Source organism: Mobula birostris, chromosome 32 (assembly GCF_030028105.1).
Source record: "Mobula birostris isolate sMobBir1 chromosome 32, sMobBir1.hap1, whole genome shotgun sequence".
Taxonomy (NCBI): Eukaryota; Metazoa; Chordata; class Chondrichthyes; order Myliobatiformes; family Myliobatidae; genus Mobula; species Mobula birostris.
This window is the reverse complement of record NC_092401.1, coordinates 6596264-6884621: the sequence shown is the minus strand read 5'-3', so window position 1 is coordinate 6884621 and position 288358 is coordinate 6596264. Positions and strand designations below refer to the sequence as shown.

General features: G+C 41.9%; 5 protein-coding genes across 8 annotated transcripts; all 5 read right to left on the bottom strand.

Moving 5' to 3' along the window:
• Nucleotides 1-2151: 2151 nt before the first annotated feature.
• LOC140191016 (F-box/LRR-repeat protein 12-like) lies at nucleotides 2152-5371 on the bottom strand. The gene is made up of 3 exons (XM_072248053.1): nucleotides 5136-5371; nucleotides 4083-4155; nucleotides 2152-3657 (listed from the first exon to the last, which is right to left on the bottom strand). The coding sequence occupies exons 1-3, from the start codon at nucleotides 5273-5275 to the stop codon at nucleotides 2845-2847; spliced, it is 1026 nt and encodes a 341-aa protein (XP_072104154.1). The 5' UTR covers nucleotides 5276-5371; the 3' UTR covers nucleotides 2152-2844.
• A 567-nt stretch (nucleotides 5372-5938) lies between these two features.
• Nucleotides 5939-19609, bottom strand: fdx2 (ferredoxin 2). The gene is made up of 5 exons (XM_072248109.1): nucleotides 19438-19609; nucleotides 18018-18069; nucleotides 14584-14690; nucleotides 11193-11280; nucleotides 5939-8527 (listed from the first exon to the last, which is right to left on the bottom strand). The coding sequence occupies exons 1-5, from the start codon at nucleotides 19592-19594 to the stop codon at nucleotides 8371-8373; spliced, it is 561 nt and encodes a 186-aa protein (XP_072104210.1). The 5' UTR covers nucleotides 19595-19609; the 3' UTR covers nucleotides 5939-8370.
• Nucleotides 19610-23348: 3739 nt separating this feature from the next.
• Nucleotides 23349-78363, bottom strand: raver1 (ribonucleoprotein, PTB-binding 1). Of its 3 annotated transcripts, none has more exons than XM_072248511.1 (16): nucleotides 78005-78363; nucleotides 61021-61087; nucleotides 59929-60398; nucleotides 53134-53325; nucleotides 52807-52936; nucleotides 50433-50536; nucleotides 39666-39774; nucleotides 35789-36042; nucleotides 34074-34179; nucleotides 33078-33280; nucleotides 32364-32435; nucleotides 31819-31899; nucleotides 31256-31327; nucleotides 30374-30496; nucleotides 29713-29790; nucleotides 23349-26018 (listed from the first exon to the last, which is right to left on the bottom strand). In XM_072248511.1, exons 1-16 carry the CDS (start codon nucleotides 78323-78325, stop codon nucleotides 25872-25874), a joined length of 2529 nt encoding a protein of 842 aa, XP_072104612.1. In that variant the 5' UTR covers nucleotides 78326-78363; the 3' UTR covers nucleotides 23349-25871. The 3 variants fall into 3 exon arrangements, with proteins under 3 accessions (XP_072104612.1, XP_072104615.1, XP_072104614.1); XM_072248514.1 differs by having other exon boundaries at nucleotides 34089-34179; XM_072248513.1 differs by having other exon boundaries at nucleotides 39666-39771.
• A 9663-nt stretch (nucleotides 78364-88026) lies between these two features.
• On the bottom strand, nucleotides 88027-232925 carry tyk2 (tyrosine kinase 2). Of its 2 annotated transcripts, XM_072248369.1 has the most exons (25): nucleotides 232662-232925; nucleotides 194664-194811; nucleotides 158530-158733; nucleotides 157486-157609; nucleotides 154773-154914; nucleotides 153316-153479; nucleotides 151748-152129; nucleotides 149355-149537; nucleotides 142366-142523; nucleotides 140438-140561; nucleotides 135062-135266; nucleotides 134151-134269; nucleotides 128985-129164; nucleotides 125677-125764; nucleotides 124635-124762; nucleotides 121678-121813; nucleotides 118286-118437; nucleotides 109957-110107; nucleotides 108565-108659; nucleotides 107497-107689; nucleotides 104114-104232; nucleotides 103053-103225; nucleotides 97281-97398; nucleotides 95323-95433; nucleotides 88027-93258 (listed from the first exon to the last, which is right to left on the bottom strand). In XM_072248369.1, exons 3-25 carry the CDS (start codon nucleotides 158708-158710, stop codon nucleotides 93124-93126), a joined length of 3561 nt encoding a protein of 1186 aa, XP_072104470.1. In that variant the 5' UTR covers nucleotides 158711-158733; nucleotides 194664-194811; nucleotides 232662-232925; the 3' UTR covers nucleotides 88027-93123. The 2 variants fall into 2 exon arrangements, with proteins under 2 accessions (XP_072104470.1, XP_072104469.1); XM_072248368.1 differs by lacking the exon at nucleotides 194664-194811.
• Nucleotides 232926-243244: 10319 nt separating this feature from the next.
• cdc37 (cell division cycle 37 homolog (S. cerevisiae)) lies at nucleotides 243245-265387 on the bottom strand. The gene is made up of 8 exons (XM_072248121.1): nucleotides 265174-265387; nucleotides 258329-258610; nucleotides 256336-256444; nucleotides 253262-253377; nucleotides 251351-251473; nucleotides 250957-251139; nucleotides 245968-246039; nucleotides 243245-244468 (listed from the first exon to the last, which is right to left on the bottom strand). Exons 1-8 carry the CDS (start codon nucleotides 265273-265275, stop codon nucleotides 244322-244324), a joined length of 1134 nt encoding a protein of 377 aa, XP_072104222.1. The 5' UTR covers nucleotides 265276-265387; the 3' UTR covers nucleotides 243245-244321.
• Between the last annotated feature and the right edge of the window lie 22971 nt (nucleotides 265388-288358).

Below are 288358 nucleotides of genomic sequence, written 5' to 3'. Positions count from 1 at the left end.
TCATGTTGTGCAAAGCAAATATAGACTTATTCAAAAAGACAACTGGCTGTAATAGCTGCGATCAGTGGTTCAGCTAAGCACTGAGGAAAGGGGGATGAATACTTTTGAACTACTCACATTTCAGTTTTTGAAATTTTAGTTTTTTGTGGTTTACAATTTCCCCCTTTTCTGGCCTCTACTGTAAAAAGAGGAGCATGTTATTCACAAATAAAACTTCTCAGTTAAATTGACCGACCTGTGCGTAAAGGACTGGGGTCTGAATACATTTTCAAGGCACTGTATATTTACATTCTCAAACACTAAAACTCAGACTAATTAAATATAATTGTTCATGTCAAGTGACAGGATGGAATCTGAATGATTTTGATTTCTTAAGTAATATTATTCATCAAACTATGTTTTATGCTTTACCAGAAAGCACAAATAAACGGAACTCCAGTCTCGAGTGTGACCTGTACCACTGCAAGGCTATTCTTGAACTCTACTGGGGGTTGTGGTGGAGCTTGGAGTGGGATTGCTAGCAAGGCTGGCGAACATAAATGAAAGATGGACAAAGCATAAAATTGAAATCTTTATTTCTCCTCTGGTGCTTTTACCAAGACAGATTACAACTCTAGAAACAAACTGGTAACCATAGGAACTGCATAATTGTAAAGCACTCCACAAACCAAGGTACCAGAACAAAAATAAACTGCTTCAACAAATGCAGCAGTGTCATGTAACAGCTTGAAACATTGTGAAGTCTTTGAAGCAAAACCTTCCTAATACTGTTCAGATTGAGTCAGTAAATTGAAATATAAATTGAAATAAATTAACAGGAAAATGAAGACGCTGCTTTTGGCAGTGGTCTGAACAGGCAGGAAGCAGCATTAGATTCCCCAAAATTCATTATACTTTTCACCTTCTTCATTTCCCTCATGTCTTTCTGTCAAAAGATTCACTTCCCCATAAACTCCCTCTGGTGCTCTATCCCTTCCCTTTCTTCCATGGCCTTCAATCCTCTCGTCTCAGATTTCCCCCCCTCCTGCTCTCTCTCTCTCACCAACTTTCCAGCTCTTTACTTCACCCTCTGCCCCCCTCCCGGTTTCACCTATCACCTACCACCTTGTACTTCTTCCTCCCCTCCCCCTCCCCCCTTTCTCACTTTGACTTCTCCCCTTCCTTTCCAATCCTCAAGAAGGGTCTCAGCCCGAAATATCGACCGTTCACTCCTATCCATAGATGCCGCCTGGCCTGCTGAGCTCCTCCAGCATTTTGTGTGTGTTGCTTCGGATTTCCAGCATCTGCAGGTTTTCTTGTTTGTGACTTGCTAACCTGGCTTGTTTATAGTTTTTATTTTCTTGCTTTCCCATTTTGTTTCAGTCAATTGTGATAAGCAAAGAGACACAGGTGTCCTCTGTGTTGTCAGATGTGAGGGAAACAAGCGGGGGAGAGGTACCAGGTTCAAGGCCACAGCATGGTCACAACTCTGCCCCGGCTGCTGGTAATGGTTCTTTGGGGGAAAGGGGTAATGAGTGGGTCAGCTCCGAGATGTTTGCAGAACCAGGGGAGATAGAGGTAGCAGAAGATGGCATTAAATATTACAATGAATGCTGTGGGGAATTAGGAGGACATTAGATTAGTAAGTGGAATCTATTTCTGTACAGTATGGACCATTACAGAGCAGAGTAACATCAGTGTCAAAAGAGCAGAGCACATGGATGGTCACGAGAAAGAATGGGTTCAAGCTTCTCAGTATCAAGCCTTACGACACTCTGCCGTAACCTGCAGATGGCACAGAAGTGAGTTAAGGCACAGAGGGGCTGGAGCTGTGCACCAACATTTAGAACGTGGAAACTCATGCCAGGTTCGGGGGTAATCAGTCCATAGACGGAAGAGAGAAATTCAGAGGCAGATGTTTTTGCAACACCACTAACCTGTCACACAGGTGTAAAGTCCTACTGTCCCACTCTCTCTCCTATTTAAATATTAAACTCTACCTTAAATTATGTAACTGACTTTGCTTCAATCACTCCTTGCAACAAGCCATCCTGCCCTAAAATTATCCTCAATGTAAAGAAACATTTCGGAAGCATTTCTCACGGATAAACCACAAATGGCCAATGCACTCAATCAAAGGGGACATCAGTTACCAGGAAATAGAGAAATATGTAAATTGTTACAAATGATAAAGTTTATTTTTCAAAATGCACAAACAGAGCTCTCAAATAAAGTTACCAGCTGAATGAGTGTGACATTTAATGAACAATTTAAGTATTCTTCATGGGCCACCGGCAAACCGTGAGCCATTTGATTAGCCCCCACGCCACTGCTCAGCACAGCAGTCCAGGGTTTGTGCATTTGGCTGCTGACAATCTTGCAGTGTAATTCAGTTCGCGTTCCATCTCTCTGCTTTTCCTCCTTGTAATGTGCTCAGCTCTGTGCTGGCTTCCGCAGTCCCAGCAACTCAAAACCATTGGCACACAATCCGAAAGACAGAGCCACAGTGAGCACCAGGTCCTGCTTGCCTTGACGTCAGCGACCAAACAGCTTCCTAGATCACCCCTGTTCAGCAGTTTCTATCTGCCTCATCCGAACCCACTCCGAGTTAAACTCCCACATTATTCGTTCAGGGTACTAACTCTCCCTCACACTAGAGAGGTGTCACGGGTACCAGACTGGGAGATGAGTGGTTCAGCAGCGAGCTTCTGTCCATTCAAACACTATGCTTTTTGGGACCTGACCGACCGCACAAAATCCATGCAAGAGAATAAAGAACAGCTCAGGTTGTGTAGTGCAGTTGGCAAGCTCCCAATCCTCCCGACAAAGCCAAAGCACTACCAGGGTGAAAAATACAACCCGCGGTTAAAACTTAGGCACAGAATCTATGGCAGGGAAATCGTTGGTAACGGTGCAGTTCGGCAAGCTCTGTCGGATTCTCTGCAGGTCCCCCTCGGAGTAGGGATTCCCATTCAGGTTGAGTTTTGCCAGGGATGGAAGGCCGGTGCAGACGGCCAAGAGCTTCTCAACAGTGATCTGGTCACAGTACTCGAAGCAGAGGGACTGCAGTGAGCGCAGGTCACCGAGACAGGCCAGGCCCGCGTCGGTCATAGAACAGAAGTTCGTGAGGTCCAAAGTGCGGAGCTGTGTCAGATGCCGAGCGATGTGGCGCAGTGACTCGTCGGAGATGTTGCAGCCGTGAAGCTTGAGGTGGACTACCTCAGACAGGCACTCAGCTGACTTCTCGATGCCCGAGTCAGTGACTCTGTACGTGCCCGACAGGATCAGTACCTTCAGTGCTGTACGGGACGCAAGGTTCTGCAGGTGCTGGTCTGAGAAGTTGGGGACATTGTCCACTTCCAGGTTCTTGATGCGAGGCGGCACACGGGTCCCATTGGCAGCAGCCGCAGCCCTGAACCAGTGCAAGGGAATCTCGCAATGTGTCAGCTCCAGGCTGAGCAGCGAAGGGGGCAGGCATTCATAATTAATGCCCCGCAGGTTCATTTCAATCAGCCGCAGCTCAGTCAGGTTGGGACAGCGTTTTCCGATCTCCAACAGCAAGGCTTCAGTTAGTGACTCATTCTTCTTGACAGAGTGGAGGACACCTTTGATTCTCAGGGTCCTCAGAGTTCCACCCAGGTAATGTCTGACCAGGTGCCAGAGTATCCTTGAGTTTACCTGAAAGAACAGAATCAAATCACAAGTAATCACACAACAGACACGCTGACTGATGAGACACCAACATTTTCTCGATTGTTACATGCAGTGTCGGCCCTGGGCATCTGAGGGCTGCCTTGATTGGGCCAGTATCGGGAAAGTATTTTCTGGGATCAGGGAACCCAGACTGTTCAAGATGAAGCTAAAAAGCACTTCATCATTCGGGCAATGAGACATGATATGACGTTTAAAAGGTGCTGCAATTATATTTACAATGATGTTTGCATACTGCAAAATAACCCCTTAACTTGGACACTGCATGAAATCTTTTAAATTTGGTAGCCTCCTTTCACTACTGAACCATTCAGCAAACCTACAAATTATTTCTCTCAAAATTTCTTACACAAAATTTCAATGCCAAAGTTTTATAGAAATAAATACCTTACCTTGTATGGGGTTAAATTAACATCTTTCCAGAGTCCTTTGTCATAAGCTAATCTTCTCCATCTTTTGCAAACTCTGAGGAAACATAAAGATCTCTCCTAAATTACTCATCACAATCAGACTGTCTTGAAGTTAAAATCCCAATTTATTCCTAGCTAGGTCAGGAGATATATCCTAGACCCAAGGTTAACACTGTCCACCTTCATCCCACTTCCCAGCAACTTCCCAGTTGTCCTTCCCACAACCAAGATCTAAACACTCAGTACCAGCCCCAACCACCTATCTTCTCCTGGGGGTTCACTTACTTAATTCTCCATCATCCTTGTTCATGAGGAGGCAGGTTTGATGCCCCAGTCTTTACATTCGCTAGAGGATTGGGCCAGACTCTCCACTCCATAGCTCCTGTCTCTACCCTGACTGCCATATTTGTAACACTTTTCTCCCCTCCCAAAAGATCTTTACCTTCTACAGGGGGATGAGACGTGGTCAACCCCCTCCCCCCAAACCAGTACACTCTGGTAATGTTTTTCCTCTCTCATGGGCAAACCGGTCTTTACACCTCACCCGCATTGGAAACAAGCTACCACTTTACTGTTCTCTGCCAGCCGGTGTCTCCTTCCCCAATCTGATCTGGACGACTTCTCTTTCTCCTCACCCTTGACGTGACTCCCCCACCCCCCAGCAAGCCGGTTTCCCCCCATCTCCCCGTGGGAGCTACCTCTGCATCGGGCGCACCACCAACCAACCCCAACTCTCACGGACGGGGCCTGTCGCAACTCCTCCAGCCGCCCGCCCCCTCCCACCTTCCCGGCGGCGGCTCTATTTCCTGCCCCGACACCCACCTCCATTCCCCCTTCCTCCAACCTTCCCTGGTGCACTAGCCCTGACAGCTACCACCCTGCCTTCCCTTCCCTCAGGAATGAGGGAAACTAGGCCTCTCACCCCCCCCTCCTCTGTCTCTCTCGCCCCCTCCCTTCCTCCGCACCCCCATTCCGGGCGGACCCACATCTCCTACTTCCACCGCCAGCTCCCGCTCGGCCCCGCCAGCTCAGTACCTGCTGATGCGGAGCAGGTCCCGGGTGGACAAGTAGGACAGGATCTCCACTAGCACGTTCTCGGGCAGCGAGTTCAGCGTCGCATTTTCGAATAACACCGCAGCCATTTTCAGCCGGAGACACAAAGTGGACGACAACATCCGCCTTCCGGAGAAGGGCCCAAATCCCGCCCCGCCGCCGGCCTCCCTGAACTGCGCCGCCAGCCGGCTCGGATCCACAGAGCCCCGCCGTCGGCCGGGAACCGTAGCGCCCCCCACCGGTCCGGAGTAATGGAGCTCTTCGTGATTCAAGATGGTTTAATATTATTTTCAGCACACAGGTGGAAAGGAGCACGAAATAATTGTTACTTCAGATCCGATGCAGAACAAATTAAAAAACACAATAAGATAAAGAATACAATAATAAAAACACAAGAAATACAAATACGTAAGATAGCCTATATACATAAATTGTATGTGCATAAAGTGACGCTAGGTTCAGGAGTGTGCAGATAAGGTGACTTTGACAGGAAACGATTAACTAGTGATGCTTGGGGTTATGGTGGGGTTAGTGGGTGTAAGTATTTATTATCCTTACTGCTTGGGGAAAGTAGCTGTTTTTGAGTCTGGTGGTCCTGGCAGGAATGCTGCTTGGCTCCTCCTGGATGCAAATGGGACACACAGTCCAAAGGCTGAGATCCCTTCATGCCATTGCTGGCCTTTTTACAGCTTCTTCCTGTATTTTTGTCCTCGATGGTGGGAAGACAGGACGCGTTGGGCAGTTTTGACTAACCTTTGCAGAGCCTTCCTGTCCACGGCAGTGCAGTTTCTGTACAATACACTGCGGATGCTCTCTACTGCGCAGCTGTAGAGGGTCATGACTATTGATGTGCATTGTCTAGCTCTCTTCAGCCTCCTCAGAAAGTAGAGGCTGTTGTGACTGTGATCAAAATCACCCCGTGAGATACTGAAGCTGGTGCTATACAAGTCTTTATTCATCATAACAAGCAGGCACTCCTCTATACACCCTCTCAGTAGAGTGTCACAAACTCATTTTTATGCCCTTAAGGTCAAAGGTGATTCAATACAATTTCAATAGTTACAATATCATTTATTTCAATACTTTGGGTCGACAATGTTTCCTTTGAGTTACATATCTACAGTGGGAGATGCCTCTGAATGTTCAAAAAGCCCTGTTGGGACAAACTAATTGACACAGATATTCTAAAAACAGAGAGCCAGATGCCCAAGATGAGTGCCTGTGGGAGCTGACATTCTGCGCACACAATAGATCAGCTATTGACCACAACTGTACCTGTGACCGTGTTTGATATGCTGAATGACATCATCAGCCTAGTCTGCCAGCTTGAATTCAAGTCACAATGGTGCAAATAACTCAGCCATGTTGCCTGGTTTGACGCAGGCCCAATTAACATGACCCCATTGTTTTAAAAATTGGCTGATATAGATGCAAATATATCATGGTCACCATTTTGCACACCATATCTTAGTCTGTGGGCCAGCCTGTGCTTTTATCTTTAATTTACTGCTTGCAATTTATGTTCAGCATGGAAAACTGGTTCTTATGTGAGTATAGCAGGTATGAATCCAGATAACTCCAGAATACTCCAGCAGTGGTGTTGGTGAGCTTTCTTGTCTGTGTAGGATGTGTTGTGGGACCATGAGAGGCTGTACGAGATGTGCAGTCCCAGGAGTGTGAAACTGATCGGTTTCCACTGCTGTGCCGCCGACGTAAAGTGAGGTGTGCATCGTGCAAGTTCTCCTCCAGCCAGTAACCAGCTCCTTTGCCTTGTTGACATTAAGGAAGAGGTTATTTGCCTGTCACCAGGCCTTGAGCTCTTCCACCTTCTCTCTATAGGATGTCTCACTCATTGTTGTTGATGAGGCCCACCACTGTCGTATCATCAGCAAACCTGACAATATGATTACTTAGGGTGTATGGCCGTGCATCATGTGTGAGAAGATTAACAGTGGTAGGCTCAGGCCACAGCCTGGGGGTGGGGGGGGCAGGTAGCGAGTTCCTCATACTTTACCCAGAAGGTGTCATTGACAATTCATAACTACCCATTGCAGATAAATTAGCCAAAGACCTCGGGCCCATTTTAGCTTTGTTCTACTGTTTGATGGGGGCTGCTATTCTTTGTTCTGCCCACAATTATTCCAACTCTGCATAACATGTGATGAGACCGTGTCCACATTTCAGATGCTGAGACCACACCAAGAGCTTTCTCTTTACCGATCAATGACGGCAAAGGCTGATTTCAGCCTCGGCAAGATTCAAGGACAGGCATGTTTCACACGAGTGACAAGGTGAGTCTACGTTTATTGTTGATACTTAACTCCCGCAAAGTGATTTATAAAATAATGTGCCCAAAGTTTAATTCCCAATGTTTAAGATCCTGCCACATCTGCAAACATACAAAAATAATACAACTCAGAGTAACAGGAACAAAATCACAACATTGCATTGAGTTACTGCAGCAGATATTTAAAGTAATCGACGTGTCTATCGAATTGCAGTAGTCTAGACGCTGACTGTGTTGATCAAACACCGACAAGATGAGTCTGTACTTGTGCAGTTCCAGTAACACAAACTGCCCGAGACAAGGCACTAGCCGACAGACAGAGATGTGCACAAATGTAAGGGTTATTCACAAAGCCATATCAATAAAACATTAGGGGAGCATACTAAAATATGACTAGTTCAAAAATATTTTAATGCACAGCGTTAACTTGTTTTACTAGCCCCACAGGTAGAAATGAGAGCAGGAAATTGCAACCGTCGCATGGGAGTCATCCAAAAATACAACAGATAAAAAATATAAATGAGGTGAATATAGGTAAAAGATGTGCATTCCACAGCTGTTTAACTGAATGATCAATACAGAGGACACGAACACTAGGCGGACCAAAAAAACACAGGAGGGAAGAGAGAGAGTGAAAAACACATGGCAAAGACAGACAAAAATGACCGCATGTACTATTCCGTTCAAATCCCGTCATCCATTGAGCAAAGGCACATCAACAAGGTGAAGCAGAGACCAACGAGAGGAATGCACCCCTCCCTGAGGTAGCCTGTCCTCTACCTTCTCTCCAGTCCAAGTTTTCCACTGGCTCCTGATGTCCACTCACTCTGGCGTAGCGGTGGTGGCACCACCCGTCCTCACGTTGTGCATTGGCAGCGTTGCTGGGATGAGCTGGCATTCAGCACCCCGAGTACCTTGGTCACCCACCCATCAGTGGGGTTTTGGCACATGCCCATCCACGTAGAAGTTCCTGGTGATTTTAGGCAGCGTTAACTCCATGCCATCCAGTTCTTCAGTGAGGATGATCTGACATCCCAGCCGGGAGTTGAGCTGTAGGACAGGTGCCATGTCCAGCATGTCTTCCTCCCTGGAAACAAACACATTAATTTCAATGTCTTCCCTCTTTGCAAACTCTGGTGCATCTGTAAAACTGTCACAAAATATCTGACCATATTTTGGATGCATTTTGCCGTAACTTCCTACCCTCCGTGATGAGAGAAACGGACTGTTTCATCATCACATTTTAATTACATTCTTACTGCAGTAGAATTCGTTGTCTCTTCCCACCACCCTTGCAACTCTAGTTTAACCCCACTAGCAAACCTTCCGCCTAGGATACTGGTCCCTCCCCCCGTCAGGAGCAAACTGCTCCATTTCCTAGAAGAGAGCCCAATGATATAAAATCTGAAGGCCTTGCTCCTGCATCATTTCTTTAGCCACGTGTTAAGCTATATTATCTTCCTATCTCTAGACTCACTAGCATGTGGCATGGGTAGCAATCCTGAGATCACCGTCCTGAAGGTTCTATCCTTCAACCTAGCAATCAACTCTCTGAACTCACTTTACAGGACCTCGTCACCATTCCTGTCCACCTTATTGGTACCAAAGAGGGTCACAACCTTTGGCTGTTCACCTTAGCCTTTCAGAATGCTATAGGTGCTGGTCCTGACACCTGGAGGCAACATACCACCCAGGAATGTTGTTCTCATCCACAGAACCTCCTACACGTTCCCCTAATCAATTCATAATGAAAGTATTCGATCTCCCTTCTTTGTACTGAAAGCAAAGAGGATGCACTAGGCAGCAGTGATGTTTTCTTGCTTTAGGAGAAACACACACCAGCTTTGATTTACCTCCAAATTATTTTAAATTTATAAGGTATATGGAGCCCGATATATGGAGTCCAAATTTAAAAATTTATGGAGGAATTTAAGGCGGGCGGTTATATGGGAGGCAGGGTTTAAGGGTCGGCACAAAACGTGGGCCGAAGGGCCTGTGCTGTACTATTCTATGTAAATTGAGCTAATGTTCTGCATTACTGTTAAATCGACTTACTGTCAAATAACTGTTTCCCAGCTTTTCAACCACAAGATACAGGAGCAGAATTAACCCTTTCAGCCCATCGAGCCTGCTCTGCCATTGAATCAAAACTTATTTTCCTTACAACCTCATTCTCCCATCTACTCCCTTATGAATTAAGAACTTATCAACCTCTGTCTCAGATACACACAATGGTTTGGCCTCCACAGCCCTCAGTGACAAAGAATTCAACAGATTCACCACTCTCTGGCTGAAGAAATTCCTCCTCACCTCAGTTTTAAAGGGACGTTCACTTGATTCTGAGGCTGTGCCCTCAGTTCCTAGACCCTTCTACTGATGGAAATGTCTTCTCCAGATCCACTCTATCCAAACCTTTTAGTATGTACATTTCAGAATTCTAGGGGTTTTGTCTCCTTCACTACTGTTAATCAACATGTTTGTTGATTACATAACTCTTAATCACTGTTTGCCTGCTTTTATTATAACTAAATTAATTTGATCGAGGTGCAAAGATGATAGTGGCACAAAGTGGAAGACCAAAGTCATTTTCCCAGACAGAAATAGCCAATATGAGAGGACATAACTTTAATATGAGGGGTTTCCAGCCTGGGGTCCATGGCATAAAAAAGGCTGGGGAACCCTTGATTTTGGGGAAAGTGTGGGGGGGATGTCAGGGGTAGGTGTTTTTATTTAAATCACACAGAGGGTAATGTGTGCATGCATTGCACTGCTATAGGTGACGGTGGAAGCAGACTCTTACATAGAAACATAGAAAATAGGTGCAGGAGTTGGCCATTCGGCCCTTCGAGCCTGCACCGCCATTTATTATGATCATGGCTGATCATCCAACTCAGAACACCGCCCCAGCCTTCCCTCCATACCCCCTGACCCCCGTAGCCACAAGGGCCATATCTAACTCGGCTTACTTACATAGGCACTTACATAGGCACATGGATGAAAGAAAAAAGGGGTTTTTATGTTCACGGTTCTAAATATAAATATAGCATGTGAATGAGGCCATTAACTGCACATTAACCATTAATGAGGCTATTAACATAACTGAAGTTACTCAGGCAACCACCTTGGGCCCACCTGTGCTCTGCCACCCTTAACAATGACTCGTGTTCAGGAAGTAACCCAGATCAGAACCCTACCTAAACAGCAGAAAGAACTCACCAGGATCAGGAGAGTTCATTATCAGAGGCGTTCAAATATCGCTTCAGAACCAGATCTAAGGTATTAGAATTGGCTTTATAATATGTTTATCTGCTCCCTTCCTGTGTAATGCATTTTGATTTTTAGAGGAGCTTGAACCACACAGTCAGGCTGTGTGGGTGACACTTCACCACTGGGAAGGAGTGGGATCACAAAACTGGGATTCCAGCATTCAAAGCTACTGGTAGATGGGTGTCATTATCCCCACACACTGTAAATACTGTAAACACATGAGATTCTGCAGATGCTGGAAACCCAGAGTAACACCCAACAAAAATGCTGGAGGAACTCAGCAGGTCAGGCAACATCTATGGAGACACATAGAGAGCCATTTCTCGGGCCTCTTTATTCCCCTCCATAGATACTGCAAATATTGCACCGTGATTCTAATTGTGAAGACTTTTTTTTAAAATGGAAGCTGTAATACGTTACATCATGAATTAGGAAGTTAGTGTGTCTATGCTGCAGAGTGTGGATATAACAAATTTTTTTTTTACCTTTCAACTGGTTCAGGGAGTTTATCGAAATGCTCTTCATCTACATAGACGTGGCAAGTAGAACATGCCAATGAAGCTTCACAAGCACCTTAAGAGGGAAAACAAATGATACATTACATTGGCTCCCTTCTCTTTTCCTTCACACCCATCACCTCCATCTGGGTCCCCTCCTCCTTCCCCTTCTTCTTTGGTCCACTCTCCTCTCCAATCAGATTCCGTCTCTTCAGACTTTACCTCTTCCACCTATCACCTCCCAGCTTCTTACTTCAAGCCCCCTCCCCCACCCACCTCTCACCTTTTTTTCACCTATCAGCTGCCAGCTTTACTTCTCCTCCACCCCTGACTTCTTACCCCCTTCCCCTCGAAGTCCTGATGAAGGGTCTCAGCCCGAAATAACGACTGTTTATTTCTCTTTATAGATGAAACCTGACTTGCTGAATTTCTCCAGATTTTCAGCATTTGCAGAATCTCTTGTTTTGGGATGTTGGGAGGAAGAGGGGCAAGGGACAGCTCACAGACATCATGTAGTCTCTCTCTCTCTCTCTCACACACACACACACACACGATTACTGATGACTGATGAGTAGTCACAGGCAGTACATTCATTGAAAAGATTTATCAGAGGGCAGACGTTCAGTGCATGGGTGAGAAGCAGCACCCACTGTCAGCTCCTGAACTGGCGTGATTACAGTAACGTTATACTGGGATGCAGATCGAATCCGCTATCTACACAGCAGCATATTTAGCGGCCTGAAGCTCACCTTGTAAGGACATGCGAGACAACGTATTTGTATTCTTCCAGAAGATAACAGGGCACATCTGCCAGCAGGATGAGTTAGACTGTGCTTTCCTCACCGTTACCTCCAGGGAAGGACAACATTGACCCTCACACCAGAATTTAGAGGAATGAGAGATTACAAGAATTCCAGGGAGTATTTCATCTTCCCGTGAAGGAACAGGGGGATCTCAGCATCCATGTCTATATAGCCCTCAAAGCTGCTGTGCAAGTTGATGAGAATGTGTATGGTGTGTTGGCCTTCATTAGTTGGAGGATTGAGGTCATGAACAATGAGGTAACGCTGCAGCTCTATAAAACTCTGGTTAGACCACACTTGGGAGTATTACGTTCAGTTCTGGTTGCCTCATTACAGAAGGATATGGAAGCTTTAGAGAGTGCAGAGAGATGTACCAGGATGCTGCCTGGATTAGTGGACATGACTTATGAGGACAGGTTGTCTGAGCTTTGGGCTTTTCTCTTTGGAGTGAAGGAGGATGAGAGGTGACTTGATGGAGGTGTACAAGACGATAAGACGGATAAATAGAGCAGACAGGCAGAGCCTTTTTCCCCAATGGCTGATATCAGACGGCATAATTTTAAGGTGATTGGAGGAACGTACAGGGGAGATGGCAGAAGCAGGTTTCTTTTACAGAGAGTGACTGTCATGCACTGCCCGTGGTGGTGGTAGAGGCCAATGCATTAATGGCATTTAAAAGACTCTTAGAAAGGTACATGGATTAAAAGAAAAATGTAGGGCTATGTGGGAGGAAAGGGTTAGGTGGATATTAAATTCAGTTTAATGGGCTGCAAGGCTTGTACTGTTCAATGCCCTATGTTAACCAAACCTTGTTGTGGAAGCATATTTCACATAAATTGCCTGCACATAACTGTTTAATAACTACCTCTATTGGGTAAGTGTGGGGAAATTCAGATCAGGTATATCATAACGCTTTTAGCAAAGTGTGAAAGAATTTGAGTAAAGAAAGTATACTGAAGATTAGTAACACAAAAGATTCTGCAGATGCTGGAAATCCAGAGCAACACACACAAAATGCTGGAGGAACTCAGCAGGCCAGGGAGCATCAATAGAAATGAATAAACAGTCGACTTTTGAGTCAAGACCCTTTTTTGGCTTTGTGGCAAAGTTTGCGGACCATACGCAGCTAGGCGGAGGGGTAGGTAGTGCTGAGGAAGCAACGCCATTGCGGCAGGACCTGGACAAATTGAAAGAATGGGGGAAATAAAAATGGAAGACGGAATACAGCATTGGGAAATGTAGGATAATGCATTTTGGAAAAAGGAACAATAGTGCCGAGTGTTATCAAAATGGAGAGAAGGTTCAAACATCAAGAGGTGCAGAGGGACCTAGGAGTCCTCATACAAGACTCCCAGAAGGCAAATGCAATGTTGGCATTTATTTCAAGGGGAATAGAATATAAAAGCAAGGAGATAATGCTGATGCTTTATAAGATACTAGTCAGGCCGCAGTTGCAATATTGGCAAGTTTTGGGCCCCATACTGTATCTCAGAAAGGAATTTTTTTTAGCCAGACAGTAGTGAATCTGTGGAATATTCTGCCACAGACTGCAGTGGAGTCCAAGTCTGTGGGTATACTTAAAGCAGAAGTTGATCATTTCCTAATTGGTCAGGGCATCAAAGGATATGGCGACAAGACAGGTGCATGGGATTGAGTGAGATCCAGGATCAGCCATGATGAAATGGCAGAGCAGACTTAATGGACTGAATGGCCTAATGGCCTATAGTCTTCAGGATTGGAAAGAAAGGGGGAGAAGCCAGAATAAGGGGGAAGGAGTAAAAGCTGAAAAAGGTGATTGGTAAAGTCAGATGGTTGGCAAAGAAAGTATGAAGCAGGGAGGTGATAGGTGGAAAAGGTAAAGGGCTGGAGTCGAAGGAATTGGAGAGGAGAGGTGAATGGACCATGGGAGAAGGTGAAGGAGAAGCACCAGGGAGAGGAGTTAGGCAGGAGAGGAGAGAGGGCAGCCAGAGTGGGGAATGAAAGAAGAGTGAAAGGGGAAGAGGAAAAATTACTGGAAGCTAGAAAAACCGATCTTCATGCCATCAGGTTGGAGGCTACCCGGAGAGAATGACGTGTAGCTCTTTCAATCTGAGAGGCGCCCCATCGTAGCAGTAGAGGCGGCCATGGACTGACATGTTGAAATGGAAATTGGAATTAAAATGATTGACCTCCAAGAAATCCTGCTTTTTGCCAAGGTGCTTAGCGAAGTGGTCACCCAATCTGCATACCAAATTGAAGATTAGTACGTGCTTCATTGAGACTACCATCTGAAGTTCAGTGGGAGCCATTCTCACCAAAGTAAGGAGCTCAAGTCACACTCCAGAGACTTTACAAAAAGCTGGGCTGACTAACCCAGGGCAGGACTCTCGAGTTTCTTTTTGGATGGATGTTGAAGCAAAGGTCTATCCTTTCCCACTCAGGTAGGGACAAAAGATCCCCCATCATTATTAGAAGAGTTCAGTCTGGTTCTCTGAGCAATATTCCCCCCTCAACCAATGTCACTAGGTCAATGTATCAATGTCTTTGAAGAAACTGCACAAGTTAAGAATTTAGAGTTTTCTCCAATAAATACTTGCCTTCCAGATCAATCCCATGATTTTGCGCTAAGTAGAGAATATTGTCTCCTACTTTCCCCCTCACAGGTATTCTCTGCCCCGATCGGTCGATGAAAGTTACATTTACTCTGAAACAAGGAGGAAGACGGCCTGTAATTATCAGTATTTATTCATGGTCAAAGTTAACTCATGAGGTGCCACGGAAGCGTTGCAGTTATCACAGCTCGGGGCGGCAAAGTTCAATTCCTGCCTTCTCTGAAAGAAGTCCCTACATTTATATATCTGCCCATTACAGTTAACACTTGTCAATTTTCTCCTGAAGATGAATTCCTAATGGGTGACAGATTCCACGAGTTTCATCGAGCGCCTGCGATCGTAGCTGTGGCTGTGACAAACGCTTTCTCTCAGAAGTCACTTCCACAGCCACGTGTCCGCACTGCAAACTCACAGAAGGTTAGAAGCCTGGTTATGTTCCATATCATGCCCTGTTGCTGAGCTGCATCACGGCCTGGTACGGAAACACCAATGCCTTTGAACACAAAATCCTACAAAAGGTAGGGGATTCAGCCCAGTACAGCAAGGGTAAAGCCCTCCCAACCACTGAGCACATCTACATGAAACGTTGCTGTAGGAAAGCAGCATCCATCATCAGAGATTTTCACCACCCAGGCCACGCTCTTTTCCCACTGCTGCCATCAGGTAAAAAGTACAAGAGCCTGAGAACTCGCACTACCAGGTTAAAGAACAGTTACGACCCCACAACCATCAGGTTCCAGAACAAAGGGAGTCAATCTCACTCATTTGTCCTTTCACAGTTTGTCATCTAATGATCCTGTTCACAGTTATGGTTCTATGGATTTGCAAAATATGCCTGCAGGAAAATTAATTTCAGGGTTGTATACGGTGACATACAGTTGAAAGAAAAAGTTTGTGAACCCACTGCAATTACCTGGTTTTCTGCATTAATTACTCATAAAATGTGGTCTGATCTTCATCTGCCATTATAGACACAATCTGCCTAAACTAATAACACACAAACAATTGTACTTCTTCTCATCAATACAGAGTACACCGTTTAAACAATCACAGTCTAGGTTCAAAACAGTACGTGAACCCTTGTATTTAATAACTGGTAGAATCTCCTTCAGCAACAATAACCTCCACCAAATGTTTTCTGCAGCTGCTGATCAGACTTGCAGAACGGCGAGGGGGAGTTTTAAACCATTCCTCCACTCAAAATTGTTTCAGTTCATCAATATTTCTGGGATACCTCGCATGAACAGCCACAGCATCTCAATTGGGTTAAGGTCTGGCCATTCCAAAACATGGATTTTCATCTTTTTAAACCATTCTGTTGTTGATTTACTCTTGTGTTTCAGGTGATCGTCTTGCTGCATCATCCAACTTCTATTAAGCATCAGGTGATGGACCACTACCCTGACATTCTCCTGTAAAATATCTTAATACAAATTTGAATTCATTGTTCTCTCAATGACTGCAAGCTGTCCAGGCCCTGAGGCAGCAAAGCAGCCCCAAACCACGATGCTCCTTCCACCATGCTTCACAGTTGGAATGAGGTTTTGGTGTTGGTGTACAGTGCCTTATTTCCTCCACACATAGCGGTGGTGTGCATTTCTGTCAACAAGTTCAACTTTTGTCTCATCTGTCCACAGAATATTGTCCCAGCAGCATTGTGGAACATCCAGGTGGTCGTTTGCAAACTTGAGATATGCAGCAATTTTTGTTTTTTTGGAGAACAGTGGTTTCCTCTGTGGTGTCATTCCATGAGCACCGTTCTTGTTCAGTGTTTCACTTGCAGTGGACACATGAACAGATACTTTGGCAAGTTCTAGCAATTTCTGCAGGTCTTTTGCCATCACCTCCTTTAGCATTGCACCTTGTGCTCTTGGTGTGATCTTTACAGGACGCCCACTCCCAGGGAGAGCAGCAACAGTACTGTATTTCCCCTGCTTGCAGACAATTTCTCTTCCTGTGGACTGATGAACACTCAGGTCTTTGGAAATGTTTTTATAGCCTTTTCCAGCTTTCTACAATTCCTCTTCTAAGGTCCTCAGAAAGTTGTTCTGATTGAGGCTTAGTGCAAGTAAACAGTTCTTTCTTGAGAAGTAACCTGACTTCGTGCAACTTTTTTTATAAGGCAGGGCACCTCTACAACCCATACCTCCAATCTCATCTCATTGATTTGAACACCTAAACTCCCAAAAAAAATTGTAGAAAGCATCAACCCAGAGGTTCAGATACTTTTTTGAATCTAGACTGTGACTGTTAAATGGTGTGCTCAGTGTTGATGAGAAGTGCAACTGAATGTTATTAGTTTAGGCAGATTGTGTTTATCTATTATCGTGACATAGATGACAGCCAGACCACATGGCTAACACGAGGGGGCATTATTTTAAGGTAGTTGGAAGTAGTTACAGAGGGGATGTCAGGGGTAGGTTTTTCACACAGACAGTGGTGGGTGCGTGGAATGCACTGCTGGCAGCAGTGGTGGAAGCAGATACAACAGGGTCTTTTAAGAGACTCTTAAATAGGTACATGGAGCTTAAAAAAATAGAGGGCTATGCACTAGGGAAATTCCAGGCAGTGTCTGGAGTAGGTTACGTGGTCGGCACAACACTGTGGGCCGAAGGGCCTGTAATGTGCTGTGAATATCTATGTTTACATTTTATGAGCAATTAATGCAGAAAACCAGGTAATTACAAAGAATTCACTAACTTTTTCTGGCAACTGTATATAGATTCTGATAATGAAATTTACTTTGAACTTTGTACTTCAGTGTGACTTCACCACTGGGAATTATGATGAGCTCATCGTTAGTCTGCAGATCGACATCACAAGGAAGTGCACAACTCAGCATGATGAAGCACATTCAGGAGGTGGACAAGGAACTGAACTGAACTGATGGCAGTGCAGAATGCTGGCGCCCCAATGTCATTGTCATAGTCATACTTTATTGATCCCGAGGGAAATTGGGTTTTGTTACAGTTGCACCAACCAAGAATAGAGTATAAATATAGCAATATAAAACCATAAATAGTTAAATAATAATATGTAAATTATGCCAGGAAATAAGTCCAGGACCAGCCTATTGGCTCAGGGTGTCTGACCCTCCAAGGGAGGAGTTGTAAAGTTTGATGGCCACAGGCAGGAATGACCTCCTATGACGCTCAGTGTTGCATCTCGATGGAATGAGTCTCTGGCTGAATGTACTCCTGTGCCCAACCAGTACATTATGTAGTGGATGGGAGACATTGTCCAAGATGGCATGCAACTTGGACAGCATCCTTTTTTCAGACGCCACCGTCAGAGAGTCCAGTTCCATCCCCACAACATCACCAGCTTTACGAATGAGTTTGTTGATTCTGTTGGTGTCTGCTACCCTCAGCCTACTGCCCCAGCACACAACAGCAAACATGCTGGGTTTCTGTACTTACACAGCGGCAGAATTCTCAGGTTTCTGATTTGAATCCTCACACTGAGAGACATCTGGAAACAAAAAGAGGGGTCGATGTGTTTAAGCCAAGACTACTCAATGTCACACTGAAGTCACCCATCTGCCAGTTCACAACAACTTGGGAAGCAATTAAACCTCAGGTAAATGGCTTACTTCTATAGTATAGCTGAGTAAATTAAAATCAGGATATTTAATCCATTTCAATCCATAAGAACACTTTCAGCCTGTCATTTTATTAGTCCACATGGTAAAGTAATATATTAACTAAATTACTGGAGTAGTGATCCAGAGAAACAGCTCACATTCTCTCATGAAGCTAACACATTTTAATTTAATTAATCAAACGAGTCTGAAATGAGAAAATAATATCAGTACAGTACTAGTAAAAAAAAATGGATCAGCATCCTTCGGCAAGAAAATCTGCAATCCTTAACCGATCAGTGTGTAGACTCTTTATCTACCACTGAAAAGAGCCAAGCTTAGTTGTTCAGGTCAAAGACCCTTCATCAGGAATAGGAATAATTGTATTGCTCTGTTGAGAGCTGGGATAGACCCAGAGGGTTCCTTCTGTGTCATAACAAATCTGAAATATATAAATTCTGAAGGGGGTTTGATCCAAAATTAAATCCAAAAGTTTCAGATGCTGAGAATTTGAAATTAATTTTGAAAAACAGTGCCAGCGAATGCATGAGGTTTCTCTGAGTGCTCTGCTTTTCTTCCATGTAAGATGTATGGTCAGTAGCTTAATTGGTTGTTGCTGTTTGTCCCATGATTACCCTAGGGTTAAATCGGGAGTTGCTGGGCGGCACAGCGCCAAGGACCAGAAGCTGTACCTCAGTAAATAAATAAAATGCCTAACTGGTCAGGCAACATCTATGGAAAGCAATTTGTGATTGGTGTTTGGAAATGATTTTGTATTGTAACTCAGAGGACATGTTAACAATGAAAAGTAGTAATGAAAGACATTTTTAAATAATAAGTACTGCTGATATCACCCAAATGCTGCAAGGAACCTTCTGAATAATATTCAGGGGAGATCTGATTGTGAATGGATTCTGCCAAGTTATTAATTTGTGCATGTATACGTTTTAAAAGCAGTGGCAGTAACCGGGCAGGCAGTCAGAATTGCATTCCAGGGGAGACCTAGATTTAGTTGATGGGAGGTCAGGCAGGGTCGGAGACAGCAATGCTGTGCCAGTCAAAGAGACGGTCAGTGATGGGCATTCTGAAGATCACCTCAGTCAAACATGACACCAATGACATTAATAATCTGTTCCGCCTACCTTCCACACAGGGATACTATAATACACACCTTCCCCTCCCCTTCCAGCTCCCGCTTCTTCCCGCCGGTCACCGCTCCCCCACCCCCCCCCCCCAATCTGAGAGGGGTAAGTGCCCACCTGTATGGTCCGCCTTTCCGTCGAACTCACACGGCCGGAGGTGGAAGGCTTGGTGCTGAGCCAAGCAGAACCGCGACTCCGGCCGCCGGGACACGCACCAACGGGCGGCCCTCATGGCCCTTCCGAAGCATCGCCGAACCCCGATGGCCGCCGCCATGCCAGTTCCACCACGTGATCGTCGCGTCACGTCGGCTCCGCCCTCTTAAAGGGAAGGAGATGACTGGTTCTTAAAGGGAAAGACCCTTTTGGCAGTTCCTCGGGCTGAGGATAACTTGTTTCCACGCCGAGTCCTGATTAGAAGATGCCAATTTTGTTCATACGAGGTCACTGTACAATAGTGATCCTGGTCCAACAAAATTGGACAACAGACTCTCCTACAATGATTTAACATAAAGTGGTGCTAGAAAGTTTGTGAACCCTGTAGAATTTTCTCTATTTCCGCATAAATATAACCTAAAACGTGATCAGATCTTCACGCGCCCGAAAACCAGATACTGTAAAAGTGAAACCAATTAAATAAATAACACAACCATTATGATTGTTCATTTATTTGAGAAAAATCATTCAATATTACATGTATTTTTTGGAAGAAGTATGTAAACATCTGGGGTAATGCCTTCTACAAAAGCTATTTGGAGGCAGGTGTTCCAATCCATGAGGTGAGATTGTAAGTGTTGGTTGTGGAGGTACTCTGCCCTATAAAAAAGGACACACAATGGTTACTGACTGAGCCTGCTGTTCTCAAGAAAGATCTATTTATCTGCACCATGTCTCGATCAAAACAACCTTCAGAGGACCTTAGAAGAATTGTACAGGTGCATAAAACTGGAAAAGGCTACTAAAGCATTTCTAAATACCTGAGTGTTCATCGGTCCACAGAAATAGAAATTGTCTAGGAATGGAGGAAATTTAGTACTGTTGCTACTCTCCCTGGAAATATCACACCAAGATCACAACGTGCGATGCTGAAGGGGGTGACAAAGAACCCAAGGGTAACAGAAAAAGACCTGCAGAAATCTCTAGAATTTGCTAAAGTATCTGTTCTGTTCATGTCTCCACTACAAGAAAAACAGTGAACATACATGGAAGAACACCATGGAGGAAATCACTGCTCTCCAAACAAAAGAAAACATTGTTGCACACCTCAAGTTTGCAAAAGACCACTTGGATGTTCTACAATGCTTCTGAGACCATGTTCTGTGGACGGATGGGACAAAATTTGGACTTTTTGACAGAAAAGCACATGGCTATGTTCAGAGGGAAAAGGGCAATGGACACCAACACCAAAACCTCATCCCAACTGTGAAGCATGGTGGAAGGAGCATTATGATTTGGATCTGCTTTGCTGCCTCAGGACCTGGACAGCTTACAGTTGTTGAGGGAACAATTAATTCAAATTTGTATCAAGACATTTTACATGAAAATGTCATGCTAGCGGTCAGTTACCTGAAGCTTAATAGAAGTCGGATAATGCAACAAGACAATGATCCGAAACACAAGAGTGAATCAACAACAAAATGATTTTAAAAGAAGAAAATTATCGTTTTGGAATGGCCAAGTCAGAGTCCAGACCTTAACAAACTTGAGATGCCGTGGCATGACCCAAAAAGGGTTGTTCATGCAAGGTATCCCAGATATATTGATGAATGAAACAATTTTGTATGGAGGAATGCTCTAAAATTCCTTCTCACCATTGTGCAAGTCTGATCACACTTGGTAGAGGTTATTGCTACTGAAGGAGGTTCTACCAGTTATTAAATTCACACTTTTTCCCGCCTCGGCTGTGAATGATTAAACAATGTGTTCAATAAAAACATGAAAAGTGCAATTGTTTGTATGTTATTAGTTTAGGCAGATTGTGTTTGTCTATTATTGTGACTTGGGTGAAGATTAGACCATATTTTGAGTAAATAATGCAGAAAACCAGGTAATTGCAGAGTTCACAAACCTTTTCTTGCAACTACACATCTAGTTTGTCAAAATTTTAGATGTCGCGCCGAATAACCCCACACTCCTAAAGCGCTGCCGTGCTTTCTTTGCAATTGCACTTACGTGCTAGGTCCAGGGCAGCTCCTCTGAAATATTAACATTCGGAAATTTAAAGTTGCTAACCCTCTCCTGAAGTCCAACGAGTTTAAAGATCTCAGTGAACATATCAGCCAGTTAGTTAGCACGGGCCTTCAGTATGTGGCGAAGTATCTCATCTGGTCCAGATGCTTTCCATGGATTCATCCTTGTGAATTCTGCCTGCACATCAGCTTCAGAGACTGAGATCATTGGATCATCGGGGCATGTGGGGATTCAATGGTTTCTCCATGTTCTAACAGTCAAAGCGAGCATAGAAGGCATTGAGCTCATCTAGACGCAAAATCCTGTTGTTACCCATATCACTTGATTTAACCTCGTAGGAGCTGATAACATTCAAGCCCTGGACTGAAGCAGGGATCAAATTCTGAAAATGGGGTTTGCCACTCAAGATTCAAATAGGAATTTCTATACCAAAAGTGTGGTATGTTATTAGAATTTTCTAAGATGGCTTTAAAGGTTCTGCCACTGAATTAACAGCATGTAGCTATGATTTCACTAAATTGTTGAGCTTGTTCTTCTGAAATAACTGCACATCCCATCCACCAAGACTAACTGGCACTTCCTCGCAAGAAATTTTGGTTTATTTCACCATTTGCAAAGTGTCCCATTTGTCCCCTGCTTCCTGGGTGAGGGTAAATGCAAACTAGAACACCTCACACCCCACGTGGGTAGCATGCAACTTAAAACTGCATGAATATTGAATTCTCAAATTGCAGGTACTCTGCTCCCCTCTGATCTACCCTAACCATCTCTCCCAGTCTCTGATCGCCTAATTTCTTTTCCTTCTCACATCGACTCATCACCCGCACACCCCCTTCACTGTTCACACCTGTCCCACTATATCTGCCTTACCATGGTTCCTCCATGTTGCTTTACTATCAGATTCCAACCATCATCTCTATCTGTTTCTCCAAGCTTCTCTCTTTCTAACTACATCTGCCAATTAATCCCTATTCACCTGGATCTACCTATTGTTTGCCTCCTCTTGCCTCAACCCCTCCATTCAACTCTTTAGGTGAAGGGTCTCACTCTAAAATGTTGACAGTCCATTTCCTTCCATGGATACTGCCTGACACACTAGGTTTTCCCCAGCAGGTTGTTGTTTGTTCCAGATTCCAGCATCTCGTCCCTTGAATTTTCATCCTAAACTATCCAGCTGCCTCACCCTCTTTCTGTTTTGCAGAATGAGTGCATCCACTGTGAGATTGCAAGAGTGCAAATAAACCATAGAACTTGAAACTCTGCCTGAAAGTGGGATGACAAGACTGATTGAAGAAATTCTCCCTCAGGAAGTCTGGTGACCAGAACCTGCAACAGCACAGATTGCTGACGTGGCATAAAAATGAGGAAAGATTGGACCAATTTGCATTTAAAGAATTAACAAGTTGCCAGAAATGCATTGGTCAGGATATGAATAGGGTGGCACGGTTGTGTCGTGATTAGCACAACACTTTACAGTACCAGGGACCTGGATACAATTCCCAATACTGTCTGTAAGGAGTTTGTGTGTTCTCTCCATGAGTGCCTTGGTTTCCTCCCACAGTCCCAAGATGTTCCAGTTGGTCATGGTAAATTGTCCCGTGCTTAGGCTAGGGTTAAATCAAGCAGCGTGGCTCAAAGGACCAGAAAGGCCTATTCCACACTGTACCTCAAAGAAAAGATTAAAACATGCATATAGGAAATAAAGTGTATGCAAGGGTTCAATCATTTGTTTTTTTTTCCATATCATATGTAGGACTTTCCATAAACTAATGACAGTGATGAGTCAGGTTTTGTTTTTAAAATCTAAAAGACATCCAACCAATGAGAAAATTCCAATTTTATTAGAGATGTTGAATATATTCTCCAAACATGAAACTGTATTTGTTTTCTAACTAATTATGCAGCTAAACAAAAGTCCATTGAGCCTTCATTTTTTTTTTTAGACCCATTAATTTCACATCCCTCAGAAGAGGAAGTTCAAATGTATATGAACCAGAGGAATGCGGCCCTCCACTTCTACATACTCAGCATTGATGCCATTAGGGTAGGACATAAAGCTTCTCTTCCACCAGTACCCAGGCAAGGGGCCAACACTTGTTTAATGCTACAGATGCAGGAACACCTCCTTTGCATCCATTTCAGATCCATCCTGCATAGATTATAGTCTTCAAGTGCATCCAGGAACCCTGGGCAAACAGAGTGCTCCTACAGTTGAGCATGATAGTTGGGTCCCAAGTAGACCAGCAGGGGTCATCAGACACCACACCTGGTTACTTCCTGTTCAAGAGCAAACTGGTGAATTGCTAAGGCTCAGTATTCAATTACATCAACCCCACTGTTTTGCAACAGAACCAAATGATTTGAAAGTTAAGATTCCCAATTCTGAATTGGGAGATTGAAGCTGCAATATCATAGCTGACCTTTGTTGAGGGGGAAGAACTTGGGGCTGATGCAAAGAAATTCAATGCAACATCTTATCCTAGAGAAGGCTCACAAGTTATTTATGTTGGGATTTCTGTTGCTCTTTGCAATTACAGAGGCAGGGATTCAATTCAGATTGGAATGGTATTAGAGTGGATCCTGCATTATGGATACTCCAGAGACCTGCCCGTTGGAACTGTCCAGAGTTCATGTGGTAACATGGTCAGATTTGAGTCCAAGCACAAAGTAAAACACACTGAAGGGCTGGCTACAATGCCAGGTTAGGTAGGTGCAAAGGCCTTTATTAAGTCACAGTAAAGCGCTTTCTCACAAGCAGTTTATGCACCATTGGTACTTTTTTGGCCCATGTTTGACTCAGTTTCTGCAACCCCCATCCTCCCTCTCCTAATGCCACATCAAGTCACCACAAAGGTTTCTCACTCCTCAGTCACTGCCAATATTTATCCATTTCTGTTGGGAAAAGTGGACAGAAGATGATAAAAGGCATAGTGAATTTATATTTCCAGCAAATGAAGAAAATTTTTTTCTGTAACTCACTGTTCACCTTGGTTTTATAATGTCTCAACAAAGCAGAGAGGCTATGGGGATTTAAAAGATCATGTGCTGCTATCAGGTAAACTGGACAAATACCAAGTGAAACTAATTATTTTTCAACTCCCAAATTTCAAGGACCAGAGGTGTGCTAAAGGGGAAGAGATACTCCACTGCAAGCTTTGGACAAAATAGGCATGTTTACCAGAAAACATAAGCAGCACAGGTTTCTGCAGCTTTAATCTGGAGCTGGTGTCTACTTAGCTGCGCTGGTTCTTATTATATTTACATTTTTTTTTAAACCACTAGGGTCCCATATTTGCCAGTTTAGGGTTTCTGCCCAAGCGTTAGAGCAATGCTCAACATAACAGGACCACAAATTAACAGACAGCAGGAATTTAACGAAGTCTTTGCAGAACAAACTTGTAATAATGAGGAACTAACACAGGCACAAATACATATGCCAAATGAAATGGCAGGGATAAAAAGTCATGCCTACCACTCGCTTTCTTAAAAAAAAGTAAAAGGATGAGCATGTAACCCTTTCACTGCAAATAATTCCCTAAAAATTAGATTAACAATAATTTCTAAATTAAGGCAAAAGTTGATTCATAGATTGAAACGAAAAATTAGGGAAAAACACCAAAAGAAACATAGATGTTAGGGGTATGCACAAGGACTGAAATTCAGACTAGACAGAGTCATGACAAACCCTCAAAGCCAAAACTGTGTTGTAGATCAATTAAAACAAAAGGGGAGTAACTGATAAAAATAATTCCCATCTCTTGGGGAACAAAAAGCAAATAGCACTGGAAATTATGAAAGGGAAATGACAGCCTGGGGTCTGGAGTAAAATACTTGGTTAAAATGTTCACATATAAAGTGCACACTCTGCTGCAGCACCAACACAATGTGGCTACTCTGAGGGAGGCAGGATCAAATGAGGTTAGTTTGTTACAAATTGCAAGGTATATGCTGGGTTCTCCAACTTTTGCTGAGAGAATGCAAATACAAGAAGCACTGTTGGATGCTATTTACTCCTCTGCCTCATTCATGTGTCCCAAGTACTCTGATATTAACCACACTGTTGTTGACAGGAGACAGATATGGCAACTGGCTCCTCACCGTTCCTCCCTCCCTGCCCAAGAGCCGGCTCGTGTGCAAGCCCACATTGAGTGATTCTGGGGCTGACATTCCTGGTGCTGCAGGGTCATGATTCAGCCAGTTCTGCAAGTTCTAGCTTTATGCATATCCCACATTCAGATACAAGATAGCCCCTCCCCCAAAACATTAAGAAAAAAAACCTGACAGATTAAAAATATCTATACAAGATTTACACCCTTAAGCAAAATATAACTGCATCATTCTAGATGGAAACACCAGGCTCCCAGCTAAAATATCCTCTTCCTCTTCAAGTAAGAGTCAGCGTAGTGGCCACCCAGCCCTTGAGAGTGCTGGCCAATGTAGCCTCCCTCTGGACTGGGCTCAGGCGATGGGATCAGGTGAGAGGCACCCCGCTTGTGACCAATGAGTGGAGTCTGTGAAAAAGAGAATAAATTACATTGATTTGGAGTCTAAGCTTTTATATCCCATACTCCCCTTCTCACAACTTTTGATCCTATGACACAAGCTTCAAACTTCAGCCATGTAGTGGTAATATTTGAAAACACAGAGCAAATAACCAAGGAATTGATACAGGAAAGTAAACATTATTCTAAGTTTATCCCTTACATCTATAGCAGAGAAGCTATGTTTCGAAAACATGGAATGATTACACCAATACTTCTTAACTGGTCTTCAAAGACCACACACAAAACCAAATAACGGACAACAATACACGGAGGGTGAATCAGAAGATCAAATAAATTAGCTTCAGTGGGAGACACTCCAAAAATTAAGAGACAGATTCAAGAGAGGAAATCATATTTGCTAATTCTATTGAGGTTTCTTTGTTGGTGTAATTAGCAGAATTGATCAGGGAGAACTACTGGATGTGACATATCTGGGATTTGATCATAGAAGAGTTTATCGTTGAAAATTGTAACATGTGGAATTGGAGGGTAATACCAATAAAGACTAAAAATTAGTTAATTGACAAAAAAGTAGGAATAAATGAATCAATTGTGGGTTAGGTTGGGAGGTTGTAACGAGTACAGTCGGCCCTCCATATCCGCGGATTCAACCAACTGCGGATTGAAAATACTTTACAGGTTTCCCCCGCTATCCGAAAGTAGAGCAGAAATGGCGTAAACGAAGAAGCAATTACCATTAATTTATATGGGAAAAAATTTTTGAGCGTTCCCAGACCCAAAAAGTAACCTACCAAATCATACAAAATAACATATAAAACCTAAAATAACACTAACACATAGTAAAAGCAGGAATGATATGATAAATACACAGCCTATATAAAGTAGAAATAATGTATGTACAGTACAGTGTAGTTTCACTTACCAGAATCGGGAAGACAGCGAGCACACTGGAAGGTTCACACATTTTTCTATCATACATTTCTTTGTAAGCACTCAAAACATCCTGCGAACCTGCCCCAAACCTACGTGCCCTTTCAAAATTAAAGTCATACTTTTCTGCAATCATTGCAGCACTGTCAATTGTAGCGAAAATCTCACACAGTTAAAAGCTATGGTGTGCGCGCTGCCTCTATAACGGCTCGCTGCAAAACAAACACTGAATGCTATTTTCGCTGAGGCATCAGCGTTCCCAGAAGAGCCACGATAGTTGCGTCTGTACTGAACATGTACAGACTTTTTTTCCTTGTCATTATTCCCTAAACAATACAGTATAACAACTAGTTACATAGCATTTACATTGTATTAGGTATTATAAGTAATCTAGAGATGATTTAAAGTATACCGGAGGATGTGCGTAGGTTATATGCAAATACTACGCCATTTTATATAAGGGACTTGAGCATCGGCGAATTTTGGTATCCGCGGGGGGGGGGGGGGGTCCCAGAACCAATCCCCCGTGGATACGGAGGGCCGACTGTATGCTACTGCAAACATCAGTACAAAGGCCCCAATTGTTCACAGTCTGTATCAGCTGTTTCAATGAGGACACCAGCTCTATTAAATCTAAATTTTCTCATCATACATATAGAGGTGGGATTGAGAAGAACGCAAAAGGACTTTATGGAAATAACCTGCTCAGAGTTACAAATGAAACTGAACATGGTGCCATCAGCAAACATCTTCACTTCTGCCCTTATGATGGAAGAATGGTCATCGCTGTCACAGCTTAAGATGGTAGGGGACAGGATACTGCCTCAAGGAACCACGTGGGATGACTAACTGCCAAGACTGACAACAGCTCCAAACCTTGATTTAAAAAAAAAGGATACCTTGACACACACTCAATAAAGTGTTACCTATATGTGAAAGGGTATTCAACCTCACCAATACCTCCATAATCCAGCTCTTATGATCCCTATTTGAACCAAAGCTGTGATGGAGGTAGACAGGCATTGGATGGTTGAGGAAATCAAAAATGAGCATTGATAGCATAGTCAACGACAGATCCCATTGTTGTTTTTATTGTGAATTGGTTGACTAAATGAACGGCAAGAACACGGAAATATAAGAAATCATCTATTTTGCTAGAAGGTGTTCTTTGAAATATTACAAAATAATTGATCGTGTTCTAAAGTGCTTCAGTCCTTATTCACAATTTACTGAAAGATAAAAAGGTACAACAAACAGTAAAGAAGATTAATGTTATATTGGCTTTAACTGCAAGAAGCTTTGAGGACAAGAGTAAAATCATCTTTCTGAAATTATATATTATCCTGGTGCAACCACACCTGGAATGCTGAGTACTGATATGGTCTCCTTCACCAAGATAGACCAAGTACAACCTATGTATAGTAGTTGATTGGGACGGAATTGCAGTTGTGTTCTTTGAGGAGTAATAAGCAGAACTCCCCAAAAAATTAAAGTAATCACATCGAAACACACAATATTCTTACAGGCTGTGGATGATATTTCCTCAGGCTGAGTTAACTAGAATCAGGGGTTAATCATAAAATTAGGGGTTCATCATTCAGGACTGAGATGAAAGGAAATTTTATAACCAAAAAGTCGGTGAATTTTCGGAATTCCTTAGAATGGGTGTGAAGGTTCAGTTGATGAGAATATCCAAGTGATGAATAAATCTTTGGATATTAAGGAATTACTGAAACAGAGTAGTGCTGAAGTAAAAAGATCAGTCATGATCAAGAGACACCGAATGGCCTACCTCTATTTCCACTTTATGTTTATATCACTGCTAAACTGAGCAGCATAATAAGGTAGAAGATAAAGTGTCATCAATTGGTACATGAGACTTGTTTCAACTCAATCCATAGACATCAAATGGTGAAGAATTTAAACTCCATTTAAAGTACAGGCACTGTGATTTAGAGATCCACAGTATCTCTAAAGATGACAAGAATTAAGACTGCACCACCCATTGATAGAGTCATTACTTACTTCAAGGGTTGTCCTTATCAGAACCAAGTTTGGAGAATTGCTCACAGATGATTTCCCCAATCATGTCAGTAATATTCCTGGTGGGCAAGGCCTTGTTGCCTGCAATCTTTTTCAGTACCTTAGTAATTTGTAGCAAGCCTAGAAAATCCTCAACACAATTTGCTAAATGTGTTCATGTGAGCTTCCTCTATTCTATAACTTGCCACTGATAATGTTAAGATTTGCAAGCTCCGCATGAACAGAACTTATTTGTATAATGGGCTTTAAGAGGTACCAACATTAAAAATGTGAACAATCTCATCCATCTTTTGAAAAAGTCAAATTGCTTGTTTCTTTTTGTATTCTCACATCCTTAGGGTTAAATAAGGATAAGGAACCTTCCATTTCAGAGAAATGAGACACAGTCATCCCTGATGACATGTTTAATTGCGTAGCACAAATAGATTCTACTCCATTCCACTCAAGAAATTGTACTATACACCTCTAGCTAAAGCAGTATTTAATTAATAGAATGGTGCAATTTAAATCCTGTTCAACATAGCTGAGTTCCAAAAAGTACCAATCTGGACTTCTAATTCAAACAGTTAAGTGAGTGAAAAGTTACAGCACAAAGCACAATCCTGTTCCAGACAAAGCTACAACATTGGGGAATACTCAATGAGGTCAGTGAATATTTTCATACAAGTCCATTTCGAACATACAATCCAAGGACACATAAATGAGTCAAAAAAAGTGAGATGTTTACCTTCAGCAGGGAGCCTGGTGGGGAGCTGGAGGGCCGAGCTCCCAAGAGTCCTGCCCCGGAGTTCAGCAGTGGATTTAACTGGAACAGGCCAAAGAAAAGTCAGATCTCTAATTGGCATAGCTATAGATTCAATACATACCAAGACAATAATTAAACAGCAGTTTAAAAAAAAAATCAAACTGGACATCTATCTTTCATAAAAAGGCTCTAAAAGCCTCCTTTCTCAATCCAAAACACACATTTTCTGCTCTTGAATTATTAGCCAATTATATGAAAATGCAGAGAAGCAGACCCATTCTCAAAGACAGAATATAATCCTCGGTTTTTGAGTTACTAGGTAAATCTATTGGTCTTAAATGAGCAAAGATTCATACACCTGGCCAAGTGAATATAACAGCATGTTTGCACTACATGGTGTGCATTCTTTCCGCCTGGCTTTGCTGAGATAGGATTTTATGCAGTAATAAGACATTACAACTCAACATCAATTGAACCAAGGATGCCCTAATCAAGTTAGGAAGGAATCTGTGATGAGTGTTCAGAGGATCATAGTACAGGCCATTTCTCAACCTATTGTGTGATTGATTCAATACTGTACTTCACAATATTCTAAGTTAGTGAATGTGCATAATGATGCATCCCGATATTGGTAATGCTCTACCTTGGAGGAGTAACCCTGCCGGAGTCCTGCTCTTAAGCCACTTTTGAAATAGGACGTCGGGGAGCTGGAGTACAGTGGAGGTGGAGCAGATTCCAAATCATTGTAGCCACAAGAAGTTGATCGCTTGAAAATATTTTTTTAAAAAGATCATTAACAATCCAAGATCAATTTTAATCAACACTTGATTTAAGATTCAAGTTATTTTTTTTAATCATATTGAAACATACAGTGAAATGCACCATTTACAACAACCAATACTCCCAAGGGGCCAGCCCACAAATGTCACCACACATTCCGGCGCCAACATAGCATGCCCACCACGCTCGACAGATTACGCACAATTCCAGAGAAGTTGAAATAGAACGGTTGATTTCATTGCTTTATATTCCCCCACCTCTGTATAGGTGAATCCACTCTTCAATGTCTTAACTATGAAGACATTAATATACAACCTAGACAGTTTGCACTGACAGACTCTCCTATCACGGCTAGTGAGTAACAAATATGATCTTATTCTCAACAGACTTGAGCACACAGCTACCAGAGGACTGGGAGGAAAAGCCTTCCAGCTTCCAGACTCTCCCATCCATTCTAAGTGGTCAAAGACCACCTTATGAACCATAAATGTTGGCCCCTCACCACTAGCAACACCCAGAGACTAAGAATTGATCTATGTCAGGCTTGCACAGCTTGGTAGATTTACCCATCTGCTGGGTTACTACTTTGGACACGCCACAGTTCTGTGCAAAACAAGAGCCTAAAAAAATAATTAATTAATAATCCCAACCATTCCAGTTGAGACACAAAAGACAAAAAAATCTCCGGAGCACTCTAGTAATAACCTCTTATCCACTTGAGAAGCTTCTTTAATTTAATCTTTACCTGATTTTGGTCAGATTCATACCCTCCAAGTCCAGAGTCAAGTGGAAGTTGATATCGCTCCAGCTCCCTTTCCTGAAAGTAAAGCCTTGATTAGATAGATATACCCAAAAATATTTTCCCTTCTCAAAACATCAGCTCCTTGCTGGAAATCCAAATAATGTCCAGCAGGCTGTTATAAACAGTGCAAGCAGACAAGTTATTCCACAAGCCACAGCATCTTTGTGAACACCATCCATTTTTGCCAATAATAAATGGAAATACTTGAATGTTGATCTTCCTTAACTCCATGTAGCTGAGGAAGACAGTTGTTGCCCAACTTCTTCCCTGCTTGAAACTCAAGTTACAGGAAGAAAGTTGCAGCAGGTATTATTTAGTTCTTCCCACACATTTACATTACCTCTCTCACCGAGATAGCCATTATTCCACTTTAAAAATGCATTTCACAGCTACTTAATATTTATAGCAACTATGCTGAGCATACATCTCTTACCCAGTTACAGCGTAGCCTGATACTCCTAAGCTAATGTGTTATCTTGAACTCCCCACTCCCTTTCAATACTTACACTACTACGATCTCGCCCGTAGCGCCGAGCTCCTCCCAGGCCAGAGTCGCGGGATCGCGAGTATCTTTCTAGCTCCCTATCCTAATCAGAAACAAAATTCAGTTAAACAGTTTTCATTGTGGAAACTTTTCATTGTTCTTATCAAATCCATTCTCTTATGTCAGTTTCCGATTAGTTTCTCATTCATTTATTCATGATAGTCAGTCTCAAATAGGTAATCAACAGGCACTTTTATCCTTCGCACTTTATAAAACCAAGTCTCAACCCTTCAGAGCTCTTGCTCGAGTTGGAACCATCCTACTCTAGCCCGGTGCAGATAAAAACCACAGATTCAGGACTACTATATTGACAGAGACAAGTTAACTCTATATACTCAAAAAGGGAATCATGGGATTCCTGGTCCACATTTTTTTTTACATCTGCTACACTGCACATCAAGAGAGCTCCACTGTGTTGTTAGATTGATAAGAACTGGGCCCAACCTAGTTCAACTATCCCCAGAATAGCCCCCCTTCCCTCAGAATGCATTTAATCATAATATTTACCTCATTTCTGTCACGGCCATATCCTCGATACCTAGGACCACTTGATGGTGGGTATTGCTCCAGTTCTCTTTCCTGCCACAATAAAATTAGTTCACTTGAAACATACGTAGTTTTCTCCTGTTGTTTCCAAAGTATTTAGACTTTAGCTATGCTTCTGTGAGAGTCTTAGTAGTTAAGGAAGACATCCAAATGTGCATGAGGCAAAAATTGCTTCCTTCCGGCACCAACATGTTTCAATAAATATCACTGCATATCCAATAGAGATCAGTAAGATACCAAAAGCAAGAAAGAAATGTTCCAGCATTTCATAGCAAACATGTATGGTATAAACCTGTAAGACTGGTCAGTGTTGTTAGTTGAATGGTAAATATTGGACATCATGAGAACTGCTTTGTTTAAATTCAAATAGAACCAGAATTTCAGAAACTGGTTGCTATCAGCCAATTATTGTCTACACAAACTTTTGTCTGTGTTTAATAATGTTTCTTGTTTCATCACTGCAAATAGAGCAATTACCCAAATAAGCAGATGTTGAAGACAACTGAGATAACCTGTGTGGATAAAAACTACATAAAAATCTTTGCACAGGTTTATTATTCACTGTAAATCACATTGTATTTACAAGGTATCAATGATCGATGACCACGACCGGAAAAGGAACAATCCAATTATACTAAACCCAACGGTGTTATAAATCACTAACAGAAGACATACCTCTTCATAGTCTCTGTAAGAGTGGTAATCATCATAACTTTCCAAACTGCCATAACCTGACTGTTTGCTTCCAGTCTCTGGATAATCTGGATAATCCGGATAATCCCCGATGCCAGATCCATGATGAATTCTAGAACTGGAGCTAGGGTAGTTTCCCAAAAGACCAGTACTGTGTCCATAGGACATTGAACTGCTGGAGTTGGCTGTTGGAAAAAAGATCATTTTTTTTTTAGGTCAAAAGGCCATACCTTCAATTTAAGAACTGGCTGGTCTAGACAACAGGAATCAAAATGAATCTTTCAGGGAATTTTGAGCATCTAGAAAAGAATTTAAAGAAATTAGGAAGGCAAAAAGAGGCCATGAAATATCCTTGGTGAGTAAGATTAAGCAGGATAATAAGACATTCTATAAGTAGAATCAGAAGCAAGAGAGGAAGAATAGTTCTCCTGAAGGACCAAAGGGGAAATCCATATGTGGAGCCAGGTAATGGGGGCTAAGTTCAAGTGAGTATTTATCATTTATATTCACCACGGAGAAGAATGTAAAAGGTAGTGAGTTCAAGAAGGCAAATGTGGATAATCCGAAGCAATTTAGTAATAAGGAGGAGGTGGTGTTAGATGTAATGTTTGCTAAGAGTTGATAAATCCCCAGGGCTGGATGAGATCTATCCAGGTTGATATGGGAAATGAGGGAGGAGATAGCTGATGGCTTTAACAGACTGTTGCATATATGTGAGCCATAGGTATCGGAAGCTAATGTTTTTCCTTTATATAAGAAGGGCAGCAGAGGTTAGTCAAGTAACTAAATGCAAGTGAGTTACTTGACTAACCTGGGTAAAGCTAAAACAAGTCTAGACTAAAAGGAAAATTACAGAATTTGGCATCTTTCCATTTCACATTCATCACAGAGTATTTAATAGGACAAAGTGCAACAGTAGATTTATTTACCAAACTGTCCCTATCTTTCACCCTTTGAATAAAAGTAAATCAAACCTACCAGCCTGTTCCTTACCAGACACATTAGTAGGGAACACACTTCGCATATTGAGGTATGGATTTTGAGGTACCCGCAGATCTTTTGGTGGCTCACCCAGCAGAGATGGCTGCAACACAAATTTAATGGTATTCAAGCTATGTCCAAGATTGTGCAAGATAATCACTCAGTGCTTCAGTAACAGCATAATTGCATGCACCCTACTTGCGTCAGGTAAATCATATGGTGCAAAAGGGGTGTGGAAGCAAAAACTGTAAAAGCCTAGAATCTAAAATTTAAAAAAAATATCAGAACTACTGGTCATCTCTGGGAAACAAATTTAATGCTTCAGCTCAATTTTGCTGTTTCGTATGGCATGGCCTGGGAAGGGCTGACATGAGTCTGCCTGTTTGGGAGCCAGGGTCAATAACCATCAAAAGAAGGAAATGTTAGAAGACAAGAGTGTTTTGATGTGGCCAATCATTCTTCAATGCTCTGAATAGTTAAATCCCATTGTCCTCTGACATAGAACATTTTTAAAATTCACTAATTTCTCCTTGAAGAATTGGATTTTCCCCTCTCAGACTCAAAGTCAATCCCTTAATTTGAAAGTGTGACCCCTAGTTCTAGGGGTCTCGATTTCTTTCAATCTTGAGAAGATTAGTCCAATCTGATTAATCCCTACTTATGAGCAAATCTTTGAGTTATATAATTAATTATATCTGTATGGAAAAATATATTAAGAGTTTTTCGAACACAGCTGATATTTATTCTGCCAATACCCCTGTACCTACTAATAAAGGATCTTTTACTTAGGTGGATGGATACCAGACAAAGAACACACTTAACTTTGACAGCTCAGCTCCACAATGATGACAATTATGAGGAGAGCTGGGGAGAAGACTTTCTGATCTGAGAGAGCTGTAGCCCAAGATGCCACAGTCACAAATTTGCACTGACATGGTTCACAAATTACACATTATAGAAACTAATACTATGTAGTCATGTTCAAAGTATGCAAGGCTGAAGTTCATCAGCAGGATTGGATCAATTACAAATAGTTTTATCCTTATTCAGAAAAAGTTCTTGCATCATTCTGGAATGTAATGAGGAAAACATGTGTCACTTACCAAAACAAATTTGTAAACCTTTCTGCAAACTATCCAAGATCTATAGTGTGTTTGCTTTGTACAAACAATAAATAAATTTTGATATCTAACTCACTTTTAGCACAGATAACCAAAAAATGGATCATAAAACAATCTAGATTCTGTTTAAGAGACCAAGTTTTTCCAGAGATTGTCTTTTGCTCCAGATTCTAGCAGTCACAAACTTGTGTGCCTCCACTTGGATTTTAGTCTGAAAGGACCGTATGCTAATTGATCCATATTATTTACCAATAACATTGCACAAGGCAGACACCAATACTCCCATTCGTTACTCTCGATTCTGTTTGTGGCCAAACATTTTCTTTATCATTATCCACTATTAAGAACGGTTTCCAAAGTGCAGCTTCAACAATGCACTTGAAAACTTGCACAGACCTTCATTTCTATCAACTATAGTTTAGATCACAAACTGAAGGACAAAAGGAAGAGGCTTGAGTTATTCTCAGTCATCAACAGATAATTTGCAATTCAAACACTTTGAGAATAATAAATTTAAAACTAATAACAGGAATAAACTACAATATTCTACAAAAGAGAGACATGACTGTCCATTTAAGCTTGATCCCTCACCCCTGGTGTAGCCAAGCCAGTGTCTTGAGACATGTTCTGGTTCCTCTGTTTCTTCAAATCACTGAGCACAGAACCCAGGATGGATGTGGGGAGTCCTTGCAAAGAAGCTGGAGGAGAGGAGACCTGCCGAGAATGAGATGGATTATCCATCATACCGAGCATGTCGGATGGCCTTTGTCCATGATATTGTTGGTTTGGCAATGATCCCATTGGCATCATTGGTGGATTCAGGTGTCCTCTTTCAGAATTCAGTCCTATAAGGTTATAAATACAGAAAGTTTAAAAATTAATTCAAGACAGAGAACTCATTTAAAACAGAATCAACTCAGTAATAAAATAATCCTTTGCAATAATCTGAGGAATGGAGTGTAGACAGGCTACATCTATAACTCACTGTTCTGAAAAGGACAGTCCTCAATGGCTTAAAATCAGAAGAGAAAGTTCTTTAATGGATAGGTGGGATGCCAATGAGCTGTTTACCTCAGCTTTTAGCCGGAGTTTCTGAAAGTTATCACTTAAAGACAGATAGAAAATGACGAGGAAGCAGTAAAGGCAGACTGCTCAATAATGGTCACAGATAAGCCAAGAACTGTCTTTCAAGCCCCAAAGCATTTGTTTTGTCAAAGTGGTACTTGATAAAATGGGATAAACAGAAGTTTAAAACAAAACATTCTATAGATTCTACTCATTACAAAAACAATCCAATTATTCCACAATTATCTAATACAAGCTTTACAAAATGTTAAATAACACATGGAAACCTTATTAGAATAAAAGGTTTTCCACATCCTCTATTACCTTCTATGGGAATTATATCAAGATACATGGAAGAGCTTTGACAGAGTAGGCTATTCTGGAAAGTTAGATCACATGGGATCTAAGGTGAGCAAGTTTGGCTTGATGGCAGGAGACAGCGCATAGTGGCAATAGCTATTTTTCAGACTGGAGGCCTGTGACTCCTGGGGTACTGCAGGGAAATCAGTGCTAAGTCACCTGTTGCTCATCATTTATGTGAACAATTTGAATGAGAATTAGCTGGCATGGCAATTTGCAGATGACACTAAAACCGGTGGTATAATGGACAGTAAAATTGGACATCTAAGATTACAATTGGATCTTGATCAACTGCGCTAGTGGGCCAAGAAATGGTAGATGGAGGTTTAATTCAGATAAATGTGATGTTTTGCATTTTGTAAGAAAAGCAAAGGTTTGATTGTACAGGAAATTGTAGGGTCCTGGGAAATATTGTAGACCCATGGGTGCAGGTACATGGTTCCTTGAAAGTACTGACATGGGTCGAAAAGGTAGTGAGGCTAGTACAAGTCGACCTTCACTAATCTGACAACATTGGGACCTGAGGAGTGCCGGATTAGTGAAAATGCCGAATTACAGAAGGATCACATTAAGCATAATCAGTGCCGGATTATCGAAGGAACCGGATTACAGGTAGTCGGATTAGTGAAGGTCGACCTGTATTTGACACACAGACCCAATGAAGGGTCTCAACCTGAAATGTCAGCTGTTTACTCCTCTCCATAGCTACCATCTGATATGCTGGTTTCTCCAGCTTTTATTTATTTATTGAGACACAGCATGGAATAGGCCCCCATTTTGTATGCGTTCATTTGGCACACTTGCCTGTATTAGTCAGAACACCATGCTACACACGACATTGGTATGGCCACATTTGGATTACTGCCTACAGTCTGGTAACCCTGCTATGAGAAGTATATTAAACTAGACAGGAATATTATTGGGAGTAGAAGGCTTGGGTTATTATGGAGAGGCAGGATAGGCTGGGAGTTTTATTTTAAAACGCCTGTAGCATAAGAGATTGAGTGTGACCTCAGAGTTTCCTAAACTCACGAGGGGCCTAGATAAAGTGAATAGTCACACAGTCTTCCCCCAGGGTAGGAGAGTCCAAAACTACAAGGCATATGTTTAAAGTGGTGGTTACAACAATGACATTATGATATTTAACGCAAGTTTCAGAGGTATATGGGCCGGCCAAACATAGGCAAATGAGACTAGCTTTGTTAGGCAAATTGTTCGGCATGCGCAGACGACCATACATAGGAGCAGAATTAGGCCAGTTGGCCCATTGAGTTTACTCATTCAATCATGGCTGATTTATTATCCTTCTCACACCCATTCTCCTGCCTTTTCCCCATAATCTTTGACACATGACTAATCAAGTCACATTCCCAATGGCTTGGCCTCCACGGCCACCTGTGGCAATGAATTCCACAGATTCACCACCCATTGGCTAAAGAAATTACTTATCTCTGCTCTAAAGGGACATTCTTTTATTCTGAGGCTGTGCCCTCTGATCTTAGAACCCCCCCCCCCCCCCCCCGCCTCCACTGTAGGAAACATCCTCTCCATCTAGGCTTTTCAATATTCCAAATATAAGCTGGACTGAAAGGCTTTGTTCCGTGCTGTATAGCTCTATGGCTTATGGTCCAAGTATTGTTGCTCCACTGGTGCAAATCTACTAGGGGAGCTTCTCTGATACAGGCCTTTGGTCCTCCATTTAGAGTCTGTTCAGCCACAGGATGCAACACTGATCTTGCCCTTTCCTCCACTGTGCAGGAGGTGATGCCAGCTGAAAGTTATTGTGAAGCAATTAGCACAGAGGAACAAAAAAAAAGCCATGAAAATATATCTATTAACCTACTGCCACAAGAACCAACCCATCACCTTCCCCACGCCACCTCTATTCGGATCTGGGAATGTTACTGACCATCACTTAGCCCTCAAAATTATGCATGGTTAATAAACAAGGAAATGATTTGACGATGATACCAAACAGAGGATGAGATCAGAGTCAGAGGGGTTTTTTTTTCCCTGCATAGAAGTCTGTAACCAGTATACCATAGGGATCACGCAAGGACTATATCTACATTAATGTACTTGGATGCGAACATAGGTGGACTGATTTGCAAACTTGCTGATAACACAAAGACTGCCTTTGTGGATAGTGAAAGTCATTGTGAAAGGATGAAGAGGGTAGAGTTCAGCTGGAATGATGTGCAAGGTGGCCGCAGATAGAATTTAATCCAGACAAATCCGACGTAATGCATTTTGAGATGTCAAATACTAACCTGACATACACATTAAGCAGATGATATACAGAGGGACCTTGGGGTGAAAATTCATAACTCTAAGAAAACAGCGAGACAGATAGATAGGATTGTGAGGGCAACATTCAACATGGGATTGTCACACTGCAACTATATAACATCGTCAGGCTGCACTTAACAGTATTATGTATGATTCTGGCTGCCATACTACAGGAAGGATGTAGTCACACCAGAAAGAGTGTAGAAATTATTCACTAGGACGCTGACTGGTATGAAGGCCTGCAGTTATACAATTAAAGATAGGTTAGATATGCTAGGTTTATTCTCAATGGAATATAGGAGGGGCATAGATAGGGTGGATAGCCTGTTTTACCTGGGATGTGTGAGACTAATACTGGAGGCCATAGGCTAAAGGTGAGGGGACAAATTTAAAGAAGATCTGAGGGAAAGGCTTTCCTGCACAGAGGTCAGTGGTTATATGGTACAAGCTGTCAGAGGTAGAGGCGGATACAATTACCTTTAAAGCCATTTAGACAGGTACTTGGATAGGAAAGGAGCAGAGAAACAGGCAAACAGGATTAATACAGATGGGCATCAAGGTTGGCATGGATGAGTTGGGTCAAAGGGCCAGTTTCTGAACTGTACAGCTCTTATAGTTAAACATCAGCCACAACATTCCTCCAGACAGGGCTGCGCTAGAAATAACTGATAATTGAAATAATTGGTAAATAGATAATTGTTTATTATTGGGCTGCAAGTGTAAAATTAAAATAGGCTCCAAGACATGCACATACCTGAGGGTGATTTCCCTAAAAGTCCTTTTCCTGGTTGTGGTGGACCTCCAAGTCCTACTGGGTTTTGCTGCAAAGCTGCAAGAGGAGATTCACCCAGAATCCCAGGCTTCTGGGAAAAAAAAATACACTTACAATGCTGTACTTTCACCTGACAAAGAACCGCTCAATTTAGTTGGTTAGAATCACAAAAACAGTACATTCCAGGCCAACAAACCCATGTCAGACTGTCTCAAGAACAATTCAGTCAGTTCCATTAACAATTAGTATTTAAAAAATAAAAACCTTCTTTGAATTTCAACAATGAATCTGTATCAGCCCACAAATTTCTCTCCCAAACCAAGGGTTATCATCAATGGAACTACACAAAACAATCTCTATTCAATTGACACAGCTCTTCAGAGAACAGCATCACGCAGAGGAACTTTCTCCCCATTTTGCTTTGAATGTACCAATCACCGGAACATGGAGTACAGGATAACCAAAGACCAATTCACATCTCCCATCTGGTTTATCTAACATTTCTAGCCCTCTGCTGTAATTGTTATCTCCAATCTCTCACATCTCATCCCCAGCAATATCACTATCATTATTGCTGAAGAATACTACTTTTCCCTCCTGGCTACGTGTGTTGAAGCCAGAAGTCATTTACAGAGCCTCCTCTTCAATTCAGTTTTCTTACTATGTCTTGGTTGTAAGAATTCCTTACTCCTCTGCCTTTCTAGTTATACTATCTTTTTCAGCCTTTGAAAACTAAAGCTTGGTTCACCTTATCACTAACTCCAGATTGAACTCAATCCATCTTTAAAAACATAGTTATATGCAGCACTTTTAAGCCAGGAATCTATAACTTGGTTTTACAGTTAGTTATTTACAACTTAGGATACACAGTATCATACAAAAACTGGTAGAGCACTGCGCAAGAAAGGGCAGAATGTGATACTATCAATTAAGAGATGAGAATTCTAAAATTGGATGGCAACATTTTGGTTGTTAAGGGCCAGAGATACAGACTGCTGCAAATGCATGGGTACCTTGGGCTCGGCTACAGCATCATCTGTAACTGAGTATCCAAATAATTTTCATCATCGTATATACATGGATCCTTCACCTGCCTATGAATAAGTAAACAATTTATTAATGTTAATGATTCTGCATGACTCCCAGTTAATTGCTCTAAAGGTGTGGCCTTTCATTTTTGAGTGAAGCCCTTAACCTCACAATCCTTGTACTGCAATATCTGATACCTGGTTTTCTTCTCAGCGGCAGAAGGACTTGTAACTATTCATGGATGCAATGTTCCGGAACCTGAATGTGTACATGGCAACATACACAGCCCATTAAGTCATGTATTTTCAGTGTTTTCACCAGATTTCATTGAAGTAAAACCAGATAGTTATAGGAAAAATCTCACTGACAAGTCAAGGTATGGATGCAAAATATCACCTTCAAGGATGGGCATGAGCTCAAATCAAAGAGGATCCAAATAATTTGCCAACACCATTCTGAAACACCAAGTGCTTATTTCAATGCGGTTGAAAGCAGCATGAATGGAGTATGGTGAATCTGTGGAATGCTCTGAAGTCTGTGGGTATATTTAAAGCAAAAATTGATAGTTTCCTGATTGGTCAGGGCATCAAAGGTTATGGACAGAACGCAGGTGTATGGGATTCAGTGGGATCCAGGATCAGCCATGATGGAATGGTGTTGTGGAAGTCAAATCCAGATAAAGTCACTCAGAGGCCGTATAAGTACAAACTCTTTATTCAAAGCATCCGGGGCTTACTCAATTAGTCGCTCAAACAGGAACAGTTTGTCTGTGACTGTTCCTGCCCGATCCACCATCTAACTAACAATTCCCCTTACAACACACATATATTTGTTCAGATACCATCTCCCTCCACACACAAGACAGGCTGGAGTCAAAGTTATCCACCATATGACAGCCCCGAAAGACAAAATACAAAATAGGCATAATGGACAGAACATACAGAAACAGACTGGAGTGGTCCCATCTCTACGCACCAGTGCACGATGAGATAAGCATCCTGAAACCCTAGTTACCTACCTTCAAGAAATATGGCTCAGCACGGCTTAGCACATCTGTGAATCATCAGCGGTTTCTTTCAGAAAAACAGGCTGCTATTGTTTAACAAAGTGTTAATCCTTTTACATACTTTATCAGTGTAGCAGACTTGATTGGCTGAGTGGCCTAATTCTGCTCCTATGTTTTATGGTCAAGAAGTTATTCAGACCAAGCATCAGAATAGAGAAGAGATGTGGTCTACAGACTTTGACCATGGAATGATTGCTGGTGCCAGATGGGTTGGTTTGAGTATCTCAGAAACTGCTGATCTCCTGGCACAAGAGTTTCTAGAGTTAATAGAGAATGGTGCAATAAACAAAAAGCATTCAGTGAGTGGCAGTTCTGTTGGCAAAAATGCCTTGTTAATGAGAGGTGGGAATAGAATGGCCAGACTGGTTCAGGCTGACAGGAAGGCAACAGGAACTCAAATAACCAACAGTAGTGTGCAGAAGAGCATCCCTGAATGCACAATATGTTGAACCTAGAAGTGGATGTAGAAGACCACAAAGTCAGACTCAGTGATCACTTTACTAAACACAGAAGGTACATTATAAAGTGGATTCTGAGTGTATTATCAGAGTGTTGAATGAGACATTGTCACAGACCAACAGCCTGTTTCCCTTTCTGCAGGTACTTCCTGACCTGACATTTTCCTCGAATTTTTTAAAAAATTCAGTTACAACAACTGCAGTTTTTTCTTTATTATTTTTAATCTAACAGCCATAAATTTTTGCACCTGCAAACTGCCTTTCTTCCTCAACTACTTGCTGCAAATAAACCAAACAGCTGGTCAGCACTTTACTCAAATAGAATTGCACAATAAAGGACGAGAGCAATATTAAAATTGGTCAGCAGTAAAGCCTAGCAGGTCAGTCTGTGCTTTGTGCACTTACATTAAGAAATGCTTAATTTTCCTTATTTTGCATCAGCTAGGTCCGAACAAGGTTCTACAGATAAACTAGGTTCCCAAGCAAAGCATTCTAGGAAACAACAGGTGCAGAGGCAAAGAGGGTGCGGTAGAAAATTAAAAGACTAAAAGACTAACATTAAACAGAAAAGAAAATTAGTAAAAAGCTCTGAATTCCACAGGCAAAAGAACCCCCCATTTTGACCAGGAGCTAATAAAGTAATCAATTTTTAAAGGATTTTGAAAGCAACAAGTCACTATTGAAGAAAGCACACACAATATGCTGGAGGAACTAAGGTCAGTCAGCATCTATGGAAAAGAATACATGGGTAACATCTCTCACTGAGACCCTTCTTTAGTACTGAGAAGGAAGGGGGTGGGGAAGATGCCCAGCTATTGAAGATATACCCTACCCTCGTTATATGCGTCTTCAGACAATGCTGATTCACAGTTATGCGAGAAACCTATTTCTATCAACTTCTCGTTATATGCGAGGAGCACTGCATTCCTACCAATACAAGTCACGTGCACACACCTCATACTCTCACTTTTGCCAGTCCCGTATTTGTTTTGGCAACGTATGGGTGTGCAATTTTGCACTCTTAAACTTTTGTGTTTTTACCTATGGTGCAGTGATTTTGTGCTTCAAATATTTAACTATGCCTCCTAAGCGTCCAATGTCAAGTCCTGGGCCACCAGCCAGGCGGCAGAGGAACACTTTAGCACTTGAAAAAAAAGTTGGAAATTAAAAACAGGGCGGCGTCAGGTGAAGGTAACACAGCTGTGGGACATTACCCTGTGCAGTTGTGGGCTATGATAGCTGAGTTAGGTATTACACCAAAGCAGGTGTTTAATGTCGATGAGACCGAGCTTTTTTGGAACCGTATGCCAAAACACACTTACATAAGGATGAAAAAACTGCGTCAGGTTTCAAGGCAGCAAAGGATAGATTGACTTTGCTTATGTGTTCCAATGCTGAAGGAGACTGTAAGATGAAGCCTCTCTTAGCTTACCATTCACTAAACCCCCATGTTCTTAAGGGTTTGAGTAAGAATATGCTTCCTGTCCACTGGGCAGCTAACAAGAAAGCATGGGTCACTGGTCAAATCTTTGAAGATTGGTTTGCTAATCATTTTGCTGTTGAGGCTGAATGCTACTGCCAGGAACAGAATCTTTAAAGTTCTTTTGTTGCTTGACAATGCCCCAGCCCATCCTAAACATTTGGACAGCATTCATCCTAACATAACAGTGCGTTTCCTGCCACCTAACACAACGTCACTGATTCAACCACTCGACCAAGGTGTGATATCCACATTCAAGGCACATTTTTTTTTACGGCGAACTGTCTCTCAGATGCTGCAAGCAGCAGACGATTTTAAAGTTTACAACGGTGAGGGCATGGTGGAAGTCCTTCAACATCAGACGTGCCATCAACAACCCTGATGAATCCCGGGAAGAGGTCAGGTCTTCCACTCTGAAGCAACTGGTAGAATTTTTTTTTAAGGCTGTGGAACACTTGGCACAAATGGCGATGGCCATGGACCCACGTTTAGAACGGAGTCAGCATTTCAGTTGTTTCCTGCAGTCAAGCCTTCTTCCCTACAAGCAAATTTATGCTGAAAAACAAAATGCTGCCAAGCAAACAATCCTCACCACTTTCTTCAAACCGGTGTCATCTCCTGCTGCCGGCAGTACTGAGAGTTTTGTGAGTCTTCCTTCACCTCTTGCTGTGCTTGATATGATCCTGACGACATACAACCATTCACCTCATCCATGTAAAGCTGCCTGACACCACAACAACCCCTCATCTCCCTGAGCGAACACACCTGCCACCGTTGGTGAGTACTGTACACCCTAGTATGTTAACTTTCTATGATTTATTACGTTGAATATTACCCTAAATTGATGAAATATAATACAAATGTTGCCTTGTGGTACTGCTTGTGTGTCATATTGGTATAAAAATGTGAATAAATTACAGATAAAACATACTTAGGAAGCCCTCGAGAACGCATCCCTATTTTCTCCATTTAAATAATTATTCACATTATGCGTTTTCATATTATGCGTCGACTTCGAGGAACGTATCCCCCGCATATAACGAGGATAGGGTGCACTCAGAAAGTATGAAAATACAAGGTTTGCAGTCTCCAAGTTCAGACTGAATATGAACTCAAATCCAATAAATGAGCGCTGTAGAGTTTTAAATTCAGTTAAATTTGGAATTTGAGAAGCATCAGTAACAGTGGCTATGACACTACCAGGTTGTCAAAATCTATTCACTTCACTAAATGGGTACTCTTTACTCTGTATAAACACATTGGAATGAAATGCCTCATTCAGTCCAATAAATTTCTATGACAATGACACAGATACTCTAATATCTCTGATACTTTCCTCTGACACTGTTGAAAAGATGACAAATGAAGTGTGTATTCTGGACATTTTATCTTTGAAGTAAATCTACATCCCAGCAGTAGTGAGCAAACACAGTGATCTCCAACTGAACCAGTAAGAGCAATTATGTCATCGCAAATTCACCTAATAATTCTGTGATTTAAACAATGTATAGACTTACTCCAAGTAAACAACTATTTTAGGGTAGTCGGGCAATACATTCAATGACATGCAGAGTTCAGAATAAGTTTTAACTAGAACTGTAATGATATTTGGTGTCACTAATAACGAGAAGACAGTTCAACTTCACTTGACAAAATAAAAACGCGCAGCTGGTTGTGTTGCTGTGCAATCGATCATGCTTTGCTTGGGAAACAAATAAGCACTTTTGTTAAATGACAAAGGCTTTGGGTAAGGATATTACATGGGTCCTGTCTTTCTTCTATGGGTGCAATCCCATTAAATTCACTGCAACTGAATCCTCAAGACAGCAGAAATGTCACATTGACTCATGAAGGTGTTGCTATGAGGGAAGTGCACTAGCGGGTGAGTGCAACAGGTCATCTTGATACATGATCAAGTTTAGATTAGATTATTTTAGCTTTATTTGTCACAGGTACATCGAAACATAGTGAAAATACATTGTTTATGTCAACAACCACCATAGTCCAAGGAGGTGATGGGGACAGCCTTCAAGTGTCACCATTCTTCACAGTGTCAACATACACTCAGTGGACACAGTATTCGTTAATGCAAATACCTAATCAGTAACTCAATGTATAAAAGCATGCAGACATGGTTAAGAGGTTCAGTTGTTGTTCAGACTAACAATCAGAATGGAGAAGAAATGTGATCCGAGTGACTTTCACTGTGGAATGGTTGATGCCAGATGGGATGGTTTGATTATCTCAGAAACTGCTGAGTTCCTGGAATTTTTGCGCACAACAGTCTCTAGAATTTATAGAGGATGATGCTAAAAACAAAAAAAGCATCCACTGAGCAGCAGTTCTATGGGCAAAAATGCTTTGTTAATGAAAGGGGTCAGAAGAATGGCCAGACTGGTTCAAACTGACAAGACGGTGACAATAACTCAAATAACCACATGTGACAACAGTGGTGTGCAAAAGAGCATCGTGGCGGGCTAGGTTGTACGTTGTCCAGCATATACCATTACTGACACAACTAAGTAAAAATGTTTAACCTTGCTACTCTGTTATAGTTCTTATTCCACACATACTAACAATATGCCTTCTCTTTTCTCCCTCGATCAACCACCTTAACATAACTCATCAGCCAGAGCTGCCTAACCCTGCCAGTATTTCCTTCATTCTAGCAGAAACATGTTGTTCCTGAACTCTCCCATCTCATTTTTAGAAGCCGCTCTCTTTCCAGGTATTCCTTAATCTGCAAACAGCCTCTCCTAATCAACCTTTCCAAGTTCCTACCTAATGCTTTCAATATTAGCCTTGCCCCAGTTTAGGACTTTCATTTAAAGACTAATCCTATTTCTATAATTCCGATAGTTATGGTCACTGATCTGTCAGTCACTTGCTCTGCTTTGCTGCTGAACAGGTAGTCCAGCATTGCTCCCTCAATGTAGGGTTACCTACATCTTGCTTAAGAAAGCTTTCCTGGACAAATTTGACAAATTTTACCCCTTTGCACAATGTACTCCCAGTTAGTACAAGGGAAGTTGAAATCACCTACTACTACAACCCTGTTCTTCTCAGTTATCAGCAATTACCCTACATACTTGCTCCTCTTATTCCTCATGGGTTATTGGGGAACCTGTAATACAGACCCAGAGTAATCACCACCTTCTTAGTGCTAAGTTCTATCCAAGAATATCCTCCCCAAGTAATACCATGAAGTTCTTCCTTATTAAAAGCACAACTCTTCCTCTCTTACCTCGGCCTCTATCATGCTTACAGAATCTCATCCACGCAAGACTGAGGTGCCAATCCTGCTCCTCCTTCAACCATATTTCTATAATATCCTAGTCCTACATATCAATCCATGCTTGTGTTTCTCTCCTTGCCTGTCAGTAAAGATAATAGCGAATATAAGTTCCCTACTGAGGGAACAAATGAGGGCATTTCTATATTTGTTTTTCTTTTAGTTTCATAGGCCAAGCTTCAAAGTTGCAAGTATGTATACAGTATACAACCCCGAGATCTGTCTTCACAAAAGGCAGCCATGAAACAAAGAAGCACCATAGAACTCGTTTAAAGAAAATGAACTCAACGACCAAACACTTGTGGGGAGAAAAGAGCAACTTGGGTAAACAGTTATGAACACTTGAACATCTCAACTTTAACTGCCAGTGATATCAATCAGTTGATTTGAGCAAGGGGTTTCAACCTCCATTTCTACAAGGGAGGTACAGCAGGTAAGCAGTCTACAGTATCAAGCCCATCACTATCGAGCTGTGCATTAGGGTAGCAGTGATATTCTGTTCTGAGGAGTTAATATACCACTTTAGGGTATTCTTAGCAACCAGAGAAACATCTGTCTGTGCCCTGGATGCACAAACTTAGCCCTACCCTATGAGAAAGTTATCACACCACTGATCTGGCCATTGCCTCCATTCCTGCCCCCCCCCCTTCAATAAAGCTATCCCCAACAGTATTCAATCTGGTATACTTGCTTGAGAATGCCACAAGTGAAGCCTACATTACCTGCCTACCTCCCCAGTGGTGACCCAACTACATGACTGAACCTTCAGTGTGAGCATCTCCCCAAAACTAGATCTAGTACACCAGCCTCAACCTCCCCTAAGCTCCTAGGCATCTTAAAATTTCTTTTCAATGTTCAGCCTTCTGTTCGGTACAGACTAACAGCAACCTGTACATGATAAATAGTTAATAATGAAAAAGGTTGGTTGTTTCTGGCCCCACAGGCATTGAAATAAACATTATTTCAAATTCAGAAAGGTTATATTTACACAACTAATGCAGTATTGCCACTGAGGGAACAGAAGTGGATATTTCTGGAATCAAAATAAGAAAACCCTCCTTCACAGGTTAAGTATGAAAACAAGAACACTTCAACTTCAATTATCAGTCACATAAATTAGTTGACTGGAGCAAGGGTTGCAATATCTGTTTCTGCAAGGGAGACATAATAGTAGCAGCCTAGAGCTCAAAGGCCACTTACTTCCAGTGAATGGCCATGTTAATACATGGCTGTGCATTAGGCTACAAAACTGCACCCAACTCTGATATCTTGCCCTGCCAACATAATAGCTCGTACTTTTTAACTGGTGCCTTAGCACAATTCATAAAGAACAGAAATTTAAGTCAACTGGGTAAGAGCTATACTCCAATATTTATCCTGTCCCCCACAGAGCCAATTGAATTTCCACTGCTTTTAAGAACTGATGTTAGATGCCAACTCTTTTCAAAAGAAAAAGTTAAAAAAATCCGCAAATATGTTGACTTGACATCATGCCCATTTTGGTACAGTGTACCTATACACATGGTAGGCACAAATTCCTGCTTATGGGCTAATTTTTGTCTAATGCTTATGAACAGGTATTAACAGGGTTTATATAACTTGCAACTCCAAAGGATTTTGCACACCACATTAAACACTTTAATCTTCACAATAACTTCAAGCACAACATTTATAGTTGAAGTTGAAAGTTTACATACACTTAGGTTGAAGTCATTAAAACTCATTGTTTAACCACTCCACAGATTTCATATTAGCAAACTATAGTTTGGCAACACGTTCAGGACATCTACTTTGTGAATGACATGAGTAATTTTTCCAAAAATTGTTTACAGACAGATTATTTCACTTTTAACTGACAATATCACAATTCCAGTGGGTCGGAAGTTTACAAACAAAATTAAAAGAAATCAGCTAAGACCTCAGGAAAAAAAAATTGTGGACCTCCACAAGTCTGGTTCATCCTTGGGAGCAATTTCCAAACATCTGAAGGTACCACGTTCATCTGTACAAACAATAGTGCGGAAGTATAAACACCATGGGACCACACAGTCGTCATACCACTCAGGAAGGAGATGCATTCTGTCTCCGAGAGATGAATGTACTATGGCGCGGAAAGTGCAAATCAAACCCAGAACAACAGCAAAGGACCTTGTGAAGATGCTGGAGGGAACAGGTGGACAAGTATCTATATCCACAGTAAAACAAGTCCTATATCAACATAACCTGAAAGGCTGCTCAGCAAGGAAGAAGCCACTGCTCCAAAATCACCATGAAAAAGCCAGACTACAGTTTGCAAGTGCACATGGGGACAAAGATCTTACTTTTTGGAGAAATGTCCTCTGGTCTGATGAAACAAAAATTGAACTGTTTGACCATAATGACTATCGTTATGTTTGGAGGAAAAAGGGTGAGGCTTGCAAGCCGAAGAACACCATCCCAATCATGAAGCATGGGGGTGGCAGCATCATGTTGTGGGGGTGCTTTGCTGCAGGAGGGACTGGTGCACTTCACAAAATAGACGGCATCATGAGGAAGGAAAATTATGTGGATATATTGAAGCAACATCTCAAGACATCAGCCAGGAGGTTAAAGCTCAGTCGCAAATGGGTCTTCCAAATGGATAATGACCCCAAGCATTCCTCCAAAGTTGTGGCAAAATTTCTTAAGGACAACAAAGTCAAGGTATTGGAGTGGCCATCACAAAGCCCTGAGCTCAACCCAATAGAAAATTTGTAGGCAGAACTGAAAAAGCGTGTGCAAGCAAGGAGGCCTACAAACCTGACTCAGTTACACCAGTTCCTGCTGGAGGAATGGAACAAATTTCCAGCAATTTATTGTGAGAAGCTTGTGGAAGGCTACCCAAAATGTTTGACCCAAGTTAAACAATTTAAAGGCAATGCTACCAAATACTATCAAAGTGTATGTAAACTTCTAACCCACTGGGAAAGTGATGAAAGAAATAAAAGCTGAAATAAATCATTCTTTCTACTATTATTCTGACATTTCACATTCTTAAAATAAAGTTGTGATCCTAACTGACCTAAGATAGGGAATGTTTTCTAGGATTAAATGTCAGGAATTGTGAAAAACTGAGTTTAAATGTATTTGGCTAAGGGTGTATGTAAACTTCTGACTTCAACTATATATTGCAAATTAAAACCTTGTCTACAGAAAAATTGGTTCTTGGGGACAGCGAGCCTGAGGGGCCCTATGGCAAATTCCTGCGTATCCTGCATTCATTGCAGAAGCGACAAAAGGTAGGGGATAGACAAAAAACAGAAATCAGAGACCAGTGCTATTACTGGAAATATCACACTTCACAGCAAATGTATCTACTTAAAGTCTGTACTGAGGCTTCAAAGCAAACACTATTTATTCCATCAAGCCTTTTTACAACCAAATGCACATGTGAAAAAAGATTTACCTGGACTTGTGCTGGATTTTGGCTCTGTAAAATAAGCTGCAGGAGGGCAGCACTTAAACCAGGATTCCCCAACAAAGCCATTGAAGGAGCAGCTCCCAGAAGTCCTTCAGGAAAAATGCAGAATTGTTAGCATGAACACCAAAAACTGCAGATGCTGGAAATCTGAAGGAAGACAGATAAACTGGAAACACACACCAGATTAAGCAGAAAAAAGATCAGAGTTCATGTTTTGGGTTGAAAACTACCAGAACTTAGGGAGGAGAGAAAACAAAATTTAAGGGAGATAGGGAAAGGATAGATAGGACAAATAAAATTATCTGCAATAGGGCATAACTGGGTGGCTGTTGTAGAAGTCAATCAATCAATGGGATTAATAGAGGTAGTTTGAGAGAGAGAGAGAATACAAGCAAGTGTAAAAAGTTTCAAAATGCAGGGCTGTATGACATGCCCAGCATGTCAAACTGCACTTACGAAGAGAGGAAAAATGGAGCCAATATCACAGACAGGTGACTTACAGAAGGGCCTGTTCTGATACAGGCACAAAAAGCACGTTACCTGTAGCTGTAGAAATCAATATTGAGACCAGAAGGCTGCAACATGCCTAGATGAAGATGAGATGCTGTTCCTCAGGTTTATTCCGAGCCTCATTACAACAGTCTAGGAGGCTACAGATAAATAGGTCAGAGTGGGATGGAGAATTAAAAGTGGATGGCTACTGGAAGCTCAAGGACATCCACGCAGGTGCTCTGCAAACCATCACTCAATTTGTGCTTTGTTTCTCAAATGAAGAGAAGATTACACCTTGAATACCAAATGTGAATCATTGGATCAAGTGAATTGCTTTTGCACTTTGAAGGACAGGTGGAAAGAAGGAAGTTGATGTTGCATCTTCTGTAGTTGGATGGGAAAACACCATTTATTGGTGCAGACAGAAGAGTGGGATTGTGAAGATAATGATCCCTTTGATTTACTGAAAGCGAGGGGAAGGGATGATGCGTCTGTCTGGTGGTGAAATGTTGAAGCTGACAGAAGTAGTGAAATTAGTATACTTTGAATTGAAAATAACATTTTAAAGAAGATGTCAAAGGAGCTCATTTTTCTAACTTGGAGATCTTGGTAAGTTCAAGTATTAAAGATCCAATAAACAATATTCCACCCCAAGGAGAATACAGACAGCTGATATATGTGAACACTGACAAGTTTTTCTCCAATCCCAGTTACTGAATCATTTTATTGGATCAAAATTCTGGAACACCCTACTTAACACTCCAGTAGCAACAGTTTCACTACATGGACTGAAGCTCCTAAAGAAGACCTCAAGGCAACTATTGATGGCCAGCAGCTTCCGGAGTTCGCAACTTTTAAAATTGAAGGAATGCCAAGTCAAAGCTAAATATGAATAAGAGCATAGCGTGTCATAACACATTTAATGATAAAATACAAATTTCAGTACTGCACTCAGAATAATAGAAACAATATACAATTTTAAATTAGCAACAAGCAACAAATTATAATTTGAGTTGTTGAACTACACATTTCCAGGGGCAAACCAAGATTTTTTGATGGACAGACAGTCTTCCATCAACATTATATTTCCATTAGACAGCTAAAAAGAGTACAAAGATGCTCTAAGAGAATGTCATCAGGACAGAAGAACCTGAGTTATAGGAAGAGGTTGGGCAGGCTGCAACTTTATTCATTGGAGGATCTGAGATTGAGGGACAACCTTATAAAGGTGTAGAAAATCATGAGGGACACAGTTGGGATGAATGCACAGTATTAATCTCAGGAAAAGAAATAAAACCCTAAAGAGCTCTGGATTAAGGTGACAGGGGAAAGAGTTAAAAAGGGTCCGAGGAGCAATTTCTCACCAGCAAATGGCATGTATGTAGAACAAGCCGCCAAAGGAAGTGGTTGAGGTAGGTATGATAACTACATTTAAAAGACACTTGAGACATTTTCATAGATAATAAAAGTTTCAAGGGATATTGCTGAAACACAAGGAATTGGCATCCAGGTCAGCATGTCAGAGCTGGGCCAGAAGGGCCAGTTTCCACGCTGTGGTACTCTATAACAGCATGAAAACAGACCACTTAGCAGAACCTCCAAATATAAAAATTCAAATTTCTATCTATGGACATATATCGTATCTGCTATTTCTGCTCTTGTTTATGATTTCTGTTTTGAAAACCACCAATACAACACAAAGCAGTGAAAGGTTAATTGTATCAGTAAATAAGCTGTAGTATGGATACCCCCTGGTACTCCATTATAACCCACACTACTGCATCTTGTCACACCATGAACAACCCAAAGGAAATACAATGGTTAGCAACAACACATCCACGTAGAGCTCATTCACTCTATTGCTCACCTTGCTGCCCACCAGCTCCTCCATGGAGTAATGGGTTTAAGAGAAGCTGCAGTGTTGCTGGATTATTGAGGCTGTTCAGAATCTGCATAGGATTAGGCTCTGGGAGAAGACCTTTCCCACGGTTCATTGCCTAAGTAAAGAATTAAAACAAATAAAGATGAGATTTAATGACTAATATAAGCTATTAGAAGTGAATAACTGAACCCGTTTTCCTTAGTAACTGATAAAAGTCTCTATTTCCATCCCCATTCGCTGTCTATAACTTAGAGATCCAGGATATCCAGTGCTTGAAATCAGTGCACAAGTTAAGTTTGATTCGTGACTTACCATAGCTTGAGCCGCTATCAAGGCCGGAAGCATGCTCCGTCCAGGGGGTCCAGGTGCACAAAATGAAACCCGAACATGGTTCCCGCCAATGCAAATCCCATCTAATTCCTGTTGTATTTCCTCTGCTATATCTGCAGTTTCATATTCCACAATCGCAAAGCCTCGGAATTGCCCATCAGGTCCTTGAGCCAGCTGCACAAATGGGACACAGAAAATGGGTGATTAAGGAAATGGAGTAACTAAACAAGCAATCAAGATAATAACCTTCAGCTGACATGTGGAGTATTCACTGATTCTACTCTCGAAACTACAAAATACTTGTCAGCAGACTTAAAGCCATTTATTCCACAATACAACATGCATAATTATTAACTAGGGGGATGTGGTTGGGTACTTCATACTTTATTGTTGCCAAACAATTCATACTAGAACGTACAATCATCACAGCGATATTTGATTCTGCGCTTCACACTCCCTGGATTACAAATATCAAATATTAAAAATAGCAAAAATTAGTAAAAATTAAAAATTTAAATTATAAATCATAAATAGAAAATAGAAAAATGGGAAGTAAGGTAGTGCAAAAAAACCGAGATGCAGGTCCGGATATTTGGAGGGTACGGCCCAGATCTGGGTCAGGATCTGTTCAGCAGTCTTATCACAGTTGGAAAGAAGCTGTTCCCAAATCTGGCCGTACGAGTCCTCAAGCTCCTGAGCCTTCTCCTGGAGGGAAGAGGGATGAAAAGTGTGTTGGCTGGGTGGGTCGTGTCCTTGATTATCCTGGCAGCACTGCTCCGACAGCGTGCGGTGTAAAGTGAGTCCACGGACAGAAGATTGGTTTGTGTGATGTGCTGTGCCGTGTTCACGATCTTCTGCAGCTTCTTTCGGTCTTGGACAGGACAACTTCCATACCAGGTTGTGATGCACCCTAGAAGAATGCTTTCTACGGTGCATCTATAAAAATTAGCCAGGGTTTTAGGGGACAGGCCAAATTTCTTTAGTTTTCTCAGGAAGTAAAGGTGCTGGTGGGCCTTCTCGGCAGTGAACTCTGCTTGGTTGGACCAAGTCAGGTCATTTGTGATATTGACCCTGAGGAACTTAGCTTTTGACCTGTTCCACTTGCGCACCACTGATGTAAATTGGGTCGTGCGGTCCGCTACTCCTTCTGAGGTCAACAACCAATTCCTTCGTCTTGCTGATGTTGAGGGATAGATTATTGTCTTCACACCATGCCACCAGGTTCTTAACTTCCTCTCTGTACTCAAACTCATCATTACCCGAGATACAGCCTACAATTGTTGTGTCATCAGCAAACTTATATACTGAGTTTGATGGAAATTTGGCTACACAATCATGGGTGTACAGTGAGCACAGCAGGGGGCTGAGTACACAGCCTTGTGGGGCACCGGTGCTCAGAGTGATCGTAGAGGAGAGCTTGTTCCCTATTTTTACAGCCTGGATCCTGTCTGTGAAGAAGTTGAAGATCCAGCTGCAGATCTGAGTGCTAAGGCCCAGGTTCCAGAGCTTAGGAATCAGTTTATTTGGAATGATGGTATTAAAGGCAGAGCTGTAGTCAATGAAAAGGAGCATTATGTATGCGGCTTTATTCTCCAGCTGTTCTAAGGAGGAATGTAGGGCCAGAGAGATGGCATCTGCCGTTGACCTGTTGCTCCGGTAGGCGAATTGCAAAGCGTCGAGGTTGACCGGTAGGCTGTGGTTGATGTGGGCCATAACCAATCTCTCGAAGCACTTCATAGCAATTGATGTCAGAGCCACAGGTCGATAGTCATTCAGGCATGCCAACCTGCTCTTCTTCCGCACTGGGATTATCGTTGCCTTCTTAAAACACGAGGGGATCCTAGACTGAAGCAAGGAGCAGCTGAAGATGTCAGCAAACACGCCAGCTAGCTCGCTTGCACAGGCCCGGAGAACCCGTCCTGGGACACCATCTGGGCCCGTTGCCTTCCTTGGATTTATCTTCAGGAAGGCCCTTCTAACGTCCTCCTTGGTGACAAGGTCTCTCGATGCCACCAGGTCCGGTTCATCTGGAGGGAGTAGGACGCTCCTCTTCTGTTTGAATCTTGCGTAGAATACACTAAGTTCGTCAGGAAGAGAAGCACCACAGTTATTGATATTCCCAGCCTTTTCTTTGCGCCCAGTGATCTCACTTAGACCCTGCCATAGTCTACTGGCATCCCTCTGGTTAGCCTGGGCTTCCAACTTGGCTCGATATTGCCTCTTGGCGCCCTTAATGGCTTTCCGGAGTCCACGCCTGGATTCCATGTAGCAATTGGTATCCCCAGACCTAAAAGCCGCAACTCTAGCCTTTAAAAGGGACTTGATCTCATAATTCATCCAAGGTTTCCGGTTAGGGAATACCCGGATCGTCTTGCGAGACACACAGTCCTCCGTGCATTTCCACATGAAGTCCGTGACAGCTGAGGCATACTTATCGAGGTTAGCTGCCGAGTCCTTGAATACTAACCAGTCCACTGATTCAAAGCAGTCACAGAGGACCTTATCCGTTTCCTCCGTCCAACGCGACACTACTTTTGACACCGTGACCTCCCGCTTCAGTTTCTGTTTGTAAGCTGGGAGGAGGAGTATGGCCTGATGGTCTGATTTTCCGAAGTGAGGTCGTGGGACGGAACAGTAGGCATCCTTGACTGCTGTGTAGCAGTGGTCAAGTATATTCGGGCCTCTAGTGGGGCAGGAGACATGTTGGTATAACTTTGGCAGCACCTTTCTGAGGTTGGCCTGGTTAAAGTTCCCGGCTAAAATGAGCAAAGCCTCGGATACCTGGTCTCAAGTTCACTGATGTTGGCATACAGTATGTTCGGAGCACACTCCACGTCCGCCTTGGGGTGAATGTATACCGCTGTCAGTATGACTGAGGTGAATTCCCGTGGCAGATAGTAGGGGCCACATTTCGCTGACAGGTGTTCCAGGTCCGGGCTGCAGGAGCTTGTCGGTGCCACTGTGTCCGAGCACTAGCCAGTGTTGATCAGTAGGCAGACACCACCTCCCCTCGTCTTGCCTGAAGACGCCGTGCGGTCCATCTGATGGATCGAAAATCCCTCCGGTCGGATGGCACAGTTGGGGGGTGGCAGGGGAAAGCCAGGTCTCGGTGAAACAGAACACATAGTCATACTTTATTGATCCCGGGGGAAATTGGTTTTCGTTACAGTTGCACCAACCAAGAATAGAGTATAAATATAGCAATATAAAACCATAAATAATTAAATAGTAATATGTAAATTATGCCAAGAAATGAGTCCAGGACCAGCCTATTGGCTCAGGGTGCCTGACCCTCCAAGGGAGGAGTTGTAAAGTTTGATGGCCACAGGCAGGAATGACTTCCTATGACGCTCAGTGTTGCATCTCAGTGGAATGAGTCTCTGGCTAAACGTACTTCTGTGCCCAACCAGTACATTATGTAGTGGATGGGAGACATTGTCCAAGATGGCATGCAACTTGGACAGCATCCTCTTTTCAGACAACACTGCCAGAGAGTCCAGTTCTATCCCCACAACATCACTGGCCTTAAGAATGAGTTTGTTGATTCTGTTGATGTCTGCTACCCTCAGCCTGCTGCCCCAGCACACAACAGCAAACATGATAGCACTGGCAACCACAGACTCATAGAACATCCTCAGCATCGTCCGACAGATGTTGAAGGACCTCAGTCTCCTCAGGAGATAAGAGACGGCTCTGACCCTTCTTGTAGACAGCCTCAGTGTTCTTTGACCAGTCCAGTTTATTGTCAATTCGTATCCCCAGGTATTTGTAATCCTCCACCATGTCCACACTGACCCCCTGGATGGAAACAGGGGTCGCCGGTACCTTAGCTCTCCTCAGGTCTACCACCAGCTCCTTAGTCTTTTTCACATTAAGCTGCAGATAATTCTGCTCACACCATGTGACAAAGTTTCCTACTGTAGCCCTGTACTCAGCCTCATCTCCCTTGCTGATGCATCCAACTATGGCAGAGTCATCAGAAAACTTCTAAAGATGACAAGACTCTGTGCAGCAGTTGAAGTCCGATGTGTAAATGGTGAAGAGAAAGGGAGACAAGACAGTCTCCTGTGGAGCCCCAGTGCTGCTGATCACTCTGTCGGACACACAGTGTTGCAAGCACACGTACTGTGGTCTGCCAGTCAGGTAATCAATAATCCATGACACCAGGAAAGCATCCACCTGCATCACTGTCAGCTTTTCCCCCAGAAGTTCTGCATCTCCCTGCAGTAGGTGAGTCTCCCTTTAAGATCATCCACCTTGCTCTCTATGGCTTGCACATTAGCTAGTAGGATGGTGGGCATAGGGACCCTGAAGCCCCTCAGCTTCAATCTGACCAGCAGCCCAGCTCTTTTCCCATGCTTCCTCGGTAAGTAGTGCATCTTTCCAGGTTTCCATCAATGCAGTGTGTTGTTGTCAGCTCTTTGCGGTTGGAAGACGCATCCCGCGGGGATTGGTCGGCGGGTCGTGTTGTCAGACACTCCGGGTCGGGCCGAGTAATGAGGGAGGCTCCGCTGCCACTTCCAGCTGCCGGGGGCCCGGGCTGTCGATTGGGTCGGGCCCCAAAGCCGACACTTAATCCTGGATGGCCGGGTAGATAGTCACAGTCAAGCTTGATCTCATCATTACAGAGGAACAAAGGCGATACAAATTTTTCTTATAATATAAAATTATGCGTTCAGTGATGTCATACAATCTTAACCAGTCAAAAGTTGTCAAAACTTAAAGGCCTTGCAAAGTTACAATTATTTTTACTACTGTTTTTCAAGGATTACACAAAATAGGCAGGCCTCTATAGTCATAGTGCAGAGACTGATCCCCAAACCCCTCAAATACAACTAAAATCCTTTAAATTGCCATCTTTCTGGACAAGTTTTCAGGCATCCAGCATGGTTCAGGGCTTTCCATCCAATTTCCAATGCAGTTGTGCTTTTGTGTGAGGGTCTTAAATGATAAAAATTACTGTCTTAATCAACATAATATCAATGTAGACAGTCACCAGTGGCTAATAACTCACTACTCACATCCTGGGTTTACCCCAAAGGACTCAGCACGATGTGCTTTGCCCAGCTGGCCCTATCTAGTCAAGCACCAAGATGCAGTTAAAATTAATAGCAAGTCATTTTGAGAGCATTTAATATAACCTCTTGCAAATTAGTGGAAATTAATTCTTTAAATTCAACCTACTTTGCGACATAGAGCACACAGTGAATTAAAATTAACAGAGGCAGCTGTGTAATAATCTAAAGCAGTTTGCAAAAGTTAAATTTATAATAAGCACTACAAAATTCACATGACAAATCACTATTTGCAGGAAATGACACACAACGGGAAGTTGATACATAACATAAACCATTTGATTGCAACTTCATGCTAGAAAAGCAATTTATCAGAAGCCTCAACCAATTCACTGCTGTACCATACATAGACTACACCAACTAATCTACTCATTATTGAAGTTGTTGTAGTAAAAGTTACTACATTGGTTTTGCTGCCTTTTCATTTCTCCCCAAAGGTTTGGGTTGCCCAGCACCATTCCTTATTTTCTTCAGTTCAATTGCTCTGGAATGATGGAAGACCCAACACAATCATCTCCTCTGACAAATACAATACTTATTGAATTGCACCATGTAACCCCAGCTCATGCAAAGGCCTTCAACATCAACCTTTCTATTTCCCAAGATGAAATTTCCAAAGGTGTAGAATAGAATGCAATTGTGTGCTACAAATTAGAGCATCATAATGATTAGCACGATCATCCATAAGGAACAAGGTGGATCTTACTCATTGTAGTTTAGAAAAATGAGAAATAAACTCAGTGAAATGCATTAATAGGGCACAGAGTCTAAGTATTAAACAATATGCATAAAAGTCTGGGACAAACAGAAATCTTCATCAGTCAGAACTTTTCCATTTAATCCTTCAAGCTGCTACAGGTACTCAAGTCATAAATATGTTTAAGGGCGAGATCAACGTCACGTGGGGGCACCTAGGGAACCAAAGCAGAAAGCTCGGAAGACAAGCTGTGGCCACAGTGAATGGACTTATTCACCAAAGATTTACTTCCTCACTTTATCACTTCATACCACCAGAATAGAAACAGTAGCAAAGGACAGACTATCCAAATACAACATCTATAAATCAAAAAAGGCTGAAAAGTTGCAAATAAATAATTGAAGTAAAACTGTAAGCAAGCCTATGCTGTACAAATTGCTTGTAATTAATAATGGAGGGACAAAAAATAAACAAAAAAGAATAACAGAAGAGTGCAAATGCATTCAAGATCTAAATTTACAAACCTCCAGTCTAGCACATCACATCTGGTATCAAAAGCTGGACAAGCCAGTCCACAGGCACACCGATTTAGATAACATGTCATTAACCCTGGTGGTTATGTACATCTCCAGACTAACTGAAAGGAATATCTGTTTTTAAGTGTGTATCTGCATCCTCAGGTCACCATGAGGTAAAACAGAATGAAGATTAGAGTAGGGAATTCTGAAAGAAGGGAAAGAGAGAAACAGAAAACTTATGCTACATTGAATTTTCAAACTATAATTACTAAGTTTCTCAGATACTTTTCAGACACAGGGAATGTGGAGTTGTGAGGACTAGTCTCAAGAACAATGAACGTTCTGCAACAACATAAAACCTTCAACCAACGTAAACAAGAATATGCCATGAAAATAGAAGATGGCAACTCTTGTCCGTAGGTTTAAAATGCCCTCTGAATCATCCTTGCCTTCAAGAATGCCTGCATTGCATAACCATTAATCATACCTGACAATAGGTTGGCTGATAGACATCACTGAAGATTTCAGTGATTTCTTGCAGGTCTTTATAATCATGTGGTAGCTTGTCCACACACAGGCACTTAGAATGCATGAGATCAAGAGTCAGTTGATTTACATCTGTCCAGTGAACGTAGAGGGTCCGTGTACCCAGCTGTTTTCCAAGGAGCTCCGATTTAGCACGGGCAGCAGAGTCCTTCTTCATGTATTCAACAAAACCATACCCTTTCGAGTGCCCAGAGACCTCACTGTACACAAGAAAGCATCGTTCCAGATTCCCAAAAGGCCGCACCAGCTCTTCAAATTGCTGCTGACTGAAGGAGCGTGGGAGATTTGCAATGCAGAGCAGTGCATCCGTGGGCTGTAACCGAACTGAAATCTCTCGGTCTCGTAATATTGACTGGTGAAGTTTCTCTATGGCAGAGTTTGCTTGGTCCCTGTTTAATAATGTGACAAAAGCTAGAAATAAACAAGGAAACAAATAGTTAATACATCTGACTATCTGACTTCCCCAACCCCCCCCCCCGGGCTTCCATTTCATATTTTCATATTTCATCTATGTGAAAGTAGGACTTTCTAATTGTTTCTCCCTTAATGGGGTCAAGAGAAAGTAGGAATAATGCACACCTTCAGTTCAGCATTTCACACAGTACAGTGGAAGGGTGTGATGAAAGCTAAATTTTGTTCATCTGTAGAAATGGTAGTTTAAGTGAAACTTTGTTGAGGCTCACAAAAGAAAATAATAAATCTGATGAGTGAAAATTAAAAGAATATATTTGAAAAACCTAAAAAAAATTTTCAAATAATACATTTTCAGATATATTAATAAAATAGAAATTAAAATCTGCTATTATCAGATTACAAATGGGAGGTTATTATAATGTGCCAGACAAGGATGAGTTTTCAAGCTTGTTTTATAACTTTTCCCCAGTTTTACTGAATATTAAAGACCAGGATTTCACACGTGGGAAAGTTCAGCGCTCCCTGAAACAATGCACCTAGTTTACTATTTAAAGTCAAATTTTAGTTAACTGCTTTCATTGGAATCTGGGCACTTAAAGAGATATTCAAGAACACTTACCTGTGCCTTTGTACTTGTCCACGAAGCAGTATTTTAAATCATACTCACTGAGCAGATCATAGACTTCCTGTAAAACAAGTTAGAGGAATTAAAAATGAGAGACTGCAATTTCTGGGCTGAAGAATTTTGGTACATTTCTTGATAATTCAGTAGACTCGCATCAAAATTAATCAAAAACGTTACTGCACTTAAAAAAGAAAGAGAGCTCTTTTAATTCAGTAAATGCCAATCTGTTCCACTGGCTTGATGCCAATTTATCACATGGAGAGCACAGTCACTTCCAATCACCTTAAATATTCCAGTTGGAATCCTTAATAAATCATTTAATAGCCTGGGCCATAAAAGTCATTCATGATGAAACATTATGCTTGTATATTGTTAGGTAAAAATATAATTTCTCCCCCAGTTATTTAGTGATAACACTCCAAATAGAGGTGTTTCAGTGTTCTAGTTCGAAACATATGAATTTTGAAAACCTGCCCAGACATATCCTGTTTTGTATGAATGATAATGGATTCTTAAAAGTCTCCACAATTCTTTTTGTATCATTTGCATGAATATTTGCATTAGTATATCAGGGTGATTAATCATTAAGTTAAATGATACAGCTCATACTGCAAATCTTTCCAAGTACGCATGACCAACTTATCTTTGCAAATTCAACATTCATTACTCATTAATGTATTTAATGCAACTGTGCATAAACCAGAGTATCTGTTGCCTGTGACTTTCTACTTTTTAACTCAGCTGGCAAGTTACTGAAATACATGGATCACAGTTCCATGGTGAATTGACAGAACACCAGTCAAGCTTTCCCTCCAGTACATTCTTACAAGAAATACAGCAGAACATCTCTTATAGCCTGCACAATAAATTGGATGCCAGATGCATCTAGGATCAGGGTTATTTGTTTCAACCCAAGGATAACTTGCAGATTGAATCAGTGGTAGGGAGGCCAAGTACAGTGTCAGCATTCATTTCAAGAGGACTGGAGTATAGCAGCAGGGATGTGGTGCTGAGGCTTTGTAGGCTCCCTTGTCTGGGAGGGTATATGCTGGCATGGGGGAGGGGGGTCTAGGAGAGGTTCACAGAACTGGTCTCCAGAATGGTGGTGGTGGAGGTTGACACGTGAGGAGCATTCATTGGCTCTGTCCCTGAACTTGCTGGAATTTGAAGGGTAAGGGGGAATGTCACTGAAGTCTATCAGGTGTTGAAAAGCCTTGACAGAATGGACTTCAAGAGGATGTTTCCAGTGGCGGAAGAGTCTTGAACCAGAGTGCGCAGCTTCAGAGTGGAGAAGTGGCCATTTGGAGCAGAGATGGGGGGAAATTTCCTTAGCTAGAGGGTGGTGAATCTGGAATTCGTTGCTGCAGGTGACTATGGAGGCCAAGTCATTGGGTGTATTTAGAACAGAGATGGCGTTGAGAAGGAAGGTGAATTGGCCATGATGGGATGGCAGAATGGACTCACTGGGCTGAGTGGCCTAGTTCTGCTCCTATATCTTATGCCACCGTGAGAAACCGTAGAGTGATGAGGGGTTTAGATATGGTGGACATGGCATTATCCAAACACGGATCAAAGATCATGGCCTTTCCCTGGTGTTGGTGGAGTCCAGAACAGGAGGGCAGAGATACAGGAGGGAAGAAATTTGAAAGAGACCTGTGAGGTAATTTCTTTACACAAATGGCAGTGAGTAGCCGAAACAAGCTGCCAGCGGAAGTGGTTGAGGCAGGTACAATTGCAGCATTTAAGAGGCATTTAAATAGGTACATAAAGGGGAGGGACATGGAGGGTTACGAGTCAAATGTGGGCAACTGGGACTAGCAGGGAGAATACTGAGGTCAGTATGGAGCAGTTGGGCTGAAAGGGCTGTTTCTGTGCTCTATGACTCTGGCAAACAGCAAATCAAAACATGTATAAGGAATGAGGTGGGAAGCCTACTGGAGGGCACCAGAACCTAAATGGAATTCTGGCCAAAGAGATTGATTCACAAGAAGAAAAAAATTTGAAAGTCAAATTAGACAGGTGTGCTGAATTGACTTTTATCTTCAAGGTTTCATTACAGAAGTTGGATGCTGGTAGGTGGGCAGTGTTGTAATGTACCTGTATGCATCCCAGAGGCAATTAGTTATTACATTTCAGAGCTAGATTGGTACATAATTAATCCACAGTCACCCAAGTGTGAAGACACCTCTAATACCTTTAACTGAGCTTGCAAACAAGGAAGGTAAATGGATCACCAAATTCAAATTCTTCTGATTGGTTTGAAAGGAGTACCAGTCACATTCATAGACTTCATCGAAATCAATCCCAAACCCTTTCTGCTCTTTTTTGTGTACAAAGGATATGGACCAATAGCCAGGGTCTTTTTTTTTTAAAAAGCCACAACTTGTAACATAATAGAAAAAATATATTTTTCAAGAATACATTCTCAACCTAAAAGCAAGTTTTTTTGGACTGTTTTGTGGTGATTGAGAGCAGTAGAGACATTCTCGTATAGTTATTGTAACATTCTGTTTCAATGTTTTATTTCATATTGAAAAATTTCTAGTCATTGACAACTACACATCTTCCCAATTATTGTTCTGTTTATTTTTCTCCCACTTCCTGATTTTGACTTATACTGGGTCACAGTTCTCTGTGCAGTGGTAGTCAAAGCTATCAATCTTTGGTTTGTAGATACCAAGTTTAGACCATAAGGGATAGGAGCAGAATTAGGTCATTCACTCCTCAAGTCTGCTCCGTCATTTTATCATGGCTGGTCCATTTTTCCCCTCATCCCCATTCTCCTGCCTTCTCTCCGTAACCTTTCATGGCCTGACTAATCAAGAATCTATCAACCTTTCCCTTAAATACACCCAATGACTTGGCCCCCACAGCCACCTGCGGCAAAAGAAAATCCACAGATTCACTACCCTCTGGCTAAAGAAATTCCTCATCTCCATTTTAAATAGACATCCTTCCATTCTGAGGCCATGCCCTCCGATCCTACACTCCCCCACTATAAGAAACATCTTCTCCACATCCACTCTAACCAGGCCATTCAACATTTGATAGGTCTCAATGAAATCCCTCCCCCCACTTATTCTTTCAAATTCCAGCAAGGAAAGGCCCAGAGCTATCAAATGCTCCTCATGCGATAATCCTTTCATTCCTGGAACCATCCTCATGAACCTCCTCTGAACCCTCTCCAATGTCTGCACATCCTTTCTTAGATAAGGGGCCCAACACTGCTCACAATACTCCAAGTAAGACCTCACCATTACATCCTTGCTTTTATATTTCAGTCCTAGTTCAGGCTATGCTTAGGGCGCTTATAAGATTTCTGAAAGGAGATGGTAATGGGATATATTACAAACACGGTCCAACTTGCCCTCCTCAACCATGTATCAAATGCAGAGACAGGCACTGGTTTCAAGTCTGTGACCATGACTGCCATCCAACGTGTCACTTTAACTTGGAAATATTTTTTAAAATGCACACGCCATGAATCTGAAACAGAAAATGCTGAAAATACATTTGCAAGTTAGGAAGTGTAAAGAGCAGCATTTCAGTTCAAACTCCCTTCTCTTCCCGCAGATGCCACCTGACCTTCTAAGTGTTTCCAGTATCACCTACTTTTGATGCTCCTTACTCTCCCAAAAATTCAGTCTCCTCCCCCCACTCTCCACCAAGTATGTTGCTTCATCCGGTAAAAGCAACTACATATATTTTATTCATTTTTTTCTCCATCTCCCTATTCTGTTATAAAAAGAAAAGGGACAGGAAATCAATAGTAGACACTCAAAACCTGCCAGCTCTCCCATCCTTTTACTGTGGCCACTGCCCTCTTTCTTTCCAGTTCTGAAGAAGGGTCTTAACCAAAAATGTCAGCCACGTATTTCTCTCCACAGATGCTGCCCAAGTTCCTTCAGCTGTTTGTGTGTTGCTCTTGACCTCCAGCATTGGCAGTTTCTCAAGTCAACAGTAGATTTTATTTGATAAACAGAACAAAGAAACTTTCTATCTCTAAAGTTTTACCAGAAAAATATTTACTCAAACGGATGTTAACATAATTGATACAGTGCAGTATGTTGGACACAATTTGTATTTATACAATGTGTTCCAAAGTGAAGCAAACCAAAGCACTTGAAATGGGAAGCAGCAACAATGAGGAAGTGGGAGAGAAATTTGCAATGGTGACCAGAGGCAATACTAACAATAATTGCAAAGTTTTAACATATCATGGTGAAAGTAGAGATACTGAAACAATCACAAACAAGAGAAAATCTGCAGATGCTGGAAATCCAAGCAACATGCACAAAATGCTGGAGGAACTCAGCAGGCCAGGCAGCATCTATGGAAGAAAAAGTACAGTCGCCATTGCAGGCTGAGACACTTCGGCAGACCCTAGGAGAAGAGTTTTGGCCCGAAACGTTGACTGTTCTCCCCCGCCCCCCCACCCTGCATAGATGCTGCCTGGCTTACTGAGTTTCTCCAGCATTTTGTGTGTGTAATTGAAACAATGTTTGGAGAACTGCATGGATAATGACATGGTTGTTACTTGCATTGATTAAAATACAGAATGTCAGGGCAGAGACTGATAAGTTGAAAAGAATATTCACATTATACAGTTGCTTTGCTATGATCATTTCCATTAGAATTAAATCATCTCCCATGAAATTCGAAGGCATTACCAAAGTCAAGTGCTCCATTAGCAAGTAAGTCAGCTGTGATGGAATTTGCAAATTTGGGATGAATGTCGTCCCAACAACCCTCCGAAAGCATGACAGCATCTAGAACCAAGCAACCAGCATAAATAGTATCAAATCCACCATATGCAAAGGTCGGCAGCACCTAAAGAGGTTTCCTCACAAACACACAACTGCTATTGCCAGTAAGAAAAAAAGGCAGTGCCATACAAGACTACCTCCATCTGCAGAATGCTCTCAAAGATGTCCATCATCCTGTCTTAGAAATACACTGCCTTTCCTCCACTGTTGCCAAGTTCAGATCCTAGAACTTTCAAGTTCAGAGCACTCCAAGAGTAGCATAACCACACATACTCCAGTGGTTCATGGTGGTGTCTCACCACCACCTTGTTAGGAGCAACAAAAGATAGCTTCACCAGCAATACCTGCAGCATGCAAATTAGCAAAATGCAGAGGCAGGTGAGCCAGTCGAAAAGGAAAAGCTTGGGCTGAAAGAGGACATGAAGCTGCACTGGCACACAAGATAAGATGAAAGAGAACCCCCAAGGGTTTCTAGTTATATTAAGAGCAAAAGGATAGCAAGAGACAACATTATGGAGCCAGAAGAGATGGGGAGATTTACAGGACTCAGGCAGTGAGTACTGAGGTTATTGACCATATACAGATTACTGAAGAGGAAGTGCTGATTGTCTCATGGCAAGTCAGGGAGACAAAATCCCCAGCACTTGACAAGATGCCCCGTTAGACCTCATGGGAGGCTAGTGAAGAAATTGTAGGAGGACTGGAGCAAATGTTGTTCGGTTGTTCAAGAAAGGCTCTAAAATGTCAGGAAATGACATGATAGTGAGCCAGACGTCAGTCATGGGTAAATTATTGGAAGGAATTCTAAGGAACAGGCCAAGGATTTGGATAGAGAGTCAACATGGCGTTGTGCATGATGGGTCATGTCTACCCAATCTCATTCAGTTTTACAGACTTTATCAGGAAAGTTGAAGGAGAGGCAGTGTTCATTGTCTACATGGACTTTAGCAAGGCCTTTGACCAAGTCCCACATGGGATGATGGCTGAGAAACGAAGTAGTAATGTGGATTCAGCATTGGCTAAGTGGGAGAAGCCAGAGAGTGGTACTAGACGGTTGTCTCTTGACTGGAGGCCTGTGACTAGTGGTGTGCTGCAGGAATCAGAACTGGGTCTGTTGTTTTTAGCATCTATATTAATAATTTAGATGTTAGTGTGGTAACTGGATCAAATTTTTTGATGACACCAAAACTGGACCGCAAGGAAGGTTATCAAAGCTTATAGTATGATCTGGACCAGCTGGGAAAATGGGATGAAATACTGGCAGATGAAACGATTGTGAGGTGTTGCACTTGAGGGCAAACCTGGGTAAGACTCATAGTAAATGATAAGGTTCTTAAGAGTGCTCTACATCAAGGGACCAAGGAAACAGATTCATAATTCCTTGAAAGTAGTACCATATGCAAATAGACTCGTAAAATAGCTTTAATCACATTGGCCTTCATAAATCAGGGCACTGAGTACAAAAGTTGGGATGTTCTGTTGAAATTGTACAAGATGTTGGTGAAGCCAAATTTAGAGTATTGTGTGCAGTTCTAGTCACATACCTATAGGAAAGGTATCAATAAGACTGAAAGAGTGCAGAGAAAATTTGCAAGGATGTTGTCAGGACTCAAGAACCAGAGTTATAGGAAAGGTTGAATAGGTTAGGGCTTGATTCAATGCCACACAGGAGAATGAGGGGAGATCTGTACATGGTTCTAACTCCATAATCTGCGTTCCTGTACATGGTTCTAACTCCATAATCAAGTTCGCAGATGACACCTCAGTGGTTGGCCTGATCAGAGGGGATGACGTGATAGCCTACAGGGACGAGGTCCAGCACCTGGCCGCGTGGTGTGCCGACAACAACCTGGCCCTTAACACCCAGAGGACCAAGGAGATCATTGTGGACTTCAGGCATGTTAGGAGCCACACTCACGCCCCCATCTAAATCAATGGAGCTGTAGTGGAGCATGTATCAAGCTTCAAATTCCTTGGTGTCCACATTTCTGAGGATCTAATGTTGTCCCTCTCTTCAAGAAGGGAGGAAGAGAGAAAACAGGGAATTATAGACTGGTTAGCCTGACGTCGGTGGTGGGAAAGATGCTGGAGTCAATTATAAAAGATGAAATTACGACACATCCGGATAGCAGTAACAGGATTGGTCCGAGTCAGCATGGATTTACGAAGGGGAAATCGTGCTTGACTAATCTTCTGGAATTTTTTGAGGATGTAACTATGAAAATGGACAAGGGAGAGCCAGTGGATGTAGTGTACCTGGACTTTCAGAAAGCCTTTGATAAAGTCCCATATAGGAGATTAGTGGGCAAAATTAGGGCACATGGTATTGGGGGCAGAGTACTGACATGGATTGAAAATTGGCTGGCTGACAGAAAACAAAGAGTAGCGATTAATGGGTCCCTTTCGGAATGGCAGGTGGTGACCAGTGAGGTACCTTAGGGTTCAGTGCTGGGACTGCAGCTGTTTACAATATATATTAATGATTTAGATGAGGGAATTAAAAGTAACATTAGCAAATTTGCGACGACACAAAGCTGGGTGGCAGTGTGAAATGGGAGGAGGATGTTATGAGAATGCAGGGTGACTTGGACAGGCTGGGTGAGTGGGCAGATGCAGTTTAATGTGGATAAATGTGAGGTTATCCACTTTGGTGGTAAGAACAGGAAGGCAGATTATTATCTAAATGGAGTCAAGTTAGGAAAAGGGGAAGCACAACAAGACCTAGGTGTTCTTGTACATCGGTCACTGAACGCAAGCATGCAAGTACAGCAGGCAGTGAAGAAAGCTAATGGCATGCTGGCCTTCATAACAAGGGGAATTGAGTATAAGAGCAAGGAGGTCCTACTGCAGCTATACAGGGCCCTGGTGAGACCACACCTGGAGTACTGTGTGCAGTTTTGGTCTCCAAGTTTGAGGAAGGACACTCTTGCTATTGAGGGAGTGCAGCGTAGGTTCACAAGGTTAATTCCCGGGATGGCAGGACTGTCATATGTCGAAAGATTGGACCGACTGGGCTTGTATACTCTGGAATTTAGAAGGCTGAGGGGGGATCTTATTGAAACGTATAAGATTATTAAGGGATTGGACAAGCTGGAGGCAGGAAGCATGTTCCCGCTGATGGGTGAGTCCAGAACCAGAGGCCACAGTTTAAGAATAAGGGGTAGGCCATTTAGAACGGAGTTGAGGAAAAACTTTTTCACCCAGAGAGTGGTGGATAAATGGAATGCTCTGCCCCAGAAGGCTGTGGAGGCCAAGTCTCTGAATGCTTTCAAAAAAGAGATGGACAGAGCTCTTAAAGATAGCGGAATCAAAGGTTATGGGGATAAGGCAGGAACTGGATACTGATTGTGGATGATCAGCCATGATCACAGTGAATGGCGGCGCTGGCTCAAAGGGCCGAATGGCCTACTCCTGCAGCTATTGTCTATTGTCTATCTCATCTGGTCCCTGAACTCCTCCATCCTGGTCAAAAAGGCGCAACAGCACCTTTATTTCTTGCGGAGCATCAAGAAAGCACACTTCTGTCCCAGGATACTGACGGATTTTTACCGCTGTACCATTGAGAGCATACTCACCAACTGCATCTCAGTGTGGTATGGCAATTGTCCCGTATCGGACCGCAAAGCACTCCAGCGTGTGGTGAAAACTGCAAGCGGATTATCAGCACCCAATTGCCCACCACTGAGAACATCTACCATAAACGCTGCCTGGGCAGGGCGAAAAGCATTATCAAGGATGCTGCTTGGTTTAGAGAGTATGCATTATGATCAGAGATTAAGGAAGGGAGCTAGGGCTTCACTCTTTGGAGAAGAAGAGGATGAGAGGAGACATGATAGAGGTGTACAAGATAGTAAGAGGAATAGATAAGAGTGGATAGCCAGCGCCTCTTCCCCAGGGCACCACTGCTCAATACAAGAGGACATGGCTTTAAGGTAAGGGGTGGGAAGTTCTAGGGGGATTTTAGAGGAAGGTTTTTTTTACTCAGAGTGGTTGGTGCGTGGAATGCACTGCCTGAGTCAGTGGTGGAGGCAGATACACTAGTGAAGTTTAAGAGACTACTAGACAGGTATATGGAGGAATATAAGGTGGGGGCTTATATGGGAGGCAGGGTTTGAGGGTCAGCACAACATTGTGGGCCGAAGGGTCTGTACTGTGCTGTAGTATTCTATGTTCGATGTTCTAAGGATGCATCTCACCGTAACCATGGACTTTTTACTCTCCTTCCATCCGGTAGGCGCCTTTCCACTCCCGCACCAGCAGGCACAGGAAGAGCTTCTTCCCTGAGGCCGTGACCCTGCTGAACCTCTCATCACAGCGTTAAGCAGTATTGCACCCATACTGTACTCTCAGTACTTTTATATTTGTGTGCTGTAGCACTTACTTTTTATTCGCAGTTATTTTGTAAATAACACTATTCTTCGCATTTCTGGTCAGATGCTAACTGCACTTTGTCAGCTTTGTATGTGTACTCGGCATAAAAACAATAAAGTTGAATCTAAAAAAAAACAACAGGAATTCTGCAGATGCTGGAAATTCAAGCAACACACATCAAAGTTGCTGGTGAATGCAGCAGGCCAGGCAGCATCTCTAGGAAGAGGTGCAGTCGACGTTTCAGGCCGAGACCCTTCGTCAGGACTAACTGAAGGAACAGTGAGTAAGGGATTTGAAAGTTGGAGGGGGAGGGGGAGATCCAAAATGATAGGAGAAGACAGGAGGGGGAGGGATGGAGCCAAGAGCTGGACAGGTGATTGGCAAAAGGGGATACGAGAGGATCATGGGACAGGAGGTCCGGGAAGAAAGACGGGGGGGGGGGGGGGGACCCAAAGGATGGGCAAGAGGTATATTCAGAGGGACAGAGGGAGAAAAAAAGAGAGTGAGAGAAAGAATGTGTGTATAAAAATAAGTAACAGAAGGGGTATGAGGGGGAGGTGGGGCCTAGCGGAAGTTAGAGAAGTCGATGTTCATGCCATCAGCTTGGAGGCTACCCAGACGGAATATAAGGTGTTGTTCCTCCAACCTGAGTGTGGCTTCATCTTTACAGTAGAGCAGGCCGTGGATAGACATGTCAGAATGGGAATGGGATGTGGAATTAAAATGTGTGGCCACTGGGAGATCCTGCTTTCTCTGGCGGACAGAGCGTAGATGTTCAGCAAAGCGGTCTCCCAGTCTGCGTCGGGTCTCGCCAATATATAAAAGGCCACATCGGGAGCACCGGACGCAGTATTTCACCCCAGTCGACTCACAGGTGAAGTGTTGCCTCACCTGGAAGGGCTGTTTGGGGCCCTGAATGGTGGTAAGGGAGGAAGTGTAAGGGCATGTGTAGCACTTGTTCCGCTTACACGGATAAGTGCCAGGAGGGAGATCAGTGGGGAGGGATGGGGGGGACGAATGGACGAGGGAGTTGTGTAGGGAGCAATCCCTGTGGAATGCAGGGGGGGGGGGGGAGGGAAAGATGTGCTTAGTGGTGGGATCCCGTTGGAGGTGGCGGAAGTTACGGAGAATAATATGTTGGACCCGGAGGCTGGTGGGGTGGTAGGTGAGGACCAGGGGAACCCTATTCCTAGTGGGGTGGCAGGAGGATGGAGTGAGAGCAGATGTACGTGAAATGGGGGAGATGCGTTTAAGAGCAGAGTTGATAGTGGAGGAAGGGAAGCCCCTTTCTTTAAAAAATGAAGACATCTCCCTCATCCTAAAATTAAAAGCCTCATCCTGAGAGCAGATGCGGCGGAGACGGAGGAATTGTGAGAAGGGGATGGCGTTTTTGCAAGAGACAGGGTGAGAAGAGGAATAGTCCAGATAGCTGTGAGAGTCAGTAGGCTTATAGTAGACATCAGTGGATAAGCTGTCTCCAGAGACAGAGACAGAAAGATCTAGAAAGGGGAGGGAGGTGTCGGAAATGGACCAGGTAAACTTGAGGGCAGGGTGAAAGTTGGAGGCAAAGTTAATAAAGTCAACGAGTTCTGCATGCGTGCAGGAAGCAGCGCCAATGCAGTCGTCGATGTAGCGAAGGAAAAGTGGGGGACAGATACCAGAATAGGCACGGAACATAGATTGTTCCACAAACCCAACAAAAAGGCAGGCATAGCTAGGACCCATACGGGTGCCCATAGCTACACCTTTAGTTTGGAGGAAGTGGGAGGAGCCAAAGGAGAAATTATTAAGAGTAAGGACTAATTCCGCTAGACGGAGCAGAGTGGTGGTAGAGGGGAACTGATTAGGCCTGGAATCCAAAAAGAAGCGTAGAGCTTTGAGACCTTCCTGATAGGGGATGGAAGTATATAAGGACTGGACATCCATGGTGAAAATAAAGCGGTGAGGGCCAGGGAACTTAAAATCATTAAAAAGTTTAAGAGCGTGAGAAGTGTCACGAACATAGGTCGGAAAGGATTGAACAAGGGGTGATAAAACAGTGTCGAGGTATGCAGAAATGAGTTCAGTGGGGCAGGAGCAAGCTGAGACAATAGGTCGGCCAGGACAGGCAGGTTTGTGGATCTTGGGTAGGAGGTAGAAACGGGAAGTGCGGGGTGTGGGAACTATAAGGTTGGTAGCAGTGGATGGGAGATCCCCTGAGCGGATAAAGTCAGTGATGGTGTGGGAGACAATGGCCTGGTGCTCCTTAGTGGGATCACGATCGAGGGGTAAATAAGAGGAGGTATCCGCGAGTTGTCGCTGTGCCTCGGCAAGGTAGAGGTCAGTACGCCAGACTACAACAGCACCCGCCTTATCGGTGGGTTTAATAATAAGGTTAGGATTAGTGCGGAGGGAGTGGAGAGCAGAGCGTTCGGAAGGAGTGAGGTTGGAATGGGGACAAGGTGCGGTGAAGTCAAGACGGTTGATGTCCCGTCGGCAATTAGCGATAAAGAGATCCAGAGCAGGCAGAAGACCAGAGCGGGATGTCCATGAAGAAGAGGAGGGTTGAAGATGGGAGAAGGGGTCATCAGTGGGGGTGGAAGAGTCCTTGCCGAAGAAGTAGGCTCGGAGACGGAGACGGCGGAAGAAAAGTTCCGCATCGTGGCGAACACGGAACTCGCTGAGGTGTGGGCGAAGGGGGACAAAGGTGAGGCCCTTACTGAGGACCGAGCGTTCTGCCTCCGACAGTTGAAGGTCGGGGTGGATGGTAAAGACCCGGCACGGATGAGAGCTGGGATCAGAGGGGGGAGGGGGGAGGCTGGGGGTGTCAATGGAGAGGGGAGGGTTGGGGTGAGAGGAAGATGGAGCCTCCGAGGGCCCAGGAGTTGACAGTGGGATCTGAGGAAGACGGGGCTGCGGAGTGGTGGTGGGGGAAGGGGAGATGGGAGTCACAACAGCAGCACATAAAGACCCAGCCTGGAGTTCAAGGCTGGAATCTTGAGAGCTGGGATCAGAGGGGGGAGGCTGGGGGTGTCAATGGAGAGGGGAGGGTTGGGGTGAGAGGAAGATGGAGCCTCTGAGGACCCAGGAGCTGACAATGGGATCTGAAGGAGACGGGGTTGCAGAGTATTGGTGGGGGAAGGGGAGACGGAAGTCACAACAGCAGCACATAAAGACCCGGCCTGGAGTTCAAGGCTGGCGTCGCAGTTGGTGGTTGCGCAATCGCTGTGAAGGTGTCCATGGTCGTTGCTGGAGTCTGGGTTTTGAATATGCCCTGAGGTGTTGGAGCCACCGAGATCAGTGGCAGGGGCCGCAATCTGAAGTTCATGCCTGCTAGCATTGGGGCCGGCAGGCTCTGGAGTCCATAGATGTAGGATCTTGCGATCTTTGCCTAACATGACAAAGTCAAAAAAACGGCAATTGCAGGCGTGAATCCGACGGAGGATGAAATAACGGGTAGGACCACTACAGACGGCGAAGAAAGTGTCCCGAAGGTGTGGAAGGGTCTGGGATAAGGACACTAAGTACCTCCTCATGGCAGAGAGAGTCGCCTTCAGAGCTTGATGGGAGAAGCGGCGAGAGGCAGAGTCAATAAAATGTGAGTACCTGGGATCCTCAGGTGGTCCAAATTGAGAGGCTCGAAAACGACTCCTAAAGCTAACTGGAGTAAGTTGGCGACGGAGGCACGTTCCAAGAAAGGATATATGGCTGTTATAGCGAGCCTGAGTCAAAGTGTGGTCGAAAAGTTGAAGAGCCGAAGAAATTACAGATGGGGAGCAGTGAGAGATGGTTTCACTGAACTCCCGTCGAAGCGAGGATCTAAACTTCTTCGGTGTAGGCATCACTGGAAGAGGCTTCGCAGTAGTGAATTTAAACGCAAATTACAATATATGTATATTGAATAGATTAAAAAATTGTGCAAAACAGAAATAGTATTTAATAGAAATAGTGTTTTAGTATTGTCAGTGTTCTAGTTTGTTCTGCATTTCATTTTAATACATAATTTGTTACTCAGTTAAAAGGTAGAATGTCTACCTTTTTAACTGTTTCCATGAAACTTCAGCTATTGGAGGCAGCCACTTAATTAGGCCAGAATGTACAGGTCCAATGTGTCCTATTAACTGGAATTCATTGTATTCATTGTTCAAGTCTCAAAATTTAAAACAGCAACTTTTGGAAACAAACTAAAATCCATTCTGAGGAATGGAGGTGGGTCAATCATTTACAAACTATTCCTTCAATACAAGCAACTTGAAGCTCAAATTGTTTGCCTGTAAGGGGTGGGGAACAAAATGGTGAAAAGACAAGATTACATATTCCAACTCATATAGCACAATAACATTAACTATTTATTATATCTGAATATGTAGTTGCTTTCTTCCTGAACATTTATGGCCAGCCTCGAAGGCAAACAAAAAACAACCAAATAGCTACTGCAAACTTAAATCCTGCTCAGGTAAAAGTTTAACTCATGTTCTTCTTGTATATTGCTATTTATTTATATTTGCATTTGCACAAGTTTGTTGTCTTCTGCACTCTACTTGATCTTTCATTGACCCTGTTATAGTTACTATCCCATGAATTTTTCTGAGTATGCCCACAGGACAATGAATCTCAGGGTTGTATGTGGTGTCATATGTACTTTGAACTATAACGACATTTTAGAATACTCAGCTTCCTCAAAGTTACAAAATGATGTGCTATAAATAAAAAAAATTACAGTTGTCCAGAAACCATCCATAAACTTCAGATTTATGAACACCTTTTTCTGAAATAAAATGGGGGCAACAAAAAAAATGAGCAAAGCTCGACTAACAAAAGTTGGGAGCTTTGAGTTCTGTGGGGCAGGGGAAATAATTTAATTACAGCAAGAATTGATAAAATATCTTTTTTTCAATAGAAAGTGTAAATAATTATCTAGAACTTATCCGTTTATACCAATTAGGAGGGGGGATAGTTGATGCTTCTGCTGTGCACGGTAGGGGGTTGTTTGGGGTTCTGATATTTCTGTCATATTTTATGGGATTTCTTGTTTCGTGTGAACAGTAATTTCAGGTTGTATAGTGCATACATTCTCTGATATTAAATTGACCCATTTGTTCAAAGAGGAATACAACTTTCCATGTTATAAATATCCACCAGATTTTTTTATAGGCATCTGTTAGCCTCGTGAGACCATGGATTTGCGCCTTGAAAAGTTTCCAGGGTGCAGGCCTGGGCAAGGTTGTATGGAAGACCAGCAGTTGCCTATGCTGCAAGTCTCCCCTCTCCACCAATATTGTCCAAGGGAAGGGCATTAGGACCCATACAGCTTGGCACCGGTGTCATCGCAGAATAATGTGTGGTTAAGTGCCTTGCTCATGAACACACATGCTGCCTCAGCCAAGGCTCCAACTGGCGACCTTCAAATCACTAGACAAACGCCTTAATCACTTGGCCAAGCGCCTTAATCACCAGATTAACATAAAATTATGTTACTTCACTGAATCTCATCCTTCACTTATTATCCAAACTGACAGATTTATTCTCCCTATACTCTTGTCTTTGCTCATATTCATTGATACTGTAGTCACAGTGCTCTCTGATTTGGGACCATTTGCTTAGCAGCACGTTGCTGTTTGAGACCCTGACATTGAATGAGGCAGAATCACATCAGATTAACAAACTAGGCAACAAAACCAAAAACAAGTTCTTTATTTTAAATACAATGACTGGTTAGTGAAGTTAGGCAGAATGCTGCTTTACCTTTGGAATCTAAGGTAAACCCAACCCAATGAATAGCTTCAAATTTTAGAACAAGTACACAAAACGATATTAAGTCCATAGACAAACAACAGGAATTCTGCAGATGCTGGAAATTCAAGCAACACACATCAAAGTTGCTGGTGAACACAGCAGGCCAAACAGCATCTCTACGAAGAGGTACAGTCAATGTTTCAGGCCTATTAATTCCATAGGTTTGTTTTGCTCAGTAACAGCAAGACTTACTCTAATTACCAAGGACAACAATCATGGGCATTAGGATAAAGGGAGGAAAGTTCAAGTTCAATAGTTATTCAACCAGACACAAAACCAGCTGAATGAAACAGTGTTCCTTCGGGGCCGAAGTGCATATTGATGTCTATCTCTGTAACAGTTCAACCAAAATACTTGACGCTCTTCAATTACACGTACCTGGAAGTGGGGCTTGACGGTGCATGAGGAAAAGCTCAAAAAATCCAAAATCAAGAGCCCAACTAGCTCCTGCCTATCAAAGTACCCTTAATGTGTTGAGGAGTTTATACATGATTGAAACACCACAAACAGCCTCCCAAGTACCACACTATCACACACCATGCCCAAACCAAAGATCAAGAAATCTGGTATCTCCACTGTGGACTCTGAAACACCACTATAACTTTAAGAACTTTAAACACGGTTGGCGGGGTGGAAAGGCCAAATGACCTAGTTACAGGTCCTGTCTACACGGAGTTCCCATACATTCCTCGTGATTGGCAGTTTTCACCCATCCTTAAAGTGGTTAAGTATCAAATGAATCAAAAGGGGTTGATAAGCACCCAAAAGAGAAGTTGCTGCAGGACACCGGGGACAATAAGTTAGTGAAATTCATTTATTTCGAGATTCTGCGTGGAACAGATTCTTCTGGGCCAACAAACCAGAGCACCTGGAGGAAACCCATGTGTTCACAGGGAGGACGTACAAACTCCTTACAGAGAACACTAGAAACGAACTCCAAACTCTTGAGGTCTGAGCTGTAATAGCAGCACACTAGCCTGTACATTACTGTGGTGTGGATTTTAATGAATCTAATAGGATTGCTCTGCTGAGACCCAGCATGGACACAATGGATTCCTTCCACGTTGAAACTGGTAAACGTTCAGTAAGTTTAATGAATGCTAAAGTCCAAAACTGATTTGAAGAATTCATTTAATTACTGAAAATTTATAACCAGAGCATGTGCGTATGTCTGTCAAAAGGGGGCTAACCAAGGAAATTTCTACCTTATAGTATTTGAACCTCAGCCCCAGAAGTCACAGTTCTTAATGTCCACATCCATGCTTTTTGAAAAGTTGTATTGTTTTCTGGCTCCAATGTCCTTTCACATAAATTAACTCTTAAGACTACTACTACCTTCTCGGCTAAAAGTTCTATCTTCCACTTTTCCTCTGGCCTGGTTCCAGGACTCCAGAACCCCAGATTTTTCATTCAGTTAAGGGAAAAGGACTGTTCCTACCTACTCTATCAAGCCTCCTCGAATTTGATGCACCTCAATAAATCCCCCTTCAAGGACCCCTGTTCTAAAGAACTCTCCCCAACTTTATATAGTCAGCTGATTTCTGTACCGCATGCATCTTTCTAAATCAGGTGTGTTAAGTCACTCTCCCGAGATTTCGAACTGAACTACGGGCATAATTAAATGTCTGGGTTCCTTCTATTAATATCATACAACTAAATCGGATTGATTTCCCTCATTGCACAAACTTAAGAGTACATCTCCTAGCCAATATTTACTCTCCAAGTAAATTGCATAAAAAGTCAGTTTGCGGAAACTTGCCGCGCACCATTTCCTCCAAAGAAACACACTTCAAGGAGCACAGCGATCGATCGAAAGTAAGAAGATATTTTAACCACGATGTCTTTTATAAAGTGTGCAAAGTTAACAAAATAGCTGCACGCCCCCCACTCCCCAGCAAGCGGGACAAAGAGTGGACTTCTGCTGACGCAGGCAGCGTGAGCCCCGTGCCGGGCTTTGATTGACAGCTGACATCCGGGCTACAGACCGCGCGCCACCGCCGCGCGGCCGATTGGCGTTCCAGGCCTTGCTCCAGGACGACAACGCCGGCCGATTGCCCGCCATTTACCTGGGTGATGATGTCCAGCGGCAGGTTCCTGATGATGATCTTACGCCGGTTCCGGAACTCGCGGCGGGTCCGCTCCAGCCTCTGCTGCTTCTCCTCGGCCTCCAGCTCGACCAGCGTCTCCTCAGGAGTCCGCCGACGCGTCGTGGCCTCCCCGCCTTCCGAGCCGCCCACTTTCTCTTCGTCGACCTCCGGGTCCACACTGGACCACTGCTCATCCTCTGGGAAACCGCCTTCCTCCTCTTCTCCTCGGTTACTTCCTTCATTTTCACCCTTTTCCCTCAACTCGCTCGCCGGCGAAGTAACGGACACGGTCGCCGCCATCTTGAATTAGCAACAGGATCACCACTTGTCATTGGCTGGACTAATTAAACCAACACGTGAGCGGACGCGGATATCCACTGCTAAGTAAGGCGGGCTTTGATTAGTTTACGGTCTAACACACTTCCGCAATGGACAAATCTCGCGAAGTTTGACAGGGTAGGGGTAGTGCTAGTCAATTTAAATAAGAGAAAGGCGTTGAAGATATTCTAAACAGTTTTAAACTCACATGGTTATTACAGGGGAGCTGAGAATTTTAGCACACAAAGATGCTACGCTGTATTAAAGCCAGACAATTTAAAAAAATAATTTAGGGATAAATATTGGTGCCTGGATCATCCACGTTCAGCGTATATTTATTATCAAAGAATATATCTATCTATATCTATCTATCTATCTATCTATCTATATATATATATATATATATATATATATACACACACACACATATGTATACACATACATATATACATACATATATATACATACACACGCATACAAACATACACACATGTACACACATATATACACACATATATACACACAAACACACACATATATATACATACACACATATATACACATACATACACACACACATATATACACACACAAACACATATATACACACACAAGCACACACACATACATATATACATACACATACACATATATATACATACACACACACACATATATACATACACACACACATATATATATACATACACACACACACATATATATACATATACACACACATATATATACACACACACATATAAATACATACACACATACACATACACACACATACGCATACACACACTCACACACACACACACACACACATATATAAATATATATAAAATACAACTTTACAGGATATCTGGGAAAGGCACAGTGTTCTTCAAAACAAGGGGCATTGGTACTTCCATCAGAAGGGAACCCAGCAGGGTAACCCAACAGTGAAATGCTCCCTCGTATCACACTGGCTGGATTTTGTATTCAAATCACTGAAGCAAGCCATGAATTCGGTGCAACCCACTGAACCTCCGCTATTGTAAAGGATGAATTTCTTTCGGGAGCTTTTGTATTACAACAAGGCAGAAGACCCTAGTAAAGAGAAATGAATGGAAAAATACCACACACTATTGGAAACCAGTGAGTGCAGGGTCCCAACTCTAGATGTGTCAAATGGGAAACTTATATGATATCAAATTTAATGCCAGTAAAATAACTGTTTAATATTACACAGCATATCAAAAAGTTTGGGGTCCAAAATAAATTTATTATTAAAGTACATATAATCTCATCATATACAACTTATATATAATTATGTTTCAATATAATTATGGAGATGGATAGGTCTGGACCCAGGCTGAGATTTTTGATTGGAGAAAGGCTAACTTTGAGGAGATGCGAAAGGATTTAGACTGAGTGGATTGGGACAATTTGTTTTATGGGAAGGATATAATAGGGAAATGGAGGTCATTTAAAGGTGAAATTTTGAGGGTACAGAATCTTTATGTTCCTATTAGGTTGAAAGGAAAGGTTAAAAGTTTGAGAGAGCCATGGTTTTCAAGGGATATTGGAAACTTGGTTTGGAAAAAGAGAAATATCTACAGTAAATATAGGCAGCATGGAGTAAATGAGGTGCTTGAGGAATATAAAGAATGTAAAAAGAATCTGAAGAAAGAAATTAGAAAAGCTAAAAGAAGATATGAAGTTGCTTTGGCAAGTAAGGTAAAAATAAATCCAAAGGGTTTCTACAGTTATATTAATAGCAAAAGGATAGTGAGGGATAAAATTGGTCCCATAGAGAATCAGAGTGGACGGCTATATGTGGAGCCAAAAGAGATGGGGGAGATTTCGAACAATTTCTTTTCTTCGGTATTCACTAAGGAGAAGGATATTGAATTGTGTCAGGTAAGGGAAACAGGTAGGGAAGTTATGGAAAGTATGATGATTAAAGAAGAGGAACTACAGGCGATTTTAAGGAATATAAAAGTGGATAAGTCTCCGGGTCCTGACAGGATATTCCCTAGGACCTTGAGGGAAGTTAATGTAGAAATAGCAGGGGCTCTGACAGAAATATTTCAAATGTCATTAGAAACGGGGATGGTGCCAGAGGATTGGCGTATTGCTCATGTTGTTCCATTGTTTAAAAAGGGTTCTAAGAGTAAACCTAGCAATTATCGGCCTGTGAGTTTGACATCAGTGGTGGGTAAATTAATGGAATGTATTCTTAGAGATGGTATATATAATTATCTGGATAGACAGGGTCTGATCAGGAACAGTCAACATGGATTTGTGCGTGGAAGGTCATGTTTGACAAATCTTATTGAATTTTTTGAAGAGGTTACTAGGAAAGTTGACGAGGGTAAAGTGGATGTTGTCTATATGGACTTCAGTAAGGCCTTTGACAAGGTTCCACACGGAAGGTTCAATCATTAGGTATTAATATTGAAGTAGTAAAATGGATTCAGCAGTGGCTGGATGGGAGACGCCAGAGAGTAGTGGTGGATAACTGTGTGTCAGGTTGGAGGACGGTGTCTAGTGGTGTGTCTCAGGGATCTGTACTGGGTCCAATGTTGTTTGTCATATACATTAATGATCTGGATGATGGGGTGGTAAATTGGATTAGTAAGTATGCAGATGATACTAAGATAGGTGGCATTGTGGATAATGAAGTAGGTTTTCAAAGCTTGCAGAGAGATTTAGGCCAGTTAGAAGAGTGGGCTGAAAGATGGCAGTTTAATGCTGAAAAATGTGAGGTGCTACATTTTGGTAGGAATAATCAAAATAGGACATACATGGTAAATGGTAGGGCATTGAGGAATGCAGTAGAACAGAGGGATCTAGGAATAATGGTGCATAGTTCCCTGAAGGTGGAATCTCATGTGGATAGGTTGGTGAAGAAAGCTTTTGGTATGCTGGCCTTTATAAATCAGAGCATTGAGTATAGGAGTTGGGATGTAATGTTGAAATTGTACAAGGCATTGGTGAGGCCAAATTTGGAGTATTGTATACAGTTTTGGTCACCGAATTATAGGAAAGATGTCAACAAAATAGGGAGAGTACAGAGAAGATTTACTAGAATGTTACCTGGGTTTCATCACCTAAGACAAAATGGAGGCAGGAGAAGAAGATGGCGGCGTGACGCAGCTCGCAGCAGCTACTCCGGTGGTGATGTCTGTTATTTGTCAAGTAGGGTGCAGTGCACAATCCTGATTTGATGGAGACAGACATGAGAGCACGGAGGAACATCTGGTGAAACTTCTGAAATGCCTGCTTCGCTGCTGCTGCTACTGTGTGGTCCAGAATCTCCAGAGGAGAAGGCCCCGAGTCCTCGGCTTTGCCTGTTGCTTGGCGACCGGGGCGGGGTCGAAGCGCTCGGCAGAGGATGGCGCTCGGAGAGGCTGTGTCGGAGGGGCTGGTTGGAGGCTCGAAGTTTTCGGCCGGACGCAGAGTCCGCTGCGGTCGGGTGCTTCCAATGGTGCTGCATCGGCAAGTTGGCGGCACTTGGAGTTTCATGGCAGGGAGAGTTTCTCCCTTCTGCCGCCTGCATGAGATGATGAGTCTATCGGGACTTTGAGACTTTTCTTTTTACCATGCCCATGATCTGCTCTTTATCAAATGATGGTATTGCTTTGCACTGTTGTAACTATATGTTATGATTATGTGGTTTTGTCAGTTTAGTCTTGGTTTGTCCTGTGTTTCTGTGATATCATTCTGGAGGAACGTTGTATCATTTTTAATGCATGCACTTCTAAATGACAATAAACGAGGACTGAGTGTCCTCATAATCTAATCTAATCTAAAGTTACAGAGAAAGGTTGAACAAATTGGTTCTTTATTCTTTGGAGTGTAGAAGGTCGAGGGGGGACTTAATAGAGGCATTTTAAATTATGAGGGGGATAGATAGAGTTGATGTGGATAGGCTTTTTCCATTGAGAGTAGGGGAGATTCAAACAAGAGGACATGAGAGTTAAAGGGCAAAAGTTTAGGGATAACATGAGGGGGAACTTCTTTACTCAGAGAGTGGTAGCTGTGTGGAACGAGCTTCCAGCAGAAATGGTTGAGGCAGGTTCGATGTTGTCGTTTAAGGTTAAATTGGATAGCTATATGGACAGGAAAGGAATGGAGGGTTATGGGCTGAGTGCAGGTCAGTGGGACTAGGTGAGAGTAAGAGTTCGGCACGGACTAGAAGGGCCGAGATGGCCTGTTTCCATGCTGTGATTGTTATATGGTTAACTCTGAGGTTCGTTTTCCAGTGGATATTCACAGTAAATCCAAGAAACACGATAGATTTTATTATAGAACATGAAAGTTCATTGTAAGAGATGATCTGATGATATGGTCAGGACCATTTTAAAAGCCAGTATGAAGCTCTAACATGTGTTCTCGAACTAAATTTCCAATGAGATTATGATGCCGTCGACTCCTGCTTGTGAGTCAAGTGGAGGTTCAGCTTTGGGTAGGTGGACGATGGTTATGAAGCGAATTCACAGCTCACATTCTATGTATTATTTGTTTACTAATTTCACTATTTAAATGCTTCACCTTCTCTTGCACATTGGGTGTTCGTCAGTCTGGTTTGTCGTGGATTCTATTGTATTTCTTTGTTTTCCTTTGGATATGTGCAAGAAAATGAATCTGCAGGCTGAGTATGGTATGTCCACTCGGCTTAGAAATTTAGTGTGAAGTTTGAAGCACAATCTAAAAGTAGAGGAGGAATGATTGTAGTTAAGTACTACGTATCACATATCCAACTAAGCTTCAGTCTCAAACTTATTGTGCAGTGTACCAATGTCTTACCCCTGCTGATCAAATTACCTTCAAGTTGGTCAGAATCATGATGTTCATTACAAAAGTGCGTGCTGTAAGCTCATATTAAAGGGATGACGGTCCTGAACAAACATGCAAATCCTAAAATTAAATAATTTATGGTGCACAAAGTGCTTGACCTTCAACACCATTATTCTGGCAGTACTAATAACCAAGCTTTGAAACTGGGTCTCTCTGCAGCTGGATACTCAATCTCCTCGTTGGGAAACTACAGTCGGAGGAGGATCGTGAGTAACGTCTCTTTGCTGATTTTCAGTACAGGTGCACCTCAAGGATGCATGCTTAGCCTACTACTCCTCTTTCTCTACACTCACGACCACGCAGCCAGGCACAGCTCAAGCACCATCTATAAATTCAGCGGTGACACAACTGGTGTTGGTAGCATGTCAGATGGCAATGAGGAGGCTTATGAGAGACAGACTGGCTGATTGAGTGGTGTAACAATAACCTTGCACTAAAAGCCAGAACAAATAGACTGAGGAACAGCTTCTCTCCCAGAGCTGTGGCCTCCCACAGAACAATGACTGAAACTGTGAGCACACACATGCACACACAAGGACTCAAATATTGCAAAAACAAAGGAGCTGATTGTGGACTACGGGAGGAATGGAGACAGGCTAACCCCTACTAACATTAATGGATCTGGGTTTGAGAGCCCACAGAGAAGAAGTCATCACCCTGACACAGTGGTGTCAAGAAAACAGCTTTAAGTTTCTCGGCATAAGCAACACTGAGGATCTCATGTGGTCTGTACACACCAGCTGTGTGGTGAAAAAGGCACAACAGCACCTCTTTCACCTCAGATGGTTGAGGAAGTTTGGTCTGGGCCTCTGAATCCTAAGAACTTTCTACAAGGGCACAATTGAGAGCATCCTGACTGGCTGCATCACTGCCTGGTATGAGAACTGTACCTCCCTCAATCACAGGACTCTGCAGAGAGAGGTACGGACAGCCCAGCGCATCTGTAGATGTGAACTTCCCATGATTCAGGACATTTACAAAGACATGTATGTAAAAGCGGCCCAAAGGATCATTGGGGACCCGAGTCACCCCAACCACAATCTATTCCAGCTGCTACCATCCAGGAAACAGTACCGCAGCATAAAAGCCAGGACACACAGGCTCCGGGACAGCTTCTTCCACCAGGCCATCAGACTGCTTAACTCATGCTGACACGACTATATTTCTATGTTATATTGTCGTACATACTATTTATTATAAATTGCTATAAATTTCACGTTGCACACATAGACGGAGACATAACGTAAAGATTTTTATTCCTCGTGTATATGAAAGATGTAAGTAATAAAGTCAATTCAATTCAGTGTCACCACATACAACTTGAGATTCATTTTCCTGCCGGCATACTCAGCGAATCTATAGACTAGTAACTGTAGCAGGATCCATGAAAGATTAAGCAGAGTGCAAAAGACAACAAACTGTGCAAATCAAATATAAATAGCGAGGAACATGGAAAAACACAAGATAAAGAGTCTTTAAGGTGAGATCAGTAGTGTGGGAACATCTCAATGGATGGTTAAGAGTGTAGTTATCTCCTTTTGTTCAAGAGCGAGGTCCTGGTGATGTGAGCAACACACATCAAAGTTGCTGGTGAACGCAGCAGGCCAGGCAGCATCTGTAGGAAGAGGTACAGTCGACGTTTCAGGCCGAGACCCTTCGTCAGGACTAACTGAAGGAAGAGTGAGTAAGAGATTTGAAAGTGGGAGGGGAAGGGGGAGATCGGAAGTGATAGGAGAAGACAGGAGGGGGAGGGATGGAGCCAAGAGCTGGACAGGTGATTGGCAAAAGGGATATGAGAGGATCATGGAACAGGAGGCCCAGGGAGGAAGAAAAGGGGGAGGGGGGAAACCCAGAGGATGGGCAAGGAGTATAGTGAGAGGGACAGAGGGAGAAAAAGGAGAGAGAGAGAAAGAAAGAATGAATGAATGTGTGTATATAAATAAATAATGGATGGTGATGTGAGGCTTGAGGCTCTAATGGCTTCTACCTGATGGCAGCAGTGAGAAAAGAGCATGGCCTGGGTTGGTGGATCTCTGATGATGCTGCTGCTTTCCTATGACAGTATTTCATGTAGACGTGGGCAATAGCTGAGAGGGCTTCACCCCGGTTGTACTGGGCTGAATCCACTACCTTTTGGGATTTTCCATTCAAAGGCATTGCTGTTTCCATACCAAGCCGTGATGCAGACAGTCAATACACTCACCACTACACATCTATAGAAGTTAGTCAAAGTTTTATACAGTATGCCGTGCCAAATCTCCGCAGACTCTGAAGGAAGTAGAGGCGCTGTGTTCTTTCTTCACAACTGCTTATCCATTCTGCGTCCAGGACAGGGCCTCTGAAATAGTAACATCCAGGAATTTAAAGTTGCCAACCTTTTCCACCCCGATCCTCCGATGAAGACTGGCTTATGAACCTCTTCTTTCCTTCTTCTGAAGTCTACAATCATTTCTTTGGTCTTACTGACGTTGAATAAGAGGTTGTTGTTATGACACCACTCAGCCAAATTTTCATTCTCCCTCCTGTATGCTGATTCATCACCACCATTGATACAGCCCACAACAGTGGTGTCATCAGCAAACTTGAATGTGGTATTGGAGCTGTGCTTGACCACAGAGTCATTGGTGTAAAGCGAGTACAGCAGGGTGCGAAGCACTCTGTGCTGATGGAGATTGTGGAGGAGATGCTACCAATCCAAACTGACTGGCGTCTACAAGTGAGTTAATCCAGGATCCAATTGCACAAGGAGATTGAGGCCACAGTCTTGGAGCTTATTGATTAGTTTTGGGGGGATGATGGTATTAAATGCAAAGCTAAAATGGATAAAGAGCATCCTGATGTATGCATCTTTGCTGTCCAGATGTTCCAGGGTTGTGAGAAGAGCCAATGAGATAGCATCTGCTGTGGACCTGTTGCTGTGATTGGCAAACTGGAGCGGATCCAAGTCACAACACAGGACACTTATCACTGTGAATGCAAGTGTGACTGGGTGATAGTCATTGAGCCAGGTTACCGCGCTCTTTTTGAGCACTGGTATAATTGAACCCTGCTTGAAGCAGGTGGGTACCACACACTGACAAAGTGAGAGGTTAAAGATATCAGTGAACACAGTGGCCAGTTGGTTAGCACAGGTCTTTACTATGTGACCAGGTATCCTATCCGGGCCAGATGCTTTCCTTGGATTCACCCTCCTGAAGGTAGCCCGCATGTCAGCTTCAGATCATCAGGAAATACGGGGGTTTGCAATGGTTCCTCCATGTTCTGATGGTCAATGCAAGCATAGGAGGCATGGAGCCCATCTGGAAGTGAAGCCCTGCTATCCCCCGTATGTTGACCAATTTAACTTTGTTTTAAGGCGTAGCATTAAAACCCTGCCACAGCTATCGAGCATCCCTTGTTGATTCCAGTTTCGTCCGGAATCTCCATTTTGCCCATGAGATGGCTTTCTGGAGATCACACCTGCAGCTCTTTCAGCATTCTGTGTCTCCAGACTTGAATCCCTGTGATCTGCCCTCAAATTTCAGATCTCATGGTTCATCTAGGACTTCTGATCACAGAATACTGTGAACGATTTAGTGGGGACACACCCATCTACAGATGTTTTAATAAAGTCCATTATAACCCTGGTGTATTCATTGAGATCTCTAGATGAGTGCTTGAACAGGCTCAGTTCACTGACTCAAAACAATCATTTAATTGTTTCCCTGTCTCCCGGGACCACCTCTTAGTTGTCCTAATCTGTGGAGCCTTGGTTTTTAAGACTCTGCCTGTATGCAGACAGGAAAACAGCCAAGTGATCTACCACTTCTGCTGGTGAAGAACACTCTCACTACCCTGAGTAAATAAATTCCCCCTTCGGTTTCCCCTAAACATTTCCCCTTTCACTGTTAACCTATAGCCTTTAGTTCTAGTCAGTGGAAAAAAAGCCTGCTTGCATTTACCTTTTCTAAGATACCTCATAGTTTATATACCTCTGTCACATCTCCCTTCATTCTCCTATGCTCTAGGGGGAAAAGTCCGAAACAATTCAAACTTTCCCTGTACTCAAGTTCTGACTAACAATCCTTGTAAATTTTCTCCGTACTCTTTCAATCTTACTGATATTTTTCCTGTAGATAGGTGACCAGAATTACACACAGTACTCCAAATTAGGCCTCACCAATGTCATATACAACTTCAGCATAACATCCCCAACTCCCAATACTTAGTACTCTGATTTAAGAAAGCCAATGTGCCAAAAGCACTCTTTTGGAGAGGAGTGGATGGTGGCCAGGCATCCTCGAAGGAAAGGCAAGTTGTGGCGGTGAAGTGACACTAAGAAACCGCTAATACTGCAATTCAGCTCAGTGCTTAGTTATGTATTAATGGTGTTTTCTGGAATCTTCCACTGTACAAATAGTAGGACAATGTCACTGTGCTGATGGTAGACTCCTATCCCTGTACCTGTTGGGGAACTAAGGGCAGTCCATCAGCAAGTCCTCACTCCGGTGACCACAGTTCACCTGCAAGTCTAGCTTCAGGATCAGTGTACGAACGAAGTGTTTGAAAAGGAAGCAGAACCCTGGTTTTGGAAGGGCAATAATATAAGGCAGTGCTGATAATACTGATCCCAAGAAAACAATTTTCAAAGCCACTGTTTCTCCACGGGGTCTTTAGCTGGCAGTCCTGTAACCGATTTCCCTGAGTTCTGATATTTGCACAGTACTGTCCTGGCCAAGAATAATCTAATGTTGGAGGTTACATAAGTTTTGGCCAACATTCAATCAGTTTGGTTTATTCCACACCTATTTAGCACCTGTAGTGCTGAGGTCAGGAGGTAATAACAAGCAAAATCAAGTGAAAATGAACAGTTTATTGCCTTCTGAAGGAATAATTGCAATGTTGCAACACAATGCAGTTCTCAGAATAAAATAAAAACATTGCATGATATGATATGAATTGGTATATGCACAACTTAAAAATGGAAAAGGAATAATTCCCAGATAATCCAGATATATTCTTAAAGTTTTCTTCATCTTTGTCAAAATAATTTCATCTGCAGCACAGCAAAATAACCCAGCTGTGATATCCAATTTTGACACAGTCACTTGCTCATTGCTTGGCAGGACATGTGCAAACTCCATCTACTCCTACATCTAAGGTTAGTTGTTTTTTTAACCTTTAGGTGAAATTTTTGCTTCCTAAAAGTACAAGGTGGGGTTTAAAGCTCTGAGAGCCAAGAGATTTACATATCAGTAAAAGCTATAACAAGAGCATGGTGGGAGGTGCTCACATCACATTCTTTTCTCATGAAATCACAGTCTGAAGTGAAGCCAACAAAACACCAGCAGGTGCAGAGTAGGAACTTACCTGTCGTGGAACACAGAAAGACAGAGGCAGCAACGTGATGCCACCATTTCCAAGGCACCCACCATTCTGAACTGGCCATACTTTACACACCAATGGGTCAAATTCTTGACTATCCTTCTGTGATAACTGGACTACGTGGATAGAGGGCTGCAAGATGTGGTGAACCACATTGCCATGGACAGTTGGGATAGGCAGGAAATACCAGCCTTGCCAGTCACCACCACAATGATTATAATACACGGCCTCAAAGAAGAGAGAATCTGCAGATGCTGAAAATCCAAGCAACACACACAAAATGCTGGAGAAACTCAGCAGGCCAGGTAGCATCTATGGAAAAGAGTACAGTCGACCTTTCGGGCTAAGTCCTGCTGAAGGGTCTAGGCCTGAAACATGGACTGTACTCATTTACATAGATGCCGCCTGGTGTGCTGAGTTCCTCCAGGATTTGTGCATAATACACAGCCTCCCTTGTTTCACAGAGGGCCAAACATGAAGTTTATCTCCAACCAATACTCATACTCAGAGGTTGGCTATCCAAAATGGTAAAAAAAAAGGGAATATTTCAGCTGCTTTAATGCAATTCATTGAATAAATTTCAATGCAACTTACTTGCGTAACATTCATAAATAAATGGTGTGAGCAAAAATGTAACAAGCTGACAAGAGTGAAGACAATAAAAATGATTAAGTTATTAGATGTCCATTGAAATCACCCAACATGCTAACTGGTATAAACACATGAATAATGATAATATCAAACACATTCCAAGAATCGTAACTACCATTAGAGCCCTTGAGAGAAACAAAGGTAGAACTATTCATTAGCTTCAGTTGTGCCAGGTTCCATTTAAAGCCTGCCACATACCATGTTCTAAATTAGTTTAGGTTGGGCCCAATGTTTACTTAAAAAAAACATTTTTAAACAGTAAATTGACCACATATTCATGTATAGTACGCTATACATTATTCCCATCATTGAAAACCTCCAAATCAAATAGTGCAGACAGTGTTTTAAAAATCCCATAAACTTCATGTTATAACAAGAGTTTTTTTGATTTGCTCTGTGGTGATTTTCAAACCATTTATATTCCTGTTTCTTTTCTAGATCTAATGTTTGAGTCAAGAATCTGTTCAATATTTCAGTAAGTGACTTGCTTTACAGTATGCCCATTAAACACCTTTGCTTACTCTATCATATAGGAGTTGCTATACAAACGCAAGTTATTCTCAAAACATCCTGGTGTGTTTTGCACTACAGGGTTCAGTTCTTTGTCCTTACAAATTAGTCACTGCTGAAAGACCCTGATAATACACAATATGATCAGAAGCTGCACTCCTACCCCATTGTCCATGTTGAAGAGAGACACAAGATATCTGTTCTACAATTCCAGCTTTTTTTTTGAATCCCATTATTGCAGACATGTCATGAACAAGACAAAATTGATTCAGCATGCAGTCTGGGGCTGACTTCTCATGCAAATTGCAGCATGTGTAAACTGATCCTCCGCTGCATTTAGGAGGAGAAGGGCCATGGAAAAAACGATGTCCATCTTACTTCCTTCCCTCACCTGACTTATTGTCAACGTATATTGTCTACCTCCTGGACTCCTGGTCTATGGAAGCTTATAATTCCAACTGGCTCTTAAGGGGCCTGGCGAGCCATTCAGCCTTAATTTAAGAGGCTGTCCAAGAATCACTTTTGCTTAAGCTGCAGTGCAGAGACTGATAAGAAATCACACAGTGGTACAAAAAAATCTCTCGTCTCAGGATTTAAAAAAAACTGGAACTATTAGACAATGTTTGAGGCTCAACGAAGAAACGTCTTTGAAGGAATTACAGTGACAACCCCATTCTTGGCTCCATTCTCCTGAAGATGTTCCTAGCCCTAATGAGATACAGTGCAGAGTATACCCTTCTGGGCCTTTGCCTGGCAACCCCCAACTTAACCCTGACCTAGTCAGACCTAGTCATGAGACAGATTACAATGACCAATTAACCTGATAACTGGTACTTCTTTAGACTGTGGGAGGAAACCCATGCAGTCACAGAGCAGCATGTACAGGCAGCAGCAGGGAATTCAACCCAAGTAGTTGGCACACTGAAGCGTTGTGTTAAACACCACACTACCGTGCTGCTCCAGGTATTGATGTGATCCCCTCAGCTGCAGGCCAACTGTGCAGCACCAGCCACGGGCAACAACTTGACACAGAAGGCAAATCAAACTTGGAAGAATTCCCAAAGGTGAATCAAGCAAAGGCTGTGCTCATTTGGAGGAACTCTCCTCCCACGATCATTTGAAATGTCTTTTAACTCTGCCACAACAAATTTCAGTGGCTTTTGCTGCAAATATCACTAATGAGTGGGTACTCTCAAACATCGGTAGGTATCACGCCAACTACACAATTGAGCAAGTGTAACTACCAGTTCGATATTAACATGACTTGTGAAGTATCTTTCCATCATTTTGTTGCACTGCGAGATAAAAAGTCCTCAATACCAAGAGAACAGTAGTTGTGGAACAGTTGTATATTCTGTAAAAACTGCAATACTAGAAACCTGGAGGTGGTGCTGGTCGTACTGCCTACTCATTCCTCCCGAGGTTACAGGGACACCTGAGTCATTGTTTCTATTCACAGGACTCGCATGTTTCCAGTTAAGAGAGATCACGGTCCACCTACCTGCCTGGTTTCTGTACGCTTGAAGTTCAGTCTACTCTACTCATGAAAATCTGGCTGAATGGTGCCGTAACAACAACCTCTCACTCACCGCCAGCAAGACAAAGGAACTGATGATGGATTTCTGGCAGAGGAAACTGGAGGTCCATAAACCAGTCCTCATCAGGGGATCAGGGGTGGAGAGGGCCAGCAATTTTAAGTTCTTTGGTGTTCTCATTTCAGAGGACCTGTCCCGAGCCCAGCACACGAGTACAATTATGAACAAGGCATGGCAGCACCTCCACTTCCTTAGAAGTTTGCAGCGATTCAGCATATTTAAAACCTTGCAGACTTCTGGAGATGTGCGGTGGGGAGTACATTGCTTGGCTACATCACAGTCTGGTATGGAAACACCAAAGCCCTTGAATGGAAACTCCTACAAAAAGTAGTTGATATGGCCCAGTCCATCTCGGGTAAAGCCCTCCCCACTACTGAGCGCGTCTACATGGAGCACTGTCACAGGAAAGCAGCACCCACCATAAGGGACCCCCACCACCCAGGTCATGCTCTCTTCTCACTGCTGCCATCAAGAAGGCGGCACAGGAGCCTCAGCACTCCCACCATCAGTTCAGGAACAGTTACTATTCCTCAACCATCAACCTCTGGAACCACTGACCCCATCACTGACCCGTTCCCACAACCTATGGACTCACTTTCAGTGACACTTCATCCCACATTCTCGATACTTATTGCTTATGTTATTTCTTTCTTCTTGTATTTGCACAGTTTGTTGTCTTTTGCACACTAGTTGTCTGCACTTTTGATGTGGTCTTTCACTGACTATAATGTTTATTTTACTTATTGAGTATGCCCACAAGAAAATGAATCTTAGGGTTGTGTATGGTGACATATATGTACTTTGATAATAAATTTACTTTAAATTTTGATATTCAGCATTCAATAATGTCAGCTATATCACAATGATGGCGGGGAACAAGTGAGGTATACCCTCCTTTAACATGATGCTAGGTAACATTATTTGGCAGGAATAATGCAGAGGCATGCAACACTGCTAGGTGAGAGCCACATTCGAGAAGGTGGCAGACATTATTCTTTCTCAACATGATAAACTTTGACAGTATATCCCAAAAGTTAATTTGTTTCCATTATATTTCATAACAAAAAAAAACAAAGTACACAGAACACAAATATTGACAGTATTAAAAAGTAACAGGGTCAGATGCATCAGTGAACTCTTATCACAGTTCAGAAATAAACAATGCTATATCAGTTTTGCAGTGTGACACAGCAGACACTAAACTGCATCTTTTAAGCTTTATAAAGATTCTCACAGACATTATTCATGGGAAAAATCAAATTGCATTTCCCAATGCTCGATTATCCTCGACAGTTGAACTTCGCAAAAGTTAACAAAGTGTAGTATATGTGCAGTTGCACACTTGATTATCATGATATCACGTCAAGTTCAAACTCCCTTTCCGAATTTTTGAAGGAGTTAAAACAAAACTTTGAAGTTCAGCAGAAGTCTTTTCTTCAAATGGCATTTCTTGGCTACAATTCTCCAAAATCTTCACTGAATAGCAATGATGTACAGTTAAAGAAGTGACCAGTGCTATTCATACCTTCCGACTGAGACACAATGCAAAGGCCTTGCCTCCCTGTTTTGGCATTGTTTGAAGAGTTCCAGCATACTCTGTGAAATACAGGCCAACGTGTAGCCAGGACCAAACACCAAAAACAATTACAATGCTACCTTTGGGAGCTTGCTGTTCACAAAATGGCTACTGCTTTTGGCGCTGATGCAATGATTGATGACTCTGTTCGGCAGAGATGGGGAGGAAATTGGGAGGGTGGCAGAGTGTGTAATAAAGGAAGATGATGTTTGGTTGGAAGCTTCTGGTGTTTATCACTTCTGGAGAATGCTTGAACTTTCGATCTTCTTGTATCGTTCGTACAGCTTCTGAAATATTGGGAACAACTCTTGAAACTTGGGTCGCTGAGCTGGGTCAGAATCCCAACACTTGTTCATCAGCTGATAGACCTGGAGGGGGGAGAAAAAGAAAACTTGGTTCACTTTGGAACTGTCAAAATGAGAAAATGGCAGGCTCAGAGAAGACGAAATGAGGAACAAGCCAGACATGCAAGAAAATGAAGCAAAATAATAAAGAGAATAATGTCCAAATAGAAACCAAAGTCTCAAACAATCCTCCATTCTACTGTTCTGAAGGAAGTAGGTATGCTCTCCAGATTCAGGAGCAGCTTCTTAAAATTGAAAAATTGTACAAGTCACACTGCTCTTTTAGAAAGGTGAAGGAGGGGTGGGGAAAAACAAGGAAATGACACATCAGTCAATCCAACATCTTTTGTTTGGAAATTATCAAAACCAAATGATAAAACCAGCCGACCATTTTGATTAGAGATAGCTAGAATGGATTTATAAAGTGCAAGTTTTGTCAGACGAGTGTGATAAAAAGAAGGTAACATTATAGATGTATATGCTCTTCCAGAAGGCATTGATAAATATTGCTCATAAATTTGATGAACAGGTTCAGGAACAGCTATTACCCCTCAACCGTCAGGCCTCACTAACCTCAAGGACTCTACAACTCATGTTTTCAATATTATTTCCTCCATTTATTTATTTGTTTATTTATATATTTATTGCAGAGTTTGTCTTCTTCTGCACTTCGGTTACCAGTCTTTGTGTGTAGCTTTTCATTGATTCTATTGTATTTCTTTGATCTTCTGGGAACACCCAAAAGAAAATGAATCAGGGTAGTATATGGTAATATATACGTACTTCAATAATAAATTTACATTAATCTTTGAACTTATGAAGTCAGTCACTGAAGTGAATTTATTAGCATGACTGGGAAAATGGCTTAACAGAGGAGTAGGGATACAGGATAATTTTGTCAGGATATGACAGTAGTATCTCACAAGAATCTATACTTCAGACCACAAGCATTCACCATGTTTATAAATGGCTTAGGTGATGGGCCAGGAAATCTTGCATGCAAATTTGTTCATGACGCACAGAAGTGCCCTCATGCTCATAGCCTTTCTAACCATGTAGCTGGAATTGGGCACAGCTAGAAAAAGTTTACAGAACACGAAAGATTTTCTGTGTTGTACTGTATTCCATTACGCCCCTCCATTAACCAATGAAATCAAAATATCTGATTTTACAGTTTTCATTCAAAATATTCATAGTAGGCACATTACAAAACATTTAAAGTGCTGCGCAGTTTTCAAGCTACGTAAAAACCTCCTGCTCAGTGCAATAGTTGTTCTGCACAGCTGTAAGAAAAGTTAGAGGGAAGATTACAAGCAATGTAGATAGAAACATCTCAGTGATGAAATGAAAGGGCAAATCAGCAGCAAGTAGATTTCAATGCAGGAAAATGTGAGGTCATATACTTTGGCCTAAAAAAGAATATTTTGTAAAGTGGGGGAAAATCTGGCAGTAGTGAAAAAAAGTTTAATTTGATGTATAAATATTAAAACATCATGGAAAACAAAGAAAATATCTAATTGAATGTTGGTACTGGAGAATAGGGATAAGTACTGGAATCAAAGTATCCAAAGCCCTGGTCAATCTAAACCTAAGATAATGAAACCAGTTCAGGGTATCATAAGCAACACATATAAAAGTTGCTGGTGAACGCAGCAGGCCAGGCAGCATCTCTAGGAAGAGGTACAGTCGACGCTTTGGGCCGAGACCCTTCGTCAGGACTAACTGAAAGAACTTCCTGACGAAGGGTCTCGGCCTGAAACGTCAACTCTACCTCTTCCTAGAGATGCTGCCTGGCCTGCTGCGTTCACCAACAACTTTTATGTGTGTTGCTTGAAATTCCAGCATCTGCAGATTTCCTCGTGTTTGCAGGGTATCACAACGTGGGAAAGATACTGGCTGTGAATATTTACTAAAATGAGAGCTGGACTCAGGATTAAACAGGAAAAACACAGATGCTCACATCAGTCTCCCATAAATGCTTGCAATCATAATTTTAAGTAATTAAATTCAGAAGAGATTGTCCCACAGGAGAGGCTGTGTGTCTGAAATGAAAACATTCAGCTTGAAGTCAAAGATTTATGCTCTTACCTCCCATGGACAGGACTTTGGACAAGGCAAGCGTCTGCCCCTTTCCAGCAATTCAATTAGTCGGACCACTGTCATCTGTCCATGCGTCACTCCAATCATCTCAATAAATTTCTGTAAAAATGTTGAAAATAACTTAAGTTTTCACACTTTAATGCCATGTTTAAACTATGGATTCAATTATCAATGACTCCCCCAATTCCAACATTATTGGTATTTGATGGGGAAAAGATGAACTTGTACCAGAACTTCCACACACTTATACCAGAATGCCACCTTGATAAAGGAGTTGAAAGCAACCTCAGGAACAGCTACCTGAAAGGGCAAAAAATACCTGATTTCCATTGAAGTTCTCTGCTGCACTCACTAAGAATGGAGTGGCTCAACTAATGCTTTCTGCTATCAGCAACCAACTGACTTGTAATAAAGAGGCACCGGGCGTCTCAGATATTACTTAACAATGTATCACATACACCTGAATATTTGAAGAATACATTTGAAACACTGTCAAATCTTTTACTAAAATTTTCAACAACCACTTGAATAACCCACTGAGGGAAAAGTGGAATATGTGATGCTGTATAGTATTGGCTGAAGAATTCTAATTTATGGAGAACTTACTCAGTGCCCCAGGTGGAAAGTTAGAGACCAGGCAGGACTGCTGCAGGACTGTGGCAGAAGGGAGCACAATCACCCTTTCACCCTTCCAGACATTAATCCTCCTCTATACCAACATCCAGTGACCTATATTACTTCTCACTCAGTTCCCTAGTCACTCAAAACCTACAATATCACTCCACATCCACATCAGGCATGGGAGCAAGGAGCCCCTAGCTACCACTCCACCAATATTGAGTACAGTGAGCATTTGTGGGTTAAACTTACAAATCATGAGGAGTTTGCCTGTATTTCATTAGGAGCTTGAGGAGATTTGGTACGTCACCCTAAACATTCACAAATATCTACAGGTGTACCGTTTTGACTGGCTGCATCACTATCTGGTATGCTGGGGGGGGGGCAGTAAGTGGCAGAGAGTTGTAAACTTAGTCAGCTCCATCGTGGGCACCAGCCTCGGTGGTATCCAGGACATCTTGAAGGAATGATGCCTCAACAAGGCAGTATCCATCACCCGGGACATGCCCTCTTCTCATTGCTGCCATCAGGATGGAGGTACAAAGACTGTAGGTGCACCGTCAATGATTCAGGAGCCGCTTCTTCCCCTTTGTATTTGGTAGTTATATTAAATAGGTAGTGAAAAAATAGAAATGTAAACTCAGTTTTTTCCCTCTATTGTCACGTACTGCTGCTGCAAAGTTAACAATTTTCACGACATATGCCAGTGATATTAAACCTAATTCTGAAGGAAATTCAAATTCTATTGATAAGCAATGAGGGCAAAAATCATGCAAAATCAAGACTTGCAAACAGGTATGTCTTTGCAGCATTTTCATTTACCAGGTATTTTCATTCTTTCCCAAGAACAGCACCTTGTGAAGGCTAAAGAATAACCAGCCGCAAATAGTATATCAAACAAGCTCACAGCCCATTCTAACTAGTGATGGATTGGCCAAGTACCTGGTTCCAGGAGGTATGGACAGGCTGTGGAGGATTAACATTAGAACCTGAAGAACGGCCTCAAAGCTAGTCTCTATCAGAGTCACCCGGTGGATAGGTTGACCAGGACCACAGACATATTTCTGCAGACTGGCTTCACTTAACCTTCAATTAGCAAGAACAGAACAGAAAATGGATCCAACTATCAGTGGCTCCAAAGGCATTGAATCCAATTCACACACAGGTTGATAGAATTTGTCCCATATTTAGTTCATTCCATCACAAAATACTGATAATCAAGTTTGTGTGTAGGACAGAAGCAAAGGTGACACAGAAAATGTAAAGCTCAGAGTTGTCTTTACAAAGACGTGCAGGAAATTGAGTTTGAAGTTTTGTAGGAGACCTACCGCAGGCGGGCTCAGTCGAGCCTCACAGTACGTCAGCAGCTCGTACAATGTGACTCCAAATGACCAAACATCGGAGGCAAAATTGAATTTTCCTTCTTTCAGACAATCAACGGCATACCTAGGACGAAACAGAAGAATGCAAGTAAGGCCCAACTCCAGTACTCTGTCATGAAGATAGTCCATTTCATAGAGGTAGCCAGAAGACCAAAATAAACATACCTCCATCACAAAGCACTTGACGGGTATTCAGATTCAGTACATTCTAGACTTTAAGATTAAGATTTAATATTAGCTGACCATTAGGGCAGCCTGCAAGTGTTGCATCAATTCCAATGTCAACATAGCATGTCTACAACCTGCTAACACTAACCTGTACGGCTTTGGAATGTGGAAGGGAACCAGGGCACCCGGAGGAAACCCACATGGTCAGAGGAAGAACGTACCAACTCCTCGCAGGCAGTGGCGGAATTGAACCCGGGTCGCTGGCATTACACTAACTACCAGGCTACTGGGCCAGATTGAAAAGGTCAGTTTGGGGGGCCCGAGGCAAGAGACGGGCTGGTTGAGCTCGCTGCTCCACTCTGTGCTGATCTTAGGGTCTGTGGACAGACTTTCTTTGTGGACTTCAACTCAGAACGCCATTTGCTTGTGTTTATTTGGTTTTTTTTCTCTGCACATTTATGGGTTTGATGGCCTTCTTTTAAATGAGTTCTTTTGGGTTTCTTTGTTTTATGGCTGCCTGTTTGGAGACGAATCTCAAGTTTGTATTGAAGTGTACATACTTTGGTAATATATGTACCTTGAACAATTGCCCTCAGCTCAGGAGCTGATTTACTTGACTAGTTCCAATTGTGGACAAATTGCTGCACCATCAAAGATCAAGTAGACCTCCCCAGGGTTCTCTAGAATTCAGGAGATTTCAGCAAGATATACAAAATCAATTTGGAACAGATGAAGGGAAGATGTTTTCCTTGGCCTAGGAGCCTGGGATATGGGACACAGTGGATGAATAAGTGATACACTGCCTAGGACTTAAGTAAGGAATTTCTTAAGGACATCGGGGACTGCTATGTACTTTCCCTCACAGAAACATGGCTGTCCGTCATCATTTCGGATGCAGCCGTACAGCTCGATGGCTTTACCACTCTCTGCAAATTCAGGACAACTCAGTCCTTTAAAAGAAGAAGAGGTGGCGTATACTTTATGGTTATCTCATCGTGGTGCACAGATGTGGCAGCTTTGTCTCAGTTCTATTCACCCGACCTGCAACATCCAGCGGTCAAATGTCGTTCTGCCTGTCTGCCGAGGGAGTTTTCTGCCATCATCCTGATAGTGGTGTACATTTCACCTCAGTCTAATGTCATGCAGGCACTTGAGGAGATTAGCACTGTAATTAGCAGACATGAAAGAGTGTACCCTGATACCTTTCCTATCATTGTGGGTGATTTCAACCAGGCCAGCTTAAAGAGGTCTCTGAGCAACTACCACCAACATATCACCTGTGGAAGCAGAGGAGTCAACACATTTCAGCACTGTAATACCACCATCAAGAACACCTACCATGCCATCCTATGCCCACACTTTGGAAAGTCCAATCACCTAGCTGTACTTCTACTCCCAGCGTATAGGCAGAAACGGAAGACTACAGCACCAGTGGTGAGGACGAAGAAGGTATGGTCAAGGGAGGCAAAGGAACACTTACAGGACTTCTGAGTCAACAGACTGGACAATATTCAGGGATTCATCTTCAAACCTGACTGGATATGTCACAGTTGTCACAGATTTCATTAACACCTGTGTGGATGAGTGTGTGCCTGCGTGAACATATCAGATATACCCAAATCAAAAGCCATGGAGATACGTAGTCTGCTGAGGGCTAGATCTATGGCATTCAAGACCAGTGATCCACAACTACACAAGTCGTCCAGGTACAGCCTATGGAAGGTTATTTTAAGAGTGAAAAAACAATTCTGATTGAAGTTAGAGGCTGAATTGGATGCCAGTCAGCTCTGGCTGGGTTTGCAGGCCATTACCTCCTACAAAGTGAAACTTAACAAAGCTTCACTCCCAGATGAGCTCAATACCTTTTATGCATGCTTTGAAGGGAAGAATAAAACTTCCATGCGGCATCTGATGACTCTAATCTGTCTCAAAGGCTGACATTAGAACATCTTCCAAAATGTCGCAAGACGTCAGGCCCTGATGATATACCAGGTAGGGCTCTCAAAACTTGAGCCAACCAACTGGTGGGAGCGTTCAATTTCTTACTGCTGCAGTCGAAGGTTCCTACCTGCTTCAAGAGGGCATCAATCATACCAGTGCCCAAGAAGAGCGGGGTGAACTGCCTCAATGACCTTCACCCAGTGACACTCATACTGACTGTCATGAAATGCTTTGAGAGGTTGGTCATGGCTAGAATCAACTCCTGCCTAAACGAGGACCTGAACCCACTTCAATTTGCCTATCACCACAATAACTCCACAGTGAATGTAATCTCACTGGCTCATGGACTTGGATCACATGGACAAAAGTAACACCTACTTTTACCAGGCTGCTGTTTATTGATTGCAACTCAGTATTCAACACAATCATACCCCCATTTCTAATTAACAAGCTCCAAAACCTTGGACCCTGTACCTCCTTCTACAACTGGATCCTTGACTTCCTCAGCAGGTGACCACGTTCTGTGTGGACTGGAAATAACATCTCCTCCCACTGACAGTCAACACGAGCGCAAATCAAGGATGCATACTTAACTCACTGCTCTACTCTCTACACCCACGAATTTGTGGCTAGTCACAGCTCAAATGCCATGTATAAATATACTGACGACACAACTGCTGTTGGCAGAGTTTCAGATGGTGATGAAGAGGCAGACAGGAATGAGATAAATCAGGTGGTTGAGTGGGGTCACAACAACCACCTTGCACTCAACTTCAGTAAGAATTGGTAGTGGACCAGGGAGGGGAAGTCGAGGGAACACACACCAATCCTCATTGAGGGATCAGAAGTGGGAAGGGTGAGCAGTTTCAAGTTCCTGGGTAGCAACATCTCTGAAGATATTATCATGGGGCCAACATATAGACGCAATTACAAAGAAGGCATGATAGTGGCTATATTTCATTAGCAGTTTGAGAAGACTTCGTATGTCACTCATAAATTTCTACAGATGTACAATAGAAAGCATTCTAACTTGTTGCATTGCCATCTGGTATGGAGGGGACACTGCGCAGGATCGGAAAATGCTGCAGGAAGTTGTAATCTCAGCCAGCTCTCTCATGGGCACTACCTCCCTAGCATCAAGGACACTGTAAAAAGGTGGTGCCTCAAAACGGCGGCCTCCATCATTAAGGACCCGCATCACCCAAGATATGCCCTTTTATCATTAATACCATCAAGGAGGCGCAGGAGCCTAAAGACACACACACACAATGTTTCAGGAACAGCTTCTTCCCCTCTGCCATAACATTTCTGAATGGACAATGAGTCCATGAACATGACCTCATTATTTTTCCCTCTCTTTTTGCACTAATTTAATTTTTAATATATACTGCTTATTGTAATTTATAGTTTTATTAAGTATTGCAACATACTGACGCTGCAAAACAACAAATTTCACAACATATGCCAGTAATATTAAAGCCAGTTCTGATTCTGAAAGGTGAGAAGTTTAAGGGAAACTCCGTCACTCAGAGGGGTGTGAGAGTGTGCCAGCACAAGTGGTGCATGCGAGCTCGAGTTCAATGTTTAAGAGAAGTTTGGATAGGCACATGGATGGTAGGGATATGGAGGGCCATGGTCCAGGTGCAGGTTGATGGAAGTAGGCAGTTGAAATGGTTCGGTCTGGACTAGACAGGCCAAAGGGCCTGTTGGCCTGTTTCTATGCTGTACTTTCCTATGACGATGACTCAGAGGGTAACGAACCTTTGGAATTTTTTTTTACTTTTGTGGGTTTAAGAGACTCAGTCATAATATTCATTCAAAACACAAATCTGGACATTAAGGAAGTCGACAGCTGAGGAATTGTGCTGGAAAATGTCTGAGGCAGAAAAACAGTCACGTTCTTGACAAATGGTGGAGCAGGCAGCATGGGCTGGATGGCCAACTCCTGCACCTATTTCATGCTTATGATCCCATTGAATGGGAGAGAGAATTACCATGATAAACAGTAACTGAAAGCCAGCAGCAGAATTATGAAGGAATAGATCAGGCTGCCTGTGATGCTTTTTCCAATCTCATAGCTGCCAACAACAGTCTCAAGTATTGAATAGCCCCTCGCTCCACAGTGCAGCTATTGTATAGTAATGACCCCTGCACAATAACTGTTACAGCATAGACACACTCCTCCATGCTGACCAAGTTACCTACCTGAACTGGTCCCATTTACCTGTGTTTGACCCCAAACCCTTTCTATCCATGCTCCTGTTTAAGTGTCTTCTAGATGTTGTAATTGTACCTGCCTCTACAGATTCCTCTGGCAGATCAAGCTCGGTGTGGAAATGTTACCCTGTTAAATCTCTCCCCTCTCACCTTAAACCTATGGCCTCTAGTTTTAGACTCCCTGAATCTGGAAAAAAGACTGAGCAGTCACCTTACATAAGCCCCTCATGATTTTAGAATCTTTCGTAGGTTATGCCCCAGCCTCTTGAGTCTTGGGCAGAAAGTCTAGCCTGTTCAGCCAATGCTAATGGTTGATGAGAACCTGTTGTAGAGACCACGCTTCTTTGAGCATCAGCACTCAGTGCCCCCTTTGCGGTGAGCTCCCGACCTCAGCTGTCTTTAAATACGGATCGGCTGATTGAGCCTCGAAGAGACAGAAGAACATATCTCCAGCCACATCATCACACTTACAGATAAAGCTGAACCAAAACAATCTCATTGCTGGGGATCAAATATAAAGACAAAATTCAGAAGATCAAGAGGGGGAAATAGAGTTACTACTCCAGATTGATGAATAAATAGATTAACAGTGTTTGAGACAATTCATAGACTAACCGCAGAGAAGAAGAACGAACAGGTAACAGTGAGGGGGAAGAGCTGGAGAGTTAAATAACTGAATGGTAATGCAGGATGAAGGGGAATGGCACGGCTGGAAATGAATTTGAAGAATTTCAGAAAGGAACGTTTGGATATTTGGCAAATTGGAAGGCTTGCTGCAACCCCGTCATGCGGTACCCCCGAGGGATCCAGGTCACCTGTCGGAGGATTTCCCACCACATCAGTCCTTACTCCCCGACACCCCTCCACAGTTCCAGTGCAAGGGTATCGCACTCTCCAAGAGCCAGCAGCTGAAGATCTAACAGCATGACTGGAAACCAGAGAAAGCCACTCTCCAACTCTCACTCAACCCAATTTAGAACAAACATGGTTCAAAACTTAACATTAAAGCACACCAATCTTGCTGCAATGGCTTTGAGTGTTCAGTTCTACTGTATAAAGCCACAGTGCGTGAATAGCTCACTGTAGGTGACCTCAATGGCAGAGAGAAATGAAAGAAGGTCCATTGATTACCTGCTCCATGTGGCCATCCGATGTCTTAGGCTGGTCAGTGAACGATTGACAATTATGGAAACTTACACCAGAAACATGCCTACATATGCTTACAAGCCTCCTTGGCTCACTAGCATTCTTTTCTTCCCTTCTCACTCGTGTCTTTAACTTTTTCTTAAAACCTTGACAGTTATTTGAACATTCCTTGGTAATATATTCTACATGCTTTGTAGAAACAACCAGACCTTTCCAAAGTACCCTTGTTGCTGTGCAAGAGCTTACCAAAACACAGGGCTGTCTCCATCATCCTTGACTCGGTAGTAGTCCTGGTGCTCAGGGATTGCTTTTGCCAGCCCAAAGTCCCCAATCTTTACCACGTTCTCGTTTTCCACCAGTACGTTTCTTGCAGCCAGGTCACGGTGCACATAACGCTGGGACTGTAGGTAGGACATGCCCTGAATGGTAGCACAAAGAGCAGGAGTCATGGGTCAACCTATAAAAAACACTCTGCTTCATGAAGCAATCTCTCTTCAAGTACCTACTGTCCTTACACTTTTGGTATCACAATATGCTTATGGCTGCTGCTGGCTGGAAGCACAGAAAAGCTTACCACAAAAGACTTCAGATTATACCGACGTTCCTTCATCGTCAACCCAACTGCACTGCAGAAACACCTTCACCATGAGCTGTAGCTCATCCCTGACCTAACGGCACTTGTCGATTGGCAAGAAATGCTGGCTTTACCAAAATCAGCCACTGTCCAAGAATGATTCAGAAAATATATCAGCTGGGGTTACCCACCAAAAGTTCTGTGGAATTATTTGCCAAAACTACGAAAATGAAGACCAAGCTTCAGCTTATTGTTCTAGGCATACATACTCAGGACTCAAATGCCATGAAAGTTACCTTCCTCAGCAGCAGCACAGTACAAGCGCAACTTAATATAGTAATACACACAAAATGCTGGAGGAACTCAGCAGATCAGGCAGCATCTATGAAAAAGAGTAAACAGTCGGCATTTCAGGCTGAGAAGGGTCCAGCACTTTGTGTGTATTACTTTGATTTCCAGCATCTGCAGATCTTCTCTTGTTTGTGATAACTTAATATAGACTTAACATAAGCTAATGCAAGAAAATAAACACAAATAAATATAACAACATTAGTGCAAGTTGAGAGAAAAAGAAATATACTTTGAGATAGTGTTCGTGTTTTTCAGGTCGTTTCAAGAACCTGATTGTAGTGAGAAGAAATTTATTAAAGATGCTTGTTAACTTGATTGCCATCTATGGTCTGGACAGATTTGTAACAGTGCAAAGAAAACACACAAATAAGTATTGTTTTACCTGACAAATCTGCTGTGCAAACAATAGGAGCTGCCCAAGTCCCACGCTGTGCTTCGGGAGGTAGTCCCGCAGACTGCCCAGTGGCAGGTATTCCATGATCAACTGTACAATCTGCCCTCCTAAGAAAATAAGCAGGCCAGATATCTGTTAAAGGCTGACAGTTGTGCACTCACTCTTGCTGAGATTCTGACAACAGTACAAATACCTTGACTGTAAGAATGCATTGTTACAGGTAAGTGGAGAACAAGATCATCTCCAATAATTAATTCTTTGGCTGTGATGAAAGCAGCGGTTTCCCAGGGCTAATTGATTTTCTTATGGAATAGTGACAGCAAACACAAATATCATGAACCACTGCACACTGCTCAGAAAGGCTTGAGCTGTCACCTGTCAATACATGGAGAAGGAACTCATTCAATATCGATTACTGTTCTGGGACCACGTGAAGACACTTTTATCCTCACAAACTCTAACCATCTCCTGTTGAGTTCCATTTTGTCTGAGATCACCAGCTGCATTTCAGCTTGTGTCAAGAAATATCAGGTCTCATCCCAGTGGTTAGTAAGTGCTTATAGTACTGTGCAAAAGTCTTAAGTATGTGTGTGTAAAATAAATATGTACACACACACACACACACATACATCAGGGTTGGGTGTGTCTGCACCCATGCAACTCCCTACCCCGGTACTCCTCTGCCACCTGTCCCTCATCATTCCTGACATCCTTTGCTCCTGCCAGATTTATGAACTTGCTCTCTGCACTACATTCACAAATACAGTATTGTTCAAAAGTCTTAGGCACCCTAGGTAGATGTTTATATGTACCTAAGACTTTTGCATAGTACTGTACATCAGAGAAACTAGGGGAGGCAGATGCACTTCTTTCTCAGCTGCCTTTTTGTGGATCTTGAAATTTCTTTCTGAAGTGTGGTTAGTAGCTTTTTCAACAACCTTAAGAAAAATCTGTCATGGCAGAGACTGTCAAGACAATTTTGTTGAAATTTCCAGCAGCTGTAGCTTTAAAAAAATCACTTCTAATTTTGCCCCATCTTCTTGCAGTGATTTGTTCTCCAGTCTGTACATATCCCATAGCCAAGGTCCTTCACCCTGTTCACAGTAACTGCCTTCCTCTGGAAATTCACTTCTTATTAATGTCTGTTTCTAACTTTTATAGACTTGTAAATAAGCAGAAAGAAGCCACTCAAACTGTTTTATAAGCTCATCCAACTGCAAGCTCCTCTCTGTACCCAAAACTACTTTTCAACACCTTATCAAAGAATGATCTATCTCTGCCCTCAAAAACTCAAATTCTGCTTGCACCACCTCTTCAGGAAAACCACAAAGATTCATAACTCTTGGTGAAAAATTAACATCTCTGCCCTTTTTGCTTCAGGTCCTCCTTAGAAGAGGCAAAAATCTCTCCAAATCCACCATGTCAAGACCCGTAAGGACATTGCCCAATCAAATTCCCTCCCATTTTTCTAAGCACCAGGAAATAACAGCCCAGCCTGTTCAATTTTTCTTCAGAGAACAACCCACCCATTGCAGGAACCTGCCCATGCAGAACCGTTTCCAATGAATTAACCTCCCTCTTTAAACAGTACTCCAGAAGTGGTTTCACTAATGCCACATATAACTGAAGCATAACCTCTTCACTTTTGGATTCAATTCCCTAACAGAACACAATATCATTATTTTCCCAATTGCTGTACCAACGCACTACATTTTTGTGAGACATGAATTAGAGCACCTAAATTTCTCTGTATTGCAGAGCTCAGCACCATTTAAATAATACTGCTTCTTCTTTATTTTTCTTGACAAATTGTCATATCTTTGCACTCATTGAGTATATTCATATCCCTTTATCATCTCCGCACATCGTCTTCAATACTTTGCTTTAGAAACCCTTAGTGAGATTGCTTCTGGAGCATGCACGCTTCAAAGAGGGATGTTAACACGCATAATGCAGTTTAATAGTATCATAGAAAGGACAAGTTTGAAGAAAAATTGGACCTTATTAACTATAAAATGCTGTGAATCCAGCTTCTGTGATGCATTACTCATGACATCATGCCAACCAGGAAAAGACTCTTTTCTAACCACGGTAATTTGTCAAGCTTGTTTTATTTTCAATTACTCTTCTACATCTTTATTTAAGGTCACCTCTGCCTCACCTTCTGACTTAGTTATTCCTCTCCTTCTCATAAGAAGATCAGAAAGTAGAAGCAGGAATGGACCACCCAGCCCTCAAGTACGCTCCCCCAATATGATCACATCCGATCCATCCCAGGCTTCATCATTTGTATTCCAGTTCCCCACAGCCCCCAACCTCCTCTTTAAATATCTCCAATGGCCTAGCCTCCATAACCCTTTGGGTTAGAGAATTCCAGAGATTCGCCATCCTCTATGGAATCAGCTGCCACAGGAAGTGGTTGAGATACATACATAACTACATTTAAAAGACACATGAGCAGGAAAGGGATATTCACCAAATACGACTAGCTTAGATGAGCATCTTGGACGAGTTGGGCCAAAGAACCTGTTTCCATGCTGTCCTACTTGATGAGTCTCCAAGCCTGCCCCTCAATGAGCCGTAGAACATCCTTGTTAAATGCTCATTATCACCCAAAGCAAAAAGAGCCAGTCACTTCATTCGCCAAGATGAGACCAGTCTCAGGAGCAACACCTTACATTCTGTCTGGGGACCCCCTAGCCTGATGGAATGAATATCAATTTCTCCTTCCAATGAACAAAATTTCCCTCCCCCACCTCCTTCCTCTATTCCCCATTCTGACCTTTTACCTCTTCTCACCTGCCTATCATTTTCCCTGGGTCCCCTCCTCCTTCCCTTTCTCCTATTGTCAACTCTCTTCTATCAGTTTCTTTCTTCTCCAGCCCTTGACCGTTCCCACCCACCCGACTTCACCAATCACCTTCCAGCTAACATCTTTCCCTTCCCCCCCACTTCTTTTATTCTTGCATCTCCCCCGTTCCCTCTCAGACCTGAAGAAGGCTGTCGGCCTGGAACATTAATTTTTCCATAGATGCTGCCTTTTTGTGTGTGCTGCAATCATTTCATTTGTTGCACAGGGGATCCTACTGAGGGCTGTTTAGCTGTACCATCTATTCCTGACCATCTATATATCTTATTTCACTGTCAGACACTGTGGGACTTAATAGGCAATGGCAGGTACTGCACAAATTCCCTCCACTTTTACCTGGCTCCCAGAGGAACTACAAGAGTCCTTACTCATGCCATAGCACAGCACAGTTATTTCTTAACCTAAATGTTCCCTGCTCTGTAGGCACTAAGGTTACACACCAGTGGAACCGGCGATAAAAGCAAAGCTGATGGCAAACATCTATCAATGCTTCTTATGTTACCTTGTTCACTGCTGCTTCCTTTGTACTTGACAATGTTATCATGGTAGAGTGTTTTCAGAATCTCGATCTCTCGGGTCCAGCTTGTACGGAGTTCTTCGCTGCAATCTGACTTCAGTGATTTCACCGCCACCACTTCCCCTGTGCCATCATTAAATGGGTCATAGATGTACAGACCCACCTTGCCAAAATGGCCCTGAAATGGTCAATAATTTATATCACGATGTTTCCTTGTCATCCTCCGCACCATCACTCCCCAGCACCAGTCACTTTCTACTGTTGGAACTGCCCATTCTTCCTGAGAGCTGAAAGGCCTACTGTCAAGGTATTAGTTTAAAGGAGGAGTGGGTTGTCAGTCGAGGTCACCAACACTCACAAACCCAGGGATGCACAAAGAGTAACACTGCAGCAGCCCTTACTGATGATCAGGGGTACAAATCTGTAACCACTCAAGCTCAGAGGCTGAAGCCAACAGAAGTTCCCTTAACATAACCACAACTTTGACCATATTGAGACAGGACACTTACAAAAGGCTCTGCATTGTCTGCTCAGATAATGGGGGGTAACCAGTTCTCAGCTGTTCAGCATCAATTTAGAACACGGGGGGGGGGGGGCGGTGATCATCATCATTCCAAACTTATCGCTGCTGTTTTGAACAGACTCCATTCCAACTGTCTCCTTATGAAGTCCTCACCCTGAGGGGCATCAGCACGGAACAAAAATATGATCCTCAGGACAAAGATGAAACCAAGTCACCTTATTGAGAGGAGGATCCAAGAGATTTCTGAATTCACTCTCATCAACACTACACTAAATGCTATCACTGGGTATGACCCCATTTCCTGCATCGGTATTCCCCTTTCAACAAATGCAAACTTCACATATAAGCAGAGTCTGCGCAGACGTTGCACTGAAACAAGGGGACTGATTCCAGAACCACTCTGTTCAGTGAGTAGATATTGCATAATGGATCTAATCACACAAATACTCAATAGTTGAACCTCGGCACAGGAGTTTAACAGGCATCCTCAGGCAATCCAACAGTGAGGATAAAGGTGCAAAGAACCTCACCTCTCCAAGATCCCGGACTTTCTTCAAGTAGCGTTTCTGGAAGACAGTGGGGTCGGAGACTGTAGGCACAGAGTTTTCACATGAAATATCTGGATCTAGGACAAAACAGGTCACAGAAGGTTAGAACTTGACAGCAGCAAGGCTGTGGGTGGTCCAGGAGTAAAACATACCTCAGTTCACCTTTCCAACACTTCACACTCTCCTCCCCCTTCAATACACAAAATCCCAAGATTTGAAGTTGCCCAGTATGAGTAGCAGTAGTACAGAGCTTGACCTAAACCTCAATAGACTCCTTTCAAATTCATTCCCTCAAATCTTTACTGCAGTCCACAGTTCACTATGCATTGTCCAGGAAATGGATACAGAACACAGATAGAACAGTACGGCACAGTACAGGCCCTTCAGCCCACTGTTGCTTTGACCTTTAAACCTACTCCAAGATCAATCTAACCCTTCACTCTCACATAAACCTCCATTTCTTACGTCCTTGTGCCTATATCAGTCTCTAAAATGTCTCTATTGTATTCTCATTTTTTTATCTTGTTATTTCATGCTCATTATTTATTGCTATTTTTATACATGTATTTGCACAGTGTGTTGTCCATTGATCCTGTTTAGTTACTGTTCTATAGATTTGCTAAGTATACTTGCAGAAGAAGAATCTCAGGGTTGTACGTGGTGACATGTATGTACTTTGATAATAAAATTTACTTTGACTTTGTATCAGCTTCTACTACCATCTCCAGCAATACCTTCCACATACTTACCACTCCATGCTAAAAACAAACTACCTCAGATATCCCCTTATACTTTCCTCCAATCACCTTAAAATTATGCCTCTTGTATTAGCCACTTCTGCCCTGGGAAAAAGTCACTGCCTTTCCACTCTATCCACATCTCTTATCATCTTGTACACCTCTAATAAGCATCAAGTATCAACTATCACATAGTTAACTCCCAAAAAGTGTGTCAACCAAACAGGAGCCACTCTTGATTCCTAATCTTTTTTAATCCCAACTTTAAGGAGTCACTGTTCATTCAAGTAACTAATATCTAACCAGTGACAACACTGTGGTCCTTTACAATGGCAGCATTTTGTTTTTTTTTTACAAATTCCAAAAAGTCCCCTTCAAAGGACTTCATTGTGAAGAAGTTCTTGGAATAAATCCTGTATTTTCTGTGCCTGGCTGGTTTTGGAGGAGGAACTGGAGAACTGATGAAGTTTACATCCTCTCATGAACAAATGCAGGAAAAGGCGGTGATCACCGAGCAACGGAACCCTCATACTGCTGGAATGAGCTGATCCCTTACTTTGTGATCAGGCGCTGCCCACTTCCCATCTACCACCAACAAAGGCTGACAGAGGAAGCAGGAGTCGGAGAGAGTACGTACTTTGTTGTTGCAACAGTGTGAGCTCCCGCAGTATTGTCCTGAATGATGGCCGCTGGTTTGGCTCATAGCTGTGACACAGGCTGTTCAGGTCTGCAAGTTCTTTACAGGATGGTTCCGGAAGATTTCCCTTCATCTCATAAAACCTCTCTTTCTGTAATAGGATTGAAAAAAGACATTACACACAATCTGATACAATGTTCGCAGCAGCTCAGTGCGCCCCACAGTCATCGCTGGCGCAGAAAGCTGCGACTTCAAACTCCATGCCTGACTCGAAAACAAAAATGTACACTGGTGCTCCCAGGCAGAACTGAAGGGATGCAGCCCTGTCAGAAATTCAGGTCTTTTTCTACTGAATACTAAAGCAAGTACCCGAAAAAGGACAACAATATAATGAAGGATCCCACCCTCTTAGCTCAGATTGTTTGTCCCACTTCCATCATGGAAGAGGCTGTGCAGCATTCATGGCATGACCACTAGACTCTAAAACAGTTACTTCCCCCAAGCCATCAGGCTGATCAACACCTCCACCCATTAACCCCCAGCACCACTACATCCACATCAGACACTGCTCTCCACAGTCCCTCAGCACACTTCATACCCCCCATGCACTGCCACTTTATGCTTACACACACCTCATACCTACACTGACACTGTCCTTTTGTTTTTTTTAAATAATCCCTACTGATACCTAGAAGAGTTTCTCTTGCCAAGTATCACTTATGTTCAGACACTCCTGCATAAAATCAGCCGATCCTTATAAGGTAATTTTATATACAGTTGCAAGAAAAGGTTTGTGAACCTTTTGCAATTACCTGGTTTTCTGCATTAATTACTTATAAAACATGTTCTGATCTCCATCTAAGTCACAATAATAGACAATCACAATCTGCCTAAACTAATAACACATAAACAATTGTACTTTTCATCAATACTGAGTGCACCATTTAAACGATCACAGTCTAGGTTCAAAAAAGTATGTGAACCCCTGGGGTAATGCCTTCTATAAAAACTACTTGGAGTCGGGTATTCTAATCAATGAGATGAGATTGGAGGTGTGGGTTGTAGAGGTGCCCTGCTCTATTAAAAAAACACACAAAGTCAGATTACTGACACAGCCTGCTCTTCTCAAGAAAGATCTGTTTATGTGCACCACACCACGATCAAAACAACTTTTAGAAGAGTAATTGTAGAGGTGCATAAAGCTGGAAAAGGCTACAAAAGCATTTCTAAAGACCTGAGTGTTCATCAGTCCACAGTAAGAGAAATTGTCTACAAATGTAGAAAACTGTTGCTACTCTCCTTGGGAGTGGGTGTCCTGCAAAGATCACACCAACAGCCCAATATGCAATGCTGAAGCAGGTGAAAAAGAACTCGAGGGTAACATCTGAAGGTCTGCAGAAATCTCTAAAACTTGCTAAAGTCTCTATTCTTGTGTCCACTATAAGGTACACATTGAACAACAAAGGTGCTCATGGAAGGACACCATGGAGGAAACCACTGGTCTCCAAAAAAGCATCGCTGCACGTCTCAAGTTTGCAAAAGACCACCTGGATGTTCTACAGCGCTTCTGGGATAATGTTCTGTGGACAGATGAGACAAAATTTGAACTTTTTGACAGAAATGGACACCGCTATGCTCAGAGGAAAAAGGGCACTGCCAACCAACACTAAAATTTTATCCCTAACTGTGAAGCATGGTGGAAGGAGCATCATGGTTTGGGGCTGCTTTGCTGTCTTAGGGCCTGGACAGCTTGCAACTGTTGAGGGAACAATTAATGAAAAATTGTTATCAAGACATTTTACAGGAGAATGTCAGGGTAGCGGTCCATCACTTGAAGCTTAAGAGAAACTGGATGATGCAACGAGACAATGATCTAAAACACAAGAGTACTTCAAAAACAAAATGATTTAAAAAGATGAAAAGTATTGTTTTGGAATGGCCAAGTCAGAGTTCAGACAACAAACTTGAGATGCTGTGGCATGACCTGAAAAGGGCTGTTCATGCAAGGTATCCCGGAAATATTGATGAACGGAAATGGTTTTGTATGGAGGAATGGTCTAAAATTCCTTCTTGCGTTGTACAAGTCTGATCACAGGAAACATTTGGTGGAGGTTATTGCTGCTAAAAGGAGGTTCACCTACTTTTTCCAGCCTGTATTGTGAATGATTAAACAATGTGTTCAATGAAGATATGTAAAGTACAATTTAGTTTAGACAGATTGTGACTGTTTATTATTGTGATTTAGATAAAGATCAGAACACATTTTATGACTAATTAATGCAGACAACCAGGTAATTGCAAAGAGTTCAAAGCTTTTTCTTGCAACTGGATATACTTACTGTAATTCAATGTTTTTCTATATTATCATCTATTCCATTGTACTGTTGCAGCAAAATTAACAAATTTCATGACGTATGCCGGTGATATTAAACCTGATTCGCCAGCTGGTGGTGTAGTGGCATCAGCACCGGACTTCGGAGCGAAGGCTCCTGAGTTCGAATCCAGCCGGCTCCCTTGCACGCTTTCCATCCGTGCTGGGTTGAGCGTCGAGCTAGCGACTCGGCCTCGTAAAATTAAGAAAGCCTGCTTAAAAAACGCCGTCATGACGGCGTTCCGATGACTCCACTCAGAGTTAAGGGCTTTCTTCTTCATTAAACCTGATTGTGATTCTGAATAACTTTCCAATTTGTCACTTGGAGACAGGAGAGGAAAATAAAATAATTTGAAACAGTGATGTAACAATGTACATGTGGAGAGAGAAGAAGCAAGGTCATGTACTTCATAGAAATATAGAAAACTTACGGCACAATACAGGCCTTTCGGCCCACAAAGTTGTGCCGAACATGTCCCTACCTTAGAAATTACTAGGCTTACCCATAGCCCTCTATTTTTCTAAGCTCCATGTACCTATCAAAAAGTCTCTTAAAAGACCCTATCGTATCCACCTCCACCACTGTTGCCGGCAGCCCATTCCAAGCACTCACCACTCTCTGAGTAAAAAACTTACCCCTGGCATCACCTCTGTACCTACTTCCCAGCACCTTAAACCTGTGTCCTCTTGTGGCAACCATTTCAGCCCTGGGGAAAAAAGCCTCTGACTATCCACACGATCAATGCCTCTCATCATCTTATACACCTCTATCAGGTCACCTCTCATCCTCTGGCACTCCAAGGAGAAAAGGCCGAGTTCACTCAAAATGTTTTCATAAGGCATGCTCCCCAATCCAAGCAACATCCTTGCAAATCTCCTCTGCACACTTCCTATGGTTTCCACATCCTTCCCGTAGTGAGGCAACCAGAACTGAGCACAGTACTCCAAGTGGGGTCTGATCTGTGTCCTATATAGCTGAAACACTACCTCTCGGCTCTTAAACTCAATCTGACGATTAATGAAGGCCAATGCACCGTATGCCTTCTCAACCACAATGAGCATCCTATGGACTCGGACCCCAAGTTCCTTCTGATCCTCCACAGCCAAGAGTCTTACCATTAATACTATATTCTGCCATCATATTTGACCTACGAAAATGAACCACCTCACGCTTATGTGGATTGAACTCCATCTGCCACTTCTCAGCTCAGTTTTGCATCCTATCAATGTCCTGCTGTAACATCTGACAGCCCTCCACACTATCCACAACACCCCCAACCTTTGTGTCATCAGCAAACTTATTAACCCATCCCTCCACTTCCTCATCCAGGTCATTTATAAAAACCACGAAGAGTAAGGGTCCCAGAATAGATCCCTGAGGCACACCACTGGTCACCGACCTTCATGCAGAATATGTCCCGTCTACAACCATTCTTTGCTTTCTGTGGGTAAGCCAGTTCTAGATCCACAAAGCAATGTCCCCTTGGATCCCATGCCTCCTTACTTTCTCAATAGGCCTTGCATGGGGTATCTTATCAAATGCCTTGCTGAAATCCATATACACTACATCTACTGCTCTTCCTTCATCAATGTGTTTTAAAACAGATAAAGTGATGTTCTTCTAGTTTACATTGGGTCTTTTTGGAGCAGTGGAGGAAGCTGAAGACAGAAATCAGAGTGAGAATGAGATGGAGAATTAACCTAACTGTTGAACTGGAGCTCAGGCCGCTCTGTCAGCCTGAACAGATGTGTTCTTCAAATCATCCTTTAGTTGGGTTCTCCATTGTGGAGAGACAAATCTTAGCAAAAAGTGCAAAACACCAAACCGGAGGAAGTGCAAGAGAATGGCTGTTTTCCCTGAAAGAACTGTTCAGGTCCCTGAATGATGGAAAGAGAGAAAAGGGCCAAGTATTGCATCTTCGGTGGTTGCATGGGAAAATAAGGAGATTATTCAATGGCAATAGAAAAGATAATCTGAGACTTGTAATGAGACCTAGAATGCTCTGAAGAGCAGAAGATATATCTGGTAGTCAAAATCCAATGGAGGGACAGGAAGTAAGAAAGATCTGTTGGATGTGAAGCCCAATAAGGTGGAAGGGGAACCCTATCCTTGTTCTGGATGGGAAGGAGGAAGTGAGAGAAGAAAAAGACCAGACACATTTGACAGCCCAATGATAAAGTAATGTAAGTATCAGACATTCTTAAAGATACCTGTTTCCAGTCCACAAGGGTGGCCTTGAGCTTCCTGTTTCTTGTCACTTTAATTCCTTATCCCATTCTCAATGTAACCTGCGTCTTCATCCTCTTAATGCTCCACTGATGTCTAAGGCAAACTCTAGGAAAGAATATTCATTTCTTGTCCTACTAGGTTACGGCCATGGGAATTAATACTGAATTTAATAATTTCAGGTATTTTCTCCCAAGGAATGTAGTTGTATCCTTCTACTTAAATTTATTTTATAATTTTGTCACTAACTGTTGATTTTAAGGTAGTCAGTATCTTGACAAGACAGTGATTACTTTAAAGTCTGGATGTCATCACAGACATTCCTTCTGTTTTTAAAAATCAGTGTGCAATCACAGACAACAACAAAGTGAACATTCTCTAACATAACTAGCTCTGTTCTGACTTTACCTGTTGAATTACAGAAGAGAGGCAAAGGTTTTTAAGCACAATATTCCTCAATCCTAAACCCAATCAACCCTAGTCCTCAAAGTTAACATGGTCTGGGTTGGGAAATCCACGGTTAATGGCTGGGACAAGGTTGTCAGGCAGCCCTCCAAACCAGACAGTGGTATGTAGCAGACCAACAGGGAACTCAAACAAAACAGGAGAAAATAAAGTTTGAACTCAAACATGCCAGCTGCATCTTGCTAAGCAAACTGACCTCAAAGATATTTAAACAGGAACTAATAAGTTCCACCTTGGTCAACAGAGTTCTTGATGGAACTAAGAACTTCACATTTTGGGGAAACTAGTTTAACCTGAAAAATCTCTCCCCAGAATGTTTTCAAGACTAGGAGTGTGGGAAAACTCAAAACTCTACACCAGGTCTAACAGGTTTGAGTTAGACATACAGACCAAGGAAGGTGGACACAGTCAGCTTGCAAGTCAGCCATGATATGATGAATTATGAAAGTAATTAGTGTAGAGTGGTGACATTCAATTTGTTCACAACTGGGACCACAGGCAGCTCACCTTTGTAGACAAGGCCAGAAATGAAATCTATCAGTTCTTCTTGTTTCTCCTCTCTCCTACAATGTATAGCACTCAAACACTCAGCCTTGGTATTGATTGACTAATGCTGGCTTTCTAATCTTGGCAGCATTCCTCAAATGCTCCCCAGTTCATTCTCTCCACCTCACCAGAAAGTGGTGACTTCCTCACACTGAAGACCATCAGCCCATGAGCCCTGTGCCTGTCGTCTGATGCAGATGTCCAGCTTTGCCCTTACGAACTTTTCCTTATAACTCGGTGGGGCGGGAGGGTGGGGGGAGAGAATACTCTTCACTTGTAATTGCCTTCCAGAAATTTCTATGGAATCTGCTTCCACCACCCTTCCTGGTGGCATGACAAATGAGGTGAAGAATTTTCCCTCTCATTCTTTTCCCCAAAAATATTAAATCCACATCTTTGGGTTACACAGACACAGTGGCATGCAAAAGTTTGGGCACCCCGGTCAAACTTTCTGTTACTGTGAATAGCTAAGCGAGTAAAAGATGACCTGATTTCCAAAAGGCATGAAGTTAAAGATGACACGTTTCTTTAATATTTTAAGCAAGATTACTTTTTTTATTTCCATCTTTTACAGTTTCAAAATAACAAAACAGGAAAAGGGCCTAAAGCAAAAGTTTGTGCACCCTGCACGGTCAGTACTTAGTAACACCCACTTTGACAAGTATCACAGCTTGTAAATGCTTTCTGTAGCCAGCTAAGAGTCTTTCAATACTTGTTTGGGGGATTTTCACCTATTCTTCCTTGCAAAAGGCTTCTAGTTCTGTAAGATTCTTGGGCCGTCTTGCATGCACTGCTCTTTTGAGGTCTATCCACAGATTTTCGATGATGTTTAGGTCGGGGGACTGTGAGGGCCATGGCAAAACCTTCAGCTTGCGCCTCTTGAGGTAGTCCATTGTGGATTTTAAGGTGTGTTTAGGATCATTATCCTGTTGTAGAAGTCACCCTCTTTTCATCTTCAGCTTTTTTTTTAACAGACGGTGTGATGTTTGCTTTCAGAATTTGCTGGTATTTAATTGAATTCATTCTTCCCTCTACCAGTGAAATGTTCCCTGTGCCACTGGCTGCAACACAAGCCCAAAACATGATCGATCCACCCCTATGCTTAACAGTTGGAGAGGGGTTCTTTTCATGAAATTCTGCACCCTTTTTTCTCCAAACATACCTTTGCTCATTGTGGCCAAAAAGTTCTATTTTAACTTCATCAGTCCACAGGACTTGTTTCCAAAATCCATCAGGCTTGTTTAGATGTTCCTTTGTAAACTTCTGACGCTGAATTTTGTGGTGAGGACGCAGGAAAGGTTTTCTTCTGATGACTCTTCCATGAAGGTCAGATTTATGCAGGTGTCACTGCACAGTAGAACAGTGCACCACCACTCCAGAGTCTGCTAAATCTTCCTGAAGGTCTTTTGCAGTTAAAAAGGAGTTTTGATTTGCCTTTCTAGCAATCCTATGATCAGTTCTCTCAGAAAGTTTTCTTGGTCTTCCAGACCTCAACTTGACCTCCACCGTTCCTGTTAACTGCCATTTCTTAATTACATTACGAACTGAGGAAACGGCTACCTGAAAATGGTTTGCTATCTTCTTATAGCCTTCTCCTGCTTTGTGGGCATCATTTATTTTAATTTTCAGAGTGCTAGGCAGCTGCTTAGAGGAGCCCATGGCTGCTGATGGTTGGGACAAGGTTTCAGCAGTGAGGGTATTTATAAAACTTTGTAATTTTCATCACCTGGCCTTTCCTAATGATGATTGTGAACAAGCTATTTAAAGTCTGAGACCTTGGTAAAAGTTATCTGAGAGCTCAAATCTCTTGGGGTGTCCAAACTTTTGAATGGTGCTCCTTTCCTTTTTTCCACTCTAAAAAATTGTACAAAACAAAAATAATACACTAATCTTGCTTAAAATGTTGAAAAAGAATATTTTGTCTTTAACTTTATGACTTTTGGAGATCAGTTCATCTTCTACTCACTTAACTATTCACAGTAACAGAAATTTTGACCTGGGTGCCCAAACGTACGTGTGTGCGTGTGGCCAACATGCCATCCAGTTTGAATTGTCCAAATTCAAAAGGGCCCAGCTACATCTGATTCCGTCACTTCAGCTTCTATTTACATTACTGTGCCCTGAGCACATTAAAGAAAGCAACTAAGTGAAATGAAAAACTGTCTTCTCATTCAGCATTAACACCCAACTCTTGTTCCCTACTCCGAAAGCCTACCCCTTCATACCCAGTGTTATTGGTCCCCTAGTTTGGGCACAGAACAGGTTAAGATTGGCCTTAATTGCGCTGTTTTGATGAGTTATTACTCATTTTTTGCTTCCAGTCAATTTTAATCAATAACAGGCTGGCATGATATCTTAGCGGTTAGTGTAACTCTTTACAGCACCAGCGATCACAAGTTCAGGATGCAATGCTCACTGCTGTAAGAAATTTGTATGCTCATCCTGTAACCTCACGAGTTTCCTCTGAGAGCTCCAGTTTCCTTCCAATTCCAAGTAAACAGCAGAGGTTATGGTTAGTAAGCTGTGAAAATGTTATATTGCGTTGGAAGCATGGTGACACATATGGCTTTCCCCCAGCACACCTGGACTTGTTAGTTGTTGACGCAAGTCACACATCTCACTGTATGCGTCTGCGTACATAAAGGTAATCTTATAATCTTTTGCAGGTCAGCCCTATCACTACCCTCCATGCCCCATCCCACATTAATATTGCAGTTTACCTCTGAAAGAGTTCGCTCCTTCAGCGGAACCTCCCCACTGCAACAGATCTCCAGCACTGTTGTTCCAAAACTCCATTTGTCGGCACCCAGGCTTAACTTGTTAACGTTCTGGACACATTCTGGGGCAATCCAAGGTATTCGCTCCACCCGCTCTAGAAAATCAAGGATGAGCACAAATTATGGATTTCTCCAAACAGTAAGAATCCTTTGTTGCTTAATCCAAACAATATAAAGAATAGGCAAGGGGAGTGCATGGAAATGGAAGCGAGCAAGCAGTGTACCCTCACTGTGTTTGTGAGCTTCCCATCTACCTGGCTACACCACTTGGATACTTAACACTTACAGTATAAAATTCCTTCAGTGCAACAAAACGTTCTAACACGGCTCACAAGGGAGTGATCAAATAAAACTTGACACCAAACCACAGAGAAAGATATCAGGGTCAAGGGGATTGATTAACTAATGTTAAAGTCTGCCTCCAAAGTGGCACAAAAAGGCAGAGAGAGCAAGGATTTAAATGGAAGGGATTTGAAAATAGTCAGATTTTAAAAGGACAAACAACAGGAATTCTGCAGATGCTGGAAATTCAAGCAACACACATCAAAGTTACTGGTGAACGCAGCAGGCCAGGCAGCATCTCTAGGAAGAGGTACAGTCGACATTTCGGGCCGAGACCCTTTGTCAGGACTAACTGAAGGAAGAGTGAGTAAGAGATTTGAAAGTGGGAGGGGGAGGGGGAGATCCAAAATGATAGGAGAAGACAGGAGGGGGAGGGATGGAGCCAAGAGCTGGACAGGTGATAGGCAAAAGAGATACGAGAGGATCATGGGACAGGAGGTCCGGGAAGACAAAGGGGGGGGGGGACCCAGAGGATGGGCAAGAGGTATATTCAGAGGGACAGAGGGAGAAAAAGGAGAGTGAGAGAAAGAATGTGTGTATAAAAATAAATAACGGATGGGGTACGAGGGGGAAGTGGGGCATTAGCGGAAGTTAGAGAAGTCAATGTTCATGCCATCAGGTTGGAGGCTACCCAGACAGAATATAAGGTGTTGTTCTTCCAACCTGAGTGTGGCTTCATCTTTACAGTAGAGGAGGCCGTGGATAGACATGTCAGAATGGGAATGGGATGTGGAATTAAAATGTGTGGCCATTGGGAGATCCTTTCTCTGGCGGACAGAGCGTAGGTGTTCAGCAAAGCGGTCTCCCAGTCTGCGTCAGGTCTCGCTAATATATAAAAGGCCACATCGGGAGCAGCGGACGCAGTACATCACCCCAGCCGACTCACAGGTGAAGTGTTGCCTCACCTGGAAGGACTGTTTGGGGCCCTGAATGGTGGTAAGGAGGAAGTGTAAGGGCATGTGTAGCACTTGTTCCGTTTACACGGATAAGTGCCAGGAGGGAGATCAGTGGGGAGGGATGGGGGGCATGAATGGACAACGGAGTCGCGTAGGGAGCGATCCCTGCGGAAAGCAGAGGGGGGGGAGGGAAAGATGCGCTTAGTGGTGGGATCCCGTTGGAGGTGGCAGAAGTTACGGAGAATAATATGTTGGACCCGGAGGCTGGTGGGGTGGTAGGTGAGGACCAGAGGAACCCTATTGCTAGTGTGGTGGTGGGAGGATGGAGTGAGAGCAGATGTACGTGAAATGGGGGAGATGCGTTTAAGAGCAGAGTTGATAGTGGAGGAAGGGAAGCCCCTTTCTTTAAAAAAAGGACATCTCCCTTGTCCTAGAATGAAAAGCCTCATCCTGAGAGCAGATGCGGCAGAGATGGAGGAATTGCGAGAAGGGAATGGCGTCTTTGCAAGAGACTGGGTGAGAAGAGGAATAGTCCAGATAGCTGTGAGAGTCAGTAGGCTTATAGTAGACAACAGTGGATAAGCTGTCTCCAGAGACAGAGACAGAAAGATCTAGAAAGGGGAGGGAGGTGCCGGAAATGGACCAGGTAAACTTGAGGGCAGGGTGAAAGTTGGAGGCAAAGTTAATAAAGTCAACGAGATCTGCATGCGTGCAGGAAGCAGTGCCAATGCAGTCATCGATGTAGCGAAGGAAAAGTGGGGGACAGATACCAGAATAGGCACGGAACATAGATTGTTCCACAAACCCAACAAAAAGGCAGGCATAGCTAGGACCCATACGGGTGCCCAATAGCTACACCTTTAGTTTGGAGGAAGTGGGAGGAGCCAAAGGAGAAATTATTAAGAGTAAGGACTAATTCCGCTAGACGGAGCAGAGTGGTGGTAGCGGAGAACTGATTAGGTCTGGAATCCAAAAAGAAGCGTAGAGCTTTGAGACTTTCCTGATGGGGGATGGAAGTATATAGGGACTGGACATCCATGGTGAAAATAAAGCGGTGGGGGCCAGGGAACTTAAAATCATCGAAAAGTTTAAGAGCGTGAGAAGTGTCACGAACATAGGTAGGAAGGGATTGAACAAGGGGGGATAAAACCGTGTCGAGGTATGCAGAAACGAGTTCGGTGGGGCAGGAGCAAGCTGAGACAATAGCTCAGCCAGGACAGGCAGGTTTGTGGATCTTGGGTAGGAGGTAGAAACGGGAAGTGCGAGGTGTGGGAACTATAAGGTTGGTAGCAGTGGATGGGAGATTTTAAAAGGACATTGTTCAAACATGAGGCTGAAAGGAAATAGCAAGCTTCTCTGTGCCAAGTTATTATGTTTCCTGTACGGGACTCAGCAGTAGTGGAGGTGGGTGGAAAGGTCTAGGTTATAGTAAGTAGGGAGAAGGCATAGTCACCGCAAGCCATAACATTCACAGTAAGTTACAGGTGGCATTTGTTCATATTCACCTGACTGCAATCCCCTGTTTCAAGGCCAGTGGTGATCAGGAATACCATACATCAGTTATGGGCCAAAGCCAACACTTCAGCTGGGAAATCTCAGAGTATAATACAAAGAAGTACGCCAGACATTTTCTCATTCATGGGATGTGGGTATTTTCCATTTCTAATTGCAGATAAACATGTGACATCAGAACAGCGAGCCGCTAGACTCCAGTCTCATTGTTGCAGAAGAAATCTCTCTCCCCCTTGCTGGTGAGGAAGAGCCTGTCTGAGATAGCGAAGTGCTGGGTTATGGACTGTAGTTTTGATGGACTCTAGATCAAGGTCTCTTTGGGGGCTTTCGCTATTGCTTGCATGGAGGAGCGTGTGTGGGTGCGTCTGCTGGCGCAAGTGGGGGGAGTGGGAGGATATATGCTCCTGCTGTTGCTTGTGCGATAGAAGGAGGGAGGGGTGGCTTTGGGGTTCTGATGTTTCTATCATTCACTCTTTAGGGTTTCTTGTTTCGCGGGTACCTCAGGTTGAATACTGTATACATTCTCTGATATTAAATTGATGAGAGATCAATGACCACCATGCTAAGTGTAGACCATGGACTGACCTCCTCGAGAAAGCACCGTGATGCTGATGCCTGGATCGCTGACTTTGATAAAGGGGCTACTGCCCTCCTCCAGCCCTTTCCTTGCAACAAGGACATTCTTGCAGCAAATATTACCGTGCACCATGTTTTTGTCCTCCTGAAGGTTTTAAAAGACATAAGAAATATCACTGGTTAGGAGTTTGGCACGCAGACTACTGCCTCAGAACAACAACAGCATTTTATGAGAAAATAGAAAAAAAACTTTCTGCCATCCTGGCCTTGATGCTGATGTGTCACTTCATGCACAAACACAGGAAACTGAATACTGATAGAGGCAGCAGCACAATCTGATCCTGAAGCCTGACCTTGCACTCTCCCATTGTCTACTCAAAAGCAGTTTCATTTGAAATCTTTTTCCATCTCAAACCTGGGAATGGAGACTAATCCCGGAAGCTAAATGCCACAGAATCAAAAATATTAATTCCGTTTACCAGGACTGATCCAGAAAATTAAGCCCCATGGAATCCATGGAGACTTCCTAGATCATGGCTTGATCATGAAAGACAGGGTAAGGGTGAAGAGTTGTTTTGCTGGCTGGAGGCCTGTGACCCATGGTATTCTGCAGGGATCAGAGCTGGGACTTTTCTTGTTTGTGATATGTAAATGATTTGGGTAACAATGCAGGTGGACTGATTATCAAGTTTGCAAATGGCACAAAAAAATGGCAGAATTATGGATAGTGAAGAAGGTTGTCAAAGATACAGCAGGATTTAGACTAGATGAAAACGTGCAGAGAACTGGCAGATGAGTTTATTCTGGACTAGTGCAAGGTGTCACACTTTGGGAGGTCAAATGCCAGAGGACAGTATACAGCAAACGGTAGGACCCTGAAGAACACTGATGGACAGAGGGTATTGGGGTACAAGTCATAATTTCCCTGAAGAGATAATACAAGTAGATGACATACTCTAAACTTGCCTTTATCATTTAGGGAATTGAGTGTAAAAGTCAGGAAGTCTTCTACATACCGTAAAAGACTTATAGCTGTATGAAACTAAGGCTAAGCCACATTTGCAGTACTGTGTGCAGTTCTGGTTGTGGCATTACAGGAAGGATTTGGAAACTTTGGAGAAGGTGCAGAAAAAGTTTACCAGATATCTCCTGGATTAGACAGTATTAGTTATAAGGAGAAGTTGGACAAACTTGGATCATTTTCTCCAGGTCCCTGGAGGTTGATTATGAACTGATAAAAATACAGCAAATCCAGACAGGCAGACCGCCAGAGTCTTTATCCCAGAGTGGAGATGTAAAACACTAGAGGGCAGGGATTTAAAGTGAGAGAGGAAAACTTTATTGGATATTTCTGAGGCTTTTCCTTTAAATACATGGGAAGTGGTAGGTGCCTCAAATGTGCTGCCAGAGGAGGTGGTGGAAACAGATATGATAGAAATATTTAACAGGCAGGTACATGAACAGGTTAGGGATGGACGGATATGGACCAAGTGGGATTAGTTTAAATTGATGGCTAACATAGACATTGTGGGGCAAAAGGCCTGTTCCTGTGTTGTACTGTTCGATGTTTGTTATGTTCTGCAGTATCTTTTGCACTTCTGCATTGAGGTATTGGAGGGAAGCAACCAAGCAATCTACAGGATATATTTACATGGGAATTTAACACACCACCCAGAAACATGAATGTTTCACTGAACACTCGGAGAAGCAGTAATGAGTTATTGTAACATTGTCAATGAAGCTCTGTGCAGTTCTACTGTTTGCTGCTGATTTTTAAAATCAGCACTTTGTGTAAATATCACTATTCTTACATAATCACTGGATCAAAATTCTGCATTTTCCTTCCTTTCACTATTTTGAGACTGTGGCAGTTGAAAGAAAATTTTAGTGACCAGAGATAGGCGCCAAAGGTTGTTTTCATCAATAAGGACAGAATTATTCAAACTTCCACCATTTTTAAAAAAAATTAAGTTGCAATGATTAGTTAAAGAAAGTGCAAACAAAGATTAGCTTTATTTGTCGCAAGTACATTGGAGGATGGTACTGAGATTCTGGATCTGTGGTTTATAGATTTATGGATTGTACTGTAGTTTACTTAGAAAATCTTTCAGTTTTATATTTTTATATTCTGTGTATTGCTCATCCTTTCTTGTTGCCATTTGTGCTATTTCTTTGTTTTTGCACTCGGAGGGGGTAGGGGGGTTGAGTTTTGATGTTCTTGTTGCTGCTTGTGTGATTTGTTTGTTTTTTTTTGCATGGGGATTTGGGGTTTGTTGTTTTTGCTGTTTGCGTGATTTATTTGGTTTTTTTTGCACGGGTGGTTTCGGGTTTGTTGTTTTCGTTGCTGTTGGCGCGATTTGTTTGTTTTTCTGAGCAGAGCTTTGATGTTCTTGTTGCTATTTGCAAGATTTGTTTTCTTGCGCATGGGGGAGTGATACTCTTTGCATGATGTTTTTTTGCACCTGGTGGAGGGGTTTGATGTTCCAGTTGCCGTTTGTGCAATTTGTTTTTGTTTTCACGTGTGGTTAGTGGGGGTATGCCTTCCTTTGAATGGCTTCCATGGCTTTCTTTGTTTCGTGGCTATCTGGAGAAGACGGACCTCAGTTGAATACTGCATACATACTCTGACAATAAATGTACCTTGTACCTTGGAAGTGAATGAATGACTAACATAACTGTGGTGGGAGCAACCCGGCAGTGCTGTCACATCTCCCATTGCCAACATAGCATGTCAACAACTTATTAACCCTAACTGTACATCATTCAAATGTGGGAGGAAACTCCAGCCTAAATAAAACCCATGTGGTCACAAGGAGAGCGTACAAACTCCTTACGAACAGCAAGAGGATTGAAACCCAATTGGCCATCACTAGTGCTGTAGATCGACGTGCCATGCCACAAAACAAGATACATTCAAATCTACTGAAAGAACTTCTCCGGGGAGTTAATTAAATACTGATGCATACCAGATAACTCAGTGCACTGGCAAGCTGCTGAATGACAGTCAGACTCCATCCTGGGCTCATTTTCCCTTTCTCTTTTCGCAAAATGACATCCAGTGGTCCGAATTCCACATATTCTTCCACAATTATATCTGCAACAGAGGACAATGGTTATCATCCCACACCAAGACATTGAGGCAGACTGGGAGAGTGAGACGGAGGGACGAAGCAAGAGTGTGCGATTAGAAAGGCACTGCTTGAGGTGACGCTCAACAGTACCAATGACCTCTGTGGTCTTTGTATTTACCTTGACCCTGTGTTCAACCAGGTAGAAAATCATTTGAAGTCCAGGTAATTCATTGGGACAAACAGTAAGTCAGGTCAAGAAGAATGTTTCTGTTAACAGTGTGGAAGAGGAGTCTTCATCCTGCAGCATTAACTCTGTTTTGCTTTCCACAGATGTTGCCTGACCTGTTAAGTGCTTCTTGTTTTTGTTTCAGAGATCAGCACCCATACATCACCCGGACAGTTCGGGATGCACAATGGGAGAGATTTGGGTTTAACCTTTACGTGACAAATAAAAGGCACACACAAGTACATAGAACATAGAAATCTACAGCCCATTACAGGCCCTTCAGCCCACAATGTTGTGCCGATAATGTAACCTACTCTAAAAACTGCCTAGAATTTCCCAAGCATATAGCCCTCTATTTTTCTAAGCTCCATGTACCTATCTAAGTGGCTCTTAAAAGACCCTATCGTATCCACTTCCACCAGCGCTGCCGGCAGTGCATTCCACGCACCCAACACTCTGCAAAAAACTTACCCCTGACATCCCCTCGATACCTATCCATCTTTTAGGAGAGGCTTCTGTTTTCTACTGGGTTTGAAATCTGTTCCGAGTATTTGGGAGAGGTTTAATGAAGCAAAGAATGTGGAAATAACGAAAAGGTGGGTGTGCAAAGACGACAGGAATTCTATCATCATAATTAATTAGGATACTGTTCTACTTCATAAACAAATCCAAACAAAGAAATACACAGAATAAGAAAAAGATGCAAATTACTTTCTGAGCCTCGCACACAGACTCCGTGAACAAAGGCCAAGTGAGCGTGAGAAATTTGACTCATCAGACTAGCAAGCTCGAAGAATGCCTGCAAAAAGAACAAATAAAAACTAAGTCAATCAATGCATCCCAAAAACCTTGTGTCAAAAGGCCAAGGTTGTTGGAACAAAAACCAGTGCACACGATCAAAGCCCCATAAAGTGTATAAAGTGGCCATTCAGCTTCATAACATCCAAACTTTCTTCCTCCAATATCGAATGGTTTTTTTCAGTTATAAAACTTTTATCTCTTCCAGCCTACAGCCTATTTAATCATCGAGCCATGGATCTGACTCAAATTAAAAATCAGATTAATTTTTTTTTCCACACCTGAAAACTAATGTTTGCCTTTTAGAATGCAAATTCTTTCCAGTCTTCTGGTCCCACAGTTTTATTTGTTAAATATGCTGATGGCACAGTAATGACTTATTTACCTTGTACATATCTGTGGCAAGGTTGCTTATTAAAGCTTCCTGGGGTAGTTTATTTTGTATTATAAAAATAGAGGTTCAATCTCATCCATGGAATTTTGGATGTAAGTATTTCAATTCCTTTTCTGAGAAGATATCCACATACCATCCTAATTACTCAGTACTCTTAAAAACCAACAGGAAGACAATCATCCCAATTGCTCTTGGGCTATCAACTTTACTTTCACATTCTTGGCTCTGAAGTGACTGCTTCAATGCTGCTTATCTTTGGGTGACCAGGAGACAGAGGGATTACAGCAGCAGCACTATTAATTTCTGAGGGAGATGGATGGTTCTGGCTCCCAACCTTCATTCAGTTGTTTGAACATTTTCCAGTAGAATGCTGTCCTATGGTGTTGTTTATACAAGACTCTCTCACAAGTACATTGATACTGGGAGTGAGTTTAAAATATGGGCAACTAAAGTTTGGAAAGTAGATAGGAGACTGGTTAGGAAGAACATTGGAACGAAACCTAGAGAATATTAAGAAATGGATGAGTTGCAGTTGAAAGGAGCGGGGGAGAAACAAGGCACTATTACAGGAGATAGAAACAGGTAGCTTTGGTGATGGTGATGGAGCAGGTGTGTGGTTGAGAACATACAGTAACACCAAGGTTACAAACAATTTGGCTCAGGATAACACAATTACAAAAATATTGGCCAAGGGAATAAGAGTATGATGGGACTCAAAGACAATGACTTCAGTCTTTCTCAGTTTTGTTCTTTTATTTCTCATGTCACAGATGGAAGCCATGAGACCCATCAAGTCTATGACATCTCTCACAGCTAATCACATTCCCCCACATATTTAATAATAACTTCATCTTTCTTACATGCTCTTCTCTCACTTCTGATTTTCCAACAGCCCACATCCAGGGAACTTACAGTTGCTAGGGTTGTGTGGCAGCCACACTGACAAACAATTTAGATGTTGCATATCCTGACTCAGTAAACAAAGGATGTTGATTGATTAAGCAGAATGAGAAAATTAAACAGTGGAATAGTCCAAAGAGCTGTTTAATGTAGAGCAAAGGCAGTGTATGCTGCTGTTGAAAGAAACCCTCTGCACTTGAGCGATCTCTCCCTCACTCTCTCTCTCTCTCCCCCTCTCTGAGTTGGGGAACTTGGACAAGTGATGCAGCAGAGTTATATCAGAACAGTGAGCTGCTGGTCCCTCTTGTTGCAGGAATGACATCTCTCTCTCCCTCACTAGTGAGAGGGTCAGCTTGTTTCAGATGTCGAAGAGTTGGGACGGACTGCAGTTTTTATTGGACACTAGATCAAGGTCTCTTGGGAGTTTTGCTATTGCTTACATGGTGGGTGGGTGGCGGGTTGATCTTTTACTGGAGTAAGTTGGGGGGAAAGTTGATGTTTGTGTGTGGTAGGGGGAGGGGCTTTGGAGTTCTAACGTTTTTCTGTCATTCATTCTTTGGTGTTTCTCTTCTGTTTCAGGCTGTATACTGTATACATTCTCTGATATTAAGATACAAAAAATGTATATATTATACAACATTGAGATTTGCTTGCTCACAGGTAGCCACAAATCAAGAAACCTGAAGGAACCCAATTAAAGAAAAAAAATTAAAATAAAATAAATTGAATTAAGTAAATTGAAATAAGTTGAATTAAAAATAAAAATTAAATTGGATCACTGAACCATTGAAAAATCATTAACACAAGTGGAAACTGATGACTCTTGAAATGAAAACCAGAGGGGTTGCCTCCAAGTGAGATGGGAGTCAAAGATTGATCCTTGGAAACTCTGAACTATAACAAAATAAATCATCACAATGATTCTCCAGCTATGATTCAATGAATGCAAATTAGCATTGCCAATCAAATGCAGTTAATATGCATAATTAACATGGAGGAAAATTAATATTTTGGTGTTAAATGCAGCAATTAATGTAATAAAACAACTATAAAAATCAAAATATTAATACTAAATTCAAATAGGAAACAGAAAAAGAAAGTGAGAGAGAAAATCAATATAAATAGAGAAAAAGAGAAAGAATTCAATTGTTTTGTAACAGGAAAATCAGTGCCTTATTGTTTAACATTTAATTAAAACAGTATTTTTCAGATCATTTGACAGAGAACAGAAGTAAGGAGGAACATGAATATTGTACTAGGTTCAAGAACATGACTAACAGGTTCAGCAATACAAGGAGTGTTGGAGAAGTCAATGCATAGAAGGTTTTCATAAAAAGCATGTAACAAAGAGAAGACTGTTTTCACCATTATTTGTCCTGTAATCAAATTCAATTCTGATGTTTATTGTATTATTGCAGTGCTGTGCTGGGGCTAGAAACAACCTCAAACAATTCAAGTTCTTCACCGAGGTAAATGGACTTGACGAGGGAAGTGAGAATGCCATCAAAGACTGGATTTCAAAGGAAGGTTGGACTCGATTCAAAAAGACAAAGGGGTTGAGTCTGAGATTTTGAAGTATGGACTGATTATGACAAAATGCAATACAGGGACAGGAGCTGTGGAAAGGGACTGAGAAATAATATTAACTGGGGAGAGAGAATACAATTATTACTGGGCCCAAGCAGGGTATCTAGATTGGAACCCCAGGTGATCATCTTACATTGTTAGATGTTAATATCCATAAAATGACTTCCACAAATTAATAGTACAACAGCGATTATACTTCAAAATATGTAGCCATTTGAGACATTCAAGTCTTCAGTCACTAGATATAAAAACAAGCTTTCTCCTTTGAATTACATGCAACATTGTTTAGCAGATTACTGATTCAGCTTAAGTGTCACCTACTCCTTCCCACTTTTCTCACCAGTGCAATGTCCCTGTGACTGGGGTCAAGCACTTTCAGCACCACACGGATATCCCTTGCTTCACTGTGCCTCACTCCACTGGAAGAATTCATATCTTCCTCATCTTCCTCCTCTTCACATCGGATACAAAACCTACCAGCGTAGATATTCATTCTGGTGCCTCGTCCCAAGTGGTGCTCCTGAAAGCCAAAATTAAACACTTATTGTTCAAAGTTAAATTATCAAAACACGTAGATGTCACCAAACGTTAACAGCTTGAGATTCATTTTCTTACATTCATTCACAACAAAATAAAGAAATACAACAGATTCAATGAAAGACTACACACCAAGACTGACAAAAATAATGTACAAAAGAAGACAAAACCTTGTAAAAGTGTGTAAATAAATAATGAGATTTCAAACATGATTTCATAGGCTGTAGATCCGTTCAGAGTTGGAGTGAGTGAAGTTAACTACACTGATTCATGAGCCTGATGGTTGGTTAACTGCTCCTGAACCTGGTGATGTGGGACCTAAGGCTCCTGTACCTCTTTCCTGATGACAGCAGTGAGAAGAGAGCTTGGTCTGGATGGTGGGGGAGAATTTTCATAGTAATTTTAAATTCTCTTTGCTCCATAAAGCCCTTTATTCTGGTGTGTTGGTCTACTCACCTGATCACACTGCACATGAAAGTTTGATATTTTATCCTGAATTCCAAGCGATTCATATAAAAAAATTCCCTGGGGGTTAATCAGCAGACCAGGGGGCATCTATAGAAGGAGTACAGTTGACATTTCAGACCAAGACCATCTCGGCCCAAAACGACAACTGTACTTTTTTTCCAAAGATGCTGTCTGGCCTGCTGAGTTCCTAAAGCATTTTGTGTGTGTTGCACTCATTATCTTCCAGTTAACATTAACTTCTTCCATTTCTGATTTTAATACTTCCCAAGTACATTTTTCCCGTTATCTTCCAGCCTTCCAGCTTTAAATTATAGCGTTATCAAAGGTCAGAATAACTTTAAAACATCATCTGCTTTTCAACCCTCTCCTTCAAAAATAAACCCCAGTGTTTCATATAAAATCAAAATACTGCAAGTGCAGGAGATGTGAAATAACAGGGATATGGATCAATGAACACACATAAAAAATGCTGGTGAACACAGCAGGCCAGGCAGCATCTATAGGAAGAGGTACAGTCGACGTTTTGGGCCGAGACCCTTCATCAGGACTAACTGAAGGAAGAGATAGTAAGAGATTTGAAAGTGGGAGGGGGAGGGGAGATCTGAAATGATAGAAGACAGGAGGGGGAGGGATGGAGCCAAGAGCTGGACAGGTGATAGGCAAAAGGGATATGAGAGGATCATGGGACAGGAGGCCTAGGGAGAAAGAAGGGGGGGGGCCCAGAGGACGGGCAAGAGGTATATTCAGAGGGACAGAGGGAGAAAAAAGAGAGAAAAAAAAGGGAAAAGAGAAAAAAAATAATAATAAATAAATAAGGGGTGGGGTACCAAGGGGAGGTGGGGCATTAACGGAAGTTAGAGAAGTCAACGTTCATGCCATCAGGTTGGAGGCTACCCAGACGGAATATAAGGTGTTGTTCCTCCAACCTGAGGGTGGCTTCATCTTTACAGTAGAGGAGGCCGTGGATAGACATGTCAGAATGGGAATGGTACGTGGAATTAAAATGTGTGGCCACTGGGAGATCCTGCTTTCTCTGGCAGACAGAGCGTAGGTGTTCTGCGAAACGGTCTCCCAGCCTGCGTCGGGTCTCGCCAATATATAGAAGGCCGCATTGGGAGCACCGGACGCAGTATATCACCCGTCGACTCACAGGTGAAGTATCGCCTCACCTGGAAGGACTGTCTGGGGCCTTGAATGGTGGTGAGGGAGGAAGTGTAAGGGCATGTGCAGCACTTGTTCTGCTTACAAGGATAGGTGCCAGGAGGGAGATCGGTGGGAAGGGATGCGGGGGGGAACAAATGGACAAGGGAAGTCGTGTAGGGAGCGATCCCTGTGGAAAGCAGAAAGAGGGGGGGGGAGGGAAAGATGTGCTTAGTGGTGGGGTCCCGCTGGAGGTGGCAGAAGTTATGGAGAATTATATGTTGGATCCGGAAGCTGGTGGGGTGGTAGGTGAGGACAAGGGGAACCCTATTCCTAGTGCGGTGGCGGGAAGATGGGGTGAGAGCAGATGTGCGTGAAATGGGAGAGATGCGTTTGAGAGCAGAGTTGATGGTGGAGGAAGGGAAGCCCCTTTCTTTAAAAAAGGAGGACATCTCCTTCGTCCTGGAATGAAAAGCCTCATCCTGAGAGCAGATGCGGTGGAGACGGAGAAATTGTGAGAAGGGGGTGGCATTTTTGCAAGAGGCAGGGTGGGAAGAAGAATAGTCCAGGTAGCTGTGAGAGTCCGTAGGCTTATAGTAGACATCAGTAGATAAGCTGTCTCCAGAGATAGAGACAGAAAGATCAAGGAAGGGGAGGGAGGAAGTTGGAGGCAAAGTTAATGAAGTCAACGAGCTTTGCATGCGTGCAGGAAGCATCGCCAATGCAGTCGTCGATGTAGCAAAGGAAAAGTGGGGGACAGATACCAGTCCTGACAAAGGGTCTCAGCCTGAAATGTTGACTGTACCTCTTCCTAGAGATGCTGCCTGGCCTGCTGCATTCACCAGCAACTTTGATATGTGTTGACAGATACCAGTATAGGCTTGGAACACGGATTGTTCCACAAAGCCAACAAAAAGGCAGGCACAGCTGAGGCCCATACGGGTGCCCATGGCTGCACCTTTAGTTTGGAGGAAGTGGGAGGAGTCAAAGGAGAAATTATTAAGAGTAAGGACTAATTCCACTAGATGGAGAAAAGTGGTGGTAGAGGGGAACTGGTTAAGTCTGGAATCCAAAAAGAAGCGGACAGCTTTGAGACCACCTCAGTGGGGGATGGAGCTATATAGGGACTGGACATCCATGGTGAAAATAAAGCGGTGGGGGCCAGGGAACTTAAAATCATTGTAAAAACTCAGAGCGTGAGAAGTGTCACGAACATAGGTGGGAAGGGATTGAACAAGGGGGGAAAAAACAGTGTTGAGGTATGCAGAAATGAGTTCAGTGGGGCAGGAGCAAGCTGAGACAATGGGTCTAACTGATCAGGCAGGTTTGTGGATCATGGGTAGCAGGTAGAAACAGGAAGTGCGGGGTGTGGGAACTATAAGGTTGGTAGCAGTGGATCGAATATGGATCAATGAGTCACTAAAAGCTATTTCGCAAAAAACTGAACCTCTAAAGCACTGAGTTTCATTTCAAGTGATGCAGAGTTTCAAACTAGTGATGTTATGGGAAACGTGCACTGGACCATGGTCATGCAACACACAAAGTTCTGATGACAGTTTTAGAAAGAGAACTGTGCAGCACTTGTGATGATAAAAATATTTACACAGATAGTTATAGATTGGAGCTATTGGGAAAGACTTAGAAACGATCTAAAGATGTCTTGAAAATTAAGAATATATTGTACAGGGATATGGAAAAAATGCATAATAGAAGGATCCAAAGTTAGGAACAGCTAATCATAGGAACATTTAGTACTGGAGGCCAATTGGACCTCTGGTAGAGCATTTGAGTTAATCACAATCACAAGCAAATTGCAGAGTTGTATGTGCAGACCCAGTCTATCACAAATCCAGCCTCCTCTTCTATTCTACACTTCTCACTGCCTCAGGAGAGCAGCCAACACAGTAGAAAATCCCTCCTGCCCCAGTGATTCTCGATTCTACCCCTGTATAGAACTTGACAACTCATAGACCAGGCTTGAAAACAGCTATGATTCTGCTGTTTAAAGACTCAATAAAGTCTTGATAAAAAAGAACTCTCACAATCTACCTTGCATTTTGTCTACCTGCACTGCAATTTGTCTCTGACTGAAATGCCATACTTAGCATTCTGCTTTTCATTTTCCTTTGATATAGCAAATCAGTAGCTACTTCTTCTTAGGTAACACAGAGAAAATGCTGGAGGAACTCTGCAGGTCAGGCAGCATCTATGATGAGGAATAAAAAGTCAATGTCTCAGCTCCATATACAGAGATGTACGATTCAAATGCACCCATCACAATACCATTAATTCAAATCTAGAAAACTGGAGGGAACAAAAGCCTGTATTCAAAGGGATCTCAGAAACTGAGTGCCAAGACGTATGAAAAATCTTTTGAGTGAAGAACAAGATGTTGTAGCAGAGAGCAGGTCAGCAAAGAGTAATGGACAGTGTGTTTGGTTAGAATGTAGTGTGCTGAATGGCTGATCTCATCCATAGTATCTTGCTTTTATTTCCCTTTAGTGAGTGTTGAGTACATCCAGCTGTTCCTTGACAGACTTGATGCTCAACACATCTTTAGGACACTCATTTGTCCAACAAAGTTCTGATTTATTAAATATTAAGAGGGAGGAGAGAACAGTAGGAACCTGCACAAAGCAACTTTTCACCAGACCAATTCCTAGCCAAGGAAAGGCCAAGATCATCAAAAGAAGGAAGAATAGACCATATCACCTTTGAAAAGTTCAAAGTAAATGTTATCATCGAAGTATGTACACGTCACCATATATGACCCTGAGATTCATTTTCCTGTGGGCATACTGAGCAAATCTATAGAGTAGTAACTAAAGCAGGATTAATGAAAGATCAGACAGAGTGCAGGGGACAACAAATTGTGCAAATGCAAATATAAATAAATAGCAATAAATAACAAGAACATGAGATAATGAGATAAAGGGTTCTTAAAGTGAGATCATTAGTTGTGGGAACATCTAATGATGGGGTTAGTAAGTGTAGTCATCCCCTTTTATGCAAGGGCCTGGTGATTGAGGGGTAGCAACTGTTCTTAACCTAGTGGTGTAACTCTTAACCAAACCAATTCCTGGCAGAGGAAAAGCCAAGATCATCAGGAGAAGGAAGAATGGACCCCTCAGATAACGAATTCCGAAGAGTACTTCCTACAGGATGAACTACTGAATGAGTCCTGAATGGTAAACCACTTATCCTGCCAGGAATCACCAAAACTCTAGATTTTCCAGCCTGAGGAAACTGCCTCAGGACCTCCACCATTTCTGCCCTTCTCAGTACCTTGTTTCGATTCTAAATGTAAACAAATAGGGGATTAATCACACATTACTTTCTCTTGTAGGATGAATGCACGCACCTGAACTATTTCCTCCTTCCGTATCTGGTGAAAGCTAAGCTGGCTCAAATTTAGCTGGGCCGTGAGTGGTCGAATATCAGCATCTTTGCTGTTTCTTATGATCAGCAAGTTGGAGAATTCTGAAAGTCAAAACAGAGCAGAGCTGGTCAACAAATACACAAAAAATAAAACATTTAATAGAAAATATTGCATCTTATGATTTGCTCAGTTTTTCTCTCTAATATCCATGCCTGGAACTGTAGCTCTGACACAGTATTTCACAGCTTTTACATGTTCCTTTGTGTTCTTCCCTCATTAACCTATAAACTATGTGGCTGGGTCCGCAGCTCATCAACAGGGCAACCTTCACCTCACCCAGCTGAGGTATTTCCTTTGTTCTATTTACCCTTTTTCCACACTCTGTGACTAACTTCTCTTTCTTTCCCCAGTTTGACTTAAAACTTTAAATGGTTCTCTTTCTCCAAATAATCTGTTGAATGTCTCCACTATTATTTCCAATTTTCTGTGCCTACAGTTTATTGACTTCCAGTCTGTTTTTTGGCAGTTTCAAACAACTACCACCCCCTCACCCCCACCCCCACACATCTTTATTTGGCTACAGGCTGTTCACAAATTATTCTGAATTTCATACGAAAGAGCATTGGAGTACCCTCAATAGACACAAGTTGATGAGTCACACAAGATTAAAAGTGTGGTCAAATTGATACCAAGTCCAGGTTAACAGATCTAGGACAGTATATAGTGGAGTCTCAGAGTATCATGTAAGAAAACAATGAATTGGATACCACAACAAATTGCAAAGAGGTATGGAAGGTTGGTAGGCAGAGGAGTACAGAAAATAAGGGTTGAAAACAGCAGGGAGTGAGACCATTAAGGGAACTGAGCAAACAAGACATCTTCAAATTATCTACCATGAGGGAGAGGTGGGCAACACTTATTGACGACGTAGTTCTCATTCCCCGATTTCAGCACACAGCCTTTCAGGTTCTCAAGAAGCTCTTTAACACTAGGAAATGATCGCTCCCAACCCTGGAGCACAAATGCATCTGGTGCCTTCCTCAAAATCTGAAATTGCTTAATGCCTTGAATTCCTCCAGAACTGCGAAATAATTCATACTGAAAGAGAAACAAAGGATTATCACCAATAATGAAACAGGGAATCAGACTAGAAAAACAAATCCTTTTGCTTTTATAAAGGAAACTGTAATTACACATCTCTAGACTTGTTCCCTTCACTCAAACCATTCTCTGCACAGTTGAAGACCACCTGCAAGTCGGAGGAATGTGGTTACATACTAGAAAATGATCTGTTCATGAGGCTAAATATTTTAAAGAGATAAACATCATGAAGAGCGAGCTCCTTTGAGCACAGTCACAAGTTGGAGCTTGAGCCCGGTAATATAATTTGCACTAAAAAGGAATCAAAAGAGTACACTGCAATGCTGGGGATGTAATGCTATCAAGGCAGACTTGCAGTTGAGATGCAAAGTTGCTTTCTGCACATGCGGACATTAAAAATCAAGTGGCATCATTGCTGATGGTTCTCCGACCCACACAGCCAAGAAGCAAAACAACCAGTTAGCCACCACATCAATGCTGAGCAAAACTAGCTGCAGTTGCAGTTCCTACTCATCAACAGCGACTGCACTTGAGGAATAATTCAGCATCCAAGACCACCAAAAAAAATTACCGTGCTGAAACAGACCAAGTTGTTTCTGATTTCTGTCGAACTCTTATTACGCGTTTCCTGGCAAACTGAGTACCTGGTCAGTTTCTCACAGAACAACCAGTGCACGCCTTGCATCTATTTTCAAGATACCAGAGTTCAACATGTACAGATGATCCCTACATTACGTCCGCTTGTAATGTGCCCACTGCTGAAGTGGGTCTACAGCAGATGCCATCTCACTGGTTCCTCCACTCATTGCTGGAGCATCTGGGCAGTACAGATGCCTACTTCAGACTCTTGTGTATTGGCTACAGCTCTGCCTTTAATACTACAATTCCAAGCAAGCTCATCACCAGGCTCCAGACCCAAGGAGTCATCCCCTCCCTCTGTAACTGAATCTTGACAAACAGACTGCATCATTAAAGATACATAGGCAGCAGCAGCAGCAGAGTCAAGAGTATTCTAAATACTGGGTCTTCACAGGATATATCCTCAGCCCTCTACTCTACTCCTTACAGACGCATTATGTGAGCAGATTCAGCTATAGCCATTGTGGCTACCCCTCGAGGTCGAGGATGATGCTCTTCTTTCTATTGATCTACTTATGGGCTTGTTTCTTTGTTTATTGATTGACTAGCACAGTATGGACTGGGCCCCTCGAGATAGGATACACTGGAGAAATATGAAGACTTAGATAATTTATGATATAAAAAAGAGGGGGTGGCAAAAACTACCTCACTATTTGCACTCAATCATAGTTCTCCACATTCTAAGTTTCCAAGGGAACCATCTCTCTATATGGAACATTCCGATCTACTTTTTAAAAAAAACATGCAGCAAGACCATGACAAACTGTACAAACGAGAAATTGAAGAAATTAAGTAAGAGACCAGGTGTTACAATGAATCATCAACAATACAAGCAAAGGCACCATCACAAGGATGATTCATGTTGATGCCTGCCCAACACTTCCTTTAAGATGCAATTTCATGTGCAAGATTACATAGAAGGCATGTAATGGGGCTTCCCATTTCCACGGCCTCTCCCCGAGAGAAATACTTAAAAAAAGGCCAAATATAGAGGAAAAAAACAATTAATCCCTTATGAGGATAGGAGAAAAAGAAAACACCATGTGACATTTATTAACTATTTTAATACATTAGAGGCAAATCTTTCAATGCAATTCTTCCATTATTTGGTTAAAAACAAACTGCACTTAATAGATGACAGCTGACATAGACCTTTAGGAACAAGGTCAATACTTATTCTTAGCTGGTCCAACCTTCTACTATTACTAATTAATGTGTTGCTTGCCATAGCTAACTTGGTAGAAAATTAAACTACTTCATTCTTGACTCTCCAGGCAGATAAGAAATCTCCTGGCCTGATCACTGGCTGACACACATATTTTCTCATGTTCGCTGAATTAGAAGATACCACTCCTGCCTAATGGAAGGTTAAAATCCTGCCCATGGTTTCCATCTGGCCACCCATAGCAGAAAGCACTGAGATGAGTGTATCCTTTCGGGGGTCAAAAAATGTATTAAGTAACACAAGTTTATGTTTAATTAATTAACAAAATATTAAAATTGCTGGGATGGCCTGCATTAGAATCAAAATCCGGTTTATTATCACTGACATACAGTGCCTTGAAATAGTATTCAGTCCCCACAACTATTTTCACATTTTATTGCCTTATTTTCTAAACTTAAAATATAATGCATGTCAAATCAAAAGAAAAACACAAGCCCTAGCCGGCCAGCTTTCCCGTCCATTCTGCTCTCCAATGGACATTAAACTGGACTACATCCGACTCCAACAAAATACTCCGCAGGAGTACAGCTGTTTATTTATGTAACAGTTTTTCCCTCAAGCCATCGGACTACCAACCCACTGCCTTCCGCTGTGCCTATTGTCTTGTTTATTATTTATTGTAATGCCTGCGCTGTTCTGTGTACTTTATGCAGTCCCGGGTAGGTCTGTAGTCTAGTGTAGTTTTTGTGTTGTTTTACATAGTTCAGTGTAGTTTTTGTATTGTTTCATGTAACACCATGGTCCTGAAAAACATTGTCTCGTTTTTACTGTGTACTGTACCAGCAGTTATGGTCGAAATGACAATAAAAAGTGACTTGACTTGACTTGAAAAATTCCAAAACCTATAAACGATTTACTAAAAATTGACCATCTCGAAGGTACTGAGTATACCTTGGAGCTCAGTGCAGTCCATTATGAAAAAGAAAAAATAAAAACCACAGCCACACTGCCTAGGTCAGGCCGCCCCTTTAAACTTAGTTACCAGAGAAGAATAGCACTTGTAAGAGAGACTACTGTAACGCCAGAAGTCACTTTGCGTGAGCTGCAGATGTCAGTGGCTGTAAGTGGAGATGAAGTTCATGCTCCACAATCTCTAAGGCCTTGCACAAAAACAGTAAAGCAGCAGCCCTGGGTAAAAAAAAAAAATCATATCCTTGCCCGTAAAAACTTTGCAAAGCGTCACTTAGAAGATACCATAAAGACGAAGAAGATCTCGTGGTCAGAAGAGACTAAAGTGGAACTTTTTGGCCTCAACACTAAGGGGCATAAATCAAGTACTCCGCATCTGCCACAGCTAACACCATCCCTACTGTAAAGTATAGTGGAGGCAGCATCATAATATGGGGATGCTTTTCAGCAGAAGGGACTGGAAATCTGGTCTGGATTGATGGGAAGATGAGCGCTGTTAAATACAGAGAGATCCTGGATAAAAACCTGCTAGCCTCTGCCAGAAAGCTTAAGCTGGGGAGGAAGTTAATTTTTCCAGCAGAGCAATGGCCCAAAGCACACTGTCAGAGCAACCATGAGTAGCTTCAAATGAAGAAAATTGATGACCCCACCAGAGTTTTGACTTTAACCTGATTGAGTATCTGGCAAGACCTCAAGAATGCTGTCCACCGCCGCTCCCCAACTAACCTGGCACACATGGCCAAATCTTGCTCCATTATGTTGTGCAAAGCCAAAAGAGATTTATTCAAAAGGACTACTGGCTGTAATAACTGCGAGAGGTGGTTCGACTAAGTACTGAACAAAGGGGGATGAATACTTTTGAAATGCTGACATTTCAGTTTTTAAGTTTTTAATGCTTTATAGTTTTCTTTTTTTGGGGGCCGTACTGTGAAAAAAGGAGCATGTGATTCACAAACACGAAATCATGAAATTTTACTGCCCATCTCTTACTACCCTTGAACTCAGGAACTGTATTTATAATAATTTACATATACTATATATTCCTAAATGCAGATAAGATCAAGTAATTTGGGTGGACCTACATTTTGCAGCTAAACCTCTGCAGCTCTACCCATGAATAATGTGATTATGCATTCAAGAGTTGCCCGTGTCTATTCAACCAGAGAAGGGCTTTGGGGCTGTTATGTTTTTTTTCTGTTGTACGTCCTTTGGGGGTTTTCTTTTGTTTAAAGGATGTCTGCAGAGCAAGAATTTCAGGTTGTATATTGTAGACATTCTCTGATATTAATGGGAACTATTGAACTATTTACTGTAATTCACAGTATTTTTTCATTATATTATGTATTGCATTGCACAGCTGCCACAAAGTTAACAAATTTCACGACACATGCCAGTGATATTAAACCTGATTCTGAAAAAGGTACAGAGAGCTAAATGAATAATAACGAAGGCATGTTTACTTCCTATTTTCTGGTTATACATGTTGTACAAACTGTGCAGAAGGATGAGGAGACTCTGCAGACAGGTATCGATAGGTTAAGCGTATTGGCAGCATGTTCAGTAAATGCAAAGTCATCTACTTTGCAATTTGAAAGATTAGATTATTATTTAAATGGTGAAAGATTGCAGCACGCTGTTGTACAGAGGAATGTGGGTGTGCTTGTGTACGAACCATGGGAGGCTGGTTTGAGGGTGCAAATAGGATGCTAGCCTTCATTGAGAGAGGAATTGAATTTTTGACCAGGAAGTTTATGCTACAACTGTACAAGGTACTGGTCTGCCCAGGGAAGCAGCAGAGGCCACCTCATTAAATATATTTAAGATACGGATCCACTTTTTGGGGAAGAATTATACAGATACAATTATGGGGGAAAGGCAGGTAGGTGGAAGTCATCCACAGCCAGCTCAGCCATTACCTCAATGCACGGTGGAGCAAGCTCAATGAATCAGATAGGGAGGAACTTCCTCCTACTCCAGCTCCAATTTCTTATGTGTGCTGGGCCCATTGGACCCCCATCTCTGGCCTGTCACAGTTCAAAGATGTCCATCTTTCACTAACTCATGTTCAAGTTGTATGAAGATAATCCCTGGGCTACTTTGCTCTCAGGAACACCACCATTTGCTCATAAGAAATGCTAGCCTTGCTAGAGATGCCCTCAGACCAAAGCTTTTCCCAGCTGGCCTGAAAAGAGGCCGGAAAACATCCCCAATCCCACACAGGCCTTGTCCTCCTCAGCTTTTCTGCCATTAACACATTCAATGTGTGTGTATGTATACCTGCAAACAGCACAGGGATAAAGCTCCTTAACCGTAACACTGCACAAGATCACACTGCCGCACCCACCCACCCAATGAACTTCAACTGGTGCACCAGAGGGACAAACAAGATGCTTACCTCAGGTGTCTCTTTACTCACAACTGTCATGATGATTTTGTTGAAGTCTAAAGCGCTCCATCGCAGAACATAAAGCCCCTCCTTGTTCTCCTCTCTTCGGAGCTTGTTGTTGACGTAATGTGGTCTATGGGGTGGCAAGGAAAAGAGTGAAGGTCTACCCTCTCACCACTTTTGATCCTTACTTCTCAGACACGACATAAAAAGAACTACAAGAGGTCCGACGGCTGAAACCTGGCTCCCCCTGCGGATGAAGGGTCTCCTGGTGTTGGTTAATGGGAGGTTGGAATCCACTCAAATTTATTTACACACACACACACAAAAATGTTGGAGGAACTCAGCAAGTCAGGCAGCATCAACGGAGGGTAATAAACAGTCAACATTTTGGCCCAAGACCCTTCATCAGGAAAAAAAAATGTGACAGAAGCTATAAGGCAGGAAAACAGAGAGGAGTACAAGAAGGCAGGTGATTTGTGAAACCAGATGAGGAGAAAGGTAGTTGGCTAGGGATAGAGGGATGAAGTAAGAAGCTAGGAGGGATAGATGAAAGGGATAGAGAGCCGAAGATGGAATCTAAATGGAGAAGACAGTGGGCCATAGAAGAAAGGGAAGGAGAAGGAGAACTCAAAGCAGGGTGATGGGCAAGTGAAGAGAAGGGATGAGAGGGTAACCAGAATGGAAGATGGAAAAAGAGAGGAGGGAGGGTGAGAAATTGATGGAAGTTAGAGAAACTAATATTCATGCCATCAGATTTGACACTACCCAGGTGGAACATGAGATGTTGCTCCTCCAACCTGGTAGGAGAGGCCATTGATAGACACGTCAGAATGGGAATGGGAAGTCAAAATGAAATGGGTATCCACCAGGAGATCTTGCTTTTTGCTGCCGACAAATTGAAGCTGCTTGAACAAAGCGGTTCCCCAATCCGGGGTCAAACTGACTTAATACAATCTTGTTTTTAACTCAGTGGTCCCCAACCTCCAGGCCACAGACCGATACATTACCGTGAAGAATGCAGCGGTGCAGCAGCAGCCGGGATGCACCCAGCACATCTTTAAGAAAAAAGTCAAAATAAACAGGCTAATTAATTAGGTGCCGCCCGGCATGTAAACGGCAGCCCAGATCAGAGGCGATTGTTGATTGCGTTGCCTCTGATCTGGGCCGACATTTACGTGCCGGGCGGCACCTAATTAATTAGCTTGTTTATTTCGGCTTTTTTCTTAAAGATGTGCTGGGTGCGTTCCGGCTACCGCTGCACTGCTGCTTTCCTCGCCACAATGTATCGGTCCGTGGCCTGGAGGTTGGGGACCACTGTTTTAACTCATTAACAAAACATGGATTGTTGCTGGGATGGTCAGCATTTACAGCCCATCCCCTACTGCCCTTGTGGTAAGGAATTTGCTCAGCAATTTCATGGGGCATTTCTGGGACAACTGTTATGCATCTCGAGCAACATGTAGTTCAGGCAGAATTAAAAATAACAAATTTCCCTCTCCCAAGGACAGACACAAAGAAGGTGGGCTTCTGCAAAAAATCTAATCTTTTCATGAACATTAGGACAGGTTCTTTTTCCAGATTATAAATTCTCCACATGCTACAGAGGGATTCAAACTTGTGTTCCTGGCTCCTGTTTCAGGTTTCTGGATTACAGAGCAAACACTACAAATAATAGACTGTTATTCCCGATGTGAAAACTGCCACACCTGTGTAAGGCCTCACCACATATGTTCACAGGTGAAAGAACACAGAACAAGGCTTTGTCTATATCCATCAATTGCATACATTTCCTGAGAATGTCAACAAGAACAGCATAAAGCAGCGATTGTCATAGGATGCCCTAAAGGAGAAAAATTCTAGCAAACCACTCATACCTGCAAAATGTTATATAGTCAGTCACAAAATATAAAGTAATCTGTTACACTGACACCTACTGCATTGGTCCATGGATACCACTGGTGATGCTCAGGACAACCCGTGGAGCAGCCACCTCATGACACAGGTAGTGGTGTGAATCAGTTGTCAGGCGAGAGTAACCATCAATCAGTGACGCAAAGGAAAGTGCAATTTTATGCGAGGTCAGTACCAGATCCTGCAAATACCAAGAGGGAAGGAATTAGTTTTGCTAATTAATGTGTAGCAGAGTCCACAGAGCAAAGGCCTCAGTCCAGGTTTTCAAACTGCAGATCAAAAGAACAAATTAACGTTGCTCAATGCCAGTTTATAGAAATTCTCCAAATTTCTGTAGTACTCTGTAATATTTAACAAATTTGCTGAAAGCAATGTTTATCTTTGTATGGTTGATAACTTTTGGAAGTTGGGACTCAGGAACCCAAGCAGTGAGTCAATTTGTACAGATTTCCAGTACCCTGCTTTAACAAGGTGTGCCTGGGAACACATCCGCACTGGTAAGAGTTAAATCTACATTTTGTTAAAGATACCTCTGACATTGTAACCCAATGTAAGGAAAAAGTTAAATGTGATTTATCCTTGATCATCATCATCATCAGGTGCCATGCCCAGTTTGAGCTTTGACTGCCATGGCCCACATACTCCTGTTTCAGGTCAAGTGGATCAATTCATTGGTATTCATTTCCAGTTCTTCGGCTGCTGTCTCCATCATCATTTGTCTTAGACTTCCTTTTGCTTTCTTCCCTTCAATTTTTCCCATAATTACTGTGCATTCTAACTCCTCTTTCCTAATCACATGTCCAGTGAAGTTACGTTGCCTTTTCATGATCTCATACATTATTTCTCTTTGTTATGTGCTAAAATAAAATGGAAGTCTGTAAGACAAAATGGTGTTAGCTTAGAGTGGGATTGTTTTGAGAAAGTCATGAAAGTCTGCAGCCATAATAGTGGAAAATAGTGAAAAAGATGTTTGTCTGTGCTGGAAACAGGGTGGAGCAGCTAATACTACCAAGGGAAGGAAAAATACTAGTGTAAGAGGTTTTGAAGGGTATAAAAAGGGGCACTTTTTTGGTTCAGATGGAAGAGTTTTTTGTCTTAAGCTCATCAGGGCCGGTGCTAGCGCTAAGAAGGTAGGAACAAGGAAGGAGGGAGAGAGGGGGAAGGGGAAGAGAGGAAAACAGGCTGCTTGGAAGATTGTCAGATCTGTGGCTCCCCTATGACATTGCAGAGATCAGCTTGTTTAGTGGATACTAAGTTTTTTTATTGATTCCTGCAAATGCTCTTACTGTAGACATTTGCTTTTCTCTCTATATTGCATTTGTGATATTTCCGAAAAGTGCTTTCTTGTGGTTTAACACGTGCAGTGTCTCCTTTGTTTGCAAATACCCTGAGCTGAATAAGAATACAAAGAATTTAAAGATTATTTTCATTACACCCAACGTATCTCTTTAAGTGCATAATTAGTGGGAACATGAAGTGCATCAGTCACATTTAAATGTTGGAAATGCCACATCACAACATGCTGCATTGATATATAATTATTTTTAAATAACACGTTCAAAACCATCCAATATTGCAAAACATTTCACAAGTAAAAGTTACTAATGTTTGACACAGCCACAAAGAAATACGAAATCCAAGGCCTGGTCTTAGACAGTGGTGCCTCATAAACACCAGAGATTCTACAGATGCTGGAAATCTTGAGAGTGAGAGAGTGGGGGAGTGGGGGAGAGGGGAGGGAGAGAGAGAGGGGAGGGAGAGGGAGAGAGGGAGGGGGGAGAGGGGGAGGGGGGGAGGGGGAGGGAGAGGGAGAGGGAGAGACACACGAAATGCTAAAAAACTCAGCAAACCAGGCAGCACCTAAGCACCTACGAGGGTGAATAAATAGTTGACTTTTCAGGCTGAGACTCTATCTCAGGGTTTTAAAAAGAACAATAGTTCACCACCTTAAAGACCCAATGCATTTGTCATGTTTGACCGTGACAGTGATTCCCAGTCCTGATCCTGGTACTTGAATATATTTATCGACATCTCTAAACCGTTCAACATTTTAATTATCAGTAATTAGACTGATAATGTGATCAATTATTAGAAACTTCAGCTGCTTTCTACAGTTTAGAAATGGTTGCATTTTGTATTCATTTCTTGAGAATGTCTGCTGGAATTACATGTTTTATCATCAGGAAGAGGATTGGCAAACACAACATGACGAAAATAAAATTGTACAAAAACAAATAGATCGAGAAAACCCTTCGGCAATGTTGAACACATCCTGCACGCAGATGCACTCTGATGACACACACTGCACTCCCTCAGTTTCTTTGCTTTGCTCTGGTAGAAGTTTAAAGCCACACCCAAACCTGACCTAATTATTTTCCACACAATACCCAACCCAAAATTGATATTAACTGTTATACACATACCAGTAATGTTACACAGATCATCTTGACCTGGACAAATAACTGAACAGGACACAGCACAACCCAATTAAAAACAGGATCTACACCAGTATGTAGAATGGTCCTATCAACTCGCCAAGCTCTGCACAGACAGATGCACATAGCTTTGCCCACAACCTCCTCCTCAGCCCCGCATCCTTTTCCCAAACTATGTCCCTCACAACTTCCAGTTCCACTAACCACAGTTCACCCCAAGTTATCTCCTTTGCTAATTCCTTCCTTTCTTTCTGCACTTGCACCACTCACCCTCTCTCTTCTCCTCTGGGCTTCTATTCTCTCTTCAACTTTCCCTCCACACCTCCCAGCCCACAACCCACCTCTCTCTACCTGTCTGCTCTTTTTCAGGGTGGGGCTGCTCCACAGTCACCTCTTTTCCTGTGTCTACAGAAGCCAAGACACCTGAGGTTTACACCTGAGCAAAGGAACTCAAGCTGTCTGGTGACAGCTGCCATTTGCACACCGACTGGACAGTGGACACTAACAGTAGCTGGTAAGACAAGGTGTACCACAGGATAAAACTACTTCCCCATGCTCTGGTAGATCTCACTGTCCACCAGAAAGGTGCCTGCCATGCCCTTTGGGACACATTTAAAGAACTAAGCTGTATTAGCAGAGTTCTGGAGAAAGGCTGAGGTAAGGTACTTAAAAATTTTAAGGCAAAAGGTAGGTAAAGGCAGAAGTCAAAAGTAATAAAAGAAGCCAAGAATAGAAGGGAACCAACTATCACTCCACTTCTTCATTCTCTTCCCTCTCAAGACAAACTCCGACACAGGTAAGATTTTACTCCACAAGAAAATAAGAAAGCTGCTGGTGCTGGAAATCTGAAATGAAAAAAGAAAATGCCAGAAGCTCTCAGCAAGGCAAGCAGCATCTGTGAAGAGAGAAAGAAATAACATTTCAAACCATTAAAACAAGATACAGAGAAAGTGGAAGTTGGGTAGATATTTAATGAAAAGTCCACAAAGGTGACTGACAGTTCAGCTGACCAGCGCTACAGGGAACAGCAAGAGGGAATCTCAAACGATTCTGAGAGCTCAGTGGATAAAAGAGTTAAAAGGAATGAGTTCAAAGTCAGCGAGTTTATATTCTGTATATCTTAAGAGCTGACTCTCCCTCTTGCATTCCTTTAAGTTGCTCTGCAAGTATTGGCCTGTAACATATTCAATCACAGTACAACTGCTCCAACTTTAGAAAGAGTGATGGTAAAGCAACTGGCACACTTTATGTGGAGGCAAAACTCTCATTCTGGGTCTACATTCAGATTCAGATAATTTCAAACCAACTTTTACCTTGGAATAAATTTAATTCTTTCGAACCTAAAGAGAAAAATAGACAACATTGATCAGGGTTTCCATAGAACATAGAAATTTACAGCATGTTACAGGCTCTTCGGCAACCATGTAACCTATTCTAGGGACAGCCTAGAATTTCCCTAGCACATTGCCCTCTATTTCTCTAAATTCCATGTACCTATCTAAGAGGCTCTTAAAAGACCCTATTGTATCCGCTTCCACCACTGCCACCAGCAGCCCATTCCAAGCACCCACCATTCTTTGTGTGAAAAACTTACCCCTGACATCCTCTCAGTACTTATTTCCAAGCACCTTAAAACCGTGCCCTCTCGTGTTCGCCATTTCAGCCTTGAGAAAAAGCCTCTGGCTTTCCACATGATCAATGCCTCTCATCATCTTATACACCTCTATCAGGTCACCTCTCATACTCTGTCACTCCAAGGAGAAAAAGCCAAGTACACTCAATCTATTCTCATAAGGTACACCCTCTAGTCCCTGCGCTCTCTCTACAGTATCCACATCCTTCCTGTAATGACCAGAACTGAACACAGTATTCCAAGTGGGGTCTGACCAAGGTCTTATATATTCAAGCTCTGAAATCTCAAAGAGAGCAAACCACATGAGCGAAAATAAACAGTGCACATCCTTTCCACACAAGATGAGCAACAACTTTGCAAATTATTTTTGTCTTTCAGGCCTCTATGCCCATCCTAGAAACTGGGAAATTAGCTTGATTGGGTGTACCTCTCTGCCTAATTGCTTAGCATGGTTAGAGAAAGGTGCCTGGGCACATTACTCAAAAGGCCAGATACAGATTCTCGTTTTCATGACATGAGCAACCACTTACTGGAATTTTCTTGCCTTATTCTCATTTTTTCTTCACTATTTTACACAACACCCCTCCCCTCACCAACTTGACTTCTTAAACCTCATTTGCCATGTCACATGACTGTACATTGCAACGGAGTCTCAACGCTAAGATTTTTATTCCCTCACGTTGTGGGATGGATATAAGATTTAAATAAATTCATTCATTCATGTATGCTCAACACTTGCACCCTCGCCCTGAACCCCCACAGACTCAATACAGGAATCTTTATCTTGTTCGTTACTTAGATCTACAAACTTGGTCCAATTTCGTTGAACATCAGCTTTACTTGTGTCATGCCTGACTCTTCAGAGCTTATATAGGTGGATTCAACACAGTCACTCCTCTTCATTTACGGTCCCAAATGGAAATTCATTTTGAAAATTTAAGAACTGTAAATGCTGGATATCTGCAATTCTGATGAAGGGTCTTTGATCATTTCTCTTTCCACACATCCTACTTGATCTGCTAAGTTTTCCCCAGTATTTTTTGTTTTTTATTTTGGAAATTCTTTTTGCATTGTTTTCAGACACCAGATGCAATGACTCAAAAGGCACAGTTGCCTGGAACCCTGTGGAGCTCATGGAGTCTTCCCAAATGACTAGCTTTCAATATTGTCTCCCAAAGCAATCAGCATTTCTCCAGCTTTACGGGAAATAAATCCATGCAGAATAGAGGCAAATTATATAAACAATTCCAACTTTTTGACTGTATTAAGCTCCTCTAAAAAAATTAGATCTTGTTTAAGTACTCAAACACTTACAGATCCTACATGCCTTAAGATTCAGTCTCTTGATCTCAATATTGCCTTTGCTTGCCGAGAAAGGTTAATTAACACAGCACATTGACAATCCCAAGTTCAATATTTTGCCAATAACACCACAGCTCCTACTCCCACTTATTGGCAAAGTAGTGGAGCATGTTTCTAATTAGGGAGTCTAGGGACAGACAGAAATGTGAACATCAGCTTTACTTGTGAATCTCAAACCTGACGGCAATTGAGCAATGCCAAGCCTCTGTGGATCCATCAACACTCCAATTTCAAATCTCAAGAGGGCTCTGAGCTGTGGTTTCCATAGAGGTTGCAGCTCAGATTTAGTTGTTTTTGTTTTAACAAAGATTCATTGGGATGGCTTTGGGCAGTTAGGAGTCAGGTTAGGGCATAGGGACAGGAAAGCGGGGGAATCAGAGTTCAGACCAAAGTGTAAATCTCTGCTCTCCGTGTTCAAAGGCCAGTGATGCGGATGTGGGAACATTTGTGGTCAGATGTTGGTTCTCAGGCCAGCAGACGAATGTGGACAAGAGCTGATGCCCGCACTGCCCCCCCTCCCTACAGAGTCAGTGGGTTCTGGAGTTGGAGTTCTATGCAGGCAGGAGGAATGAGGTGCAATGACCCTGGTATACGAATCAATGAGACCAGAGCTTGAGGCCTAGTGTTTGGCGATCGGTGGTTCCTGGGATTGTGCCGAGGCCTGAAGGCCAATCAGAAATCGAGGTTCATTGATCGGAAGCCCCAAGACTGAAAATCTCTGTGAGTCCACTAAGGAGGTTAAACGCCCAGTTGCTGTGAGTGCACACCCAAGTCCACTGGAAGCTGGAGGCTGTTCTGGTGTTTGAGGACTGTGTATGTATGTGGGTGGGTGAGGGGGGAGGGAGGAACAGAGCTTGTTTTGCTGTTGCTGTTTTGATGCTTGTTGTATTCTGTGTTGTTCTGATGAGCATTGTGGGCATGCTTTGTTGGCACTGGAGTGTGTGGCAACACTTGCAGGCTGCACCCAGCAAGCACAACCTCAATACCGTCTAGGTAGTCTCCAGCCCCTTGGTATGAACACGGAATTCTCCAACTTCCGGTAATTCCCTCCCCCTCCCTTCCTCTATCCCTATTTCACTCTACCCCCTCCCCCAGCTCCCTCATGGTTCCGCCTCCTTCTTCTACCACCCATTGTTTTCAGGGCTATGACATCAATGCTTCCCCTCCCCCACCCCTTTGTCCTTCAAATTACTGGTCTATCAACTGACACTACAAGCATTCTTCAAATCCTTCTCTATCTTTCATTCTTCAGTCCTGACGAAGGGTTCCAGCCCGAAACGTCAACTCATCATTTCTGACTGATGCTGCCCAACCTGCTGAGTTCATCCAGCATACTGAAAGTGTTGCTTTGAGCTTTTACAGCATCTGCAGATTATTTTGTGTTCAACCTCAAGCATGTTGGTTGTTAATGCAAACGATGCATTTCACTGTATGTTTCGATGTGCTTGTGATAACTAAATCTGAATCTTGAATGCAGCCATTGGCCACTCTCACAATAAGCAGCAAAATGGGGGACAAATGTGAAAATATACTCTTGCAATGAGGAAGATGGGAAAGAGGAAACTAAAACAATAACACTCACCAGACATTTGTTATCCTGTCGATGAACACTGACCCTACAGTCAGAAATGGCAATATGCGTAATCTCCTTAAAATCACAGAAATATGACCACGGCTTCTCAGTGAATTCCATTGCTTCATTGACTTTGTTATTACTGTGGTCTCCAGCTTTTCCTTTCCATCCAGTTTTTTTGACAGCTAGAGGCTGTATTGAAAAAAGGCAGAACAAGATCAGATATATCTGCATTCAAACAACTTGCATCTTGTGGGATACTTAGCTACAAATGAAAAATAATTCACCAAATAGAGTGTTCCTGATCTAAAGCCAGAAATTAAAAAGCAGTGTACAAACGTTTGTAGATTCAAGTTTACAAGCAGTTTAAAGCCATTAGTTTACATGATTTTCAGGGTTTACTTATGACGCAGAACATTCTGTCTTTCAACCCTGATTCAGGATTAAGGAGTATATAACCCAAGCCAATATTAAGGCAGTGTTGCACAGTTGAGAATTGTTACTTATTGGATTAAACCATTCCCTGGCAAACACAAAAGACTCCATGACACCACTTTGAAGAATGCGAAGCTCTCCTGGGTGCGAACCAATGTTTATCCCTAAAGCAACCTCAGTGAAACAAATAAATACATCACATATCAGAATATTATTTGTGGAGGCTTACCATGCACAAGGAAGACATGAGTCACCATATTACTGCACCTACTGCTTAACCAATGGCTTTAAGGAAACACATTTCCTTAATGTACAGCTGGTTGGGGCAGAGGCACAATGAAAAGTCATTATAGAGATGCTCAAACAGAATCACACAGCCACCATGCCACTTGCAGCTTTTGAATTTTCTCTGCTAAAACCCAAGACCCCGTGAGACACAGGTATAGTAGGTGCACAAAACTCATATTTCCATCCATCTGAAGCTGGATTCAAAACACACTTTATTTCTGAATTCTTTTACTTATTGAGAAGTCGCATCTTTTATATTTAATGTTTACAGCAATAATAACAATGGGACTGTGAAAAGCAGGTGGTGAACAGCAGAACAGGGCTCGCAAGGGGTCCTGGGGAGCACGTCAGGGCTTGCAAGGGATCTTGGGGAACATGTCCAGGCTTGCAGGGCAACTTCAGGACCAGGTTATTACTTGCAAGGGATCTCCAGGAGCATATCAATATTTGCAAGGAATCCCCAGGAGTATATCAGTATCTGCAAAGGAATGCCCTGTGTATGTTTGTATTTACAGGGGATCCAAAGTAAAGTAAAGGTAGCACCCTTCCAGGTGAGGCAACATTTCACCTGTGAGTCGGCTGGGGTGATATACTGCGTCCGGTGCTCCCGATGTGGCCTTTTATATATTGGCGAGACCCGACGCAGACTGGGAGACCGCTTTGCTGAACATCTACGCTCTGTCTGCCAGAGAAAGCAGGATCTCCCAGTGGCCACACATTTTAATTCCACATCCCATTCCCATTCTGATATGTCTATCCACGGCCTCCTCTACTGTAAAGATGAAGTCACACTCAGGTTGGAAGAACAACACCTTATATTCCGTCTGGGTAGTCTCCAACCTTATGGCATGAACATCGACTTCTCTAACTTCCGCTAATGCCCCACCTCCCCCTCGTACCCCATCTGTTACTTAGTTTTATACACATTCTTTCTCTCATTCTCCTTTTTCTCCCTCTGTCCCTCTGAATATACCTCTTGCCCATCCTCTGGGTCCCCCCCCCTTGTCTTTCTTCCCGGACCTCCTGTCCCATGATCCTCTCGTATCCCTTTTGCCTATCACCTGTCCAGCTCTTGGCTCCATCCCTCCCCCTCCTGTCTTCTCCTATCATTTTGGATCTCCCCCTCCCCCTCCAACTTTCAAATCCCTTACTCACTCTTCCTTCAGTTAGTCCTGACGAAGGGTCTCAGCCTGAAACGTCGACTGCACCTCTTCCTAGAGATGCTGCCTGGCCTGCTGCGTTCACCAGCAACTTTTATGTGTGTTAAAGGTAGCAGAACCTTGGATGTGTGCCATATTTTTAATGGATCTGCGGAAGTATTCCAGAATTTATAGGTAAACCTGTAGAGTCCCACATATCTGCCATTTTCAGGAAATTCCCAAGACTCCAGCATTTTCAGGAAATTCCCAAGACTCCAGCATTTTCAGGGTTAATAAGCAACAGACCTACTGACAAGGAACATCAGGCAGAGTCCCTACATTCAGCTGGTTGGATGGTTTGTGCAGGGACCAAAACATCTTTGAAAATAAGGAAAATAATCACAGCCGCAAGGAAGCAAATTAGAAACAGCGAAGGCTTAGCGATGCTCTGGTGATCTGCAGTTTAAGCACAACCCCACATTAATATACAACTCTGCAATCTGAAAGAATTCCTGCACCACCCGAAAGCTTAGCGCTCACCTCCTTCTTCAACATTCTCCACTGTATGCCCTCTGTCCCTGTCACCAGCACTTCATATTCCTGGGTAACCTGTGCAGGGTAGAAAACGTCCTCTGTGGTCTTCACATAATACCGGCCATTTATGTAAGGAGTCCTACTGCTTTCTGGCAGCACCTCCAAGTACAGAGCCTGGAAGATCTCGCCTCCAAAGTTGGTGCACAGGTTCTCCAAAGTGGAGATATATTTGAATATAATATCATGCTGGATCATCTTCCCACAGCCAGCAACAGGCAGCTGGAAGCCCCTCACAAATTTTCGAAAACCACGTTTTAGGCGGATCCTAGTCAAGGGATTGCTCTTCTCGATTTTTGTACGAAACGCCTTTGGGATGCACTCCTTAAAACTGATGGAAAAGCACAGAGGAAACTGATCAAGAACAACATCTCAAAAAAGCTTCATGACAGAACAAGCGGATGAACCCAATTCCCTTTTGGGTGGCATACGTACTAATGCAACCGGTTTCCCCTGAAGCCTCGGTGCATATTAGGTTTCTTCAATTTTACTTCCATCTCTGCCCAGGCAGACAATGGAAACAGAATTACACAAAAAAAACAGAACAGCAATAGGTAATTTGACCACTTCAGGGGTGGGTTGGGGGGGAGACTCTATTTCCTGTAAATCTAAAATCTAAACTGAAAATAGAAAATACTGGAAATACTTGGCAGATCAAGCCCAGTCTGAGGGAAGAAAAACAGAGGTAATGTTAGGTCAGGCCACAGATGCAAGTATAAGTCTGACCCAACATTGCCTCGAGTCTGTTCTGCCACTTAAAATCACTGGTAATCTGATCTTTGACTTCAACAAAATCTCCTGACAAATCCCACAGCCTCCTTAAGCACTTCTGAGTCTTAAATATTCTTAGAGTGAACATATCAAAATAAAATAAAATTAATGCCCTTCAGCCCACAAGATAAGGAAGTCCTTATCTACGTCTGTTTCAGAGGGCTCTTAACCTATTTTCAATTGTTTCTGCCAATGTAAATATTCTCACCGCAATAGGCTGTCAAGCTCTTTCAAAATCTTATATGCTTTAATAATACCATTTCTCATTCTTCTAAATTCCAGGGAGTGTAGCCCTAATCCTATTAATCTTCTCTTGATCCTTAGATCCCTAGAATCAAAAAATGAATTGTACTTGTAGTTCTTCATGGACAACCACTCTGAGCTGTTTATTCACCTTATATGGAATGCTCTGTCTGATTCTTATTTTATTTGTTTTTCTCTCTCTTTATCCACTTCCTTCTAGGTCTGTACGACAAGCATTCGCTGCTTGCTTGAATCCCTTGGCCGAGAATGTTTATCCTAGTTGCTCTCTTTCCTTCTTCTTCTTCCACACACAGAACTGCCTCTCGAACATTGAAAACTCACCACCACTTTATCCAGTGCCCTCACGTGTCTTATTGGCAGCAATATTATTAATAAAACTCAAATAATCCATTTGGTCTGTTCTGGGTGCGTAATTATATAAATACACTTTGTCACTAAAGCAATGAAGTTTGAGATACTTTCTTGCATGCTTGCTCACACACCTCACTTCTTTAGACACATCCCCCAGCGATCGGCCACTTTGGACTGCGATGTATGAAAGGTGAAGAACAGCCATTCCCAGACTCTCATTTTGGAAGACGTGTACATCCTGCTCTTTCTGCAGTTCTCGGAGTGGAGCAATGCCATTTATGAAATCGTATTTACTCTGAAACACATGGAAGTGGCACTAGTCAGACTCCACTGGAAGAAATGGCAGGGAAAACTCAGGGAGAAACTGATGATGAAGAAATGCATATTAAAACACCACCTTCACAGACAGTCAGTGAGTGGCCAATAAATAGAGTGTTTCTTAAAAACAGGTAGTATACAGCAAGACTCCATACACAGCATGCGGATGAATGTCTAGTTAAATTGTTTTGGTGGCATTAGTTGAAGGGTAACTTCGGTCAAAAAAAAGTCTCCTTGAACTCCAGCAAGAATAACTTTTTTTTTCCCAATCCACCAAAAGCATAAGGTGCGTGGATGTTATACAGTTGTGGATAGGATAGGAAGAGGAACGTTCAAAGACAAGAGTTTCTTGTTCTTTTACTACAGTGAACTAGGGATTATAACAAAATGTTTCCAGGGTTCCCTCAGCCTCAATGCCTCCAATAACCCTTCCAATTTGAAATTTCCCTATAAAGAGCACTCAGTGAGAACAGCGGCAGATTTGCTCTGATGCTTCATGTCAAAAATTCTAAAGAAACTTGCTCTTAAGTGCCACATTATGTCTGCACACTGCATACATTATGGCAGTGTTCACTAAGGGCAGAGGACACAAAGTCCACATGGTTGCAGATGGAGATGGAGAATCTATCAATAATACAAAAGTGAAACCAACACCAACTTGGGATTTGAGGGTTTAAACAGCATGGTTAAGGAATAAGTAATTCACGTTAATTGGATGAGGAAATCCATGGTTCACAAAAAAGTAAAATGGAGTCACAGCATTAAACATCACTACTCATAGGGTACATTAACCAAACTGTAACAGTTAACTGGAGGGTTAACAAGACTACTGTTACAGTTGTGACAACCACTTAGTTGAGTTATTGAAGGGCTGCCAGTGGAACTAAGTGATCAGCAAATCTGGCTTTTTGGAATGATCTGTAAAGAACCACTCTAGACGCAATGGACCAAATAGCTGTCTCATTTCCTAACACGAGGACATCTGCAAATGCTGGAGATCCAAAACAACACACACAAAATGCTGGAGGAACTCAGCAGGTCAGCAGCATCTATAGAAAAGAGTAAACAGTCAATGTTTTGAGCCAAGACCCTTCTCCGGCACTTTGGGTGTGTCTCATTTGCCATCATGGTCCTTCGAGCTACCAGGCATACTGTGTATTTTGTCTGCATTCTTCTCCACAACTGTCTTTATTTCCTCTGGTACCAAGCCCTCTATTGTGCAATGCAGAAATTATATGTGGAAAAAATACATTACAAAGGCTCAAATCACCTGTGCAAAGATATAATTCAGTGACATGTGATCAAACAGAGGGCTGGCTTGGTCGAGTTTGACAGGATCACCCTTCTTTGGAGTCCATCGTTGTACCCAAGATTCTTTTTCAGTCAGGCAATGCCAATTCTTGAAATAAAACCTGCAGAAAGAAAACATTTTTTATTAGATGATGCTGTCCATGTAATGTCAGAAGTAGTTCCAAACCCATCATTCACTTTATAATCAATTTGCATTCTGGACACAAGAACAACCTGAACTAACTAAAGCTAGAAAGGCTGACCAAATACTGCATGTCCTTGGATTATACAAACCCCATTTTCAGAAAAATTGGGATATTTTCCAAAATGCAATAAAAACAAAAATCTGTGATATGTTAATTCACGTGAACCTTTATTTAACTGACAAAAGTACAAAGAAAAAATTTTCAATAGTTTTACTGACCAACTTAATTGTATTTTGTAAACATACACAAATTTAGAATTTGATGGCTGCAACACACTCAACAAAAGTTGAGACAGAGGCATGTTTACCATTGTGTTACATCACCTTTCCTTTTAATAACACTTTTTAGTCGTTTTGGAACTGAGGATACTAATTGTAGTAGATTTGCTATTGGGAATTTTGTCCATTCTTGCTTGATATAAGACTTCAGCTGCTCAACAGTCCGTGGTCTCCGTTGTCTGATTCTCCTCTTCATGATGTGCCATACATTTTCAATAGGAGATAGATCTGGACTGGCAGCAGGCCAGTCAAGCACATGCACTCTGTGTCTACAAAGCCACGCTGTTGTAGCCCACGCAGAATGTGGTCTGGCATTGTCCTGCTGAAATAAGCATGGACGTCCCAGGAAGAGACATCGCCTTGATGGCAATATATGTCTCTCTAAAATCCTAATATACACCTCAGAGTCAATGGTACCTTCACCCGTGGGCACTGATGCACCCCCATACCATCACAGATGCTGGCTTTTGCACCTTTCGCTGATAACAATCTGGATGGTCGTTTTCATCTTTGGCACAGAGTATTTGACGCCCGTTTTTTCCGAAAACTGGCTGAAATGTGGACTCATCTGACCACAGCACATGGTTCCACAGTCTTTTGGTTCATCTGAGCTGAGCACGGGCCCAGAGAACTCACCGGCGTTTCTGCATAGAGTTGATGTATGGCTTCCTCCTTGCATAATACAGTTTCAAGTTGCATTTCTGGATGCAGCAGCGGACTGTGTTGAGTGACAATGGTTTTCCAAAGTACTCCCAAGCCCAGGTGGCTATAATTGGCACAGTAGCATGACTTTTCTGTGCACTTTTCAATCTTATTTTAACTCTGTCCCAACTTTTGTTGAGTGTGTTGCAGCCATCAAATTCTAAATTTGTGTATATTTACAAAATACAATTAAGTTGGTCAGTAAAACTAATGAAAATCTTTTCTTTGTACTTTTGTCAGTTAAATAAAGGTTCACGTGGATTAACATATCACAGATTTTTGTTTTTATTGCATTTTGGAAAATATCCCAACTTTTCTGGAAATGGGGTTTGTGATTTATAGTCTGTTATTGTCATTATCATAGAGGAACATCCCAAGCTTGCTTAGAAGGGATACAAAGAGGGAACTCTGGCAGCAGAAGTGAGTGAAGCCATGGTTAATTTGCTGCAGTCTTTTCAAAACATAACGAAAACAACTAAATACTTTGCTAGTCAATCTTTTTTTCTGGCAAACAATCAATGCAAGCAATAGCCTGTAACTTCTCTTTGGACTTGGAGGCAACTTGATGTGGCAGAACTAAGGTGACACAAGGCGGCAGGCCCATCACCGAGAACGAGGAAGATCAGAGGTTCAATCAATTTCAGCTCCGGCCGAATTGGAAAAGTCAGGTACAGGCCAAATTGAGGCAGCAGGATCCAGGCCCCAGAGCATATCAAAGCGGATGATCCTGATGTTTCGATTTAGGCTCCGGCATGATTATAAAGGACAGGGTGTTGGGGCCCAAGGTGAAGGACGGGGGGGCTGTTCAGCTCATTGCTCTGCTCTGCACTGAACTAAGGACTCTGTGGGCTTCAATTCAGAACACGATTTGCTTGCGTTTATTGTTTGCATGGCTTTTTTCCCTCTCTGCACATTGGATGTTTGACAGTCTTTTTTAAAATGGGTCATTTTGGGTTTCTTTGTTTTGTGGCTGCCTGTTAGGAGATGAATCTCAGGGTTGTATAATGTATACATCCTTTGATAATAAATACACTTTAAAGTTTGAACCTTTGAAGGCGTTTCCCAAAATCTAGGGAGGAGGGACGAACAGTTTAACAGGAACAATGCAGTTGAGTGGGTAAGGGAAGAGGGACACAGGGTGGTGAGGGGAGGAAGAATAAGTCAAGATCAGAATCAGAATCAGGTTTAATATCACTGGCATGTGACGTGAAATTTGTTAGGTCTTGAGACAGCAACGATGAGATAAAAAGACATTAAGGAATTTAAATCTAAACAGTGAAGGTTTGGAAAACAAAACCACTGGTAGGCCTATAAGAACAAGAGACAAGTGAGCAGGAAGCAGTGACATTGAACTCAACCATATTAAACAAAGCTACGCACATTCAACAAGCCCCAATTATATTGCTGCCATAATATCTATTTGGTAATCAACTGTAAACGTTATATAAAAATAGCAAAAAGAAAGCAATTAAGAGAGTAGTGAGAAATTTGAACACAATCCACATACCTCATGCGATAATGTAGGGTCAGACACAGGTCCTTGTTGATCTTGAAGACGTGATTTGGAGGATACCAAAGATTTTCTTTTAGGTCACATAATGCGTATAAACTATGGCACAGTGGGGAAATGGCTTGAAAGAGAGAAAATACACCATAATATTAAACCATGCCTTCAATTCATGTCTTTGGAGTTAACACAGCCAGCAGTGGAGGTTTGAGACTGTGTGCCTCTTGTGACAGCTTCCAAGGGTCTACATGCAGGTGGCCAGCCATGATGGAATGAGGTGACCTGTGATCTCCCCCCACCCCCCCCCCCCACCACCTCCCATCAAGCCACCAATGTGTAGGTTAAGGCTGGGTAGTTAAGCTGCAAAGTGCTGACTGGGGTGCACTGCTGCATCACTCCATCGTCTCTATTCTGCCGTTGCTCAAGAATTTCCCCATTTTCTTAAGCTAGATAGCCAGGCAAACTTCAGTCCCAGTGTATTTGTAGTTTGAAGACAGCTTTGTTATTCACCAACACTTATAGAACACAAAGAGCAGATGTAAAAAGACAGCACTTCTCGGCTTTCTTACGAAATGCAGATTCAAATATTGGCTGAAATTCCCTTGACTTCTAACTACTAAATGAAATCTACAAACTGACCTGATGATGAAAGCTAATTGCTTAACAACATGATAATGAGCACTAACAACAGCTGCGAAACCAGAAGTAAGCAGTGAGATCTAGTAATTAGAAATAAAATAACAATCCAGATCAGGTAAGACATAATAGTCTCAGCTAATTCAACGCTAGGAGCACTCTCACTACATGTACTTGGGGACCCAAATTCCATGGTCCAAGCCATCCAACACCAAAGTCTGCAACCATTTCTCCACCTTCAGCCAAAATTAGCCAGCAAAGATCCATAGTTCACATCTCCAATCTCCCCAACCCACAACATACAAGAATGCATTTAACTCCATGCCTCCAGGGAAAATAACTCTCAAAATGAAAATGAGATTAACTGACATGTCAGCTACATTGAGACCAAAGTGAAGACTTTCTTACAGCATTTCTGTGCTGCGGCAATGCACACATCCTCTGTAAACATTTCTCCATCACTGAACACAAGGTCTTTCGTGCCTTCATTCGACCAGTACAGATGCACTTTCAGTCCTGGCTCTGCTGAGGAGTGACATCCATCAAGCTCAGATTCCTTGTGAGTCACGGTGCAGGGGCACAACGCCATGTTCTCTGTTTGACATCAACAGTCTGTGGCAGAGGGAGAGAAAAACAAACATACAGTTATCATGGTTAGAAGTAAAAATATTGCCAGGTTCAAGTACTTGCTTTGGTCCAGTGAGTAAATATGTTGCTTTGGTTCTGACTTACTCAGGAACTTCAGCAGATCATGCAGATTGACATTTCATCGTAATAACCCTTGCATCGACAACAGCAGGAGGGGTAGTGCCAAACAAGCCATTGAATGCCCTGAAGGCTGGGGGGGGTGCAAGGCTTTTTGAATATGATCCAAATCACTTAACTTTATTAACTCGTGTATTAACATAAAAACTCAAGAGTCATCTTGATAAACTGGGCTGCACTTATTCGACAGGCACAGTCACTGGAACAAATAAAACTGCTGTTGCTGATCATGTAGATAGGGAGCCATGTGACTGTATAGTCTACGCCTTTCACAAGCTACATATTCATCAAAGAATTGGGCATTTTATTTAAACCTTAATCATTAGCAATAAAACACTTCATTTATTTCATGCATATATTATTTTTTTCTTTATAATTTGTTGCCACAGACACAGATTTGGATGTATTCAAGTGAATGTACTCTTGTTGAACAGTGATTCAGCTACTCTGGAATGATGCATTTCCAGACATGAAACCATTACAAGCACATGATGTAAAATGAAAGCTTCTGCAGAGTGAAGCTACCACAGAACTACCAAGCCTCCAGAGACAAAAGTCCCATGATCAAATTTGCCAATCCAGCACTAATGCAATGCTGCAGTCAAAGATATTACAGGATGTTAAACCAAGTGTACATTCTCCCTTTTAGAATAAAGCAAAAATTCCAAAGATACAATTGAATTAGGTATGTTTTCAAATGTGCTCGGATACAACACTTGCTTCTCAAACACCACTCATGGCCATAACATTCAACTATTTATGGGTGTTTCCAGCATATAAATTAAGATACTGTGATTATTCGTAAGGCCAGTGATGTTGTGGGGATGGAACTGGACTCTCTGACAGTGGTGTCTGAAAAGAGGATGCTGTCTAAGTTGCATGCCATCTTGGACAATGTCTCCCATCCACTACATAATGTACTGGGTGGGCACAGGAGTACATTCAGCCAGAGACTCATTCCACCGAGATGCAACACAGAGCGTCATAGGAAGTCATTCCTGCCAGCGGCTATCAAACTTTACAACTCCTCCCTTGGAGGGTCAGACACCCTGAGCCAATAGGCTGGTCCCGGACTTATTTCATAACTTACTGGCATAATTTACATATTACTATTTAACTATTTATGGTTCTATTACTATTTATTATTTATGGTGCAACTGTAACGAAAACCAATTTCCCCCGAGATCAATAAAGTATGACTATGACTATTACTGTTTGGAATTATTAACAGTGCAAAGTATGATGTGATGTGCTAAAAATTTGTAGTTTTATATCAACGCATACTTACTTTCTCCAATGTGGGGGGGGGGGGAAGGAATGTTTATTTAATGAAAATGGAGTTAGAGGTTTCTGAACCACAGCTAGTGGCCCTCACAACCACTTTGCACAATGTGTATTATCTAACTTATATCATGCACATCCATATCACACCACAGCATGCCACAGATGAGCCCCTTATTATCCAAGTCTTACTTTTCTTGTTGGAGGTGCCAGCAATGATTTAACTTTGCAAAGCTGTGCTTGTACACATGAATAGATGAGGTGTTTCTTTACATTATCCACCCTAAAGAAGCACAATCTGCTCAGCATTTGCTAATATTTTTTAGGGCCTCTGTGCCAATTTATTGCCAATGGCTGGTATTGTACAGTTGGCATACAGCTGAGGGGATTGCATAAATCCCTGGGGCAGCACAGTAGCATAACGATTAGTACAACGCTTCATAGTGCGGGCAACTCAGGTTGAATTCTTACTGCTGCCTGCAAGTTTTGGTAGGCTAATTGGTCATTGTAAGTTGTCCCATGATTAGGCTTAGGCCAAGATTAAATCGGGGGATTACTGGGCAGTGTGGTCAAAGGGCCTATTCTGCGCTGTATCTCAATAAATAAAATAAATAAATAATCTCAAAGACTCGTCACGCACCACCATCTCTCCTGATTACACAATCTTGAGACAATGCCCCTTCCCGTCCCAGCTTGATTCCCACTCCTTGGAAATCCCTCTTCATAATCTGCTCCTCAAAGACAATCACATACTGAAATACTAGTGTGACATTCTATAAACAGTAGACAAGGTCAAATAGGCAGGATGAATCAAGATATAACAGCAGAAATGGGGGAACAAGAACAGTTCTTAATCCAGCATCTGTAATAAGAGTCCAAGCAGCTATCATCAGCTACGATCTGATAATGGGCAACATACAGTAGTTGACCAACCAAGTTAGCCTAAGACAGGTGTAACACGAGATGCTGAGGCAGGGAGTTCTAGAACTTGGGCTTCATCACACAGCCACGTGTAACAGAATTATTAAAACTAAGTACCAGTTGCCAAAGTTTGAGGCATACATTTATCAGAGGGATGAAGACCTGAGTAAGATCATAGAATGAGACAGAGGCAAATTAAAGTAAAGAGCAGACTTCTCATTAAAATAGTTTGGTAGTGCTGCAAAGATTAATTTAAAAATCATTTTATTTGAGTGTAAACAATAGTTATTACAGCACAGAAGTGGGTCACTTAGTGTGTAAAGTTTACAACAGCAGCCTGCAGGGTAATCCACTCATTCTTGTCGCTCTGCTGTTCATCAGGGCTTGAATTCAATTTCCCCCATCTCTAGTCAACACTCTAGCTGAAAGGTGTGACTGACTAACCATCTTTAATACCTTTAGGAACATTGAGTTCCATAGATCATATGCTGTATGACAATTCTGGAGGGCAGAAATTTAGAATTGGCAGTCACAAACACACAATATTTAGGATTCATCTGCACTCAGCCATTCAACTTCACAAACTTCAGTTCAGTACATTCCCTAGCAAGGTTGCTTTTCCTTCCAAAACCCACGTCCCCCACCCACGTGTCCAAAATTTTAATCATTCTCACTGTCTCAATCTGAGTTTATTCTGTTCTTTCACAATATCACACTTAATCTTCTACCTCAATACTAACTCACTACTTTTTTATTTTTCTATTTTTCTGCACTACTTACTTACTTTAACTATTTAATAAAATATATTCATGTTGTAATTCAGTTTTTTCCTCTATTATGTACTGCATTTACTGCTGCTGCAAAGTTAACAAATTTCACGACATATGTTGGTGACATGAAACCCAATTCTGATTCTGGTTCAAGTCCTGCTTGAATTCTTTTACCAAACCTCAGTCGGTGGTGAGGCAGCTCACTCCAACCTCAGCACAAACCAATCTGGCAACTCCCATCTTGCCCAGCTCAATTACCGCAGATCACTTGCTCACTCGCTGAGGGAACCTTTTCAAGTCAATTGAATTTCCATTCAGGAACGAGGCAAACTCATTTTACAATTCAATACAGAACATCAGTGGGAGGTCGGTGCATCTCATTTGTTAGCTAGCACTAGGTGTGGACAATGGAGATCTCTGGAGCAGCAGAGGCTGAAGGGAGATCTGATAGAGGCTTACAAGATTTTCAGAGGCACAGATAGAATAGACAAGGAGTATCTGTTTCCCAGGGCCAAAATGTCTAATACCAGAGGGCATGCACTGAAGGTGAGAAGGGGAAGGTTCAAGGGGAATCTGAGGGGTAGGTTTTTTTTTACTCAGAAAGCAGTGGATGTCGGGAATGCACTGTCTGGTATGGTGGTAGAAGCAAATGCATTAGAGACTTTTAAGAGACATTCAGATAGGCACGTGGATGTAAGGAATATGGAAGGATTATGCATATTGTATAGGTAGGAGGGATTTGTGTTTGGGTAATTTTGATTTGCTTTTTAGCTGGTTCACAACACTGGGAGCCAAAGGGTCTGCTCCTCTGCTGTTCTGTTCCATATTCTATGTTCTATCATGCTTCAACAGATTTGCTTTAAGCCTCAAGTATTATGGTACACTTAATATTCACTGCAAGCAAAGGTCACATTCTCAGCAGCGACTTCACAGAAGTAAAACTTGTGGTGGTGGACCTCAAAAAGGATTTTGGGTATTAAATGCAAAACCAGAGAAACAGCAGCTGTTGCTGTCAACAAAGATCAATTTCCTCATATGATATCTAAGATCACAAGTTTTTCCCAGGGCAGAGATGACTAATACAAAAGAGCATAATTTTAACGTGGCTGGAGGAAATAACAGGAGGGGGGGATATCAGAGGTAACTTCTTTATACAGAGTGATGGGTGCGTGGAATCCATGTGCCTAAGAATTTCTTAAATATCCCTAATGTATCTGTGATGGTGGAGGCAGATACATTGGGGGCATTTAGAGGAAAAAAAAGATAACTCCCTACTTTGTACATAGTTTTCTTCTTTTGATTGTTCTTACTTTCCTCTCCTTTCTATAAGTGTATAACTCAGATAAATACTATGTGGAGATTTGTGACAAATATGACTATATGATATATATGTAGAGTATCTAAAATACATCTTATGGAAATGTTTGATGATGAACTTCAATAAAAAGATAAAGTGCAAAAAAAAGAAACTCAGAGAGATACATGGATAATAGAAAAATAGAAGGACATGCAGGAGCAAAGAGTTGGATTGATCTTAGAGTAAGTTAAAAGGTCAGCACAACATTGTGGGACACAGGGCCTTACTATGCCAAAATGTTCCATGTTTTAAGTGCAAAACATTTTACTAAATTAAACCATAGTAGGACTTGCACAGGAAATGGCAGGACACTGGAAAGTGCTGTAAAACAAGGAAACCTAGGGGGAACAGATAATAGTTCTGACACAGGTAGACTGTGGTGAGGAAAGCATTTGGCACATTTGCCTTCATCCATCAGTGCATTGTGCCGGCTGGTGGCGTAGTGGCATCAGCGCCGGACTTCGGAGCGAAGGCTCCCGAGTTCGAATCCAGCCGGCTCCCTTGCTCACTTTCCATTCCTGCTTGGTTGAGCGTCGAGCTAGCAACTCGGCCTCCTAAAAGTAAGAAAACCACTAAGAAAATGCCGTCATGACGGCATCCCAATGACTCCACTCGGAGTTAAGGGCTTTCTTCTTCTTCATCAGTGCAATGAATACAGGACTTGGAACGTCATGTTGCAACTGTACAAGCTGTTGTCCACCAACAGTTTGGATGGAATTAAGCTGGAAAAAATGCAGAAAAGATTCACAAGGACATTACCATAACTTCAGTTATGAAGAAAGAGTGGGGCTTTTGCCCAGGGGCACACGAGGCTGAGGGGTAACATGAGGTATATAAAACCACAGGGGTGTACATAAGGTGGATGGTCACAGTTCCCACCCACCTCTGTCCCCCGCCAGTGGAAGGGAGTCTAAACCTAGAGGGTATACGTTGAAGATAAGGGGAAAAGGGAAAGATGTAAAAGGGGCCTGAGGAGCAAGTCAAGTCAATTGTCATTTAACCATATACATGTATAAAACGTATATAACCATATTATGTATATAGAAACATTTGGAGACATTTCTCCAAACCTGGGTGTAAAGCACAGTACACATGACACACGATATCTTAAGGATAAAATTTACAGATGAATTACACAAATAACAAAATAAAGTGCATTAATATTAAATATTGTAAGGTACGGGACAGATTAACCAGTGACACTTCAAATATGATAGGGAGTTCAGAAGCCTAACGGCCTGAGGGAAGAAACTGTTTCTCATCTTGACCATTCTTTCTTTTATGCATCGTAGTCTCCAGCCTGATGGTAGAAAGTCAAAGAGGGTGCTGGATGGATGGGTGGGATCCTTAATAACCCTAAGGGCCCTGTGTATGCAGTGTTCCTGATAAATGTCTCCGATGGATGATAGGGAAACCCCCATAATCCTTTCAGCTGTTCCCATGGTCCTTTGTCAGGATCTCTGGTCCAGTGCTCAACTGCTCCCATTCCAGTTGGAGATGCAACTTGTCAGGAGCATCTCAATGGTGCTCCTGTAAAATACATTTAATATGGGAGTGGGGAACCTTGCTTGCCTCAATCTTCTGAGGAAGTGGAGGTTTTGCTGTGTCTTCTTGTTCACGGAGGTGATATTAAGGGACCAGGTAAAGTCATCCGTGATGTGAACTCCCAGGAACTTGGTGCACTTAACTCTCTCTATGGAGGAGGCATGTATTCGCAGAGAGGAATGGTTCGTCTGCACCTCCTGAAGTCCACAATGACTTCCTTTGAGGAATTGCTTCAACACAGAGGGTGGTACGAAAACCAATTTCCCTCGGGATCAATAAAGTATGACTATGACTATGTCAGATGCAGCTATAGAGGTCATTAAACCATAAGACATAGGAGTAGAATTAGGCCATTCAGCTCATCGAGTACACTCTGCCATTTCATTATGGCTGACTTATCATCCTTCTCAACCCCATTCTCCTGCCTTCTTCCCGTAACCTTTGACACCTGTGGCAAATAAATTCCACACATTCACCACCCTCTGGCTCTTGCTATCAAAGCCCTAAATGGATGTTCCTCTATTCTGAGGCTGAGTCCTCTGGTCCTAGACTCCCCCAGAGGAAGGTACAATATTTAAGAGATTTGCAAAGATACCTGTACAAAAAAGGTTCAGAAAACGACTCTATGATTCTATATGGAGTATGCATATCAGCTGCTATCTCCTAGAAATCAAAAGTAGAATCAGGTTTATGATCACTGCTATATATTGTGATATTTGTTGTTCTGTGGCCACAGTACAGTGCAAGATATAAAAATCACTACAAGTTAAAAAGTAAACAGAGGAGAAGAGGTGTGGGAAAGTAGTGCTCATAGACAATTCAGAAACCTGATGGTGGAGGGGAAGAAGCTGCTCTTAAAATACTGAGTGTAGGTGTTCTGGGTCCTGTACCTCCTTCCTGATGGTAGTAATGAGAAGAGGACATGTTCCAGATGGTGAGGGTCCTTAGCGATGGATGCTGCCTTCTCGAGACTCTACCTTTTGAAGATGTGCTCGATGGTGGAGAGCCTTCTGCCCGTCATAGACCTGTCTACAACCTTCAGCCGCTTCTTTCAACCTTGAGCATGAGAGCCCTCTGGAAATAGGCCCAACGCTCAGGACTTTTGACCTGCTTGTGTTAGCATCTTCTCTATACAAGGGTCACCCTTCTCCAGGAGCCTCCCATAACGGGGACACCCTCCTCCATGAGTCCTTACCGATCCCACATATCCCATTCTTCTTCTACCCGACATGTACTTGTTCTTTGTAATACAATATTGATCATCTCTCAAAAGTATAAAATCTATGCATGCCATCATTATACTCTTAATTTCACAATTTTTTACGTTCTTTCTTTTAGCAGCAATTCCATTATTTGTTCTCCCACCCCCCATCTAACTTAAGCTGTCTGATCAGTTATAAGGAGACTGACATAGCCATATGCAAGTCCTCTGGCATAGTACCTTAAATGTCCACAGCCTTCATTCCTTTCTAAGGTTATTATGAAGTGCATAAATGTAGTTTATCGAGAAGAGAACCGAGTTTCCCTCAGAGCACTTTCTCTCATACCCATTTCATTTTGCAATGTTCACATGTGCCATCTCCTTAGTAAATATTGAAGCAAAGTACTCAATTCATTTCAAGCTTATTTGTCATTCAACCATACATAAATACTCATGAATACAGCCAAACAAGACAGTGACACTCTGGTGCCAAGTTGCAAAAAAAAAGTACCAACAGTTACACACAATATAAAAGTACACATAGCACATAATTAATACACAATAAAAGAATCCAAACTCAAGTCATCCAATGTCACCAAAGTCTGCAGATGGCCATAATACAGCTGGTCTTCTGCTGAGCGAACACTGAGGAGGGAAAGCACCTACTCCAGCCTGGATGCCTCACCACACCGCTCCCGGTGGAGCGCGCTGGCTTTGACGCCCCTCTCCTGGTGGCTGTGAACAGGCGACAACCAGGTCTGGTGAGCCTTCACTTTAATCACTGCTACAGCCTCAGGCAGCTGCACTCCCTATTGTTACATGTCAAATTGTCCTCAATATTTCTTACTAGCCCAATTTTAGTTCCAACATTTTTATTGAATATTGTACTATTCTGTTATACTCCTTGTCAATTTAGCTGCTCTTCCATTATCCTGTCCCTTTGCACTTTATGTATTAATTTATACCACTTTTTCCACCCTTAATTCTTTATTCATCCATTGATATTTTCTTTTCAGTGAAATATCTTCTTGCACTCTGTTGAACTGTTTTAAATGTTATCCTAAATGCGTTGAATGCCAATATCCTCGCCAATTTCTTTTCTTAAATTCAGATAAAAATCTTAGCTTTCCTGTAATCCTGCATTCTTTTCGTTCCAAAATGCATCAAGCTTGTTTAGATGTTCCTTTGCAAACTTCTGATGTTGAACTTTGTGGTGAGGACGCAGGAAAGGTTTTCTTCTGATGACTCTTCCATGAAGGTCATATTTGTGCAGGTGTCGCTGCACAGTAGAACAGAGCACCACCACTCCAGAGTCTGCTAAATCTTCCTGAAGGTATTTTGCAGTAAACAGGGGTTTTGGTTTGCCTTTCTCGCAATCCTATGAGCAGTTCTCTCGGAAAGTTTTCTTGGTCTTCCAGACCTGAACTTGACCTCCACCGTTCCTGTTAACTGCCATTTCTTAATTACATTAAGAACTGAGGAAATGGCTACCTGAAAACGCTTTGCTATCTTCTTATAGCCTTCTCCTGCTTTGTGGGCAACATTTACTTTAATTTCAGAGGGCCACACAGCTGCGTAGAGGAGCCCATGGCTGCTGATTGTTGGGACAAGGTTTGAGGAGTCAGGGTATTTATAAAGCTTTGAAATTTTCATCACCTGGCCTTTCCTAATTATGATTGTGAACAAGCCATTGCCCTAACAAGCTATTTAAGGTCTGAGACCTTGGTAAAAGTTACCTGAGAGCTCAAATCTCTTGGAGTGCCCAAACTTCTGCATGGTGCTCCTTTCCTTATTTTTCCACTCTAAAATTGTACAAACAAAAATAATACAGCAATCTTGCTTAAAATGTTGAAAAGAATGTTTCATCTTTATGACTTTTGGAGATCAATTCATCTTCTACTCACTTAACTATTCACAGTAACAGAAATTTTGACCGGGGTGCCCAAACTTTTGTATGCCACTGCATATATACATACACAAACACACATGAAACGTAATTGATTTTTTTCTATATTACCATGTACTGCATGGTACTGCTGCCACAAAGTTAACGAATTTCATGACATGTGCTGGCGATATTAAAGCTGATACTGATTCTAATAATGCTGAGTATACTACTATACCACCAAACTGGAGATATGCTCCAATGAGCTTGCAAAAGAAAATGATCAGATCAGACATGTATGAAGATATGGCTCCATGCCATATCCTGTGACTCACCAAGTGTCATTCATGCATCACATCAAGTACCACCAACCAAAGATATTTGGATGTTTTTATAACTGCAAATGCAGAGGTACTGTGTCTTTGTCAGGATCCACTAACACATGAAAAATACAAACTAGTTTTAGAGATAAGGGTGAAAGGAATAGAATGAAATGTGAAGAGAGACAAACTGAGCATTAACAGACCTATTGGCATGGTAAATTCTACCTCGTACCATGCTTTGAATGTAATTATATTCTGGCTCTAGTTCATTAGAGTTCCTTTTGTACCACAGCATGACTTCAACAGTTCCAAAATTCCTTCCATAAACTTCATCTTCTTTAAAACACTAACCTTACCAAGCTTTTTAGACATTCTGCCTATCCTCTCCCTCACTGTTTAATGTCTGTTTTCATCTATATCTCTGCAAAGTACCTTCAAACAGCACTTTTAAGGTACATTAACATCTTTCTAACATCATAACTCAGAATTACCACCAGCAAAAATATTGTGATTTGAAATGTAGCTCAGTGGTTACAGATGTTATTCTTCTTGGTATCATTAACTCAGATTACAGATCTGTTTCCTGTGTTTACAGCTACATCGTGCATTTATTCTTAAGTGCAATAAAGAAAATTTGAGCAAGTTACTTGGAGGACCAGTGACCCTGTGACCAGAATATCTTCTATGCCGTGTTCACAGAAAATTTGAAGGTACTTTGGTAAATAAGATCAGAAACAAGAGAAAAGTACATACTAGTATGCTTCACTGCAATAGTTTAAAATATTTTGCTCTGTGACAGCCCTGAATTCTACAATTCTCAAATCTTCAGTTTGCTGTAGGTGCATCCTTTTAAATAATGTCTGTATTGCAATATGCTTTAGCTGAAAGATGTTCAGAATATTTACAGCAGAGTCCTGCTGCTGTTTTCATGGTCTTGTTCTCCATTTTTTTCTACTTCTGTACTAAAACACTTTGGGTCAACTGCCAGTCAGTCTAATCTGATAACTTTGACTTCAATATTATTTTTTTTAAAGAACTGTCCAAGTTAATCATCTATAAATGTTCATGACTTCTATTAATATATGGGTGTGTAGCTCCTTTTGCAATCCTTTTTAAAACCACAAATGTTAATTATTAAGATAAAGGTGAACTTATCCCAGTGCAAGTTGAAAACCGATTAGATTTCCATAAGTCTTTTTAAATCCTCAACTTTTAAAGTTTCTTAATTTTGTGTGGCAGTAATTAGGTATTTTTTGTTTCCAGAAAATAATCAAATGATTATTGGAAGAATAACCAGTGATCCAATTGAAATGCAGCAAATTCTGAGAATGATTGACATGGTAGATACAAGTGCCAAGTGTATGGTTTAGTTACAGAACCTAAACAAGATCCAAGGCTATAAGTTAAAAACACAAGAGATTCTGCAGATGCTGGAAATCCAGAACAACACATACAAAATGCTGGCCAGGCAGCATCTATGGAGATGAATGAAGAGACGTTTCAGGCCGAGACCCTTCATCAAGATCGTCCAAACCCCAGTTCCCCTCCTCCATCCTGTCTACCTAACCCCATCAGAATTTTGAATAATTGAATGAGATATTCACTGGAGTTCAATGGATACCGGCCAGCTTGATCTAATCCTACCCTATACAATCATCGATCCATCCCAGAGACCAGTCAGTTGAAGCACTGAATATCCCTCTCCACTATATAATAAGACCAAAAACTTCCTCACAATATTCCAGCTGTCATCTAACAAGGTCCAATACTTGTACCAAGACAGCACCTGTCCTACACTCAACCTCTTGTACTGCAGGCCAACGGACCAATTACTTTCTAAATTGCTTGCTGGCGCCGCTTGATCACTATACCAGTGACTGATTGACCAGAAAACCCATTGACTTTAGCCAATCAATTATATTTAAATGATACTCTCCCTTTGTGTTTCCTTCAAAGAAGATAACTTCACATTTATCAATTTACAGTATAGTGGCTCATACGGTATCTAGTGTTATTGATTTGTCCACTCAATTTGTTCAGGTCAACTTGATGCCGCTTTGTGCTCTCTCCACAACTCCAACTGGTTTCGTATTGCCGGCATCTACTTTTGCTTCCAGTTTTTAAAAAATCCCTCCACCTCTCCTCTTCCTCTATTCCCCACTCTGGCCTTTTACCTCTTCTCCCCTGCCCATCACCTCCCCATACGACCCCCCTCCCATCCTTCGCTTTCTCTTACTGTCCACTCTCCTTTCCTATCAGATTCCTTCCTCTGCAGCCCTTGACCTTTCCCACCCATCTGGCTTCACCTACCACCTTCCAGCTATCCTCCTGCCCTTCCTCCCACTTTGTTCTTCTGGGATCTTCCCCCTTCCTTCTCAGCCCTGAAGAAGTGCCTCAGCCCGAAACGTCGACTGTTTATTCATTTCTATGGATGTTACCTAACCTGCTGAGTTCCTCCAGCATTTAGTGGGAGCTGCTTAGAGTCAGAAATATCATCAAAGTACATTAAGAACAGGAGTCTCGAACACTGCAACGCCCTACTCCTCACCATCTGCCACCCGGAATGAAATCCTATTCGCTCCTGCTGTTTTCTGAATGTCAGCCAATTATCAACACATTCAAGTCTATTAGCTCCAACCTCACAGGTCTTCCAAAAAACCAAATGGACCACATCCACTGGTCCTCCTATTCTACCTCCAAAAACACTCCAGTGGTTTTCAGAACATGACTTCCTTTTCATTAACCCACACTAAACATTCTAAACTTGTTGATATTTACCATATTCCTTTATAATAGGCAAACAATTTCCCTACTACTGCTGGTAGGTGAAACAGTATGCAACTCACTGGTTTCGCTTTCCTTTGCATTTTTTAAAATAGATAGCCCACCCTGCAATTGTTCCAGAACAGAATTTTGGAAGATGGCAACTAATGTTTCCCATTCCCTATCTTAGATTATCAGGCCCATGGGAATTGATCTACATAAATGCCATTATTTCTCCACCACCTTTTTTTAAAACTAAAAGCATCTCTCCTCCTCCTTGGTTCTACGTATTTTTGAGATTCTATCTGTGCCCCCTTACATCAAGAATTTAAATCACCACTGCACAGACTGGTGCTCAAATAATATTCGACATTTCAGTGTACTACTGGGTCAGGTTTTCTGAAGACATGTTAAACCAAGGTTCATCTGGGGGAAAAAAATAAGATGAGACTTAAAAAACTCACTGAAATACTGCAAAGGGTGTTATGCTCAATGTTCTGGAACAAATATTTATCCCTGAACCAATGTCACAAAGAAGCTACACTGTTAATATTTCTGATTTAAAGCAGCTTGCTGCAAATAAACAGGCTGATATCCTTTGATAAACATGTAACCAACCTGCAGAAGTACTTCCTCAGTTGTGAAATAAATGCAACATCTTATTAGAAAATAATTTAAATTTAACATTCAAAGTAAATATTGGATTTGTAGAAAATGTAATGGGAAGATGCATTAAGCTCATCAGGAAGAGATGTGTTGTTGTCGGCAATGCTGACTTCACTTTGTAGCCCGCTAAAGGGTGCAAGTCCTGCCACCTGTCAGTTGGTCTGGGACTTGGTTTTGTATGGTCCTGTCAATTAGCATTTCTGAAAGCTTTATGGAAGCCATATCTCAATTTCTTGTAAAGGTCAGGGTCATCTGATTAGAAAGCTGCAGTCTTACACATCAGTAGGGTGTGGATCTCCCAATTCATCTGGATTCTGGTTTGAGAACAGTCAGATTATAAAATTATGAGAGTACAGATAGAGTAGACATCCAGTTTCTTTTTCCAAGGGTTGAAAGGTATAACACTAGTGGGAATACATTTAAAATGAGGGGATAATGCTCAAAGGAGATATGCCGGGTAAGTTTTATTTTAAAACAAAGTGGTGAATGCCTGGAATGTGCTGCTAAGGGTGGTGGTAGAGGCAGATATGATAGAAGTGTTTAAGAAGCTCTTAGATAGGCATAAGAATGTGCAGAAAATGGAGGGAAGGGATACAGATGCATCAGCAGAAGTGACTTGTTAATATAGGCTGAAGGGCTTGCTCTATCTGGCACAAAGGAAACAAAAAATTAATAAGTATAATTTCTGAATCAAATATTGACATGTGAGATTCTCTCCCACACACCTTTCTATTGATTGTACAAATGCTGAAATGAATGTTCTGCTGGGTTTCAGTTCAAGTATCAAGTCTAACTATTACAATGCACTTCTCTTATAATGGAATCACTATTTCCATTGTCTGACACACTAGCAAAACTACAAAGTACATTTTTTTTGCAATCTGGAATATTTCAGCTCACTTCGTTAACATTACCAAGTAAATCGTGCTCAAATCCTACTTTGTTACGCTCCTCCAGTGTTGCTTTCTTTAACTGTTCCTCCTCAAAAACTAATCCAATTTCCTTCAAAAGAATGCAATGCTCTCAGGCTTCAGAGCAATCCGTATTACTGAAGTATTTCATCTTCTAAAAACGCTTGGAATATACTCAGTGCCCACTTTATTAGGTACACCTGCCTGTTAATGTAAATATCTAAACAGCCAATCATGTGGCCACAATTGAATGCATAAAAGCACAGAGACAATGTCAAGAGTTTCAGTTGTTGTTCAAACCAAACATCATAATGGGGAAGAAATATGATCTAAGTGACTTTGACTGTGGAATGATTGTTGGTTAAGACAGGTGTAGAGCATCTCAGAAATTGCTGATCTCCTGGGATTTTCATGCACAGCAGTCTCTGGAGTTCCCAGTGAATGGTGCAAAAAAGAAAAAAAAACATGCAATGAGCAGCAGTTCTGTGAGTGAAAATGCTTTGTCAATGAGGTAAGTCAGAGAATGGTCAGACTGGTTCAAGCTGACAGGAAGGCAACAGTAACTAAATTAACCACACATTATAACTGTGGTGTCTGAAAAACATCTGTGGATGCACAACACATCAAACCTTAAAGTGGATGGGCTACAGCAGTAGAAAACCACACTGGGTTCCACTCCTGTGTCAAATAAAGTGGCCACTAAGCAGATAAAGAATAATTGTGATAGCCTTCTCTGTTCTTTAAATACTAGTCAATACCTCTTGGTACTACCTTCCCAACCAAAATACAGCTTTTCATTATGTATTCTTTCAAAATCACTCAACTTTCAAAAATCTTTATACCTCTAATAAACTTAACTTTCTCTTTTCCTTATATAATTAACTAATTGTCACTGTGTGCCAATTCCAGTGTCACTTAGTAATTCTGAATACTTTTCTGACCTTAGAGACATATGTTGGGGAAGCTAAATAGTTCTGTGACATCCACAAGAATTCCACAGAGAAAAAGGAAGACTGAAGGAGATAAGGAAATCACTCCACTTTTCACTCTAGATAAACAATACCTGGTGTGCACATCAATGATAAGCAAAGTACGAGCATAAAAAAGTGCAGTAGCGGCAAAAGGTAACAGAAAATCCTATTGATAAAATATAATACACACAAGATTAATTGTAAAACGGGGGGGAATAGGACATTTATAACAGATACTAAACACACCTTTATTGAATCTCTTCATAAAATCAGGTACGCAAAAGTGGGTAGATAGTACATTTATTTAGCAGACTGATTCTAGGCTTTTCAGTATTCAGTATCATGTTACTCAAACCAAGAACCACTGACAGCAGAGTTCTAGTTTCGCTCCACATTCCTGAAAACACATCAAATCTTCCAAATGGTCTTATTTCCTGCTTTTCTTACCCATCTCCACAGAAAGAGATATTTTTAAAAAATCTCTTGCACACAGTAAAAATCAGCACGTCTAGGGTACACTTTGGAGAAACTAATAAAATTCAAAATAAATTTAATATTTAAGTATATACATGTCACCATACACTACCTTGAGATTCATTTTCTTGCAGTCATTCACAGTAGAAGAAAAAAACAGCAGAATCAATGAAAAACTACAAAGACTAACAAATAGCCAATGTACAAAAGACAAACTATGCAAATAAAAATAAATAAATAGATAAATAAATGTATGAAATGAAATGAAATAAATAATACTGATAAACCCACAGGACTTGGTGAACTGCATTGCAACATTTTGAAAGATGAGGTAATAAAGACTGAAAACTGGTAAGTTGTGAATAGACATCTTTGAACTGATTCTAAAACAGCTTCAGACAGATGGTAGCCTATGCAGCCCCACTGCAGTAAAAACTTAAGTCATTCAATACCTATGGGGCAAGTAGGGAACTGCTTAGTGAAGACTTAAGTACACCTGCACAGCATACCAAAAGTTGCAAAAAAAACAGATGCCAGACTCTAGTACTCACCAATGTGTTGGCAATAGGCTTTACTCAGCAGCAGTAAAAACAGATGCGTAGCAGCAGGGGATGCCTAGGTGAACTGATAGCATCTAGGGGGCTCACAGGGCATTGCCTTGATTTTGGCCCAAGTTATTGGAGAGCATAGAGCATAGAACAAAATGTCACACAACTGAGGGTTTACTGTATTTAAGTCAGAAAAGAAAAAAAACAGGAAAATACAGATTATTCAACCTGACATCAGTGGGAGGGAAATTGCTCAAGTTTATTATTAAGGAAGTGGCAACACGGCATGAAGAAAATAATAAATTGAGAATCATCATAAACTATGGAAATGAAAATATGTTAGTGCTATCAAGGTTGTAACAAGCAGCTGAAATATCATGCGGAAAAATACTCAGTCATCTACTCTTGCTGAAAAACAACCGAAGAGTTTTACTTGAGTGTAACTGAAATGTGTTGATCCCCTTAAATGCAGGTTACAAACTTACTGTGTAGATACAGCAAGCAATTAGTAAAACAATTTATAAGTTGATCTTCATTGCTAGAGGATTTGAGTACAAAAGTAAAAAGATCTTAAGGTGCATCTTCAATAGTACACAGATCTGGTCTCCTTATACAAGGATGCATGCAGTTCCAATGGTGGGTGAACAACAAAGGTTCACAGATATATTCCTGAAATTGTCCTGAGGAGGGATGAAACAGACTGGGCCTATATTCTTAAGGTCAGAAGAAAGAGTAATCTCAAAAAACAAATTAAATATTTTCAGGGTAAACAGTGGAATATTTCTGCTCCTGGCAGGGTCATCCAGACCAGGGCTCAGTGACTGCTCTCCTTGTGTATGCAGTTCAAAGTTTAAAGTAAATTTATTATCACACTAATATATGTTACTATATATAATCCTGAGATTCATTTTCTTCGCGGGCAACAGTAATTACAAAACACACAGCAGAATCAAAGACCACACCCAAAAGGACAGACAACAACTAATGTGCAAAAAAAAAGCCAAACTGTGCAAATAATAACAGTAATTAATAAATAAATAAGCAATAAATAAAGAAAGCATGAGATGAGTCCTTGAAAGTGAGTCCAGTTGAGTGGGAACACTGCAGTGATGGGACGAGTGAAGTTATCCCCTCTGGTTCAAGAGCCTGTTGGTTGAGCAGCAAAATCTCAGACACAGGCCTGAAGAACATCTTGCTTGGACCCTTCCTTTTCACCTTGAGCTCCACTTCGCAAACTCTCCCATCCTTTCTTAGAAAGGAGCATGTTACTAACGCCATGGGCCAGTCATTTTGGGCTACTCTGCTGCTTCAGAAGCACAACATCACTTTCTTCAAATGTTAAGAGCATGACTCTTGCCATTTGTGGCAAAAAAAAACACCGAATATTGAACTTTTTACTGTTGGACTTCCGCCACATTCCACCGTGACACAGCACTGGGTGGCACGGGAGGTCGTTCCTGCCTGTGGCCATCGAACGCGCAGCTCGTCCCGTGGAGGGTCAGACACCCTGAGCCAATAGACTGGTCCTGGACTTATTTTCCATCTGGCATAGTTTGCATTTTGTTGTTTGATTGTTTGTGGTTTTTGTATTGCTATATTTACGCTCTATTCTTGGTTGGTGCGGCTGTAACAAAACGAAATTTCCCTCGGGATTAATAAAGTATATCCGTCTATTGCAGTGTCTGCAGATATTTTTGCTTCCTTCACCTCCAGAATTAATCAACTAAATTCTGCACTTGACGCCATTGCTGTTTATGGAGGTCCCTTTCTGTGAAGTTTCCAGTTGGGGTAGGTGCACTGTGTTTCTACGTGAGAAGCATAGCAGGAGTAAGAAATCAAAGGTGAGTCTTCATCTGTAGAGATTGGAACCAATAGCCTCATGTTGATGATTACCATTACTTCTGGCGTGAGAATGCACAGAACCTCAGGATTTGAGTTGGAAGACGCTGTGCACATCAGCATAAAGTCCACGATTCTTCTTGACACTCCACTCACCTGCCAACCATATATGAGGAATGTGGTGGAATCAAGTCCCAAGTGCAGCCTTCACTATTGACATACATCTGCACCTTAGGGTCCTTCACTGCATTTCACACAGCGCTGGGTCATTGGGAACCACATGCTCTACACAACACTGTGCTAACACTCCCTCCATTCACTGTTATCTGATCTCACAGTTATTTTTTCCACATGCTTCTTGATGGCTGCCCAGATATCTTTCACCTCCATGAGTCTTCAGAGATTTTCCACCACACCTTGGATGTGCCCTGTAGTTTTGCCTAGAAATTAGATGCTGGCTAGAGAAATTATATTTAGCTAATTCTTTTCTCTGTCCAAGTCCAGTGCTTGCTGTGGTGATACCACGTGCAATGATGTGCCAGTACCTGATTGGAGAGCACTGAGCATGCACAGGGTTTGCCAGAATGTTTCAGCACGTGGTGGGGTTAAGACATATTTGTTTATTACTGTATATAAAAGTTCTCTAATTCTTCCAGAATATGATTCTTTACTATTAACCCACGGTACGTTTAAATAGAAGAAATATAACATGGTGTCAGAAGTGCTTCTGGAAGAATAATACAGGAGAATCAAGAATCAAAAATAATCGAAAAAAGAAGAGGAAAAAAGTTCAAACTGCAAACGGTATTATGGAAGGTTTACTACCCCCCAAAACTTCAGCTGATTGGGAATGTAGCGGAGAATTGGAGGATCTTCAAGCAACAGTTTGATCTGTACATATCGGCAATCGATTATGAAGACAAATCGGAACAAACCAAAGCTGTGCTTCTGCTCCATAGAATCAGGACTGACGCAGTAGGGGTATACAATAATTTTGTCTTTGAAGATGGAGATAATTTCCATTTAAAGTCGATAACGGACAGATTTGAAGTATTTTGTATACCGAAGTGTAATTTAACGTATGAACGATAAAATTCTTCACGTGCGCAGGGAGCTGCTGAAACAATTGATCAGTATGTGACTGAGTTAAGAAAGCGTAGTAGAACATGCAAGTTTGGATTGCTCACAGACTCTCTTATTAAAGATAGAGGAGTTTGTGGCATTCAAGATAATGCACTGAGAGAAAGGCTTTTGCGCGGGCAAGATTTAAATTTTGAAAAAGCTTTCACACTCTGCAAAGCTTCTGAGATTGTAATGTTGCAGGCTGAAGAGCTTTTGTTGAAAACTGTAATGTAAACACTGTAAAAAAGCGCAAATCTATCAAGAAATATAATAATACATCGACAAAACCAATGGAGAGCAAGACGGCATTTGGAAAAAAAGTCACGTGATCGCTGTGCACAGGAACACTGTCCAAATCTGTGTTTCACATATGGCAAAATTTGCTACAGCTGCGGTAAGATTAATCATTTTTCACGCTGTTGTAGAAGTAGAAAGAAGGGAACTAAAATGAAACAAGTAAGTGCAGTGATTGAATATGAACGTGAGGAATTTTAAATAGATGCACTTTATGAAAATGCTGGCATGGAGAATATAAAAGCAGTAGCTACAGTGTCTGGGACAACCAAACAGGAGGCAATTGAAGATATGAAAAAGCAATGGCAGGAAGAGGTTGCTTCAATGCAAGCGATAATGAAAGAGACACACAGAATATGAGATTCAGTCTTATCACTGTCTTGAGCAAGAACACTCAGTGGGCACAGTATAAGGAAGAAGTGAAAGCACAAGTAATGGAATTGAGAAGTTTTATTGAAATACAGAAATCCCCCGCTTTTCGAACGTTCGCTTTACGACACCTCGCTATTATGAAAGACCTACATTAGTTACCTGTTTTGGCTAACAGAAGGTGTTTTCACTGTCACGAAAAAAGGCAGTGCACGAAAAAAAAGCAGCGCGTGAAAAAAAAGCAGTGCGCGCCCCAAGCAGACACTCTCCCCCAGATTCGGAACTGCATTCTCGCCGGCATTGCTTAAACAGGTGCCTGTGAACATCCGTTTGCAAGATGAGTTCTAAGGTATTGGAAAAGCCTAAAAGAGCTCCTCAGGGTGTTACACTTAGCGTAAAACTAGACATAATTAAGCATTTCGATCGTGGTGAACGAAGTAAGGACAAAGTGAGTTTGGCTTGTGGAAGTTGACGAAGATGATGTTGAAGAGGTTTTGGCATCCCATGACCAAGAACGGATAGATGAAGAGCTGATGCAATTGGAGGAGGAAAGGATAAAAATCGAAACCAAATGCAGTGGCAAACGGACCGAAAGCGAAGTCATCCAGGAACTGAACGTGAAGCAACTGCGTGAGATTTTCGCTGCAATTATTGCAGAAAAGTACGACTTTAATTTTGAAAGGGTACGTCGGTTTAGGGCATATTTGCAGGATGGTTTGAGTGCTTACAAAGAACTGTATGATAGAAAAATGCACGAGGCTAAGCAGTCAAGCATACTGTCGTTTTTCAAGCCTTCCACATCAGCCACAGCAGACGACAAACCTCGACCTTCAACATCGAGGCAGGCAGACATAGAAGAAGATGACCTGCCTGCCCTGATGGAAACAGATGACGAGACGACACCCCAGTGTCTCACCACCCCAACCACCAGGTCGCGGACAGATACTGATCCGCGAAGAATGCAGCAGTAGCCGGGACGCACCTGGCACATCTTTAAGAAAAAAGCTGAGATAAACAAGCTAATTAATTACATGCCAGGCGGCACCTAATTAATTAGCTTGTTTATTTTGGCTTTTTTCTTAAAGATGTGCTGGGTGCGTCCCGGCTACCACTGTTCCCCTGCATGCTTCGCGGATCGGTATCGGTTGGCAGCCTGGAGGGTGGGGGCCACTGCACCACCCCAACCTCCGACAACTCAGCCTAACACACTATCATCAGTGTGCTCAGCGCTGTCCCAATTCCGGTAAGTGATACTGCACTGTACATGCATTATTTCTACTTTATATAGGCTGTGTATTTTTGTGTGTTATTTGGTATGATTTGGCAGCTTCATAGCTTAGAGGTTACTGGAGAGAGTGTTTCTGCCGAGAGCGCTTGCGTGAGATTTTCGCCACAGAGAACAGTGTGGCAATGATTGTAGAGAAATATTTCTACTTTATGTAGGCTATGTATTTATCATATCATTCCTGCTTTTACTATATGTTACTGTTATTTTAGGTTTTATGTGTTATTTGGCATGATTTGGTAGGTTATTTTTGGGTCTGCGAACGCTCACAAATTTTTCCCATATAAGTTAATAGTAATTGCTTCTTCGCTTTACGACATTCCGGCTTACGAACCATTTCACAGGAACACTCTACCTTTGGATGGCGGGGGAAACTGTAATGAAGTCTCAGCATAAAAGAAGAGACTACAGAGTTAATGAATGAATTAGATGAAGAAAAGAAAAGAAGATTCGTATTTCATTACAAATGGAAGTGGAAGGAATTAGGAAAGATACAGTCCAAACAGAAGCAGGGAAGCAGATTGCTGAGGAGGATAGCGTGAACTGCTTACCTGAAATTCCAGATTCTAACCAGGAGGCATGTGAGAGTATACCAAAAAGTTTAGTTGAGATACATAAAGGTAAAACTTAAAGCAGAAAAGAAGAAGAAAAAGAAAAAGCACAAGAAGAGGCATGGCTGAGATAGCGAAGTGTCAACTTCAGAGTTTCCGTTAGCTGATTTGCTTATTGGTTAATGTTGTTATTTATTTTTTCTTTTTAAGGAAGATGTGGTGATATCACGTGCAATGATGTGCCAGTACCCGACTGGAGAGCACTGAGCATGCACGGGGTTTGCCAGAATGTTTCAGCACGTGGCGGGGTTAAGACATATTTGTTTATTGCTGTAAATAAAAGTTCTCTAATTCTTCCAGAATATGATTCTTTACTGTTAACCCACGGTACATTTAAATAGAAGAAATATAACATTTGCCATATCTACCTCAGAAGGCAGGTTATTCTGGGACAGTCTGTTGATATTGACACTTTGTGAGAATCCACCATTACTGTTTAATATTGGTTAAAAAGGAGCAAGATAAGAATTCTGATGAAGGGTCTCAGCCAAAATGTCGACTCTTTATTCCTTTCCATAAATGCTGCCTGACCTGAAGCACTCAATTCAGCTATAAGCCAAACTCCATTCAAATGAACATGGGAGTCACGATATAGCATCCAAACTCCCTGGTTCTTTATTTGGGCAGTACACACACATACAGTTGAGTGACAGTAAATACACAATGATTTTGAAAGACAACACAGGATTGTGTAAGTATGCTTCAGTCTGTCTGAAACACTCCACCAAAATCAAATGGCTGCTCCCCTCATGTGGACCAAATGAATTTCAAATTTAATGACAGCAGCACCACCAGAATTAAAGTCTGCAGTGCAATCAGCATAAAAGTCAAAATGAAAGCCTGAACAGTCAGAGTCTCAAAATTAGGGGCTAGTCATACAGGACTGAGAGAAGAAATGTCTTCATCCAGAAGGCAATCAATCTCCATTATTCTCTGCCCAAGGTTACAAAGCCTCAACTGCCAACATATTCAAAAGAGGGATCGCAAGAATTTCAGACGTAAAGTGAATCAAGGCATATTAAATTAGTGCAAGAAAATGCTACTGATGAAAAAGTTGATCTGCGATTGTAGTGAACGGTACAGCAGATGTAAGGGGCCCGAAGACCTGCTGCTGCTTCTATTTCATATGTTGTCCTAAATCTCCTTCCCATCAGCCCCACCACTGGTGTCCACAGCTCCCACTAACTCAGTCCTTCTCTTTGGATTCTCTCCCTCAATACTTGCAAGTTTCAGAGAAACCCGTAACAAGCACAGAACAAAGGCCGCTCATCCCAACTATTTGCACGTATTCTGTCCACATTCCCAAAACTCCCCTCGGATTTTAACACTCACCTCCACACTTGGGGCAATTTAAAAGATGTCAATTAACTGATCTTCAAGCACTTCTTTGGTATTTGGGAGGAAACTAGAGCACCTTGAGGATGCTATGCCATCACAGGGAAATCACACCAACTCCACACAGACAACACCAGAATCAAAACGTATCACTGAAGATGTGAACTTTTAAGATTTTCTTAAAATTAAATTTCTGTCACCCTTAGTTCCCCTATTAGTTGAGCCAATGTATGTTTTTATTCCGAGGCACTGTATATTATCAGGCCCTTCTAGCCCAATGAACACACACCGCCCGATTATACCCATATGACCAATTAATTTACTATCTCTTGCGTCTTTGGAAGATGGGAGGAAACCAGAGTACCTGGAGGAAACCTATGTGGTCACAGAAGGAATGTACAAACAGTGGCAGGAATTGAACCTGAGCAACTGGTGTTGCAAAGTTTTACGCTAACCCCTATGCCATGATTCTGCATATCTTCCTGCCTCAAAAATTCTGGAATGCTGTGTGATTCTGTAAATTTTTTTCCTCTCTCGATCTAATAGGTCTATGCAGCCGTCAGGTTGCAACATTACTCTCCATTTCAATTCAAGAAAATAATCTTACCTACCTTCAGGATCTTCTCACCACAAAAAACAGTTACTGAGTATTGCATCAGTCAGCTAAAGATTCAATACTGATCAACCTGCTCCACTGATCCTCGGCACAACATCCACTGGGGCAATGCTTGGAACATTACTAACACTTCTGTGACTCAAACTGTCAATTATAAATGCCTTTTCTCCTTTTTTTATGCCGGCACCCTGTTCATCTGACACATATTCGACTACTTCATAGCACTTATTGCAATACTGAAGTCAGAATTCAAACTAGAGGAGTGGGGATACCCACAAAACCTTTGAAATGGAAAGATCAGCAACGTCATCAGCGCATGCAGAACTGTCAGAGCCGTTTGTAGGCAACCTCTGTGGGTGAGATGACGAATACAGAGCTATCTGGGTCTGGTCTTTGAATTCTTTACGCTGATCTAACCTTCAAAGAAACCACCCACAGTGAACAGAATCTGTGCAAATACCAATTTAGTGGGGTGTAGAACAGCAAACTATTAACACAAAGAGCTCTTAAAACAGAGGTTCCCAACCTGGGGTCCCTTACTTAATGGTATTGGTCCATGGCATAAAAAAGGTTGGCAAATCTATAGATTAGTAGCTATAACAGGATCAATGAAAGATCAACTAGAGTGCAGAAGACAACAAACTATGCAAATGCAAATATAAGTAAATTGCAATAAATAAGAAGTATGAAATAACAAGGTAAAGAGTCCTTAAAGTGAGATCATTGGTTGTGGGAACATCTCAATGGATGGGCAAATGAGAAGAGTTAACCCCTTTGTTCAAGAGCCCGATGGTTGTGGTGTAGTAATTGTTCCTGAACCTGGTGATGAGAGTCCTGAGGCTCTTGCACCTTTTACCTGATGGCAGCAGTGAGAAAAGAGCATGGCCTGGGTGGTAAGGATCTCTGACGATGAATGCTGCTTTCCTACAACAGTGTTTCATGTAGATGTGCTCAATGGTTGGGAGGGCTTTACCCATGATGTACTGGGCTGAATCCACTACCTCTTGTAGGATCTTCCATTCAAAGGCAATGGTATTTCCATACCAGGCTGTGATTCAGCCAGTCAATACACTCTACACCACACATTTACAGAAGTTCGTCTAAAGTTTTAGATGTCATGCCAAATCTCTGCAGACCCCTAATGAAGTAAAGGCATTGCTGTGCTTTCTTTGCAATTGAAGTGCTGGGTCTAAGACAGGTCCTCTGAAATAGTAACATCCAGGAACTTAAAGTTGCTTACCCTCTCTACCTCTGTTGGTGACTGGTTTGTGGACCTCTGGTTTCCCTTTCCTGAAGTCTACAATCAGTTCCTTGGTCTTTCTGACATTGAGTGAGATGTTGCTGACATTGAGTGAGAGGTTGTTGTTATAACACCACTCAGCCAATCTCCCTCCCAAATGCTGACTTATCACCACCTTTGATTCGGCCCACAACAAAGGTATCATCAGCAAACTTGAATAAGGCATTGGAGCTGTGCTTAGCCACACAATCATAGGTGTAAAGTGAATAAAGCAGGGAGCTAAGCACACAACCCTGTGGAGCACCTGTGCTGATGGAGATCATGGAGGAGATTTTGTTGCCAATCTGAACTTACTGGGGTCTGCAAGTGAGGAAATCCAAGATCCAATGGCACAAGTAAGTATTGAGGCCAAAGTCTTAGAGCCTAATTATTAGTTTTGAGGGGATGATGGTATTAAATGCTGAACTGTAATCAATAAAGAGAATCCTGGTGCATGCATCTTTGCTGTCCAGAGGTTCTTGGGTTGAGTGAAAAACCAATGAAATACAATCTGCTGTGGATCTGTTGCTCTGGTAGCAAATTGGAGTGGATCCAAAGTCATCGCTCATGATCTATCACATATATTTCATCACCAGCTTGTCAAAACTCTTCATCGCTGTGGATGTAAGTGCAACTGGGCAATAAGTCATTGAGGCAGGTCACCAAGCTCTTCTTGGGCACAGGTATAATTGAAGCATACTTGAAGCAGATGGGTACCACACATTGCTGAAGCAAGGGTGCTGCGCTGTATAATTTTACATTGCGCATTGTGTAAAGGCCAGGCCATTGGTTACCTACACTGAGGTGTTACTTGTCGGTCACTGGTACTACAGACCAAGAGGAACCTTAAGATTTTCCTGTATTTACGAGGTGCAAGGGTCACATTCCAAAATCGTTCATTGATAATGGAAGATGGATTACAGAAGACTATTCCAGAGTTTCTTCAAGTTCTGACACAGTCAAGAGTTTTAATCAAAATTAACTGCAGTGCTGCAGCTAAAAGGATACAGAATGCAAGAGCATTTCTGAGCAGTATTTTTCATGCAAGAACCTAAAAAAAACAAGAAATGCTAGGTATACTTAAATCACGCAGCATTTGAGGAATGAGGAAGAGATCATGTTTCAGCTCTAAGACTCTGATAGAAACGGGGAAGAGAAAAATACAAGTTAGTTTTCAATAAGACTGAAAGTTAGAGGTATGTGTAAAACAATGGGAATATCTTTGATTACAAACACAAGAGACAGAAGGCTGGAATCTGCAGTAGCAAACAATGCATTGGAGGAACTCAGCAGGTCAAAAAGCAACTGTGAGAAGAAAGGAATAGTTGATGTTTTGGGTTAAAACTGTGCATCAGATGGGGAAGTGAAAAGACAATATGGCTAGCAGAAACAGGAGAAGGGGAGCAAAGTCTGTAAGGAGTTTGTGTGTTCTCCCAGTGACTGTGTGGTTTTCCCTGTGCGCTCCGGTTTCCTCCCAAATTCCGAAGTTATATGGGTTAGTGGGTTAATTAATCATGAGTATAATTGGACAGCACAGGCTTGATGGGCAAGAAGAGCTTGTTTCCGTACTGCATCTTAAAATTAAAAAAAAAATAAAGGTGATGCAGGACTGAGGAAGGGTGTAAGAGGCCATGCGGGTAGCGCCCAGTAGGGGAGGTGAGTGGGGATGGAGTTTAAAGACTGTGGCAGGTAAATGATCGATGGACAAAAGGAAATCTGCGGATGCTGGATATCCAGAGCAACAGACTGGATTCCCAGTCCTGATGAAGGTCTCGGCCCAAAACATTGACAGTTTACTCTTTTCCATAGGTGCCAGCTGACTCGCTGAGTTCCTCCAGCATTTTGCATGTGTTGCTTTTGACTTCCCATTAAGGCCTCGATTAAAAACACGACAGCAGTAATTAACCTCACAGCCTTTGGTATAAAATCACAGAGTGAAAGACCTGCTTCAAACATTCCTTGCAGCGTCACCAAGCAGCGCCATCTAGTTTGTGATGGCCAACACAAAGAAATAATATTTTCTCAAAGTCTTAGTTCTGCACTTTTGCTTCTGTTAGTGTAGTGCTTTACTCAAACTCAGGGTTCAACAATTTTGAGCAATGAAAATTTGCAAACAACATAGATCTGTAAATGAAGAAATAAGAGATTGCAGGTGCTAGAATCCAGAGCCACAAACAACCTACTGGAGGAAGTCAATGGGTTGGGCAGCATCTGTGGCGGGGCAGTGCAAGGGGGTAGGGAAACATTGACACTTTGATTCAAAACCATGCATGACTTAATGTAGGGTTTTGATAACATTTCATCTGTTTTACATCTAACAGATAAACGGTGTATGGATCTGATGCCTTGATGACCTTAAATTCTAAAGGCATGAAGTATTTATACCTTTCTAACCTCTTTAATGAATATAAAGTATAATGAATATTGATGGATAATCTATCAGTGTGAATTCAGGCAATATTTCTGCTCACAATCAGCAACAGGAAATTCATTTGCAGAGGGCCGAAAACAGAACCTGTTTGCTTAGTGTCATGACAAACTTTTCTTAAATGTCAGCAAAACACAAGAGCTGGTCATTGACTTCAAGAGGCAGGGTGCTGCACACTGCTTACATCAACGATGCTAAGGTTGAGTGGATTAGAAGTGTCATGTTCCCAGTTGTAAACATCCCCAATTGCTTCTCCTGGTCCAACTACGTAGACACATGGCCAAGAAAGCAACTAACATCTCTTCTTCTTCAGGAGGCTAAGGAAATTCATCATGTCCCCATTGACCCACTATTGAGAACATCCCATCCAGATGCAACACAGCTTGGTATGGCAACTAATCTGCCCAAGACCACAGAAACTACATAGAGTTGTGGACACAGCTCAGCACATCCCGAAATCCGGATTCCTTCCATGGACTCTGTCTCAGAAAAGCAGCCAGCATTATCAAAGACCACTTTCACTAAAGATATTTTCTTTTTTCTCTCTCCCATTGGGCAGAAGAGACAAAAGCCTGAAAACAGGCTCAAGTATAGCTTCTGCACTGCAGTTACAAGACTACTGAAAGGGCCTCTTGTACAATAGGATCAAATCTTCAACCTCATAATCAACCTCGTCCAGAATGTAAATAAATCAGAAATCAGTATGCTTATGAAACAGAAGGGTGTTATAAGACCTGGAGAGGGATGTTGGTCCCAGGTTGGAAATGTAAGATTTAATATGTTACACCTAACCTTGGTCATGGCTTGATGGTCCCCCTAAATGGAGAATGTTTCATTGTATTGTAGGATCACTCCTTGAACCAACAATGATAAAATGGTCGCCTTGCCTGACTGCACTGCACTTCTCCTATAACAGTAATACTACATTCTGTGCTCTATTGTTTTCCCCTTGTACTACCTCAATGTACTGATGTGGTCAAATGACCTCTATGGATGCAATACAAAACCAAGATTTTCCACTGAACCTTAGCACATGATATTAACAAACCAATTACCAGTCTCACAAAAGGCCTGCAATACAAAATATTAACTCTCTACTCCTGACCTGCTGAGTGGTTCGAGCATTTTCTGTTCCCATTTCAGCAACGGAAACACTGCTCAATTTTCTTTTCTAACTTTAGGTACACTCAGATGAAGAAAAGTGTCCTAACATAACCAGAAAGCAGTGGAAATCTGGGAGGGTTTACTGGTCAAGTCTCCATCAGTAACCCAAACACAAAAGTCGATAAGCAGATATTCCACTGGAGTGCTGAGGGATACTGAACTGTTAAAGGATTCAATGACAATTTTAAATGAGAGTAGCTGAGGTCTCCCATGACATTGACAGTCAAATATATAAGCCTGTTAACTCCTGCTGCTTACTGAGCACAGACGAGTCCTGATGAAGGGTCTTGGCACGAAACGCCGACTGCTTATTCTGTTCCTAACCCCCACCCCCAAAGATGCTGCCTGACCTGCTAAGTTCCTCCATCATGTTGTGTGTTGCTCTGGATTTCCAGCATCTGCAGAATCTCATGAACACAGATTAGCTACCTCTTCTTAAATCACCATAGTAGCTGTGTGTAAATATTATTTACTGCTAAGCATCTCAATATCAAATGAAAATGTGAAAAATATCAAAAACGCAAGTTTCTATTTATCCTTCATTGACATTGAAACAAGAAATAAAACTTAGCAAATACAAGGGCATATTGTTCTCTAGAATAAATACAACATGATATGGAATATTATTCTTTACACCTATTAAAAGCCAAAACAAATGGTCAATTAAAGCTGCTAAAGTATCTTCACCAAACACTTTTCTTGCTTCAAACTCAATGTCTTCTCAGTTTGAGGAAGAAAAACCACACATTCCACACAGCAGATGTATAGACTCCTTACAGATGACATTGGAATTAAAATCTGAACTCCAATGCCCCAAGCTGCAATGGCGTTGCACTAATCACTACACTACCCTGGCAGTATGCATTACAGAGAAGATGATGTGTAACACCAGCCCTTTCACACCATCCAGGGGCCCAAACAGTTCTTCCAACTGAAGCAGTAATTTGTACATCTTCCCATCTAGTGTACTGCATTGTGCTCATAACAAGGTCCCCTCTACAATGAAGAAAATGCACAAGAAACCATGTTGCAAACATGGAGTTTGGTTGACTGCTTTGAGGAATACTGCGTTCAGTCCTTGGGGGTAAGCATAAGTTAGTTTATCTGATACAAGTTCTCCATCTCACTCACACAATAACCGGCCCTCTCCACTGATACAACGAGGCTTAAACGAAGCTCAAGGAACAGCATCTTGTTCTGTCTGGGCACATCCAATTCAATTGATATTGAATTCTAAGACTTCCAGTAATTCCCTTTCTCTGAATTTATCCAAACTAGCAGCCATAAGTCATTCATCTGTGACACTGGTTCAGATATTTCTCTTTTTATTACTACAGCCTGACCTGCTGCACATGTCCTGAGACTATTATTTCTCTTCAACTGCAGCCATTCACCCATCAAACATCATTTGTCCCACAGTAACCCTGGCTTCACCTAACCACAGATATTCCCTTCATACAACCCATCTCCCCAGTGTACTTTTGATCACCTGGACATACTAATACTTATGTCAGGCTACTGTTTATTGACTATAGCTCAGTGTTTAACACAATCATTCCCCCAAGTCCGATTGAAAAAACTCGAGGACTCTGGCTTCTGTGCTTCCTTCTGCAACTGGATCCTCACCTTCCTAACCGGAAGACCACAGTCTGTATGGTTTGAAAATATCACTTCCACTTCACTGATAATCTACACTGTCACACTCAGGGATGTGTGCTTTTACCACTGCTCTACTCTCTCTACACCCATGACTGAGTAGCTAGGCACAGCTCAAACACCATCTATAAATTTGCTGATGATATAACTATTCTTGGCAGAATTTCAGATGATGGTGAGAAGACGTAGAGGGGCAAGATGGATCAGCTGGGTGAGTGGTGTCACAACAGCCACCTTGCACTCAATGTCAGCAAAACCAAATAATTATGTGTGGACCTCAGAAAGGGTACGATAAGGGAACACACACTAGTCCTCTGTGTGAGCAATTTCAAGTTCCCGGGAGTCAACAGTTCTGAGGATCTATCCTGGGCCCATCATACTGATGCAAAGAAGGCAAGACAGTGGTTATATTTCATTAGGAGTTTGAGGAGAATTGGTATGTCAGCAAAAACACTCGTAAATTTCTACAGTTGTAGCGTGGACTGATTCTGACTGGTTGCATCACTGTCTGGTATGATGGGAGGGGCTACTGCACAGAAATGAAAGAAACGACTGAAAGTTGTGAACTAGGCCAGCTCCATCATGGGCACTAGCCCTCCAGGACATCTTCAAGGAGCGATGTCCATCATTAAAGACCCCCATCACCCAGGACATGCCCTGTTCTCAGTGTGACCATCAGGGAGATGGTACAGGAGCCTGAAGGCACACACTTAACAATTCAGGTACAGCTTCCTTCCCTGAGCCATCAGATTTCTGAGTGAACACTTGCTGATGGAAGCCTAGGGTGGGTTCCATCACCCAGCTTCTGACCTCATTATAGCATTAATCCAAACGTGAACAAAAGAGCTGAACTCCAAAAGTGAAGAGTGAGTAATTGCTCTCGACATCAAACATGGCATCGAGCCCTGGTTAAACTGGTGCCAATGGGAAAACCTCTCTGATTGGAATCACAAAGCAAGATTGGTGTGGTGGTTGGATGACAATCGTCTCAGCCAGGTGACATCTCTGCAGTAGGTGCTTCAGAGTGTCCTATGCCCAGTCACCTTCAGTTGCTTCATTGGTGCCTTTCTTCAGAAGAAAGGAATGGTCATTGATGGTTGCACAATGTTCAGCACCATTCACAATTTCTCAGGTAATGGTGTAGTCCACATCCAAATGAAGCAAATCCAAATGCAGAGTTGTGATGTCCACTGAGGGCATGGCTTCAATGATATCCTCTTTTAAGTTCATTGGGATGGCTTTAGGGACAGAGCAGGATCAAGGAGTCAGGTCAGGGTTTAGGGGCAAAGATATGGAAGAGTGAGAAGTCAGGCTGGAGTCCATGTTAAAGTGCATTCCACGGTCATAAGCCATGGTTCCTATGGACAGATGTTGGGTCAACATGCGTTGTGGAAGAAGACCAGCAAGGACAAGGGTTGGTGAACTACCCTGCCACTCCAGCAGTTCAGTGGGTCCTTGGAATCGGAGGTCCATGCAAACAGGAGGCACAAGGGCCCATGAATTCCTAGACTGTCAAGTCACGAGTTTGATCTGGAGTTCAGGATTCCATCATCAATGAGTCCTGGGGTCAATGATGAAGATAAAAGCCCGAATGTCAAGTACAGAAGTTTGAAATTTCAGAAGTTGAAACCCGATGACAGAAGCCCTGGACCTACAAGTCCACAAATTGCTTGGCGAAGTCATAGACCTAAAGTCTGCAAGTCCAAGAGTCCAGTGGAGGTTGGAGGCCTGGAGGAAGCCTCTCCTAGGGTTGGAAGCCTGCCTGTATGTGTGAGCAAGTGGGTGTGTGGGAGTGAGGAAAGGGGCTTGTTTTGCTATTGTTGTTTTTTGTTGTTGCTGTTGTTGCTTGTGTCGTTCTGCTCAATACTGTGGACATGCTAATTTGGCACAAGAATGTGTGGTGACAACTCATGGGCTTCCCCAGCACATTCTTGGGTTGTATTCATTGTTAACACAAACAAGGCATTTCACTGTATGTTTCAATGTACATGTTAAGTAAATGAATCTGAAGCAAGACCTTAAACAATATCCAGATCTGGACAAGTAAAGAAAATGTTGACATCCAGCATGAAGAAATCTAGCCAGCAACACCCCCCCGTCGACATTCAATGTTATTACCATCACAGAATCCCCCACTATCAATATCCTGGGGGTTACCATTGACACAGCAAGTGAACTGGGCTAACCACACACGCACGCACGCACACACACGTGGTTACAAGAGCAGGTCAAAGCCCAATGACCCTGTGGTGAGTAACTCAGCTCCCAAAGTCTGTCCCCCACCTACAAGTCACAGGTCAGGAGTGAGATGGACTACTTTCCATAGGCCTGGATAAGTGCAGCTTTAGCAGTTAAGCAAGTCAACACCATACAGGACACAACAGCCTGCTTGATAAGCACTCCAACCAGAGCCAATCACTCAATCCACCACAACTCCTCACGGAAGCTCCAGTCCTAAAAAAGGGAAGTAATACACGAGTATTTCTTTCAGATAAAATTTTATCATAAATAACTTGCATTTACTTTTTATTTATTTATTGTGCTACAGCGCAGAATAGGCCCTTCTGGCCCTTTGAGCTGCACCACCCAGCAATCACCCGATTTAATCCAAGCCTAATCACGGGACAACTTACAATGAGTAATTAACCTACCAGTCTTTGGACTGTGGGAGGAAACTGAAGCACCTGGAGGAAACCCACGTGGTCACAGGGAGAACATACAAACTCCTTACAAGCAGTGGTGGGAATTGAACAGAGTCGCCAATACTGTAAAGCATTGTGCTAACCACACTAATTATTGGCAGTTAGGGAGAAACACAAGGAGTTAATTCTCTTTGTGTTTAGAAGTACTTAACAAGAGGAAGTTGAAACATACACATACTTTTCATAGCTTGCAGATACGTTCCCCCATTTGTGAGGACTTTAAGCTGAAACCACAAACATCCTGAAGACCTTAAGTAACTGCTCCTAGAGACACTGTAAAGCACAGCAACCTTAAAACCTGCCCCTTTTTTCCTCCATTGGTGATACAGTCTTTTTTTAAAATAGCCTGTTAGCTTGCCATATCAAGCAGTTTATCACATTACTGGGTCAAGGAGTGAACCTACAACACAATAAAACTTTTCCCATTTAAGGGCACCATCAAGTCACAACTAAGGGTAGGTGTAACATGTTAAATCCAGAATCAAGTTCCTTCCTCTCTACCACATCATTTCATACATCTTTCACTTCCAACCTGGGACCAACATCCCTTTCCAGATCATATAACATCCTTCTGTTTCCCACAGCCACCGTAACCGTGCTGACTTGTGGTATGTCCACATTCTGGACCTATGCGCACTAAGTTTGGGTCTACTCAGAATCCTTCACAGAGGATACCTCTAACTGTAGATAGAAAGATCTTTCATCCTCTCATACATGTATCCATGACCCCACGCAGGCATGAAGTCACAGTGTCAAAAGCACTACATTAAATAACATCTCTTCCTTTCCCTAGTGCCTTGCTTCAATGAGTCAGTGCTCCCAAATTTGCCTGTATTCCTCATAGCTTACCATGGCACTGAGAGTTATCTTCTCTCAAATTTGCTTCCCCTGACACCTACATGCTTTTTCTAATATCACATTTACAATCAGGGAAACAAAAACTCCACATCTCATCTTGGATAAAGTACATTAACAATCCAGAGTGCAATTATAATGTACAAATATGACTGATTTATGCAAGGTAATTTAAAGCTTATTATTAGAAAGGACCTGAATTACTTTTGGTTCAATGTGGGAGGACAGAAGTGGTCAGTTATTAGCAATTTTTGGTAAGGCATCAATTTTCAGCTCGAACTGAATTGGTAATGACAGTAATTAACACCTAAATCATCTACTGGCAATATGTTCTAACTATGTAGTGTTTTGTTTCCCCTAAGTTACCTCGTCACATTCCTAATCAGCATACTCCACTATATACTCGTAACAGCAACAGGACAAAAGATTATGCACAATATGTATATTTTAAAAGATTCATTCTTGAAGCACAAACACATGCTTTGCATCATAAATATGGACGAAGAGATACATCATGTACCTACAGTTCAGTCAACCTGAAGAAATCAGTGGGAAAATTGTTAGAAAATGTTCTAGAGCTAGCACAATTCAGCATTTAGAGAGGCACAGCTTAATTACAGCCAGCATGGATTTATGAAAGTAACAACTTGTCCAATGATATTTTGAGGAGCTAACACATATCAACATGGTGGCATATTTGATGTAGCGAATTACCTCCTTGCATTTCTCCCTAACGGCCAATAAAATTAACTTCTGATAGGTTTTACTTTCAGATATATTTTTGTGACTACCTCCTATTCTTTTCAGGACTGGAGCTTCAGTGGGGAGTTATGGTGGTGGATTGAGTGAATGGTGCTTATCAAGCAGCCTGTTATGTCCTGTATGGTGTCACCTGCTTGACTGATGTTGAAGATGCAATCACCCAGGCATGTGGAAAATATTCTACCTCATTCCTGACCTGTGACTTCTAGATGGTGGACGGGCTTAGGGAGTTATGAGGTGAGTTACTCGCCGCAGGTTTCTTAGTCTTTCATCAGATCTTGTAGCCACATTGTGCATATGGTTAATCCAGTTCACTTGCTGGTCAATGGTAACCTCCAGAATATTGATAGTGGGGGTTTCAGTGATGGTAACAGTACTGAAAGTCAGAGGGTGTTGATCTTCATGCTTCATTCCTTAGCAGTTCAAGACTTGAGGTAGGCCACAAAATGAACATAATTTGATTTGTGATCAGTACATCATCAACAGCAGATTGATCCAGAAAGCAGAAAGTCAAGGAAGATTGTCTTGGTGAGAGAAAGTAACAGCGATTGGTGGATGAGATGTAGCTAACTGGTGGGGTTTCCTCAGGGATCAAGACTGGAGCCCCTCCATTTTATAATAGATGGTCAAGCAAGACAGGGTTGAAACTGGGTCATCTTACGTCTTGTGCCATCAGAAAAATCACTCAACTGACAACCATCTCAATTTCTCATCTGCATAGCCCCAACACTCAAACATCCCATTTTCCTGTTTATTTGTCACTTTCATTTTTAAGAATGCAACTTGTTGAGTAAAGAGAATAGGACCAATGGGATTGCTCTTCAACTGATGGTCATCTTCTCAGCCAAAATAAATATGCATGTTTACAACAGAGAACTTACTGAGCAAAGTTGGAGAGGTCTCTGGGTTTATCTTTCTTCACAGAAGAAACACTCAAAAGTAAACACCAATATTGCACAACTATTACATAACTTCATTACATAACACAAAAAAAGGTTTTCAAACAATATTATGGAAGTCAAAACAGGAACACAAAACAGCACCACCACAAACTTTAGTCTGGGTTGGGGCCTATTTGTGATCAATTTTATTTACATTGCTGTCATAGCTCTCTGAAGATTGTCTTTTAGTACAAGTTCATCTGCAACATTGGTTTGATGTTGTTAATTGTGAGTTTACAGTCAGCAAAAAAATGAATTGCAACTCAGAGAAAAACATAAAAATGAAATTATAGTGTCCCAGACCCATTTTGATACACATAATATGGTATGACAAACCTTTTGAAACAGTTTTGTTCTCTCACATACAAATGCTCTCCAGCAGCGACCAAACGGTACTAACGCACACATGCTGGGAAATTCTTGGCTCGTACTTGCGACTTGTGCTCACTTTGATGTGTCACAAAGTCACAGTGGCTCACTGCAAGTCAAGAACTACGAAGGCATGAGACAGAGTATGAAAGCAAATTGACTTAGGTACCCACTTACTCACTACCCAACAATTCATGAACATCCCTACTACACCTCAATATAATTTAAATGCAAAGCAGTATTGAGGGTGTTTGCAAAATTTGGGCCAGGTACACCAATGCTTCCACAGAACTGGCAGCAGAATAATGTCCCTGGACAAAGTAATGAAACAACATGACTACCTCAACAGCAACCACTGATCCCTTCTCCAATGTTAAATGCGAACTGAGATATCCATTTGACACTGGTTATTTATTATTTATTGAGATACAGCATGGAAACCGGCCTTCCAGCCCTTTGAGCCGTGCTACCCAGCAGCCCTTGCTTTAACCACAGCCTAATCATAGGACAATTTTCAATGACTAATTAACTTACCTAATGGTACGTCTTTGAACTGTGGAAGGAAACCAGAGCACCCGGAGGAAACCCACATGGTCACAGGGAGAACTTACAAACACCTTGCAGGCAGCAGCGGGAATCACCATGGAAACTTGTTGGATGACAAGTGCATGTTTCATCTGACCTGAAGAAGCAGTTTATAAGTCAGAGGTATTTATCATTTTCACAATTCAAGCGACAACCCCAATGTAATAAGCACTCTTTTCTCTTTTCCTTCTTTCTAATTTTTGTCCTTCTCAATTTCTGCTTACCCAAGGAGGTTGATAACTTGCTTGGCTTCAGTTCTAAGTATTAACCACTAAGTTTGTCGACAGGACACTTCATGGGGTAGACTGACCCAATTTACTCCCATCAATGCAGGGTAAGCACCTCCCCAAAAATGCTCCCTATTTTAATGCAAGGCAACTGGCTTCGAGTGTTTCAAGATTACAAAATACAGATGAAACTTCACAAAACTTAATGGAAAGAATTAAAAGGTCAAGTGACCAGGCTCTTCCTGTTGTAAACCTCAAGCTCCTCTAATATTGGCTTGAAAGGGCAGAATGCTGGCAAGTCAAATACACTGACAACCATGCAAAAGCATAACTTGCTCAAGTTGTGGGACTTTACTCGGGATCATTCTGAGCCAGAGCATCGGGAAGCAGATAATGATGGAAGAAATCTCTACATACAATGTAAAAAGTCTGACAGATATTTTTAAACTCAAACAATTGAAATACATGATAGCTAGGAACTGGTAACAAATGAAATATGAACCATGGTGGTGTAACAAATACTGGCATCAACACACTATAGAGCTGTCTTGTGCAACACCACCATCACTAGTTACTCAACCAGCTTCTCAATCTCAGGTCTGCTATGCAAAAGATAGATCCAATGGCTGAGCTAGAGAGCAGGCTCACAAACTGCTCACCTCTCTCCAATTATTTGTGTTGTCAACAAAAATTACACAAGTGATAGCATCAGGATTTCTTTAACATGGTATATGAAGCCAAGGACATTGGTGAAATTGCACAGTTCCAGCTGACAACTTTCCAATTCAATTGCAGAATACTGTTCTCTTTCAACTACGGGCTGTATAACATGCTGCATGGTAGCATAGCGGTTAGTACAACTCATTACAGTACAAACGACATGGGTTCAGACCCCCACTGCCTGTAAAGAGTTTGTAAGTTCTCCTCATGACCACACGGGTTTACTCCAGGTGCTCTGCTTTCCTCCCACAGTCCAAAGATGTAGTAGTTGGTAGGTTAATTGGTCATTATAATTAGGATCAGATTAAATTGCAGGGTGGATTGGCTCGAAGAGCCTGTTCTGCGCTGTATCACAATAAGATAGACAGACAAATAACTAAGAAATTGGTACGGAAGAAAACCTGTATCGTAAGAAGTTGGCTGTATGAGAAAGGCATAAATTCATGAAGTGAAGGGCAATAATAAGAGGGAACATGCTCCTCTGTTCCTGACCAATAATCCTCTCTTGGCCAACATCACAGAACAAATGAATTCTAATATATGCAGAACCTTGAAAAGTATTCAGCCTTACAAGTATTTTCACATTTTACTGTCTCATTTCTAAATTGAATATATTGAAGTAGGATTTTTGAGCTAATCTACAAAACATTGTGCATCACGACAAATCAAAATCAGAAGGGTCTCGGCCCGAAACGTCGACTTTTATTCATTTCCATAGATGCTGCTTGACTTGCTGAGTTCCTCCAGCAGAGTGTGAGAGACAGCGAGAGTGTGTGTGTTACCCACCACTGGATTTCTAGCACCTACAGACCCTCTCATACTTATGAACAATTCCAGAACCTGTCAATTTACTAAAAATTAAAAGCCAAAATTATGAGTCTGAAGTAGTATCCATTCCCTTTGTAATTACTATGCTAACTTTCCTCAGGTGCAATACTGTATATAACCCTACCAACTCTTCCAATTTGTTGATGTAGAAAATTGAAAGATCACCTGAATAAATAACCCCTCTCTTTGTAAGGTCCAGCAGGACAGTAGATTTTCAACAGACCAATGAGGACAAAACAGCATTCAAGGCAAGGCAGGCAAATGATAAGAGGAGTACAAATCTGGGGAAGGATACAAGACTATCTCAAAAGCTCTGAACATACCTCAGAGCTCAGTGCAGTCCATCTTGAAAAATATGAACCCATAGCCACTCCGCCTAGGTCAGGCTGCCTCTTGAAACTTGAGGAAAATTAATACTTAATCTGACACTATGCATCTGCCAGGCAACACCAACGCTAGGGCAAGGTACGGTGGAGATAGCATCATGCTACGGGGGTGCTTTTCAGCAGCAGAGACTCAAATTCTGGTCAGGATTGTTGGGAAGATAAATGCTGTTAAATACAGAGAAATTCTGAATAAAAATCTGCTAGCCTCTGCTAGAAAGCTTAAACTGGGGAGGAAGTTTGTCTTTCAGCAGGACCACGACCCAAAGCACACTGCCAGTGTAACCATAGAGTGACTTCAAATGAAGAAAATTGATGCCCTTGAGTGGCCCAGAGTCCTGATCAGAACCTGATCAAACACCTCTGGTAAGACCTCAAGTTTGCTGTCCATCGCCCGTCCCCAACTTAATCTAGCACAACTTGAGCAATTTTGCATGGAGAAATGGGCAAATCTTGCTCCATCACATTGTACAAATAGAGACTTATCAATAAAGACTTCTGGATGTAATAGCTGTGAGAGGTGGTTCAACTAAGTACTTAGCAGAGGAGGATGAATACTTTTGAACTACTGACATTTCAGTTTCTGAATTTTTAGTTTATGATGCTTTACAATTTTTTGTTTTTTGGGCTCCATTGTGGGGGAAAAAAAGCAGCACGTGATACAATCTCTCGTTGCGATAGTCGGAAATTCCCACCTGCTTCAAAAGGGCAACAATTATATCAGAGCGGTGCCAGCCGCCTTAACAACCATCATCCAATAGCACTCACACCTACAGTGATGAAATGCTTTGAGAGGTTGGTTACAGCTAGAATCAACTCCTGCTTCAGCAAGGACCTGGACCCACTGCAATTTGCCTATTGCCACAATAGGTCTACACGATCACACTGGCTCTCCATACTGCCTTGGATCACCTGGACAACACAAATATCCATGTCAGGATGCTATTCATTGACTACAGCTCAACATTTAACACGATCATTCCTACATTTCTGAATAAAAAGCTTCAGAATCTGGGCCTCTGTACCTCTCTCGCAATTGGACCTTCGATTTCCTAACTGGAAGACCACAATTGGTGCAGATTGGAAGTAATACCTTCACCTCACTGACAATCAGCACTGGCACATCTCAGGGATGTGTGCTTAGCCCACTGCGCTGCTCTCTCTACAACATGACTGTATAGCAAGGTACAGTTCAAATGGCATCTATAAATTTGCTGACAATACATCCATTGATGGCAGAATTTCAGATGGTGACGAGGGAGTATACAGGAGCGAGATAGACCAGCTAGTTGACTGGTGTCACAGCAACAACCTTGCACTAAATGTCAATAAGACCCAAAAATTGATAGTGGACTTCAGAAAGGGTAAGATGAGGGAACACACAACAGTCCTCAGAGGGATCAGGAGTGGAAAGAGTGAGCAATTTCACCATCTGGTATAGTGGAGGTAGGGGGAGAAGAGGCTACTGTACAGGATCAAAGTAAACTACAGAGAGTTGTCAAATTAAGTCAGCTCCATCATGGATAGCCTGCTGGACATCTTCAAGCAGCAGTGCCTCAGAAAGGCAGAGTCCATCATTAAGGAGATACAGAAGCCTGAAAGCCCACACTCAGCGATTCAGGAACAGCTTCTTCCTCTCTGCCATCCAATTTCTGAATGGACATTGAACCCATGAACACTACCACACTACTTTTTTTTAAATTTCCTATCCTTCACACTATTTATTTAATTTTACACTATACACACACACACACACACACACACATATACATATATATATAAATTTTTAAAAATCAGTTAAATTGACCAATATCCCTCATTTAATGAGCAAAAGGTTGGAGGCTGAATACTTTTTCAAGGCACTGTATTTTAATGATTTTCTTCTTTGCAGACTAAGAGGAGGTCTGCCAGTCAGCTTGTGGTTTAAGGTGGTGCTGGTGAATCTCAGCAACTTCTGGCTGGTAGTCAATGAAACAGACAGCTTTATACTTTGTTAATCACTCTTTTTCTGGTAAACGATCATCGCAAACAACAGCCTGTAACTTCCTGTTGGACCTGTAGGCAAATTGATGCAGTAGAAATGAGGTGAGGTGAGGCAAGGCAGCAGGCCTGTCGCCAAGAGCAAGGAAGACCAGAGGTTCGATCAATTTAAGTGCCTGGCCAAATTGAAAGGGCTGGGACAGGCTCCAGAGTGTATCGAAGTAACTGAACCCGATGTTTGGACGATGATTTAAGCACCAGGCCAGATTGAAACGGTTAGGTTGTTTGTTTCCTCTGCAAATTGGGTGTTTGATGGTTTTTTTTTTAAATGGATTCTTTTGATTTTCTTTGCTTTGTGGCTGCTTGTAAGGAGACAAATCTCAGGGTTGTATAATATATACATACAGTGGCATGCAAAAGTTTGGACACCCCTGGTCAAAATTTCTGTTACTGTGGATAGCTAAGCAAGTAAAAGATGACCTGATTTCCAAAAGGCATAAAGTTAAAGATGACACATTTCTTTAATATTTTAAGCAAGCAAACTTCAAGGGCCCGAAGCAAAAGTTTGGGCACCCTGCATGGTCAGTACTTAGTAACACTCCCTTTGGCAAGTATCACAGCTTATAAACGCTTTTTGTAGCCAGCTAAGAGTCTTTTAACTATTGTTTGGGGGATTTTCGCCCATACTTCCTCGCAAAAGGCTTCTGGTTCTGTGAGATCCTTGGGCTGTCTTGCATGCACTGCTCTTTTGAGGTCTATCCACAGATTTTCGATGATGTTTAGGTCAGGGGACTGTGAGGGCCATGGCAAAACCTTCAGCTTGCGCCTCTTGAGGTAGTCCATTGTGGATTTTGAGGTGTGTTTTGGATCATTATCCTGTTGTAGCAACCATCCTCTTTTCATCTTCAGCTTTTTCACAAACAGTGTGATGTTTGCTTCCAGAATTTGCTGGTATTTAATTGAATTCATTCTTCCCTCTACCAGTGAAATGTTCCCCGTGCCACTGGCTGCAACACAAGCCCAAAACATGATCGATCCACCCCCATGCTTAACAGTTGGAGAGGTGTTCTTTTCATGAAATCCTGCACCCTTTCTTTCTCCAAACATACCTTTGCTCATTGCGGCTAAAAAGTTCTATTTTAACTTCATCAGTCCACAGGACTTGTTTCCAAAATGCAACAGGCTTGTTTAGATGTCCCATTGCAAACTTCTGACGCTGAATTTTGGCCGCAATGAGCAAAGATCTTACTAAGTACTGACATGCAGGGTGCCCAAACTTTTGCTTCAGGCCCTTTTCCTTTCTTGTTATTTTGAAACTGTAAAAGATGGAAATAAAAAAGTTTTCTTGCTTAAAATATTAAAGAAATGTGTCATCTTTAACTTAATGCCTTTTGGAAATCAGGTCATCTTTTACTCGCTTAGCTATTCACAGTAACAGAAATTTTGACCAGGGGTGCCCAAACTTTTGCATGCCACTGTACTTTGATTAATAAATGCACTTTGAACATTGACTACAAGATTTCATGGCAGAGCAAGGGAGTTACCGACAGTGCCTTAGCCAATACATATGCAACTGTCAACATTATTAAAACATGTGATGAGAACCAGACCACATCACTTGCTGGCAGGAACGGAGACAAACCAGCTGCTATGTTCCTTAAGATACAACAGGAGCTATACTTCAAAGTATCATAATGGTTGCAAAGGCTTTGGTATATGCTGAAAGAAACACAAAATGGAGTACTTTATATCCAACGGCTTAAGAAGATGCACAGCAACCTAAAAAGTTTTGAAAAGATGATTCCTTTCAATTCATGATTAGGGGTGGGAAGTTCAATTTAACTAGAGCTAAAACATTGCAGTGATCCAACACACCCATAAATGATGTTAACTCACCCTCAAAGGAGAAGACAAATATCAAAGTTGTATTGTACATGCATACTTTGACACCAAAATGAAACTTGTCTTTTGAAAGCGGAAAGTTGAAATACAATATGGGTGACAGCTATTAAATAAAGAGCATGTAACTGATACCTTTATGTTGAAAAGATGGTCAGTGTTTCCCATCCCTAAACAAAGCCACAATCTTCATTTTAAAAAGTTGTAGATTCCTGTGTTTGTTTTTGAATTCTTTGAGGTGTTTACAAGCAGACAATGTAGTTGATATTGAGGCCAAAGTACAGGACAAGAAATCTGAGACACATCCAGATCCTGAGATATGGATACTTACCTCTGTGTAGTTTCATCACCCATCATCAGAGATTCTTACCACCCAGGCTGTGCTCTTTTCTCACTGCTGCCATCAGGTAGAAGGTACAAGAGCCACAGAACTTGCACCACCAGGTTCAAGAACAGTTACTACCACTCAACCACCAAACTCTTCAACAAAAGGGTAACTACACTTACCTATTGAGATTTGTCCACAACCAACAATCTCACTTTACCTTGTATCTCATGCTCTTGTTGTTATTTTTTTATATTTGCATTTGCACAATTTGTTGTCTTCTATGCTCTTGCTCTTTCCTTGATCCTGTTTACAGTTACTATCCTTTTTTAAAATTTTTATTTGGATAAGGTATTCGCAAGTATTACGCAAACTTTTTTACATATATAAAAAAGGGAAAAGGTTTTATATGTATAGATCTATATATATTTATATATTCACAAGTACACACTGAGATGATATTAAAAGAAAAATAATTAAAATAAGAAAAAATAATAATAACAAAAAGGGGCATAACAAAGTAGGTAACATAGTGGGAATAAAAAAGAATATATAATTAGGCACTTAAATAGATATTTATGTGCAATTGTAATTCCACACTATTAAAATAATAGTTGTTAAAAAAAATAGTAATAATAGTGGTTGAATAATAATTTCCATGTATCTCTTGTGGTCCATTTCTTTCTCGTCCAAAATATTGTGTGTAACCTTGTGTAACTTCCATCGTAGGTGCTTGTATCCTAACATGTTCATATTTGCTCCTACCCACAGACACACTTATCCAATCCCTGTGTATTTATTTACTTCATTTTATCATTTTTTCCCAAATCTTTTTCTTTACTTGTGTTAATTCCATGTTTTTCAGAAATAGAACATTAAACATTCGAACCAAGGGAGCTTACGTTAACACTATTACTATGTTGATGAGGAAAGCAGTATGAACCATTAGGAGAGTCAGTCTGCTCGCATTGGGTTATAAATTCAATCTATTTATTCCAAATTTGATAAAAGTTTTCTTTTTGAATTCCCAGTCATCTTTCCAAAATAATTTCATGCCAGTCTTCTAATGTAGGTGATGTTGGATTTAGCCACTTTCTGGTGACTGATTTCTTACTTGCCACGAAAAGGGCCTGCAGCAGCTTTATATCTTTCTTCTGTTCCAAAAACAATACATGCCCCAAATAGACAGTCTCCAAGTTCAATGCCAACTCACTTCCATGTAACACTGTGGTGGTGGTGGGGGGGGGGGGCGCAGGGGGAGAGTGGGAATAAAAACTGACCTTGTTTGGTTCCAAGGCTGTCAAGCCGAGGAGTGGTAGTGGGGTCAAGCTCCCATAGAACCATAGAAACTACAGCACAGAAACAGGCCCTTTGGCCCTTCTTGGCTGTGCCAAACCATTTTCTGCCTAGTCCCACTGATCTGCACACGGACCATATCCCTCCATACACCTCCCATCCATGTATCTGTCCAATTTATTCTTAAATGTTAAAAAAGAACCCACATTTACCACCTCGTCTGGCAGCTCATTCCATACTCCCACCACTGTCTGTGTGAAGAAGCTCCCCCTAATGTTCCCTTTAAACTTTCCCCCCCCTCACCCTTAACCCATGTCCTCTGGTTTTTTTCTCTCCTTGCCTCAGTGGAAAAAGCCTGCTTGCATTCACTCTATCTATACCCATCATAATTTTATATACCTCTATCAAATCTCCCCTCATTCTTCTACGTTGCAGGGAATAAAGTCCTAACCTATTCAACCTTTCTCTGTAACCGAATTTCTCAAGTCCCGGCAACATCCTTGTAAACCTTCTCTGCACCCTTTCAACCTTATTTATATCCTTCCTGTAATTTGGTGACCAAAACTGAACACAATACTCCAGATTCGGCCTCACCAATGCCTTATACAACCTCATCATAACATTCCAGCTCTTATACTCAATACTTCGATTAATAAAGGCCAATGTACCAAAAGCTCTCTTTACGACCCTATCTACCTGTGCCGACACTTTTAGGGAATTTTATATCTGTATTCCCAGATCCCTCTGTTCCACTGCACTCCTCAGTGCCTTAACATTAACCTTGTATGTTCAGTGCTTTACCATTAACCCTGTATGTTCTACGTTGGTTTGTCCTTCCAACGTGCAATACCTTGTCAGTATTAAACTCCATCTGCCATTTTTCAGCCCATTTTTCCAGCTGGTCCAAGTCCCTCAGCAGGCTCTGAAAACCTTCCTCACTGTCTACTACACCTCCAATCTTTGTATCATCAGCAAACTTGCTGATCCAATTTACCACATTAACATCCAGATCATTGATATAGATGACAAATAACAATGGACCCAGCACGGATCCCTATGGCACACCACTAGTCACAGGCCTCCCACTGCCTAAAAGTGCTCCTCACGGCATGCCCCTCAAATAGCCTCTGACAACCAAGTCCAACTCCTGGCCTTCTCGTGTGGCTTAGCCTTTAAGCCCGGCGGAACTGTTTCTACTGACAGGAGAAGGGGCGAAGGCGGGTCCTGGTGCCTTAAGACCAGTGCTTCAGATAGATCGAGCTCATCAGCCTGGGAAGGCAGTCCATCTAAGAGAGGGAAAACTCTGATTTCAAGCCTCTGCTGCCTTGCGGCCATACCCACTCATGGGAAAGGCTTCGGCAGTACAAAGTTTGTAAATCCTGAGGACAAATCCAGAGCTGGAGTCCTAAGGCAGTCCGACATAGCCTTCAACTTCGTTCTGGCAACTCCTGCGACGACACTGGTGCCAAGCTGCATTGGCCCTTGCCCCTCCCTTGGACAACAATGGTGTTGTGGAGAGGGGAGACTTGTTGCATGGGCACCTGCCAGTCTTCCATACAACCTTGCCCAGGCCTGCGCCCTGGAACTTTCCAGGCGCAGATCCATGGTCTCGCAAGACTATTGTTAGGCTCATCCTGCAAGTGTCAAACTATACTTATGTAAAAACTTCAACCATTTTTGTAGCATTGGGGAAAAAGGCAGGTGTAGTTCCTGACTACACTACAATCTCAAATCGTGAAGCAATTTTTCAATCTTGAAAACAAATACAAACAACTGACTTTTAGGTGAAGAATAGGATAAACAAGACTTCTCAATCAGGTCCATTTTCATTGGTACAAATCAGGTGTCAGCAATGAGATGTAAGTAAGTAAAGTAAAGGCATCCGTTAGCCTTGCGAGACCATGGATCTGCGCCTGGAAAGTCTTCACTCTCCAGGGCGCAGGCCTGGGTAAGGTTGTATGGAAGACTGGCAGTTGCCCATGCTGCAAGTCTCCCCTCTCCATGACACCGATGTTGTCCAAGGGAAGGGCATTTGTACCCATACAGCTTGGCACCAGTGTCGCCACAGAGCACTGTGTGATTAAGTGCCTTGCTCAAGGACAGACACACTGCCTTGGCTGGTGTTCGAACTCACGACCTTCATATCGCTAGTCGAATGCCTCAACCACTTGGCCACGTACCCACAATGAGATGAGAAATCACCATACAAAGGGCTGTGAATCTTTGGAATCATCTACCGTAGAGGTTGTGGGTGTCCACGTTATTATTTGCCTTAGGAAAATAGGCAACATATTCAAGACACGCTCCTAACCAAATAACTCCCTCTTCACCCCACTTCAAGATTTAAAAAAGGCTTGAGAACACATACCACCAGGCTTAAGGAGAGCTATTCCACTGTTGCAAGACTGCTAAATAGATAGTGAACTCCTGCAGATAATGAGTACCAAGCTGAACCGTACTGAAATATGTATTTTAATTTTGTGTTTATATATTCTGTGTTTTTCACTTGTTTTTCTGTTGCTGTTTGTGCGATTTTTTTTGTGTATGGGAGGGATTTGATGTTTTCCTTTGAACGGGTCGGTTCCGTGGTTCTTTGTTGTTTTGTGCTGTCTGTGGGAAAGATGAATTTCAGGCTTATATTACATACATTGATAATAAATGTACTTTGAATCTTTGGCTTCTCATACTCTTTATCTCTCAAACTACCGCATCATGGCCCTTCCATTTTATTTGCCCACCTGCACTGCAATGTTCTTGTAGCTGCAAAACTGTATTCTGTTGTTCTTTACTACAACTTGGGTGTATTTATGCATGCAGTGATCTGTCTGGATGGCATACAGGATAGATCTTCAGAGACTTTGAGACCCATGTACTTGAAGCTGCTCATATTTTCTACTGCTGACCCTTCAATGACGACTGGTATGGGTTCCCCTTCGTGAATCCACAATCAGTTCCTTGGTCTTACTGACAGTGAGTGCCAAGTTGTTGTTGCGACACCACTCAACTATCTCAATTCTGTGTGCTTCCTCATCACCATCTGAGATTCTGCCAGCAATTGTCTCATCAGTAAATTTATGGACGGAGTACGAGTTGTGCCTAGCTACACAGTCATGAGTGTAGACAGAGTAGAGCAGAGGGCTAGGCATACATCCTTGAGATACTAAGAATCACAGTTTAAAATAAGAGGTCACCTAATTCTTAGATGTCCATGAGTTAGTCTGGGAGTATGACAGAATATTGAGTTCAGATTACTTTGAGATAAATTCACATTACTGAATAATAGAGCAGGCTCAACGGGCGAAGTGTCTTATTCCTGTTCTACATGTTACCATCTGACCCCAAATCCAACACACACACTTGGGTAGCTTCAGGCTCAGGGTAGGCACCAAGCTCTCCAGATCAAATCTTACAACAGAGCACAATGTCAGACGATTATGGTTTGCAAAGATGTTACAGGCCCATGTTTGAACCTGTCACAAAGCTGGGTCAGGAGTATTGAAAGGTATGAGATGGGTACAGTAATTTTGTTTTAATCTAACCTCTGAAGAAAACTCTAAAGATACCCCTTACTTCATTTGTTGATTTTAACCATTTCTATAAACCTGAAATTAGAAATAGAAGTAACATACACGTTTCACCAAAAAGGACCAGGTGAATGATAAATGTTTCCAATCACCGACTTATGTACTGACAAAGTGTCTACAACCCAAGCATTCTTTTTAAGATCTGTATATTCATAGATCTGTATATTTTGCTTTTCCCCTTTTTACTCTCTTTCTACACAGCATGCTTTGTGAAGGTGGATGATATACCACATTTGCTTAGTCAAAACTTCACAACACATCTACTGCAAAGTGAAAGTACATTTCACCCAGAAACTCACTGCAGGGTAAATAATGGACACCAGCTCCATTACCCAGCTTCCACACACAATAATAATGCCAAAAGACTGCCTGGTCATATTCAGCTCTTCACACTCAAGAGTCAAACAAGGCTGATTTTGTTTCATTGTGGCTGTTACAAGAAAAGTGTGCCCAGGGTGCAAGAATATTTCCCAGATTTTTCAGCGTTTTCACCAGACTAACCTTCATGTCTAACAACACAGAGCAAAACCTCTAAAGTAGTTTGCTCCAATTGATTAATTTCTCTGCAGATGAACAACTTAACAATGTTATCACAAGTTAATGCTTCTAAGAAAAAAACTGCGGGATTCTTGCAGACTAGTGAGATTAATCACAACTAAGACCTGACAGTTGACAAGAAAGACAAAGGGAAGGGAGCATTTTTACAGAACTATTGATCTGAAATGCATCATCTGAAATATGACAAAGCACATATAATTGCAACTAAAATTAAACTTAAAGGAAAAAACATGTTGTGAGTTATGGAGCAAGTGGAGTGGAAATCAGAATTAAAGTGGTAATTTTTCCCAGAGAGCCAGCACATCCACACCAAGGCCAATTATTCCTCCACCATCTGACCACCAGTAATGGGATAATAGATGCTAGGAAATTGAGTAAATTGTCTGATGGAATTGAAAAGTGCCAACTTTTCCAATGGAATCAATGGAGAAGGAATATTTTTTGAAGGAATTTGTTCTAAGGGGACTGCAGGTGGTCAGAATATCATGACAGCTGTAAAGCAAAACAACAGAATCCAAACAAATACACAAGGAGAAAGACTTAGTCATAAGCACCATGTGCATATCCACCTTTGACTGATCATGAGTGACCTTTTCACTCAGGATCACTTTCACGTACTCACCCTGCATTTGTTGATTCTCTTATTACAAAGTTCTATCAATCTTTCTCTTGGCTGAGTGACTGAGCCTCCACATGCCCCTCAGGTAGAAAATTTCAATTCTTTCACATTCATCTGGATAAGCAACAAGTTCATCCCATTTCTATATGGCCTATCCTTTATTAGGAGACCTTAACCTTGTGATTCTAGGCACTCATTCTAAGGATCAAGCCTTCTTTGTCAAGCACAGTAAAAACTTTATGCCTCAATGAGGTCATCTTTCATTCTTCCAAATGCCAGTTTGTAAAAAGCCCCATTTCCTTAATATTTCCTCTTACAATGACACTCTGATGTTGGTAAACCTTTGAGGCACTCCCTCTATCACAAGTGTATTTCACAATATTCCAGGTGCAGTCTAGTCAGAACAATTACATACTTGCACTAAGCCAGCTTTACTCTTGCACTCATATCATCTTGCAACATATATTACACCTTACAAATCGTTTGTAAAAATCAATGCTTGCATTTTCAATTACTTTTAACAGACAACTAGGCCCCTCGAAACAGTAATACTTTCCAATGTTCCATCATTTAGCTAAAGATCCAGCTCTTCCATTTTTTTTCTGACCAAAATGGAATATCTTATTCCAACCACAATGTCCTCACCCATATCCCGTAGCTAGTTCATACCCCCACCCCCAAAGTCCTGAATGCATTACACTGGTTCCCTTATCCAATTCACTGATACAGATGGTGTAAAGCAGGCGCCCAGCACCAACCCCTGGCATCCCACAGGCTCCCACACCAAAAAATGACCCATTTGAACCTGTTGTGTTCTGTCCATGAACCAATAATCCATACCAGTAAGGCTCCCAAATTGAAAGTGTTTTAATTCTGTGGTACGACAAAAGTGATCTGACAAATCCACATATGAATATGTGAATTAAGAACAAGGCCACTCAACCCTTTGTATTTAAACAATGAGGCAAATTCGTTCTCCCCACCATCACATCAACTGGTTCATAGCCACCAATACTGCTGACATAAAATTTCAAAAAATAAACTTAATCAAACATGATTTTCCTAAAATAAATCCAAACTAACTCTGCTCAATTATATTATTAAAGTCAGGTTCCCCATGACCACTCCTTTCATAACCAGTCTACACTAAAAATCTTTTCTTTCCTCATCTAAAATAGCACATTTCATTTATCACTTTCCAACCTTTGGCAATCATTCCAAAATTTGATGAATTTTGAAAAGCAGCAACTAATGAATCTGCAGTCTCCACAAACACTTCTTTCATAACACTGGAATGCAGATTATTAGGTCCTGATGATTTATCAGGTTTCAGTCAATTAAATTTCTCCAATCCTTCCCCCCCCCATTATTACTTTCTTTCACAACACTCTTGATCTGTCAATCTCCATTTCTAAGAGGTTTTTTTTAATATCTTATTTCGTGAAGACATACAAAATATTTCTTTAATACCTCTGCCATTTTCTTACTCCCAAATATCAATCCTCCTTTCTAATTCTGTTAGGAATCCACATTAACCTCAGCTATCACCACTGGTCTGATACTAATTAGGAAGTTTAAACCTATAAGCTAAAAGATATGCGTAATGCCAGAGACCTTCCACAGTGCAGCCTGTCCACGGTGTTTCTCTGGAAGCCTAGCAACACTGATCTTCTATTGCTCTGATGACATTTGAGATTGAGAGAGAAATAAAGTGGGATTAGTATAAAATAGTGTAAATGGGTGCTTAATGGTTAGGATGGATTTAGGCATCTGAAGAATTTCTGTGCTCCAGACTGAATCTATGATTCATATAAATTGTCCCCAGCGAGTTACAGAGAGAAAAAGTGCAAGGTTCACAAAAATGATCCTGGGATTGAAAGGCTTGCCAATATGATGAATAGAGATGGCTCTGGACCTTTACTCACTGGAATTCAGAAGAATGGCTTCATTGAAACTTATCAAACGTTGAGAGCCTCAATAGAGTAGATGTGGAGAGGATGCTTCCTTTGGTGGGGGAGTCTAAGACCAGAGGACACAATCTCAGAATGGGAGGGGGCGTCCTTTTAGAACAGAGATGAGGAGGAATTTCTTTAGCCAGAGAGTGGTCAAGCTGTGGAATATGTTGTCACAGGCAGCTGTGAAGGCCAAGCCTTTACATATATTTAAGGCAGAGTTTGACAGATTCTTGATTAGTCAGGGCATGAAGGGATAAAGGGAGAAGGCAGAAGTCCGTAGCTGAGGGGGAAACACATCAGCCATAATTAAACAGCAGAGTAGACTCAATGGGCCAATTGGCCTAATTCTGCTCTTGTATCTTGTGCTCTTTATGGTCTAACATTTCTCTTACCATTACAGTTTCCTCAAAACAGATCTATTAAAAAAATCCTTCATTTGAGCTTTTGAATTAGGTCCTTATCGCATCCTTCATTAAATAGTTAAATTTAGAACCCAAATAACAAAAATCAGATGAGACTAGAATATGAATGGTAATGGAACCTTCAAAGTGACTGCTAACCAGCCATTCAAACTTATTATACATTCAGAATTAGTACATATTACCCAACACCCATATATTTGGGTCACTACCAACCATAAGCATGCTTCTAACCCCAGAATTACTAAAATAAAAGGATAAAAGGCTGTAGGCATTCATCAGGATTAGTCAACACCTGTGGAAAGAGAATTACAGTTAAGGCTTCAGGTTGCTGAGACGGGGAGGGTTGCAGAGAGAATAAGAGACATGGAACACAGCAAGGTCACTTATGCAGAGAAAAAAAAATCTGAAGTTAATATTTCAGGTGGATATACCAGCATCAGATCTGGTCAGTTCTGACACAAATACGAAAGGCTGATTATCTGAAAAATGTTGACTTCAACATCAAGGTCTTAGGACTGCAATGTGTCTCGATAGAATACTATGGTCTGGTATCGGAAGAGGCTCCTATTCATCTGCATACCTCCTCTTGAAACTGATCTACTGGGGAATTATTTTATTTACTGCATTCAAATGGACTCCAACCAACAAAATCATATGACTAATCCAAAATATATCGTCGAATTATCAGTTCTGAAAGCCACAACACAAGTGTTGTGCAAAATGGAAACACGTCATAAAACCTAAAGCATATTGCTGAGGCTTCCTGTCTATTGGTAAACAAGATATTTTCAAAGAATTTAGGGCATCCTCTAACTGCTAGATTCCAAGTTCCTGACAGTTTATCCAGTTTACACTCTTTTCACTTGTCTAATGTCCAAGCACAAACCATCCTCCTTTCAATACAATCATTATTGTTTTCTACTCAATTTCTGGCAAGAATATCAAAATTATTGACATCTTAGCCACAACCTGCAGGCTTTTTAGTAGTACAACGCCAACTAACCACTTGAGCATTTTCATTATACTCTTCTCACTGTGATTGATAGTGATCACAACTGTATCTTTATCTCCTTCACCATGGTGCTGGAGAGGGATAGGAGCAGACAATTTGGGAAAACATTTAATTGGAATGGGGGAAATATAATGCTATTAGGCAGGAACTTGGGAACATAAATTGGGAGCAGATGTTCTCAGGGAAATGCACAGCAGAAATGCGGCAAATGTTCAGGGAGCATTTGCATGGCGTTCTGCATAGGTATGTTCCACTGAGGCACGGAGAGGATGGGAGGGTAAAAGAATCATGGTGTACAAAGGATGTAGAAAGTCTAGTTAAGAAGAAAACTTATGGAAAGTTCAAGAAACTAGGTACTGTTAGACCCCTAGAAAATTGGCGGGAGGAGAGAGAGCAGTGCACTGCACGTGCGCAGCCCTCTGGTGAAAAATGATATTGTATCCGTTAAATGGGGGCCGTGGCCAATTCTGAATTGATGGAGACAGACATGAAAGCACAGAGGAACACCTGGAAAAATTTCTGAAACGTTCGTTCACTGCTGTCGTTACTGCGCGGTCCGGAATCTTCCGGAGGGAAGGCCTCAAAATCCCCAGCTTTGCCTGCTGTTGGCGACAGAGATTGAGGTCGAATTGTTCGGATAGAGATGGCACTCAGTACTCGGTGTCGGAGAGCTGATTCGGAGCCTCGAAGTTTTCGGATGACTCAGAGACGGATTGTGGTCGGGCATGGCAGGGAGAGTTTTTCTTCCTTCTCCCGTCTGCGTGAGATGTGGGACATTTGAGAGACTTTGAACTTTTTACTGTGCTCATGGACTTCTTCATCAAGTTATGGTATTGTTGCACTGTTGTAACTATATGTTATAATTATGTGGTTTTGTTAGTTTTTTCAGTCTTGGTCTGTCCTGTGTTTTGTGATATCACACCGGAGGAAATATTGTATCATTTCTTAATGCATGCATTACTAAATGACAATAAAAGAGGACTGCTGTCTTCATAATCTAAATTACAAGGGTGCTAAGAAGGAGTTCAAGAATGAAATTAGGAGAGCTAGAAGGGGCCAGGAGAAGGCCTTAGCGAACAGCAAGTCACCAGGACTGGATGAGATATACCCCAGGCTACTGTGGGAAGCAAGCAAGGAGACTGCTAAGCCTCTTTGCATCATCAATAAGGCCAGGAGAAGTTCCAGAGGATTGGAAGGTTGCAAACATTGTTCCCTTGTTCTAGAAAGGGAGTAGAGATAACCCAGGAAATTGTAGAACAGTAGTCTGACTTCAGTGGTGGGCAAGTTGTTGGAGAAGATCCTGAGAGGCAGGAATTATGAGCATTTGGAGAGACATAATCTGATTAGGGATAGTCAGCATGGCTTTGTCAAGGGCAGGTCATGCCTTACGAACATGATGAATTATTTGAAGATGTAACTAAACACATTGATGACGGTAGAGCAGTGGATGTAGTGTATATGGATTTCAGTAAGGCACTTGATAAGGTTCCCCATACGAGTATCAATCAGAAAGTAAGGAAGCATGGGATCCAAGGGCACCTTGCTTTGTAGATCCAGAATTGGCTTACTCACAGAAGGCAAAGGGTGATTGTAAATGAATAGTATTCTGCATGGAGGACAGTAACCAGCGGAGTTCCACGGGGATCAGCTCTGGGACCTCTCCTCTTTGTGATTTTTATAAATGACCTGGAAGAGGAAGTAGAAGGGTGGGTTATTAAGTTTGCTGATGACACAAAAGTTGAGGGGGTTGTGGATAGTCTGGAGGGTTGTCAGATGTTACAGCGTGACATTGATAGGATGCAGAACTGGGCTGAGAAGTGGCAGATGGAGTTCAACCCAGATAAGTGTGAAGTGGTTCATTTTGATAGGTCAAATTTGAAGACAGAACACAATATTAATGGTAAGACTCTTGGCAGTGTGGAGGATCAGCGAGATCTTGGCGTCCATGTCCACAGGACACTCAAAGCTGCCATGCAGGTTGACAGTGTTGTTAAGAAGGCATATATGTGTGTTGGCCTTCATCAATCATGGGATTGAGTTTAAGAGCTGTGAGGTAATATTACAGCTATACAAGACCCCACTTAGAATACTGTGTTCAAATCTGGTCACATTACAGGGAGGATGTGGATACTATACAGAGAGTGCAGAGGAGATTTACAAGGGTGTTGCCTGGACTGGAGAGCGTGCATTATGAGAATATGTTGAGTGAACTTGGCTTTTTCTCCTTGGAATGATAGAGGGTGAAAGGTGACCTGTTAAAGGTGTATAAGATGATGACAGGCATTGATCATGCAGATAGCCAGAGGCTTTTTCCCAGGGCTGAAATGGCTAACACAAGGCAGCATAACTTTAAGGTGCTTGGAAGTAGGTACAGAGGGGATGTCAGAGGTAAGTTTTTCACACAGAGAATACTGGGTGCATGGAATGCACTGTCAGCGATGGTGGTAGAGGCAGATACAATAGGTTGTTTTAAGAGACTCTTAGATAGGTACATGGAGGTTAGAAAAATAGAGGGCTATGCAGTAGGGAAACTCTAGGCAGTTTCTAGAGTAGGTTACATGGCCAGCACAACATTGTGGGATGAAGGGCCTGTAATGTGCTATAGATTTCTATCTTTCTATGTTTCTATTGTTACATCATTTTATACAGTTATGCAATGCACGTGGTGCTTCTGGCAAGCCTTACATCTTCTGCATGACTTGAGAAGGTGATGAGCTGCCTTCTAGAAGCACTGAAAACCTGGATTAGAGTGCATGTGCTATAATGAGAGGTTGGACCAACTTGGGGTATCTCTGGAGCAGCAGAGGCTGATGGGAGATCTGATAGAAGTTTACAAGTAAATGAGGGGCATAGAAAGAGTAGATAGGGAGTATCTTTTTCCCAGGGTTGAGATACCTAATACCACAGGGCATGCATTTAAGGTGAGGGTGTTAAATTTAAAGATGTGAAGGGCAATTTTTTTTAAAACAGAGAGTGGTGGGTGCCTGGAATGTGCTGCCTGGGTTGGTGGTATAGACCTTACAAACCTTTAAGAGACATTTATAGAGAGGCACATAAGTGTAAGGAAATGGAAGGATATGGACATTACGTAAGCAAAAGGGATTAGTTTAGTTGGCCATTTAATTACTGATTTAATTGGTTTGGCACAACACTGCAGGCCAAAGGTCCTGTTCCTGTGCTATACTGCTCTATTTTCTATGTTGATGAAAATATAACTTTTCACTTTGATACAGTCATGATAAAGGAACAACAAAGTATTTCCAAGAGAGAAAAGTCATTAATTGTAGGGGGGAATTGCATTTCCACGCACCTGCTGTCCTTTACTCTCCTAGATGGGAGAAAGCAAAAGCCGGAAGAATTGTTCAAGATACTTTGTGAGTTGCTGCATTTATTCTGCACAGTGATTGGAAAGCAATGTACTAGAAGGTGTAGAATTTCTTGGCTGATGTTAAAACTGCTCTCAGCTAGACAAACAGAGCATCATACTCCTGACTCATGCCTTCAAGATAATGGAACAACTTTGGAATCAGATTTTTAAAAACTAGGTACAGAATAGCAAATTCCTAAGTCAGGCTTATAGCCATAGAATTTCTGATTTTGTTTAATTTCTAGTCTATGGTGATGCATCCTCCAAAATCAAACAATAGTCGTGCACTTAAATGTCACCTTAGAATTGCTGAAGATGGCTACTTCCTGGCAAGTCTAATAAAAATTTTACTTATCACTTCACTAGTTACTGCCTGTTATGCCACTGGCATTTAGGGCAGCAATGAACGTCTTCCATCTCTATCATACCCTAGGTGTGGTTCAGGGTCCTCATTTCTGCCTCTGTGGTACGGCACCAAGTTGTCTTTGGTCTACATTTCCCCTGCACTTCAGGGCTCCAACGAGGTGCTGTCCTGATGATGGAGCTGGGTTCTCTTTTCATTACGTGCCCAATCCAACTCCAATGTTCCTTTATGATGATTGTGGCCATATCCTCTTGGTGACACTGAAGGAGTAAGGTGTGGTTGGAGATCTTTCTTGGCCAGAAAATACAGAGGTTCATGGTGTGGAATGGCAACAACATGGCAAGATCATTCTGTCATGCACCAGCATTCTGACCCGTTCTTATCACTTCATAGTCCATGCACAAATGCTGGCAGTAGAGAAAATTTGCCTTAATTCCCATTTACTTTTCAATGCCAACTATAGTCACCCCTCACCTCACTTGTCTATCTATGTTGGACCAAGATTTATAAGAGCTGAGGCCAAGTGGTCCTGTTGAAATCCAAACTGAAATCAATGATCAGTCACTGGCAGGCAAGTACGACTTGATAACCGTCAACACCTTACATCATTTTGTTATTGAGAATAGCTGATGCAGCAGTTTTCAGCCTGATTAACTTCATTTTGATTTTTTTTGCAGACAGTTTAACCTGGGTAATTTTCCACTTTTAACGTGCTATGGTTGACCTGAAGCAACTTTGATAAGAGTGTCCTGGAGCAGGCATCCTTATCACTGTATCTAGATTATCAAGGCCCAATAATCCAAATAAGAAGCAAATTTATTGTCACTGACCTTGATCATGAAATATGTTGTTTGTAGCAGCCATATCGCACAAGTATAGCAAAGTACTTACTAGAAGTTACTATCAATCAATAAATCAATAAATAGTGCAAAAGAGGAATAGTGAAGTAGTGTTCATGGATTGTTCAGAAACTGGATGGCAGAGATAATGCTCCTAAAATGTTCAGTGTAGATGTTCAGGATCCTGTACCTCCTCCCTGATGGTAGTAACGAGAAGAGGACATGTCACAAATGTTGAGGGCCCTTAGTGATAGACACCACCTTCCTGGGGCACTGCCTTTCAAGGATACCCTCGGGGGGTGGGGGGGGGGGGGGTATGCCCATGATGGAGCAGGCTGAGTCAACAATCTGAATCTACAATGAAGCCTCTTATAAGCTCATGTATTGATGGGTCCAGACCAGCCAGGGATGCAACCAGTTCAAGTTTATTATCGTTCGTCCATACACATGCGTACTGCTAAATGAGACAATATTCCTCCGGACCAAGGTGCACAGTACATAAAACTCATGCACATAATACAAAGTAATATTACCACAAATAAATGAACAATAAGGTGCATATACAATACAAACTAAAAAGTAAACAGTTCAATGCCACAAGCGATTCATGTGTTGAGACCTGAGTGATGGTAGGGAGTTCAGCAGACAAAATGCTCTCCATGGTACATCTGTAGAAATTACTAGAGTCTTCGGTGACGTATGAACCTTTTCAAACTCCCAATGAAGTACAGCCACTGGCATGAATCAATATGGTGGGCCCAGGATAGATCCTTTGAGACGTTGACAGCCAGGAACTTGAAAACGTTCACCCTTTAATGAGGCCTCCTAACTTCCTCTTCCTGAAGTCCACTATCAATCGCTTGGTCTTACTGACATTGAGTGCAAGGTTGCTATTGTGGCACTACTCGACCAGCATACTTATTTTGCTCCAGTACACCTACTCATCGCTAACTGAGATTCTGCCAACAACAGGCATGTCACTGGCAATTTATATATGCCATTTAGAGCTGTGATTACCTACATCACCATGAGTGTAGACAGCACAGAGCAGTGGGCCTCTCAATGATGCCCAATGGGTTTTGCAAGGACGATTTGGTTTAACATTTCTCAGCAGCAGATTCCATTCTCTCAGCCCTCTGTGTAAATAAGTTGTTCCTGAATTCTCTGCAAATGTATTAGCAAATTTCTTATAATTTATAGTCTCATGTGTTGGATTCACTCACACATTTCCCATGTCAGCATTACCTATTCCCTTCATAGTTTTCCAAGAGCTCCACAATTTCTTAACCTTCTTCACTCTAGCAAAAGATTACCATCTGTTTAATTTTTCCATAATCTCTCCACTGCCTTACCTTTCTTCGGTAACGCTTCCCTCAAACTCGCTACACTAAGATTTTGGTCATCTATCCCAGTGTAATTTGTATGTACTTTTAGTGCTTTTAATTACACTTGTTTTAAAAAACTCATTTACGGGAATTTTCACATTCCCGACAAGGCCAGCAACTATTGCCCATCAATAAATGCTGTGGCCGAGGCACTGAGCCAACTTCCTGAATTACTACAATATGGAATATACTTCAACACAGTGATTTAGAGGCAACTGTGCAGCTGGCAGGGTCATTTCAACTGCACCAGGAATCTGGAGCAGAGAAAAGGGAACATTTTCTCACCCACAGAGCATGTGTAAGAATCAGAGAGGTTTTAAGGACAATCTGCTAGTTTTACTGTTCTTGTTCGTTGTTCTTGTTACAACTAAGTTTTTAGTTTACTGTGTGTAATAGTATAATTATCTATCTGGATTTAATTGCTCAGCTGCTTTGGTAGTACTTAAACTCACTTCTCTTAATTTTTAGACCAGACCTTTCGATGACCGGTTCTGTAATTTAATCAATGAAACAATTCATGATATTTTTCCTACATTAAATACAATATACAAATGGAAATTAATGGTAATAGTGGACATGCCTTTTCTTGATCGTCATAACCTCAATTCTACTTTCATAAAAGTGCTATCAACATTTACTTTGGAATGTCTCTATATCGTCTTCACAGGAAACCAGAATTGTGTTGTCCTAAAGGCACCCACGGCAGATGCTTTTCAAACATGAAAAAGCCAACAAACCATGTTAAAGAACACATTTTCAAGGACAATATACAGGGCTTCATGGCTTATTTCTGTCCTGGAACTCGTCCATGTCTGTTGAGATGCATTAAGAAGCTTGGAAACTTGCTTGGATATGTTAGCCTTCTGCAAGTTAGATCTGGGAGGATCTAACCTGGACCCAACGTATTGACGCAGCTACATTTCATTAGGCTGTTGAAAGAAGGCCCCTGCACTTGAGTGATATCTATCTATCTATCTCTCTCTCTCTCCCTCCCTCTCACTCTCAATGGTGAGTGAAAGTCTGGTCCTTGTGTCGGGGAACTCTGACGCTGGCAGGTTGTAACATCAAAACAGCAAGCGGTTGCTCGCCCCTTTTGCTGTTGCAGGAGTGATCTCTCTCTCTCCCCCCTCCTCCCCCCCCCCCACTAGTGAGAAAGGGAGCCGGTCTCAGATAGTGAAGTGTTGGGATGTACAGTAGTTTCTGAAGGGCTCTAGATCAAGGTCTCCAAGGTCTTTGCTATTGCTGCATGGTGACTGGAGGTGTTGATACTTTTGCTGGAGCAAATGGGGAGGGGAGGGGATGGAAGGGGGAGAGTTGATGCTTTTGCTGCTGCTTGTGCATGGGAGGTGGAGTGGGAGAACTTTGGGGTTCTAACGTTTTTTTTATCATTTACTCCTTGGGTTTTTTTTTGTTTCATGGATGTCTGTGAAGAGTAAGAATTTCAGATTGTATACTGTATACATTCTCTGATATTAAATTGAAACATTGATTGAGTTTGAGAAGATTTGGTATCACCTAAAGCACACTTAAATATCTACAGTCATACCGTGGAGAGCATTCTAAATGGCTGCATCATCAACTGGTATAGAGCAGGGGGAGGGGGTGGCAGCCCCTGCACAGGATCACAGCAAGTTGCAGAGAATTGTAAACTTAGTCAGCTCCATGATGTGCACTAGCCTCTGTAGTATTCACGACACCTTCAGAGTGATGCCCCAAAAAACAAAATGCGGCGTCCAACATTGAGGACGCCCGTCACCCAGGTCATGCCACCATCAGGAAGGAGGTACAGAAGCCTGAAGGCACACACTCAACGATTCAGGAACAGTTATTTTTTCCCCCCTCTGCCATCTGATTTCTGAATGGACATTGAACCCATGAACAGTATCTCACTACTTTTTTACTCATTTAACTATTTATATATACTTACTGTAATCCACATTTTTTCTATTATCTATTGTATTGTACTGCTGCCACAAAGACAACAGATTTCATGACATATGCTGGTAATATTAAACCCAATCTTGATTCTGACAATATGCTGAAGTTCTGCCAAAGTTTAAGCAACATTTTCAATTTGCAAGGTAGTGCATTCATTTTACCTGCAGAACATCACCATTAGGTACATTATTAAAAGCAGGCCCCATCAAACTATTCAGATTAAGCAACACTGCTCCAACTACAGGGAGTTCTTACAATATTTGGGCCATCATATCATCATCAATCTCTACCCAGCAATATGTGGCTGACTAAACTGCTGACTGCTAAATGTAAAATTGCTACTGTATTTGCTTTCAAAGCAGAAGAATTCAAAGTTACTCCTGAGGATGTCATAATAAATCAAGGGCTTTGGTGTTTTGCGGAAAATGCACTTGGCCAGGCAGTCAGGGTAATATTAAAAAATTGACAGCATGCTGAAAGAGGGTGGCTACACTGTGTAATGTAAAATGCTGAGCAAAATCTCAAGAGGGCTCACAGTTGTGACCACTGCATATTAATTTTCTGATAATATTGTTTTAGAAACAGACTATTAGACATAGGAGCAGAATTAGACTATTCGGGACATTGGGTCTGCTCTGCCATTCTATCACAGCTGATTTACTATTCTCAATCCTATTCCATGGGCCTTCTTCCTGATTAATCAGGAACCTAAGAACCTCCATTTTAAATATACCCAACGACTGACCTCCATAACCATCCATGGCAATAAACTCCATAGATTCACCACCCTCTCGCAAAAGAAATTCCTCATCTGTTTTAAAGGGACATCCATGTATTCTAAGGCTGTGCCCTCTGATCCCAGACCCTCCCAGAATAGGGAACATCCTCTCCACATCCACTCTATCTAGGCCTTTCAAAGTTGGATAGGTAACATGCCTGAATGACTGGTGTCCTGTTGCACTCACCTCAATAATAAGCAAATGGGTTGAGAGGCTAGCCAAAGATTACATCTGAAGCTTGCTACCACCCAAACTGGACCCCCTACAATTTGCCTACTGACACAACCGATTGACAGATGACGCAATAGCCACTACTCTACATACCGTATCCTTACGCATCTGGAGAAGAAGGAGCTTACGTAGGAATGAAAGGGTTAGCGTATGAGGAACGTTTGGCAGCTCTTGGGCTGTATTCCTTGGAGTTCAGGAGAATGAGGGGGGATCTCATAGAAACATTCCGAATGTTAAAAGACGTGAACAAATTAGATACGGCAAAGTTATTTCCCATGGTAGGGGATTCTAGGACAAGAGGGCACGACTTCAGGATTGAAGGACGTCCATTTAGAACGGAGATGCAGAGAAATTACTTTAGTCAGAGGATGGTAAATCTGTGGAATTTGTTGCCACAAGCGACTGTGGAGGCCTAGTCACTGGGTGTATTTAAGGCAGAGATAGATAGGTTCTTAATTAGCCAGGGCATCAAAGGGTATGGGGTGAAGGCAGGGGAGTAGGGATGACTGGAAGAATTGGATCAGCCCATGATTGAATGGCGGAGCAGACTCGATGGGCCAAATGGCCTACTTCTGCTCCTATATCTTATGGTCTTATGTGAGAATGCTGTTCTTGGACTACAGTTCAGCATTCAACACCATAGTTCCATCCAGGATTGACAAGAAGCTCAGAGACCTCGGTCTTGACTCTGACTTGTGCAGCTGGATCCTGGGCTTCCTGTCAGATTGCCAGCAGGTTGTAAGAGTGCGCTCCCTCATCTCCAACCCTCTGACTCTCAATACAGGAGCTCCTCAGGACTACATACTGAGTCTCCTCCTTTAATCCCTGTATACCCATGACTGTATCGCAACACACAGCTCCAAACTGCTAATTAAATTTGCCAACACTACATTGGCCTTATCTCAAACAATAATGAGGTGGCCTACAGGGAAGAAGTCATCTCATCTCTCCCTCAATGTCACAATAACAAAGGAGCTAGTTGTGGATTACAGGAGGAATGGAGATGGGCTAACCCCGATTGATATCAATGGATGTGGGGTTGAGAGGGTAAACAGCTTCAAGTTCCTCGGCATCCAAATCACCGAGGACCTCACGTGGTCTGTACACACCAGCTGTATGGTGAAAAAGACATAAGAGCCTCTTTCACCTCAGGCGGTTGAGGAAGTTTGGTATGGGCCCCCAAATCCTAAGGACTTGCTACTGGGCACAATTAAGAGCATCCTAACTGGTATGAGAACTGTACCTCCCTTAATTGCAGGACTCTGTAGAGAGTGGTGCGGACAGCCCAGCACATCTGTAGTCGTGAACTTCCCATGATTCAGGACATTTACAAGGACAGGTATATAAAAAGGGCCCATAGGGTCATTGGGGACCCAAGTAATCCCAAGCACAATCTATTCCAGTTGCTACCATCCGGGAATAATAATTATTATCTCCCTCTCTCCCCTCCCCCCTCCATATGGTGGGGTCCAAGATGGCTGGGGGAAGTTCTGTTGCAGTGAATGGCCAGACCAAGCTTCGATGCAAGGAATGCCCTTTCCGCGCTTCACGGCACGTGTCTGCTAGATGGCCGTTGACCCTACAAGGGGGTTCATCCGCCCTTTGACAGGTCTTCTTTTTCGTCCTGCAGGGTGTCTAGCCACCCTCCTCACCAGGCAAGCCTGGTGGGGGAGCTGGTTTGGTTGCCAACCACTCCACCATGCGACAGGTAGTACTGGGTTACATGGTACCAGTAGCACTCAGACGAGTGACCTAACAAGTGGTATCGCAGCATAAAAGCCAGGATCAACAGGTTCCAGGACAGCTTCTTCCACCAGGCCATCAGACTGATGAACTCATGCTGATTTGAGTGTACTCTATATTACATTGACTGTCTATTTATTATAAATTACTATGATTGCACATGGCACATTTAGATGGAGACATAACAAAGATTTTTACTCCTCACTACAATGAGTTTAGAAGGATAATGGCCAGAGCCATTAAATGCTCTTCATATGTTAACCCTTTTATTCTCAGGGTCATTCTCATGAACCCACTCTGGCCTCTCTCCAATGTCAGCACATCCTTTCTTAGATGAAGTGCCCAAAACTGCTCACGGTACCCCAAGTGAATTGAGGCAGGTACAATAGTATCATCAGCAGCAAATGAAGGGGGGGCGGGGGTCGATGCTTTTGCTGCTGTTTGTGCAAAGGGAGGGGGGAGACTTTGTTGTTCCTTTCATTCTATTCAGTTTCTTTGTTTAGTGGATGTCTGTGGAAAGGATGAATTTTAGGTTTTGTACTGTATACTTCGAGCAGCTGGTTCAAGTCACTGCACTCGGAGGGACTGAGGGGTCGCTGGTTCAAGTCGCTGCCAGGGGGGGCTGCTGGGTGTCGATGCTCTCGAAGATATTACCGAAATTCTGAAGTTTATGGCTTGGACTGTAGTTCAAACAAACTGCAGTTCATATTGGACTCTTTCAGTTCTATGTTCTTTTTGTGCCCTTGTCCATTCTTTTTTGTTGTGGATTGGTGGGCTGGGGGTTTGGGCGATCTGTAAGTTTTTGTGTGAGGGAAGGGTTAGAGGTGGTTGGAGTTTGCTGTTTTTGTTTCTTTTTCTTTACATGTGGGTGGGGGAGATTGATGTTTTTCTTTCAACTACTTATATGGTTTTCTGTAGTCTATGGCTATCTGGAGACAAGAAGTTTCAGATTTGTATTCTGCATACATACTTTGCTTATAAAAAGAACCTTTAAACATACTCTGATATTAAATGTCATAATGTACTTTGAAACCTTTGAATGGGTACATGCAAGAACAGGGTTTAATGGGATCTGGGCGGAATGCAGAAGGTTGGAGCTAGCTGGGTGGGCACTGGATTTGTTGGGCTGAAGGGCTTGTACCTCTGCTGTATAGCTCTATGATTAGGAACTGAGCTATGACCAGTGGCCCAGTTTCTCAACAGGAAGCCACACAGATCATTTACACACACCCATAGCTGGTTAATTACAGAGGGATTCAGTGATCTCTGAGTATGCATGACGTAACCACAAACAAGAACACGGTGAAATAAAGAGCACTGCAGTGTCAACAGAGAGAAAAAAAAACATCAATGCAAATAGATAGTAAGTTCAGCTGGAAAACAATCACTTAAATTGCCCGAGGTCTTCCTTGCACTATCTTTCCATTATTTTTATTTTCCAGTTATTCACTGGTATGACATAGCAGGGGTTGTTTCAAGTCCTTAACCTCTTCCAGTTCTACCCTCAGCCAGCTCATCAACACAGTTTCTTTATTTATTCCTCCTCATCTTAATAGCTTTTCCATACAAAATGGATTTCAGTGCGCAGATGCCGTTCATCTCTTCCCGTCAGCAAGCAAATTCTCCTGTAGCACAACTAACATCTCCAATTGCAGACATCAGTGAAGGGATGACAGCCTCCAGAGATTCCTGACAGCCTGCCAAGCCACTTCCTTCCAGGTACTCCATAGGAATTGCTGGAAGTAGAAAAGACAAGCATAGCAAGAGTAGAGTCCAGTACATGAGTGGGGGATTTTTACTGAAAGGTTAAGAATTGAAGGTCAAGCACAACTCGATCAAAATGAAAGAGAAACCTGTGATTAAACCATAACAAGCTTGGGGATTTCTGCCTGTTGAAGATAGAACCATGGAGTGGGTTATGGTGGTAGAAGAAAGTGGTTGGGTGAAAGCTGGCCAGAGTTTTAGAGGTTCAAGGAGTATTTATCAGAGGGTTGAAAATTGTGTTAGTTTATCACAGCAGATGGGGTGAATTCCACATTTGTAATTTGGAAGAAAGCTCAGAACACTTGAGAAAATAAAGGAAGCAAGAACAGCTGTGACAAGATGGGAGTACAAAGAGACTGGCTGCCCATCTGACAACAAGTTACAAAACATTTAGAAATTAGAGAATGGGAACAGGTTAACCAGCTTAAACACTGAATGCCTGCAAGAAAACAAATCTCAAAATTTCAAGATTGCACATGGTGACATAAATGTACTTTGATAATAAATTTAATTTAAACATAATACTGCCAACTCTCTATCTCAATCTCATCCTTACAGCTGACCAGCAGTTGGGGATCATTTATTGTATCCAGTGCTCCCAAAGTGGGCTCCTCTACACTGGTGAGACCCAACGTAAATTAGGGGACCGCTTTGTCAAGCACATCCGTTCCATCCACCCAAAGCAGAATTTTCCAGTGGCCAACCATTCTAATTCCTATCCCCATTCCCATTCTGACACATCAGTCCATGGCCTCCTCTTTTATCACGATGAGTCCGCCCTCAAGCTGGAGGAGAAACACCTCATATTCCTCCTGGGTACCTCAACCTGATGGCGTGAACATCGATGTCTGCTTCTAGTAATTTTTTCCCTCCTCCTTCCCTCTTCTTATATTCCCTGCTCCAACCTCTTACTTTTTCTCACCTGCCTATCAAATCCACCTACTGCCCCCTCCTTCCCCTCCCCCCACCATTTTATTCTGACGTCTTCCCCTTACTTTCCAATCCTGATGAAGGGTCTCGGCCCAAAACATCAAATGTTTATTCCTTTCCACAGATGCCGCCTGACCTGAGTTCCTCTAGCATTTTTATGCATGTTGCTCTGGATTTTCCTCATCTGGAGAATCTCCTGTGTTTTTGATTTGCAGCTAAAATCAAGCTGTGTTTTGAATGTCTCCATGAAATTTCCATGCACCCAAAAGATCAGTTACTTCACTGCTAAGGGGAGAAGTACTACAGAGGGAAAACTAATATTGAGCCAAAGACAGCAGCAAAGAATACTCCAACATCATGCCAACTTTTCATTGGCAACATGGGACTTACAAAGCAATACACACAAAACGCTGGAGGAACTCAACAGGTCAGGCAACATCCACTGAAATTAACAAATCGATGTTTCAGGCCAACTTGTGGTTACAAAGGCGCTACTGAACACTTGCAAGCTTTCTGGTAGTTAACAAGATAAGAGATCTGACTAAAAACATCACTAAAAAATATCTTTTCTGGAGCAATTTGTGCTAAATTATCGCCACAAACAGTGAAGGGGCAAGCAAGTTTGGGGGATGAGCTGAGATTGCTTGTTGCAGATGGAGTTCTGATACCCATACAACTGGCCCAGGTGTGACGTTAGATTGCTCTTGGTGCTGAGAGAAGTCAGGGCCTGGGCAGAGTGCTTCAGTACCCATACAAATAGCCCAAGTGCAAGGTTAGATTACTCTGGGAGCCAAGGTGACTTGAAGAGCTTGAGAGCAGCTTCGGGCTGGGTGGCAAAATCTGGACCCGGAGCGAAGTCACTGAGCGGCATGGTCTAGGCCCAGGTTCCTACTGTGAGGTATGATTCGCTGTTTAGACAATTTAAACACCAGACCAGATTGAAGGCAAGAACCAATTTCTCTCCTTCTCCACGATGGTCACTCCTCTCTCTATGGTGCTGAGTCTATGAAGACTGCCCTGGCTGTGTGCTCCACGTCCACTAATATAATCAACTGATAAGTGAGGCTCTGGTCCTACTCCGGGCTGCGGATCTGAAGACTCAATTTTGGTTCAGAATGTTGTTGTTCACTTTAATTATTTGTATGATCTGTATTTTTTTCTTCCTCTTGCACATCAAGTGTTGGTCTTTTATTTTTATTCTTTTTTTTATTTTATTGGGTTATTTTGGGTTTCTTGCTTTGTGGCAAGCAAATCTCAAGGTTGTATAATTTATACGTTCTTTGATAATACATGTCCTTGAACCAAGATCCTTCTTCAAGCCTGGAAAGAAAGGGGGAAGAAGGCAGAATAAAAAGGTGGTGGGGGTGGGGAAGGGGGAGGAAATTAGCCATAAGGTGATAGGTGAAACCAGGTGAGTAGGAAAGGTAAAGGGCTGGAGAAGAATGAATCTGATAGGAGAGGAGAGTGGACCATGGGAGAAAGGAAAGGAGGACAGGCACAGCACCAGGGGGAGGTGACAGGTAGGTGAAAAGAGGCACGACGCCAGTGAGGAATACCAAAGAGGGAGGGACAGGTAATTTTTTTTCACCAAAACAGGAAATTGATGTACATGCCATTAGGATGGAGGTTAACCAAACAGAATACAAGTTGCTGTTCCTCCACCCTGAGGGTGACTTCATCGTGGCACAAAAAGCAGCCATGGACTGACATATCGGAACAGGAATGGGAATTGGAATTAAAATGTTTGGCCATCGGGAAGTTCTGCTTTTGGCAGATAGAACGGAGATGGGACTTCCAAAGTTAATCTCTCAAGCAGTAGCTGGCAGTAGTCATATACCATCTGAATAAGGAAAAAGTAGAAAGGTATATTTACCAGAACTGTGTAGACTTATTGACAGCCAGAGGAAAAGACAAAGGCATGAATCGGGTTAGCAATGAACAGAACAACTGCAAGAGGGGAATAATTTAATTGCTAGGTACAGTGGAGAGTGAGTCACAATCGACGCACTTGTTATTGCTTTGCAAGTCATCGAGCTGCACAGACAATAAACCATCTGTACAACTCTGAAATAAATGAGAAAGCAAATGAGCTACGGAGAGTTTAGCTAAAGAAGATCAAAGATAACTGATCCAAACAAAATCTGGGTCACCTTAGACTAGTGGAATTCAAACATACAGTGATGCTAGAAAGCTTGTGAACCCTGTAGAATTTTCTCTATTTCTGCATGAATATGACCTAAAATGTGATCAGATCTTCATGCGCCTGAAAACCAAATAAAGAGAATCCAAATAAATAAATAACACAAAAAGCATTATACTTATTTATTTATTGAGAAAAATGATCCAATATTACAATAACTTCAATCAAGTGTTTCCGGAAACTGTTGATCAGTCCTACACATCGGCCTGGAGGAATTTTAGGTCATTCCTCTTTAGGAAACTGATTCAAGTCTGGGATGGTGGTGGGCTTCCTTGCATGAACTGCTTGCTTCAGGTCCTTCCACAACATTTCTATGGGATTAAGGTCAGGACTTTGACTCAGCCATTCCAAAACAGGTATTTTCTTCCTTTTAAACCATGATGTTGTTGACTTACTCTTGTCTTTCAGATCATTGCCTTGTTGCATTATCCAACTTCTATTAATCTTCAGGTAATGTACTGTTACCCTGGCATTCTCCTGTAAAATGTCTTGATACAATTTCAAATTCATTGTTCCCTCAATGATTGCAAACTGTTGATGCCCTGAGACAGAAAAGCAGCCCTAAACCATGATGTTTCTATATATTGGCAAGACCCGACGCAGACTGGGAGACCGCTTTGCTGAACACCTACGCTCTGTCCACCAGAGAAAGCAGGATCTCCCAGTGGCCACACATTTTAATTCCACATCCCATTCTGACATGTCTATCCACGGCCTCCTCTACTGTAAAGATGAAGCCACACTCAGGTTGGAGGAACAACACCTTATATTCCGTCTGGGTAGCCTCCAACCTGAGGCATGAACATTGACTTCTCTAACTTTCGCTAATGCCCCCCCCCCCCCCGGAACACCATCCGTTATTTATTTTTATACACACATTCTTTCTCTCACTCTCCCTTTTCTCCCTCTGTCCCTCTGACTATACCCCTTACCCATCCTCTGGGTCCCCCCACCCCGTCTTTCTCCCCAGGCCTCCTGTCCCATGATCCTCTCATAATCCCTTTGCCAATCACCTGTCCAGCTCTTGGCTCCATCCCTCCCCCTCCTGTCTTCTCCTATCATTTTGGATCTCCCCCTCCCACTTTCAAATCTCTTACTAACTCTTCCTTCAGTTAGTCCTGACGAAGGGTCTCGGCCCGAAATGTCAACTGTACCTCTTTCTAGAGATGCTGCCTGGCCTGCTGCATTCACCAACAACTTTGATGTGTGTTGCCCAAACCATGATACTCCTTCCACCATGCTTCACAGTTGGGATGAAGTTTTGGTGTTGCTGTGCAGTGCACTTTTCCCTCCAAACATAGCAATGTGCATTTCTGCCAAAAAGTTCAACTTTTATCTCATCTGTCCACAGAACATTGTCCCAGAAGCATTGCAGAACATCCAAGTGGTCTTCTGCAAACTTGAGATGTGCAGCAATGCTTTTTTGGAAACAGTAGTTTCCTCCATGGTGTCCTTCCATGAACACCTTTCTTGATCAGCAGCATTTCTTCTTACAGTGGACACATGAACAGAGACTTTAGCAAATTCTAGAGATTTCTGCAGGCCTTTTGCTGTTACCCTTGGGTTCTTTTTCATCTCCTTCAGCATTGCACATTGTGCTCTTGGTGTGATCTCTGCACGATGCCCACTCCTAGGGAGAGTAGCAACAGTACTGAGTTTCCTCTATTTGTAGACAATTTCTCTTACGGTGGATTGTTGGACACTCAGGTCTTTAAAAATGATTTTGTAGCCTTTTCTAGCTTCATGCATCTCAACAATTCTTCTTCTAAAGTCCTCTGAAAGTTGTTTTGATCGAGGCATGGTGCACATAAACAGATCTTTTTTGAGAAGAGCAAGCTCTGTCAGTAACCTGACTGTGTGCCTCTTTTTTTTTTAGGGCAGGGCATCTCTACAACCTGCACCTCCAATGTCATCTCATTGATTGGAACACCTGACTCTAAGTAGCTTTTGTAGAAGGCATTACCCCCAGAGGTTCACATACTTTTCCAATAAATACATATATTTTTCTCAATAAATAAATTAACAAGTATAATGCTTTTTGTGTTATTTATTTAATTGAGTTCTCTTTATCTACTTACAGGACTTGTGTGAAAATCTGATCACATTTTAGGTTATACTTGTGCAAGAGTAGAGAAAATTCTACAGGGTTCACAAACTTTCTGGCACCACTGTAATTCACTTGCTGCCACATTGATTTAGTTACCAAATGCTGTCTCCTTACTGTCTTCTTATATAAATCAAAAGATTTAACTAAGAAAAATCTTACTGGCACAACTTTGGTAACAAGATTAGATGCATTTTGGGGGTGACACAGAAGACTCAGCATACGGGACATGGTTTGATATTCCTCTCAGCTTTTGATTTCGAGCTTATCTGTGCAAGGTCTATAATTGTGTCTATCCCAAGGCAGAGAGGACCTTGTAGAGCCTCCACCATCACATATTCCCTTCAGGCTAGCAATAGAGGATAACCCAAATTCTCTGCCAACCACAGATGCTGCAAGATGCAGAAAAACAAAGTTGGAAATTTCCAAAGCTCATGAAAAACTAACCAACTTTGAAGTGCAGGCAATGTTTGCATGAAAACACAATAATCAATCAATATGTGTCCAAGAAATAATGAGCAAGACGCCCAAGTACCTGGTGGACACCAAGTAAACTCTCCTGCTTCTTTACACCTATCCAAACAGCAAAATAGTATCTTGCTTAAACATCTGACATATAGCACCTCTAAAGCACACCAGTTCCTCAGGATTGCAGTTAAGTAATAGTTGAATGTCCTATTAATTAAATCCACAACCTCTTGGCTCAAATGAATTATATTGTTGAGACAAATCTGGAAAAATTAGCGGAGGAGTCGAGCAAATGGTTTCGAGCTTGACGAAACTAAATAAATCAACATTCAGCCACAAACCTTCCTCATTCTGCATGTCAGCTTTCTGCTATGAAAAAGAATCTAAAATTTCATGCATAATTAACCCGCTCGTCTGTTATGTAACTAGGATAACACAACTCAGATCGAAAGTGGCACACGTTGCATTTTGGCAAGTTAAACCAGAGAAGAACGCCAAGTAAGATGCGGCTGTGGAGAATGTTGCAGAATAGAGACAGGTATATAGTTCTCTGAAAGTAGCAACACTGGTTGACAGGGTAGTGAAAGTGGCATTTGGCATCCGGCATCCTTGCTTTTATTGGTCAGGCATGAGTACAGGAGTTGCGATATCACACAGCAACTGTACAAGTCACTGATGACCACACTTGCAGTCTAGCATACAGTCTGACCAGCTTAGGAAGGACGTCATTAAGCTAGAAAGGATCATGAAAATGCTACCAGAACTGGAAGGCTTGAATTATAAATAAAGGCTGGGGCATTCTTCCCCAGAACATCAGAAGCTGAAGGGTGACCTTGCAGGGAAAAGAAAACTCATGAAGAGTAGACAGGTGGATGATCAGTCTTTTTTTTCCCCTAGCGCAAGGGAATCTGACACGCGAAGACACAAATTAAGGTAAAAGGCGAAAAGTTTGAAAGGGACACGAGGTGTAAATTTTTTCACAGAGGGTGGTGGACATATGGAACAAAGTGCCAGCTGAAGCTTTAGAGGTGGTTACAATTACAATCTGTCTATCCAACTAAACAGGTACATGGATTTAAAGGCATTATGGGCCAAACACAGCTGAATGGAGTAACTCAGGCATTTTGATCAGCATGGAAGAGCTGGACCAAAGGGCTTTTTTCCTTATTGTATAACTCCGATCAGAAAAGTTAAAAAATATATTTGAAAGTTATCAGTGTTAATAACTAGAATGTGAAAATAAAAAAATTGGATTGGTGCATCTGTTTGTTTCATAGCTGTCATGGACTTAATGACCCACAGGTCCTGTTTCCATGCTGTAGAATTCGATAGAAAATTTGCATCATCACCATCTTACCAGTTTTGTTTGGAATAACGGCTCTGCTCCAAAATGGGAAGCAGGGTAAATTTCATTTTTATTAAAAAGATGCAAATACTACTAGCAAAGACAACATATATTGTCCCTTCCTAATTGTTGCTTGAACTCAGTTCAGCAGCTTGCATTAGCTCTGGTCTGTACTCAAATCAATTAATGCGGCAAGCCTCAAGATTCAGGATGATCAATGTGTACCAGTTTCAGGAACTGTGTCTCCTCTGGTGATATTACTGCAGGTGAAGGCATAGTGTGGGGTTAAGAAAGATGGTATCAAACGGTGCAGGACAAGTACAATAGAAGTGAAGCATTTGGGTTTCAGAATTAACCCAGACATCACAATGGCAAAATATTGTCAATTCATCCAGTAATTGATTGGTGCTTTTGGACTACGTTCTAATCTACATCAATAAAGAAAGCTGTTATAAACTAACAGCCTTGGGTTCTTCACCAGGCAAAGAAAGGATGACATGTAATTATTCTGTAACTGCTGCCCACATCTACCTCTTCTGCTGCTAACATAACAATATATTACAATAATTTTCTCCATTTCTAAAGAGAAATTATTGAAATTTTAAGTGCTTTTCTACAAAATTGCTTTTCCTCAACAAGTATTAGACAGTACAAGTTGATATGCATTTTTCTAACAGCTGTACAATTACAGACAAAAGACACATTACAAATATAGTTGACTCAAATAAATCCTAAACCATAACATGTCCCTGATGCCATCTTACCGTCTGTACATATTACAAAAGTGACAAAAGCAATTATTCGAGGATCGGCATTAAGACATGCTGTTTGGAACTGAACAGATATTTAACCCAATGTTCAGCTATCTAATGCTCAATATGTTGACAATCACATTGTCAACAGCTCTAAACAAATTCAGTAACTTCTACTCTCTAATCTATACATATTAAAAAAGAATAGGAAAAACAAGAGGAATGTTGTAAATCATATAAATTGCAGTTTACTCCTACTTCCCCCCCACACCACATGATTAGACAACACTTAACTATCAGTGAAGTAGCAAGTTGGATTTTTGTAGTTGCAATGTAATCAATCAACAAAGACAGAATTACAACTTTTCACTCAGATCTGGCTCACCACAATCTATTTTGGTCCCTTTACCATCTTGGAACTACAAATGCAACATCCAGTAACAGAGGAGCTAAATTTTTGCCAACAAAGCAATGGTAGGACCTTCTGCTCAATTCCACCTTCCTGAAATAACTCTGTTCAAAAGCTCTCAATTTAACCTCACTCCTGGCAGCTATCCGAGAGTGAATCAAATTATTCATAAACCTGGTCTCCCACCAGAACCTCATGTCAGTCGCATGCATTCCATCTCCACAAATGCTCAACCATCCAACTATCTCAGCTCACTTGCTTCTTCATAGTGTTATCTATGCCTTTGTTACCTTTAGACTATTCCAACGCACTGGTCACTGGTATCCCTCAACCTATACTCAATAAACCTGACGTCATCCAAAACTCTGCTGTCCAATTCCTAACAAGCACCAAGTCCCATTTACCTCTTCCCTAATAATTAAAGATGCATACTAATACTCAGTTAAGCAACATCTTGATTTTAATTTTATTGACTTTTTTTTTGCAATTTCTTCCACGCTCTCCCTAGTTTTAATCTCCAAAGTTGTGATTCAGGATCAAACGTCATTTGACAATATTCCCAATGCTTCCAAGGGAATCTTGAGAAATCAATGGTGCTATGTAAATGGAAGTTTTGTTAATACTTAAGAGAAAAGATCTTCAACATAAAAACTGAACACATTCTGCAGCAAAATTTTTTACTTGCTTCCAGAGATTAATTCACTCTTAGCTGACTAAATTCAAAATATCGTTTTCTGTTACCCCCTACATAAGTATATAAATTGATGGCAATTTGCTCAATATAAGCTATACAGTCTTAACATAGGTATGTACTCCACAACTGACATATCATTTTGTATCTTGAATTTTACCCACTGCATTTTTCTTTCATTTTTACACATTTTCTTTTTTCTCTCTATCATATAATGCATTGTACTGCTTCTAATTTAACTAGAAGTTAACTAATTTCGCAACATATGCTGGTAATATTAAACCTGATTCTGAATTTTCCAGCATACTATTATCTATTCTACAAACGTAATCACTAAATAAAACGGTAATTGGTGAGGATTAGCCGTGTTTCTATATGATTCATGCTGTCAAACAGTTACAACAGTATTGCACTATCCGTCCCCTTCTTCCCCACCCCGCCGTACTCCATCCGCGCTATCTGATGCATTTTCTAATCTCTATCACACGTATTTGTTTACATTTTGTTTCCTCTGATAAGCGAGACCCTCTTATCTCCCTTTCGACAGAAAGATCGTTTTAATTTCAATTTCTCTACGCATTTGTCTTCAGACATTTACAATATTCACGTGCATTTATTATCTAAATATGACTCACTGCTCCAGCCCATTATCTGCCCATAGCCTCATCGTGACATCATCACTTTCTACTATCCGCCTGATTTCTGTAAACTCACGATTCCTCACAACAGCGTCTGACCCATTTCTGCGCTCCCTTTACATATTCCGGGCTTTGCTGCTCAGCACTAGTGCCGGGGGAAGCTGTCAGGACGAAGGACCGCCACAGCTGTACCTTCACTCCCGGGTTCCACAACTTCGGCCGCTGGTGCTGGAGCCGGTGGCGAGGTGCCCGGGGCCTTTCCGCGACCGGGCCCTGGCAATCCTGATTCTTGACGGACCTAACGTCGACAGCTCCCTCCGACAACCTCAACGACCATCCTATACCATCGCTGGAGCCAAGCACGAATGTCTAGCTCAGCCGTGTCGCGCCTCTTCCTCGGTCTCCAGCACCGCTGTTCCTCTCACAAAACTCCCTTCACTGGCATTTCGCACCGCCCGCCTCCCGGAACTGACGACACACATATCCAGGGCGAAACCTCGCGCCCATGGCATGCCGGGAGTTGTAGTCGTTGAAGACACTCCTGGATCCAAATCGAGTTTATTGTCATTTGTACAGATGCAAATGGAAGAACTTACCTGCGACAGTACCACAGGCACATGGAATTAGAAACACAACATTCACAAGACAAGCATGAATTATATGCATTTTTACAAGAATGAGCACGATTAGAAAGTGGTAAAAGTTGTATAGAGTTCTACCATGTTCAAATGATTATCATAGGCATAACACACAGGGTATAAACGCCATAAACATTTACTTTTCGCATCACCACAGTATTTTACAGACATAGACTAGTACATACAAAATGCTGGAGGAACTCGACTGTTTGCTCTTTTCCATAGATGCTGCCTGGCCTGCCGAGCTCCTCCAGCATTTTGTGTGTGTTGCTTTGGATTTCCAGCATAGTACGGTACAGTGCAGGTCTTTCAACCCACAACGTTGTGCCAACTTTTTTTTTTAAACCTATTTGAAGATCAATTTAACCCTTCCCTCCTACATAGCCCAACATTTTTTTCAATCATGCATATGCCTTAGAATCTCTTAAATATTCCTAATATATCTGCCTGTACCACCATCCCTGTTATCCTTCCTCCCCCTCCCCTAATTCTTTATAATCACCTTAAAATTATGCCCCTTGTTTTACCCATTTCTACCCTGGGAAAAAATCTCTGGCTATCTAATCTATCTATGCCTCTTATCATCTTGTACACCTCTATCAAGCCTCCTCTCATTCTCCTTCACTCTAACGTAAGCAAATATAAACTTAAATTGACATAAATTACACATAACTTACACAGCAAAATAATCAACAAGAGAAAAAGAAACATAGTCCGAGATAATTTAGGGTTTTTCAGGTTGGTTCAAGCTTGAGGTCAAGCCAGCTCATTCCATTATTGTCCATTTTCCCAGGATACCCAAAAAACCTCGAAATCTTGAGCTTGACTTACTGTGCAAGGTGTTGATGACGTCTGTTGCATTTTCACATATAACATGAGAAAATTGTCATCTTCTTGTGCCTTAGTTGTGCATATCAGAACAAGGGTGAAGACCCAAACCATGTGCTGGAATCATAAGGACACAGCCCCTTTGACTCAAAATTCTGCCAGGGATCCATACCATAGCTTGTTCCCAAACACCCAAGACCCCATACAGAAATTACTGGCCTTCAACTTCTCTCTTGCAAGTGCTGAATGATTGAATCACACAATCTGTTGCTGTGTGCCATTCAGCTAAGTCTTCTAATATACAGAAACAAACTACAGCAAATTCAGAGAGAATCACACTATTAATGCATCTATTATTTTACTTGCAAGGGGAGGTATACTTCCAGCCTAGTTATGTCTGGAAGAATAGCTCCGATCTTATGTTTCAACCAAAGCACTTTTATACTTCTTTCACAAGAGAACAGCAATTAGGATACTCCATTACATCCCTCCATTATCTCATTCTGACATTTGATCTTGAGAAGCCCAATCCTGTTTCTCTCTGTTGTCGACTCTGGCCATAAAACAAATCGCTGATCATGAAAAACAACATCCTCCCATAAAACACATAGGCGTGCAAGCTTTCCCATGCAAACCAGTAAAGCGGCTTGGGATTTCATAGACAAGAGAAAATCTGCAGATGCTGGAAATCCAAGCAACGCACACAAAATGCTGGAGGAACTCAGCAGGTCAGGGAGCATCTGTGGAAAAAAATACAGTCGACTTTTCTGTCACATTACATTTTACAAAAGTTACAAATTCAAAGGGACTTCAGAGTTACAGATAGATTTCCACACTGTTCATCATGCGACAAACCAATCTCCACCTAATACTGATACAAGTACCAACTTTACATCAAGAAACTTCTGATCCCATTGATTGGTGTGCCAAGTTGAACATTAAGTTACGCCTTTCTCTCAGCTCCTCTTCAGGTGCCATTTACCTGAGATAATCTTAACTGGAAGGTTTTTAAAATAATCAGGAAAGACTTCAACATCAATTACAATCCAACAATAAGGGGCAGCACAATGCTCTGCAGTACAGGTGACCTGGGTTCTATTCCACCCGCAGCCTGTAAAGAGTTTTTACGTTCTTCTGTGGGTTTCCTCTGGGTGCTCCAGTTTCCTCCCATGGTCCAAAGACCTACCAGTTGGTAGGTTAATTGATCATTGTAAATTACCTCATGATTAAGCTAGCATTAAATTTGGGAATTGTGTTGGTGCGTGGCCAAATGGTTAAGGTGTTTGTCTAGTGATTTGAAGGTCACTAGTTCGAGCCTTGGCTGAGGCAGTGTGTTTGTGTCCTTGAGCAATGCACTTAACCACACATTGCTCTGCAACGACACCGGTGCCAAGCTGTATGGGTCCTAATGCCCTTCCCTTAGACAACATCGGTGGCATGGAGAGGGGAGACTTACAGCATGGGCAACTGCCAGTCTTCCATACAACCTTGCCCAGGCCTGCAACCTGGAAACCTTCCAAGGCGTAAATCCATGGTCTCAAGAGACTAACGGATGCCTAAAAAAAAATTTGGGAATTACTAGGTGGCGTGGCTCAAAGGGCCGGAAGGGCCTATTCTGTGCTGTATCTCAATAATTAATTAATTAATTAATTAATTAATTAGATAGATAGATAGATAGATAGATAAACAATCTTTGAGTCTGCTAACACATCCCCAAGATGTTTCATAGGAACACTTGTCAATTAAAATTTGATAGAGATATCCAAGACATATCACCAAAAACTGAATCACAGAGAAATGCTTTAAAAATAAAAGCGATAGGAAGGTTTAGAATGGAATTAGGGCCAAGGCAGGTGAAAGCACACCCACTAATAGTCCAACAGAAATCAAGGACTCACAATTCAGATTTGGAGGAAACAGTGACTTTTACTGGAACACAATCTCTGGATGGCATATTTGATGTCCCTGGTAAAATGGATACAATAAAATAATTAGCTGTCTGGATTCTGTAGGATCATGTTTTCCTGAATAGCTATGGGCAACAACATAGCCACAAGTGTTGAAGAAAGATGATGTGTTTTTTATTTCCCCAAAGCATGTCACTTTGCGTTGGTCAAGCAAAAGTATACAACTGCAGCATTCAGGGTTATACAACTGAGAACTAGACAGACCAATAACAGAGATTCCTTATACTGGGAAGTTCCACTGCAACCAGCCTCAGAGCCAATGCGTTGTGACTTTCAATGATGCCCTTGATCTGATTATATTGTGTGCAAAGATATTGCAGGCAAAGAGACGCAAGGTAGATAATATTCAAATGGATTCATGGGAATTAATGATCAGATGAGGGAATTTGATACCTACATTACTGCATAAAACTTTTAAATTTATGTCAATTACACAGTAACCTTGTGGAATCTGGAACAAAAGACAGCATTATATTTGACCAAACCAGAGTAGACCGTTTTCGTGAAAAAAAATATTGCTACATTTGAAAGATATAATAAAAATAATTATTTTGATTAGCCTGAAACAATTGAGTGCATAGTGATGACCACCCTAATGTTATAAACTTCTTTTTCAAATAAGTAAACATAACATTACGATCTGCAGATCGAGAGCCCGAGGCGAGGGACTGGCTGGCCCAGCTCACTGCTCCACCACTCAGCTCCGTGCTAAGCTGTGCTGCACTATGGGACTCTCTTTGTGAACTTCAGTTCAGGAAGCTATCTGCTCATGGATATTGTTTGCATGATTTGTTTGCTTTTTTTTCCTCTGCACATTGAGTGTTCAATTAAATTTAAATTTTTAATATTTACTATCGATTTGTACTCCAGGGAGCACGAAGAGCAGAATCAAATATCGCTGTGATAATTGTACGCACTAGTATCAATTGTTTGGCGACAATTAAAGTATAAAGTTCGAAGGTCTTTTTTTTAAATAGGTTCTTTTGGGCTTCTTTGTTTCGTGGCTGCCTGATGAATCTCAAGTTGTATAATGTATACATACTTTAATAAATGTACTTTCAACTTTGAACCTGAGGAGTTTCTTATGATCACTGACAAGAATTTCAGCATGCAGCTAAAAAAAAAAAACAGGTGGAAAACTGCAGAATTATGAACTTGCTGACCCCTTTTAGTAATGGCATGATCAGGGAACATGATAGAATACGCTCCACTTGACAGGAGGACTACAAATTTCACGTAACTTAACAATCTCTAGGGCAAAGCACCATTTTATTCATTCTCCACATGAGGAGTGTAGTAGTGAGTACAGTGTATATTGCAGTAACTCCCTAAGGCTCCAGAATAAAACTTCTTAAAACTATCAACTTCTATCATCTAGAAGGAAAAGACCAGCCAGCACAGAGGAATATCACCACAATCCCCACAATAAGTCAAACACCACCCCAGTTAGAGAAATATAACATTGTTGCTCTTCACATTTAGATGGAGACGTAACATAAAGATTTTTACTCCTCTTGTATGTGAAGGATATAAGAAAGAAAGTCAATTCAATTTGAAAAATGAGGGGTGACCTCATTATCATGTGTTGAAAGGTCTCGATGGAGTGGATGTGTAGAGGATGTTTCCTCTGGTGGGGGAGTGTAAAACCAGAAGACACAGCCTCAGAATAGAGGGACATCCTTTTAGAATGGAGATAAGGAGAACTTTCTTTAGCCAGAGAGTGGTGTATCTATGGAATTCATTGCCTCAGGTGCCTGTGTAGGCCAAGTCATTGGGTCTATTTAAGGCAGAAGTTGATAGATTCTGGATTAGTTGGGGCATGAAGGGATACAGGGATAAGGCAGGAGGTTGGGACTGAAAGGAAAAATGGATCAGCCATGATGAAACGGAGGAGCAGACTCGATGGGCCAAATGGCCTAATTCTCCTAAATCATACGATCTTATAGATGCCTGGAACTTCCTATGCAACCACATTGTGGAAGCTCTTCCATTAGATGGACTACATTGGTTCTGGAAAACTTTTCCAAGAGCTATTTGGAATGGATATACATTCTGACCTTGCCACTTGTGTCCATCTCTTGTAAATGCATGCACAAAATCCTCTGTGATTCCTTCTGTGCATTCTAGAATCCTAATAAGAATAGAGAACAAAAGAAAGAGAATTTATTTAGTCTCATTTGCAATATTCCACAATATTCATTGACTGATCTCTGAATATACTGATTTCAGCAAGTAAATATTCATGGCCCTCTCTCGTAAAGAATACCAAATATTCATTCTGCTCTGTGCAAAGAGATTTCTTCATTTGTGACAAACTTCTGGTTCTAGAGACCTAAACGAGGGAAAACATTGAGGAAAGCTTTACTGTATCATGTCCCGTAACAATTTTATATATTCCATAAGATTGCCCTTCACTCTCCTAAACTCTGGAGTAAAGACTCAGTCCACCTGACCTGTCCTTAGAGGACAAATCCTCAGCAGAGGGATCATACATCCTCATCACCCATGCCATGCCTTTTCCTTGCAACCACCATCAGGTAGAAGGTACAAGAGCGTCAGGACTCGCACCATCAGGCTCAAGAACAGTTACTACCCCGCAACCATCAGGTTCTTGAACAAAAGGGGATAACTACACTCATTCTACTGCTGGTGTTCCCACAACAGATCAGCTCACTTTAAGGACTCTTTACCTTGCTATTTCATGCTCTTTCATTTCATGTTATTTCACACTCATTATTTTATATTTGCATTTGCAGTTAGTTGCCCATTGATTCTGTTCACAGTTACTGTTCTGTAGACTTCCTAAGTATACCCGCAGAGAAAAAAAAACCTCAGTGTTGTATGTGGTGATATGTTTGTACTCTGATAATAAATTTTACTTTAAACTGGTGAACCTTCATCACATTCCCTTTCGTACAAGATAATCCTTCCTTTAGACATCTTGGCGGCAAGCTAGTGCTGCAGATATCACACAGCTCCAGCAAATCCAGTTCAGCGCTGATATCCAGTACTATGTGCATGGACTTTGCACATCCAGTCTATGACGATGTGGCTCTCTCCAGGTATTCTCATTTTCACCCATCACTTAAGGGCCACTGGCTGTCAAATTCTTACAGCCCCCTACTGCAAATTACACCTCAGTGAAGGCCATTTTGAGGGAACAAGGAGCTGAAAAGTCTTGGTCTGACAGCCTGCAATGACTCATTTTGTCCACAATGACACCTTCCTATGTTCCAGTCTTCAATTCTGGTATTCAAATTTTCCTGCAACGTAACAATTGCTTTTCTAATTGTTGTACGTACATATTTATTTTCAGCAATTTATGCACAAGTATACAAGGTCCCTCTGAACACATACACAGGTTTCAATCTCTCACCACTTAACAAAATATTCACCTTTTCCACATTGGCTACAAAGTGGACCCCCTCAGAATTTTCCACAATATATTCTGTCTCCCATTTCCTCTCATATTAATTTAGCCTATCTATATCCTCAGAAGCTTGTCTGTGTCCTCCGGACAATCCACACTGCCACCTAGCTTTGCATCAGCAGCACACTCAAATATATTACACTTGATGCTCTCATCCAAAGCACTGATTAATAAACATTGTGAACTACTGGGCAAACACATTGGATCATATCATCATCCCTGACAGCAAAAAAATGGACTACAGGAACACTAAGTGAGATCATTAAGGGGTGACACGCCATTAACAAGAGAACAAGCAGTTGTAGTGTCGCACTATGCTACTATGGTGCCCCTGGTTATAAGTTTGATACTAACTTTCTTTGTTGACACAGGAGGATCAGGCATGGGTGATCAGAATCAGAATCGGGTTTATTATCACCGGCATGTGTTGTGAAAGTTGTTAACTTAGCAGCAGTGGCAGTTCAGTGCAAGATTTCACGCTTGAGATGTCGACTGTACAACTTCCCAACTCTTTACTTTGTTCCTCCCCTCCCAGTTGCACCTATCACCTTGTGTTTCTCCCTCTCTCCCCCTGTGACCTTTTAAATCTACTCATCTTTTTTTCTCTAGTCCTGCTGAAGGGTCTCAGCCCAAAATGTCCGCTGTACTCTTTTCCATAGATGCTGCCTGGCCTGCCGGGTCCCTCCAGTATTTTGTGTGTGTTGCTTGGATTTCCAGCATCTCCAAATTTTCTCTTGTTTGTGATCGGATTACATGTGGATCTTTGTTTAGGAACATCTTGTGAGGATTTGCCACAGAAAATTTACCTTGGGTTTGTGTCCAATATGGAGAAAGAACTGCAAAAAGCTTTGTAATTGTAACGAAAATCAATTTCCCTCGGGATCAATAAAGTATGACAAAGAACTAGCAACAGTTTCATTAAGAAAACAAAATCAGGAAAAAAAAAGCAATGTTCAAAAGATCAAATTTTCTTAACTGATGCCTGGAGATAGAGCTCCACTAAGAACTAACAAATTTAGGGGAAGCATTAGTTGGCTGATCACTGGATTTCTACACCTAATGGAGTGGAGTCAAATACCAAACTTGCCAGTTTTTTGGTTGAAACCAAAAGATGGAAATGGTCCTGTAAAAATTTTCCATTGGATCCAGCTTTTACCTCAGGGCAGGAAGTACATATTGACCCAGAGTCTGACAGAGAACCTACAACTAGTAAAATAACTCTGCAACAGAGAAAGGAAACACGCTGAAGATAAATCAGGCAATAGTATGGTTTCGTTGGGAAGACCAGACAAATCCATTGAATACTGTGCGGACTCAGAAGATGAGGAAACTGGAATGTGATATGACTTACCTTATGCAAACTTCCCAAAAGGAGTTCATGAAGGGATGTCCCAATCTTCCAGTCCAGACCTGGGTATAGTGAGGAGCACAACCACTGGACAACCAGATATGATATTAGATAGTGAAAGGGAACTATACTTCAATATAACTGAAATTTAAGCTGAGTTTAGTTGGAAGGCAGGAGGAATGAATGACGGTGGGATGAGACATCTCAAAGAAAACATGAAAAGTCACATGACTTGAACTGATGAAATAGTGGCTGAAAATCAACTAAGTGAAGAAGAAACTGAAACTGAGATAAGATCACAAAGAAACCTCCAGATACGCCGGCATACAATGCATCCGGATATCAGAGTGTTGTGTCAATCCCAATGGTGAGATATGTTACACCCATTTACAATCGGATTGGAAGGTCTTGTAATTACTTAATTAATTTGAATGGTGAAAGCCGCATGATTGAATACTGTCAAAACACAAGTGTGAACATAGAGTATAAATGTTGTTATTGATAATGAGCTTGGTAAGTGTCAAAGGTTTACAAAGTCACGAGGACATACTTATTTTTGGTGGGGAAGGAGAGAATGTAATATCCTGGTTTAAGATCATGCTTTGTTTTATTAATAGGGCTATGCTGTGGGTATTTTATTTTCTGCCAATTTTCTCAAAATGCAATGTTCCTTCAATTACATTATACAATTGGGTATTTTCATATGTTTTGCTGTTTAAAACAATAATACATTTGATTAAGTTTGGCCTGTTAAATTACCTAATCGGATTTGTCTTGCTATCATTTTTTCCTTCGAGAGTGCAGGAAGATTGGGGGCGGGGGGCAATTTTTTCCCCTAGAGCGCATGGGATCGAAGAAGGGGAATGGAAACTATCAACGAACATCGGAGAAGAACACAGTGAAACGTACACAGAACCCATATGGAAGGATAGATACTGATGATGTAAAATCCTCATGTAAGATCTCATGAAGGAAGTGCAGATAACTTTTAGTTTGTTATTTACAACACAACATTGAAGTAAATTCTGTTTTTTCCCCCTTAGATGTTCCTTGGGACAGGTTCTTCAGTACAAAACCATTTCAGTATTGTGAGTAAACTGGATTGATTAGACGGCAATGAGCTCCAACAATTATGTGCACGATGTAGATTATTATTTATATACAAGGCGGGCCTTTTCTTTATTTTGTATTATATAGTATGACATTATAGTTAGCAGTATGTTCAGAGACAAGAGATCAATGTTATCGATGGGAAAAGGCTATGATAGCATTGATAATATTCTAGACTCCAGAATAGGGAAAAATAAGTGTGTAGGACAACACAATACTGAAACTGTTGGTTTCAAAAATCACTGTTGTGAATGGAAAGTGCAATTCAAAGCCTAGTCATTTAATTAATGACGTGCACAATGATTCAGCAAAATAGAATGCTGAAATGGAAATGACTGAATTAAGAGAGAGACCAAAATAGATGATAATGCTTGGTACAATATAGTGGGATGGAAAAGAGGAAGCAAAAGTGAGTACATAGACAATGAGGTTTCTCCAGTTTGAATCAATACAAAACATTCAATATTAACACATTCCCTCCAACAAGACCTCCCATTGCATTTCATAGAAGGCATCAAAAATTAACTGATCAAGGTCAGAAATAAACTAAGCTCTCTAGAAGTTTGTTAGGAAGTGTGGAGAATATACACTTTGGAATGCTAAATACACCTTCTGCCAGGCTTACTGATGAAACCAGCGATTCTTAAAAACAAAGAATTCCTTAAAGCAACACACATCAAAGTTGCTGGTGAACGCAGCAGGCCAGGCAGCATCTCTAGGAAAAGGTACAGTCGATGTTTCTGGCCAAGACCCTTCGTCAGGACTAATTGAAGGAAGAGCTAGTAAGAGATTTTAAAGTGGCAGGGGGAGGGGAGATCTGAAATGATAGAAGACAGGAGGGGGAGGGATGGAGCCAAGAGCTGGACAGGTGATTGGCAAAAGGGATATGAGAGGATCATGGGACAGGAGGCCCAGGGAGAAGGAAAAGGGTGAGGGGGGGGGAAGCCAAGAGGATGGGCAAGGGGTATAGTCAGAGGAACAGAGGGGAAAAAGGAGAGAGAGAGAGAAAGAATGTGTGTGTATATAAATAAATAACAGATGGGGTACAAGGGGGAGGTGGGGCATTAGCAGAAGTTAGAGAAGTCAATGTTCATGCCATCAGGTTGGAGGCTACCCAGACGGAATATAAGGTGTTGTTCTTCCTTGTGTTTACGAATTCCTTAAAGTAGCGGTCCTCAACCTCCGGGCCGCGAAGCGTGCAGGGGTGCAGCGGTAGCCGGAACGCACCCAGCACATCTTTAAGAAAAAAGCCGAAATGAACAAGCTAATTAATTACGTGCCAATTAGCTTGTTTATTTCGGCTTTCTTCTTAAAGATGTGCTGGGTGCGTTCCGGCTACCGCTGCCCCGCTGCATGCTTTGCGGCCCGGAAGTTGGGGACTGCTGCTTTAAAGCATTCCTGTTGCATTTACATTAATAACATTTAGGAGAAATAAACTACAAAAGTTTAGTGAGCAGGCCACTCAAGAAGCAATATACTGCATCTTTATTTGCATACATGATGGCCAGTAACAGGAAATAAATGGACACAATAACTACCTTACTGAAAACAGCAACTGCTTCAGATCAAACAGGCCACAGTAACAAGCGGTATCAACAGCAACACTGGCCCTCAATGAACAGTTATTCTGAGCTAGAATGCGATCAGTGTGCAGTTTCATTAAAGTATATGTACAGAACATAAAAGTAGTCAAATCTAGTACAGACAATACTATGATGTTTTAATACCAAGATAAAAGCACTTATCAAAACTGTGTCATGTAAATCCCTCATCTAACCAGAAAAATGAAATGTTGATGTACTAGCACTCAAAATCCTAGAGCCTATGAAGTATTGATAATTCTGTTTCCCTGTCCCAACTCCTGACAATGTACCCAGATCACGAGATAACAACTTTGCTAACTATATCTAAGTTTGTGAGCATGGATTCCACATTGTTTTTTGGACCACAAAAATTTTGTTATTTCATTCCCATCAAATTTTGTATCAATAACCTTCAGGATTTTCTATTTCTTTCCAAGTATTACCTCAATTAAGAGACATTAGCTAGAAAGCCCACTTGCAGAATTTAAATTCTATTATTTCCCCCTCAACATTATACTTATGTGAGGTATAGTTTCATAGGCAGTAACTGTTCTCTCTCCAGTGAGCCGAACCTTCACGGCAACCACGCAAACCCACATTTGATAACTCGGCACAGTTTAGGAGCAGCAACAGGTACTTCCCTTGTCTGTGTGTTTCAATGCCATATGCAATGGTCATGAAGTAATTGGAAAGCAGTCACTCACTCAGACACCTGTTTCTTTTGCAGTTACCAGTGGATCCAGTGAGTTACTGCAAATAGTGAAGCAGTCTGTAAGCTGTCAAAAACTTGTGTATTTATTAAAATACAGAAAAGCATTTGGTTTGTGTCAGACTTTCAGTTTTCATTGAATAGACCAATATATTCAAGTTTATGTCAACCCTAACCAGGATGCAGTCTGTTTCTAGGCACAGCATTTAAAGCTAGCAATTACACAAACAAAAATAGCTTTATTTTTCTTCAGTGGATTCCTTTTTAACTTCTTCATATACAGGATCATCTTCCCCTGTTTTCTTCTCTCCTTCCTCCTCAGCAGCCTTTGCATTTGGAATCCAGAGTCCCGAGTCAATGCAGCGCTGCATGTGGTACTTAGCTTCCTAGAGGATGCACAGGGTGAATTCATCTTTAATACAATTAAACAACCATCTCCAGAAGACAAACACTGCTACATGGTTTCAGGAAACCCTTCAGCATCTCAGAGTTGGCCAGATTTTTCCTGTTTTTTCAGAACATACAGTGGGCCAGGAGGTAATCAAATTTAATCAACTAAACATAACCAAAATGCAACACACAGATATACCCAATGCCTAGCTGGGATCACCGGAAACCAAGTAGACGCTGGGATTACAGATGCACGGCAGCACCAGTCTTAAGCGATCTTTTAAGTCATCTCATAGCACTCCTGCCACAAGTCCACAAGACTGTGGTCTAAACCCTGCTCCAGTGCATCCATATCACTGAAACAGATAATCTACTGAGAGTGCTGTGTTGTTATTCTTTTGGATTACCAATTGGAATTCAGGCATTTCAAACCAAAGTTAAATTTTCATTACTTTTTAAACTGCTCATTTGTCTTCATTTAGCTTGATAATTCTATTCTACTCCTCCACCCCCCCAATCATTAGGAATCTTCCCTCACACTCCCTCTTCAGAACAGCAGACCACTAAATTGCTCAACACTGCTTTCAGGATTACCCAGCCAAGAATTAACAAACTGACAGAACTTCCACATAATATTGGTGTCCACTCCCTCAAATCCTTTCATGTATAAAATCACATACATGAGGAGGGGAGGGGAGGAGAAGATGGCGGCGCAACGCAGTGTGCGCGGCTGCTCTGAATTGATATTGTATTTGTTAAATGGGGGCCATGCACAATCCTGATTTGATGGAGACGGAAGTGAGAAGCACAGAGGAACACCTGGAGAAACTTCTGAAGTGCCTGCTTCGCTGCCGCTGCTACTGTGTGATTGAGAATCTCCGGAGGGGAAGGCCCCAAATCCTCGGCTTTGCCTATTACCTGTTGCCGGGGCCGGGGCCAGGGTAGAAGCGTTTGGCAGAGATGGTGCTCGGTGTCGGAGGGCTGGTCAGAGGCTCGAAGTTTTCGGACGGACCCAGAGTCGGACTATGGTCGGATGCTTCCAGGATGCTGCATCGGCAAGTTTGCGGCGCTGAAAACTCATGGCAGGAAGAGTTTCTCCCTTCAACCGTCTGTGTGAGATGACAGGACTTTCGAGAGACTTTGAGACTTTTTTTTTTTTAAAGTGCCCATGGTCTGTTCTTCATCAAATTACAACATTGCTTTGCACTGTTGTAATTATATGTTATAATTATGTGTTTTTTGTCAGTTTTTTTTAGTCTTTGTTTGTCTTGTGTTTCTGTGATATCATTCTGGAGGAACAAATTGTATCATTTCTTAATGCATGCATTACTAAATGACAATAAAAGAGGACTGCGTGTCCTCATAATCTAATCTATAATGCCTTCTATGGTCAAGATCAGGAAGTGTAGGAATACAGAAGTGATACCATCAGGACACGATTAAGCATGATGTTGATGCAGAAGTGCTCAATATTTTTAGCCATAGAATTACTTACTGTTGGATCCATTTTGCTGATAACATCCTGTAACAGTTGAATATCTTTTGCATCGAAACAATTCTTCATCTCCTGCAAAAACAGGCAGCAAAGATTTAAGCAATGTTGCAAACTTTTAAAAGCTTTACAAGAAGAAACAAATATCTCAAATTCATTGCGGATGGCATAAACTTGGACGAGCAAATGTTGCCTGTTCCAAGGATTACAGAGTCATACAGTCATTGAGTACTGCAGCAGAGTCTGTGCTGAATTGTTACTCTGCCTAGTCCCCTTCGACTTGCACCTGGACCATAGCCCTCCCACCCATGTGCTTATCCAAATTTCTCTTAAATATTGAAATCAAAACTGCATCCATCACTTCTGCTAGCAGTTCCTCCACACTCTCACCACCAAGTAAAAACATACCCCTCAGTCTCCTTAAACATTTCACTCTTAACCCATGATCTCTAATTCTAGTCTCATTTAGTTTAACCAAATTTGTTAAAAGTCTATCATCTACAGAATATTTAATAGAAATTATAGAAATACTCAGCAGCATTGATGATGAAGTAACATTTCTCTTAACAGATGCTGCCCAAGTATCCCTGCCATCTGGGGTTTCAACAGAGTCTATTTTGATATGTTTTCCAAAAGTCCAAAATCAATTTGGTCCTGACAAGTTTGAAAATTGGAGAATGGGGTCAGTGGTGAAAAAGGTGAGCAGCTTCAGGCTCCTAGGCATTGACATCTTCAGGATCTATCCTGGGACCAATACATGGATATGATCATGAAAACAGCATGCCAACAGCTTGACTCTGAGGAGCTTAAGGAACTTTGGTATGTCAAAAAAAGTTCAAAGCGAATTTATTATCGAAGTACATATACCATATGCAACCTTGAGATTCACCTTCTTGCAAGCAACCAGAAAACAAAGAAACACAGTAGAATTCATAACCTCCCCCAAAACCACAAAGACAGTCAAACATCCAATATGTGAAAAATGAACAAATTGTGTGTATGTGTGTGTGTGTGTGTATATATATATATATATATATATATAAACATAAACTCTAGCAAATTTCTACAAATGTATGGTTCTGACAGGTTGCATCACAGCCTGATTGCAGCCTCCAACATACAGGATGGCAAGAGGTTGTAGATTCAGCCAGCTCAAATCACGGGTACTATGTTCTCCACCATCGAGGCCATCTTCAAGAGGCAGTAGCTCAAGAAGGCATCATCCATATCCAATGATCCTTACCATCGAGACATACCGTCTTCGTATTACCACCGTCAGGGAGGAGGTACAGGAGTCTCAAGATCCACACAACGGTTTAGGAACAGCTTCTTCACCTCCACCAGACCTCTGAATGGCCCATGAACACTACCTCATTACTCCTTTTTTGTACCATTTATTTAGCAACTTATGGTAATTTTTAATGTCTCTATACAGCCACAAAATAAATTTCACATCAATAAGTCACTGATAATAAATGACTCTGATGTAGCAGCCAGAGAGAGATATTAAGTATCCCACCAGGCTCTGGGAGGACCCTGCTGGCGAGCAAGAGATGCTGGAACCGAGAACAAAGCAGCACAGTGAAAGTTACATACACAGGTGGTTAGCAACAAATGTGGGAACGTAGCTGTGAAAGCTCTCCATCCACTGTGAACTATTCCTCTGGACTATACAGTGAACAACAAGCAAATGTGGACTTTTAAAGAAATGACATCTTGTAAAAGGGGCAGTATGATAAATTTCAAAAATCACAAACTGATAATGTGATAACTGTAGATTAGCAGAAATTTGAAGGGGGTTAAATAAACATTTGTAAAAAAAATAATTAAGATTGGAATCATAGCTATACAAACGGCAAAAAACAACTGGGCTGTAACTAAAAGGTATGCACAGAATGTTTAAAAGGACACCCTACAAGATAGTCAATAGCAGTGACACCAGAGACCAACTATAGAAGTCAAGGTCCCTGAGTCAGGGACTCAGAGATCAAATCTCAGCCAGGTTCATCAACAGCAGACAATATCTGAATATTGTCTTTGGAAGTTGTGAAAAGTAAATTGAAGCTACTTAGTGACTCCTTGCATTATAGTCAGAGAAAAATACAACATGTATACAGGCCCTTTGGCCCAACACGTCCATCATTGTGTTCATACAGCTGGTATCAATTCCCTGCAATCAGCACATATCCTTCTAAGCCCTGCCCGTTCACGTACTTATCCAAACGTTTCTTAAGTTATACTACTGTACTGGCCTAAATCACATCCTCTGGCAGTTCATTTCATATACTCACTATCCTCTGCATGCTATATTTTCCCCTCTGAGATCCTAATTAAATCTTTCTTCTCTCACCCTAAACCTATCCCTGCTAGTTTTGTACTTCCCTACTCTGGGATAAGACTGATAACATCCACCTTATCTGTGCCTTTCATAATTTTCAACACTTCTCTAAGACCACCCCTCACTCTCTTGCGTTTCAGGGAATAAAGACCTAGCCTCGACAACCTCTCCCTACAACTTAGACCCTTTTATCCCGGCAATGTCCTCGCAAATCTTTTCTGCATTTTTTCCAGTTTAACCATGTCTTTCCTCTACCAGGGTAATGGAAACTGTACATAGAACTCCAAATACAACCCAATAAACAACTTAGTCAATTGCATCATAATCCCCCAACTGCTATACTCAGTGTTCTGACTAATGAAGGCCAGCTTTCTTTTTTAAAACCATATTTGTGACACCACTCTCAACAAACTACGCACTTCTGCTCCTAGGTCCTTACATCCCATCACATTAGCTAATGGCCTACCATTCAAAGTACAAGTCCTATGCTGTTCCGACTTTCCAAATACATCACCTCATACTTATTTCCATTGAAATCCATTTGCCACTCCTCAGCACACTTCCCTGATTAAAATTCCTTGTTAATCTGCAATAACCTGCTCTACTATCAACACTATTTTCATGTCATCCACAGAATTTACTAATCAAGTCTTGTGTATTCGCATTCAAATCAGTTACATAAATAATGTATAACAAGGGCCCCAATCCCTGTGGCACACCATTAGTTACCTGCCTCCATTCCAAGAAACAACTTTCAACCACTACTCCGTTTCCTACCTCAGAACCAATTATGAATGCACTTAACCAGCTCCATACCAGCCAGCATTGTTACTCAACTAGCATACAAGTTGCTCTTCATTGACTACAGCTCAGCATTCAATGCTATCATCCCCTCAAAAATGATCAATAAGTTCCAAGACCTAGGCCTCAATATCCCATTGTGTGACTGGATCCTCGATTTCCTCACTTGCAGACTTGTCAGTTCAGATTGGCAACATCTCCTTCCCAATTACCTGTAACATAGGTACAACACAAGACTGCGTGCTTAGCACCACCCCCCCCCACCCCGCTCTACTCATTTTATATTTATGATTGTAAGGCTAAGAACAGCTCCATTCAATGACATATTTAAATTTGACCTCTGCTCGCAGAATCAAAGGTGATGACAAATCAGCATATAGGAGGGAGATAGAAAATCTGGCTGAACGGTGCCACAACAACCACCTCTTACCCAATATCGGCAAGACTAAAGAGCTGATTATTCACTACAGAAGCAGGAAACCGGAGGTTATCATGGAATCAGAGGTGAAGAGAGTTAGAAACTTTAAATTCCTTGGCGTTATCAGAGGAGCTGTCCTGGGTCCAGCACGCAAAGGCGGCACAGCACAGTGCACATTCAGATGGAGATGTAACATGAAGATTTTTACTCATGTATATGAAGGATATAAATAATAAAATCAATTCATTTCAATTCACCCTCTCCATCATCTGTTCTGTCAAGCAGCATTTCCACTTTATTTGAAATTTGCGAAGATTTGGCGTCGTCTAAACTCGAACAAATTTATATAGATACACAGGGGAGAGTATCCTGACTGATTGAAGCACACCAATACCCTTGGCTGGAAAAGCTTACAAAAAGTAGTAGATACAGCCCAGTTCACTACAGGTAAAGCCGTACTCACAACTGAGCACACCTACAAAGAGCTCAGGAAAGCTTTATCCATCAAAGTTCCCCACCATCCAGGTATCTCTTCTCACGGCTGCTATAAGGAAGGAAGTCCAGGAACCTTAGGGTTCCACACCAACTGGTTCAAGAACAGTTATTACCTCTCAACCATAAGGGGCTTGAACCAGAGGGGATAACTTTACTCACCCCAAAACTGAACTGATTCCCAACCTATGGACTCAATTTCAAAGTCTCTTCACCTCATGCTCACAATATTTATTACTTAGTTATTTATTAATATTATTATATTTTATATATTATTTTATTATTACATTTTTTATTTTTAGTATTTGCTGCATCTTGTCTTTCGGTTGTTTGTCTGTCTTTGTGTGCAATTTTACACTGATTCCATTGTGGGTTTTTTTGTATTTACTGTGAATGCCTGCAAGAAAATAAATGTCACCATGTACAACTGCGAGATGTGTACTTTGAAGATAAATTTACTATGAACTACTTTTAAGACCCTGTTGAAGGTCTTGCTAAAGTCATACCTTTATTTGCCTCTTCAAAGAATTCTAAAAGGTTTGTTAAAAACAACTTTCCACATACAAAACCCTGCTGGACACTGCTAAATTCATCTCAGACCCTGACTTTTTCCTCCTGATTTCCCTCAAGTTTAAGGAAATGAGGAGAATCAGCGAGAGCCTGAGATGAGTCACATCCTGATGGTGTCAGCCCGGAATGCCGTCTGTTTATTTCTCTTTGTAGATGAAGCCAGACCTGCCGAGTTCCTCCAGCATTTTGTGTATGTGTTGTACTGAAAACCAATGATAAGTCTTTATTTTGTTTTATTGAGATACAGTGCAGAATGTGAGCACCTCTACTGGTGAAAGGTAAGAGTAGAACTCTCCAGCTGAATGGACTATGAGGGAATACATTAAATACTCTTCCCCAGACCAATGGTACCATTTAATAATGATATACTCACCAGTGGAAGACTTTCATACACATCCACAGGGTCAAGCCCACCAGGTCCCATACGCTTCTGGCGTTCTTCCTCTTCATATTCCTTCATTGCCTTTTCTATCCTTGCTTGGGCACGACCTTTGACCCGCTCCTTAAAGGCTTCAAGTTCATCGTTAAATGCCTCCACGTACTGTTTATCTGCTGTCTGGAAAGAGAGTTGTAAACACCCCGAAGTCCCAGATTCAATATTTAGTCTTAGTTCTCATGAAATACACAAAACTTATCCATGGTCACAAGAAAAATGATATCTGGTACAGTTAAAAGAATGTTAGGTCACAAGGGAGAGTATGATTTCACAGGGAGATGGTCTAAAACAAACTGATTAAAACTCAAATGACTACCAACTTTTCCCATACCTTGATTTTGGTGAAGAACTGTCGAAAACAGGCTCTTGGATCCACCTTAAGGCTCTTGGCAAGCTCCAGGATAAACTGCATTACTATGGTTTGATGGGCTACCTGTCCCATTAGTGCATGTTTCTGGAGAGGGAATCCATTAAAAAAATAACTTTAATACATTAATTACTTTTAACAGATGCTCTGAAGATTAACTGTACTGACACAACAAAATTCTATCCCATAAATTTACTTCCACTTCATTAGGACACTCATTTCATTCTCAATTTTTCAGTTCTCCCAAACATCACCCAATCTCGATTCAATGTCAGAGCACTTCATGAATAGTAATCCTATACGATGTGAAACCCACACAAATGTGTGGAACAACAATGCCAAAACTAAAATTCATAAACCACAGATGCAAACAGGATAAAAATCTTCTCTGGTAAACTGTACAGTGATTGATAATATAAAGTGGCTCTTTCACAATTATATATCCCTAAACCACACACAGTAGGCATAACTGACCGCAAGATTTTTAGGCAGCAAGTTATCAATAACTGTACAAAGCTGTCTCAGTCTATAATGGGTCACAACAATTCATCAGTCTGGATAATAAGAACGTAATCAAATCTCTGCACCTCTCTGCACCCCTAAATTCAGCAGGAAGATCCTCATTGAAGTTTAGGAGACCCAAGATGAGTGTCAGATTATTTAATTTAGAACACAGAACAGTACAGCAGAGGAACAGCAGGCCCTTCAGTTCACAATGTTAAGCCAAACTAATTACCTGAGCAATTAATTGCCCAACTAAACTAATCCCTTCTGCCTGGACAATACCTATATCCTTCCAATTCCTGTACATTTATGTGCATATCAAAGAGCTACTTAAACACCTCTATCATATATGCTTCTACACAATCCAGACAGCCATCATTCTGCATATAAAATTTGCGTCACACATCCCCTCTGAATTTAAACCCCCCCGCCACCTTAAATGCATGCCCTTTGGTATTAAGGCATTTCAACCGTGAGAAAAAGATATTGCCACTTATAATCTTATAAACCTCTATCAGACCCTCCTTCAGCCCTTGCCACTACACAGAAAACAATTCAAGACGTCCAATCTCTCCTTGTAGCACATGCCCTTTAATCTAGGCAGCATCCTAGTAAACCAAAACCTACACTTCCTCCTTATAATGGAGCGACCAGAACCGAATGCAATACTCAAGGTGCTGCACAACTAGCATTTTATAAAGCTGCAATATAGCTTCCTGACTCTTGAACTCAATTCCTTGACAAAAAACTGGCATGCCATGTGTCTTCTTGACCACCCAATGAACCTGCGCAGCCACTTTTACAGAGCTAAAGACTTGGAGCCCAAGATTCCTCTTAACAGTTTTGATACCGACAGTGTATAGTCTCCTCCCAAAGTGCAACACTTAAAATAAGGCAGGGTTAAACATCACCTGCCATTTCTCTATCATGTCCACACATGACAGTATGCCCCGCTGTATCCTTTCGAGTCTTCTATGCTATCCACAATACCAGCAATTATGTTGTCTGCAATCTTACTAATATACCCATCTACGTTTTTCATTCAGATCATTTATATATCTCATAAACATCAGAAGTACCAGAATGGATCTATGCAGAACACCACTAGTCACAGACCTGCAGTCAAAGTAAGCCCCTTGGCCTTTCCCTGTCTGGTCGTTAGTGAATACTCAAAAGGTATTGACTTGCTTTGATGGCAATTATTTGGCAAATGCATCATGTCTTGTAAACAGTCTGGACAACAAAGGAATAAGGAAAAGTGCAGGAAAAGGTGGCCAAGGTAAAGACCAGCTATGATCTTGATGAATTGTAGAACAGGATTTAAGAGCCTACTCCTACTCAAAACACTCGTGTTCTAATGACCCACTTTACCTCTTCGACTTCTAAATCTATGCACCAGATGACCAGATAATTGGCTGTCTCTTCACATACGAGGTGGGGATTGTCCGACAGATATTTCTGACTGTCATCCCAGCGGCTGAGCATGCCTGTGTACAGATAGGCAACAAGGTTATTTGTCTCCCTCTCTGAAACTGAACAACATTCATCCCCTGCATTAATTTGACGAACTTGCATGCATTCAATCAATAACTTGTTACAAGAGGTTGTGTGCCAATTAGTTAAAGACATTTTATTCTAGATAGATCCACAGTACGTTGCAGATGTCTTAGGCACATGTAAAACATGTATGTAAAGCGGAACAGGCAGCACCTCTAGAAAGAGGTACACTCGACATTTTGGGTCGAGAACCTTCGTCAGGACTAACTAAAAGAAGAGATCCCTATCTCTTCTTTCAGTTAGTCCTGACGAAGGGCCTCGGCCCGAAACGTCGACTGTACCTCTTCCTAGAGATGCTGCCTGGCCTGCTGCGTTCACCAGCAACTTTGATGTGTGTTGCTTGAAATTCCAGCATCTGCAGATTTCCTCGTGTTTGCGTATGTAAAGCAGAGATGCTTTCAAAAATAATGAAAAGTTTCTAAATATCAAAAATTTACCAAAAAGAGCAATAAACAGTAAAAAAACTAAATCAACTCAATATTTGGTGTGACTACCCTTTGCCTTTAAAACTGCAATTTTCTTAGGTACACTATTGCGCAGTTTTATAAGAAAATCAGCTGCTAGGTTGTTTTAAGCATCTGGGAGAACTTGCCCCAGTTCTTCTGCAGACGTTAGTTATCTTGCTTGCTTCTCTCTCTCCTGGTAATTCCATTCAGCCTAGATGATGTTGAGATCAGGGCTCTGTGGAGGCCATAACATCTGATGCAGAATTCTTTGTTCTTCTTTTCACTGAAGATAGTTCTGACCTTGGCCATGTGTTTGGGGTCATTATCCTGCTGCAGAGTTAAGTTGGGACCGATCAGACACCTCCCTGATGGTATTGTGCGATGGATGAGAATCTGCTTGTACTTCTCAGTATTGAGGGTTCTATTAATTCCAACAAGAATTAATGCAGCCCCAAACCTGCAGGGAACCTTCATCGTACTTCACTGTTGGCTGCAGGTACTCATCTATGTAGTGCTCTCCAGGTCTTCCAAGGACAAATTTGAGCCAAAAATTTCAAATTTTGACCATTTAGTCCAGAGCACTTGCTGCTATTGTTCAGCACCCCAGTCCTTGTGTTTTTGTCTGAAGGTGTGAATCTTGGTTTTGTTTCCAGTTCAGAGGAATGGCTTTTTGGTAACATTTCTTCCAAGGAGACCACTTCTGACAAGACTTCTCCCGACTGTAGAGGGATGTGCTTGGATTCCAGTGGTTTCTGTGAGTTCAGAGCTGATATCCGCGCTGGATTTCTTCCAACTTAGAAGAGGCATCAGTTTGATGTCTCTCTCATCTGTTGCACTTAGTTTCTACGGCCGACCACTGCGTCCTCAACCTTACCCATTTCTTTGTGCTTCTTCAGAATGGCTTGGAAGACCATGCTGACGTACGATGACCGTTCGATGTCTCGTTGCAATGCTCACTCTTGCCAGGGCGTGAGAATTGATGTTTTGAAGGTTAAGCTGCCACACTCTCACTTTTTAAGTTTGGTTGTCTTTCACCCGGTTTGATTACTTCTACACCCACTTCTGCTTCAGTTCATTAGTTTAGTTCATTCAGCTCATTACGTCATTGATCATTAATACGTGTTTGTTAGTTTTCATTAATCCTGCACTGAGTTAAATATAGCACCTACAAGCTAATCAAGTCTTTATTTGAAAGTGGTCTATTACTTAATGTGTTACTTTCTTCAATGAAGTGCAAAAAATTCTTTGACATTTAATTTGTTGGAAAATGAATGTTTAGAACTCTAAAATTTACTCTTTCCTACAGACACACTAATGTAGAAGACAAAAAGTAAATATCTAAAACAAAATATATATAAAAAATTTTTAGTGCCCAACACTTTTAGACAGTACTGTAACTCATATTTTTAAGTAAAGGAAACAAAGTTTGCAAGATTGTTTCTACTTCCACAGATGTTGCACGACTTGTAGACTATTTTTACCATTTTATTTAAATCTCAAATTTTCACGCACACCAGACACAAGTTAAAATTGTTGCACACACAGACACAAGTTAAAATTGTTGCAGTGTTGTCATCAAGACTTCCGGTATTCAGTGTTATAATTTTGCAACAGATTCTATGCATACATAATAAAACTGAATGGCAAAATATACACCAGTGAATGCAAGGCAAAAAATGGATTTGAACTCAAAGGTCAGAAATAAATAAAGAGAAACAGAAAACGAAATGGCTGACTTTCCTTTTGGAAACTGCAGTATGAAGTATTAGTCATGCTATCCAGTAATCGTGACTGCATTGAATTCCAAAACTGGTGAACTGAGTCAAGTACAAAAATAAAGCAGTAACATAAATCTGTCTGAACTTCAAACTGGTAAACAGTCAGCACAGAAAGTAGAAGATAAAATGAAACATCCTCTTATTCCTAGCTTGATTTGGTTTGTACAAAGTCAGTGTCAACTTTTATAGAAGCAAACTCTGAGAGAATAGTCAACTTCTCCAGCAAGAAAAGATTTTGGGGTAGAACCTCAGATGCACAAACACATTTGCTTTCCAGGACAGGTGACATCTGTGGGGTGGCACAGTGGTGTAATGGTTAGCACAACGCTTCACAGTACAGGTGACTTGGGTTCAATATCCATCGCTGCCTGTAAGGAGTTTGTACATTCTCCCTGTGACTGGTGGGTTTCCTCCAGGTGCTCTGATTTCCTTCCACAGTCCAAAGACCTACCGGTTGGTGGGTTAATTGGTCATCGTAATATTTTCCTATGATTAAATTGGGGGCTTGCTGGGCAGAGTGGTTCGAAGGGCCAGGAGGGCCTACTCCGCACTGTATCTCAATAAATAAATAAATCCAATCCTATGAAATACTCGTGTAATAATCATGAAATTAGCATTTTGAAAGCTTGTAGCATAACCAGAAAGCTTAAGTTTTGCCGCTTACCAAAGTGTTTGATCTGTTTCTCGTACTTTTCCACAAAGGTCTTGTGTTTCCTTTCTTTATCTTCCTCTGTTTCAACCTGGGTCGATTCCGGTTTCACATTAAAAACACTCTGAGCAAAAGCAGAATATTCCAGCATTTACAAAATGATCAAGTCAGCTGTGGATTTTAATTGGCAGTTCAAGGTCAAGGGAGGAGAGGAGAAAAAAAACTGTCCCTGAAATATTTCCAAGACTTAACAAAAGCAACTGAAAAATAACTGTCCTGATGAAGGGTCTCGGCCCGAAACGTCTACTGTACCTCTTCCTAGAGATGCTGCCTGGCCTGCTTCGTTCACCAGCAACTTTGATATGTGTTGCTTGAATTTCCAGCATCTGCAGATTTCCTTGTGTTTGCGTGAAAAATAACTGTGCTTGACTCTTTCAAAATTTTATTTTAGGCAGGCTTTATATACTACATCAAGTTTATCACCAATAACTTGTTTGCTAACGTTATAATGGAGGGCCTTATTTATTTCAATACCAAAATAAAATTAAAAAATTGGTTTAAATACCAAATGACTCACTTGTCCAAAAATGTCAAAACTGAACTAGATAATGAGAGTAGCCACTGGAGTTTATATTGTCCCTAATAGAGTGACTTACAATAATCAGTAAAAAACATCTAAACATACCTGACAATAAAAACACTGTTGACCAGGGGCCATTAAGATAAACACTTGGTGAGAGAAAATATTACAGAGTATTTTAAAAGACAAAACATAAAATGAGATTGGATTTAAGGTCTAATATGGTCAAGGTGGAGCAAAGAAAATGGATGAACAAAAGCCCAGAATGGAGAAATAGAGATAGGAAGTCTGGAGAACACTGCACAGAATAGGAGTGAGGACAACATGAATGAATTCACACCAGGAAATGTTAATCTTAAAATACAGTTGTTGCTGGACCAAATGAGTGAGTGAACATAAAGTAGAATTACAATCTCTCCTGACTAATACTCACCCGCAATCATTAAAACAAGTCTTCTCGCTGCATTGCTGATGTTCAGGGTTAGACTTTGTTAAGGAGCTTCTGTATCTACTCCATTATAATTGTAACTAATATTCGTAAGTAATGAAAACAAATCAGGATAGAGTGTTTCCATCTCCAAAGATGTTGCATGGTCTGAATACTATTTTAATTTATTTTTCCAGCTTAAAATTATCAGCACACACAGAATTCCACTTCTATGTGTGCAAAAAGTTTTTAATTGTTTGAAATATGAATCCAAGTCTTGTATTTCCCTGGCTATTTTGGGATTGGCAACAACCAGGAAGGGCAGTGTCTGATATAGCACAAACTTTCCACTGCCAATGAAACAATTAAACAATTAGCATTTCGGAAGCTAATAAAAAAAACAGCTTACTGAAAAAACTGCACTTACCATTTAAAGTGCTTGATCTGTTTTGTATTTATGCAAAGGTCTCTGGCACTCACTTACCTTAACAGTGGACCAGGAGGACCACAACCTTGTCATAGGGTTTGGAGGACTGTGTGCCTCAATGACCCAAAGTGCTATGTTGGTTGGAGTCAGGACCTCGTGCTTTAGCTCTTGATAGGGTCACACATGCCAAACAGGCCAAAGGGCAAAAGGCCAGACTAAGAGTGGTCTACTGGCCCTGCAGGTTTGGGGGTTCAGCTCAGGGCTAACAACCCTGACTGGCAAAAAAAAAAGTGTTAAGGAAATAGCAATGAAGAATCCTCCTGTACCTGTGTGCAACTGTGGGCCATGAACCACACCTGGGGTATAACAGAGAGCTTGGCTAGAGATGGAGAAAATTCATTTCTGCCCTAAACGGCAGCAGCATAGTGGGCATCTTGATGTTGATTATGGTAAAAGTTGCACTTAAAGTGCTTGATTTGTTTGTATTTCTCCACAAAGTTCTTGTTTGCAGTCAGGCATTCAGCAGCCTAACAGTGGAAAATATAGAATACTACTTCAGTAACACCACACTAACCTTACTGAATCCTTCTTTGCTTAATGTGTCCACATTCCATGGCATAGACTTTTCCTTCTTCTTCAGCAATGCTCCTTTCTTATCCCATTCCTTCTCCTCTTTTTTCAGCTGTTTTAGCTCATCCTGTAATTTTTCAATCTCTATCTTTGCATCGTCCGTTTCTGCCAATGCCAATTCTTTGAGCTTCTTTTGACATTCACTGAGCTTACGCTTAACATCACCGCTCCCCTTCTCATACTCCTCACGCTCTTTCTGTGCCTCTTCCATCCGCTCGATCCGAGCCTGAAACACAAAGGTGGCAAACACCTGCTCTTTGAGCTGATAACCGTGAACATTGCTGTGAAGGTGTCGAAAAAAAACCAAGAAACAAACTAGTTGATTTAGAAACTAAATCATCCAATTTTGGCACAGTATGTCAGTTATTTTTCTCAGGGAAGCACAGGGTGTTTGGGTACAATTGCTACACGTTGACCACAGAGCATCACCAGCTAATTGTACACCTACTGGAGGGTAAGTGAGAAAATTATTGCTGGCCATGTATTTCCAGTGTCAAGGTCCTCAAAGGCTTCTCAGCATTAAGACAGCTTTCAGAAATTGATTCTGAATCTGCATGGGGGAAGAATGACATTTATATTTACCATGAATTGGAACTGAAGGATTGGAAGTCCAGAACGGAGGTAATACTTCAGTGAAGTAATGTATTATCAGGTAGAAAATGAAGGGTACCTCTACTTGTTCGGATGGATAAAGTTCAATATAATATTTCAAGATAGTTAGCTATCTTAACAAACCAATGCCAAGAGGCCATTATGCAATTCATTCACTTGTTTGTGCACCACATATAGTGCATTCTAACTACCTAAATAATGCCTAACATTTTTCTCCAAAAATCTATATAAAGCAACCATTCTCCTTCACAATCTTCATGCCCAAGATGGAGAACTTGGGCAAAGAGTGCAAAATATTCCTAGTTCCATTTCCAATCCGTGCATGTCATCTGAAGACTAATATTCATCACACTTGTTTGCACTTCCAGGAAATAAGATACTTTTAATGTCCCTATGAACTGCAAGTCATGACTTGTAAACTTGAAAGTCTTTTTTTGTGAGTGATGAGGGTAGGAATGTGGATGATGCCTACATGGACTTCAGTAAAGCATTTGACAAGGTGCTCCATGACAGGCTTAACCAGAAGCTAAGATGCAGAGGATCAGTGACATATGTTCTGGCAAGTGAAGACTGAGGGCAGTGATGTTGTGGTGCTATTCTGACTGGAGATCTGTGACCAATGGTGTTCCTTAGTGCTAGATCAATCCTTGCCTGTGATAAGTGATGGGAGAAAATGTAGACTGATTAGTAAGTTTATGGATGATGAAAGTTAGAGAACGTGGATAGCAAAAAAATATTGTGGAACTTTATTATAAGAAATGGACATTTAACATGGCAGATGGAATTTTATTCAGGCAAGTATGAGGTACTGCAAGCATGAAGTTAAATATTAGGAGAAAGTACACAGTTCATGGCAACCTAAGTAGATAGCGTGAGAGAAGATTACAGCTGGGAGCTTAATATCCAAGGATACACATTGTAATGAAAAGACAGACAGGAAGGCAGAGTGGGTGGCATTCCTCTGTTCATAAAAAAAAAATCAGATCAAGTCATTAGAAAGAGGTGACATGGGGTAAGGTGTTGAATCATTTTGGATAGAGCTAAGGAACTTCAAGGGTAAAAAGACGGCAATGAGAATTGTATACAGACCCCCAAACAGTAGTAAGGATGTGGCCTACAAATTACAATGTGATATAGAAAATGCATGCCAAAAGGGCTATGTTACAATAGTCATGGGGGATTTCGATATGTAGCTAGATTGGGAAAACCAAGTTGGCGCTGGGCCCCAAGACTTGGAATTTCTAGAGTGCCTATGTGATGGCTTTTCAGAGTGGCTCATTGATCAGCTATTCTGGATTGGGTGTTGTGCCATGAACCAGAATTGATTAAAGAGCTTAAGGTAAAAGAACCCTTAGGAGAAAGTGATCATAATATGATTGAATTCATCCAGAAATTTGAGAAGAAGAAGCTGAAGTCAGATGTATTTACAGCAGAGTAAAGGGAATTACAGAGGCATGAGAGAGGAGTTGGACAGAATTGGTTGGAAAAGAACAATGGCAGGGATGATAGCAGAGCAGTAATGCTGGAATTTCTGGAAGCAATTCAGAAGGCGCAGGACATATACACTGTAAAGAGGAAGAAGTATTCTAAAGGCAAGATGACACAACCATGGCTAACAAGAGAAGTCAGAGCCAACATAAAAGCTGAAGTGAGGGCATATAATAGATCAAAAATTAGTGGGAAGTTAGAGGATTGGGAAACTTTTAAAAACCAACAGAAGGCAACAAAAAGAATCATTTAGTTAAAGATGGAACATTAAATTAAGATAGCCAATAATATTAAAGAGGATACCAAAAGTTCCTTCAGATACATAAAATACATAAGAGGTAAGAGTGGATAATGGACCGTTGGAAAACAATGCTGGAGACAATGAAATGGTGGACGAACTGAATAAGTATTTTGCATCAGCCTTCACTGTGGAAGACACCAGCAGTATGATGGAAGTTCCAGGTGTCACGGTTCATGAAGTGTGTAAAATTACCTTAACTAGAGAGAAGGTTCTTGGAAAACTGAAAGGTCTGAAGGTAGCTAAGCCACCCGGACCATATGGTACAGGTGGCCCCCGTTTTCCGAACGTTTGCTTTACGACACCTCGCTGTTACGAAAGACCTACATTAATTACCTGTTTTCGCTAACAGAAGGTGTTTTCACTGTTACAAAAAAAGGCAGCGCCTGCCCGAACAGCCAAGCTCCTCCCCCGGAACTGCATTCTAGCCGCCATTGCTTAAACATGTGCTTTATCTCAATTTATTTTGTGCATCCGTTAGCAAGATGAGTTCTAAGGTATCGGAAAGGTGTTACACTTAGCGTAAAACTATACATAATTAAGCGTTTTGATCGTGGTGAACGGAGTAAGGACATTGTCCGCACGTTGAACTTGCCTGCATCTACCATTTGCATTACTTATACGCAGAGAGAAAGAACTTTGAAAGCTGCTGTTACTGTTGGTTCTGCTCATAGCAAAGTGGTCTCTCTTAGTCGACATCCAATAATGGATAAAATGGAAAATCTATTGCTTGAGTGGATTGATGGGTGTACAAAGCGTGGTGTTCCGTCAAGTTTTCTTATACTTAAGGAGAAATCAGTCAGTCTTTTTAATAAGCTGAAACAGAAAGCACTGGATGATGGTGATGAAAGTGTTGTGAAAGTGGAATTTAAAGGTAGTCATGGGTGGTTTGATCGGTTTCTGAGGCGAGGGCAGCTTCATAGTTTAAGCAGTGGTCCCCAACCTCCAGGCCACAGACCAATACATTGCCACGAAGAATGCAGCAGTGCAGCGGTAGTTGGAATGCACCCAGCACATCTTTAAGAAAAAATCTGGAATAAATAAGCTAATTAATTAGGTGCCGCCCGGCACGTAAATGTCGGCCCAGGTCAGAGGCAATTGCCGATTGCGTCAGGTGGTTATTTGTATAAGCAAGTGTTTAACTGTGATGAAACTGCAATTTATTGGCGTCTTCCCGATTCCAGTAAGTGAAACTACACTGTACATACATTATTTCTACTTTATATAGGCTGTGTATTTCTATGTGTTATTTGGTATGATTTGGCAGCTTCATAGCTTAAAGGTTACTGGAGAGAGTGTTTCTGCCAAGAGCGCTTCCATGAGATTTTCGCTGCGCTAGACAGTGCTGCAGAAAAGTATTTCTACTTTATATAGGCTGTGTATTTATCATATCATTCCTGCTTTTACTATATGTTATTCTTATCTTAGGTTTTGTGTGTTATTTGGCATGATTCTGTAGGTTTTTTTTGGGTCTGGGAACGCTCAAAAGTTTTTCCCATAATAATAAACATGGCTTACAAACCGTTTCATAGGAGATCTCTACCTTCGGATAGCAGGGTCCTGAAAGGGGTGGCTGAAGAGATCGTGGAGGCATTAGTATTGATCTTTCAAGAATTACTAGATTCTGGAATGAATCTGGAAGACTGAAAAGTTACGTTAGTTTGTACAAATGTCACTCCACTCTTCAAGAAGGGAGAGAGGCAGAAGAAAGGAAACTATAGGCCAGTCAGTCTGACCTCAGTGGTTGGGAAGATGTTGGGAGTCGATAATTAAGGATGAGGTCTCAGGGTACTTGGAAGGACATGACAAAATAGGCCATAATCAGCATGGTTTCAAGGGAAAACCTTGCCTGACAAATCTGTTGGAATTCTTTGAAGAAATAACAAGCAGGATAAGCAAAGGAGTATTTGTTGACATTCTAAGCTTTTCAGAAGGCCTTTGACAAGGTGCCCTACATGAGGCTGCTTAACAAGCTATGAGCCCATGCTATTACAGGAAAGCTTCTAGCATAGATTAAAAAAAAAGCAGGAGACAAAGAATGGGAATAAAGGGAGCTTTTTCCGGTTGGCTGCCAGTAACTAGTGGTGTTCCACAGAGGTTAGTGTTGGGACCAATTCTTTTTATGTTTATATGTCAATGATTGGATGATGAAATTGATGGCTTTGTCATAAAGTTTGCAGATGATATGAAGATAGGTGGAGGGGCCACAGAGAATGGACAAAGAAGTGACAGATGGAATAGGGTGTCTGGTCATGCACTTTGGTAGAAGAAATGAAAGGATTGACTATTTTCTAAATGGATAGAAAATACAAAACAAAAACTGAGGCACAAAGGGACTTGAGAGTCCCTGTGCCGGATTCCTTCATTTGCAGGTTGAATCTGTGGTGAGGAAGGCAAATGCAATGTTGTCATTCATTTCAAGAGGACTAGAATATAAAACAGAATAGAAGGGCATCTCTTTAGAATGGAGATGAGGGGCAAAGAGGGCCAGAGAGCGGTGAATTTGTAGAATTCTTTGCCACAAACAGCTGTAGAGGCCAAGTCGTTATATATACTTAAGACAGAGGTTGATAGATCCTTGATTTGTCAGGGCATGAAGGGATACAGGGAGAAGACAGGAGATGGGGGCTGAAAGGAAAATCGGACCGAAATGGCACAGAAGACTTGATGGGCCAAATGGCCTAACTCTGCTCCCATATCTTGTGGTCTTAATGATACAGAAGGCTTTTGACATGCTTGTCTATTTGGTCAGGGCACTGAGCTGTTTTCCAACTCGACAACAAGCTTCACCAGGATGCTGCCTCGAATAGAAAGTATAAGTTACGAGGATCGACTGGACAAACCTGGGTTCTTTCCTCCATAGCAGATAGAAATGTAAAAAATTACGCAATGTATAAAAACGTCAAACAATAGAAGGCATAGCTTTAAGGTGAGAGGAGTTAGTATTTTTAAAAATTAAAACCGCAACAGTACTGGGTGCCTGGAACTGTGGTGTTTACGAGGAACATGCAGGGAACAGAGTGATATAGATTATGTGCAGGCTTTAGGTTTAGTTTAATTTAGCATCATGGTCAGCTCTTCCTGTGCCTTTTAAACTCCCCTTTGAAAAATAAATTCCAACCACTCTGCTCCCAATGTATTCCCAATTTCATTCTCAAAAGATGTTTCGGATTACAGCAAATATTCCAAGATAAGAATAGTTCAGATAGAGGGAGGAATGCTGTTTCCACTGGTAGGTGACACTAGAACTAGGAGACAGAGCCTCAAGGCTCCGGGAAATAGATTTAAGAGAGAGATGATGAGAAACTGCTTTTCCTAGAGAGTAGTGAATTCATGGAATTCTCTGCCTAGGGAAGCAGTAGAGATTAGACAGATTATTGCACAGCCGAAGAATTATGTGTCATGAGGGAAAGGCAACCAGGTTTAGCTGAGTCCATGGCCAGATCACCCAGTATCTTATTGAATGGTGGGGCAGGCTCAATATGCTAGATGGCCAACCCCTTCTCCTAGTTTCTTATACCCAATATGCCAAGATGTTGTCCCTGTGGCAATCCTAAAGGCTAGAAAAATCAAAATTATTTCATCACTTAATTTTTGCAAGTCTTAGGGAATATAAACCTAATTTTCTAATTGGAATCTCAGGGTCCACAGATCCCCTGTTAAATATTTCCTGTATGATATCTAAGACCAGAGTATGCAGGTGGCATTCCAGATTTAAACCAACTACAATTTTGTATAATCAAATTACAAGTGGAATCCTTTTTTTAATTAACACTGCTAGATATAAAAGGCTTCACAACATAGACTGCCATCCAGAGCTCACTGCCTGAAAGGATGTAGCTAATCAGGGGCTTGAAAAACATTTGCCAAGTACGTAAGGAAAATACAGTATCTAGTATGGTTCCAGGAAAGGGGGGGGGGGGGAGAGAATGGTGGCTTAGTGCCTCCACACAGACATATGATGCTGCTGCAAATTTTTCATTGCATCTGTGCACACATGTACTTGTGTATATGACTATAAACTTGACGTTGACCTTGACCTGAAGTGCCTTATGAACTCCTCCTATGCGTTAAGAATCCGTGGGGCCATCACCAGTGCTAGGCTGTAATAACACCGTGACATGTTTACATAGCACATTTCCATTGTAACAGGAGCTAAATCAGCCCGAGAAGTGGAGAGATCAAAACTCTTTCATACCTTTGGCAGCCTCATGCACTATATGTATTTTGGGAATGGTGGGGAGGTACACAGCGGGAAAGGCTTGGTCACACCCCATCCCCCTGTCCACCCAGCCACACATGGTGCAAGGGAGGACCCCGAGGTAGGTCCGGAATCCGGACCTTTCCCAGGGAGACTGTGGCCTGTGGTGAGCCGGGCCGGGGACCTGTACCTGGTGCCTCCATCGGAAAAGACTCGCCGTATCGATGTTGGGGTGAGTATCGTCCTCATCATCGGACACCTCGATGTGGTCCCACACGCTATAATCCACCATCGTCACAACCAGAGGCTGAAACCTAACTTCTCAGGCCACTCAATCCCTCCGGCCGCTTCTAGAAAACTCCCTGGGCCACCAGCCTCCCGCCCACCACGCGTCACTTCCACATCCGGTGGCGCGGCCGCTCCCAGCGGGGCGCGCAGGGATGTCGGTGAGGTAAAGGCGCCGGTTAATGTCAAAGCCTTTTGCAGGGAATGTGTGGGATTTCTTATTTCTACCCAACTTCTCTTTTTCTTTATCAAATGTTTTAAAGAGATACCCGCTTTGTTTCTGGTTGGCATTATTTTCGAGTTCCTTTAATGTAAACTTGACATTTCATTTGCTGTAAGGCCAAATGCTAATGCTGTGAGTTTGATAATGTTGGTTAAGAAATCCTACAGCAATTTCACGGTCGCTTTCACAACTTGTTTCAAGAATTTTTTTGTTTTCTTGTAGTGGTGGGCCGGAGGCCTGTTTCTATGCAATGTTTACAGGAGCGGAATCCGGTCGTTCGGCCCATCGTGTCTGCTCCACCATTTCTTCATGACTGATTTATTTGACCTTTCAACCCAAATCGCCTGCCTTCTCTCCTTAACTTTTGACATCCTTACTGATCAAAAACCTATCAAGTTATACTTTTAATAGACCCAATATTTTATCATCTCATTTCTACTTACCAACAGTAGCCCTGTAAGACTTTATCCCTAAGCAGGAATGAGGTGGAAAAAAGGTTGAATGAGCTATAAACACCACCTTGTCTCCAGAAAATATTTACATGGAAATAGTTATTTTACAGAACAGCCATGTCAGAAAGACATTCACAAACAAATGTAACAATATTCCTCCCTGTTTAAAGCTACCATTATGGTGACATGGAACCACTAACCTAAAAGTCACCAGAATTAAGCATCGTGACACTGGACTTGACCACTGCCACCCCACACACCCTCAACTAAGTCCTGTACTTCCTGTTATTCAATGAAGTTTCAAATGCATTGAGTGGGCCCCACATTCCCCCTTTGCAGCACACACAAAGCTACAGCATCAACTTCTTGAAGCCAACTGTAAGAAAACGTTGTTCAATCCATGCATCCAGAAAATAAAAGTGAAGTTTTGGAATAGCATGAATGACGAAGCATCAAAATATATAAACATTAAATAGTACACTAATGAAGTTTGATGATGCCTTCCAATGCGCAATTTTGAGCCACAGGTTGGGTTATAGAGTTGTGCGTGAGAGGGACTGTGGGCCAGACAGCAGCAAGAAGACTGCAGATCAGCATAACTTGTTGAGTTTACAGTTACCCCTCAATCTATGTCAATAAGAGGTCTGATCATTCTTTCTGAGAGAAAATTTACTATGCTGATTACTGTAGTTCTCGCATTAAAACAATTACTGCACTTCAAAAGTTCTTTGTTGCTGTGATACCCTTGTTGGATCTCTTGGCTAATTTCCAATCCTGAGGGTTCTTCCGGGATTCAAAAATGGTGAGTGGATTTACTTCTAGGATTTCAGTTTAGTTTAGAGTGCAAAAAAATATGAAGTAAACTAAATAAACAGCTGAGAAATGGTGCTAAGGGGGGAATTGATGCTAAGCAGTGAGTAGAAAAAAGAATAAAGATGGTGCTTCTGAAGAATCTATCCCATTTTATAGATAAGATAAAGAACATTCCTTCGAGAGTGATAAATTAGTTACAGCCAACATAATTAAAGCAATTACATCACGTGGATAATGTGCTAATACTTAACCAGTGAAAAGTGAGAAAGATAAACTTTTTAAAAATATAAACAGGAGGAATTCTGCAGATGCTGGAAATTCATGCAACACACATAAAAGTTGCTGGTGAATGCAGCAGGCCAGGCAGCATCTCTAGGAAGAGGTACAGTGGATGTTTCAGGCTGAGACCCTTCGTCAGGACTAACTGAAAGAAGAGCTAGTAAGAGATTTGAGAGGGGGAGGGGGAGATGCAAAATGATAGAAGACAGGAGGGGGAGGGATGGAGCCAAGAGCTGGACATTTATTTATTTATATACATACATTCTTTCTCTCTCTCCCCTTTCTCTATCCCTCTCACTATACCCCTTGCCCATCCTCTGGGCTTCCCCCCTCCCCGCCTTCTCCTTCTCCCTGGGCCTCTTGTCCCATGATCCTCTCGTATCCCTTTTGCCTTTCACCTGTCCAGCTCTTGGCTCCATCCCTCCCCCTCCTGTCTTCTCCTATCATTTCAGATCTCCCCCTCCCCTACCCACTTTAAAATCTCTTACTAGCTCTTCTTTCAGTCAGTCCTGACGAAGGGTCTTGGCTGCATTCACCAGCAACTTTGAAGATAAACTTTTTGCTTAGCTGCTATACTGCTTTCTGCCAGTGAGTGTGAAAAATACTTGAGTTTGTCAAAAAAATTCAAATCTTATAAAAAATATTATTTTTAAAAAGTGGTTTCCAACACCCTGTTGCATATATTAAGGTTGGGAAAGGTATGAGAGCTGCAAATGATTTATTTCTTTGAATGCTCCGCAAGAATGAGGTGCTTGGATGCCAGAAAGAAAAACAATTGACGCATGGTCCTGTTTAAATTGAGGGCTTAACTCATAAGTATGAAGATAAACTTTTCAGCAGACCAGGAAAGTTATAACACTGAGATAGGACACTAATCCGGAGGAAACTGGAGTGAAGGGACTCAGGAGAGGACGGATGGTAAAAAAGTAAAGACAGCATGCAGTTCGATTGTCAGGAAGGGCAGTCAGGTGATGGGACTTAGTTGCAACCAACAGGCTGAGTATCAAATCATTAGGGATGCAGAATCGGAAAGGATGGCAAATGCGATATTCAAAGTGTTGTATCTAAATGCACGTAGTATAAGAAATAAGGTGGATGATCTCATTGCAATATGACAGATTGGCATGTGGCCATCACTGAATCGTGGCTGAAGGATGGTTGTAGTTGGAAGCTGGATGTCCAAGGTTACACGTTATATCAGAGGGATAGGAAGGTAGGGAGAGGGGGTGGTGTGGCTCTACTGCTAAAGAATGGCATCAAATCAATAGAAGGAAGTGACATAGGATCAGAAGATATTGAATCCTTGTGGATTGAATTAAGAAACTACAAGGGTAAAAGGACATTGATGGCAGTTATCTATGGGCCTCCGAGCAGTGACTGGGAGGTGGACCACAGGTTACAGCAGGAAATAGAAAAGGTAAGTCAAAAGAACAATGTTATGGTAGTTCATGGGAGATTTTAACATGCAGGTCTATTGGGAAAGTCAGGTTGGTGATGGATCTCAAGAGAGTGAGTTTGTTGAATGCCTAAGAGAGCTTTTTAGAGCAGTTTGTCGTTGAGCCTACTAGGGGATCAGCTATACTGGATTGGGTGTTGTGTAATGAACCGGAGGCGATTAGGGAGTTTAAGGTAGAAGAAACCTTAGGAACCGGTGATCACAATATGATTGAGTTCAACTTGAAATTTGACAGGGAGAAAGTAAAGTTTGATGTAGCAGTGTTTCAGTGGAATAAGGGAAATTCCAGTGGTATGAGAGAGGAGTTGGCCAAAGTAAATTGGAAGGAGGGGCTGGCAGGGATGTCAGCAGAGCAGCAATGACGTGCGTTTCTGGGAAAAATGAGGAAGGTGCAGGACATGTGTATTCCAAAAATGAAGAAATACTCAAATGGTGAAATAGTACAACCGTGGCTGACAAAGGAAGTCAAAGCAATTGTAAAAGCAAAAGAAAGGGCATACAACAAAGCAAAGATTAGTGGGAAGATAGAGGATTGGGAAATTTTTAAAAACCTAGAGAGCAACTAAAAAAAATCATTAGAAGGGAAAAGATGAAATATGAAAACAAGCTAGCAAATAATATCAAAGTGGATAGTAAAAGTTTTTTCAGATATGTTAAAAATGAAAGAGAAATAAGAGTAGATATAGGACTGCTAGAAAATGAGGCAGGAGAAGTAATAACGGGGGACAAGGAGATGGCTGATGAACTAAATGAGTATTTTGCGTCAGTCTTCACTGTGGAAGACACTAGCCATATGCCTGATGTTGTAGTGTGTGAAGGAAGAGAAGTGGGTGCAGTTACTTTTACAAGAGGGAAGGTGCTCAAAAAGCTGAAAGACCTAAAGGTACATAAGTCACCTGGACCAGAGGAACTGCACCCTAGGGTTCTGAAAGAGGTAGCGTTAGAGATTGTGGTGGCATTAAAAATGATCTTTCAAAAATCATTGGACTCTGGCATGTTGCTAGAGGACTGGAAAATTGCAAACGTTACTCCACTGTTTAAGAAAGGAGGAAAACAACAGGATGGAAATTATAAACCAGTTAGTTTGACCTTAGTGGTTGGGAAGTTGTTAGAGTCAATTGTTAAGGATGAGGTGATGGAGTACTTGGTGACACAGGACAAGATAGTATAAAGTCAGCTTGGTTTCCTTACAGGAAAATCCTGCCTGATGAACCTGTTGGAATTCTTTGAGGAGATTACAAGTAGGATAGATAAAAGGGATGCAGTGGATGTTGTATATTTGGACTTTCAGAAGGCCTTTGACAAGGTGCCACACATGCGGCTGCTTACCAAGTTAAGAGCCGATGGTATTACAGGAAAGTTACTAAAATGGTTAGAGCATTGGCTGATTAGTAGGAGGCAGCGAGTGGGAATAAAGGCATCCTTTTCTGGTTGGCTGCCAGTGACTAGTTGTGTTCCACAGGGTCAGTGTTGGGACTGCTTTTTATGCTTTATATAAATGATTTAGATGATGGAATAGATGGCTTTGTTGCCAAGTTTGGAGATGATACGAAGATTAGTGGAGGGACCGGTAGTGTTGAGGAAACAGGTAGGATGCGGAAGGACTTAGACAGATTAGGAGAATGGGCAAGAAAGTGGGATGATGATGATGACGTCGACTCAGACCTGAGAGGCCAGCGTCGGGCATTCTCATGCCTTACAAGGCGCAGTTCGAAAGGCTGTGTGGGGCACCACTCCTCCCACAGACATTTCACTGTATTATTTTACGAGGCCGAGTTGCAAGCTCGACATCAACCCGACGTGGATGGAGAGCGTGCACGGGGGCGGTCTGTCACTGGATTGAACTCGGGAACCTCCGTTCTCAAGCCCGGCGCTGATCTCACTGCGCCACCAGCCAACCCAGAAAGTGGCAAATTAAATATAATATTGGAAAATGCATGGTCATGCACTTTGGTAGTAGGAATAAATGTGCGGACTGTTTTCTAAAGGGGAGAAAATCCAGGAATCTGAGATGCAGAGGGATTTGGGAGTCCTTGTGCAGAACACCCTGAAGGTTAACTTGCAGGTTGAGTCGGTGGTGAGGAGGGCAAATGCTATGTTAGCATTCATTTCAAGAAGTCCAAAATACAAGATGTGATGCTGAGGCTTTATGAGGTACTGGTGAGGCCTCACCTTGAGTATTGTGAACAGATTTGGGCCCCTCATCTTAGAAAACGTGCTGGCATTGGAGAGAGTCCGGAGGAGGTTCACAAGGATGATTCCAGGAGTGAAAGGTTTATCATGTGAGGAACTTTTGATGGCTCTGGGTCTGTACTCGCTAGAATTCAGAAGGATGAGGGGTGATCTCATTGAAACCTTTCATATGTTGAAAGGCCGAGACAGAGTAGATGTGGAAAGGATGTTTCCCATGGTAGGGGTGTCTAGGACAAGAGGGCACAGCCTCAAGATAGAGGGGTGCCCTTTCAAAACAGAGGTGCAGAGAAATTTCTTTAGCCAAAGGGTGGTGAATTTGTGGAATTTATTGCCACATGCAGCTGTGGAGGCCAGGTCGTTGGGTGAAATTAAGGCAGAGATTGATAGGTTCTTGATTAGACATGACATCAAAGGTTACATGGAGAAGGCCGGAACTGGGGTTGAGGAGGAGATAAAAAAAAAAGGATCAGCCGTGATTGAATGGCAGAGTAGACTCGATGGGCCAGATTGCTTAATTCTGCTCCTATGTCTTAAGGTCTCATGGTGTAATGTTCACATCTACCAGATAGCTGGGGCTAATTTAGTGCATTGTAGAAAACGGAAACAAGGATCAAAGAGCACGGTAGTATGATCACAGCAGGGAAAAAGCCCGCTTGGTTCCAATAACCAAAGAGAAAATTTGCGCTCCATTTTTTAAGCTTCCTCATCCTTTTTCATCTATTAGTATAATCTTACTGCCCTCAAAGGGGTCACTGATCATCTTTTCCTTTTATAGATGTAAGAGCCCAAGTCTAAATATTTCTTGATTGTTATAACCTCTCGGTTCCAGTAAAATTGCTTTTTCTTTGCATTTTCTCTAGTTCCTAATACACCTGTAATACACTATAAATACGTGATGCCATAGCGGTTAGCACAGCACCTTCCAGTGCGAGCTGTAAGATTGGGATTCGATTCCACCACTGCTGTCTGTAAGGAGTCTATATTCTTCACCTGACTGCGTGGGTTTCCACCATGTAGTCCGGTTTCCTACCACATTCCATAGACGTACGGTCAGTGTTAGTGAGTTGTGGGCATGCAACGTTGGCACTGGAAGCACGACAACAGCTGCAAACTGCTCAGAGGAATCCTCACTGAGTTGATACAACAATGCATTTCACTATATTTTAATATACATCTGACAAATAAAGCTAATCTTTTGCATTTCACATTTTACTGGATGACGTTCAACTGAAATTCTATATAACTAACATTATCTCACCACTTCACACTTATATAATCTAGAAATGATTTATTCCCATTTTCCAAGGAACATGCTGTTTCTTTATCAGAGTCACAGAATCATAGAAAAGTACATCACAGAAACAGGCCCTTCAGCCCATTGAGTCAGTGCCAAACCATTTAAACTGTCCCCTCCCATCAACCTGCACTGGGACCATAGCCCTCCATACCCCTACAAGTAGGAGAGGGTATTTCCAATAGTGGGAGAGTGTAGGACAGCTTCAGAGTAGAAGGACATCCTTTTAGAACAGAGATGGGGGGGATTTTTTTAGCCAGAGGGTGGTGAAACATCCTCTCCAGATCCACTCTATCAAGGCTTCCAAGATTTAATAGATTTCAATGAGATCCCCCTTCGTTCTTCTACACTCCGGAAGTACAGGCCCAGAGTCGTCATACATTAACGCTTTCATTCCTGGAATTCTTCTCAAGAAACTCTTCTGGATTCTTGCCAATGCTAGAACTTCTTTTAGATAAGGGGCCCAAAACTGGTCCCGATACACCAAGTGTGGTCTGACCAATGCCTTATAAAGCCTCAGCATTACATCCTTGCTTTTAAATTTCCTCTTGAAATGAATGCTGACATTGCATTTGCCTTCCTAACCACCAACCCAACCTGCAAGTTAGCCATTACAGAATCCTACGTGAGGACTTCCAAGTCCCTTTGCATCTTTGATTCTTGAATTTTCTCCACAATTTGAAAATAATTTACACAATTTTCCATTTACAGAAGTGCATGAGCAAAAACTTCCCTACACTATATTCCATCTGCCATTTCCTTGCCCATTCTCCCAATCTATCTCAGTCCTTCTGCAGACGCCCTGCTTCTTCAACACTACCGACCTCTCCACCTATCTTTGTATCGTCCACAAACATGGCCACAAAGCCATCAATGCCATCATCCAAATCATTGACACATAATGTGAAAAGAAGTAGTCTCAGCACCAACCCCTGTGGAACACCACTAGTCAACAGCAGCTATCCCTTCAGCCCATCTTCTATCAATGCTAGTATCTTTCCTGTAATGCTATGGATTCCTAATCCTGTTAATAAGCCTCATGTGTGGCATCTTGTCAAAGGCCTGAAAATCCAAGTTAACAATATCCACTGACTCTCTTTTATCAATCCTGCTTGTTATCTCCTCAAAGAATTCCAATAGATTAGTCATATAAGACTTTTCCTTTAGAAAACCATGCTGACTATGTCCTATTTTATCTTGTGCCTCCAAGTACCTAAAACCTCATTCTTAATAATGGACTTCATCTTCCCAGCCACTGAAATCAGATTAACTGGCCTATAAATTTCCTTTCTCTGTCCCTGTCCTTTCTTTAGGAGTAGAGTAACATTTACAATTTTCCTGTCCTCCAGACCATTCCAGAATCTAGTTATTCTTGAAAGATCATTATTAATCCTTCCACAATCTCTTCAGCTACCTCTTCCAGAACCCTGTGGTGTAGTCCATCTGCTCCAAGTGTCTCATTTACCCTTCACACCTTTCAGCTTCCCAAGCATCATCTCTTTACTGATAGCAACTGCACTCACTTCTACCCCCTGATGTCCTCGAATTTCTCGTATACTACTGGTGTCTTCCACAGTGGAGACTGACACAAAATACCTATTGAATTTGTATACCATTTCTTTGACCCCCATAACTACCTCTCCAGTGCTCCAATATCCTCTCTCGCCTCTCTTTTACTTTTTATATATCTGAAAAAACTTTTGGTATCCTAGCTTACCTAAAGATTTCATCCCTATGGCTTCTTAGTTGCCTTCTGTTTTTTAAAAGCTTCCCAATCCTCTACCTTCCCACTAATTTTTGCTATATAATTTGCTCTCTCTTTTGCTTTTATGGTGTCTTTGTCAGCCATGGTTACATCACCCTCCCTTTAGAATACTCTTTCATCTTTGGGGTGTATCTATCCCACACCTTCTGAATTTCTTCCAGAAACTGCCCTGCCATGTCCCCTTCTGATCAACTTTGTCCAGCTCCTTTCTCATACCTTTGCAATTCCCTTTATTCCACTGTAATACTGATACATCTGACTTGATCTTCTCCCTCACAAAATGCAGGGTAAATTTTATCATATAATGAAAACCAATTTCCCCTGGGTTCAATAAAGTATGACTATACTATCACTGGCTCCTCAGGGCTCCTTTATCTTAAGCTCCCTTATTAAATCTGCTACATAATGCAATACCGACCAATTGCCTTTCCCATCATGGGTTCAACCACAAGCTGTCTTAAAAAGCATTTCGTAGGTAAATTTTATCTCAAGGGATCCAGCACCAACCTGATTTTCCCAATCTACCTGCATATTGAAATCTGCTAAGACTGTCATAACATTGCCTTTGTTATATACCCTTCCTAACTTCCATTGTCATATGTACCCCTCATCCTGGCTATTGTTCGGATGTAGCCAGGGTCTTTTTACCCTTACAGTTTCTTATTTCTACTCGCAAGGTTTTTACATCTTCCGATCTTATGTCACCTCTTCCAAGGATTTGATTTCAATTTTTACCAACAGAGCTACCCCACCCTCTCTGCCTCCCTGCCTGTCCTTTTGATATCCTTTTGGATGTTAAACCCCCGACTATGTTCTTTCACAACGCCATATCTGCCCATCTCTAACTGCGCTACAAGGTCACCTAACAGTCATCACCTTTTACAATTTTGCTCTAATGTTAGACTTCAACTCATCCCACTAACTGCAATTTTGCCCTGTTCTTCCTCACAGTTTGACTACACACTGCATCTACTTGTATACCAACTGCTCATTCCAAAGCCCTGTCAATCTGGTTACCATCAATTGCCAAATTGTTTAAACCCTCCCCAACAGTTCAAGCAAACTTGCCTGCAAGGACATTGGTCCACCTCGAGTTCAGGTTTAATCTGTGCTTTTTGTACGGATCATACCTTCAATGAGGAGATCCCTATGATCCAGAAATCTGAAACCCTAACCCCTGTACCAGTTCCTCAGCCTTGTGCTCATCTGCGGAGTCATCCTATCCTTACTCTCAGTGGTGAGCAGCACAGGCAGCAATTCAGAGATTACTGCTCTGGAGGTCCTGCTTTTCAAGAGCCCGTGCCTTGGCAGGCACCCTTTGTCAACCATAAGCCACCCATTGGTTTGACAAGTTAAATCAAATGTCACATTGACTGAGTCAGAAGGAAAATATTGTGACTTCTCAGGAGACCTGAGATACTGGAATCTGGAGCAACATGCAAAGTGTTGGAGGAACTCAGCGGCAACATCTGTGGGAGGAAATGACGAGTTGACATTTCACATTGAGACTCTTCATCTGGGCTGGATGGAAAGAGGGGCAGTTACTAAAATAAAAAGGTGGAGGAAAGGAGGGGAGCCAGAGTAGGCAAGTGATAGGCAAATGAGGGAGGTGGAGATTGTGAATCGTGTAAGAAGTTGGGAGATGACAGATAGAAGTGACAAAGGGCTGAAAATGGTGGAGAATAGATTAAAGGGAGGGAGGTCAGAAGGGGAAACATAGGGTAAGTGTGAGGAAAAAGACATAGGTTGTTGGTAGGGAGTTGGATCAAGAAGAGAGAGAAAAGAAAAACGGGGGAAAAGATCCATCTATATCTTCAGTTTTTTGTCCGTTCCTCATGTCACTTCCTAGCTTCTTTCCCAACATCATCTCCACTCTTCCTCCCTCTCTCTTCTGCCTATTAGCTCCCACACCTGGATCACCTGTCAGCTCCTGCTCCACCTCTTCCCTCCACCATTTTATACAGCAATCTCCCCTCTTTCTTTCCAGTCCAGACAAACATCCTCAAACTGAGAAGTCAATTGACCGTTTTTCCCTTCCCCTTTCATCCCAAAGACTTCTCAGGGACCTAGGCATGGCCTGCAAGTGTCCTACCCAAAGCTCACAGGGTGTGGATGAGATATGGCTATCATGAAGTCACATACATGGAGGTGTTGGCTTCAGATTCCAGGGGAACCAGCATTCCCTGCAAAGCTTCATTTCAGTCAGTCTGATGGTATCTGGAATGAAAAGCAGTCAGCTCTTTTTGAATGGAGTAACCCCCTTCATGCAACAGAGGGCAGCAAGCTGCAAGATGCTGAAAATATCTGCAGCTCCAATCTGGAAGCAGACAGATGTAAAGTCCATTGCTCTGGTTTCTTAACGTCCCACTAACCCTGCTCTGAAATTGTAGCTTTGGCAGATTTCATAAGAATTCTGTTGATTGAGATGCTGTCGTCAGATGCAAGAGCCTCACTGAAATTCATGTCTGAGAATTAGTCCATGAACATCCAGGGTGAATACTGACATTTCCTTCTTCCTACCTGCTCAGTAGCTTGACCTGTTCCTTGCTTCCTTCCCGGGAGGAGAGAGAGCAGCGCACCACGTGTGCGCAGCCCTCCGGTGAAAAATGATATCGTATCCGTTAAATAGGGGCCGTGGACAATTCTGATTTGATGGAGACAGACATGAAAGCACAGAGGAACATCTGGAGAAATTTCTGAAACGCCAGTTCACTGCTGTTGTTACTGCGCAATCGGGAATCTTCCAGAGGGAAGGCCTCAAAATCCCCGTCTTTGCCTGCTGTTGGCGACTGAGATTGAGGTTGAATCGTTCGGATAGAGATGGCGCTCAGTACTCGGTGTCGGAGAGCTGATCGGAGGCTCAAAGTTTTCGGATGACTCAGAGACGGATTGTGGTCGGGCATGGCAGGGAGAGTTTTTCTTCCTTCTCCCGTCTGCGTGAGATGTGGGACATTTGAGAGACTTTGAGCTTTTTACTGTGCTCATGGACTTCTTCATCAAGTTATGGTATTGTTGCACTGTTGTAACTATATGTTATAATTATGTAGTTTTGTTAGTTTTCTCAGTTTTGGTCTGTCCTGTGTTTTGTGATATCACACCGGAGGAAATATTGTATCATTTCTTAATGCATGCATTACTAAATGACAATAAAAGAGGACTACGTGTCTTCATAATCTAAATTCACACTAAAGTTCAAGGAGGATGCCACAAAGCAAATGTTCAGGTGGAAACAAACACCACATGAGATTCTGCAGATGCTGGAAATCCACAGTAATGTGCAAAAATGGTGGAGGAACTCAAGGTACAAAGCAAATTTATTATCACAGTACATATATGTCATCACATATAACCCTGAGATACATTTTCCTGCAGGCATTCTCAGCAAATCTATAGAATAGTAACCACAGTATCAGGATCAATGGAAGATCAACCAGAGTGCAGAAAACAACAAACTGTACAAATAGAATATAAATAAATGGCAATAATGAGAACATGAGATAAAGAGTCCTTAAAGTGAGATCATTGGTTGTAGAAGCATCTCAATGGATGGGCAAGTGAATGTAGTTAACCTCTTTGTTCAAGAGTCTGATGGTTGAGGGATTGCAGGGTAGTAACTGTTCTTGAACCTGGTGGTGCAAGTCTTGAGGCTCTTGTACCTTCTACGTGATGGCAGCAGCGAGAAAGGAGCATAACCTGGGTGTTGAGGATCCCTGATGATTGATGCTGCTTTCCTACGACAGCATTCCATGTAGAAGTGCTCAATGGTTGGGAGGGCTTTACCCCGATGTACTGGGCTGAATCCACTGCCTTTTGTAGGATTTTCTGTTCAAAAGCATTGGTGTTTCCATACCAGGACATGATACAGCCAATCAATACACTCTCCACGACACACCTATAGAAATTTGTCAAAGTTTTGGTGTCATGTGGAGTCTCTGCAGACTCCTAAGGAAGCAGAGGTGCAGCTGTGCGTTCAGTGGAGAGGAATAAACAGTCAACGTTGCAGGCCTGGACCCCTCAGTCCTGCCAGTCCTGAAAAAGGGTTCAGGCCCGCAACGTTGACCATTTATTCCTCTCCATGGATGCCGCCTGATCTACTGAGTTCCACCAACGTTTTCTGTATATTGTTTATGTGGAAGCCTCTTAGTCTGGACAAGCTTCTTTAACACCTTCAACGCTATTCTTTATAGAGTTTAGTAACTTGAAGGGACTTCAGAAAGCACCAAGGACTTGGAGATATGTAACAACAGCTAGTATAAATCAATCAGCTGGTAATCTAAAAGTTGCTTTAGATTAGCTGGTGTGAATGGGGGTGGGACCAACACGAGTGCCCTCAGATCTAGGTTGCACTGTGATTATCAACACGGCCTGCTTGTTTTGATGATGCCCAAGGACATTGTAACATTATTAATGCTCACTTGAACTTGATCCACAAACGCAAGCACCATTTTGTAAATCTAAGGTAATTGCAGTGCTCTAAAAATAGGTACTGAAGCCAATTGTTTGCTGAATGTTTCAGCAAATTCCACAACTGCAAGGAGATGAATGACCGAGTCATTGCTTTTGGAGATATACATCGAGGTGCACATTCTAGTTAGAACGCAGGAGAGAAGGAAATATCATGCTGAATAGACTCACCAAATTAACAACACTCTGATTAAGCTATTTATCCCTCTGCCCAGGTACGGAGAGATTTGCTTCAGTAAAAGGGTTTATTTCCGTGCTTTAGCTCAAAATTTCAGAGAATCTTTATATTCATTCTTTTTAAGTGTACTGAGCATTCATACCATTGGCATCCAGTGACAGCTCATTGGGTGGTGATTGGGATACAGTTCACAAAATACTTGAGTTAAATGCAGAGATAGAATAAATTAATATTCCCTGCAATTTTTAAAGCTAAGTGATGATCTGATAGTAGTCTACAAGAAGTCTGGAAACAGATAGAGCTAAAAATGAGGAATTATTGGTACTAATTGGGAAGTCTAGAAAGAGAGGACAATATCTGAAAGTTTAAACTTTAGGTCACCAATAGGTTTAAACGATAGGACACCAATTCAATCATTAATTTTAATCTGTGATGAATAGATTTTTGACAACTACATATATTAAAGTTCAAAGTAAAATTTATTATCGGAGTACCTACACGTCACCACAAACAACCCTGAGATTCTTTCTCTGCGGGCGTACTTAGCAGATCTATAGAACAGTAACCGTAAACTGTAAACAAACTGTGGAAGTGCAGATATAAATAAATAGCAATAAATAATGAGAATGAAATAACAATATAACAGAATCCTTAAATGAGTGTAGATCTCCCTTTTGTTCAAGAGCCTGATGGTTGAGGGATATTAACTACTCTTGAACCTATTGGTGTGAGTTCTGAGGCACTTGTACTTTCTACGTACGGCAGCAGTGAGAAAAGAGCATGGTCAGGGTGGTGAGGGGTTTGATGATGGATACTGCTTTTCTATGGCAATGTTTCATGCAGATGTGCTCAATGGTTAGGAGGGTTCTACCGGTGATGTACTGGGCCGAATCCACTGCCTTTTGTGGGATTTTCTGCTCAAAGGCACCGGTGTTCCCGTACCAGGCCTAATGTAGCCAGTCGGCACACTTTCCACCACACAGTTTGCCAAGGTTTTTGATAACAGGCCGAGCCTCCACAATCTCCTGAGGAAGTAGAGGCCGTGCTTTCTTCGCAATAATATTTATATGATGGATCCTGGACAGATCCTCTGAGATAGTGACACACAGGAGTTTAAATGTACTGACACTCTCCACCTCCCATCCTCCGACGATTACTGGTGCATGGACCTCTGGTTTCCCTGTCATAAAGTCTACAATCAGTTCCTTGGTCTGATTGACATTAAGTGAGAGGTTGTTGTTATTACACCACTCAGACAAGTTTTCAATCTCCCTCCTGTATGTTGGTTCATCACCCCCTTTGATATGGCCCACAACAGTAGTGTCATCAGCAAACTTGTATATGGTGTTGGAGCTGTACTTAGCCACACAGTCACAGGTAGTAAGGGAGTAGAGCAGGGGGTTAAGTACACACATCCCTGCAGTGCTCCTGTGCTGATGGAGATTGTGGAGGAGACGTTTCTGCCAATCTGAACTGACTGGGATCTACTCTTTTTCTTTCTTTCTTTCTTTCTTTCTTTCTTTCTCTCTCTCTCTCTCTCTCTCTCTCTCTCTCTCTCTCTCTCTCTCTCTCTCTCTCTCTCTCTCTATCTCTATCTCTATCTCTATCTCTATCTCTATCTCTATCTCTATCTCTATCTCTATCTCTATCTCTATCTCTATCTCTATCTCTATCTCTTTCTCTTTCTCTTTCTCTTTCTCTTTCTCTCTCTCTCGTTCTCCCTTTTAATGGAGGATGAGAGCCTGTTTGGATGAGGCTTGGAGAAGCAACGCGTAAGGTTGTAACATCAGAACAGCGAGCTGTTGGCCTCCTGCTCTTGTTGTTACAGGAACAATCTTTCTTTCCTGTGCTGGTGAGAGAGGGCCTGTCTGAGATACTGAGGTGCTGGATTATGGACTGTAGATCAAGGTCTCTTTGGGGGCTTTTGCTATTGTTTATGTGGTGGGGGGTGCTTTTGCTGGTGCAAGTGGGGGGACGGGCGGATGCATCTGCTGCTGGTTGTGCCTGTCGGGGGGCTTTGGGGTTCTGAAGTCACTATCATCCATCCTTTGGGGTTTCTTCTTTTGTGGATGTCTCTGTGAAAAGTAAGAATTCCAGGTTTTATACTGTCTACATTTTCTGATATTAAGTTGAACAATTTGAACCATTTGCAGTGCACGGGGGCCCATGCCCCGTGTCCTGCAGCGCAGGGATGTCAACAATGCTTTGAATCGGTGGATAGCCATCCAAGAGTAAGTGTCTTCTGAGGCACCTGTCTCCTAATAGACTGAAAAATTATCTACGGTAACAAAGTACATTCTCCTATCTCGCAGAAGTTTAGATTGTTAATGAATCCCAGAAAGCAGAGTGCTGCTGAAACATTTTTGAGCACAGAGGACACCTGTTCCGAATCAGCCTTGACTTTTGCTGGATCTGGCTCTGCATTACCTCTGGAGATCATGTGACCCACAAAGGAGACTTCCTTCTGATTGAGTTTCAACTTTTGTTCATTCGCCTTCAGTTGCCTTGCCCTCATTTTGTGCATTAGGCTCCACCTGTGGCTCTTCAAATCCCTCCACCCCACACACAGACAACAACGTCATTTGGCTATGGTCTTCAAGTGTAGTATCTAGGCTTTTGTTAAAATTTCTCTTTGCAGCATTCTTCAAAAATGCTGCCCTGCAAATAGTGTGTTGAAACAGGCTGAGTATCAGGTCTCTTCATCATGTTTAACATACTTTACTGGATTATTTTTCCTGTTTTAGTCTCTACCTCCAACTTGGCTTTATGTTTCTCCATTAGAGACACTGGAATAGGCCTTTGTCAGAATCAGAATCAGGTTTATTAGCACCGGCATGTGTTATGAAATTTGTTAACTTAGCAACAGCAGCAGTTCAGTGCAATACATAATATAGAAGAAGAAGAAAATTAATTAATTAATAGATAGATAAGGAAATCAATTACAGTATACGACAGACTGAAGACTGTTTCCTTTCATGGAGTCACAGAGATAAAGTGTGTTGGAAACCACAGTTTTTTCAATAATGCCTTTTTAAAAGCTATGTACTTTTAAAACAAACATGTTTTTTTCTCACTGGCAAAAGCAGTTTATCTCCTTTACTCATTTTTCATTGGCTAAGTATTAGCACATTACGCACATGATGTAATTGTTTTAATTATGTAGCCTTTTAACTGATTCATTCAGCAGTTCAATGCAATAAATAATCTAGCAGAGAGAAAAAATAATAAAATTTAAAAAAATAATAAACAAACAAGTAAATCAATTATGTATATTGAATAGATTTTAAAAAGTGCAAAAACAGAAATACTGTATATTTAAAAAAAAGTAAGGTAGTGTCCAAAGATTCATCCAAAAGAGTGATAGATTTTTCAACAGCACCATCTTTTATTCCTTTGTTTTGCACCCCGTAGTATGAATTCCCTTCTCAGCATCATTTTTCAGCTCTTTATTTAGCTTGCATAGTAGTTGTATGTTTGTTGGTACTCTAAATTAAATTGAAATCTTAGAATTCGGACTGCTCACCCTTTTTAACGCTCAGAAGAACCCTAAGATTAAACGGAGATCCAACAAGCATGAAAATGAGCTCTCAGCCCAAGTTCATACCAACCATTAAAACTCATTTAATCTAACATCCTCTCTTTTCTTATTCTCTCCATGTTCCATGTTAACCCCTCCTCACTTTTTACCACTGACCTACACACAGAGGGCAGTAATCTACCATTTTGCAGCACTTTGGAAGGAGCCCCTGGGGGGAGCCCACATGGCCTTCAGGAGAATATGCAAAACTCCACACAAACTGCACTGGGGTCCGGATCGAGGTTCGGTCTCAGGCCTAATGAGATAGTAGCTTTACTAGATGCACCACTGTGGCTACTCAGCAAACTGTAATCCCTTGTTTAGAACTTGATGGTGTTTGCCTCCTATTCTGTCCAGAACATCCTGTGCATTTATGAGTTGCATAAGCTGGCATCAAAGTGGTGCCAGCAGACAACACTACCCCGGATGACATTCCCCAGATGGCCCACGGAACTTCCTTAACTTCTTTTCTGTCTTATTTTTCTTTTAAATGTGGTTCTGGCACTGCTGGAGCCTGTGATCTACAGCTTAATATTGTGTTTTTGGGCCGATTGAATGATCTAGTGCTTTGCTGCCTCTGAGGTAGTTCCAGGAGGCTAGTGGCCTCAAGGCCAATAAGCTTAGAGAGGATGATTGACTCCATTTCACGCCGATCTTGCTGATTAAGGCTTCAAGGAAGATGAAACATCCAGTCAAGTGAGTGTTCAGTGCCGTCTAACAGCCTCTCGCTCGTTACTGCCAGAGGAAAGTGTATGCATGTGATGGTCTCTCTCTCTCCCTCACTCACTGCTCCTGAAGGAAGGTCGCTGCATTTAAATGGTCTTTCTCGTCCTCGATGCAGTACTGTTGGAGGATGGTACCAAGGTTCTGGGTTTGCAGTTTGTGGTGGCTCCTTTTCCTTTGCTATTTTGGGCAGCCTGCAGATGATGAACACTGAGCTGAACTGAATATGGACTCTTGCGATTTTGTGTATAATTTTCTGTGTTTTCACTTGTTCATTCTTGTTGCTGTTAGCGCAACTCATGATTTTTGCGCATGGGGGGGGTGATGTTCTTGTTGCCATTTGCGCAATTTATTATTTGCTCCAGGAGGATTTTGTTGTTTATCTTTGAACAGGCGGAGGGAGAAGATGGGGGCGCGCCTGCGCGTCTGCAGCCCTCCGGTGAAAAATGATGTCATATCTGTTAAATAGGGGCCATGGACAATTCTGATTTGATGGAGAATGGATGTGAAAGCATAGAGGAACATCTGGAGAAATTTCTGAAATGCTCGTTCGCTGCTGTCGTTACTGTGTGGTCGGGAATCTTTCGGAGAGTAGGCCTCAAAATCCCCGGCCTTGCCTGCTTTCGGTGACCGAGAAGGAGGTCGAATCGTTTGGACAGAGATAGCGCTCAGTACTCGGCGTCGGAGAGCTGATCAGAACTCGAAGTTTTCGGATGAGTCAGAGTCGGATTGTGGTCAGCGTAGCAGGGAGAGTTTTCTTCCTTCTCCCGTCTGCGTGAGATGTGGAACATTTGAGAGACTTTGAACTTTACTGTGCTCATGGACTTCTTCATCAAGTTGTTGCACTGTTGTAACTATACGTTATAATTATGTGGTTTTGTCAGTTTTTTCAGTCTTGGTCTGTCCTGTGTTTTGTGATATCACACTGGAGGAAATGTTTGTATCATTTCTTAATGCATGCATTACTAAATGACAATAAAAGAGGACTATGTTTCTTCATAATCTAAAAAAAAAATTTCTTTGTTTCATGGCTGACTGTGGAGAAGATGAATATCAGTGTGGTATACTGCATACATCGATAATAAATGTAATTTGAATGCTTTAATCGTGCCGTGTATACTTTTATCAGTTTCATCTGCATCATTTCCATACCGATGTGGGACATTTTTCTGGTCAACTGTGATAAAATTCTAGCGTACTTGACTTCATGGGTCAGTTGATTTAGAGAACATCTCCTAGCCAACTTTGATCTTGTCTTTCTGCCTAGCAAAGTTAGTGACTCACTGGTTTAAATTCAGCACATCAGGATTAATGGTAAATGTGATGTTGCTCTTGAACCAAGCTGAAAATACACTAAGTCCAGCTGAAAGGTTTCGGCCTGAAACGTTGACAATACTCTTTTCCGAGATCCCCCAGCATTTTGTGTGTATTGCTTGGATTTCAAGCATTTGCAGATTTTTTTCTTGTTTGTGATTGAATTCACTGAAACGTCCTTGTATCCTCATGTCCACAGTACTTCTAACACTTGGGCTAACTTGGCTGCACTTCCCTTGTTTGCCACACATAAGCATTAATGGTGAAGCAAAAAACAGAAAGGCAAGCATGGAGACTGTGCAGCAAAGGATTACCCATTCAACAGTTCTGACCTGGCTTTGGAGAGCTCAGCGGCTTTGTGTGTCTGTGTAAACTTCTCGCAGGCCAACTATTCTCTCACATAGCAGCAGTTTCCTTCAGGCTGAACACAAAAAATATTTGCAAATATATCACCCTGTGCGGAGTGATAAGTTCAAAACTGCAGTTATCTGTAAATCTTTCTGTCAAGAATGTATCAACAGAGTCTCCCGACACAAGGTTTCAAATTCTATTATGAGTTAGAATGCAATGTGCGCTACTATATCTAATTTGTTCCCCAAGGTATTACTCGAGTGCTTTATGATGTAGTATCACTCTTTCCCTTTCTGATACCTGAAATGTTAATTCTCATCTTTTCTGGTTTATTACTCTCAGTCATTTCAATATATTGTAAAATACATTTTTTTTCCTGCTGTTTACATTCTTCTTGCCTAGAAATCTAATACTAGGGCAGATCTATTTGCTTCATCGTACACAATCATGTGGCTTGCTAGATCACTTGAAGCAATCCACGAATTATCTGGATTGGGAGGGAGCAAAATACACTTTTGGTATTCGGATTAAGTTATGGACTACAAATGTCATAGTTTCATTAACCAAAACTTAAGAGGCCATTTCTAAACATTCTCTCACACACTTACAAAGGTACTGAAGGATAGCTAATGGTTCTTAAGTTCAAAGTAAGTTCATTACGTAAGTACATATCTGTCACCATGTATATTCCTGAGATCCGTTTTCTTGCAGGTATTCTCAGTAAATCCAAGAACCATTATAGAATCAATGAAAGACTGCACACAACAGGGTGGACAAAAAAAAAATGTGCAAAAGACAACAAATTGTGCAAATACAAAAGAGAAAAAAATAATAAATAATAAGCAAAAAATATTGAGAACATGAGATGAAGAGTCCTTGAAAGTGAGTCCACAGGTTGGGGGAACAGTTCAGTAATAAGGCAAGTGAAGTTGAGTGAAGTTATCCCCTTTGGTTCAAGAGCCCTATGCTTAAGGAGTAATAACTGTTTCTGAAGCTGGTGGTGTGAATCCTGAGGCTTCCATACCACCTTCCTGATGGCAGGAGTGAGAAGGGAACATGACCTGGATGGTGGGGTTCCCAGATGACGGATGCTGTTTGTACATCACAGGTTATTTACAGCAAAACAGTCCAGTAATGGGGCGACAAGGTAGTGTAGTGGCTAGCGTAATACTATTAAAGTACTAGCCATCTGGGTTCACTTGCCACCACTGTAGATTGTACATCCTCCCCGTGACCACGTGGGTCTCCTCTAGGTGTTCCACTTTCCTCCCACAGTCCAGAAACCTTGGGCCAGTAGGTTAATTAGTCATTGGGCAGCATGGGCTCAAAGGGCCAGAAGGGCCTGTTACCCTGCTATATCTCTAAATAAATAAAAATACAAGTGGACCCCTTGACTAAACTTGTCCGTGCCAACTGTTGGTTTATTTGCCTACATTAGATCTGAATTTCTGTTCTCCTTCCCTCTCCAGATATTCATCCATGTCCCTTTTAAGTGTTGTTATTGTGCCTGCGTCTATCACACCTTCTGCCAGCTCGTTCCTGATAGTCATCTAGTAAATCTGTCAGCACATGATGAAACTTAATCCCATCTTCACCTGTTACACAACAAACACACGTGCAAGGAAACTGATCAGTAACCAATCACAAACAAGAGGAAATCTGCAGATGCTGGAAATCCAAGCAACACACACAAAATGCTGGAGGAACTCAGCAGGCCAGGACACTTGATCTTTTCAATGATTTCAAGTTCCCTGGCCCCGATCATCTTATTTTCATGATGGAAGTCCAGTCCGTATTCACCTCCATTCTCCACCAGGAAGGCCTCGAAGTTCTCCATTTCTTTCTGGACACCAGACCTAACCAGTTCCCCTCCACCACCATTCTCCTCCGTCTGGCAGAACTTGTCCTCACTCTTAATAATTTCTCCTTCGGCTCCTCCCATTTCCTTCAATGTGCATTCACATTGGTCCCAGCTATGCCTGCTTGTTTGTCCACTATGTAGAACAGTCTGTATTCCAAACCTACACTGGTATCACTCCCTAATTTCTCCTACGCTATATCGACAATTGCATTGGGGCTGCTTCCTGCACCCATGAGGAGCTTGTTGACTTCATCCTTTGCCTCCAACTTCCACCCTGCTCTCAAAATTTACTTGGTCCATTACTGACACCTCCCTTTTCTTTCTCAATCTCACTGTCTCTATCTCTGGAGACAGCTTATCTACTGGTGTCTATTACAAACCCACTGACTCTCACAGCTACCTGGACTATACCTCTTCCCACCCTGTTACTTGTAAAAACGCCATCCCCTTCTCTCAATTCCTCAGTCTCTGCTGCATCTGCTTTCAGGATGAGATGTTTCATAAGAGAACTAAGGAGAGGTTCTCCTTCTTCAAAGAAAGGGGCTTCCCTTCCTCCACCATCAATGCTGCCCTCAACCACACCTCTTCCATTTTGTTCACGTCTGCCCTCACCCCATCCTCCCACCACCCCACCAGGGATCGGGTTCCTCTTGTCTTCACCTACCACCCCACCGGTCTCCATGTCCAACACATAATTCTCCATAACCTCTGCCTTCTCCAATGGGATCCCACCACCAAGTACATCTTTCCCTCTCCCCAGCTTTCTGCTTTATGCGGTGATTGCTCCCTATGTGACTCCCTTGTCTGTTCATCCCTCCACACTGATCTCCCTCCTGACACTTACCCTTGCAAGTGGAACAAGTGCTACACCTGCCCCTGTACCTCCTCCCTCACTATCATTCAGGACCCCAAAAAAGTCCTTCCTCGTGAAGTGACACTTCACCTGTGAGTCTGTTGGTTTTATCTACTGTATCTGGTGCTCCCAGTGTGGCCTGTATATCGGTGAGACCTGAAGCAGATTGGGAGACCACTTCGCTCCGTCCTCCAGAAAAAGCGGGTTCTCCCATGGCCACCCATTTTAATTCCACTATCCATTCCCATTCCAACATGTCAGTCCATGGCCTCCTTTACTGTTGCGATGAGGCCACACTCAGGTTGGAGGATGAACACTTTACATACCATCTGGGTAGCCTCCAGCCTGATGGCATGAACTTTGATTTCTCGAACTTCCAGGAATGCCCCCCTCCTTCATCATTCCCTATTCCCATTTCCCTCTCTCACCTTATCACCTTCCTCTGGTGCACCTCCCCTTTTTTTTTTCTTCCATGGCCTTCTGTCCTCTCCTATCAGATTCTCCCTTCTCCAACCCTGTGTCTCTTTCACCAAAATCACCTTCCCAGCTCTTTACTTCACCCCTCCCCTCCTTCTGATTTCACCTACCACCTTGTGGTTCTTCCTCCCTTCCCTCCACTTTCTTACTGTCACTCCTCATCTTTTTTTTCCTGTCCAATGAAGGGTCTCGGCCCGAAAAGTCGACTGTATTCTTTTCCGTAGATGCTGCCTGGCATTCCTCCAGCATTTTGTGTGTGTTGATCAGTAACCAAAGCCACTTTAACTTCTGTGTCACATGTTCTTACTTCCTTGGTGCAGAAGATGTGGAATTTACCATTGGGGTTCCTTAAGTAATGTTACATAGGAAAGGCAGCCCAGAGGCAGGCCATATATCCAACTAATCCATGCTGGCAATTATGCTCCACTCAAACTTCCTCCAGCAAGAACAACTTCCGTCTCCTTTCTTGTCCTGCCTTCCATTCAATCAATCCAAATATCTGATCTGATCCTGAGACCAACTCTGTCCTTTTAGAACATCAGACTTGTCCTTTTCACACTGTTGCCGTCAGACAGGAGACGTGGGAACCTTGTGTCCCACACCACCAGGTTCAGGAATACTTATTAACTTACAACCATCAGGCTCCTGAACGGAAATGGATAATTTCACTCACCACAGCTCTGAACTGATGGACACACTTTCAAGGATGCTTTACAAGTCATCTTCTCAATATTATTATTTATTTGCACAGTTCGTCTTCTTCAGCACATTGGTTATTTGTCAGTCTTTGTTTATGTAGAGTTTTTTTTAACGTTCT

Bases quoted from the DNA above. Each gene is read 5' to 3' on its own strand.
- LOC140191016 (XM_072248053.1), bottom strand. From the start codon at position 5,275: ATGTTGTCGTCCACTTTGTGTCTCCGGCTGAAAATGGCTGCGGTGTTA. The intron at 4,156-5,135 runs GTACTGAGCTGG...ATGTTTCCTCAG, and splicing joins GACCTGCTCCGCATCAGCAG to AGTTTGCAAAAGATGGAGAA. The intron at 3,658-4,082 runs GTAAGGTATTTA...CTGTTCTTTCAG, and splicing joins TTAATTTAACCCCATACAAG to GTAAACTCAAGGATACTCTG.
- fdx2 (XM_072248109.1), bottom strand. From the start codon at position 19,594: ATGGCGGCGGCCATCGGGGTTCGGCGATGCTTCGGAAGGGCCATGAGG. The intron at 18,070-19,437 runs GTGGGCACTTAC...TTTTGTTTCCAG, and splicing joins CGGAAAGGCGGACCATACAG to ATGTCTCTCAGTGTGAGGAT. The intron at 11,281-14,583 runs GCAAGTATTTAT...TTCCCTCTTAAG, and splicing joins TCATGGGATTGATCTGGAAG to GTGCTTGTGAAGCTTCATTG.
- raver1 (XM_072248511.1), bottom strand. From the start codon at position 78,325: ATGGCGGCGACCGTGTCCGTTACTTCGCCGGCGAGCGAGTTGAGGGAA. The intron at 39,775-50,432 runs GTAAATCTTTTT...TTTTTTTCCCAG, and splicing joins AAAATCCAGCACAAGTCCAG to AAGCCTGGGATTCTGGGTGA. The intron at 32,436-33,077 runs GTATGTCTTCTG...TTATTGTGGCAG, and splicing joins CTTACAGAGACTATGAAGAG to GAAAGAGAACTGGAGCAATA.
- tyk2 (XM_072248369.1), bottom strand. From the start codon at position 158,710: ATGGCGTTGTGCCCCTGCACCGTGACTCACAAGGAATCTGAGCTTGAT. The intron at 104,233-107,496 runs GTAACATAAGAA...TTATTTTCTTAG, and splicing joins AGGAAGCAGCAGTGAACAAG to GAGGGCAGATTGTACAGTTG. The intron at 93,259-95,322 runs GTAAGAGCATAA...TCCCCCCTCCAG, and splicing joins CAAAGTCCTGTCCATGGGAG to GTCTATCAGCTGATGAACAA.
- cdc37 (XM_072248121.1), bottom strand. From the start codon at position 265,275: ATGGTGGATTATAGCGTGTGGGACCACATCGAGGTGTCCGATGATGAG. The intron at 256,445-258,328 runs GTTAGTGTGGTG...GCTTTTGCTCAG, and splicing joins GCAAAGAAGGATTCAGTAAG to AGTGTTTTTAATGTGAAACC. The intron at 244,469-245,967 runs GTAAGTAATTCT...TGCATCCTCTAG, and splicing joins TCAGCAAAATGGATCCAACA to GAAGCTAAGTACCACATGCA.